General features: G+C 47.6%; 2 protein-coding genes and 1 long non-coding RNA gene across 9 annotated transcripts; 1 reads left to right on the top strand and 2 right to left on the bottom strand.

Moving 5' to 3' along the window:
- The first annotated feature begins 9403 nt into the window (after positions 1 to 9403).
- Positions 9404 to 174183, top strand: TFDP2 (transcription factor Dp-2). Of its 7 annotated transcripts, none has more exons than XM_029063595.2 (13): positions 9404 to 9504; positions 53254 to 53352; positions 66265 to 66331; positions 111974 to 112077; positions 137175 to 137296; positions 143363 to 143410; positions 152166 to 152328; positions 153663 to 153809; positions 158366 to 158434; positions 162100 to 162251; positions 165240 to 165406; positions 169343 to 169448; positions 169634 to 174183. In XM_029063595.2, the coding sequence occupies exons 2-13, from the start codon at positions 53338 to 53340 to the stop codon at positions 169800 to 169802; spliced, it is 1329 nt and encodes a 442-aa protein (XP_028919428.1). In that variant the 5' UTR covers positions 9404 to 9504; positions 53254 to 53337; the 3' UTR covers positions 169803 to 174183. The 7 variants fall into 7 exon arrangements, with proteins under 7 accessions (XP_028919428.1, XP_028919435.1, XP_028919420.1 ...); XM_029063602.2 differs by having other exon boundaries at positions 9405 to 9504; positions 153666 to 153809; XM_029063587.2 differs by having other exon boundaries at positions 9406 to 9504; positions 153666 to 153809; positions 169631 to 174183.
- On the bottom strand, positions 101391 to 103609 carry LOC114811273. The gene is made up of 2 exons (XR_003758938.2): positions 103339 to 103609; positions 101391 to 101451 (listed from the first exon to the last, which is right to left on the bottom strand). It is a non-coding gene; the product is annotated as an uncharacterized LOC114811273 (long non-coding RNA).
- An 11647-nt stretch (positions 174184 to 185830) lies between the features above and the next one.
- On the bottom strand, positions 185831 to 234577 carry ATP1B3 (ATPase Na+/K+ transporting subunit beta 3). Its single transcript, XM_029064244.2, has 7 exons — positions 234393 to 234577; positions 209431 to 209559; positions 197027 to 197134; positions 193085 to 193269; positions 191739 to 191789; positions 187961 to 188047; positions 185831 to 186532 (listed from the first exon to the last, which is right to left on the bottom strand). The coding sequence occupies exons 1-7, from the start codon at positions 234499 to 234501 to the stop codon at positions 186359 to 186361; spliced, it is 843 nt and encodes a 280-aa protein (XP_028920077.1). The 5' UTR covers positions 234502 to 234577; the 3' UTR covers positions 185831 to 186358.
- Between the last annotated feature and the right edge of the window lie 9663 nt (positions 234578 to 244240).

Here is a 244240-nt window from a genome sequence, read left to right as displayed (position 1 = left end):
TAATTCATCTTTCCCTTGGTATATACGTTTCCAGAAATCACGACCCATATATTATCGCCAAAAAATCAGCTCCCTTTTAGTGGTGAGATGAGGCCGATTCACTGTCGAAATAAGTTCAGTCGTTTCGCATCTCCGTAGACAGCACAAGTAGCACCCCTAGACCCAGGTCGGGGTCCTGCACCCTTTCTGGGTCTCACAACTGAAGGGAAACTACCTCGCACGGGGATGGATGCCTGAGAGAATGAACTGCTCATTGGAAATTCAGGTGGCCACGGGGGCGGGGTGGGGGAGGTAATGTACTGTATTTTTACTTTTTAGCTTGATGACGAAGAACTGGAGTAAAGTTGATTTAATACTAATACGGTGGTGTCCGCCTCTTTTTTTTTTTAAAGAACAAATCGATACAGATATCATCTCTGAGAACTGAAATGGTTCAAATAAAAGTAAGTGTAACGAAGCAACCGGTCAAAGATTGTGGTGTGTCTGTAAACGGAGCCTCGGAAGCATTTTGGGGCTCAGTGTATGGGATTTTTGCCATGTGAAGCAAGAAGATAGGTGGATTCAGATCTTATCACCGTGGTGCGGGGTGACTGGGACTAGTTCCCTGATGGGTATGACTCCCCCGCCTCTCACCTACTGGGTCTGTTTCTCTTGGCACATAATAATAATAATTATATAGCATAGCTTCGATACCTGGCCACTGACTTCCCTCGAAGACCTCACTGCTTATGATCCTGACGTGTGATCATATTTGATCATATTTATGATCATATTTGACACTCGCCCCCAAGTGATGCTAACAACGGTGGGGAAAAAGATGAGCAAGGATTGGAAGACAGGAGAAAGAGTGATGAAAAGTCACATTTTTTTATATGGTATTTGTTAAGCATTTATGTGCCAGGTACTGTTCCAAGTGCCAGGGTAGATACAAGCAGCACTGTATCTGCTTGGGAAGCAGCGTGGCTCAGTGGAAAGAGCACGGGCTTGGGAGACAGAGGTCATGGGTTCGAATCCCGGCTCTGCCCCTTGTCAGCTGCGTGACTGTGGGCAAGTCACTTCTCTGGGCCTCAGTTCCCTCATCTTTAAAATGGGGATGAAGACTGTGAGCCTCCTGTGGGACAACCTGATTACCCTGTACCTACCCCAGCGCTTAGAACAGTGCTCTGCACATAGTAAGCGCTTAACAAATACCAACATTGTTATTATACAAGGCAGGTTGGATACAGTCCCTGTCCCCTCATGGGGCTCGCAGTCTTAATCCCCAGTTTACAGATGAGGTAGCTGAGGCCCAGAGAAGTTAAGTCACTTGCCCAAGGTCACACAGCAGACAAGTGGCAGAGTCGGGATTATAACCCAGCTTCTTCAGACTCCCGCGTCCTTCGGGCTCTTAGGTCCTTCTGACTCCCACTAGCCCACATTGCTTCTTGTGAATTACTTTTCTGAATGACTTCTGGATTCTAGAATTTTGCCCTTAACAGCTGCAGTGCTTTTATTTGAATCCCAGGAAGTTTCCCCACCGTTGTTAGCATCGCTTAGGGGCTAGTGTCAAATATCAAATCACACGTCAAGATCATAAGCAGTGAAGTCTTCGAGGGAAGTCAGTGGCCTAGTATCGAAGCTATGCTCCAGGCAACACAACCGAGCCGCGTAGGACATGTGAAAAGACTGGACTGTCGGCAAGCAGGTGTTATTTTGAGAGCTGAAACTGGGTAACAGAAACAAGGAGGACAGATGAAACGTTTTAAAGATACAGTAAAACAAAGCCTCAGACAATTCTGCATCCCAGCCAAACACCCTGCAGTCAATTGCACAGATGGACCAACGTGAGGTCCTGCGATCAAGAAAGGAGTGGTTTTGTGTGAGCAAAACCTACAAGAAGATCATGAGCCAAGGAGGCAGAAGAGACAACAGCAGAGCCAACGAGCTGTCGGCCCTGCAAAGGACTGTCTCTGTTGATACCCAATGCGGACCCGACTGCATCCCCTGCATTGACCCGTTCAGTCATATATAAAACAGGCGGATTTCACTAATCAGTCAGTTGATGGTATTTTGTGAGCTCTGTGCGCTGAGCAACGTACACAGGGTTTGGGAGAGTATAATTTGGTGCTTTGAGAACGAAGGACGATATGCCTCAGTTCCCTCATCTGTAAAATGGGGATGAAGACTGTGAGCCTCACGTGAGACAACCTGATTACCCTGTATCTCCCCCAGTGCTTAGAACAGTGCTCTGCACATAGTAAGCGCTTAACAAATACCAACATTATTGTTATATGAGGCCAAAATTTTGCAGTCAGTAGGTTACAGCACAGTAGGCCACACCAAGACATCCACGCTGTTAGTGTGAACCTTGTAAAAGCAACAACTGGGCACTGAGCTGAGAAGCAGCGTGGCTCAGTGGAAAGAGCGCGGGCTTCGGAGTCAGAGGTCATGGGTTCGAATCCCGGCTCTGCCACTTGTCAGCTGTGTGACTGTGGGCAAGTCACTTCATTTCTCTGGGCCTCAGTTCCCTCATCTGTAAAATGGGGATTAGGACTGTGAGCCCCACGAGGGACAATCTGATTCCCCTGTGTCTACCCCAGCGCTTAGAACGGTGCTCTGCACATAGTAAGCGCTTAACAAATACCAACATTATTATTATTATTATTACCCAATAGTAGGATTGCAAAGTTGTGATGTCTAACCTCGCGTATGGCTTTGAGACCTGAATCTTCTGTAGAAGACACATGCGGGCTTCTGGAGCCGGTTTCCCCGATACCATTTCAAACGGTAAGCAATGCTATACTTCAAAAGCAGCAAGGGCCTGGGCGGCAGAAGGACCTTGGTTCTGATCCCTGGCTCAGTGGAAAGAGCCCGGGCTTGGGAGTCAGAGGTCATGGGTTAGAATCCTGGCTCTGTCACTTGTCAGCTGTGTGACTGTGGGCAAGTCACTTCTACTTCCCTGTGCCTCAGTTACCTTATCAGTAAAATGGGGATTAAGACTGCGAGCCTCACGTGGGACAATCTGATGACCCTGTATCTACCCCATTGCTTAGAACAGTGCTCTGCACATAGAAAGCGCTTAACAAATACCAACATTATTATTATCCCGGCTCTGCCACTTGTCCGCTGTCTGACCTTGGGCAAGTCGCTTCACTTCTGTGCCTCGGTTACCTCATCTGTAAAATGGGGATGAAGGCCGTGAGTTCCATGTGGGAGATGGGAACTCTGTCCAACCTGATTAGTAACTATGTTACTATCTTCCTCAGTGCCAAGTACATTGTGCCGGGTTAGCACTTAACACCATAAAAAAGAACCATCGGGACCTGGGTTCTAATCCCAACTCTGCCACGGGTCTGCCGTGTGATCTTGGGCCACTCACTTAACTTCTCTGTGCCTCAGTTACCTCATCTGTAAAATGGGAATTAAGAGCGTGAGCCCCATTGGGGATGGGGACCGGGTCCAACCTGATTAACTTGTACCTACTCCAGCACTTAGAACAGTGCTTGGCACATAGTAAGCATTTAACGAGTACCATAACCATTATTGTTATTAACCACCGAAAGGGTGGACGAGGTCACAGCAATGAGGTCCTAGAACAATCAACTCTCCAGGATTGAGCCGATGCTCACAGCGACACAGCTCCTTTGGACGGGACCCGCGAGGCAAAAAGAGAAGAGGAGCAGCTTCTGAATGCGATGCTGGAGAGAATCACACACCAGTCAGAAGGACGGAAGAAATGATTTCAAAACGTAGCGCAGGGCGGTTTCAAATGACGTGACGGAACAGTGGAGCAGTCGGATCGTCTCGGCAGGCAGCGGTGGTAAGAGAGGTTATTCTCGTGGAATGGAGGATGTAGGAGTCCGAGGGGTGGGCTCGAAAACAGCAGCAGGTCCTGCAAGTGAGTGACACGTCGTCGCGCTGTAAAGTGGGCTCTTGGCGTACTCAAAGGGTGGGAGGGAGCGGAGACTGGATGGGTGGTAATAATAACGGCCTTTCTTAAGCACTTACTATGTGCCAAGCACTGTTCTAAGCACTGGGGTAGATACAAGGTAATGAGGTTGTCCCACGTGGGGCTCCCAGTCTCGATCCCCATTTTCCAGATGAGGTCACTGAGGCCCGGAGAAGTGAAGTGACTTGCCCAAAGCCACACAGCTGACAATAATAATAATGTTGGTATTTGTTAAGCGCTTACTATGTGCCGAGCACTGTTCTAAGCGCTGGGGTAGACACAGGGGAATCAGGTTATCCCACGTGGGGCTCACAGTCTTAATCCCCATTTTCCAGATGAGGGAACTGAGGCACCGAGAAGTTAAGTGACTTGCCCAAAGTCTCACAGCTCACAAGTGGCGGGGCCGGGATTTGAAGCCATGACCTCTGACTCCCAAGCCCGGGCTCTTTCCACTGAGCCACGCTGCTTCTCTTAGTGGCGCTACATTAGTCTTGACGGCTCTAACCACCTGCGGCGATAGGATCTTCCCTGCAGCAGTGCCAGCAGTCCAGTCCTGTGTATAAACTCTCCACGACGGTGTGAGGCAGTTCTTTTTTTTATTTATGGTATTTGGTAAGTGTACCAGATACGCTGGGGCAGATTCAAGATCATCAGTTTGGACGCGGTTCCTAATGAAATACGGAAGCAGCGTGGTCTAGTGTTTAAGCACAGGCCTAAGAGTCAGAAGGAGCTGGGTTCTAATCCCACATCTGCCACTCACTGGCTGTGTGACCTTGGGCAAGTGACTTAACTTGTCTCTTCTCTCCCTCAGTGGCCTCATCTGTAAAATGGGGGGGTTAAGACTGTGAGCCCCATTTGGGACTGTGTCCAACCTTGTAGTTTGTATCTACCCCGGCGCTTTATACAGTGTCTGGCATGTAGTAAGCCCCGACAGATACCATGAAAAAATGGGGCTCACGGTCTTAATCCCCGTTTTACAGATAATAATCACGTTGGTATTTGTCAAGCGCTTACTACGTGCAGAGCACTGTTCTAAGCGCTGGGGGAGATACAGGCTCATCAGGTTGTCCCACGTGAGGCTCACAGTTAATCCCCATTTTACAGATGAGGTAACTGAGGCCCAGAGAAATGAAGTGACTTGCCCACAGTAATAATAATAATAATGTTGGTATTTGTTAAGCGCTTACTATGTGCTGAACACTGTTCTAAGCGCTGGGGTAGATGCAGGGGAATCAGGATGTCCCACGTGGGGCTCACAGTCTTCATCCCCATTTTACAGATGAGGTAACTGAGGCACAGAGAAGTTAAGTGACTTGCCCACAGTCACACAGCTGCCAAGTGGCAGAGCCGGGATTCAAACCCATGACCTCTGACTCCAAAGCCCGGGCTCTTTCCACTGAGCCACGCTACAGATGCGGGCAACAATAATGAAAATGATAACGATAATAGGACCTGTCAAGCCATTCTTCAGGGTGGGCGGCCATAAGGGTGTCGGAGCGGCCGGGAGATAATAACGATGGTATTTAAGCGCTTCCTATGTGCCAGACACTGTGCTAAGCGCTGGTGGGGGATACGAGAGGATTTTGGAAGTCCTAAAACAAAATGGCAAGTGCCCAATCCGCCCCTCACCTCCCCTCCTGCCTCGTCAGCCTTCATTGAGCTCGGGAATGGTGGGCGCAGGTTGCAGGGGTGGAGGAGATCAAAAAAGCAGCTCCGCTCCCTTGGAAGAGGCTAGTCCGGACCTGGGGCTGGCCCGGTCCTCTCTCTGCACGACAGGACCCCGGGCAATGACCTCAGGCCGCAACAAATCAAAACCCCGGTCAGGGTCTGAGTGCGAGACAGGCAAGACTCCAACCTGCTGCGCCACAGCAGGGACTTGGTCAGAAAATGGAAGTGGCCTAGAGCAGCCAGGAAAGGGGCAAGCCGGGCTTGCAGATAATATTAATGATGTTTATATAGATCTATGATTCCATTTTTTAGACTGTGAGCCCGTTGGGGGGCAGGGATTGTCTCTATCTGTTGCCGAATTGTCCATTCCAAGCGCTTAGTACAGTGCTCTGCACACAGGAAGCACTGAATAAAAACGATTGAATGAATATTTATCTATTTTGACGGTATCGATGCCTGACTGCTTGTTGTATTTTGTTGTCTATCTCCCCCCTTTTAGACTGTGAGCCCGTCGGTGGGCAGGGATTGTCTCTATCTGTTGCCGAATTGTCCATTCCAAGCGCTTAGTATAGTGCTCTGCACACAGGAAGCGCTCAGTAAATACGATTGAATGAATAGTTATTTTGATGGTATTGATGCCCGACTACTTGTTGTGTTTTGTTCTCTATCTCCCCCTTTTAGACTGTGAGCCCGTTGGTGGGCAGGGATTGTGTCTGTTGCCCAATTGTATATCCCAAGCGCTTAGTACAGTGCTCTGCACATTAGAAGCACTCAATAAATAGGATTGAATGAATATCTCTAATTTATCCTTAGTTTCTTTAACTCTTTAACATTATTTCTCCATCTTTACGACATACATTGAATGAATGAATGAGTTTATTGAGCGCTCACTTCCTTCATCCAATCGTATTTATTGAGCACTTGATTCATTCATTCAGTCTTATTTATTGAGCACTTCATTCATTCTTTCAATCGTATTTATTGAGCACTTCCTTCATTCATCCAATCGTATTTATTGAGCACTTCATTCATTCAGTCTTATTTATTGAGCACTTCATTCATTCAATTGTATTTATTGAGTGCTTCATTCATTCTTTCCATCGTGTTTATTGAGTGCTTCGTTCAGTCGTATTTATCGAGCACTTCATGCATTCATTCAATCAATCGTATTGAGCGCTTACTGCGTGCAGAGCACTGTACTAAGCACTTGGAATGGACAAGATGGCAATAAAAAGAGACAATCCCTGCCCACAGGGGGCTGACAGTCTAGAAGTGGGGAGATGGACATCAAAACAAGTAAACAGGCATCAATAGAACGAAACAGAATTCGTGGCTTAGTGGGAAGAGCCCCGGCTTGGGAGTCACCTTGGTCAGGCCACTTCAATTCTCTGGGCCTCAGTTCCCTCATCTGGAAAATGGGGATGAAGTCTGTGAGCCCCAAGTGGGACAACCTGATGACCTTGTATATCCCAGGGCTGAAAAGAGTGCTTGGCACTTAGCGCTTAACAAATACCATTATTATTATTACTTCATTTCTCTGAGCCTCAGTTCCCTCATCTGTAAAATGGGGATGAAGACTGTGAGCCCCAGATGGGACAACCTGATGACCTCGGATCTCCACCCAGCGCTTAGAACAGTGCTCGGCACATAGTAAGCGCTTAACAAATACCATCATCATCGCAGCGTGGCTTAGTGGCAAGAGCCCAGGCTTGGAAGTCAGAGGTCGTGGGTTCTAATCCCGAGTCTGCCACTTTGCTGTGTGACCTTGGGCAGGCCACTTCACTTCTCTGAGCCTCAGTTCCCTCATCTGTAAAATGGGGATGAAGACTGTGAGCCCCATGTGGGACAAACTGATGACCTTGGATCTCCCCCCCCAGTGCTTAGAATAGTGTTTGGCCCATTGTAGGCACTGAACAAATACCTCATCATTATTTCTATTATTACTGCACTTCTCTGGGCCTCAGTTCCCTCATCCGCAAAATGGGGATGAAGACCGTGAGCCCCCCGTGGGACAACCTGATCACCTTGGATTCATTCACTCAGTAGTATTTATTGAACGCTTTACTATGTGCAGAGCACTGTACTAAGCACTTGGAATGTACAATTTGGCAACAGATAGAGACAATCCCTGCCCAACGACGGACTCAAAGTCTAAATGGGGGAGAAGCTTTCCAAGCACTTGGATCCCCCCACGGCGTTTAGAACAGCGCTCGACACATAGTAAGCGCTTGAGAAATAGCATTATTACTATTACTTCACTTCTCTGGGCCTCAGTTCCCTCATCTGCAAAATGGGGATGAAGACTGTGACCCCACCCCGTGGAACAACCTGATGACCTTTGATCTCCCCCAGCACTTAGAACATTCATTCAGTCGTATTTAACAGTGCTTGGCACAGAGCACATAGAACAGTGCTCAGCACATAGTACATAGTAAGCAGTTAACAAATACCATCAACATCATTACTGTTATTTCTTCACTTCTCTGGGCCTCAGTTCCCTCACCTGTAAAACGGGGATGAAGACTGTGAGCCCCACGCGGGACAACCTGCGTGGCTTAGTGGAAAGAGCCCGGGCTTGGGAGGCAGAAGTCATGGGTTCGAATCCTGGCGCTTCCCCTTGTCAGCTGTGTGACTGTGGGCAGGTCACTTCACTTCTCTGTGCCTCAGTCACCTCACCTGTAAAATGGGGATGAAGACTGTGAGCCCCACGCAGGACAACCTGCATGGCTTAGTGGAAAGAGCCCGGGCTTGGGAGTCAGAAGTCGTGGGTTCTAACCCCGCCTCTGCCCCTTATCTGCTGTGTGACCTTGGGTAAGCCACTTCACTTCTCTGGGCCTCACTTCCCTCGTCTGTAAAAGAGAAGCAGCGTGGCTCAGTGGAAAGAGCCCGGGCTTGAGAGTCAGAGGTCGTGGGTTCTAATCCCGGCTCTGCCCCTTGTCAGCTGTGTGACTGTGGGCAAGACTGTAAGCCCGTCAAAGGGCAGGGACCGTCTCTATCTGTTGCCGACTTGTCCATTCCAAGCGCTTAGTCCAGTAGTAAGTGCACATAGTAAGTGCTCCATAAATACGATTGAATGAATGAAGTCACTTCCCTTCTCTGGGCCTCAGTGAGCTCATCTGTCAAATGGGGACGAAGCCCGGGGGCCTCCCGTGGGACCGCCCGACGACCCTGTCTCTCCCCCAGCGCTTAGGACAGCGCTCTGCACATATCGCTCAATAAATACGAGTGAGTGAATGAAGTCACTTCCCTTCTCTGGGCCTCAGTGAGCTCATCTGTGAAATGGGGACGAAGCCCGGGAGCCTCCCTGGGACCGCCCGACGACCCTGTCTCTCCCCCAGCGCTTAGGACAGCGCTCTGCACAGAGTAAGCGCTCCATAAATACGACTGAATGAACGAACCAAGTCACTTCCCTTCTCTGGGCCTCCGTGACCTCATCTGTGAAATGGGGACGAAGCCCGGGGGCCTCCCTGGGACCGCCCGACGACCCTGTCCCTCCCCCAGCGCTTAGGACAGCGCTCTGCACGTAGTGAGCGCTTAGCAAACCCCAGCATTACGCTGATGACGCTGGCGAGCAGAGCTGGGCCGAGGGGTCCGGGGGCGGCTGCCTCGGCCGGTCCCCAGCGCGGTCCGGCGCCCGGGGCCGCGCTGCCCCCCTCGGTCCGCCCCCGCCGCTCATTGGCCGGCGGAGGGGCGGCGGCGGCCAATGGGCGGGGGCGGCCCGGCGGCGGGGGCCAATCGGCGGGCGGCCCGCCCCCGGAGCGGAGCGGTGCGGCCCCCGGAGGGACCCCCGGAGGGACCCCCGGCCCCGGCCGGACGAGGGAGGCCCGGCTGGGCCCCGCTCACCCCGACCTTGACCTTTGCCCTTTGCCCCCGGCCTGCAGCCGCCTCCTCGCCGGACCCCCAGCCAGGTAAACCCCCCCCCCCCGCCCTCCGCCCCTTCCTCTCTGCCCGCCCCTCCAGTTTGCTCCTTCCTTCCAGCCCGTGCCTTCGCCCCTCGCTCGGCGCAGAGCCCTGCGCTAAGCGCTTGGACAACTCGGCCCCAGGCAGAGCAGCCCATCCTTGCCCCAAGAAGGGCTCGCAGTCTAAGCAAGGAGGCAGAACGGCACAGCCAAAGAGAACTAAACCAAACCGAGGCAGCCTCAGCGAGATTGATAAAATCGTATTTATTGAGCCCTTACTAGGGGCAGAGCGCTGTGCCAAGCGCTTGGACTGGCAACTCGGCCCCAGGCAGAGCCCATCCTTGCCCCACGACGGGCTCGCAGTCTAAGCAAGGAGGCAGAGGGCAGAGCCAAAGAGAACTAAACCAAACCGAGGCAGCATCAACGAGATAGATAAAATTGCATTTATTGAGCACTTGGTGCAGAGCACTGTGCTAAGCGCTTGGACAACTCGGCCCCAGGCAGAGCCCATCCTTGCCCCACGAAGAGCTCACAGGCTAAGCGGGGGAGACAGAGGGCAGAGTCAAAGAGAACTAAACAAAACCGAGGGAGCCTCAGCGAGATAGATACAATCGTATTTCTTGAGCGATTACTAGGTGCGGAGCACTGTGCTAAGCGCTTGGACAACTCGGCCCCAGGCAGAGCCCATCCTTGCCCCACGACGGGCTCAGTCTAAGCAAGGAGGTAGACGGCACAGCCAAAGAGAACTAAACAAAACCGAGGCAGCCTCAGCGAGATAGATGAAATTGTATTTATTGAGCACTTACTAGGTGCAGAGCACTGTGCTAAGCGCTTGGACTGGCAACTCGGCCCCAGGCAGAGCCCATCCTTGCCCCAAGAAGGGCTCGCAGTCTAAGTGGGGGAACAGAGGGCAGAGCCAAAGAGAACTAAACAAAAACGAGGCAGCCTCAGCGAGATGGATTCAATCATATTTCTTGAGCGATTACTAGGTGCAGAGCACTGTGCTAAGCGCTTGGACTGGCAATTCGGCCACAGATAGAGACCATCCCTGCCCCGTGAAGGGCTCGCAGTCTAAACTGGGAGACAGACAGCAGAGCAAAAGAGAACTAAACAAAAACAAGGCAGCATCAGCAAGATAGATTCAGTCGTATTTATTGAGCGCTTACTGTGTGCAGAGCACTGGACTAAGCACTTGGAATGGACAATTCGGCCACAGATAGAGACCATCCCTGCCCAATGACGGGCTCACAGTCTAAGCAGGGAGACAGCAGAGCAAAACAGAACAAAACAAAAACAAGACAACATCATCAAGATAGATTGAATCACATTTATTGAGCATTTGCTATGTGCAGAGCACTGGACTAAGCGCTTGGAATGGACAATTCGGCAACAGATAGAGACAATCTCTGCCCAGTGATTAGATGCAGTCTAATCGGGAGAGACAGACAGCAGAACAAAACAAAAACAAGACAACATTATCAAGATAAATAGAATCAAGGGGATGTCCACCTCAGTAACAAAATAAATAGGGTAATAATATATACAAATGAGCACAGTGCTCAGGGGAGGGGAGAAGGGAGGAGGAGAGGGTGGGGGGGAGGGGGAGCAGAGGGAAAGGGGAGGCTCAGTTTGGGAAGGCCTCTTGGAGGAGGAGCACTTACTATGTGCAGAGCGCTGGACTAAGCGCTTGGAAGGCACAATTGGGTCTCAGAGAGAGACCATCCCTGCCCCACACCGGGCTCACTGTCCACAAGTGGGGCTGCGGGAGACAGACTACAAAACAGCAGAGCAAAACAAGTAGTCAGGCATCCACACCATAGTCATCAGCATCCGCAGCCCATTTATGAAGCACCTCACTCCCTGCCGGCCACTCTGCTACTCAGCCATTCACTCATTCCCTCGTATTTATTGATGATTGCATTCGTTAAGCGCTTACTGCGTGCATAGCACTGTTCTAAGCGCTGGGAGGGATACAAGGTGATCAGGTTGTCCCACGTGGGGCTCACAGTCTTAATCCCCATTTTACAGATGGGGTAACTGAGGCACAGGGAAGTGAAGTGCCTTGCCCAAAGTCACACAGCTGACAAGTGGCTGAGCCGGGATTTGGACCCACGACCTCCGACTCCCAAGGCCGGGCTCTTTCCACTGAGCCACGCTGCTTCTCTACTGTTGAGCCCTTACTATGTGCAGAGCGCCGGACTTAAGCGCTCGGAAGGGACAGTTGGGCCACAGATAGAGACCATCCCTGCCCCACGCCGGTCTCACGGTCTACAAGGTGGGGAGGGACAGAAAAGCAAAACAAGTAGGCATCAGTAGCATCAAAATAATTAAATAGAATCGTAGATATAGACACATCATTAATAAAATAGAGCAGTAAATATGTACAAATAAGCACAGTGCTGAGGGGAAGGGGGAAGAGCAGAGGGAGGGAGTAGGGGCAAAAAGGAGGAGACGGGGAGCAGAGGGAAAGGGAGGGCTCAGTCTGGGAAGGCCTCCTGGGGGAGGTGAGCTCTCAGTAGGGCTTTGAGGAGGGGAAGAGAGTTAGTTTGGCGGCTGGGAGGACGGAGGGCATTCCAGGTCAACGGCAGGACGTGGGCCGGGTAGTAAGCGCTGAAGCGGAGGGGGACGCGCGGGACCGACAGGACCGGCCGGGGGTCGGGGGTGCTTGCAGCTGGCTGCTGCTCTGCGTAATAATGATGATGATGGTGATGGCATTTAAGCGCTCACTATGTGCCAAGCACTCATAATGATGGTATCTTTTATGCACTTACTATGTGCCAAGCACTCATGATGATGGTATCTCTTATGCACTTACTATGTGCCAAGCACTCATAATGATGGAATCTCTTATACGCTCACTATGTGCCAAGCACTCATAATGATGGTATCTCTTATGCACTTCCTATGGGCCAAGCACTCATACTGATGGTGGTTCTTATGCACTTAACTATGTGCCAAGCTCTCATAATGATGGTAGTTATTACGCTCTTACCATGTGCCAACCACTAGTAATGATGGCATTTTTTATGCACTTACTATGTGCCAACCACTAGTAATGATTCTATTTATCGTGATAATGTTGTCTTGTTTATGTTTCGTTCTGTTTTGCTCTGCCGTCTGACTCCCCCGATTAGACTGTGAGCCCGTCACTGTGCAGGGATCGGGTCTTATCTGTTGCCGAATTGTACATTCCAAGCGCTTAGTCCAGTGCTCTGCACATAGTAAGCGCTCAATAAGTACTATTGAATGAATGAATGAATGATGATGGTATTTCTTTTGCACTTACTATGTGCCAAACACTAATAATGATGGTATTTCTTAAGCACTTATTACATGCCAGGCACCGTTCTAAGCGCTGGGGTAGTCAGAAGGTCATGCGTTCTGATCCAGGCTCCACCGCTTGTCTGCTCTGTGACCTTGGGCAAGTCACTTTACTTCTCTGTGCCTCGATTACCTCATCTGTAAAATGAAGACTGTGAGCCCCACGTGGGACAGGGACTGTGTCCAACCCTATCTGCTCGAGTCCACCCTAGTGCTTAGTACAGTGCCTGCCACATAGTAAGTGCTTAACAAATATAATTATTTATTATTATTATTATTACAAGATGATCGGGTTGGCCGCACTCCCTGCCCCATACAGGGCTCACAGTCTTCATCTCCATTTTAAAAGTGAGGGAACTGAGGCCCAGAGGAGTAAAGTAATAATAATAATAGTGACGGTATTTGTTAAGTGGTTACTATGTGCACTCTTCTAAGCGCTGGGGAGATACAGGGTCAGCAGGCTGTCCCACTTGGGGCTCACAGTCTTCATCCTCATTTTCCAGATGCAGTAATTGAGGCCTAGGGAAATGAAGTGACTGGTCCAAGGTCACACAGCAGACAAGTGGTGGGGCCGGGATTAGAACCCATGACCTTCTGACGCCCAGGCCCGGGCTGTAGCCACTAGGCCGTGCTCCTGGGCAGCGGTGGCCCCCGTGGCCATCAGTCGGGTGTCCTGTGGGACCTCCACCTCCCTGCAGCCCCGCGAGTGCCGCCCTCGGTTCCCCCGGGCCGGGAACCTGCCCCAGTCCGGCCGGGGTACCCCGGGGACCCAGAATGGAACCGGCCCGGGGCACGGGGCACACGGCACACGGGACTACCCTCCCCACCACACTCACACACATTTCTAGTTCATTCAGTCATCTTTATTGAGCGCTGAGCACTGTCCTAAGCGCTTGGCAGCATGGACTAGTAGATAGAGCACGGGCCTGGAAGTCAGAAGGTCACAGGCGCTGATCCCAGATCCCCCACTTGTCTGCTGGGTGACCTTGGGCAAGTCACTTCGTTGTTCTGGGCCTCAGTTACCTCATCTGGAAAATGGGGATGGAGACTGTGAGCCCAACGTGGGACGGAGGCTGTTCCCAACCCAATTTCCTTGTCTCCACTCCAGCGCTTAGTACAGTGCATGGCACAGAGTAAATGCTTAACAAATATCATCATTATTATTATTATTACTAAGCACTTTCTAGTCTCCACAGGCCTTCAATATGTGGAATCTGTAGGCTCCAGCCCTCCTCGGACCCTTTCCCTCCTCTCTCCTTTTCAAGCGAGTTGACAGTTTTTGTTTTTTCTTGCCCAGTTTTAATCCTCATATCACTTTTCGTTTATCAAAAATCGAAAGGTTGGCCGACACAGACCCTGCGCAAGACAACGTAGTCCCTGTGCAAGACAAGGGGCCCTGCTAAGGGTTTTGTTAAACGCTTATTATGTAACAGGCACCGTTCTAGGCACTGAGGTAGATTCAAGCTAATCAGGTTGGACACAGTCCCTGTCCCACATGGGGTTCACGGTCTTCATCCCCATTTTACAGTTGAGGGAACTGAGGCCCAGGGAAATGACGTGCCTAAGGTCACAGAGCAGACAAGTGGCAAAGTTGGGATTGAAGCCCAGTTCCTTCTGGCTCCCAGGCCTAGGCTCTATCCACTAGGCTTCGCTGCTTCTTGTGAACAACCTATCTGAATGACTTCTGAACTCTAGAATTTACCCTGCCCCTAACAGTAGGGTTTTTCATCGTCGTCGTTATTGTTTTAATCCCAAGAAGTTTTCTTAACCTTCCTTGCAGTGATCCAGACAGCAGAGTGACGATCATAATCTTGATTCCGTTTCAATTCAACATCCAATGTTATTACTTTGTCTACTTTATGATAACCTAATTTTTGTCACTTCTGATTTGACATTCCAATAGCTGGCTAAGAACTTGAAAGTTTTTTTTATCATTGATTTTCTTGCCCCTCTCAGGTATTTTCAAGGTTGCGACTGTATGCTCAAGCAGGAAAGAAAATGATAAGCAGTCTTATTTTTTGTTCCTTTAACTTTCACCCTGGTATTCTCTCTTTTTGAACGTATTTAATATTTCTTAAGAGACTTGGATTCTAATCCCGGCTCTGCCACTTGCTTGATGGATAGCCTCAGGCAAGTCACTTGACTTCTGTGCCTCAAGTTCCTCATCTGTAAAATGGGGATTAAACAGCTCGTCTCCTTCTCCCCTTACACGGTGAGCCTCTTTGGGAGAGGGACCGTGTCTGATCCGATCGTTTCGTATCTACCCTAGTGCTTAGCCTATAGTAAGCACTTAGCAAAAGCCAGAATGGTTATAGTATTGTCTGCCCGTTGTCAGGTTGTGCCTTGTGACAGATGCAAGAACAGCTTTTCTCCGCTCAGTATCACTTGCCCTTTAAGTCCTGTGTGGTTCTTTGTACTCAGACGAAGCCCCACATCTCACCAGACGCCCAGTCTCCCTTCCCGGTTCAGTGACTAGTTTACTTTCTGAGCTCTGGTAAACAGGTTATAAGATGTCCACATCCCGGGTACCTTAATGCCTCCTGGAAGGCGGGCGTCTGACTGGTGACTTCCAGATTGTCTCTGATGATCAGAAATCTCTACAGTTCAAACAGTAAATTCTCTATCTAGACTGGAAGTGAATCAATAAGTGTTTCCTTGCGAAGTCTAATCATGTTTAATAAAATATAATTTTAGCAGATATAATGGTCAAGCCGGGGGTTAAAATAATTCCTTGAGACTCTCCTCAAATGGTGAGATCCCCTTAGTGACAGGTGTGATGATAGAGATAGCATTATGGTGGTGTAAACATCTAGTCAATTGTCCAATGAAATAGGGTTGCATTTGTAATGTCGTGTTCAGGAGAGGTTTCGTTGTAGTACTAACCCTGTTCCCGATGCCGAGTGCCTGTGTGAGACTCTTTCTTCCATCACCACATCACATTGTATCCAAACTGACGCGTATTTTTGGTCGAACATTCCTTAAATCCCCATCTAAAGAAGAGTAATAATAATAATAATGATGATGGTATTTGTTAAGTGCTTACTATGTGCCAAGCACTGTTCTAAGCGCTGGGGTAGATACAAGGTAATCGGGTTGCCCCAAGTGGGGCTCAGAGTCTTCATCCATGTTTTACAGATGAGGTAACTGAGGCACAGAGAAGTTAAGTGGCTTGCCCAAAGTCACACAGCTGACAAATGGGAGAGCCGGGGTAAGAACCCATGACCTCTGACTCCCAAGCCTGTGCCGTTTCCACTAAACCATGCTGTTTCTCCTGTCACCTGTCACCCGGGGACAGGTTCGTTTGGGAATCGGCTCGGCGGGCGAGACAGAGAGAGAGAGAGAGACACCGGGGTTGGAAAGGTTGAGTTTTATACAAAATTTATTCCACGAGGCAAATAGAATTATTTGATTATTTTGGATGCAGCGAACCAAATTATTTGATTATTTTGGATGCGACAAATTGAACTATTTGATTATTTTGGATGCGGCAAGTTGAACTATTTGATTATTTTGGATGTGGCGAATTGAACTATTTGATTATTTTGGACTCGGCGAATTGATCCTCCCTTTCAAACAGGCAAACGTGCTATAGGGCAGAATTTTACTCTATGGATTTTAAGATGTTCATTTAAATCGTATTTTATTGAGTGCCTACTGTATGCAGAACACTGTATTAAGCACTCGGGAGAGTACAATATAACAATAAACAGACACATTCCCTGTCCACAATGAGCTTCAGTCTAGAGATGTGGACATGGCTATTCTTGGGTGTGTATGGGTTGGAAAAGTCAGAGGGAAGATTTCGTGAATTGCTATCCGTACTTTTATTGGGCAGATAGAGTAGTTTTGAGTATTGTCGCTCTCTTCCCTGTTGCAAAGAACAGAAATGGAAGAATTTTTAAATTTGAAGAACACTTTTGATTCCAAACAAATTTGCATAAGATATGATTTTTAATTTGGGGTTTAGGTGGTATTTTCAGTGTATAAAGTCAGAGGCTGAGAATTAAAATATTGTGGAAATAAGCAAGCCCATTTGTTCAGACCTCGAGTTTGAACTGTTGTTCCTTATTCTTCAAAGAAATCAAAAGCACCATGTCGTAGTGGAACAAGCACGGTCCTGGAAGTCAGGGCACTTGGGTTCTAATTCTGAGTCTGCCATTTGTCTGCTCTGTGATGCTGGGCAAGTCACTTAACTTCTCTGTGTCACAGTTTCCTCATCTGTAAAATGGGGACTAAATCCTTCTCCCTCCTTTAATTAGACTGTGAGCCCCATATAGCACAGGGACTGTGTCTGATTATGTCTTATTTATCCCAGGGGTTAGTCCAGGGCTCGGCACATAGAAAGTGTTTAACGCCGTACTGAAAATGACAATTATCATCTATTTAGTGAAGTTAATGGTCAGAAAATTAATGCATTCAATCATGAACCAGCCCAACAAATTTCCATTAATTGGTTCTGATTCCTTATCCATCAATCTCTAGTATTTATTGAGCACCACTTCTGTGCAGCACAGTGTACTAACTGGAAGAGGGAAGTAGAGTTAGCAAACCCTGTGAGACGCTTACAATCTGGCGGGGGACCTAGAGAACAGTAATCAATAAATGGGATTTATTGCATCCTTAACGTGTGCAGAGCCTTATATAAGCGGTTGGGAGAGGACAGTACAGCAGAGTTGGCAGACACATTCCCTGCCCACAGGGAGCTTACAGCCTAGGGGAACTGGAGCCGGTCTGCAAAATGAGGAAGAAGACTTAAAAAAACGAGTGTAATAATTATGGTATTTGTTAAGCGCTTACTATGTGTCAGGCACTGTGCTGATCACCGGGATGGTTACAAGCGAATCGGGTCGTACCCCGTTCCTGTCCCACTTAGGGTTCACAGTCTCAATCCCCATTTTACGGATGAAGTAGCCGAGGCCCAGAGAAGTGCAGCGACTTTCCCAAGGTCACGCAGCAGATAAGGGGCGGAGCCGGGGTTAGAACCCGTGACCTGTAAATATTTCACTCACACACCCTGTGGTAGAATCACTATAAAGGAGATTTGAACTCCCTGAGTTGGGCATGGAGGCTTTTGCAAGAAAGCAACTTACCGGCTGGAGCCATGCTTAACCTAGGTAAGAAACATTGTGTTTGGAAACACTATTCATTCATTCAGTCGTATTTATTGAGTGCTCAGTTTGTGCAGAGCACTGTAGTAAGCACTCAGGAGAGTACAATATAACGATAAACAGGTACATTCCCTGCTGCCCACAGCGAGTTTGCAGTCTAGAGGGAGTAACAGATATGAATATGAATAAATAAGTGACAGATATAATAATAACAATGATGTTATTTATTAAGCGCTTACTATGTGCCAGACACTGTACTAATCGCTGGACATGTTTCCTGGGGGTGGGAGAGGGGATGAACAAAGGGAGCAAGTCAGGGCGACCCAGAAGGAAGAAGAGGAACGTTATGTTGTTGCACCGTCTCCCCCTCTAGACTCTAAGTTCGTTGCGGGCAGGGAATGTGTCTGTTATACTGATGTATTGTACTCTCCCATGCGCTTAATACAGTGCTCCGCACGCTGGAAGCGCTCAAAAAATACGATCGACTGACTAGAAAGAGCTCACACTTCTTGGTGTTTGACGTGTTGGCTGGCAAGACTAATGAGAGCCTAGAATCATGCCAGGAATGTGGGCAGTCTGGAAATCTTGTGAGCCCAAAGCCGTGACTCGAGCAACAAAGGGTAGGGAAATGTGTGTTCACCTTCACGAAGGAGCGGGGGCTGCTGCCAGAGCCCACCTGGCAGGAGTGTCAGTGGAGCGCACACAGTGTGAGGAGCACTGGACTAAACGCTTGGGAGAGGAAGGTAGAATTTGCAATCTAGTGGGGGAGACGAACACTAAAATATATTACAGCTACGAGGAAGAAGGTTTAAGAGGAAATGTGTATGAGATAGTGCTTAAATAATAGGGTAGGTAAGATATGTACCTGTTTATCTTGTGTATATATGTACATATTTTTTATTCTATATATTTTATTAATGATGTGTATATATCTATAATTCTATTTATTTTGATGCTATTGATGCCTGTCTTCCTGTTTTGTTTTGTTTTGTTGTCTGTCTCCCCCTTCTAGACTGTGAGCCCGTCGGTGGGTAGGGATTGACTCTATCTGTTGCCGAATTGTACTTTCCAAGTGCTAGTGCAGCGCTCTGCACACAGTAAGTGCTCGATAAATACGATCGAATGGATGAATAGATGCTGTGGGAGGTTGCGAATACTTAAATGCTCATGTGGCACTGAAGTGGCGGTTGTGGGAATGTAAGGTAGGGAAATAAGAAATTCATCAGGGCAGGCCTCTTAAAGCAGGTGGGATCCCAGAAGGGCTTTGAAAACGGGGCGAGCGATGAGGCGTCGGGTTTGCAGGGGCAAACTGTGAGCAGGGGGTCGGTAGCAGGCGAGGTGAGAGTGAGGCCCAGGAGGTTAACTTGAGAGGAACAGAGAGGGGGAACTGGGATATTATCGGAGAAGAGAGTGGGTAAGTATGGGGGAGATGGATCGCTCAGTCACTGGTATTTGTTGAATACTTACCCTGCGCAGAGCACCGTACTAAGCATTTGGGAGGCTACAGTACAACAGAGTCGGTCGATGCAGTCCCTGTCCACAAGGATCTTACAGTCTAGAGGGAAAGAGCCTGTAAGCCGGTGGTCAGGGGTTGGGGCTCAAAGAGCAATAGTGGCCAGTTGGAGATGTTGGAAGAGCGGGGAAGCGATGTGGCAGAAAATGATTCAGGCAGCTGACTCGTGTGGATTGGAGAGGGAAGAGACTGAGGCCAGGGAGACCAGGCTGATGCAGTAGTCGAGTCAGACGGGACAAGTGCGTGGACCGGGGTGGCAGCTGTTCGTTCAGATGGAGAGGCAGCGGCCGGATCCTGGAGATGTCACGGCCCTGCGGGCCGTGCCCTTAGATGAGTCGCTTGGTCATCGAAGGCCCCGGCCCTGCCCAGCGTGCAGATCTTCCGGAGGTCGGCGTCGAGGCCGGACAAACCCCGGTTTTACCCTGTCTGATAGGGCCCAAGCCAAGGAGACCCCAGAAACCCAGCCTGGGCAGTCACGGCACCTTCGGGCAGGAGGAAGTAGAACAACGGGGTGGAGGAGGTGTCCGGATCGCCCACCCCACATAAAGTAAACGACACTGAAGGGAAGAGAGTTTTGTCTCAAGGTGGATACCGGTCTGTTGGATAAACTGCTGAAATGAACCCTGACGCTTTCTGCCAAAACCTTCAGACTTGTTTAGTTCCACTTCCTGTTTGTGCAGAATTTTCTCTGGTAACTCATAGTCTGGAAAGAAATGGTTTGACTCAAAAGAGCCCTTTTCTGAAAGCAGAGAGCTCTTACTAATTTCAACTGGCTACATCAAACTCAACTCCTTACTAATGTATATTCTGTCTGTGAATCTCTGGTTGAGCTTTATCTGTTTGGTGCTTCACGAGATGAACCATTCCTCACAGTTTTTTCAGTGTGGGGCTTAGCCATTGATTGGGTTGGTTGTCTTTCTTTTCACTGTAACCTATGAGTGACTGCCCCTGCATTTCATAACTCAGATATTTCTGTGTAGATGATGAAGTTTGTGCAACATGACCACAAAAAAGTGACTCTGATGTGTTCTATTTTTGAAATGTGATTTCCACAGAGTAAAAAAAAAATGGTGGAGGGGATATTTAGTATGTGCCGAGCACTGTACTAAGTTGTCAGCTGTGTGACTGTGGGCAAGTCACTTCACTTCTCTGTGCCTCAGTTACCTCATCTTAAAATGGGGGTTAGGACTGTGAGCCACGTGGGACAACCTGATTCCCCTGTGTCTACCCCAGCGCTTAGAACAGTGCTCTGCACATAGTAAGTGCTTAACAAATACCAACATTATTATTATTATTATTACTGAGGTAGATTCCAGATCATCAGGTCCCACATGGGGCTCACAGCCTAAGGAAAAAGGAGAACAGGTATTGAATCCCCATTTTGCAGATGAGGGAACTGAGGGACAGAGAAGTTAAGTGACTTGCCCAGGTTACACAGAGAATACGTGACAGAGCCGAGATTTAGAACCCTGGCCCTCTGACTCCCAGGCTGGTGCTCTTTCCATTAGGCAACACTGAAAACTGAAACACTGAAATCCTATTAAGCTAAGCATTTGCCTTGACAGTTGATTTCAATTTCAAATTCTGAGTTCGGTTTGGGAAGCGTAACACATACTTCGGAGCTTTATTTTCTTTTCTAATGAGGCTCCTACATTTTTCCTACTGTATCTTGACTTGTTTTTGTCACCGTTGCAGATCTGGGTCTCCCCTTTTGGGCTGAATTGTGGAGTAAGAGTGCTAAAGAACTCTTAGAGAAGCAGCGTGGCGCAGTGGAAAGAGCACGGGCTTTGGAGTCAGGGCTCATGAGTTCGAATCCCAGCTCTGCCACTTGTCAGCTGTGTGACTGTGGGCAAGTCACTTAACTTCTCTGTGCCTCAGTTCCCTCATCTGTAAAATGGGGATTAAGTGTGAGCCCCACGTGGGACAACCTGATTCCCCTGTGTTTACCCCAGCGCTTAGAACAGTGCTCGGCACATAGTAAGCGCTTAACAAATACCAACATTATTATTATTATTATTATTATTAAAGAACCAGCACGGCATAGTGGGTAGAGCCCGGGCCTGGGAGTCAGACGGTCACGGGTTCTAATCCCAGCTCCTCTACTTGTCTGCTGGGTGACCTTGGGAGAGTCACTTCACTTCTGGGCCTCAGTGATCTCCTTTGTAAAATGGGGATTGAGACTGTGAGCCCCATGTGGGACTTGGATTGTGTCCAACCCGATTTACTCTTATAATAATTATGGTATTTGTTAAGCGCTTACTCTGTGCTGAGCACTGTTCTAAGCTCTGGGGTAAATACAAGGTAATCAGATTGTCCCATGTGGGGCTCACATTTTTTTTTAAATCCCCATTTTTACAGATGAGGTAATTGAGGCACAGAGAAGTTAAGTGGCTTGCCCAAGGTCATGCAGCAGATGAGTGGCGGAGTCAGGATTAGAACCCACGACCTCTGACTCCCAAGCCTGTGCTTTTTCGACTAAGCCCCGCTGCTTCCCAGTGCTTAGTACAGTGCCTTGGCACATAGTAAACGGCAGCTGTGTGACTGTGGGCTAGTCACTTAACTTCTCTGTGCCTCAGTTACCTCATCTGTAAAATGGGGATTAAGACTGTGAGCCTCACTTGGGACAGCCCGATTCTCCTGTGTCTACTCCAGCGCTTAGAATAGTGCTCTGCATGTAGTAATCGCTTAACAAACACTATAATTATTTATTATTATTATAAAGGGTTGCAATCCTAGTCATTTCCCTCTCATATCCTGGAAAACAGTTTAACCTCCTCTAATGTCATATTGCGGTGGGGCGTAGAGATGAAATATCAGAGTTAAGATGAGTGGTGAAGGTGTAGGATGTCCCTGGCCCCAGAATCAGGAGGCTGGAGTCAAGTACTTCATCAGCCAGGTCCTCTCCCTTCCCCACCTCGGTGGGGAATCCAGTGAATCCAAAAACTCAGTAGAGTTGGCCTTGAGGCGAGGCAGGTCCAGCTCTGCAAGAGTCAGGAACTTGTGAGAGGAGTGACCGATAGAGAAGCAGCGTGGCTCAGTGGAAAGAGCACGGGCTTTGGAGTCAGAGGTCATGGATTCGAATTCCGGCTCGACCACTTGTCAGCCGTGTGACTTTGGGTAAGTCACTTAACTTCTCGGTGCCTCAGTTACCTCATCTGTAAAATGGGGATTAAGACCGTGAGCCCCACGTGGGACAACCAGATTCCCCTGTGTCTACCCCAGCGCTTAGAACAGTGCTCGGCACATAGTAAGCGCTTAACAAATACCAACATTATTATTAGACTCCGTGGCCTGAATTCAGGATGGAATCAGAGAGGAAGCAAAAAAAAAGCATTAAGGAAAACGCATCCACAAGTGTGATGAGGAAAAGTTCAAGTCTAATCTGACCCGGGAACACACTTGGAGAGAGGGAGAGAAGTATTTTGTGTTCAGGGAGGCTTTATATGCTCCAGATGCAGTTGAACATGGTTGATGGCTGAATCTAGAGCTGAACATCTCAGCGGTTTCCTCGGCCAAAAACAAAGTGACACACCCTTCAATCAAATAAAACCCCCTGATGGCATTTACTCGTGGGTATTTTGTGGACATCCTTTCCGTGACTTTTCTCCTCCTTCCAGGTCAGGTGAACAGCCTGGAAGCGTCAAGAAACAAAGCCATACACTTTTTAGGCTTTCTGCTCAGCTTTAGATTGCCCTCTAAGTCACTGTTTACCTTCCCGATGAGCTCAGCACCACACTGAAAGCATCCTGGTTCTAATTATCTATGTTTTCAGTAATTTCAGCAGAACCAAACCTTTTTCCTTGCTGCCTAATTCTGGAACAGTTGTTTTAGCAGTAAATAGAAATTCAAGGAAAACCACCCCGCAAACTCAGTGCATCATGTCGGAGAAGTCATGTTCATCCTCTCTGGACATTAATTACACCACACACCACCTTTAAAATCCCTTTGGTAAACTCTCCTGTGAGATTGATCAGTTAAGTGCCAGAGAAATGCTTTTCTACATGAAAAAAGAGGCAAGTCGGTGAGAGGTCGTGGTCAAGATCTCTGGCAACCCCGGCTCAGAGAAGCCGTCGTGGTGGCGACTAACTTGAACCCGAGCAGATGCTCGGGCCAGTTGGGCCAACTAAGCTGCTTGTGTCCTGGGGAAGGAGAAGCTTGTGTCGTGTGACTAATAGCCCCGGGGATGTCCTGGCCATCTGGGTCCCAGGATTCCAGGGGGAAATGGGTGACTAGGCCACCACTTTCCACCTGCTCCCTGCAGAAGCGGAAGCAGGGCGAGAAGCCCGTTCCGGGATGAGTGTCCGTCTCCGATGGGGCTCTGAGAATGAGCCGCTCCCTCCTTCCCTCCTACCCATCAGGCCTGGAGAAGAGGTAGAGCCTGGGAATGTCAGGAATCAGAGGAGTGAGGGGAGAAAGGGAAAGGGAGGAGAGAAGGGAGTAGAAAAAAGGAAAGGGCTTGAGATTCAGGCAGCCGTAAAAGGAAAAAGGAATAAAAGGATAGGGAGTTGAGTAGCTGGGGGTGAGGGAGAGGGACACAGAAAGAGGAGGGAAAGGATGTAGAGCAATTAAAAGAGATGAGCAAGGCAGAGAAAGGTCAATAATAAGTCAAGGGAAAGGAGACTCCAAAGAGGAAATGAGGTAAGGCACCAGAAGGGGCCAGGAGGACTGACCACTAGTAATAATACTCATTAAGCACTTACTGTGTGCAGAGCACTGAATTAAGCGCTGGGAGAGAATGCACAGGTAAGGAGTAGACACCGTCCCTGACCCTCACAACCTAAAGTCTGAGAGAAGTTGCTCTCCATAGAGGCCGGTAAACAGAGAGAGAAAGAGACAGGCAGATCAGGATAAGAGTCACGGCAAAAGTTGGAGGGTGTCAGATTATCAGAAAGAGGTACTCTTTTTGCTGTCTTTGTTTTTCTCATTTTGCCAGTTTGTCCCCTTCCCTAGCCCGGCCCCTTCCCCCACCAAAACCTCGCTCCTTCTTTGTTCCGTGTTTCTTTAGTTAACTGCTGGTGCCGTCCTGAGTCTGCTCTTGCCGCTTTTCTCTGACCCGTGCCGGGCTCCCCGTTGCCACCACCTATGGCGAAAGGCAGGACTAGGACCGGCCACCGGCTGCCTCTTGGACTCAGGGGGCCATATTTTCGGCATCTGGTTACTAAACTCATAACTCTTCCTGTTCTGAGAGGAACTGCAGTATGAGACATCATCGAGCCATTTATTTTAGAACGCGTTCAAGTATATTTAGCAAAAAGGAAAAGCCTCCCTTTCAATCTGGAATTGCTTTAGTTTGACTTTGATCTCGGCCTCTTTCTATCGAATCCTTTATAGAATCGCCTCTGTGAGCGCTAATTTCAGAGCAAGTTGCATCCCTATGCCTCCAGGCCTGGGCCCTCTAGCTAAGAATACATTATATTGTCTTGCTACCGTTTCACTTCACTCTTCAAATCAGCTGATAAAATGTAACCTTCTCAAAATAGCAGTGAAATCACCCAATAAAGTGGACAAACTGAGCAATCTATAAAGCATATGAATGATGTGTGGATGCATTAAGCTGAAAGAAAGGAGAAATTTCAGTGTAGACTCTTCACTGTCAATTGTACGTAAATGTTTTGAGTAATGCTGTCGGATTGATTACAGTTTCAGGGAAGATGAATTAGTGCTATTTGGGATCAGATTTCCACCCCGAGAAAGGATGGCTACATTCTGGAGCCGTTCCTGGGCCTCCCTGGAAGTCTGGCCTTCTTCTAGGATGATGTTTGGAAGCACAGCTTTCCCATTCCAAATATGCAACCCCACCCCGTGCTCCGTTCGTTTCACCTATTTGACTCATTCTGGGACTAGCAGATACACATACCACTTTCCATTTGAAAATTTCAAACCGCTGAAATGAATTTTGAGAGAAGGGCTGTAGAATAGCAGAAGAGAATGCGCCTGGGGATTCATTCAGTCAGTCGTATTTATTGAGCGCTTACTGTGTGCAGAGCACTGTACTAAGCACCTGGAAAGTACAATTCAGCAAGAAAGACAGTCGGCAAACGGGGGCAGTGGACGACTCAAAATTCCCGATCCGGAGAGGGTCACGGGGTCAGTGGAGCAGGAAAACGGGGTTTGTGCATCGGGTGTCGCGTGGGATGGAGAAGGAACACGGAGACGCTCAGATATCAAGGGTACTTGGTTCCACCGAACGTCCTTGAGTGCCACCGTCGGAAACAGTGCCCAGCGGGATGAACTATTGGGCTGACCTCGGAAGGGTATTGGAGATAGAGTGGTTGAAACTTTTCATTATGGGCCTATCCGAAAGTTTGTTGTTTCCATCATCAGGCTGAGGGTGGCAGTTGGTTTTTTCACAATTCCCTAAGCCGTGGCCAGATCGATGCTGTTGCAGATCCACATCTTGGATCTCTGGGAATGTGTCTGCTAACTCTATGGAATTGTTTTCTCCCAATCGCTTAGTTCAGTGCTCTTGCACCGATTGATTTATACCATTGATTGATTGATCTCTAGGGGCCCATAGAGTGTGTGAATATATATGTGTCTGAGTGTGTGGGTGTATAAATATAATAATAATAGTAATAACTGGAATTTGTTAAGCACTTATTGTGTGCCAGGCACTGTACTAAACGCTTGGGTGGATACAAAGCAAATCGGGTTGGACACAGGCCCTGTCCCATTTGAGGCTCACAGGCTCAATCCCCATTTTACAGATGTGTTAGCTGAGGCCTAGAGAAGTAAAATGATTCGCCTAAAGTCACACAGCAGACAAGTAGTAGAGTCCGCATTAGAACCCATGACCTTCTTGACTTCCATGTCCGTGCTCTATCCACTATGCCTTGCTGCTTCTCTGTGTATGTATATATGTAGTCATTCAGTTGTTTGCTTTTGTTGTTAGCAGTTACGTCTAGTCCTGTTCCCACTGAATATAAACTCAACGTGCCAGCTTGTCTCCCCATACTCCATTAGGTTGTTAACTCTTCCAAACCAGACACCATGTCTTCTACTTTTCTCACATGTTCCATAGCAGCTGGTATAGTGCTTTCCACTCAGCGGTGCACCCTAAGTATCCATGTTGACAAGCGATCCTTGGACTTTGCATTACTTCTGCCGTGCTTCTCACAGCCAGGTTAAGTAGCGGGTTGGAAATCAATCAATCAGTCGGTGGTATTTATTGAGCGCTTACTATCTGCTGAACCTTCTCCCCTTCAAACCCGTTCACCCCCGTTCTCAGGTTTCTGACCAGGGGTCTGCCTTATTCTGGTAGCTAGCAGACATCCCTTGAGCTAGAATGTGTCTGTGCTCCGTTTATAGCAGAGAAAATGGAGGGGCAGAAAAGTAGAGTGGCTCAGATGAGCTTAGACTGGAGCAAGTCGACAGGAAGGCTGGGGATTTCGATCCTGATGCTGGCTTCAGTGGGGAGGCATTGACAGTTGTCTTGGGGCCTGGAAGGAGGAATGGGAGACTGGAATGTCTGTAGCTGACAGGAATGAACTTTCCTCCTGGAGTGCTATTAGCTGTTTTCTTCACCTCCCAAAGCTGTACCAATGCTCAGGGTAGAGGTCTGTGTGGTAGACTCGCCTGCTGCGTGACGTTGGTCAAGTAAGTCCATGTTTCTCCTCTCCTCAAGAACCTCCAGTGGTTGCCCATCCACCTCTGCATCAGACAGAAACTCCTATCAGCTTTAAAGCACTCAATCACCTTGCCTCTCCTATTCATTCATTCATTCTTTCAATCATATTTATTGAGTGCTTACTATGTGCAGAGCACTGTACTAAGCACTTGGAAATACAATTTGGCAACAGATATAGAGACAATCTCTCCCAATAATGGGCTCACAGTCTAGAAGCGGGAAGACAGACATCAAAACAAGAAAACAGACATCAATAGCATCAATATAAATAAATAGAATTACAGATATATGTACACCATTTATAAAATAAATAGAATAATAAATACATATACATATATATATGCACAAGTGCTGTGGGGTGCGGGGGGTAGATCAGAAGGAGGGAGTTGGGGAGATGGGGAGGGGAGGAGGAGCAGAGGAAAGGGGGGCTTAGTTTGGGAAGGCCTCCTAGAGGAGGTGAGCTTTCAGTAGGACTTTGAAGGGGGGAAATGTGCTATTTTGGCAGATGCGAGAAGGGAGGGCGTTCTAGATCAGAGGTAGAACGTGGGCCAAGGGTCGATGATGGGACAGGTGAGAACGAGGCACAGTGAGGGTTAGCGGCAGAGGAGTGGAGTGTGCAGGCTGGGCCACAGAAGGAGAGAAGGGAGGTGAGGTAGGAGGGGGCAAGGGGATGGAGAGCTTTGAAGCCAAGAGTGAGGAGTTTTTGCTTCATGTAAAGTTTGACAGGCAACCACTGGAGATTTTTGAGGAGGGGGGTGGCATGCCCAGAGTGTTTCTGTAGAAAGAGAATCTGGGCAGCAGAGTGAAGTATAGACTGAAGTGGGCAGAGTCAGGAGGCTGGGAGGTCAGAAAGGTTGCTGATGCAGTAATCTAGTTGAGATATGATGAATGAATGACCTCACCTTGCTACTCTCCTACTACAACCCAGTCCTCACACTTAGCTCCTCTAATGCCAACCTACTCACTACCTCGATCTCGTCTATCTCACCGCCAACCTCTCTCACCCACGGCCTGCCTCTGGCCTGGAATGCTCTTCTTCTTCATATACGACAGATAATCACTCTCCTCATTCAAAAGTTTTTTGAAGACACATCTCCTCCAAGAGGCCTTTCCTGAATGACTCCTCTTTTCCTTTTCTTTCACTCCCTTCTGTATCGCCCTGACTTGCTCCCTTTATACATCCCCCATCCCAGCTCCGCAGCACTTATGTGCATATCTGTAATTAATTTATTTATATTAATGTCTGTCTCCCCCCTCTGGGCTGTTAGCTTGTTGTGGGCAGGGAATTTGCCTGTTATAATGTTGTTCTCTCCCAAGCGCTTAGTATAGTGTTCTGCATACAATGCTCAATAAATACAATTGATTGATTCTCAGTGTATTTGTAGTTTGGGCAAAATGGAGCAATTTTAGTGGAATTTTGACCCATAGAAGCCCTGCTCTTTGTAAGAATCTGTACATAGCAAGGGCTCAGTAAAAACCATCGATTGATCGATGATTTAAGGAAAACCACTGACCTTTCCTTCCTCACTGTCACTGGCAGCATTTATTGGGCATCTACTGCGAACCCAGCACTCTAGAAGGAGTTCGGGGAACATGCAGTAGTAGTAAAAGATGCAGTCACAGCCTTTGAGGAGTTTATAATCTGATTGCCAGGAAGGAAAGATTTACTTGGGTTCATGCAATTTTCTGCTTCTGGTACATTAATATCAGGCTTATTGGCCCAGAGAAATGGTTCTGAGTTCAGTTTAAACTAAATAAATAGCAGTACTGAATTCAAATAGTTAATTAATAACCAAATTGTCAAGTGTTCAATCGCAGAGTGATGAGAAGTTTGCACTTGCAGTATGGAGAATGGAAAATTTAGCCTTTTGGGAATATTTGCATATACTGAACCTGCCTTCTTTTCATTGCCTATAAAGTCTTCTTATAGTTGAGTTGTCCCATTTATGAAACTTCTTATGGTCCGAACATTTTTCCTTTTTTTTAATGCTATCCATCAATACTCTAAAGGCACAAATGAAATACCAATTTTCGCGAGATTTGCGAGCCTTTTGATGTGTAAACTTTTGTGTTTTTTTCTTTTGATTTATGTTTTTATCATAATCATTTTATCTTCATCAATGGTATTTGAGTGCTTACCGTGTGCAGAGCTCTGTACTAGGCGCTTGGGGGAGGGAACAGTATAACATAGTTACTATTAGGTCGTTTGCATTGTCTCAAAACACTGCATGTCCTTGGATCTTCTAGAAAGTTGCAACCTGGAGGATCAGGCTCCTGAATATGGCATTTCAGAGATCCAGAGATTTGTCTCGATCATAGGAAGATGATTACTATGTTCTTCCTGGATTCTCTCATAGTTTACCCTCCACACTTCACATTTCTCTAAGCAGCTAGCTTGGGAATGGGTTTATATGCCTTTGCCTCATCAAGAGTCATTTAGGGTAATTTAACCATCTTTGAAGTACCCTAAACTTCCTTATAACTTTCAGGTTTTGTTCTGCCCAATGGCTGTTGAATGAATTGCTAACAGAATGCAACTTTATAAATGTGAGAAGCCCCCCCCGCTTTGAAATAGTTCAGTCAAATGACTTAATGACTGTTTCTTGGGCCTTGTTCACTGCTCTGAAGAGGGAGTAGGTCAGTCCTGGGTGGGGACTAAAACTGAGTAACCTCTTCCTGATTCAGTTTATTTCAAGAAGGGTTTTTTGGGTTTTTGTTTTTTTTTTTTTAAAAAAACCTTGCATTGACACTGTGCATCTGGTAGTTTTGGTTAATAGTGTACTAGGGCCCTCTGCTCTCTACTGTTTTCAGGTTTGTGTCAAATAAAAGTGTTCTCTTCAATCTGAATTCTGGGAGAAAGATTGCAGTCCCCCGGGGCAGCAAACTTGAGAGGCAGCCACCTCACAGAATTTTATTATTTTTTTTTTGGCACGGGCCCCTGTGTCACTCCCTCTAAATCCAATCCAGCAGGGGGAGGCCTAGTAAAAAGAGCATGGGCCCCGGGGTCGGGGACCTGGGTTCTAATCCTGGCTTTGCCACTTGCCTTCTATGTGACCTTGGGCAAGTCATTTAACTTTTCTGCAATCTTCTCTACACCTCAGTAGTCTCATCTGTAAAATGGGGATTTAAGCTCTGGGTGGCGCAGGGACCCGGTTTTCTTGTATCCACCCCAGTGCTCAGTACCGAGCCCTGTACTTGGTAGATGGTAAGCGCTTAACAACTATCAAAATTCTTGTCATTAAGAACAGGGGTCAAGGCTGAGGCCTGCAGGGAAATAGGACTAATCAGCAAGTGCTTAGTAAATCAGCAAGCGCTTAGTACAGTGCTCTGTAAACAGTAAGCGCTCAATAAATATGATTGAATGAAGGAGTAGCAGCTGTGCCTGCGACAGGGCGGGGCGACCCCTTCCCTCAGTTGGAGGTGACGTCCCATGGCAAGGATGAACCAGAAAACTAAATGTCCCTGCAGACGGAAGAGGGGCTTCCCTGGTGAAACCTGCCCAGGATGTCAAGATTCAAGACTGGGATTTGCCTCTCCGGGGCCCAGGATGGAGCAGGGACTGCACATGTTAATGATGATTCCTGAAGCAGCTCAGCCTAGTGGATGGAACACGGGCCTGGTAGTCAGAAAGACCTGGGTTCTAATTCCGGCTCTGCCACTTGTCTGCTGGGTGACCTTGGGCAAGTCACTTCACTTCTCTGGGCCTCAGTTACCTCATCTGTAAAAAGGGGATTAAGACTGATCTCTGTGTGGGACATGGATTGTGTCCCAACTGATTACTTTGTATCTACCCCAGTACTTAAAATAGTGCCTGGCACATAGTAAGCGCTTAACAAGTACCATTTAAAAAAAATAAAAATTGGCGGGCAAATCCATTCCAACACCTTCCAAGCAGAGCAAATCCTTCAGGGAAGGGTTCAATACCTCCTGACTGATGACCCTTCTGTCTAGACTGTAAGCTCATTGTGGGCAGAGAATGTATCTTTTATATTATTATATTGCACTCTCCCAAGCACTTCCTATGGTGCTCTGCACAAAGCATTCAATAAATATTATTGACTGACTCTGCTCCTGATTCTTTTGAACTTTGGGGGCTTTTTATCATCCTCCTGCAGCCTCACAAATTAAGTTGTGTTGCCTATCGGTTTGTTCTTTTTCCCCTTGAAATCTGCATTAATATCGGTCTCCCCCTATAGATGTTGGTAAGCTCCTTGTGGGCAGGGATCGCGTCTACTCACTCTGTTGTATGGTGCTCTCCCAAGTGCTTAGTAACAGTGCTCTGCACACAGTAAGTGCTCGATGCATCCCACTGATCGATTGAACGATTGCATCTTGTTAAATAATGGTGCCAGTAATGTTTTTTTTCTGACTTGTGCTTTATCAGAAGAAGAAGCAGCGTGGCTTATGGAAAGAGCCCAGGCTTGGGAGTCAAAGGTCGTGGGCTCTAATCCAGACTCTGCCACTTGTCAGCTCTGTGGCTTTGGAAAAGTCACTTCATTCATTCATTCAATAGTATTTATTGAGCGCTTACTATGTGCAGAGCACTGTACTGAGTGCTTGGAGTGTACAATTTGGCAACTGATAGAGACAATCCCTGCCCAGTGACGGGGTCACAGTCTAAACGGGGGAGACAGACAGCAAAGCAAAACGGAACAAAACAAAAACAAGACATCATCAAGATAAATAGAATCAAGGAGATATACACCTCATTAAAAAAATAAAAAGGGTAATAAATAATATATATAAATGAGCACAGTGCTGAGGGGAAAGGGGAAGAGCAGAGAGTGGGGGGGAGGGGAGGAGCAGAGGCACTTCTCTGTGCCTCAGTTCCCTCATCTATAAAAAGGAGCTTGAGAATAACATTGTAACTATCCCAGTGCTTAGAACAGTGCTTGACACACAGTAAGCACCTAACAAATGCCGTCGTCATCATTATTATTATCAGTTGAATGTCATTATCGTATTATATTTCTCATATTTAACTACAGTGACTGATCATTGAGTACCTACTTGTGCAGAGGACTATACTAAGTGTTTAGGAGTGAACAAAAGAGGTAAAAGAGATTCTCTGCCCTCAAGAAATTAACAATTTAGTGGAGAGATGGAGAATAAATTATTAATAAGAAGGACAAATAAATGGGAAGAGGGATACATGAATTAGTGTTTAAAAAGATGAATATATAAATTTATGTGTTCTTAAGTGCTTTGGGTGGTTGTGTGTGCTTAATGAGAACTCACCTCCTCCAGGATGCCTTCCCAATCTGAGCCCTCCCTTTCTCTCTGCTCCTCCTCCCCTTCCCATTGCCCCTACTCCCTTCTTCTGCTCTACTCCTTCCCCTTCCCCACAGCACTTTTGTATATTTGTACATATTTATTGCTCTATTAATTTTATTAATGATGTGACTATGTCTATAATTCTATTTATCTATTCTGATGGTAGTGATGCCTGTCTACTTGTTTTGTTTTGTTGTCTGTCTCCTCCTTCTAGACTGGGAGCCTGTTGTTGGGTAGAGATTGTTTCTATCTGTTAACAAATTGTACTTTCCAAGCACTTAGTACAGTGCTCTGCACACAGTAAGTGCTTAATAAATATGATTGAATGAATAAATGAATGAATAATGATAATAATAATGATGGTATTTGTTAAGCGCTTACTATGTGCAAAGCACTGTTCTAAGTGCTGGGGAGGATGCAAGGTGCTCAGGTTGTCCCACGTGGGGGTCACAATCTTAATGCCCATTTTACAGATGAGGTTACTGAGTCACAGAGAAGTTAAGTGACTTGCCCAAAGTCACACCGCTGGCAAGCGGCTGAGCTGGATTTGAACTCATCACCTCTAACTCCCCAGTCTGTGCTCTTTCCGCTGAACCATGCTGATTCTCTAATTACTGAAACAGTAGTTGGAAGAGTATGACTTGAAGAGGAGAAGATATACCAGGGAAAACCTCCTGGAGGAGGTGGAATTTTAGGAAGATTTTGATGAGTCAGAGAGCTTTGATCTTTTAGATTTGAAGCTAAGAGAGAGTTAGTGGGGGATTAGAGTAGGAAGGACCAAGAACAGGCACAGAGAAAAGGTTAGCTTAGAAGAAGCAGCATGGCGTAGTGGATAGAGTACGGGCCTGGGAGTCAGAAGGTCACGTGTTCTAATGCCGGCCTTGCCACTTGTCTGCTGTGTGGCCTTGGGCAAGCCATTTAACTTCTCTGTGCCTCAGTTACCTCACCTGTAAAATGGGGATTAAGACTGTGAGCCCCATTTGGGACAACCTGACTACAATATATCTACCCTAGTGCTTAGACAGTGCTTGGCACATAGTAAATGCTTAACAAATGCCATAATTATTATTATCATTATTATAAGAAATAAAGAGCACAGCCTGGGGTATAGTGGAAAAAGAGAGTGGATAAGTAAGCAGGAGAGAGCCTTGAAGCCAAAGGGCAGGAATTTCTGCTTGATGCAGAGGAAAATGGGTAATGATTAGAGGGTTTTGAATGCAGAAATGTGTGCAGATGGGAGCTATCATTTTAGAAAAATGACCCAGGGAACAGAGTGAAATGTTTTCTCATCTAGTGTTGGTAATTCACACATGGCAGTATCAATCAGTCAGTGGTATTTATTGAGCGCTTACTCTGTGCAGAGCACTGTACCACGTGCTTGGGGGGAGTACAACAGAATTGGTAGGCATGTTCCCTGCCCATATTTGGCAGCATTGCCACTTTCAAGAGTGTATCCATTCTGCCAGTTTTAGAAGAACAGAGCCATTGAGTCCAGAGACAGCGACTTATCGTAATTCGCCACAGAACGATATTTTTACCGTACAAATAATAAATACCTCCAAAGACATCGTCAAACTGGGTTTCAAGATATTTTTAGAATTCTACAGATATTTGAAAAGACAAAACCAGTTTTATCCATTTTTTTTACACCCCCAAAATCTGCAAAAAATAACCCAATCACAGTGGTGTTGCTGTTGGCATGCAGCAGAGGGACAAGAGACACTTGTCAACTGAACTGTGCTTCTTCTCCCCCTCCCCGCCCCCCGCAACCAAGCCCTTGCTGTAAATGTGGGGAGATGGTGAGAAGCTGGAGAAACCTTGTTGCTGACAAGGCCAGGGGAACATTCGGGCTTAAGGTGAGCAGTCAGACTTCGTCCTCTAGATTGTGAGCTCAGTGTGGGCAGGGAATGTGTCTGATGTTCTACTGTACTCTCCCAAGTGCTTGGTACAGTGCTTTGCACACAGTAAGCGCTCAATTAATATGACTGAATGAATTTAGCAGGACTGTCTCCACATTTCCTTGCTCAAAAGTTGGCCAGCAGGAACCCACAGTCTTACCATGAGGTCAACAGGGCTTGAGATAGGGATGGTGTCTGCTCTGGTCTTTTTGATAGTCTCTCTTTGAATGGACCCCCCCCCACCCCCACCTTGATCCGAAAGATCTGTCAATCATCCATATTTATTGAGCGCTAACTGTGTGCAGAGTACTACACTAAGTACTTGGAAGAGTATATTATTACAGAGTTGATAGACCCCATTCCCCACCACAGTGAGCCAACTGTCTTGAGGGAAAGTCAGACATTAATAGAAATACGTAAATTACAGATAGGTACATAAGTGTAAGCTCGTTGTGGGCAGGGAATGTGTCTGTTTACTGTTGTACTCTTCCAAGCGCTTAGTACAGTGCTCTGCACACAGTAACCCCTTATTAAATACCATTGAATGAATGAATGCTGTAGGGCTGAGGGAGAGGTGAATAAAGGGTGAAAGTGGAAGGGTGAAAAGAGAGTTTCAGCCTCCTTCTTTACGTTAGGGGTCACAGCTCTGTTTTTCTCTTGAGAGTAAAATTTTCCATGTCTTGATTTCACCCATTTATAAATAGAATGCTTTTTGGGGTGGTGGCTGCTGTGTTGTACCTAGCCATCTCAACCTGGAAAATTATACCAGTTAAAATAGTTTCCTGTTGAAAACTGCAGGGAAAATTATGTCTGTGTCTATTTAAAGAGAAGGTAAGGGTGGAAAGAGACATTTCTCATTGATCCATATTGAATAAAAAACCACATAATTTTTGAAATGTGTTAGTGTTCTGAAAGGAGAATTAAGACCCATGATAGTGTTAGTCTCTTATTCTCTGACTCCTCACCCTATTCTAATGTATATTTTTGTGCATGATTATAGAATCTGTCTATTCCATCTATAGGTAATTCTTGGAACAATGCTTTGAGCTCCGTGGAGGACCGGGGCTTTGAAAAAATGAGTCCATTTATAAAAGGCTCTCCCACAAATCAGAATGGAGCAGTAGGGGAAAAATCTGAGAACTGTGCTGGTCTGAAAACTGAGACACTGCTAAGTAGCATATGTACAACAGGTGGCCTAATCCATTTAGCCACTGTGCATAAATTAGTAGATGGAAATTCAGTTTGTACTGGGGAATAAAGGAACCTTACTGTCATGTTCCTGGCAGGGTCATGAAAACCCTGTTTTGTTCTAAACTTGGGATATTCTTAATGCTGCTCCATCAGGGACATCTGTAAACTATAGGTCTTGCCCCCTGGCCAAAAATTTGTCTCTGGTTGTTTCCATCATTCTGTTCTTTAATGCACTAAAACGTACAACTGCATTTTTATCAGGACCCCACAGCTTTAGCTGCCATTTTAATAACAGTTTTTTTTTGGTGGGATGGGGAGTGTGAAAGAAGTAGCTCCTCATTGGCTGCATTATTCTAATCTTTTGAATTTTACGAACATATGTACAGCGAATGCTGTATCCCGTGTGCGTGAATATAACCACGTGCACTAAGATTTCTCCCTTTCCATCAGCATTGGGCTGACATAATGTTTCAGCAATATGGAGAGAAAAATGTAAAATGTGGAGATAGAGTCTATGTGGTGACCTTTGGGAAGTGGTGGGGCCTGTCTAGGGCAATCCAGGGGGATTTCACCATCTCCGTGGACTTTGATGACCCTGTGGCAGCTCATTTGTGTGTTTGATAGCAGAAGGAAGATTTGAGAGCACTTTACCAGTGGGCTAGGACTCAGAGAATGCAGACTGGATTCCTGTGGACTGTATCCTTGGGAATAACTCTGGTTGACCTTGTGATAGTTGTTGCTTGGGGTTATTGGTGGTCCTACTCATCACTATCCTCTGATTTGAAATTGCCTGGCCTAGTAAAAAGAGCCTGGGTCTGGGAGTCAGAGAACCCGGGTTCTAATTCTGGCTCTGCCACTTTTCTGCTGTGTGACCTGGGGCAAGTCACTTCACTGGTCTGTGCCTCAGTTCCCTCATCTGCAAAAAGGGGGTTCGTTACTGGTGCTCCCTCCTACTTAGACTGTGTGCCCCATATGGGACCTGATGATCTTGTATCTACCTTAGCACTCAGTAGAGTGCTTGGAACAAAGTAAGTGTAATAAAAACCACTATTCTTCTTATTATTATCATCATCTCCTTAGCATCGTGCCTATACTCCCAGGGCTCCCCTGCAATCCCCCAAGACAGCAGCAAGCAGACCACTGGGTGAAAGCCTCCAGGTGGGGATCGGAAAAGCTCAAATACTGCCTATTTGCTGGTAGATGGGCTTAAGTCAGGACTTCCACTGAAGTTCCTGAGGCAAGCGAGCGGCCCCAAAACACCTGGTCCTGCCTGCACAAACCCTGGCCACCAGGTTTGTCTGAGACAGTTTCGAGCAAAAATAGACTTTTCACCAGGCAAGTTCTTCTTAAAGTTAGCCCTCCTACACAGATCTAGTCACCATCTCTTTTAGAAGAGGCATTTCTGCTTCTTGGGCTTTTCTTTGAAAAGCGACAGCAAAACCAGTTCTACTGTAGTAGTCTACTTTTCTGGCAAAGCAAATGCTTTTGAATGCTAAATTTCGTTTTGCTTTGGAATTCCTCCAGCATGTTCTCTCTGAACACTGGCTTGGGTATGTAGTGCAGAGGGCAACCCCTAGAATCCCCCAGCCCAAGTGGGGCAGAGTTTGCTTGACTTTAAACGTTAACCTCCTAAGAGGTGCCTTTGTGTTGGGCCAGGGCTAACCTGATAACCTGTTGAAAGAAATCTTGTCTTCTGCTCCAAGCAAAGGCAGTTGGACCAAATGAAATCCAGGAAAACGTTGCTCAAATGAAGATGCCCCTGGAGGAGGTGAGGTTGTGTATGAGGAACTTTCATTCATTCATTCAATCATATTTATTGAGCACTTACTGTGTGCAGAGCACTGTACTAAGCACTTGGATTGTCCAATTCGGCAATAGATAGAGAAAATCCCTGCCCAACTACGGACTCACGGTCTAAATGGGGGAGACAGGCAACAAAACAAAACAAGTAGTCAGGCATCAATACCATCAAGATAAATAGAATCATAGATATCTACACCATTAATAAAATAGAGTAATAAATACTATATTCAAATATGCACAAGTGCTGTGGGGAGGGGAAAGGGAAAGAGCAGAGGGAGGGAGTGATCAAGGTGTGGGAGTATTTTTCGAGATGCTGGAATACCTTGACTATTTCGTTTCTTGAACGAAAGGAAAAATGATTTTAAGTGTTGGGATTTAGTCGTTCCTTAAGACTGACCGGCTGTAGCAATAGGGAATCCAAATTTGGGAAGAGTATGCTTCCTCTGTCCGAAGATTATCCCCAGTGAACACCTCCTAGGAAAAGGTGGGTGGGGGTCTGTTTACTGACTAGTATCATGACTTGTTGAATTTTGCCATCTAATTGTCCTATGACAATGATATTCCAGGGTTCCCAACTTGATATGAACAGGGAGTTGGTTTTTATCCTTGTTGTGGCTTTGCTGTCAAAGTGATCATAACTCAGACTGCACGCTCCACTCCTACAGTCCCAGCTTATTCACTGTGCCCCAATCTTTTCTACCTCACTGCATCGTCGACCCCTTTCCCACATCCTCTCCCTAGCCTGCACCACCCTCCCCCTCCTTATATTCCAGACCACCACTCTCCCCAGCTTCCAAACCTTATTAATGTCCCATCTCCTTCAAGAAACCTTCCTCGATTAAGGCTCTTTTCCCAGGTTCCATCTCCCTCCTGCGTCATCCGTGCATCTGTGTCCTTTGGGCGCTAGCTCTTCTCCCCACCCTCAACCCTAAAGCGCTTACCTTCATAACTATAAATTATATACTATGAATTATTTATTTGCACTGACTCCTGCTTCAGACTGTAAACTCACTATAGTCTAGGAGCAGTGTGGCTCAGTGGAAAGAGCACAGGCTTGGGAGTTAGAGGTCATGGGTTCTAAGTTTGGCGCTGCCACTTGTCAGCTGTGTGACTTTGGACAAGTCACTTCACTTCTCTGTGCCTGTTACCTCATCTGTAAAATGGGGATTAAGACTGTGAGCCCCACGTGGGACAACCTGATGACCCTGTATCCTCCCCCAGTGCTTAGAACAGTGGTTGGCACATAGTAAGCACTTAACAAATGCCATCATTATTATTATTATTATTATTATTAAGTCTGCCAAGTCTCGTGGCCAGGGAACTTGGGTCTCCCAACCCTGTTGTATTGTATTCTCCCAAGCACTTAGCACAGTGTTCTGCACTGAGGAAATACAACTATTTGATTATTGTACTGTACTCTCCCAAGATCTTAGTACAGTATTCTGCACTGAGTAAATACAGTTGATTAATAGTTGCATTGTACTCTCCCAAGAGCTAAGTACAATGTTCTGCACTTAGTAAGTACTCAATAAATACCATTGATCGATTGATTGGCTGGGCTATGAAAAGAACCTGCTCTTAGGGTGGATAAGTACAGCGTGGCTCAGTGGAAAGAGCCCGGGCTTCGGAGTCAGAAGTCATGGGTTCGACTCCTGACTCTGCCACTTGTCAGCTGTGTGACTGTGGGCAAGTCACTTAACTTCTCTGTGCCTCCGTTACCTCATCTGTAAAATGGGGATTAACTGTGAGCCTCACGAGGGACGACCTGATTACCCTGTATCTCCACCAGCGCTTAGAACAGTGCTCTGCACATAGTAAGCGCTTAACAAATACGAATATTATTAAGTACCTACCCTAGCACTTAGAACAGTGCTTAACGCGTACTAAGCACTCAGTAAATGCCATTGATTGATTAATTGTTAGCTGAGATATGAAAGGAACCTGCTTCTAGCGTGGATAAGTACCCCAGCGCTTAAAACAGTGCTTGCGCCACAGAGTAAGTGCTTAATAAATACCGTGATCATCATAAGTAGCGCTAGACCTAACAGAATGATTACTGCATTTGAATGGAGGTTTCAGGATTTGGTTCTGTGAAACTTCATTCTTAGCATAAAACCGCCAGTTGGCGCCCAAAATGGGGATGTGCCGTTACTTTGCAAAGGCTTGGATGGTCTCTGACTCCATCTTTGTAACGGTTTTGTTCCACGATTCCTGATTGCAGTTACATGTCATGAGAGCAGTAGAGGAAAGCTGTCAAGGAGCACTGGGGAATAGAAAAGGATCTACATTCTAAGGCCATCTGTGAGACTCTCTTTGTCCGTAACTGACAAGGGTCATGGCAGATGGTGAGGTCACAAAGTTTGGCTTTTAGAGCCCGACAAAATGTGTTCCTGGATCTAGAAGAGGCAACCCAACTGTTTTTACTGGCTGGAGGGTTAGGCGACAGACAGAACAGTGCAGTTGTTAAGTTTGGACAAAGCATTCCGCATCAGTGCACATGACATCATTTATCTTACAGAGATGATCCGTGTATCCGTGTGTGCTCTCAAAAATGGGTACTCTTGAAAGTTTCTGCAAATGTTTCAAGAATCATTTCAAAACAAAAAGCTAGAGAAATGATTTTGTGTTTGTAAAAGTCTCTAGGGTTTTTTTTAAAGGCCTAATCGGACCCAATTAAATGCTGAAGCATTTACATATCAGCGCTTACAGTAGTGCTTGGCACATCGTAAGTGCTTAATAAATACCATCGTTATTATATTCTTCAGATGGGTGTCTGTATTAGGTGGTTTTAGGAGGAAAATATACCTGACTTTTCTTCCTTGAGAAAAGGACTAAGAATCTAGCCCCTTCTTTCATTCGCCCTCCCATCCCCTCAGCACATATGACTGTATCTGTAGATATCTATAATTTATTTATGTCTATTAATGTCCATCTCCCTCTCTAGCCTGTGAGCTTGTTGTGGGCAGGGAATGGGTCTGTTGCTGTATTGCACTCTCCCAAGCGCTTAGTACAGTACTTTGCACCCAGTAAGCACTCAATAAATTGATTGATTGAATGCCTTACAGCATTCAGTCAGTGTGGCTTAGTGAAAAGAGAACGGGCTTGGGAGTCAGAGGTCGTGGTTTCTAATCCCGGCTCTTTCACCTGTCAGCTGTGTGACTTTGGGCAAGTCACTTAACTTCTCGGTGCCTCAGTTACCTCATCTGGAAAATGGGGATTGAGATTGTGAGCCCCACATGGGACAACCTGATGACCCTGTATCTACTCCAGGGCTTAGAACAGTGCTGGGCACATAGTAAGCACTTAACAAATACCAACATTATTCTTATTATTATTGCACAGACCACTCATCCTCTCTGCCCCCAAACCTGGTTTGAGCTGCTGTCTGGTGATAGTTCATCAGGTGGTGTAGAATTAATCCTGGGCCTGAGCCTGCAAGGCACAAACATTTGGAATATCAGCTCCTGGGGAAGGGAGGAATCACAGGACCAAGAAATTGGGGAGAAATTTTTTTTTTTAATTTGAGTCCTATCTCACGATAATAATAAGTATGGTATTCGTTAAGCACTTACTCTGTGTCCAGTGCTGTTCTAAGTGCTGGGGTAGATCCAAGTTAATCAGGTTGAGCACAGTTCCTGATCCACATGGTGCTCACAGTCTAAGTGGGAAGAGGAAACGAGGAATGGAGAATTGAAGTGGTTTGCGCAAGGTCACAGAACAAGCAGTTTGGCCGAGCCTGGATTAGAACAAAGGTCCTCTGACTCCCAGGCCCGTGCTTGTTCAGCTAGGCCCTGATGCTTCTCTAAGTGCACATTGTGTCCACGGCACTTGTATTATGTGCTTGGGAAAGTAGGATAATAATAATAATAATGTTGGTATTTGTTAAGTGCTTACTATGTGCCGAACACTGTTCTAAGCGCTGGGGTAGATACAGGGTAATCAGGCCGTCCCACGTGGGGCTCACAGTCTTAATCCCCATTTTACAGATGAGGTAACTGAGGCACAGAGAAGTTAAGTGACTTGCCCACAGTCAGCTGACAAGTGGCAGAGCCGGGATTCGAACTCATGACCTCTGACTCCCAAGCCCATGCTCTTTCCACTGAGCCACACTGCTTCTAATGCGACAGATGCAACAGAGTTGGTAGACAAGATCCCTGCCCACAAGGAGATTACATTCTACAATGAGACAAGTTGTGCTTAATGTGACTCAAAGTGGGTTTTTTGTTTTTAATGGTATTTGTTAAGCATTTACTATGTACCAGGCACTGTCCTAAGGGCTGGGGTAGATACAAACTGATCAGGTTGGACAGAGTCCATGTCCCACGTGAGGTTCAAAGTCTTAATCCCCAATTTACAGATGAGGTAACTGAGGCACGGAGAAGTGAGGTGGTTTGTCCAAGTTTACCCAGCAGATAAAGGGCGGAGCCAGGATTAGAACTCATGTCCTCTGACTTGAAGGCCTGTGCTCTGTCCACTAGCCCATGCTGCTTTTCTTTAGGTTGTGACACATCACGAGCCCTTTCTGGACCAGGCCTTGCCCCTGGTTGGGGCCTGGTCCCTGCCTTCCAGCAGCTTGGTGTAGGAAGGGTGTCCTTACTGTGGCATTCCTTCTAGGCCTCGGGGGGTGGGAGGAAGAGGGGGAAGGGAACTCTCTAGTTTTGTTCGTGGGAGGATTTCCCACTTCTGCCCACATATAGATGAGAACTTGACCTTCCAATCTATGGTATTTGAGCACTTACTGTGTGCAGAGCACTGTGTTAAGCTATTGAAAGAGTAAAAGAGTGAGAAGAAGTGTGGTCTAGTGGATAGAGCATGGGCCTGGGAGTCAGAAAGACCTGGATTCTAATCCTGGCTTCACCACTTGTCCGTTATCTGGGCAAATCATTTCACTTCTTGTGCTTCTTTGTGCCTCAGATACCTCATCTGTAAAATGGAAATTAAGACTGTGAGCTCCACATAGGACAGGGACTGTGTCCAACCTGATGATCTTGTATCTACCCCATCCAGTGCTTAGTACACGGCCTTGCACATAGTATGCCTCCTCCCAGCCCCACAGCACTTATGAACATATCTGTAATTTTATGTATTTGTGTTGATGTCCGTTTCCCCCACTTTAGACTCTAAGCACGTTCTGGGCAGGGAATGTGACCATTTATTGTTGTATTGTACTCTCCAGAGTGCTTAGTACAGTGCTGTGCACACAGTAAGTGCTCAGTAAATACGATTGAATGAATGAATGAATAATAAACGCTTAATCATTAGCCTTTTTTAAAAAAAGAGTTGGTAGACGCTACCTCCACCCACAAGGATCTTATAGAATGGAGGGGCATCTGCTCTATCGGCAGGGCTGGATTGCCTTTTGGGTCATCATTTAGGACCACATCTTTTGGGATCAGCTCTTTCCTCGAGATCCTTGAATTGGAAGTGCCCGGTGGGCTCAGTGAGTCAGCTTTTGTGGAGGTCAGACCACTTTGCCCCAGGCAGGCTCCCTGCCAGAAGGCTGAGCTGTCCTGGCGTGGCAGCTGGGGAGAAAAACCTCTCTCCCGGGTGGCTGGGTTGGAGAAGAGCAATGGGAAAAGAATTCAGGAGGATTTTCAGTTCAGAGTGGAGAGCTGTAAACTCTGGTTTGTAACACAAAGACACAGCTGGATGGTATCACTAATGCATGGGCCATTGATTTAGGTTGTTTTGTTCCTAAGAAGCCCAGTGACTTTTCCCTTATTTCTGTTTGTGGCCACGTATTTGTTTCGGGAACCATCAATTCATATCCTGTACTTATTATTACACTTTAATTGCTCCCAACAAAAGCACTCTGCCTATATTCTCTGGACAGAAAAAGGGTCTCACTCAGAGCTGGCTAGTCCGTGACTCGCTTTAAGGAAGGTGGTTGAAAAACCTTTTAAAAAGAGAAATATGCCCACTTCTAGAAGGTCCCTTTGGGTAGGCCAGGTTTGGTACCTGGAAAACATGTGTGGCCTAGAAGAATGAGCATGGTACTGGGAATTAGGAGATCTGGGTTCTGGTCCTGGCTCTGCCACTTGGCCTGCTGTGCAACTTTGAGCAAGTCACTTAACTTCTCTGTGATTCACTTTTCTCACCAGTAAAATGGGGCTTTGATTGGGAGTCCCAAGTAGCACGGAGTCTGTGTCCGATCTGATTATCTTGTATCTATTCTAGTACTTTAGTACATTGCTTGGCCCGTAGCGCTTAGTAAATATTGCTACCACTGTTTATTATTTCACTGCTATTGTTTTTTCAATTTAGAGGTGTCCATTTAAAAGGGCACCCTCATTTTTGCCTAACTACAATCAATACAGTCTTTTTTCTTTTTCAACCTTCAGTCAGTGTTCAGTAACAGAAGTACTACTTCACAGTTTTCATGGGAATGTAAATTTGGGGGCTGAAAAACTCAAGTGCTAATGAAATTCAGCTCCCTGGGGCCTGCCTCTATGAGAGATTTTACCACAGACAGTGTATATCCGCAGTATTTCCTCTGTATCCTTTCAGTTGCATTGTGAATTTTAGCTAGTTAAAGGTCATCCATGACTCAGAATCTCCATCGAGAACTTTATCCTTAGGGTTTTATGGACCCAAATGCAGTCATGGGGGATTTCTGGGTTCCTCAGGCTGAGGTTCAGCACCAGCTCCCACCACCTGTTCTGGGGAGACTGGGTTTTGTGCTCAGCCAGACTCATTTATTCCCATCCTCTGACTTTCTGGTAACAGCTTGCAATGGTCCCCGAGGGATTCAGAGCCACCAAATTACCTTCAGGCAGGAACACAATAGGGAGAGAAAGAGAGCCTGCACACTTTATTCCTCTAAGGCCAACCTACACACAGCATCTCTATCTAGTCTCTCTCATAGTCGACTCCTTGCTCAAATCTTCCCTCGTGCCTGGAACTCCTTCCCCCTTGGTATTCGACTGTCCGCCACTCTCCCCATTTTCAAAGTCCTAATAAAATCACATCTCCTCCAAAAATCCTTCCCTGATTAACCTCCCATTTTTTCGCCATATTCTCCCTCCCTTCTGCATCATCTGTGCACTTAGGTCTGTATCAATGAATCATATTTTTTGAGTGTTTATTGTGTGCAGAGCACTGTATTAAGAGCTGGGGAGAGTACAGTGTAACAGAGTTGGTAGACATGAACCCTCTCGATACCCCACAGACGTGCGTATACCTTTTCTTGGATTCTGCTGCTTCCCTTATCTGTAATTTGTTCTGTCCTCTGTTTCTCCCAATTGATTCGAAGTTCCTTGAGGGCCCAATCTGATAACTCTATTGATTCATAACTCTCCCAATTGCTTAGTACAGGGCTCTGCACATAGTAAGCACTTAATAAATAACATTGATTGAGAGAGACTTGAACTACCGTATCTCAAATTATTCTACTAGCATCATCACACCAATTGCCTTCCTCAAGGGATTGTATTGAGGATTAGAATACTGCAAAGAGGTCACAGAGCTAGTGGTAACTGAAATCCAAAAGGTCTATAGACTCTCCTCACTACTCCTACTTTTATATGTGAAATGCTTGAGAAATAAATGGAAAATGTAAGTGATATTTCAAATTAAGATAAGGGTTTCTCAAAATTCCAAATTATGACTTGTTGGAGTTTGATAAATCTGATCTTCCTAGCCTTCAGAGGAAATTAGAAATTAAACTGTGACTTTTCAACCACATTTTTAGTGGATAGAAAGTTGCTTTTAAAAGTGGAGGAAAAGTCTTATTGAAGTAGAAGTAATTGAATAACGTGACTTCATTTAAAGTACATTTAATTTAATGTAATTTAATGTAATTAATGTAATGTAATGTACTTTAATTTAATTTAAAGTTCATTTAAATTCATTTAAAATTGTATTTTATTTAAAATAGAAAATATCCTTCAAAGAACTTTCAATATAGACTGAATATATTTTCCTTGGCAGTTGAAAGTGTTAAACATTCCCATCTCCCTGTCCTCGTTCCTGTTCAAATTCCTTGAATGGGTTGTATGTACCCACATAGAAGCAGCATGGCCTAGTGGATAGAGCATGGGCCCCGGAGCCAGAAGGACCTTTCATTCAATAGTATTTATTGAGCACTTACTATGCGCAGAGCACTGTACTAAGCGCTTGGAATGTACAAATCGGTAACAGATAGAGACAGTCCCTGCCCTTTGATGGGCTTACGGTCTAATCGGGGCAGACGGACAGACAAGAACAATGGCAATAAATAGAATCAAGAATCAAGACCTGGGTTCTAATCTTGGCTCTGTCACTTACCTGCTGCGTGACCTTGAGCACGTTATTGAATTTCTCAGTGTCTTGGTTACCTCATGTGTAAAATGGGGATTAAGACTGTGAGCCCCATGAGGGACTTGAACTATGTCCAACCTGATTATCATGTATCCATCTCAGTCCTTAGTATAGTGCCTGGCACATAGTAAGCCCTTAATAAATAACCATTAAAAAAAACACCCAACTGCCTCCTCTTCCTCTCCAACTTCCATAACTCGGAACTATCTGGTTTCCAACCCCCTCAGTCCACTGAGACTGCACTCTTCAGGGTTACTGATGACCTCCCCTATGCTAAATCTAATGGACTCTACTTTTTCGTAACCCTACTTGAACTCTTTGCTGCCTTTGATACTGCAATCCAATCCCTTCTGCCATCTAATCTGGATTTTTATTGGCATAAGATACCTCCTGGTTCTCCTCCTTTGTATCTCTCAGCGTCTTTCTCTGCCTCTCTCCCCTTAACTGTGGGTGTCCCTCACCCATCTGAGACCCCCTCTCTTCTCGACCCTCATTCCCCTGGGGAGCTCATGGGCTCTCGTGGTTGCAGTTACCCTCTCTAATTGGATTTATTTAGTCATTCAGTTGTATTTATTGAGCGCTTACTGTGTGCAGCACACTGTACTGAGTGCTTGGAAAGTACAATTCAGCAACAGATAGACAATCCCTGCCCACAACAGGCTCACAGTCTAGAAGGGGGGAGACAGACATAGAAACAAGTGATCAGGCATCAGTAGCATCACTGTAAATAAATAGAATTATAGATATATACACATCGTATATAGAGAAGCAGCGTGGCTCAGTGGAAAGAGCACGGGCTTTGGAGTTAGAGATCATGGGTTCGAATCCCGACTCTGCCACTTGTCAGCTGGGTGACTCTGGGCAAGTCACTTAGCTTTTCTGTGCCTCAGTTACCTCTTCTGCAACAGGGGGATGAAGACTGTGAGCCTCACGTGGGACAACCTGATTACCCTGACTCTACCCCAGCACTTAGAACAGTGCTCTGCATATAGTAAGCGTTTAACAAATACAAATACCAACATTATTATCGTTGATAAAAATAAATAGAATTATAATTATAAATATGTATATATATACACAAGTGCTTTGGGGCAGGGAGGGCGGTAGAGCAAAGGGAGTGAGTCGGGGCGATGGGGAGGGGAGGGGGAGCGGAGGAAAAGGGGGGCTTAGTTTGGGAATGACTCACCAGCCTACTTTGCTAGCCCTGACCTCTCCGCACTTCTGTGATCTTGCGTCTCCAGGTGCTTCCAGGGCATCTCCCCGGGAATGTTTCCGTTGCCTTTAAGCTGATGATGTCTACAAGTGAACTCCTTAGCTAACCTCTCAAATATTCTCTCTACCTCACTTTCCCATCAAGGTTGACAGCACTACCCTCATCCCTATCCCTGAAATCTACAATACTGATATTAATCTTGGCTCCTTGCTCCCTTTCAACTCTCCCATTCCGTCTGTTGTTCAATCCCCTTGGTTTTGCTTCCACATCATTTTCTAAGTCTGCCCTTCCTCTCCCTTCAAACAGCACCCCTCCCTCTCCGCCCACCCCATTCCTCAGAGCCCAACTAGACCATTGCATCAGTCTCTAGACTGAGAACTCATCTCTAGACTGTAAGCTCACTGTGGGTTGGGAATGTATCTGTTTATTGTTCTATTATGCTCTCGAAGTGCTTAGTACAATGCTCTGCACACAGTAAATGCTCAGTAAATATGATTGAATGAATTGAATGAATTCACTGCTCTCCCTGCCTCCAGTCTTTCCACTCATCAACCACTCTGTACCTCACTCTGCTGCCTGGATCATTTTCCCAAAGCATCTTTTCTGCAGGCGTCTCCCCGCTTCTCATAAACTTTCAGGGTTACCCGGTCCTCTCCACATCAAGCAGATGCTGCTCACCTTTGGCTCTAAGGCTCTCCCCTTCTTACTTAACCACTGTCTTCTCCTACTACACCCCAGCTCGCCCTCTTTGTTCTCTGACAAACCATAGTTCTCCCCATCGTTAACTCCCTCTTGAGTTCTTATCTCCTCCAGGAGACTTTCTCCAAAGACTTTTTCTTCTCCCAGTTCTTATCCTTCCAACCACCACCTCAAGGCCCCTCAGGCTGCCTTTGCATTGGTCATCACAGCCACCTGTAACACTTCTATACACGTCTCACTTATTGCAGCATGCCCTAGTGGAAAGAACAGGGGTCTGGGAATCAGAGGACCTAGGTTCTAATCCTGGCTCTGCAACTTGCTGGCTGTGTGACCTTGGGCAAGTGACTTAACTTCTCTGTGCTCCAGTTTCCTCATCTGTAAATGGAGTTTTAATGCCTGTTTTCCCTTCTACTTAAGCTCTGAGCCCCATGAGGGACTGGAACTGTGTCCAATCGGATCAATGTGTATCTACCCCAGCAATGAACCCCGTGCTTGACACGCAGTCAGCACTTACAAATACCATTATTACAAATGCCATTATAATATTTTATTATTTAATCACATACTCATTCTCAAGTCAATCTTCCTCCTGTCTATGATTTATTTTGTGTAGATGGTAAGCTCCTCGAGGGCAGAGATCATGTCTTCTAACTCCATTAGACTCTCCCAAGGATTTAGTGAAATACACTAGGTGACCAGTCAAGTGCTTTTGATCGATTATCGTGTCTTTCACACAAATTAAAAAATGCAGTGTGGGGGAACAAATTTCATTTGGAGTTATCAGAGCCCAAATACCAAATAATTTGGCATTTTAAAGACGTTCTCAAAATCATCCAGAACGAACCAAAGAAACTTCCCAGAATTCCGTGTTTACAAAAGAAGTATTTTAAAGATGATTTCCTACCTAGTTTGGGTTGTAGAAGGGTATGGTCCAATCCTTACCATAAATAATGATAATAATAATAATGATATTTGTTAAGTGCTTATTGTGTGCGAAGCACTGGCAGGGGTTACAAGGTGATCAAGTTGTCCCACATGGGGCTCACAGTCTTAATCCCCATTTTACAGATAAGGAAACTGAGACACAGAGATGTTAAGTGACTTGCCCGAAGTCCCACAGCTGACAAGTGACAGAGCTGGGATTAGAACCCGTGACTTCTGACTCCCAAGCCTGTGCTCCTTCCACTGATATATGGGAGGGCAAACATCCCACTCGCCCTCCAAGCTTCCAGGTGCCACCTTTGGAAGCAATGCTAGTCTGGTCTGCCTCGACAATACCATTTCTTAAAGCACTTCAGCCAAAAAACAAATTATAGGTATGTCCTTATTAAATTTCCCCACCCAAATACGATGAGTTTCCCAAGCGAACCGAATGTTTGACTTTCTCCCTTCAACCTTATGAATAATTAATCACATTGACCGAAAGTTAGTTTCGGAACTAATTGCCAAATTACCATATCCAAGCAATAGTCGATTTAACTAAACAAAGAGAATTCCTTCTTGCAAGATGACTTCCTAGTAGGCATGCATCAAGCATGGGGAAAGGAAGTGCACGGGAGTTTTCCTTTACTATCTCTTTCAGATTTAAAATTAAGTGTTTTACATAAGTGCTGAAGTCCTGACATGTATATACCTACAGATGACAGTAAGCTGTAGGAGTTGGATTTTGACTGTGGTCAGCGATGTTTTTAAAAGAGCAATGGATAGTATCCACTTGATAATGTTTCCTGAGTGCCTACCCTGGGCAGAGCAAATTGATAGGAGAGAGAGAATATAATAGAGTTTGTAGGCCTGATCCCTGCCTTCAAGGAGCTTACAATCTAATGGGGGAGACGAATTATGAAAGATGAAATAATGACAGAGAGGAGGAAGGAGATTGAATGTGAATGAATGAGCACTTAATAGAAAAGTGGGTAAGTCACTAAGTACAGAATGTTTTGAAAGCTTGGGGCTCAAAAGGGAGGTATCTTGCAGTTCAGTTTTAGGTCCCTTCTGTGGCATTTTTTTCTTAGGCACAGAACAAAACCAAGTTCAGTTTCTTACTCAGAGGTGAAACTGTGCCACTCCCTATATCCAAAGCAATTTTGGTTTCAATTTTAAGTAGCAGTTTCATCTCAGTCTACCTAGTTGGGTAGACCTTATTCTCTGATATCTAGTTTACATTAGTTTTAGCATGAATCGCCAGATCAGCATTGTGGGATGAATTCACTTAGTTTAATTCTATAGTTTATATCTTTTAACTTTTTTTTTGAAAGCATTCCAAGCTCTGGAGGAATTCTTTGAATCCATCTAAGCTACAGAGTGTTTTTTTTAAAAAAATCCATCATTGTTGTTACTTTTATTGAACCTGACTCTTTCCTTTAACCCACTCTCTACTGTAGTTATGGAAGCAGGACACATCCATGGATTTAAAGTAAATGAAGGAAAGTCCTCACCCTCCTCTCACACCCTGCTTGTCCCCCCTCCTTATTCTCAGTGTAGTGACATTATGTGATTGGTCATGAAATTGAAAAAAGGCATGACCCTAGTGGAAGGTTTACGGGCCAGGGAGTCAGAGGACCTGGGTTATAATCCCTGTTCCACCACTTGTCTGCTGTGTGACCTTGGGCACTTAACTTCTCTGGGCCTCAGATACCTCATCTGATTAGCTTGTATCTACCCCAGTGCTTAGTGCAGTGCCTGGTCCCTAGTAAGTGTTCAGTAGATACCATTAAAAAGCAATAATTGCAAGACACTTTCCAAGCAAAGCTCAAATCAGTCAATTGTATTTAATAATAATAATAATAATAATAATGTTGGTATTTGTTAAGCGCTTACTATGTGCCGAGCACTGTTCTAAGCGCTGGGGTAGACATAGGGGAATCAGGTTGTCCCACGTGGGGCTCACAGTCTTAATCCCCATTTTACAGATGAGGGAACTGAGGCACCGAGAAGTTAAGTGACTTGCCCACAGTCACACAGCCGACAAGTGGCAGAGCTGGGATTCGAACTCATGAGCCCTGACTCCAAAGCCCATGCTCTTTCCACTGAGCCACGCTGAGCACTGTACTAAGCTCTTGGGAGAGTGCAGTGTAACAGAATAACAGACAGTATAACAATGAGCTTATGGTCTAGAAGGTGCCAGGAAGGTGGAAAACTAGCAGAAAACACCTGAAGAGATGAGAAGGTGGGATACAGAAAGGTGTGAATGGAGGAGAGTGAGCTAAGACCTTATGGCTTGCTCCTTTCGGGATCCTATGTCTAAAATAATTCTACCACACTGCCATGGGACTGTGAGCCCCATGGGGGGCAGGGACGGTGTCCAACCTGATAAGCTTATAACCCTGCCACTTAGTACAGTGCCTGGCACAAACCAAGCTCTTAACAAATACCAAAAAAAAAAAAAAAAAGGAACGTTCTCTAAGCACAGAAAAGTTGCCTTTCCACTTGCTCTGTGTCCCGTAACAGAATTCCGAGACATGCAGAGGGGACCATGCACTGATCTGTTTAACAATTAGTTCCCAAATATGAGCAAAAAAACCTGGCCCTATCCAGACCACCTATTTATTGCCATTGTTCTTGTCTGTCCGTCTCCCCCGATTAGACTGTAAGCCCGTCAAACGGCAGGGACTGTCTCTATCTGTTGCCGACTTGTTCATTCCAAGCGCTTAGTACAGTGCTCTGCACATAGTAAGCGCTCAATAAATACTATTGAATGAATGAAAGAACTGGCCCAGGAGAGCACAGCAGGCGATGCGGTGGCACAGTGGGCAATGAGGTGGCAGACTGCCACCTCCTGTGAAGGGGCAATCAATGGTGAGGGCTCTGTCCTCTCTTCTGCGACCCCCCAGCAGTGCTTTGCTGCCCCTTTGGGGATCTTGGCCAGAATGTCAAGAACAGTCATAAATCCAGGGGGGACCCTTCCCTTGGAGGTTAAATAATAATAATAATAATAATAATAATAATAATAATGATGATATTTGTTAAGTGCTTACTATGTGCCAAACCTAAGTGCTGGGGTAGATGCACGGTAATCAGGTTGTCCCATGTGGGGCTCACAGTCTTAATCCCCATTTGACAGATGAGGTAACTGAGGCTCAGAGAAGTTAAGTGGCTTGCCCAAGGTCACACAGCAGACAAGTGGCAGAGCAGGCATTTGAACCCACGTCTTCTGACTCCCAAGCCCTTGCTTCTTCCGCTAAGCCACGCTGCTTCTCTATTGCTAATTGCTCATCTGTTCCCCTGCTTCCAGCTAAGGCCAACTGGAAATCATTCAAGACATTGGTTTCTCAGTATCACACCCCCTGGGAAAGAGATCTCACAGTTTTTTTATCTTGGGAACCTCTTCTTTTATTCACCAAAGCTTCTTGTCTGGGCACATGTGTGTCATAACTGTGCTAAAAGTGTAAGCCCATTTCCTCTGCTTCTGTTTTCCCAGAAAATTAAAACCTCGGCACTGTCCTTTTAGAATACAAGTCTTTCCCATTATCATTGAGAATGTCTAATGTGGACAGAATGTAGTATATTTGGTTAAGTGTTTCAAAATCCAACTTAAACTATGGTAGGTGACAGTCAGTCATGTGGATCATCAATACTGTACTTACTAAACACAGAGCACTGTAATAGATCTTTGGCATACCCATAAAAGATGTAAAACATGATCCTTTTTTTCAGAGAGCTTATAGGCTAAGGGGGAGACAGGAGGCAAATTTGTCATAGTTAAACCAATTAATCAATCAGTTGTATTTATTGAGCACTTCCTATGTGCAGGGCACTGCATTAAGCGCTTAGGAGAGTACAGTTCCCTCATCTGTAAAATGGAGATTGAGACTGTGAGCCTCGTGGGACAGGGTCTGTGTCCAACCCGATTTGCTTGTATCCACCCCAGCGCTTAGTAGTGCCTAGCACATAGTAAGCACTTAACGAATACTGTAATAATTATTAATTACAATACAGCAGAGTTAGACACAGTCCCCGCCAACTCTGTTACACTGTGTAAGCGCAGGAGTATCAGTGTTTACAATGGATACAAATAATTAATAGAATCCGGACAACAAAAATACATGAGGGAAGAGGTGGCTCAGTGGGATGGCAGAGCCTAGTCTGTTGAGGGAGATGGTTTTGTAAGAGGGCTTTGAAGACGCGGCGGGACGTAGTTTGGCAAAGCTGAGGGGCAAGGGCATGCCAGGTGGGAGGAAGCCATGAGCGATGAGGGAGGGACTGGAGAGTTGAAAACAAGGGACATTTGAAGGGCTTCCTTGGGGAGAGGAAAGAGCCTCAGATGAGGTGCAGTGGGAAAAGCAAGTGGAAAGGTAAGAGGGGAGGCAACCAGCTGGTGGTTTGTGTATTCCATTAGAAAGGAACCTCTACAAGCTGCATTTCTTGGCCCCGGTTACTGAATGTGTCCCTCAATCTCAACTGGGCCCAATGAGATGTAGGATTTTACTTCCCAGAATGGGGGCGGGGTTCACATGTGGGTTGTGACGGGCCTGCACGTGGCTGTTTCTGTAGTCTTGTTCTTTTAGTCTTAAATCCTGTGCAGAACTTGCATGCTTGGGCAGACACATAGGGCTACTGGGGCCCCCACGCAGGAAGCTTAAAAGAGGAGCACCTGGAGTGGCCAGTCCCCCGGCGTCCTTGGGCCCAGCCCCCCCGCCCCATCCCTGGGTCCAACCTGTCATCCCCAAGCCTAACCCAACTCTACTTCTGTTTGAGTCCCACCTGGGCACAGCCAATCCCACCCCGCTCTTACCGGTATTGAACTTGGGTGGGAAAAATGCCTTTATGTCGCTTGTCTCTGCAGTACTAAATAGGGGTACTCCTTTTCTCAACAGGATGTTTCTTCACCAAAGTTTCTGAGGATGACCAAAGCTGTCTTTTTATGGTTTTAGAGATTCTGGAGAAGAATAGCATCTGACATGACGGCAAAAAATGTAAGTATTCTATTCTTTCCTTCTGGGGTCATTAAATGATCTTTTGGCTCTTTCCAGCATAGGCGTGGGAAAGTGGAAAACATAGCTGGGCACTTGTCCTAAAATATTAAATTACCACCAACCGCTACAACCTGGGCAGCTGCTTAGTAGTTGCTTGCCAGTATACCTGGATCCAAAGGCCTTTTGGCATCCTTTTAACTAGTAGTGCTGGCACTATTAGCAGACCAGCTCCAACTCCAGCCATGCTCTGTAGATAAAACTACTATTCTAAGGGAAGTGAATGCTGTTTCACTTGTTTTCTTCTAGACAACTCTTTGGTTCCTGTACTGGAAAGGAGCCGTTTGCTATAAAAACTGCTTTGTTCCTCAGAGTGTCTCACTTCATTCATTTCATTCGATCGTATTTATTGAGCGCTTGCTGTGTGCACAGCACTGTACTAAGCGCTTGGAAAGCACAATACGGCAATAAAAAAAGACAGGGCTTCCAGGAGCATAGACTCCCTCCTAGGCTCAGAAAGCACTCTGCTAGCCACTGTTCTTGAGCACTGCATTCATTTTTATCAAGTAGGCTTCTAAAATTCATTCATTCAATAGTATTTATTGAGCGCTTACTATGTGCAGAGCACTGTACTAAGCTCTTGGAATGTACAAATCGGTAACAGAGACAGTCCCTGCCCTTTGGTGGGCTTACAGTCTAATCGGGGGAGACGGACAGACAAGAACAATGGCAATAAATAGAATCAAGGGGAAGAACATCTCATTAAAACAATAGCAAATAAATAGAATCAGGGTGATGTACATCTCATTAACAAAATAAATAGAGTGATGAAGATATATACAGTTGAGCGGACGAGTACAGTGCCGAGGGGAGGGGACGGGAGAGGGGGAGGAGCAGAGGGAAAGGGGGGAGAAGAGGGTTTAGCTGCGGAGAGGTGAAGGGGGGGTAGAGGGAGCAGAGGGAAAAGGGGGGAGTTCAGTTTGGGAAGGCCTCTTGGAGGAGGTGAGCTTTAAGTAGGGTTTTGAAGAGGGGAAGAGAATGAGTTTGGCGGAGGTGAGGAGGGAGGGCGTTCCAGAACCGGGAGAGGATGTGGCCCAGGGGTCGTCGGCGGGATAGGCGAGAACGGGGGACGGTGAGGAGGTGGGCGGCAGAGGAGCGGAGCGTGCGGGGTGGGCAGTAGAAAGAGAGAAGGGAGGAGAGGTGGGAAGGTTTTATTGAGAGTTTGTCAGTCAGTTGTATTTATTGAGCGCTTACTGTGTGCAGGGCACTGTACTAAGCGTTTGGAAGAGTACAGTATAGCAATCTAACAGACATAGTCTCTGCCCACAGGGAGCTTACAGTCTAAAGTCTGCTGTGTACAGAACACTGTACTAAGCATTTGGGAAAGTACATTTCAACTGAGTTGGTAGTTGTGAACCTTGCCCATGAAGAGTTTATAGTCTACAGAGACGTGTGTGTGTGTCTCTAAGCAGCGTGGCATAGTGGATAGAGCATAGACCTGGGGGTCAGAAGGTCTTAGTTCTAATCCCGGCTCTGCCACTTATGTGCTGTGTGGCCTTGGGCAAGTCATTTCCCTTCCTCTGTGCCACAGTTACTTCATCTGTAAAATGGGAATTGAGACTATGAAACCCATGTGAGATAGGCTCTGTGTCCAACCCATCTGGCTTGTATCCATCCCAGTGTTCAGGATAGTGCTTGGCACATAGTAAGTGCTTAATAAAAAACACAGTTATTATTATTATCATTATTGTTAGATGCAGTGAAATTCAAGCCAGTATCCTGATAGCTTGTCAACATGTGAGCTCTCCTGATAATTCTTGTCTGCCCAACAGGCAGACCACCACCGCCAGTGGGTGCCCAAGGAGGTTTAATAAGGGAAGCAAGGGCCAACTCACTTGGATTGTCTTTCTATTACAGGGATAAATCTCAGATTCCCATGGGCCAGACTAGAGTGCATATCTGAATCGCCACGAAATGTAAGGCCCCGGGTGCCAGGACCCCTGGGTGAAGAAGTTAGGCCTGGGTGTCAAAGGTTTGGTTGGAGAAGTTGGGTACAGTCACCATGGGAGCTGTATGTGGGCCTGTGGAACATAGAACCGCTGTCCTGCTTGGCCCTTCCCAGTGTATCTGTCTCTTGTGAGTAGAAGCAGCATGGCTTAGTGGAAAGAGCCCGGCCCTGGGAGTCAGAAGTCGTGGGTTCTAATTCCGGCTCGGCCTTGTCAGCTGTGTGACTTTGGGCAAGTCACTTAACTTCTCTGTGCCTCAGTTACTCCATCTGTAAAAAGGGGATTAAGACCGTGAGCTCCACTTGGGACAACCTGATAAGCTTGCATCTACTAGCACTTAGAATAGTTCTTGGCAAATAGTAAGCGCTTAACAAATGCCATTATTATTGTTATTATTATTAAATGGATAGGTGATATGTATATGTCTATAATTCTATTTATAGCGATGCCTGTTTACTTGTTTTGATGTCTGTCTCCTCCCCGCTAGACTGTAAGCTTGCTGTGGGCAGGGATTACCTCTCTTTATGTGGTATTGTACTTTCCAAGTGCTTAGAACAGTGTTCTGCATACACTAAGCACTTAATAAGTATTGAATGAATGAATAGGTGAGTGAGCACCAGGGGCTGATGTGGAGGTCTAGGGAAGGCTGCTCCACACCACAAGGGAGCTTTGTGGGTCTCAGGGTGTAGCCAGAAATCCAGAAATGGGCATCCCCCTCATCCCCTAGTAACCAGAGATTGGAATGCCCCTCCTTTGGGCTATTCCTGGGGCAAGGCCTTATCGGACCCTCCGCACTGCATCCAGGAGTAACGGTGATGAAGCGCAGCATTCTTTTCTTTCCTCCAAAGGGAGGAAGGGTGTTTCTGTATTTAGCCCCAGTGTCCTATTTTCTTTCTTAGCAAACGTCTGGCGTCCGTATTACAGGAAGTTCGAGAAGACAGGAAAGCAACCCAGAGTTTGTAGCCCAGAATGACAGTAATATAAAATGACCGTCACAAGAAACCATAGATGCCTCCGTGGGGATTTTAATGATAACTTGGAGAAGCAACGAGGCCTAGCGGATAGAGCACGCCCAGGGAGTCAGAAGAAACTGTGTTCTAATCCCAACTCCACCACCTGTCTGTTGTGTGACCTTGGGCAAATCACTTAACTTCTCTGGGCCTCAGTTACCTCATCTGTAAAATGGCGATTAAGAATGTGAACTCAATGTGGGGGCAGGAACTGCGTCCAACCTGATTAACTTGTACCTACCCTAGTGCTTAGTACAGTGACTGGCACATAGTAAGTGCTTAACAAGTATCATAAAAATAATTCCCTCGGGAAACACATCTATGCTAATTCCTCTCAAATGCCTATTAGCAAAATTGTCATTTGAGGAATATTGCTGTAGTGAGAAATAAGAGACCTTGCTCCCAGCCCTCTGTCCTTTCTACTAGAACAGAAGCGTTTACTCGTGAGATCACTTTTCAGGAGGGACTAGGGTATTTGCTACTTGAAAGAATGGCAGGAAATTTCTAATATGATATTACGATGACTCTTTTCCCCATCAACATCAGAGAAAAGCAGGATTACGCGGTAAATCCAATCCTATTCAATACCAGGATAAGGGGCCTCCCATTGAGACTTCAGAATGATAGAGTCAAAACAAACAAAAGGAAACACTTCTTCACTCAACGGGTGGTAAGCATTTGGAATTCGTTCATCGGGCAGTTGTGCAGGCAGAAACTACTAGTAGGTGTAAGAGGGGTTCGAGTAAATTCATGGATGGGAAGTCGTAATTGGTTCCTAGAGAAAAATTCAGAGTTGAAAAGGGAGCAATTAGACATGTCAGGTGGCATATCCCCCAAATTAGGATGCACGTGAAGGGGGGCAGCCATCCCAGAGTTCCTTCAAGCTTCCTGTTGCCACTTTTGGAGACAAACTACTAGGAAACGTGGATCATTGCTCTGATGCGGTAGTATTCCAGGCTCTCAGTCTGGAGGATACAAAGAGGAACCTAGGAGCTAACATCAGAATATGCTTTCTCTCCACTGGGAAACTCTTCCAACTCAACAGGCTGGAAGTATTTGAAACAGTCTTCCCAAAGCTGTTGTAAACTGATGACCGTGAGCTCATTATGGGCAGGGAACGAGTCGGCAAATTCTGTTACCTTAAACTCTCCCAAGTTCTTAGTTCAGTGCTGTGCACGTACTTAATAAATACCATTGGTTGATTGATTGAGTGATTGACTGTGATTTGGAGAGTCGCACGCACAAGAAGCAGCGTGGCCTAGAAGAAGAGCCTGAGACTGCGAATCAGGGCACCTGGTCTCTAATTTTGCCTCCACCTCATGCCTGATGTATGATCTTGAGCAAGCCACTTAATTTTTCCATGCCTCAGTTTCCTCAGCTATAAAATGGTGATTCAGTACCTATTCTCCCTCTTACTTGGACTGTGAGCTCCTTATGGGGCAGGGACTGTGTCCAACCTCATTATCTTTTATCTTCCCTAGTGTTTAGTTCAGTGCTTGGCACATTGTAAGCACTTAAATACACTAATTCTTCTCATTATTATTATTATTACTATTATTATTTTCAGACTTGCATAGGATTATATGTTAATAATAATGATGTTGGTATTTAAGCGCTTACTATGTGCAGAGCACTGTTCTAAGCGCTGGGGGAGATACGGGGTCATCAGATTGTCCCACGTGAGACTCACAGTTAATCCCCATTTTACAGATGAGGTAACTGAGGCACAGAGAAGTTAAGTGACTTGCCCACAGTCACGCAGCTGACAAGTGGCAGAGCCGGAATTCAAACTCATGACCCCTGACTCCCAAGCCCGGGCTTTTTCCACTGAGCCACGCTGCTTCTCTATGTTCTATGTTTCTATGCTTCTCTATGTTCTCATGTTGCTTGCAGAATCAGCACAATACTAGGAACCTACAATAAGCCCGAAACTGAAGTTATGTACCAAACCGTTCTTGAAATCCGTACCCACAACCAAAGATTTTTATCAGCGAAACAGAACTTAATTCAGTTACCCGGGCAGCACACTCTCCACAGATAGACAAAGAACTAGAAATGCCCTCTAGACCGCAAGCTCACGTTGTGGGCAGGGAACTTTCCTTCCCACTCTGTTGTATTGTACTCTCCCAAGCGCTTAGTACAGTGCTCTTCACCCAGCAAACGCTCAGTAAATGCCATCAATTGGTGGATGGATGCAGCATGCCCTTTCGGCATAACAGTGGAATATCAAGTTGAAGACGTACAGAGTTGTGGAGATATCCAACCTCCTCTAGCACTGCGCGGTTTGGGCCGGCCACGGAAGGCACATTCATTCAGTCGTATTTATTAAACGCTTACTGCGTGCTGTATTAAGCACTTGAAAAAGCACATTCAGCTTCTTGAACGATTTCTTCAGAGTCGTGTGTGAATCGTGTGCGAATGATTCTAAGAACACTAAACAGCTTCTGGCTGCAGTAACGAAGTGGTGCCCATACAAATGGGGGACAGAAGAAATACTTTAATAGTCCAATCTCCGACAGTGAAATTTAGCAGTGGGAGACAACCAGAGGATTACTGTCTTTGAGCAGAGGTTTGGCAAAGTTGGGAAGCAAAGTTGGCAAAGATGGCTCCATTATGGTATTTATGAAGTATTTATTATGTGCTAAGTACTGTCCTTTGTTTAATAATGGTATTTGTTAAAGCCTTTAAGATGTGCCAGGCACTGTTCTAAGTAGTGGGGAAGATAGAAGATCCTCCAGGTTGGACGCAGTCCCCATCCCACACAGGGCTCATGGTCTTGATCTCCATTTTGCAGATGAGGTGACTGAAGCCCAGAGAAATTCAGAGACCTGCCCGAGGTCACACGGCACAAAAGTAGTGGAGCCGGGATTAGAACCCAAGTCCTCCGAGTCCCAGGCCCGTGCTCTTTCCACCAGGCCGTGCTGCTTCTCAAAGGCTGAGGTAGATACAGTTAAAACAGTTAAGGCCCAGTTTGCCTCAGAGTTGAATTTAAAGCAGCAGCAAGAGTTGCAAGTGGCACATTCATCAGTGGGGCAATGGACAGTCTTTACATACCTGAAGTGCGAGATGAATTATTGTGGTGACATGTAGATCTTTCCAGCCAGGATTTCATCTTCAATAGCATCAGCTTTGAATACAAATGCCATCTCTGGATAAGTATAAATTGGGAGGTGGACACCCACAACCTTTTTTTTTTTGGCTTTTTTTAAAGCAAGTTTACCTAAAGGGAGACCCTCATTTTTGAGGGTGCTCAGGGGAGGAATCCTAAAGGTTCTTTCTTTAGAGAGAAGCAGCATGGCTTCGTGAATAGAACACAGTTGTGGGAGTCAGAAGGACCTGGCTTCTAATCCTGGCTCCGCCATCTGTGTGCTGTTTGACCTTGGGCAAGTCACTTCACTTCTCTGTGCCTCAGTTACCTCATCTGTAAAATAGGGGTTAAGGGTGTGAGCCCAGTGTGGAACAGGGACTGTATCCAACCTGATTAACTTGTACCTACCCTAGGATTTAGAATAGTGCTTGGCACATAGTAAGTGCTTAACAAGTACTATAATTATTATTATTTCTTTTTTTATAAAAGACAGGGATAGAAGCATTAGCCAAGAATCCACCCCATTCCCATCCCTGGAGTTTATTTTCTCCCTGATAATTCTCTCAGGCTTTCACCTAAAAAGCACATATTTGGTCCCTCTAGACTTTAAGCTCATTGTAGACAGGGAATGTGTCTGCTAATTTTGTTGTATAGTTCTCTCCCAAGCACTTAATATAGTGCTCTGCATGTAGTAAGTGTTCAGTAAATACCATTGATTGATTGAATAAATATGCTTGATTGGTGGCTCTCTACTGTTTAAAATGAAGTGAATTCATTTTGAATAAACTAATTCCTACTCTACAATTCTGATCCACCAGCAGCAGTATTTATTGAGCACCTTCTAGGTGCAGAATGCTATACATAGTACAGTGCCTGGCACACAGCGCTTAGCAAATACCATAATAATTTTTATTATTACTGAGAGCTTGGGGAAATAGAACAGAAGTAAAGCACTTAGACTTGGCCTGAAGGAGCATATACATGATTAGACTGTAAGCCCGTCAAAGGGCAGGGACTGTCTCTTTTGTTCCCAATTTGTACATTCCAAGCGCTTAGTACAGTGCTCTGCACATAGTAAGCGCTCAATAAATACTATTGAATGAATTTTAATTTCTTTTAATTAAGCTCATCGTCACACTACGCACAGATCATTGTATGAGACTCTTGGGGAACGTTCAAAATAAATAAAAGATCAGGTCCTTGCCCTTATCAACCGATCATCAGTCGAGGGTATTTATTGAGCGCTTACTGTGTGCAGAGCACTGTACTGAGTGCTTGAGAGAGTGCAGTTGAGCAGAGTTGTTAGACTTGTTCCATGCCCACGAGGAGCTTAATCAGCTGACAGTCAAATGGAGGGAGACAGCAGAAACCAATCCATTGTGGGCAGGGAGTGTGTCTGCTTATTGTTGTGTTGAACTCCCCCAAGCACTTAGTATAGTGCTGGGTACACAGTAAGCACTCAGTAAAGGCAATTGAATCAAAAATGAATCCACAATTATCGAAGTGAGAGAATAGATGTAAATAGTGGGTACAGGTGACCTCTCCCCTAGGGAACGATGGTTGAGCCTTAGCTGTGCAAATCTGGAGACTGAGAACCTATTGGGAGAAACCGATTCTAGGGCCAGTGGTTTCCCAGCCAGTCATGCCCCACCTTGGGGCTCGTGATGCAGTGAGCAAATACGTAGGCAGGTGTGTGGCATCTTGGGCAAGTCACGCGACGTCCACGTGAAGATTTTTTAGGGGCGGAACCCATTTACGGCCCAAGTGACCCCTGCAGAGCCGCGGCCGTACCGTGGCACTGGGCACCCAAGGTGGTAGGCCACCGGGCACAGACTCTAACAGCTTTTGTTAGCCACCTCTTTTTTAGCATACCTGCCGGGCCTCTCTGCCTTGTGGAATACCTTTAGGTGATTCTTTGGAGAAGCACCGTGGCCTAGTGGATAGAGCACCGGCCTGGAAGTCAGAAGTACCTGGGTTCTAACCCCGGCTTTGCCACTTGTCTGCTGCATGACCTTGGGCAAAGCACTTCACTTCTTTGACCCTCAGTTTCTTCATCTTTAAAATGGGATTTAAGATTGTGAGCCCCATGTGGGACAGGGACTATGTCCCACCTGACAGGCTTGTATCTACCCCAGCGCTTAGAACAGTGCCTGGCACTTAGTAAGCACTTAACAATTACCATGAAAAACAGTCTTTACCCATGAGAACAGAACCTGCCAATCAACCAGTGTTTTTTAGTGAATGCTTATTTGGGTGCAGAACATTGAACAGTAGTGCTCTGCAAACGACGGAGAGTTCTGTGCAACAGAATTGGTAGGCGTGATCCCTGGCCACAAGAAGCTTACAGTTTAGCAGACCTAGGTCTTAGAACCCAATTCTGGTAGCCAGAAAGGTGGTCTTTCTCTTGGACCGGTAGCAGGGATTCTGGAACTTATAAATCCACAAATGTTGAGGAGGCGTGACCACAAAAGATGGGGGGTAAGATAGCATGGTACTTGAGCAGGAATCATATTTTAATTTATCCAGCACTTTTCTTTTGCAGAACTCCCAATGTTTTTGTCATTTATATTCTCTTTGGAACTTCATAATAGTAATAATGGCAATAATTGTGGTATTTTCTACATGCTTACTACATGCCAGGCACTGTACTAAGCCCTGGGATCGATACAAGATAATTGGGTCAGACACAGTCCCTGTCCCACATAGGGCTCTCACAGTCTTAATCCCCATTTTAAAGATGATGTAAATGAGGCCCAGCGAAGTGAGGTGACTTGCTCAAGGTCACCCAGCAGACAAGCGGTGGAGCTGGGATTAGAACCCAGGTCCTCTGACTCCAAAATTTGCCCAGAGCTTTTCTTCGGCAGAACTCCCACTGTTTTTGTCACTTGTATTCTCTTTGAAACTTCACCATATAGAGCAGGAATAGTACTCAAATTTGTCCAGCAGTTTTCTTCGCAACTCCAAGAGGTTTTTTTTCACTTATGTTCTTTTTGGAACTTCATCATATCCCAGTGAGACAGGGCTAGCCTGGGGCAGGGTTTAATTTTCCTCATTTTACAGACGGGAAAACCAGGATGCAGAGAGGTATTGAAGCCCTTTTCCAGGGTCTTCTGTATATCATTGGCAGATCTGTAGTGAGTACAAGGGTCTCCTTTCATTCATTCATTCAATTGTATTTATTGAGCGCTTACTGTGTGGTGTGCTTGGGAGAGTACGAACAACAACAAAGAGACACATTCCCTGCCCACAATGAGCTCACAGTCTAGAGGGGGAGGCAGACATTAATATACAATAATAATAAAAATAATGTTATTTATTAAGCACTTTATACCAGGCACTGTACTAATCCCGGGGGTGGATACAAGCAAACTGAGTTGGACCCAGTCCCCGTCCCATGTGGGGCTCACATTCTCAATCCCCATTTTATAGATGAGGTAGCTGAGGCCCAGAGAAATGAAGGGACATATGTGGTGTGGGGTTGGGAGGGAAGTTGAGCACTTGCCATGGATCCCTTGGATGGACAGACCCCCTCTCAACCGGTGGCTGACTTCAGTCAAATGTCTTTGGCTTAAAAGGAGAAGTTATCCAAAGGGGCAGGTGGGCAGCCAGTTACATGTTTTTGGAGATTCATTTACTGCTTAACGGTGCAGGTGTCTGGCATAAAGAGGAGCAGCTGTTTAAATGTAACAGTAATTCCATGCAACAGTAAATCTATCTACCGTAAATCTTCTGTGGTTTTAATTGAGGTTTTGCAGTTGATCACTGCTTATTTACAGGTATGAGCTGATACTTTGACTTCTGAGGCAGGTGGGTCAGCATGAGTGTTCACTGTGAATATTTGGCTGGGAACTTTTAAAGTCGTAAGCGATGTGGCCCAGTGGAGAGAGCCCCGGGAGTCAGAAGGACCTGGGTTCTAATCCAGACTCTGCCACTTGTCTGTGATGTGACCTTGGGCAAGTTACTTCACTGAGCCTCAATTTCCTCATCTGCAAAATGGAGATTCAATTCCTGTTCTCCCTCGTACTTAGAATGTAATCCCTATGTGGAACCTCATCATCTTGTGCCTGCCCCATCCCAAGCCTGACACTTAGTAAATACTTAACAAATACCTAACCTAAGTTAAATAAAGTGTTTTGAGAAGCAGTGTGTTCTAGTGGAAAGAACACAGATCTAGGAATCAGAGGACCTGGGTTCTAATCCTGGCTCTGCACCTTGTCAGCTGTGTGACCTTGGGAAAGTCACAACTTCTCTATGCCTCAGTTATCTCATCTGTAAAACAGGGATATTGGGAAGGTCTTGTGGGACAGGGACTGTATCCAACGTGATTATCTTGTATCTACCTCAGAGCTTAGTACAGTGCTTAGCACATAGTAAGCGCTATGAGAAGCAGAGAGGCATAGTAGAGCCTGGGCCTGGTAGTCAGGAGGTCATGTGTTCTAATCCAGGATTTACCACTTGCCTGCTGTGTGACTGTGGGCAAGTCACTTCACTTCTCTGGGCCTCAGTTACCTCATCTGTAAAATGGGGATTGAGAATGTGAGCCCCACGTGGGACAGGGACTGTGTCCAACCTGATTTGCTTGTATCCACCCCAGCACTTAGTGCAGTGCATGGCACATAGTAAGCACTTAGCAAACACCATTATTATTAGCATTGCTTAACAAATACCATTATAAAAAAAGCCTCAGCTCGTGCTAGCCTTCCCCTGCCTGTTGTTACTGCGGAGCAGAAGGAATGGGGGCCAAGGTACCCACTGTCCTAGTCAGTTTGGAAGTGCCAAGTGCCTCAACTGTATATATTTTTCGTTACCCTATTTATTTTGTTAATGAATTGTACATCGCCTTGATTCTATTTAGTTGCCATTGTTTTTACGAGATGTTCTTCCCCTCGACTCTATTTATTGCCATCGTTCTTGTCTGTCCGTCTCCCCCGATTAGACTGTAAGCCCGTCAAACGGCAGGGACCGTCTCTATCTGTTGCCGACTTGTTCATCCCAAGCGCTTAGTACAGTGCTCTGCACATAGTAAGCGCTCAATAAATACTATTGAATGAATGAATATAAAGCATTGATCAATCTTTGGTTTTTATTGAGTGCTTTCTGTGTGCAGAGCACTTGGGAGAGTACAGTACAGCAGAGTCGGTATACATGCTCCTTGCCCACAGTGAGTTTACAGTCTAGAGGGAGACACCTGGGTTCAATTCCAGTTCCCCCGTAAGCTCTAGAGGTAACTCTAGGCTGTGCAGCACCAACTTGTGCCTGTGAACAAGGATGATAATAAAATGATGGTATTTGTTAAGCATTGTAAGTGCTTAGTAAAACAGGTGCTGTACTAAGGGACATAGTCCCTATCCCTCACAGGGCCTCACAGTCTCAATCCCCATTTTACAAATGAGGTAACTGAGGCCCAGAGAAGTGAAGTGACTTGCCCAGAGAAGTGAAGTGACTTGCCCAAGGTCACACAGACAAGGGGCAGAGTCAGGATTAGAACCCATGACCTTCTGACGCCCAGGCCCGTGCTCTAGCCACTAAGCCATGCCACTTCTCACAAGATCATTTTCCTATGGAGGAGATCTTTCACCATATTTCATTGTCTCATGAATAGCTAGTAGAGCTGTTGCTATACCCTGACCTAAGAATCTCTCTAGACTGTACGCTTCTTGTGGGCAGGGTCTGTATCTACCAACTCTGTGTACTGTAGTCTCCCAGCCACTGAATTTAGTGCTCTGCACACAGAAAGCACTCAATAAACGTAATTGATAGGTAGAATGTCTTTGAAAATTATCTTCCCTTCCCCTGTCAATAGCGACAGGTCTCGTTCAGGGTCCTGGAACACAAGGACTGGTGCTGTGGCGATGTTCATTCATTCAATAGTATTTGTTGAACGCTTACTATGTGCAGAGCACTGTACTAAAAGCTTGGAATGTACAAATCGGTAACAGATAGAGACAGTCCCTGCCCTTTGACGGGCTTACAGTCTAATCGGGGGAGACGGTAGGATTTGTTAAGTGGCAACCACTGTACTAAGTGCTGGGGTAGATACGAGATAATCAGGTTGGACACAGAGGCTGTTTCTTACTAGGTTCACAGCCTAAGTAAAAGGGAGAAGAGGTATTTAATCCCCATTTACAGATGATGAAACTGAGGCACAGAGAAATTAAAAGTCACACAGCAGGCAGATGGCCTAACTGGGATTAGAATCCAGGTCCCCTGAGTTCTAAATCCTTGCTCTTTCCTTTGGGAAGACAGGACACGAAGACTGTCCGTGGCATTGCACTCTTTGGAGGCTGATGTTAGCTTGAAAATATAGTTGACTTGTTGAGCATTTAATGAGAAAAAAAGTTTCCCAAATTGTTCTGATCTGGAAATGGGTTTCCAGAAAGAAAAGAACCTCATCTCAAAGATACGTTCATTCAATCGTATTTGTAAGGGGTTGGTCTGACTGTGAGTTTGCAGGATTTGGCGGAGAGGATATTTTTATGCTGTTGTTCAGCACTTACTAAGTGCCAGGCACTGTACTAAATCCAGGGGTAGATACAAGATGATTGGGTTGCTCACAGTCCCTGTCCCACTTAGGGCTCACAGTCTTCACCCCCATTTTACAGATGAGGTAACTGAGACTTGCCCTGGTATCCACTGTCTTGTGTAGGGCTTGTGATCCTTTAGCTGCAGAATTTTTCTTCCAGTTTTTACCACCACATCTAACAAATAGTCATAGATCCTATGGAAAATATTAAACAGTTTATCAAGAACTGGACAAATAGTAATTGTTGTTTACATTGTTAATTGAACTTTTCAAAAATATTTTCTTCAGGTTGGAATAACGTCCACCGATGAAGAATTGAAAGGGTTTATAGACCAGAACCTGAGTCCAACAAAAGGTAAGGGAGTCGAGTAATCTGCTGGATCTTGGAAAAAAGCCAGACCCTTTGGAAGGCCACAGTTCCCTAAATTTTATCTTTGCTATCCCGAGTTGCCAAGTCAGATCCAGTGCGGATTATTATCCCTCCAGGAAGTAAAGACTGAGTACCTGCGTGATTGTTTTTTCAGAGGAGGGGCTATTCAAAGCTATTCATTCTATGGGACTGAAACTGTGTCCAGCCTGATTTGGTTGTATCTACCCCAACTCTTAGTACAGTGCCTGGCACGTAATAAGCGTTTAGCAAATACCACAATTATAATTTTTTGTTGTTATCAGCATTCTTTTTTTAATGGTGCTTGTTAAGCAGTTACTATATGTCAGGCACCCCTAAGCTCTGGGGTGGTTACAAATTATTCAAGTCGGAGACAGTCCGTGTCCCACATGGGGGTTACAGTCTTAATCCCCATTTTACAGATGAGGTAACTGAGGCTTAGAGAAGTGAAGTGATTTGCCCAAGTTCACACAGCAGACTAGTGGCATAGCTGGGATTTAGGACCCATATCCTTTTATTTCGTAGGTGGGTGCTCTATCCACTAGGCCATGCTGCTTCTTCTTCATATGGTTCTTGTAAGTTTGGCTCCGGCAGACCTAGGAAGGGAGGAGAGGATCATGAAGGTGGGACTGAAAATGGTATTCTTTTCCAATATTTGCCAGTTGTCCTTTATTGTCCACTTTCTCTGACTTTACAGGGTAGCCGCTTTCATTATTAGCACGTGTGGGTTAGGAGCTGGTGGTCCTATTACTTTAGCTGTAAGGAGACTTCCTCTTTCTTTGTTATGTCACTTTATTTACTCTAGACCTTTGTGATAACTGAGGATTTTCACCACATACATTTCAAATATTTGAAAAACCTAGTTGACTATTGAAGTAAGTACTCTGTTTTATAGTGAGAATTGCATCTCACACGATGTCGTCTCAGCCTTGGCATCTGAGACCACTGAAAGAAAAGCATGTTTGAATTCCCCTTTCTAGGGCTTTGAACCCCCTTATGTGGGGGAGAGACTTCAAGGGATGAGTTATGCAAGGATACCCAAACCCCATCTTCAGCCTCATTGGAATAATTGTCAAGGCATCAGTGTTGGAGGGTGCCCTGACATGTTGTGTTCAGCATAATGGTGAACTCTTTCAAGTGGAAATATTGTTTTGGTGTTAGGGATGGTGTTTACTACGCTCTTATGGCCGATCACCTTGATGAGCCCTGGGCTAGATTCAAGATAATCAATCCCTGTCCCACACGGGAGTCACAGTCTAAGAAAGAGGGAGAACAGCTCTTTTATTTCCATTTTACAGATGAGGAAACTGAGGCACGGGGATTAAATGACTTGCCCAAGGTCACACGGCAGGCAAGTGGCAGGGCCAGTTCCAGAACCTGGGTCACCTGACAACCAATCCCATGCTTTTTCCATTAGGGCACACTGCCCTAAATGGACTTCTTTCACATACCAAACGAATTTCTGAGTACCTACTGACTCCTGCAGGGTCTTTCGATAGTACTGATGAGCATCTGTTCTTTGTAGTACTCTGCAGTAGTAGTTAAAGTGGTTACAAGATGTGGAACTTACCCTTGAAGTGACTGTAGGCATCATGGCCAAGCGGAAAGTGTACGTGCTTGGGAGTCCCGACTATGCCACTTGACCTGACCTTAGACGAGTCACTTGACTTTTCTGGGCCTCAGTTCCCTCATCTGCATAATGAGAATTCACTGCCTGGTCACCCTGCTACTTAGACTGTGAGCCCCATGGGGGACCTGATTATCTTGTATCTACCCCACAACTTATTACGGTATCTAGCACATAGTAAGCACTTAACTATTATTATTATTATTTACTGGGCCCTCTTTCTGCTGACACCACAGACCTAGGGTGTAATAGCTACTACGCAAATTTGGGTGCCCAGAGATGTTCCCAAGATCAGTAGGCTACTGCACAGTATGCAGTGTGTGAGCTCCTTGTGGGCAGAGAATTGTGTCTACCAACCCTGTTGTGTTATACTTTCTCAAATGCTTAGTACACTGCTCTGCACACAGTAAGCGCTCATTAAATCCCATTGATTGATTGGTTGATTGAGGTCGGTTGAGTCTGAGTTGAAAGTTACCTGTCACCCTCGAAGTGAACAGTAACTGTGTGGTAGGTCCAGAACTGTGTGCTGCCAGAATTGAGAATATAGCAAGGGATCTGGAAACTGGTGTCAGATATGTTGCCGAGCCAGTGGGAAACTCTTCCAACGCAGAAAGCAGCGTTTAGCATCACCAAAGGTCTTTAAGAAAGTGTCTTTGAGCTGCATGTAGGTGTCCTATTGTGCCTTAGGGTCACACATACAGGATGATAATAATGATTGGGGGATTTGTTAAGTGCTCACTATAATGTTGGTATTTGTTAAGCGCTTACTAGGTGCAGAGCACTGTTCTAAGCGCTAGGGTAAACACAGGGGAATCAGGTTGTCCCACGTGGGGCTCACAGTCTTAATCCCCATTTTACAGATGAATGTGCTATGTACTGTTCTAAGCACTGGGGTAGAGAGAGAGGTCCCACATGGAGCTCACAGTCTAAGGAGGAGAGGGAGCAGGTATTGAATCCCCATTTGACAAGAGGATGGGCCCAAGGCCCAGAGAAGCGAAGTGACTTGCCGAAGATCACACAGCCTGTACGTGGCAGACGGGCTGGTGCTTAGGAACTGCCTCGGCAAATCAGCACGATGCTGAGGGTGGACAGCAGACATGACGCTGTCGGCCGACAGCAGACGTGAAAATGATCAAAGTCATGACCCTGCTGCATCAAGAAGACGCTTCATAAACCCGCAGGTTTTCTTTGACAGCACACGCGGCTGACTTCTGCTCCCTTAACTCTCCTCTACCAAACGAACCCAAGAAACGCCAGGACTGGCTCCAACCTGTGGTCCGTTCAGCCCAGTCTGTCTCCAGCAGCGGTGCCGGGATGCTTGGAGGACTGTGACTCCCCAGGTTTCTCTCTAGTACTCTCTAGTAGTATGAACAGCTTGTCCACATCAATCCATCAGTCATATTTATTGAGCGCTTACTGTGTGCAGAGTACTGTACTAAGCACTTGGGAAAGTACAATATAACAGACACGTTCCCTGCCCCTCAACCAGTTTACAGTGTAGAGGGGGAGACAGACATTATTATAAATAAATTATGGATATGTACATAAGTGCCGTACAGGAAAGCAGCATGGTGTTGTGGAAAGAGCATGGGCCTGAGAGTCGGAAGGTCATGAGTTCTAATTCTGTTTTGGTTTGTTGTCCGTCCCTCCCTTTTAGACCGAGAGCCCGTTGTTGTGCAGGGATTGTCTCTATCTGTTGCCCAATTGTACATTCCAAGTGCTTAGTACAGTGCTGTGCACACAGTAAGCGCTCAATAAATACAATGGAATGAATGGATGAATGAATGAATAGTGAATAATTCTGGCTCTGACACTTGTCTGCTTTGTGATCTTGAGCAAGTCACTTCACTTTACCTCATCTGTGAAAAGGGGATTGTGACTGGGATGTAAAATGGGGATTGGGACAGAGGGACTATGTCCAACCTGATTTGCTTGTATCCACCCCAGCGCTTAGTACAATGCCTGGCACATAGGACTTAACAAATACCATAATTATTAAGTATTATTGTTGCTGTGAGTATGGGAGGGGGAGTGAACAAAGGGAGCAAATCAGGATGTCGCATCTCTCTCCAAACCTCTCTTGAACCTAGGTTTTGATTTGACTGATTACTTTGACTGTCGTTGTCAAGCCGCTCAAGAGCTTTCCCCGTGTGACACTGTATCACGAGGTCTCGTTATGACAACCCCCCCGGCCCCCAATATTAGTGTTCGTTCAGAGGGCCTCTAAGTTTAGGTTTCAGTTGAAGAGCCGATTTTCCTGTTGGCAGGGATTTCACAACATCTTGCCGATAAGCACGCCTACCAAGTTTCCTCAGCACAAAGGAGGGCTAGGACTGCATCTCTAGTTTCCTTGCTTCCAAGGGAGGGTCTGAGTTTCTTGTGCATTAACACAGGTTTCCGTCTTACCCCCGCCCAGCTCACCCGCTCAACCCGGCAAAACCACCTCTGATATATTTGCTGCAAAGAGGGCCTCTGGGTGGGCCCAGAAACCCCCTCTGTCCTCAGCTCTTCGCTTCTGTTCCATTTGACTCCGAGAGGGTGACTCGTGTTTCAGAATAGTATTACCTGACGGCTGCCCTTCTGCATTTTTCATGGGTACTGCTTGGCAAGACCATGGCAGAGCTAGTTTGATCCCAGCACCGTAGTTCCTCCGTCTGCCAACTGCCAGTCAGTTTTCCTCCAGGAGAACTGGAAAGGAGCCACATGCTTTCACCCAGCCCAGGTGCCTGGCTTTTCCCTTCTAACGCTCCCGGTGGGCTAAACCCGTTTTCGTTGGAAAAGTAGGCCCATCTTCAACCCTGAATTCATGGGGCAGCCATGAATGGCTTCGTGTCTCCTTACTAGACTAGATACTGTTCTTCCTGGACATCTTCCCCCATCCTCCCCTGCAGACAGGTAACACATGTGAGCCCCAGTGTTTTTGTGCTGGTGTTTAGCCGAATCTTCTGAGTGTTAGTCCCGATGAATTGCCTTTAATGCTGGAGAGTTTGGATTTCCAGAGACCTCCATTGCCATCTGTGAAACTTCCAGCCAGAGGCCTCTACAGTATGTTTTCAGGTTCAGCAGAAGAATTGCATAACTTTGCCATGACTTTCATCTCCTCTTTCACTTTTTCTGCGGGTTAATTATAAATGGCTTTAATTTGCAGGTTCTTTGATTTTTATCTAAAGCTCACTTCAGTCATGAGCTTTTTCTTCCAGCATTCCCTTAGTTGCATTTTCCTCCTTAGTAATTTGATAGAAACATTCGATGCTAATTTGTTCAGAGTCCAAACTTGAGCTGTGATTCCTTTACTTGATGATGATGATGGTGATGGTATTTGTTAAACGCTTACTATGTGTTGAGCATTGTTCGAAGTACTAGGTAGATACAAGCTGATCCCTGTCCCACGTGGGGCTCACAGTCTTAAACCCCATTTTGTAGATGAGGTAACCAAGGCCCAGAGAAGTGAAGCGACTTGCCCAAGGTCACACAGCAGACAAGTGGCGGAATCGGAATTAGACTCCGGATCCTTCCGATTCCCAGGCCCGTGCTCTATCCACTAGGCCGTTCTGCTTCCTTTTACTTGAGTTGCTTACTCTGCTTTCATTACTTGAGTTGAAACAGATCCCCTGTCCCAGTTGGATTCACAATCTAGAGAGGAGGGATAACAGGAATTGAATCCCCATTTTACAGGTAAGGAAACAGGCACAGAGAAGTTAAGCAACTTGCCCGAGGTCACACAGTCTTGAAATAGATTGGCCATAGTGCCATCATAATAATAATAATTATGGTACTTGTTAAGCGCTTACTATGTGCTAAGTTCTAACTGTTCTAAGTGCTGAGGTAGATACAGGCTAATCAGGTTGGACACAGTCCCTGTCCCATGTGGGGCTCACGATCTTCATCCCCATTTTACAGATGAGGGAACTAAGTCCACGAGAAGTTAAGTGATTTGCCCAAGGTCGCACAGCAGACAAGTGGCGGAGCCAGGATCAGAACCCATGACTTTCTGACTCCCAGGCTCGGGTTCTATCCACGAGGCCATGCTGCTTCTCACCCAGGCCTGGCCTCACCAACATGGGTGTGGCCCGAAGTCAGGGGGAGTTCAGAGAGCGGGGGCTCTTCCTGGGATCGGGGGGAGCGCCAGAATGACTGGATTTGCCTCACGTCTCGGGAAGCGGGGCTTTGACAGCACCGTCCCAGTCACTTTGAGACGCTGCAGTCGGCTCCTGCCTGTGCCGCCGGTGATGTCCTTCGGTGTCAGATAGCCCTGTGAAAATGGAGCTCTCTATAACCCCACCCCCTTGGGCCTTAATGGCATGGATTCTCAACTTCGAGGGGGCCGTTTGGAATTTGAACAGCTACATTAGTTCAAAATTCAACAAGGGATCTTGTGGGCCAGCTGGAAGATTAAAATTCAATGTTGAATTCCAATTGGTCTCTGATTCTTGTTTGCTTGGCACTAAGGAAAGAAAACCCTTTAGGCCATTTGGAGTATTTCCTGTGGGGGCCCCCAAGCGGGTCGTGGCTAGGTGAGGAAACCACGGCCTAGAGAGGTGAAGCGACTTGCCCAGGGTCACATGGCAGGCAGGTGGCAGAGCCGGGATCAGAACCTAGGTCCTCTGACTCCCACCCACACTCTTTCCACTAGGCATCACTCCTATCCCAACTCTGCCACTTGTCAGCTGTGTGACCGTGGGCAAGTCACTTCACTTCTCTGTCCCTCAGTTACCTCATCTGTAAAATGAGGATTAAGCCTGTGAGCCTCACGTGGGACAACCTGATTACCCTGTATCTACCCCAGCGCTTAGAACAGTGCTGTGCACATAGTAAGCGCTTAATAAATACCAACATTATTCTCAGAAGGAGTCACTAGGTCTGAACCTCCTTTATCCACCCCCAACTATACCCTTCTTCCCATTATTTTGCTCCACCCCAGCCAGGGTTGTAATGCTTGGGTAGCAGGCAAGGAAACGGAACAGGTTGTTCTTAACCAGGCCACCCGGATTGCGGCCTGCCAACCCAGAACAGAGCCGGGAGCGGATGCGGCCGGATCCCCGGCCCTGCGGCCTTATCTGCTAACCGTCTTGGTGCTAGACCAGGCTGGTTTCCAAGAGTGCCGTCCTGCCTGGTAGATAGGACTGTGGACCAGAGCCAGGGGCTTCCTGGGCTCCTTCCCTGAGGCCAACATTGAATGCGCTGGAGACAACCGCACCCGTCCCCTCGGCTCACACTGTTTCACTCGGGGCTGCCTGGCAGCCATTCATTTAATCGTATTCATTCATTCGATAGTATTTCTTGAGCCCTTACTGTGTGCAGAGCACTGTACTAAGTGCTTGGGAGAGTACAGTACATGGCATAGTGGATAGTGCACAGGCCTAGGAGTCAGAAGGCAATGGGTTCCAATCCCAGCTCCGCCACTTGTCTGCTCTGTTACCCTGGGCAAGTCACTTGGGGATTAAGACTGTGAGCCCCACGCGGGACAACCTGATACCTTGTAATAATAATGTTGGTATTTGTTAAGCGCTTACTATGTGCAGAGAACCGTTCTAAGCGCTGGGGGAGATACAGGGTAATCAGGTCGTCCCACGTAAGGCTCACAGTTAATCCCCATTTTACAGATGAGGGAACTGAGGCACAGAGAAGTTAAGTGACTTGCCCACGGTCACACAGCTGACAAGTGGCAGAGCCGGGAGTCGAACCCATGACCTCTGACTCCGAAGCCCAGGCTCTTTCCACTGAGCCACGCTGCTTCCCCTCAGCGCTTAGAACAGTGCTCGGCACATAGTGAACGCTTAACAAATGCCATCATTATTATTACTATTACTTAACTTCTCTGTGCCTCAGTTACCCATCTGTAAAATGTGATTAAGACTGGTGAGCCCTATGTGGGAGAGGGACTGCGTCCAACCCAATTTGCTTGTATCCACTCCAGCACTTAATACAATGCCTGGCACATAGTAAGTCTTTAACAAATACTATTATTATCCCTCTAGACTGTGAGCCTGTTGTGGGCAGGGATTGTCTCTCTTTATTGCTGTATTGTATTTCCCGAGCACTTAGTACAGTGCTCTGCACACAGTAAGTGCTCAATAAATATGATTAAATGAATAATTAGAAGATATATTCCCTGCCCCGGCCAGTCCAGTGGCCTGGCTCGAGAGCCCATGGGAATTGGCCTGACACCCTTAGTCGGGAGGCCCAGTCATGTCTGGTTCAGCCCAGATTCAAAGCTGGGCTAGATTAGACCTGGACAGGCCTCCGGTCTGTAGCCCAAGCTGGTGCAGGTCAGCTGGTTAGAGTTGGAAAACACTGGGACACTTGACTCTGGCATGATAATGAGCAGAAAAATAGCCTCTACGTGAGAAAGGGGAAGAACCGAAATGGGGGGGTTTGGGGGGGTGGTTGGCAAATCATTCAGTCGTATTTATTAAGCCCTTACTGTGTGCAGAGCACTATACTAAGTGCTTGTGCTTGGGAAAGAACAATACAACAATAAACAGTGACAATCCCTGCCCACGACGATTTCACAGTCTAGAGGAGGGGGAGAAAGACATCAACGCAAATAAAGAAAATTACAGATCTTTACCGAAGTGCTGTGGGGCTGGGACGGGGGTGTCGAGGGAGTTAAGGGAGCAAGTCAGGGCGACGCAGAAGGGAAATCCTCATCATCCAGCGATTTTGTGCCTAAGATTCAAGAGTTGGTTATTCCAGAGCTCCTGTTTGAAAACGAAGCCACCGTAGGGGCTGCGCTCAGCTTTCATTCGTTCAGTCATTCATTCAGTGGTATTTATTGAACACTTACTGTGTGCCAAGCGCTGTTCTAAGCACTGGAGAGAGTACAACAAAACAATAAAAATAAACATTCCCTGCCCACAAGGAGCTTAGAGCCTAGAGGGAGAGACAGGCATTAATAGAAATAAACTGAATGCACAGGACGGATTAGTCAATCAATCAGTGGCTTATTATTAAACGCTTACTGTGGGCAAAGCACTGTACTAAGCACTTAGGAGAGTACGCTACAACAGAGTTGGTAAACACATTCCCACCCCTCAAAGAGCTTTACAGTGGGAAGAGGTGAGCGGGCCTGAACTTGAAACCTTGGTGAGCATTTAATTCAGGTTGCACCTGGATTTGGGGGTCAAATTCCCAGGACTGTTCATGAAATTAGGCCCTTTTTCTAATCCAGCAAGACTCTTCGAGAGAGTGTGCTGGAGCTGGGACCGCTCCGACATGCTGGCTACCTTTGGATCCCTCATATTTCCTTGGGAAATTTAGGGAAGTGTCACCTAGGTTCAGCAGAGAGCCCCACGTATTGATGAGGGGAGAGGCCCAGTAGCTTCTAGAACAGAGAAACAGTTTTTTTCAGGCCCCTTCTCGGAGAGAAAGCTCTTTTCCCTGGGCTGTCATTCACTCTTTTGGTGACATCAGTGGGAGCCCCACCCTGAGTTTCACTTGTCATGCAGAAGTTACTTGAGTAATTTCTTTCTAGTTCTGGAGTCCAAGAACATCCCCTCCTAGTAAATAATCAGTTTTGGTAGTTCAAAATAAAAGCAGTGTAAAACATGTCTACCAACTCTATTGAATGCTCTCCCAAGTGCTTAATACAGTGTTGTAGACATGGTAAGAGCTCAATAAATGCCACTAGTAGCCTCTGCAGCAGTTTCTGCAGAGGAATCCTAATGGTGACCAATGGTGGAACATGCGAGCTCATTTTTCACTGAATTCTCTTAAAAAAAAGTCTTATTCAACAGGGAAGTTCTTTTGTCGGCACTCTAGCCCCAAAATAAACCTTAGCACTATCATATAGAAATTGATTGTGGTACTCGGCTCTGACAGTGGAGATCTGTCCTGAGACTATGCCAGGGTTTGGGGAGAGCAGCGTTTTCCCAGAGTAGGACCAAAGTTAGTTCTAAAGGACGCAAACATTTGATGATCTCTGTACAAGGGGCACAGTGTAGTGCTATGTCTGAGTGGGACTTTTGTTTCAGGGAGTTGAAAGGGGGTCAGAGGTCACCATTGATCTCCTTCTTGCCAAATTCAATGGCCTCTACTCCATTCTAATCCTCCTCGACCTCTCGGCTGCCTTCCACTCTGTGGACCACCCCCTACCCCAGCAGTTGAAACATTATCCAACCTTGGCTTCGCTGACACTGTCCTTTCCTAGTTCTCTTCCCATCTCTCTGCCGCTCATTCTCAGTCTCTTTTACGGGCTCCCCCTCTCTGCCTCGCACCCCCTAACTGTGGGAGACCCTCAAAACTCAGTCCTGGATCCCCTTCTATTCTCCATATACCCCAACTCCCTTGGAGAATTCATTCGCTCCCATGGCTTCAGCTAGCCTCTCTGTGCAGATGATTCCTAGCCTCCATTTCTAGCCCTGACCTCTCTCCTCTTCAATCTCTGCTCTGCACACACGAAGCACTCAGTAAACGCCATTGAATGAATTACGCATTTCCTCCAGTCTTCAGGACATCTCTACTTGGATGTTCTGCTGACTCCTTAAACTTAACATATCCAAAACAGAACTCCTCATCTTCCCACCCAAACCCTGTCTTCCCCCGTCTTTCCTAAAGACGGTATCACTAGCCTCCAAGTGTGAGTGTGAGTGTATCACAAGTGTGAGTTATCGTGACTCACCTCTCTCATTCAACCCGTATCAATCAATCAATGGTATTTATTGACCACTTACTATGTGCAGAGCACTGTACTAAAAGCTTGGGAGAGTACAGTATAATGGAGTTAGGTATGTTCCCTGCCCATAACGAGCTTACGGTCTAGAGGGGGAAACAGACATTAATATAACTCAATAAGTAAATCATAATATATAATTTATCGATAGGTTCATATATTCAATCTGTCCTGTCGGTTCAACTTTTACAACACTGCTAAAATCTGCCCTTCCCTCTCCATCCGAACTGCTATCACATTGAGCCAACCATTTATCCTGCCCCATCTTGAGAACTGCCCTCCTTGCTGACCTTCCTTCCTCCTGTCTCTCCACTCTCCCCACACTTCACTCTGCTGCCCAGATCATTTTTCTACAAAAATGTTCAGGCCATCTTTCCCCACTCCTCAGGAACCTCCAGTGGTTGCTCGCCCACATCTGCATCAAACAGAAATTTCTTACCATAGGTGTTAACACACTCAACCCTTTATTACCTTTCTGATCTTTTACTATAACCCAACACGCTCACTTTCCTCCTCTTAACACCATCCAACTCACTGTACCTCGATCCCATCTATCTCGCCACCAGCCCTTTACCCGTGTCCTGCCCCTGACCTGGGACTCTGTTCCCCTTCACGTATGACAGACCACCACTCTTCCCACCTTCAGAGCCTTTTTAAAGTCATATCTCCATGAGGCCTTCCCCAACTAAGCCTTAGTTTCCCTCTCCCCTCTGCATCGCCCTTGAACTTATATTTATACCCTTTATTCACTGGACCATCAGTCCCACAGCACTTATGTACATATCCATAATTTATTCTGTCTGTCTCCCCCTCTAGACTGTAAGCTCCTTAATAATAATAATAATAATAATAATAACTGTGGTATTTGTTAAGCACTGTGCCAGGCACTGTACTAAGCTCTGGGGTAGATTCAAGCAGTTCCACCCTCACTAAATGCTGGGGTTATATTGTACTCTCCCAAGCGTTCAGTACAGTGTTCCACACACAACACTCAATAAATATAATCAATTGATTGTTTGATTGTCGGGGACAGGGCCCATGTCCCTGAGGCTGCACCGTTCAGCACTGTAGATTTGTAGGCTGGGAATTCTTGGGCCCCAACAGAAGAGATGTCTTCATCTGGCTTGTTGTGGACAGGAAATGTGTCTTCTTTGTTGTTGTATTGTACCCTCCCAAACGCTTGGTACAGTGCTCTGTACACAGAAAGCGCTCAATAAATGCAGCTGAATGATTGAATGAATCTGGGCCTTCTGCAGTGTGTGCTTGAGGCAACTTGAGCAGGTTTGCCTAGCAGTTTAGGCACAAAGGAACTTACCCGTTTGAAATCGTGGACCACCTCACCTCCTCTCGAGAAACAAATGCTGCTCTCTTGGTTGCCAGCCTTGCCCCCTTTTTCCCACAATACCCAGGTGCCAGCCTAAAGTGTGCAGGGGACCTTTGGTCCTTAGGCTACTGATGTACTACTTTTTTTGATCAAAATCAAACAATCGATGGTATTTATTGAGCGCTTACTGTGTGCAGAGCACTGTACTAAGCGCTTGCGAGAATACAATACAGCGGAGTTGGTAGGTGACACGTTCCCTGCTCACAAGGAGCTTACGGTTTAGAGGGACTAAGACGGTAATTCTGTTCTGCAGATAGCCAAGATGCAAATGGGCCAGGGAAGTTTCTGACCAGGGATTTCTGTTGCCACTATTCATCATCTACCCCAGTTAGACCCTCCCACTACCCATTCACCTTCATTTCAAGGCTAAATCTCTCACTTTTAGCTTCAGGGTTCATCATCACTGCTCTCTGCCCCAGCCCCACAGCACTTATGTTCATATTCTTATATTCTGTCATTTCCCCTATCCGTAATTTATTTTTAATGTCTGTCTCCTCCTCTAGACTGTAAGGTCCTGGAGGGCAGGGACCGTGTCTACTAACTCTAGTATATTCTCCCAAGCAGTGCTTTTACACACAGATGATGCTCAATAAATACAATTTATTGATTCATTGATTGCCCACATCCTGCCATATTTCCACAGCGTACTCTCTTTCCTTCTTACAAAGACCAACAGAACTCTTGCCTTCCCCATGATTATGAAATGCTAATATTCCATCCTTAATATAGTATAATATAACCCACAGTCCCCTCCACTTCAGTAATGATAGCACACAGCAGCCAATCAATCGATGGTATTTATTGAGTGCTTACTGTGTGTATGCAGAGCACTGTACTAAGCACTTGGGAGAGTACCATACAACAGAATTAGCCGACACATTCCCTGCCTAAAAGGAGCTTATGGTTTCGACGGGGGAGACTGTCAACTGTTTCCATGAAAATAGGGTGTTAGTCAATTAAAATTATTGAGTGCTTCCCGAGTGCGGAACACTTTACTAAGCACTTGGGGGAGTACGATAGAATAAGTAGAGTACGATAGAATAAATACACCTGATGCTGCCATCAAGGAGCTTACAGGCACTATTTACCTGTGATCTTTGGACATTTATTATTTGCCCAACCCCCAGCCCCACAGCACTTAGGATACCTAGAGATACCTAGAGATATCCTTCTACTCTGTTGCTTTCCCTGTCTGTAGTTATTTATTTTATTGTAGTTTCCCCCACGAGATTTAAAACTCCTTGAGATCAGGGAACACGTCAACCTGATTTACTTATATCCACCCCAGCTCTTAGTACAGTGTCTGGCACACAGTAAGAGTGCTTAGAACAGTGCTTGGCACAAAGTAAGCACTTAACAAATACCATAATTACTATTATAATTATTATTACTGGGTGACACTGCAGCTCCTCTCTTCGTTCCTTTCTTTCCGGAGCATTTACCAAAGTGGTTTGAATTTCTCCAGCAGCGCAACCGGAGGCATTCTCCAGAACTCAGATTTGGTTGTTAGAGAAATCCATCCCTTTGTCACAAGCATTCAGTCACCTTCTGAGAGCAGGGAACTAAGAAGCTGGGGCCAGGAGATAGGCTCTGGTATCAGGGAGATTAGGGTTAGAGTCCAGGAGGCTCTTTTTCAACACCCTAAATCAATCGATCAATCAGTGGTATTGAGGGCCTACTATGTGCAGAGCACTGTACTAATCGCTCAGGAGAGTATGACAGTACAACAGACTTAGCTGGCACATTCCCTGCCCTTAAGGACCTAAACATCCTGAATTAGCCAGAGAACCCAGTGTAAGCACTCAATAAATACCACTGCTTGATCGACTGATGGGTGTATCAGGGCCAAAAAAATTATGCACCTCTAATTTTAGCTCATTGTCTTGCCGTAGTATGTCTCAGTGTGGGGAATATCATTTCTGGGTGTCTCCTGGCAAAAGTAATCTACTTCAAAATACTTAGATAGCACACTAGTTAACCAGCTTGGAGTAGAGAGCAACCTATCCACTTATCGATGATTGTGCTCCATATATTAACCATTTGGCGTCGTGTTCCCAGGACCATCCATGGCAAAAACTACTTTTGCTCCTCTCTATCCTTTTCCCCTTCCCGTCATCCCCACTCCCACCCCTCCTGGGAGGTCTCATGTAAATCCCGTTCGATGAAATACCAAGTGTAAACTACGGTTGATCAAGAACTCAAATATAGGTAGTTGTTTTCGTGGAGTATTAATCTCATCTTTTCAAAATCCACTTCCCTGTATTTGGGTTTTCTGGCCAACTACTAACAAATATGGGTTATGAACTGTGATTCTCTGATAACCTTTCAGAGCATTTGCTTAAATCTTGGGCCCAATCTCCAATAAAATTAGATCTTTCAATTGGTTAAAGAAGATAAAACTTCTCTTAAAGATTTTCTTGTTACATTTTCTCCCTAGACACCTAGTTTCCTTTTTGTTCTAGAAAGCATAACCCAGCCCACACACTTAGCTCCTGTAACACCAATCTTCTCACCATACTTCAATTTCGTCTATCTCACCACTGACCCCTTGGCCACATCCTCCCTCTGGCTGGGAACTCCCACCCCTTTCTAGCCAACAGACCAGCACTTTCCACACCATCAAAGCCTCACTGATATCATTTCTCCTCCTCCGCCTTCCTTGACTAAACCTTCACTTTCCTTATTGAGCTTCCTTTTGCACTGCTTATATCCTTGGGTCTGTACCCCAGAGGAACAGTGTGGCTTAGTGGGAAGAGCTTGGGCCTGGGAGTTAGACGATCTGTGTTCTAACCCCCTCTCTGTCTCTTATCTGCTGTGTGACCTCAAGCAGTCACTTCACTTCTCTGGATCTCAGTTACCTCATCTGGAAAATGGGGATTAAGACTGCGAGCCCTATGCAGAACAGGGGTGGTGCCCAACCCAATTTGCTTGTATCTACCCCAGAGCTTAGTACAGTGGGTGACATATAGTAATCATTCATTCATTCATTCAGTAGTATTTATTGAGCACTTACTATGTGCAAAGCACTGTACTAAGCGCTTGGAATGTACAAATCGGCAACAGATAGAGACAGTCCCTGCCCTTTGACGGGCTTACGGTCTAATCGGGGGAGACGGGCAGACAAGAACAATGGCAATAAATAGAGTCAAGGGGAAGAACATCTCACAAAAACAATGGCCAATAAATAGAATCAGGGTGATGTACATCTCATTAAACAAAATAAACAAAATAAATAGGGTGATGAAGCTATATACGTTTGAGCGGACGAGTACAGTGCTGAGGGGGTGGGACGGGAGAGGGGGAGGAGAGGGAAGGGGGGAGAAGAGGGTTTAGCTGCGGAGAGGTGAAGGGGGAGGGTAGAGGGAGCAGAGGGAAAAAAAGGGGGGGAGCTCAGTCTGGGAAGGCCTCTTGGAGGAGGTGAGCTTTAATTGCTTAAGAAGTACCATAATCATTATTAATTATTATTATTATTAGCTTTCATCTACCCAAGCGCTTAATACGGCATCTCTCATAGAGTAAGCGCTCAACAAATACTATAAAAAGTATATATTTACCCTCTGAGGTGTAATTAATGTTGGTATTTGTTAGGCGCTTACTCTGTGCAGAGCACTGTTCTGAGCGCTGGGGTAGATACAGGGTAATCAGGTTGTCCCACGTGAGGCTCACAATCTTAATCCCCATTTTAGAGATGAGGTAACTAAGGCAGAGAGAAGTTAAGTGACTTGCCCACAGTCACACAGCTGACAGGTGGCAGAGCCAGGATTCTAACCCATGACCTCTGACTCCCAAGACTGGGCTCTTTCCATTGAGCCACGCGTATGTGCTGCATCATGAAGTGCAACCTGTATTGGAAGGGAGCAAGTGTAGAACCGGAAGGGAGCTAGGAACTGGGGGCCTGAAAGCTACTGGAAGGCTAGGGCCCAGACATGTCAGTGCCCTAGGAGTAGTGCCCTGTCTAACCGATCACGTCAGTGCTCTACTCCTAGGCCTCCGTCCTGGAAGAAGGAGAAGGAGACAAGTACTTTCCAAGTGTTTAGTACAGAGCTTTGCACACAGTAAGCGCTGACTAAATATGGTTGAATTGAATAAATGAATGAGGAGCTCCCCCAGCTCCCCCCGGATCTGCCCAGTCCATCCCGTGCTCCTGGGAACCCCGGACCGGACCTGCTCTGCCCCACAGAGTCCCACCCTGCAGAGTCAAGCCCAGGGACGGATCCACCAGTGGACCCGTGAGCCTCAGCCCGGCAGCGTGGCACAGTGGAAAGAGCCCGGGCTGGGGAGACAGAGGTCTCGGGTTCTAATCTTCTGTAAAATGGGCATTAACTGTGAGCCTCACGTGGGACAACCTGATTACCCTGTATCTACCCCAGCGCTTAGAACAGTGCTCGGCACATAGTAAGCGCTTAACAAATACCAACATTATTATTATTATTATTATTAATCCCGGCTCCGCCGCTAGTCAGCTGTGTGACCTGGGGCAAGTCGCTTAACTTCTCTGTGCCTCAATTACCTCATCTGTCAAATGGGGATTAAAACTGTGAACCCCACATGGGACAACCAGATCACCTTGTATCCCCCATCGCTTAAAACAGGGCTTTGCACATAGTAAGCGCTTAACAAATACCACAATTTATTTTTTAGGTTGGCAGCCCAAGACCATCACATGTCAGTGGCTGCCCCCACCCACCCCAAGCCACGGCCGGCAATAATATCCTCTGCAGCTGTCCTGGATCTGAACCCTAACCCTAATTATCCCACCCTGTCGCTGACCTCTCTGCCCCTCCGGTCTCTCCCCATTCCAGTCTGTACTTCACTCTGTTGCCCAGATCATTTTTCTAAAAAAAACCAACAAAAAACCTATGCGCGTCTTCCCACTACTCAAAAACCACCAGTGGTCTCCCACCCCTCTCCACGTCAAGCAGAAACCCCTTACCGTCAGCTTCCGGGCACACAATCACCTTGTCCCCTACTACCTTACCTTGCTGATTTCCTATTATAACCCAGCCTGCACACGTCACTCCTTAAGCACCAACCTATTCACCAGAATTCGATGCCATCTGTCTCGCCGCCAACCCTTGCTCACGTCCTCTTTCTGGCCTGGAACTCCCTCACCCTCCGTATATGACAGACCTCCACTCTCATCATTTTCTAAGCCCTACTAAAATCACATTTCCTCTGAGAAACCTTCCCTGACTAACCTCATATTTCCCCACCCTATTTGCCCTCCCTTCTGCGTCACCTATGCACTCGAGTCTGTACCCCCTAAGCTCTTTCACCCTTCAACACTTACGAGCATATCCTTATACTGTGCCGCTTTCCCTTTCTGTCATTTATTGTACTAGACTGGGCGTTTCTTGAGGGCAGAGATCATGTCTCTTAACTTTATTATATCGTCCTCTTCCAAGGGCTTAGAACAAAGCTCTGCACACCAGTAAAGGCTCAGTAAATACCCCGGATTAATTATGTTGAGATATGGGTGTCCTTGTGGTAATGTGTTTGTCACTGGAGCCCGGTCTCATCTAATTCACCACCGACCCCGTTCCTACGTCCTCCCGCTGGCCTGGAGCTCCCTCCCCCTCCATTTATGCCAGATCGCCACTCTCTTCACCTTCAAAGCATTATTAAGGTCATATCTCCTCCAGGAGGCCTTCCCGGATTAAGCCCTCTTTTCCCGGCCTCGCTCTCCCTTCTGTGTCTTCTCTGCATTTGGATCTGTGACCTTTGCTCCTTTGATATTTGCCCTACCCCCAGCCCCACAGCACTTATGTACCTATCTTGAAATTATATATCATACATTACTGATTGATCTTTAAATTATATATCATAAATTACTGATTGATCTATGTTACTGTCTGTCTTTCCCTCTAGACTAAGCTCATTACGGACAGGGAGAGTGTCTGCTAATGCCGTTCTATTGTACTCTCCCAAGCACTTAATAAAGTGCTCTCCACAAAGTAAGCACTTAGTAAATACCATTGATGGTTTGATCAATGTCTATGGGATTTTCCACTTCTGTGTGTCTGCCCTATGTGTTTCTGCATCTGTGAATTTTCATTGTTGTTTTGCTTTTCCCCGCATGAGGCCTCAGTCCCTTATGCCCCTGCTTCTGGGCACTGCCATGGTCAGGGCCAATCCAGAGTTCTTGGGCTTCCCCCTCCCTTCCCCATTGCCCCGACTCACCCCCTTTGCTCTACGACCCCCCCCCCCCGCGACAACACTTGTGTATATATATATGTACATATCTATAATTCTATTTATATTAATGCTTGTTTACTTGTTCTGATGTGGATATATCTGTAATTCTATTTATTTATATTAATGCTATTGATGCCTGTTTACTTGTTTTGATGTCTGTCTCCCCCCTTCTAGACTGAGAGCCCATTGTGGGCAGGGATTTTCTCTCTTCGTTGCTGAATTGTACTTTCCAAGTGCTTAGAACAGTGCTCTTCACACAGTAAACGCTCAATAAATTTCATTCTCAGTCTCCGCGGGTTCCTCCTCTCCCACCCATCCCCTAACTGTAAGGGTTCTTTAAAGGTCAGTTCTTGGTCCCCTTCTGTTCTCCATCTATACGTACTCCCTCGGTGAACTCATTCGCTTCCACGGCTTCAGCTATCACCTCTAAGCAGATGACACCCAAATCTACATCTCCTCCCCTGTTCTCTCTCCCTCCCTCCAGGCTCGCATCTCCTCCTGCCTTCAGTATATCTCTACTCGGATGTCCTCCCGCCACCTAAAACTCAACGTGTCCAAGACTGAACTCCTTATCTTCCCTCCCAAACCCTGTCCTCTCCCTGACTTTCCCATCACTGTGGAGGACACTACCATCCTTCCCATCTCACAAGCCCTCAACCTTGGTGTCATCCTTGACTCTGCTCTCTCATTCACCTCACACATCCAATCCGTCACCAAAACCTGCCGGTCTCACCTTCACAACATCGCCAAGATCCACCCTTTCCTCCCCATCCAAACTGCTAACTTGTTAGTACAGTCTCTCATCCTATTCCGACTGGATTACTGCATCAGCATCCTTTCTGTTCTCCCAACCTCCTGTCTCTCCCCACTTCAGTCTATACTTCACTCCGCTGTCCGGATTATCCTTCTACAGAAATACTCTGGGCACGTCACCACCCCCTCCTTAAAAATCTCCAGTGGTTGCCTATCAACTTTCGCATAAAGCTGAAACTCCTCACTCTTGGCTTCAAAGCTCTCCATCACCTTGCCCCCTCCTACCTCACATCCCTTCTCTCCTTCCACAGTCTAGTCCGCAAACTCCGCTTCTCTGCCGCTAACCTCCTCACTGTGCCTCGTTCTCGCCTGTCCTGCCGTGGACCCTTGGCCCACGTCCTACCTGTGCCCTGGAATGCCCTCCCTCCTCGCAGCCGCCAAACTAGCACACTTCCCCCCTTCAAAGCACTCCTGAAAGCTCACCTCGTCCAGGAGGCCTTCCCAGACTAAGCCCCCCTTATCTTCTACTCCTCTTCCCCTCCCCATCTCCCCGACTCCCTCCCTCTGCTCTACCCCCCTCCCTGTCCCACAGCATTTGTGTATATATGTACATATTTATTAGTTTAATTAATGATGTAATTATAATTAATTAATCATATATCTATAATTCTATTCATATTGATGCTATTGATGCCTGTTTACTTGTCCCTGTTTTGTTTTGTTGTCTGTCTCCCCCCTTCTAGACTGAGCCCGTTGCTGGGAAGAGATTGTCCCTATTTGTTGCCAAATTGTACTTTCCAAGCACTTAGTACAGTGCTCTGCACACAGAAGGCGCTCAATACAGTTATCTGTAGAGAGATAATCCGGGCAGCAGAGTGAAGTATAGATTGAAGTGGGGAGAGACAGGAGGTTGGGAGAACAGAAAGGATGCTGATGCAGTAATCCAGTCAGGTTAGGATGAGTGCTTGTACTAACAAGGGAGCGGTTTGGATGGAGAGAGAAGGGCAGATCTCGGCGATGTTGTGAAGGTGAGACTGGCAGGTTTTGGTGACGGATTGGATATGTGGGGTGAATGAGAGAGCAGAGTCAAGGATGACACCAAAGTTGCTTACACAGTAGCGCTGAATGAATGAATACAATTGAATGAATGAATGGGTTTCCTTGACTGTCTAGTCTAAGCTCCCCATCTGGACTGTCAGCTCCTTCTACGCGGGGATTGTGTCTACCAGTTCTATTATATTGTGCTCTCCCAAACTGTCTTAGTACAGTGCCCTGCACCCAGTGAGCATTCAGTAAATACCATTGATTGTTAATCTGGCTCTTCCCATCGCTAGACTTGCTTCAGGGCCCGGTGGCATCTTGGCCAGCAGTGGCGGTGGCCCTGGAACTATACCCCCAACCCAACACACCGCACACTGTGTTCGCTGGGAGGCCGGAGGCTGGCCATTGTAAGCTGCTGGGGGAACTTGCCCTGCGCTGAGCTGTGGATTATTGATATGAGGACTTTGGGAACTTTTAAAGTAAAAGAGAGTTAAGAAATGATTTCAAAATTCAGAAGACGCCCAGGATGTATGTATTTTAAGACAAGAAACTCAGCCTAGCCCAACACCTTGGTTTCATTATGTAGTTCCTGAAGTGTCAGGTATTGGTGTTTATTTTGTTTAATGAGAAGTACATCACCCTGATTCTATTTAGTTGCCATTGTTTTTATGAGATGCTCTTCCCCTTGACTCTATTTATTGCCATTGTTCTTGCCTGCCCGTCTCCCCCGATTAGACCGTAAGCCCGTCAAACGGCAGGGACTGTCTCTATCTGTTGCCGACTTGTACCTTCCAAGCGCTTGTACAGTGCTCTGCACATAGTAAGCCCTCAATAAATACTATTGAATGAATGAATGGTGCATTTGAGTGAGAAATCTCTGGCAAGTGGTTGACACCCTCCCTTATTCCTCCTGAAATCTCTGAAGCGATTATCCTAAAAAGGAAGCCCCAGATACCCACCTTCCTAAACGCTGGTGCAAAGCTCTCACCTCTTCGCCTCCTCTCTGCACCCCTTCCCCCTCCACCCCGCACCCTGCAGAAAACAAGTCTTTCAGAATTCTTTCATTCATTCATTCATTCATTCATTCAATCGTATTTATTGATCACTTACTGTGCGCAGAGCACTGTAATAAGCGCTTGGAAAGTACAGTTCAGGAACAGATAGGGACAATCCCTACCCAACAGTGGGCTCACGGTCTTGAAGGGGGGAGACAAACAACAGAACAAAAGAAATAAGCATCATTAGAAAAATATGAAACGCTTCCCTAATTTGGTGGCCTCACCCCCAGCGACTGCCGGGGTGAGAATCGCCAAGAGGAGATGAAGCAGTTATCAGGAGACCCGGTCTTGGGCTGGTTAGGGACACAGACGCTTTGGCTTGGATCACCCTGGACCCCACGGAGCAGCAGCAGCCCACATCCCACCCTCAAGTACCCTCAAGGCCAGTCGGGCATTATCCCCAAAACTCACGTCTGCAGCCACTTGGTTGACACGCCATCAGATCGTCTCTCCCTCCTCTTTTCTGCCCCCTTAACTCACCTCCCGACACCCTCTTCCACATCCCCATTTCACTTTACTCTCCCAAGTGCTCAGTACAGTGGTCTGTGCAAAGTAAGCGCTCGATAAATCCGATTGACTGACCGACTACAAACCCCGCCACCCCCACCGTCTTGTCTTCTGGGCCCCGACCTCCTGGAACCCATTGCTTCTCTTCTCTACAGCTTACTATGTGCTCGGTACTATAAGCACTGGGATAGATACCAGCTAATCAGGTTGGACACAGTCCATGCCCCACATGGGGCTCACAGTCTCAATCCCCATTTTACAGGTGAGGTAACTGAGGCCCAGAGGAGTTAAGTGTCTTGCCCAGCAGACGAGTGTCGGAGGCCGGGATTAGAACCCAAGTCCTTCTGACTCCCAGGCCCGAGTTCTCTCCATTAGGCCATGCTGCTTGCTCCCACTTAAACGTCCTCCACTGTTTGCTCCCCAATCCCACCTGGTGCCTCTAGAATGAAAGAGAAAAATCAGTTCTCAGAACCAGCCACAGCAACACGGAAGCAGTGCTGCCCAGTGGAAAGAGCCTGAGCCTGGGAGTCAGAGAACCTGAGTCCTAATCTCTGCTTCTGCACATACCTACTGTGTGACCTCGGGGAAGTCACTTTGTTTCTCTGTGTTTCAGTTGCCCCATCTGCAAAATGGGGGATTCAATACCTGTTCTTCCTCCTTCTTAAACTGTGAGCCCCATGTGGGACCCAGTGATCTTTAACCTACCCCAGCATTCAGTCCAGTGCTTGGCATATAGTAACTGCTTAACAATTACCACAATTTTTATTATTGTTATTAGCAATATATAGACACCCACCCACTCACCTATACCCACAGGCCCATAATGATCCTCACACAGTTGGTATCTAGCACTTTTACTACTTCCAGGACCAAGAAGCAGCATGGTTTAGTGGAAAGAGCACGAGCTTGGGAGTCAGAGGTCGGGGGTTCTAATTCTGCTTCTGCCACTTGTCAGCTGTGTGACTTTGGGCAAGTCACTTAGCTTCTCTGGGCCTCGGTTCCTTCATCTGTAAAATGGGGATGAAGCCTGTGAGTTCCATGTGGGACACCCTGATTGCCTCGTATCTACTCCAGTGCTTAGAACAGTGTTTGGCACGTAGTAAGTGCTTAACAAATGCCATCATCATCATTATTATTATTAAAGAAGAATAGGCACCAAGACTAAGTAAAAACCATCCTCCCCAACCCCACCCTTTCATGACCTGCAAAGGGAGAGGTATCTGCCCCAGGCCTCTTCAAGAGAAGAGCAAGCCCTGGCCAATCAGTCAATCAAGAGTACTTACCCAATACAGAACACTGAAATAAGTACCTGGGAAAGTCCAATAGAATAAGTTGGCACGATCCCTGTCTTCAAGGAATTTTCCAGTTTAGTGGAGATTTCATTCTAGCCACACGGACTTTCCTCTCTCCTCACCGGGCTCAACCCTGGTCTTCGCAACCTGGGCTGGAAGCCAGAGTCCCATCGCTGGGGCCCTCCTCTCCCCTCGCCCCTCCCCGGCCGTCCCAGCCTTGAGGAATGAAGGGCTTCGCTCCGCCGCAGCTGCAGAGGGGGCCCGGAGTAAGAGCGGGAGCTGGGAGGAGTTCAAGGCCCTAGCTGGCTCCCGGACCTCCCACAGAAACCAAGAGCACAGCGCAGTTGAATGCAGGCAGTCAGAGGCTGAAATGGGGGACGGGGAAGGAGCTGGAAAGGAGAACAAGTCCTCAGCCGGCTCAGAGTCCGTGGACTGGGGACTGGAGCCAAGGCCTATCGGTCAGTCAGTCAGTGCTCTTTATTGAGCGCGTATTTCATGCCGAGCGTTGATCTAAGCGCTTGGGAGAGTATAAAAGAGTTGGTAGCCCCGGTCCCCACCCTCACGGAGCTTCCAGTTAAACGGGGGAGACAGACACTAAAATAAATTACAGGTAAGGGAAGCACCCCGATACGAGGATAAATGCTGCAGAGGTTGGGGGAACGCATAGGACCTTAAGCGGTGGGACTTAGTGATGGGAGAGGCAGTAGGGAGGAAAAACAGAGCGGGATGATGAGAGGTTAGCCAGGGAAGGCTTCCTGGAGGAGATGCCCTGTATTATGAATCAAGCGCTGGGGTGAGGCGCACATTCTAAGTAGGAAGGAGACTGGGTAGTGGATCCCCATTTTCCAGTTGAAGGAACTGAGACACAGAGAAGTTAAGTGACTTGCTCAAGGTCACGCTGCAGACAAATGGCAGAGCCAGCATTAAAACCCGGTCCTCTGACTTCCAGACCCGTGCTCCTTCCACTAGGCCACGTTGCTTCTGCATCTGAGATGGTGAGTCCTTTGTGGGACCGGGACCGTTTTTGTTGTCGTCGTTTGGTTTGGTTTGGTTTTATCGTATTTATTAAATGCTTACGATGGGCCAGTCACTCTTCTAAGCACTGTGGTAGATAAAAGCTAATCAGGTTGGACACGGTCCATGTCCAACGTGGAGCTCACGGTCTTAATCCCATTTTACAGATGAGGTGACTGAGGCCCAGAGAAGTTAAGTGACTTGCCCAGGGTCACACAGCAGACAAGCGGCAGAGCTGGAATTAGAACCCAGGGCCTTCTGACACCCAGGCCTGTACTCTATCCACTACTCTGCCTGACTGCATAATTATTATTGTTATTATTTTTATTATTATGTTGTTGTTGTTGTTGTTGTTGTGCGTTTGAGTCAAGGTCAGAAGGGTTTTACTCAGAAACCTAGCAGAAGAGGCCCCCTAGATGCCCTGGGTTCATCATGGCTGGGACTGCTTCTGCCCGCTCTGCCCCTCCCTGCCACTCCTCCTTTATCCTCCTCTCCCGCCTTCTTCTGCCTCTACTCAGAGGGAGGGACAGCAAACCTGCTGCCTGTGTGCTGAGGAAACGACTGGCCGGGAGAGAGGCTCATTGGTGGCTCTGCCCATTTGAGAAGCAGCGTGGCTTAGTGGCAAGAGCCCCGGGCTTGGGAGGCAGAAGTCATGGGTTCGAATCCCGGCTCTGCCACCTGTCAGCTGAGTGACTTTGGGCCAGTCACTTAACTTCTCTGTGCCTCAGTTACCTCATCTGTAAAATGGGGATGAAGACTGTGAGCCCTAGCTGGGACAACACGATTACCTTGTATCTACCCCAGCTCTTGGAATAGTGCTGGGCACACAGTAAGCGCTTAACAAATACCAACATTATTATTATTGCCATAGAGGCCTACGATTCATTCATTCAATCGTATTTATTAAGCGCCTACTGTGTGCAGAGCACTGTAGGCTTGGGAAAGTACAATACTCTGGACTGTAAGCGCATCGTGGGCGGGGATTATCTCTCTTTATTGCTGTATTGTACTTTCCAAGCCTTTAGCACAGTGCTCTGCACACAGTAAGTGCTCAGTAAATACAATGGAATGAAAGAATAAACACCGACATTCCCTGCCCACAGGGAACTCACAGTCTAGAGAGGGAGAGACAGCCACACCTACGGTTTACCTCGCATGGCCCACAGATTCCTGCAATACAGTTTCAGACTGGACTGGGGAAGTAGACTTTTCCGTTGGGGTGTGTCTAGCATCTGTGTGTGTATGAGTGCGATATTTGTTAAGCGCTGTTACTTAGCGCTGGGGTAGGCACGAGCTAATCAGGTTGGACACGGTCCATGTCCCACATGAGGCTCACTGTCTTAATCCCCATTTTACAGATGAGGTAACAGAGAAGTTAAGTGACGTGCTCAAGGTCACAGAGCAGACGAGTGGCGGAGCCGGAATTAGAAGCCAGGTCCTTCTGACTCCCAGGCCCATGCGCTGCCTACCAGGTCACTCCGTTTCTCAGGGCGTTAGTTTCCACCGTGGCCTAATGGCCATGTAGTTTAGCCGTTCGCCAGACTTCCCTCAGAGCTTGTGGATCAGTGCCACGCTGGTAGCAGTCAAGCTTGTCTTCCCTGTTTGCTACACTGGGCAAGCCCTCCATGTTCATCTCCCTCTGCCAACGTTTTCCTCATGCCCTCCTCCCCATAAGGCGGACCGTCTTCACAGCCCTTCTGAAGTCACATCTCCTCCAGGAGGCTTTCCCAGATTAATCCACTCATCCATTGTCGTATTTATGGAGCGCTCACTGTACTAAGCACTTGGGAGAGGACAATATAAGAACAGATTCCTGCCCGCAATGAGCTCACAATCTAGAAGGGGAGACAGACATTATTAATATAAATAAATAGATAACCTACAGATATATACATACGTGCTGTGGGGATGGGAGGGAGGATGAATCAAGGAGCAAGTGAGAGCGGCACAGAAGGGAGTAAGAGGAGAGGAGGGCTTAGTCAGGGAAGGCTTCTTGGAGGAGAAGTGCCTTCAGTAAGGTTTTGAAGTGGGGGAGAGCAATTACCTGTCCCATAATCTATCTCCCTCCATAATGCTACTTCAGCACTTCCTTGTCACCTAAACACTTGCCTTATGTTCATATCTCTATACTCTTTGGCTTCCTCTTATCTGTAATTCATTTTAGTGTCTATCTCCCACTCCTCCCCCTTGCCCAGATGATAAATTCCTGGAGGGCAGGGATCATGTGTACTAATTCTTCTGTATCCTCCCAAGTATTTAGTAAGGTGCTCAGGTCCCAGTAAGCTCACGATAAATCCTACTGATTGGCTGAAGCACTCTTAGAGTTTGGTTGCAGAATTTCCACGGGGCAAAGTCTTTCTCCCAGAGGAAAATTTGTAGCCATCTAGTGATTTTTTGGTGGTATTTATTAAGCGCTATGTGCCGGGCGCTGTACTATATGCGCCGGGGTAGACGCAAGATAATAATAATCTTGGTATTTGTTAAGCGCTCGCTATGTGCAGAGCACTGTTCTAAGCTCTGGGGTAGATACAGGGTAATCAGGTTGAACCCACGTGAGGCTCACAGTTAATCCCCATTTTACAGATGAGGGAACTGAGGCACAGAGAAGTGAAGCGACTTGCCCGCAGTCACACAGCTGCCAAGTGGCAGATAATCAGATTGGACACTGTCCAGGTCCCACACGGGGGCTCAACCACAGTCTTAACCCCCAATTTACAGATGAGATGACTGAGACACAGAAATGACTTGCCCAGAGTCACACAGCAGACGCCCGTGCGGAGCCGGGATTAGAACCCAAGCCCTCTGACTCCCACTAGCCCTGACAAACCAGCAACATAACCTGCAGATGGAAGTATAAGCGAGGGGATTGGAGTAGCCCCTGAGGGACCTACTGGGAAGGCTTCTTCCTTGGGCCGTCCCCTGGAGAAGGAGCCATTCGGAGGGCCGGAAATTTCAGAGATTGTGACTGGGGTGGGGAAATCAAAAAAAAAGAAAAAGAAAACAACCTTCAGCCCAGCTAAGCTGTTCTTTGTCGACATCAGAAATGAACCCGGCAGTCATTCAGGCCAGCACGTTTCTATCTCCCAGGGGGCAGAGCCAGGGAGGGAGGCTGTTCCAAGTTCAAAACGTGCCCAAGGCGGAGCTGGTTGTCGGGGTGGCGGTTTGCTCCTCTGCTCTCAGCACCGCTGGGGCCCTGCTGCCTTGATGTTTCGTTCATTCACTCATTCATTCATCCCGTCCTATTTATTAAGCGCTCACTGTGTGTAGAGCACTCTGACAGGCTCAGAACTGGACCACTAACTCCCTGCCGTGTCTCCCGCCCATTAACCGGGCTTCATGAGTAAGAGGGGCCTCTGCCTACCGTCTAAGGCCCGGACACAGAAATACAGGACCGGTTTGTCTTTGGCAGGGCCAGGCACTTTGGACTTTAAAATTCATTCATTCAGTCGTATTTACTGAGCGCATTACTGTGTGCAGAGCACTGTACTAAGCGCTTGAAAAGTACTATTCGGCAACAGATAGAGGCAATCCCTACCCAACGACGGGCTCGCAGTCTACGCTGCTGAGAAGCAGCATGGCTCAGTGGAAAGAGCCCAGGCTTGGGAGTCCGAGGTCATGGGTTCGAATCCCTGATCTGCCACTTAGCTGTGTGACTGTGGGCAAGTCACTTCACTTCTCTGTGCCTCAGTTACCTCATCTGTAAAATGGGGATTAACTGTGAGCCTCACGTGGGACGACCTGATTACCCTGTATCTCCCCCGGCGCGTAGAACAGTGCTCTGCACATAGTAAGCGCTTAACAGATACCAACATTATTATTATTACAAGGGAGGAGACAGACAACAAAACAAAACAAGGAGAGAGGCATCAAAATATATAAATAGAACTATAGATATATAACACCATTAATAAAATAAATAGAAAAATATGTACATATATATACAAGTGCCGTGGGGCGGGGCAGGGGTTAGAGCAGAGGAGGGAGTCGGGGCGATGGGGAGGGAAGGAGGAGCAGAGGAAAAGGGGGGCTCAGTCTGGGAAGGCCTCCTAGAGGAGGTGAGCTCTCAGGAAGGTTTTGTAGGGGGGAAGAGAGCTCTGTTCAACATCCCCAGAATGTAAACTCTTTATGGGCCGGGCATGTGACCACTAACCCTGTCGGACCAGACTCTCCCAAGCGCTGAGTACAGTGCTCCGCACACAGTAAGTGCCCAATAAATACCATGGATCGATCGGTGCCCGAAGTCCTCCAGAATGTGAGCCCATTGTGGGCAGGGAATGTGTCTTCTGCTATATCGTACTCTCTCAAGTGCTTAATACAGTGTTCGGCACACAGTAATCGCTCAATAAATACAATCGATCGATGCCTGAAGTCCTCCAGAATGTGAGCTCGTTGTGGGCAGGAAATTTTTCTGTTGTATCATATTCTCCCAAGCGCTTAGTACAGTGCCCATCACACAGTAAGCGCTCAATAATTACCGTGGATCAATCGATGCCTGAAGTCTTCCAGAATGAGAGCTCGTTGTGGGCAGGGAATGTGTCTGTTTGTTGTTGTATCATACTCTCCCAAGCACTTAGTACAGTGCTCCGCACACAGTAAGCGCTCAGTAAAAACCATCGCTTGACAGGTGCCTTAAGTCCTCCAGGCTGTGAGCTCACTGTGGGCAGGGAATGTGCCTTTTGCTGTGGTGTACTCTCCCAAGCACTTAGTACAGTGCTCTGCGCACGGTAAGTGCTCAGCAAATATGAAAGAATGAATGAATGGCTAGATGAATAAATGGATGAATGAATGAAGGGGACTGGAGGGTGGGCAGTTATAATGGAATCAGACCAAGCTCCTTGAGGCCAAACCCCCAGGTCGGTTTCGGGGTATATCAGCCAGATAGGGGGGTGGGGTGTGTGTGTGTGTGTGTGTGTGTGTGTGTGTGTGTGTGTGTGTGTGTGTGTGTGTTGTCGGGGGGTGGCAGTTAGGAAGGTTTTGGGGGTGCTGGCTCCCCACCCCCCCACCCCCATGGCCCAATTCACTGCCTTTGCTCTAACCTCCTCCCCGCCCCCACAGCATTTGTGTATATATAATGATGATGATGATGATGATGGTATTTGTGGAAAGAGCCTGGGCTTCGGAGTCAGAGGTCATGCGTTCGACTCCCGGCTCTGCCACTTGTCAGCTGTGTGACTGTGGGCAAGTCACTTCACTTCTCTGGGCCTCAGTTACCTCATCTGTAAAATGGGGATGAAGAGTGTGAGCCCCACGTGGGACAACCTGATTCCCCTGTGTCTACTCCGGCGCTTAGAACAGTGCTCTGCACATAGTAAGCGCTTAACAAATACCAACATTATTATTATTTGCTAAGCGTTTACTATGTGCCAAGCGCTATTCTCAGTGCTGGGGTAGATATGGGGTCATCAGGTTGTCCCACGGGAGGCTTAGTGTCTTAATCCCCATTTTACAATGAGGCACAGAGGAATTAAGTGACTTGCCCAAAGTCACACAGCTGACAAGTGACGGAGCCTGGATTAGAACCCATGATCTCTGACTCCCAAGGCTCTTTCCACTAAGCCACGCTGCTTCTGCTGTATATGTACATATCTATAATTCTATTTATTTATTTTGATGCTTGTTTTAATGTGCATACCCATCTCTAATTCTATTTATTTATACTGATGCTATTGATGCCTGTTTACTTCTTTGTACCTCAGGGCTTGGCACATAGTAAGCGCTTAACAAATACCATCATCATCATCATCATCATCATCATTGTCTTGATGCCTCTCTCCCCCCTTCTAGACTGTGAGCCCATTGGTGTGTAGAGATTGTCTCTCTGTTGACGAATTGTACTTTTCAAGTGCTTAGTACCGGTGCTCTGCACACGGTAAGCGCCCAATAAATACGATTGAATGAATATTTATTTATTTTTGATGGTATTGATGCCTGTCTACTTGTTTTGTTTTGCTGTCTCCTCTTTTTAGACTGTGAGCCTGTAGTTGGGTAGGGATTATCTCTATCTGTTGCCGAACTGTACTTTCCAAACGCTTAGTCCAGTGCTTTGCGCCCAGTAAGCGCTCAACAAATCCAACTGAATGGCTATTTATCTATTTTGATGGTATTGATGCCTGACTCCTTTTTTTGTTTTGTTGTCTGTCTCCCCCTTCTAGAGTGTGAGCCCTTTGGTGGATAGGGATTGTCTCTATCTGTTGCCAAATTGTACCTTCCAAGAGCTTAATACAATGCTCTGCACACAGTAAGCGCTGAATAAATACAATTGAATGAATAGTTATCTATTTTGATGTTATTGATGCCTGTCTACTTGTTTTGTTTGGCCGTCTGTCTCTCCTTTTTAGACTGTGAGCCCATCGGTGGGTAGAGATTGTCTCTATCTGTTGCCGAATTGTACTTTTCAAGCGCTTAGTACTGTGCTCTGCACCCAGTGAGCGCTCAACAAAACCAATTGAATGACACTTGATCTATTTTGTTGGTATTGATGCCTGTCTCCTGTAGGCTTACAGTCTAAAAAGGGGAGACAGCAAAACAAAACAAGTAGACAGGCATCACTACCATCCAAATAGATCAACGTTCATTCATTCGTATTTATTGAGCGCTTACTCTGAGCAGAGCCCTGTCCTTCCTAAGCACTCGGAAGGGACAATACGGCCACAGATAGAGACCATCCCTGCCCAATGACGGGCTCACAGTCTAATCGGGGGAGACAGACGGCAGAGCAAAACAGAACAAGGCAACATTATCACGATAAACAGAATCAAGGGGATGTCCACCTCATTAACAAAATAATCGTATTTATTGAGTGCTTACTGTGTGCAGAGCCCTGTCCTAAACCCTTGGAAGGGACAATTGGGCCACAGATAGAGAACATCCCTGCCCCACAACGGGCTTCGAGTCTAGAAGGGGGAGAATGAGAAGCAGCGTGGCTTAGTGGAAAGAGCCGGGGCTTGGGAGTCGGAGGTCATGAGTTCTAATCCCAGCTCCGCCACTTATCAGCTGTGTGACTTTGGGCAAGTCGCTTAACTTCTCTGAGCCTCAGTTACCTCATCTATAAAATGGGGATGATGACTGTGCCCACATGGGACACTTTATCACCTTGTATCTACCCCAGCGCTTAGAACAGTGCTTGGCACAGAGTAAGTGCTTAACAGATACCACCATTATTATTATTATTACTACTGTACTGTCCAAGCATTTAGGACAGGGCTCTGCACACAGTAAGTGCTCAATAGGTAGGATTGAATGGATGAATAAGAATGAATGGATGGATGGATAAATAGAGAAGCAGTGTGGCTCAGTGGAAAGAGCTCAGGTTTGGGAGTCAGAGGCCATGGGTTTGAATCCATCCCGGCTCTGCCACTTGTCAGCTGTGTGACTGTGGGCAAGTCACTTCACTTCCCTGTGCCTCAGTTACCTCATCCGTAAAATGGGGATTAACTGCGAGCCTCACGTGGGACAACCTGCTTACCCTGTATCTCCCCCAGTGCTTAGAACAGTGCTTGGCACAGAGTCAGCGCTTAACAAATAACACCATTATTACTGTTATACTGTCCAAGTGTTTAGGACAGGGCTCGCTAAGCGCTCAATAGCTAGGATTGAGTGGATGGGTGGATGAATAAGAAAGAATGAATGGATGGGTGAATCGATGGATGAATGAATAAGAATGAAAGAATGGATGGATGGATGAATGAATGAATGGATGAATGAATAAGAATAAATGGATGGATGAGTGAATGAATGGATGAATGAATAAGACTATAAATGGATGGATGAATGAAAGAATGGATGGATGAACGAATAAGAAGGAAAGAATGGATGGATGGGTGGATGGATGGATGAATGAATAAGAATAAATGGATGGATGGATGAAATAAGAATAAATGGATGAATGAATGAATAAGACTGAAAGAGTGAATGGATGAATGAATGAGTAAGAATAAATGGAAGGATGGATGAATGAAATAAGAATAAATGGATGGATGGATAAATGGATGGATGGATGAATGGATAAGAATGAAAGAATGGATGGATGGATGAATGAATGAATAAGAATAAATGGAAGGGTGAATGGATGGATGGATGGATGAATAGGAATAAATGGATGGATGGATGGATGGATGGATGGATGGATGAAATAAGAATAAATGGATGGATGGATGAATGAATAAGAATAAATGGATGAATGAATGGATGGATGAATGAAAACAGAATAAATGGATGGATGGATAGGTGGATGGATGGATGAAATACGAATAAATGGATGGATGGATGAATGAATAAGAATAAATGGATGGATGAATGAATGGATGGATGAATGAAAACAGAATAAATGGATGGATGGATAGATGGATGGATGGATGAAATACGAATAAATGGATGGATGAAGAAGAATGAAAGGATGTCTGGATGAATGAATGAATAAGAATAAATGGATGGGTGAATGGCTGGCGGGATGAATGAATACGAATAAATGGTTGGATGGATGAATGAATGAGAATAAATGAATGAATGGCTGGATGGATGAACGAATGCAATAAGAATAAATGGCTGGATGAAGAAGAATGAAAGGATGGCTGGATGAGTGAATGAATAAGAATAAATGGCGGGGTGGCTGTGTGGGTGCCCGCCCGCCCGCCCGTTTGCCCGCCTGCCCGCCCGTTTGCCCGCCTGCCCGTTTGCCCGCCTGCCCGTTTGCCCGCCTGCCCGAGCGAGCGAGCGAGCGAGCGGCTGTGGGCGGGGCTGTGGGCGGAGCGTCAGGGGCGCTGAGCGGAGCGCCGATGCGGTGGATGTGCGGCGCGGTGGCCGGGTGGGCGCCAGGCTCGATTGCGGGGGTCTGTTCGAGCCGGGCCGGGCCGGGCCGGGCCGTCCTGTCCCGTCCCGTCCTGTCCTGTCCTGTCCCGGGCTGACCGTCCCGTCCGTCCCGTCCCGGTCCCATCCCGGCGGCGCGCTAACAAAGGCCGGAGGCTGGCGGCGGGCCTGCGCCAGGGAGGAGGCGGGCCGCGCCGCTCCCACCCCGGACGCCCCCCCCTCCAGGTGAGACCCCCCCCTTCTCCCCCCCCCCACCGACGCCCTGCCCGCCCCCCGCCCCCGCCCCGCCGCCGAGCCATCGCGCCCGCCGGCGACTGCCGATGCCGAGGCACGGGGAGCTCGTCCTCTCGGGCGCCGCTCACGGCCTCGGAGACGGGGGAAAGAGGTGGAAGGGAAGCCCCCCGCTCCCGGCCGGCGGGGAAGCCGGCCCTGGGAAAGCCGTCCGTCCCGTCCCGTCCCGTCCCGTCCCGTCCCCGGACCCTCGCCTTTTACTTTCATTTCTTTCGGAGGAGTCGAGCCGGTGAGCTCCGACCCCTGCCACCCCCCTCCGTGTCTTGCCGTTTAGACGCCCGGGTGGCGAGAGGGGGAGACGTCGGGGCCTCTTCGGAAGCCCGCTTGACAAAACTTTTTTTTTAAAAAAGATGGAGCTTTGGGGGCCGATCTTTCATTCCCCCTTCTCTCTCTCTTTCCCCCTTCTCTCTCTTCTCTCCCCCCTTCTCTCTCTTCTCCCCCTTCTTTCACTTCGCCCCCCTTCTCTCTCTCTTCTCCCCCCTCTCTTTCTCGCCCTCTCTCTCTCCTCTCTCTTCTCTCTCTTCTCCCCCCCTTCGCTCTCTTCTCTCCCCTTCTTTCTCTTCTTCCCCTTTCTATCTCTTCTTTCCCCTTCTCTCTCTTCTTCCCCCTTCTCTCTCTTCTTCCCCCTTCTCTCTCCTCTTCCCCCTTCTCTCTCCTCTCCCCCCTTCTCTCTCCTCTCCCCCTTCTCTCTCCTCTCCCCCCCTTCTCCCCCCTTTTCTTTCTCCCCCTTTCTCTCTTCTCCTTCTCTTTCTCCCCCCTTCTCTTTCTCCTCCTTCTCTTTCTCCCCCCTTCTCTTTCTCCCCCCTTCTCTTTCTCCCCCTTCTCTTTCTCCCCCCCCTTCTCTCTCTTTCTCGCTCCCCCCCTTTTCTTTTTCGGCCTCAATTTTTTTTTTCTTTTTTAAAGTGCCTGTACTCGGAAAATGTCAGCTGTATTCTAATGAAGGTGGGGTATTGTTGGGGCGGAGAGGGGCGGGAGCATTCCACCGCGGGCTGGGTGATTAGGAGGCCCGGGGGGGAGGGAGAGGTTGGGTGGCACCGTTTGGTGTCGGCCTTTGGGGCAGAGACAGCCGTTGTGCTACCTTGGGGACTGGCAGAAGGGACACCGGGCCCACCGGACCCGGGGTGGTTCCGGACCCCGGCAGACACCGGCTTTACTCCGAACGGTCTTGGGAAGCCAACCCAGAAACCAAGCCCGACCCAAATCAGCCAGCCCCTCCTCCTCCTACTCCTCCTCCTTCTCCCTCCTTGTTTCTCCTCCTCTTCCTCCTCTTCCCTTCTCCTCCTCCTCCTCCTCCTCTTCCTCCTCTTCCCTCCTCTTCCCTCCTCCTCTTCCTCCTTTTTCTTCTCTTCCTCCTCTTCTCCTCCCCCCTTCCTCCTCCTCTTCCTTCCTCTTCTTCCTTCCTCCTCCTCCTTGTTCCTCCTCTTCCTTCTCTTCCTCCTCCTCTTCCTCCTCCTTTTCCTCCTCCTCCTTCCTTCTCCTCCTTTTCTTTCTCCTCCTCCCCTTGTTCCTCCTCCTCTTCCTCCTCCTCTTCTTCCTTCCTCCTCCTCCTTGTTCCTCCTCCTCTTCCTCCTCCTCCTCTTCCTCCTCCTCCTTTTCCTCCTCCTCCTTCCTTCTCCTCCTTTTCTTTCTCCTCCTCCTCCTTGTTCCTCCTCCTCTTCCACCTCTTCCTTCTCTTCCTCCTTCTCCTCCTTTTCCTCCTCCTCCTCCTCCTTCCTCCTCCTCCTTGTTCCTCCTCCTCTTCCTCCTCCTCCTTTTCCTCCTCCTCCTTCCTTCTCCTCCTTTTCTTTCTCCTCCTCCTCCTTGTTCCTCCTCCTCTTCCACCTCTTCCTTCTCTTCCTCCGTCTCCTCCTTTTCCTCCTCCTCCTCCTTCCTCCTCCTCCTTTTCTTTCTCCTCCTCTTCCTCCTCTTCCTCCTCTTCCTTCTCTTCCTCCTCCTCTTCCTCCTCCTTCCTCCTCCTCCTTTTCTTTCTCCTCCTCCTCCTCTTCTTCTTTCTCCTCCTCCTCCTCTTCCTCCTCCTCCTTGTTCCTCCTCCTTTTCCTCCCCTTTCTCCTCCTTTTCCTCCCCTTTCTCCTCCTTTTCCTCCTCCTCGTCCTTTTCCTCCTCCTCGTCCTTTTCCTCCTCCTTGTCCTTTTCCTCTTCCTCGTCCTTTTCCTCTTCCTCATCCTTTTCCTCTTCCTCGTCCTTTTCCTCTTCCTCGTCCTTTTCCTCTTCCTCGTCCTTTTCCTCTTCCTCATCCTTTTCCTCTTCCTCGTCCTTTTCCTCCTCCTCGTCCTTTTCTTCCTCCTCCTCTTCTTCCTCCTCCTCTTCCTCCTCCTCCATCATTGTGGAACTTTAAAACCAGAGATGGAACAGAATTCTGGGAGAAATGATGGGTTGGCTAAGACCATGTGCAATTCTTACTAATTGCTCCCGTTTAATGATAGGTGTATAAGGAACTGGATCAGTGAGGCTAGGGGGAGAAAAAGGAAAAAAAAAAAAGCTTCACCAACAGGCTTTCTTTCAGTTAGGGAGCCCTGGTGAGGAGTTGGTGCAGGAAAAAGCAACAGATGTTTCTTCAGTTACAATTGAGGTTGTTTCATTCAAAGCTCCCAGTAGCTGGTGTGGGGTAGGGAGGTAATAAATCTGACTTAATCAGCATCTAAATTAAATTGAACAGGGCCATTTTTAAATGATCTTGGTGCTTGGGAATTTTCAGTGATACTAAATCTTCACTTTGGGAGTTTATTTCTTTCCTCTTGACTTTTTAAGATTGTTTTTCATTTAGAATTTCCTTTAAGGTTTTTACAGAGAAATATGTTTACGGGGATTTTAATTCACTAATATCAAATTCCCCAAACTAAGAAATATCCTGTGCTTTAATTATGTCATGTACAGTAAATAAAACTTGATCAGTGAGAATTCATGAACTATATACAGACACCCCCCCCCCCATATACACAGTTATATAACGTAGCGTATTCCAAGGTTGCAAAAAGCATAGTAGTCACGCCATAAGACCAAGGCTTCTATGCATTTGAAATGTAAAGCGTCTACATAGTTTACATGTTGATGGCTCAGTTACCTCCGAAGGAAAGCTGAAAGATTTCTCCAAGAGCCCTTTGAGGAAGGAATATAGTAGCGATTCCAGGTTTAGTAGTATTGATGCCTTACAGTTTTCCCCTTAACGCGGAGCCGATTGTGACTGGTGAGGGGATGAGGAAGACCGAAGCGTTCTATATGGTCAGTGGGTTGAAGACCTTGAAACCCTGTCCATTATTTCGTGTGAAATTTTAGGAGTAAGGGTAGTTAAACTAGAAGTGGAGATTAGATGCAGCCCAATTAATCGTGGTGGAAAAAAACAAAAGTTGGTAAATTCCGTGTGCCCGCTCAGTTTTGTAAGGCACAGCACTGGATTGGAGAGACAGCCAGAGTGGTGGCTGAGATCTGCCTTAACATTTAGGCACTTCTTTTGAAAAGTCTCCCCTGGGCAGTTAATGCTGCCTGCAAATCTGGATCCAAGCGCAGAGCTTGTTTGACCGTGTTGACCCAGAAGGCACATTTAGAGGAGCAAGAGTGAGAGAGGCAGAAATGTGGCTGTGGTCACTTCTCATTGATGGGGCTGTCTAGAAGAGGGGCAGATCTTTCAGCCCGGAGGCCCCTTTGATGGATAAATATTTCCCCGTTACTTGCTTGTGTTCAAATTCCCTTTGGAAAATATTTTACGTGTATTTTCCTGCGACCACTTATAAAACTACTCTTTCGTGTCCATATGCAATTCGAAAGAATAGTGAATACTACTAAACGAGTTGAATGGGGGGAATATTGGATACCAGAAGTAAACAGTCGGAGGCCATTATAACTCTTTAAAGTTGCTGGCGCATTGAGGAGGCTGATAAGCAGAAATGCCCCATAATACAATTCACACTTGAAGCTTCATTCATGTGATTGAAATGTTTCGAGCTCGGAGCAGGCTTTCAGCACGCCAAAGAGGAGGTCAGGGAGAAAAAATACCCAAGTTCAAGGACCCCAGGTCTGGGTGCCTTTTGTTCCACTGTGTATTCACCCCAGCTGGGAGCAAGTTTGCTTCAGGGAACTGACAGATTGTCAGATCAGGGTTTAGAGTCTGCCCGTTTTGTGCGGGAGCATCTGTAGGGTGGAGTTGAAGCTTTGCATTTTAAAAGAAAGGAGAATTATGCTAACTGTCTGTTGTTTTGAAAATACTGGCCAATGACCACGAGCACCTTTGGCTTACCCCATATTTGAAACCCAAATTTGGAACCTAATTTCCAAGTTTGTTTCTCACCAGGGGGATTGTTTCTTCGAGACCGAGCAACTAGCTTGAATCAAGGGAGGGTACCTTTTCTGTTGTATCCGTATCCTGAAAAGACGGCGCTTCCCATGCAGATGTGCGTTAGGTGCTGTTTTAGAAGTGCTTGGGGTTTGGGGCGTCTATCACGGGAGCGCAACTTTGGTGGTCCTGAGTGATTGTGACCCAGATCCTCATTAAAATTGCTCTGGAGTATGAAAGATGACCCTGAACAATAGTATTGTTGATGCGGATGCCTACTGACAGCTCTTCATTTTGAGTCAGTTGCTGTGGTCAACACAGCTCCGATCTTGGGTGTTAACAATATAAACGTAACCACGGTAACAGCCACAGATTGGCTTAAATATCAGAAACAATAACAGTCCCCCAAAATACGTTGAGATTGTTTACATTTCAAAATAGCAACAGGTCAGTCGATGACTTTCAGATCGACGAACAACTTTAAGGCTGTAAAATGAGAATTTTATTGAGCCCAAGAGAATTGGGGTCTCCAGGAATGGGTGTGGGTATCGTGTCGGGGCCTTTCCATTTTTATGTCGTTTTTATTCAGTCTCAACAAGTACCCCCGAGTCCGCTTTGGGCGCTGATGGAAACGTTAGAGCTTCAGATGTCTGGTACTATGTGTAATCCATATGCTTCAGCGTAGAGTGATTTCTAACTCCTTAACAGATCCCTTTGTGGGCAGTACTCCCCCAAGTGCTTAGTACAGTGCTTAGTAGGTGATCAGTCACACGATTGATTAATTAGGGAAGCAGTGGGCTCTAATAGCGCACAGGCATGGGAGTGAGAGGACCTAAATTCTAATCCCGACTCCACCGCGTGCCTGATGTGTGACCTTGGGGAAGTCTCTTCACTTCCCTGGGCCTCAGTTACCTCATCTACAAAATGGGGATAAGAAGGTGAGCCCCACGTGGGACAGGGACTGTGTCCAACCCGATGACCTTGCATCTACCCCAGCCCTTAGAACAGGGCTTGACACAGAGTAAGTGCTGAACAAGTACCATAATTATTATTATTATTGATTGAGAAAGAGGATTCCAGATGCTTGCCTTTGAGCCTGAATGACTGCTGTTTCTCCCCGATCCTTTCCCTACTCCCCTCTGACCATTTCCCTCGCCATCGTCCAGGGCGTAAAGTATGAGATGCCACCTCATCGGAAGGGTTCCGAGTTCCGGTCAGGCGGGAGGGTATGAGAGGTTCCGGTGGAGTTCCAGTCCAGTGGGGGAATTTAGGGGATGGAATTCGCACTCTTCGAACCTCCCCAAGAAAGATGGTGAGGTGTCCTGGGCCCCACATTCCCCTAGGGTCAATCCCTACAGTTCCACATTTTGACAAAATAATAGTAGTATCTAAGTGCTTACTATTTGCCAGGCACTATACTAAGCGCTGGGGTGGATACCGAGCAAATAAGGTTGGACACGGTCCCTGTCCCCTGCGGGGCTCACAGTCTCAATCCCCATTTTACAGGTGAGGTAACCGAGGCCCAGAGAAGTGAGGTGGCTTGCCCAAGGCTACAGAGCAGAAAAATGACTGAGCTGGAATTAGAAGCCATGACCTTCTGACTCCCAGGCCCGTGCTCTAACCACTGCCGTGCTGCTTCCCATAGGGGTGGAAGTTGAGCTCATTCCCTTCTCTCAGTTGCTACCCTGCCAGTAACAACTGAGAGATGGCCCCAGAGGATTTGTTTGCAAGAAATGTAAGCTTCTTGTGGGCAGGGAACAGGTCTCTTCTTGATTCTGTATTTCGCAAGTCCCTAGTACAGTGCCCGGCACCCAAGTGGGGCTCAGTAAGTACAGCTACTTCTTTAAGGATCTTCACTGAGCAGTATTTTTGAAATCAATCAGTGGTATTTACTGAGCACTCACTGTGTCCAAAGCATTATACGGAGCACTTGGGAGAGTACAATACAACAGTTAACAGAAACATTCCCTGTCCACGATGAGCTTACAACAACTATTGTGTCTTCGTATTTAACTCTGTTGCTTTTAGTATTCTGTGTAAAGCTTTCCAATCAATCAATCGGTAGTATTTATAGAGCACATGCTGTGTGCAGAGCACTCTACTAAGAGCTTGGGGAGTATATTATAACAATATGACAGAGTTGGTGGACCCATCCCTTGCCCAAAGCGAGCTGACAGTCTACAGTCCCTTTATTTTCCCTTTTTTTTTGAATGTTATTTGTTAAGCACTTACTATGTTCCAGTCACTGTACTAAGCACCGGGGGTAGGTGCAGACTAATCAAGTTGGACCCAGTCTATATCCCACATGAGCCTCACGGTCTTAATCTCCATTTTACAGTTGAAGGAACCGAGGCACACGGAAGTGAAGTGACTAGCCCAAGGTCGCGTAGCAGACAAGTGGCAGAGCCAGGATTGAAACCCAGCTCCTTTTGACTCCCAGGCCTTTGCTCTGGCCACTAAGCCATGCTGCTTCTCACTGTATTTAGAAGTGGATTCACTCTTCCGACGTAAACACCACATCTGCCGCTGCAAAGTCTTGTTGAGATTGGAATTGCCTAATTGCAATTGAGACCAGGTACTTAGATGCAGCATAAAAATGTTCATTCAGCTGTATTTATTGAGCGCTTACTGTGTGCAGAGCACTTTACTAAGCCCTTGGGACATAGAACAATGAACAGACACATCCCCTGCCCACAATGAGCTTAAATTGGTAGTTTGCTGTTAGTGGCTAAGAAAAAGAGCGGGGCTACCCTTTCTGACGGGGACTGTTGGCTTTCCTGAGGAAATCCAATTTTGTTTGAAGAAGTTCTATCCCTCTCTGTTTCCAGAGGGTCCATTGGGAGAAAGATGTCACCCGTGGCTGGCTGGCAGGCGGCCCCATCAGGGACCGCGGGCCCAGCTGGCCAAGGGCGCTTGGTTTTATTCACCAGAGGCCGTGCGGAAGTCAAGTCCACTGGATCTGTTACTGTTTGCCCACTCAACTCCCGGGCTTGTGCCCAGCTGGGCTGATCTGCTTCTGCCAGGAGATGGCTGTGGTCGGAGATAAAAGTTGCTGCTTTCTACTTGGATGCCTTTGCCTGCCTCTGCCCCTGACATAATGTTTCATCTGGCAAACAGACTTGTTGTTACTATCTACTGCTAATTGCTCCCGGGGTGCTGGGTGGGACCCAAATGAGCACTTAATGTATGCAGAGCTCTATACTGAGCGCTTGGGAGAGTGCAGTGCAACAGAGTTAGCAGACCCATTCTCTGCCCACACTGAGTTTACTCGTTATATGAACTTATTCATATTTAACTTGGTTGCATATGCAAAGGGCAGACAGTCTTTGACGGGCTTACAGTCTAATCGGGGGAGACGGACAGACAAGAGCAATAGCAGTAGATAGAAACAATAGCAATAAATAGAAATCGGTTATATTTATTGAGCACTTACTGTGTGCAGAGCACTGAACTAAAGCACTTGGGAAAGTATATTATAATAATATGACAGAGTCGGTGTTCACATCACAGCGAGCTGACAGTCTACAGTCCCTTTATTATAACTAACTTTTTTATGGTATTTAAGCACTTACTATGTCCCAGCCACTATACTAAGCGCTGGGGTAGATGCAGACTAATCAAGTTGGACCCATGGGGCAAATAGGACTATTGTTTTCCAAGAGCCCAAGTGAAAAGAGGGACAAACATGTGGTGTGTCCCTGACTCCCGTGGAGGTTCAGTCTCCCTCTCTCTCTGTCCGTCTTCTTCTCCGTCCTTTTGAAGTGGTCAGAGGTGGGGTGGCTCTCGAGTATAGTTCTGTCAGGAGCGTCGCTCCACCAGGCATTGCTCTACATTCACCCTTTCCTGACTTGTTTCCTCCAGCCCCTCTATTATTGGTGCAAGATCTAAGGGGAGCACTGTCGGTGGGTGACTCTTGGAAGTCTGGTTTCGGAGTTGCAGGACCTGATTGAGTGGTCCCTTAGTGGCTGTCCTGTTGTAGCCCCAAATTAATAATAATAATAGCAAGAATAATAATTGTGAACAAGAATAATAATTGTGATATCTAAGTGCTTACTATTTGACACTATACCACACTCTGCCCCAGCTCTTAGAACAGTGCCTGGCACATAGTAAGCGCTTAACAAATAGAGTAATTATAATTATAATTACAATTATAATTATACCATTACATTTATAATTATAGTTTTATAATGTTACAATTATAATTACTCTTGTTAACTCTGTTGACGATGACGGTATCGTCAACGCAGAGAAGCAGCGTGGCTCAGTGGAAAGAGCACAGGCTTGGGAGTCAGAGCTTATGACCAAAACCGAGCTCGTGACCAAAACTGAGCTCCTCATCTTCCCTCCCAAGCCCGGTCCTCTCCCAGACTTCCCCATCACCGTGGATGGTACGACCATCCTTCCCGTCTCTCGGGCCCGCGACCTCGGTGTCATCTTTGACTCGTCTCTCTCGTTCACCCCACACATCCGATCCGTTCCCGAGACCTGCCGGTCTCACCTTTGTAATATCGCCAAGATCCGCCCTTTCCTCTCCACCCAAACGGCTACCTTACTGCTACGGGCTCTCGTTATATCCCGGCTAGACTACTGTGTCAGCCTGCTCTCTGATCTCCCTTCCTCCTCTCTCGCCCTGCTCCGGTTTATTCTTCACTCTGCTGCCCGGCTCATCTTCCTGCAGAAACGGTCTGGGCATGTCACTCCCCTTCTTAAAAACCTCCAGTGGTTGCCTATCAACCTCCGCTCCAAACAAAAACTCCTCACTCTAGGCTTCGAGGCGCTCCATCACCTTGCCCCTTCCTACCTCTCCTCCCTTCTCTCTTTCTACCGCCCACCCCGCACATTCCGCTCCTCCGCCGCCCACCTCCTCGCCGTCCCCTGGTCTCGCCTATCCCGCCGTCGACACCCGGGCCACGTCCTCCCGCGGTCCTGGAACGCCCTCCCTCCTCGCCTCCGACAATTCTAATTCTCTTCCCCTCTTTAAATCCCTACTTAAAGCTCACCTCCTCCGAGAGGCCTTCCCAGACTGAGCTCCCCCCTTTTCCCTCTGCTCCCTCTACCCCCCCTCACCTCTCCGCAGCTAAACCCTCTTCTCCCCCCTTTCCCTCTCCTCCTCCCCCCTCCCGTCCCACCCCCTCAGCACTGTACTCGTCCGCTCAACTGTATATATCTTCATCACCCTATTTATTTTGTTTAATGAGATGTACATCGCCCTGATTCTATTTATTTGCCATTGTTTTAATGAGATGTTCTTCCCCTTGACTATTTATTGCCATTGTTCTCATCTGCCCGTCTCCCCCGATTAGACTGTAAGCCCGTCAAAGGGCAGGGACCGTCTCTATCTGTTACCGATTTGTACATTCCAAGCGCTTAGTACAGTGCTCTGCACATAGCGCTCAATAAGTACTATTGAATGAATGGGTTCAAATCCCAGCTCTGCCACTTGTCAGCTATGTGACTTCGGGCAAGTCACTTAACTTCTCTGGGCCTCATTTGCCTCATCTGTAAAATGGGGATTAAGACCGTGAGCCCCATGTGGGACAACCTGATCGCCTTGTATCCTCTCCAGCTCTTAGAACATTGCTTTGCACATAGTAAGCGCTTAACAAATGCCATCATTATTATTATTTGTTAACCAATTACTGTGCATCAGACATTGCTGTTAAATGCTGGGGTAGATACAAGCTAATCAGATGGGACACGGTCCATGTCCCACATGGTCCTTATAGCATTAATCCCCATGTTATGGATGAGGGAACTGAGACACAGAGAAGTTGAGTGACTTGACCAAGGTCACGCAGCCGACAAGTGGTGGAGTCTGGATTAGAACCCAGGACCTTCTGACTCCCAGTCCTGTGCTCTATCCACTAGACCACACTCAGTTGTGTTTACTCTCCCAAGCGCTTAATACAGTATTCTACACAGGAAACACTCAGTAAATACCATTGATGATGCTGATTATAGTGCTCTGCACACAGCAAGCACTCAGTAAGTACCAGTGTTTGATCAGTGTTGAAGAGAGACTAGTGCTCTGCACACGGTAAGCACTCAATTTGCTTAGCTGGAGAGGAGCATCTTGTGTGAGCTTGAGTTTAGTGGGAGAGGAATAAGGATAATTAGGAGGGAAATGATTGCCTTAAAGCCATTGGTCAGGAATTTCTGCTCAGTGAAGAGAGGAGATGATGACCCTTGAAGGCTTTTGAAGAATGGGGAGATGTGCACAAAAATGATATTGTGTAAAACGGTCTGGGCAGTTAATCGAAGTATGGCCTAGAAAGGAGAGGGAGGGAGGTGGGTCTGTAAGGACTAGATCAATAACAGGACCCGAGTTTCAAAAAGAGCAAGCCTAAGGACATGTAAACCGATTATCAGGACCAAATTACAACTCTGAGCTGTCAGTCACAACTCAGGAAAGAGGTCTTAGTGACAAGTCATTGGTTTATTATGCTGCAGGAGCCAAAAAGACTGGTTATCACGAGGTAGGGGAAAGAAAACAAACCAAAGATTGAATTTTGCCATTTTATGAAACCCTGGAACCCCTACATCTAGACTACTTTTGGGTGGTTCTGATTGCCGAATCTTCCAGAAGGCCCGAAATACAGCTGGGAAAGGTCCAGTATGATCGGGGGATATGACAGATTCCTAATGTTGAAAAGTTTAGGACACTTCAGGCTGGAAAGAGGAAAGCTGAGAGGGAAAATGATGGATATTTTCCCCCCCAAATCACCCAGAATTGTTGTTCACTAAGATTAAGGGATGTTCATTGTATTTGAAGAGAGTCAGTCCCTACGGTTCAAAGGAAACACTTTTCACACTGTCGTGCAGGAAGAAATTGGCAAAAATTTCAAGAAGGGCACGGACAAGTTTGTGGACAAGAGTCCCATTCATTCCTTCCTTCCTTCCTTCCTTCAATCGTATTTATTGAGCGTTTACTGCGTGCGAAGCACTGTACTAAGCTCTTAGAGTACAATACAACAATAAACAGACACATTCCTTGCCCACAATGATGAGAAAGGGATTTAGAGAGAAAAGATAAGAATATTAGGGGGATGTCCAGGAGGACAATAACATTATTATGGTAATAATGTTGGCATTTGTTAAGCGCTTACTGTGTGCGAGGCACTGTGGATACAAGCACATCAGGTTGGACACAGTCTCTGTCCCCCATGGAGCTCACACAGTCTCAATCCCTATTTTACAGATAAGGTAACTGAGGCTCAGAGAAGTGAAGCCTCTGAGCTTCACTTGCCCAGTGTCACACAGCAGACAAGTGGTGGAACCAGGATTAGAACCCATGACCTTCTGACTTGCAGGCCCGTGCTCGGTCCGTTATGCCATGCTGTTGGATTCCTCCAAGTGTCCAGGCCCCACTGCCAGAGAAAGAGTCCTGGGCCGACAGACTGACCCAGCAATGGGATGCTCAGGGGCTTATAATATTAATGATAATAATAATAGTGGTATTTAAGTAATAACGTTAGTATTTGTTAAGCGCTTACTGTGTGCAGAGCACTGTTCTAAGTGCTGGGGTAGATACAAGGTCATCAGGTTATCCCACATGAGGCTCACAGTCTTCATCCCCATTTTGCAGATGAGGTAACTGAGGCACAGAGAAGTTAAGTGACTTGCCCACAGTCACACAGCTGAGAAGTAGCAGAGCTGGGATTCGAACCCATGATCTCAGACTCCGAAGCCCGGGCTCTTTCCACCAAGCCACGTTTACTGTGGCTTATCCAATTACCCAGACTTTGTCTCAGTGGGCAGGGAACGTGTCTACCAACTCTGTTATGGTCTACTCTCCCAAGTGCTTAGTGCAGGGTTCTGCACACAGTAAGCATGCAATAAATACCATTGATGAATGGATCGATTGATAGCCCTGCCACCGAGTTAGGCACTCTGCTCTGGGAAAGATTAAGGCAGTCCGTATGTGAACGGCCGGGACCTGTTGGTGCCTGGCGTGAATGCCAATTGGCCGGCTGGGTCGTTCCAGAATTCTGCTACCATTTTGTATTCTTTACAAAATGAATGACGTTGTCGTGAGTTTTTATGGGGAAACATAGGGGAAAAGGCACTCCAGTGCTCTGTGTTTTAAAAGCTGAGACTGGTGTGAAGTAAAATATGAACAGGTGGGGTCGGTGAAGAATATCTATCTGTCAGTGGTATTTATTGAGCGCTTACCATGTGCAGAGCACTCTACTAAGCACTTGGGAGAGTACAACAGAATTAGTAGGCATGTCTATATTAATGTCTGTCACCCACTCAAGACTGTGGGCTTGTTGAGGGCAGGGAATGGGTCTGTTTATTGTTATAATGTACTCTCATAAGCACTTAGTAGAATCCTTTGCACACAGTAAGTGCTTTGTATATATTTTTATTACCCTATTTATTTTTTTTGTTAATGAGATGTACATCCCCTTGATTCTATTTATTGCTATTGTTTTTGTCTGTCTCCCCCGATTAGACTGTAAGCCCATCAGTGAGCAGGGATTGTCTCTATCTGTTGCTGAATTGTACATTCCAAGCGCTTAATACAGTGCTCTGCACGTAGCGCTCAATAAATACTATTGAATGAATGAATGAATACAATTGAATGAATGAATCCCTGTCCAAAATAAACTTACAGTCTAGAGGAACCAACCATTATAGCCCCCAGACTACCAAGGTGGATTAGAGGGCCTTCATACTAACTTTATCGATTTCTCTTTAGGTAACGTTTCACTGATTGCATTTCCGGTTTCCAGCGCCAACTCACCAGCCAAGATTTTACCCAAAACCTTGGGACCCATAAATGTGAATGTTGGACCCCAAATGGTAAGCAGATCCTGAAGTTGGAAAGTTTAAAAACTCTTGATAGAAAGTGGCGTCAATATTTTGATTTGGGATTTTGTTTGTTTTGTTTTCATTTTAAAATTCAAAGTCATTTGCCTTTCAGTGAGTTTCCCTCAGTATTTGAATGCAGAAGAAGAATTCAATCTCAGGAAGGTTTTAGTTTGGGGTTTGTTTTTTTTTAAGTAAAAGAAAATCATGTTTGCGGCTGCAGATTTGATTTTCCACCAGCCAGTGTGTGCTTTTTCTCATGCTTTCAGTTGTGGGTTAAGTGGGTGGTAGATTCTATATAATCTAGCACTGTGCTCCTTTGTCCTCCAATACAATTTAACCTCAAAAGGTCTATCCATAGGCATTATGGATGTAGGGCACAGCCAGAGTGATTCTGGGTCTGGCCATACCATGTCAGAACCCACCTTTACCTGACGATGTTTAGAAAAGAGCAGACAGTTCACCTTTCTGTTTAACCACACGTTGAAGATTATGTAAAAGAAAATTTAAGAGAAAAGTTCTTGGCATCTCTCGGTTAACTTCTGTTGGAGTCTTCCATTGAAAATGATAGTTGTGCCCCTATTTCCCCCACTTCAGTCAGTGGTATTTATTCAGTCGGTCCACGGTCTTATCGAGCACTTACTGTGTGCAGAGCACCGTACTAAGTGCCTGGGAGAGTACAGTATAGAAGAATTGGTAGACAGGTTCCCTGTCCACGACACACTTAGTCTAGAGGATTTAGAGGTACAATCTAGCATATTTATTAGCATTTACTTCAGTCAGTGGTATTTATTTAGTCAGTCTACGGTCTCATCGAGCACTTACTGTGTGCAGAGCACTGTACTAAGTGCCTGGGAGAGTACAATATAGAAGAATTGGTGGACAGGTTCCCTGTCCATGACCAACTTAGCCTAGAGGATTTAGAGGTACAATCTAGCGCATTTATTAGCATTTACTGTGTGCAGAGCACTGTAATAAGTGCTTGGGAGAATACAGTACAAGAGACTTTGTAGATAGGACCCCTGCCCTCAAGGAGCTGACAGTCTAACAAGGGAGGCAAACATTTTGCCGTGTGGTAAGTTGTGCAGCGGGGCCAACATGAAGGAAGCCAAATGGCCGACCGACCAGAGACTCTGCAGGTGAGGGACGGCACAGGTTCAGAACATGTTTCCCCACTCCTCAAGAAACCCCAGTGGTTGTCCATCCACCTCTGCATCAAAGAGAAACTCCTCACCGTTGGCTTTAAAGCAGTAAGTCACCTTACCTCACCTCCCTACTCTTCTAGTACAACGCAGCCCAACCCGCTTTATTCCTTTAATGCCAACTTTCTCAGCTGGTCCTCGATCTCATCTGTCTCGCTGCTGACCTCTTGCCCATATCCTATCCCGGCCTGGAATGCCCTCCCCCCTCAAATCATATAATTGCTCTCCACTTCAAAGCCTTATTGAAGGCATGTCTCCTCCAAGAAGCCTTCCCTGACTAAACCATCTTCTCTTCTCCCACTCCCTTCTGCATCACCCTGACTTGCTCCCTTCATTCAGCCTCCCTCCCAGCCCCACAGCTTGTCTTATCTTAAGCTGTTGAGTCGTTTCTGACCCGTAGCGGATCCATAGATACTTCTCTCCCACGACGCCCCACTCTCCATCTGCAGTCATTCCGGTAGTATATAAAGTTTTCTTGGTAAAAATATGGAAGTGGTTTACCACTGCCTTCTCCCGCACGGTCAACTTGAGTCTCCACCTTCGGCTTTCTCCCATGCCGCTGCTGCCCAGCACAGGTGAGTTTGGACTTGTAGTAGATTGCCTTCACTGCCCAAGCTAGGAATGGAAAGGGTAGGCCTCTGCTTGACCCTCCCGTAGCCAAGATTGGTAGAGTACTGGAAACTCTCCAGGAGCCATCCTGAGCAGGGATCCCAACAGCACATATGTATTTATCTGTATATACCTGTAATTTGCGTATTTCTGTATATTAATATATCTCCCCCTCTAGACTGTGAGCTCATTGTGGGCAGGGAACGTGTCTGTTGTTATATTGTGCTCTCCCAAGCTCTTAGTACAGTGCTTTGCACTCAGTAAGTGTTCAATAAATACGATTGAATGACTGCTCAGAACCGCCTTTTGCCTAGTCTCTCTCTCCTTTGCTGCAGCTCATCAGTTGGTCCTCAAAAGAATGAATAGCTCAGGGGTGTCCAGACCAGGCTCTTGGAACCAAAGAGCCACAAACCCAAAACATAATAGGGCCGAGAGCCCCGGTGGCCAGTAGGCATTCCAAGGCCGGGGAGAGGTTACGGTGAGTGTTGGAGAACAGGTGCTCCAGTGGGAAGGGAGGGATGGCAGCGGGCGAGAAACGGCCGCTTGGAATGGGACACCACAGCCCTCCTTGACCCAGGCTCAGGTGGGCGTGGATGCTGCCATCCCGAGGGAGGGCTGGAGCAGTGGTGACACCTGGCAGGCCTCCACCCTAGGGGAAGCAGCCTGGCCTGGTGGCCGGAGCACGGACTCGGGATGCAAAGGTCCTGGGTTGTAATCCTGGCTCATCCCTTGACTGCTGGGTGACCTTGGGCAAGTCGTTCCACCCCTCTGGGCCTCGGTTACCTCATCTGTAAAACGATGAGCCTCACGTGGGACAGGGACGTCCAGCCCGATTGCCTGGTGTCTGCCCCAGCACTTAGAACAGTGTTTGGCACATAGTAAGCACTTAACGAATACCATAATTATTATTATCATGAGGGGCAAAAGAGCATCCATGCACAAGATGCACAGCCAGTGGCAGAGAGTCACATGCGGTTCACCAGCCCTAGTGTGGCCACCCCTGGAATAGCAGAAGGGCACATGTGTTCTAATCCCGGCTCTGCCACTTGTCTCCTGGGTGCCCTTGGGTCGGTCACTTCACTGCCCTGGGCTTCGGTTCCCTCATCTGTAAAATGGTGATGAAGACTGAGAGCCTTATGTGGAACAGGGACTGAGCCCAACCTGATTAGATTGTATCCGCCCCAGCACTTAGTGCAGTGTCTGGTACATAGTAAGCGCTTAGCAAACACCATTATTAGAAAAAAAAGAGGACCTATCTCCGACAGCCATTTTCCCCAGGAGTAGGATCAGTGGAGCACGATTAGAAGCTGGCCTTCAGTACATCCATGTACTTGTACCTCTGGCTACCTCTTGAACAAGGCTCCAGCACTAAGCTCAGTCCTCTAGACTGTAAACTCGTTGTGGATAGGGAATGTGTCTGTTTATAGTGTAGTCTCCCAAGTGCTTAGTACAGTGCTCTGCACGCAAGAAGCACTCAATAAATACGATTGAATTGAATGATAGTCCCGGGTGTCCCTTTGTCATCCATTCGTACCAGGCGATCTCACCGTTGCAGCGGAGCTCTGATCAGCATTCCCTGGTATCCTGCAATGTTTCAGGACTTCGGGATGAGCAGCTGCCATTTTACGTCCGTTATCGGCTCCCAGCAGTGTAGATAGATTGAGTTGAGAAGCAGCATGGCTCAGTGGAAAGATCACGGGCTTCAGAGTCAAAGATCATGGGTTCTAATCCTGGCTCCACCACATGTCAGCTGTGTGACTTTGGACAAGTCATTTCACTTCTCGGTGCCTCAGTTACCTCATCTGTAAAATGGGAATTAAGACTGGGAGCCTCACGTGGGGCATCCTGATTATCCTATATCTACTTCAGCGCTCAGAACAGTGCTCGGCATATGGTAAGCGCTTAACAAATACCAACATTATCAAGGCCAGATGTTCGCTGTGGCATCATTATGGTGTCCTTGCTTCTCAGGTGCATCATCAACTAATAGTATTTTTTGAGCAACTACTGTGTGCAGAGCACTGTAGCAAGCGTGCGGCTTAGGGGATAGAGCATAGGCCTGGGAGTCAGAAGGACTTGGGTTCTAATCCCAGGTCTGTCACATATCTGCAGTGTGACCTTGGGCAAGTCACTTCACTGGGGTGTAAAAATAAGGATTTAGGAGTGTGAGCCTCATGTGGGAAAGGACTGTGTCCAACCTGATTGACTTTATCTACTTCAGTGCTTAGAACAGTGCTTGGCACACAGTAAGCGGTTAACCAGTACCCATAGTTATTATTCAGTAGAAGTAATATAGCTCAACCCATCCCTAAAGGAGTTAAAATTCTAGTATGGGAGATGGACACTAAAAGAAATTACAGATAGGAGGAAGTGGTAGAGAATTTAAGAGATGCACATTAGTGCAACCATAGGTTGTGCATTCTTTAGTACTTACATGGCGCAGAAGTGCTGAAGTAACAGTTTGGTTTTGTTTCAGGTGGTGTTCGTTAAGCTCTTACTATGTGCCAGGCAATGTACTAAGCCCTGGGGTAGATACAAGATAATCAGGTTGAACCTGATAATCAAGTTGGTTCCTGTCCCATATAGGGCTCCCGGTCTTAATCCCCATTTTCCAGATGAGGTAACTGAGGCATGGAGAAGTTAAGTGGCTGGCCCAAGGTCACACAGCAGGCATTTGGCGGAGCCGGGATTGGAACCCAGGCCCTTCTGGCTCCGAGGTTCGTGTTCTATCCACCAGGCCACTCGGCTTCTCGGTTGTGGAGGATTTAAAGTGGGGAGATTAGAAATTGACTGGGGAGACCTCTCAGAGGAGATGGGTTTTCAGAAGGGCTTTGAAAATGGGGAGAGCTGTGGTCAGAGACAAAGGGGAACAGGTTCAAGGCAAGGGCCTTGAACAAGAGTAGGCAGTGAAGGAGATGAAAATGAGGCACAGTGAGTAGATTAGAGGAAGGAGTGTGAGGTGGGGGTATAGTGGGAGTAAAGAATAAAGTGGGAGAGAGAGAGAGCTGATTGAGTCCTTAAAGAACTAGTCAGGAAGAGTTTCTGCTTGATGTGAAGAGGTATTGACAACTATGAGAGGTTCTTGAAGAACGAGGGGCCCTGTGCAGAATGATGTTTTAGAAAAACGATCCTGGCAGCAGAGTGAAATATGGACTGGAGAGGGGAGAGATTGGAGGTAGAAAGATCAGCCAGGATATGACTAGTGCCAGGATTACTCTGGGGGCTGTGGGGATGAAGAGAAAGGGGCAGATCCCGAAAATGAGGGGGGAGGATCAACTCAATTGGGCAAAAGACAAATTTGGGTCTTGAAAGAAGAGGAGGAGTTAAGGACATTGCCAGGATTATAGGCTTTGAATGCTGGGAGAATGAATGAGGAGATGAAGCAGCTTGGCACAGTAGATGGAGAGGGGGCTTGGGAGTCAGAAAGTCATGGTTCAGATCTCGGCGCTGCCACTTGCTGCTATATGACCTTGGGCAAGTCTCTTCAATTTTCTGGGGCCTAACTTGCCCATCAGGGTTGATAATAATTATTATTATTACTATTGTATGTAAGTGGTTACAGTATTCCTGGCGCTATACTAAGCACTGGCCTGGAAACAAGCAAATTGGGTTGGTCACCGTCCCTGCCCCAAGAGAGGCTCACTGTCTCAATCCCCATTTTACAGATTAAGTAACTCTGAGGCACAGAGAAGTGAAGTGATTATGCCCAAGGTCACACAGCAGACAGGAGGCGGAGTCTGGATTAGAACCCATGACCTTCTGACTCCCAGGCCTGTGCTCTATCCATTATGCCGCGCTACTTCTCTACCGACCCCAGCGGTTAGTACAGTACTTGGCTCATAATAAGCTCTTAACAGATATCACAATTATTGGGAATGGGTGCGCAAAAAAGCAAGGTTAGATAGTGTTTCTGAAAAAAGAGAGTCGCCCACAAAAGGTAGAGGATGTTGAAGACAGAGCGGAGACCATTAAACCTGACAAAAGGAAGTCGTCGGTGATTTTGGAGAGAGCGGTCTCTGGAAGAAAAGGGGCAGAAAGTGGATTATAGAGGGTTGAAGAGGGAGATATAGAAAAGGAAGTGGAGGCAGTGGGCATATATAACCCTCTCAAGGAATTTGAAAAGTTCTGGAAGGAGGGAGATGGTGAGTCAGTGGAAAGAGCACGGGCTTTGGAGTCAGAGGTCATGGGTTCGGATCCCGGCTCGGCCACTTGTCAGCTGTGTGACTTTGGGCAAGTCACTTCACTTCTCGGTGCCTCAGTTACCTCATCTGTAAAATGAGGATTAAGACTGTGAGCCCCACGTGGGACAACCTGATTCCCCTGTCTACCCCAGCGCTTAGAACAGTGCTCGGCACATAGTAAGCGCTTAACAAATACCAACATCGTTATTATTATTATTATGATCTGGAGAGGGCAGTGGAGCTCAGAGGGCTTTTTGGGATAGGGGAAGAAGCCATTGGAGAGAGGGTGGTCAAGGGGGAGGAGAAGGGGGTGCTTTTCAGGGTGCTTTTCACTTGAGAAGATGGGAGGATGGCGCCTCACTCGCCCCCTGCCCCTCTCTCTGGGCTGCCCCTGCCAGGTAAACTGCTCCGGGTGTGGCACACGAGACTGGGGAATCCTCTCCTCTGGCAACTACTGGGGACCTTCCCCCTCTAGACTGCAAGCTCATTTGGGGCAGGGAATGTCACTGTTTATTCTTGTATCGTACTCTCCCAACCGCTTAATACAGTGCTCTGCATACAGTAGGCACTCAATAAATACGATTGAATGAATGAATGACCTCATGTGACGAGCACACGTGGGGCCAGGTCGGGGGCTTGACTTGCCCGCCCAGCCGGCAGCCCGTGCAGCTGCCGGTGTGGGTGAGTGGCTCCCGTCCCTGCCTGGTGGGCTGGCCCACCTTGGCCCCACCGCGTCCTGAGGCCTGTGTCCTCCGCCACAGGGGCACGAGAGTATCTCCAGCTCATCCATTCGTCCTGCCTGCTGGGGAGGACCGTGGGAAGAAATCCCATGGGTCCCTGGCCCGAGTGGGGCGCCTCCACCTTGGCCCCTCTCCCGTTCTTAGAGAATAAACCTGACTTAGTGGGAAGAGCCTGGGCCTGGCAGTCAAAGGACCTGGGTTCTAATCCCGGCTCTGCCACGCAGATTCTGTGACACCTTGGGCAAGTCACTTCACTTCTCTAGGCCTCAGTTTCCGCATTTGTAAAATGAAGATTAAATCTTATGCCTTCCTTCCTAGACTATGAGCCCCGTGTGGGGCAGAGGCTGTGTCCAACCTGATAACCGTGTATCTACAAGTGCTTGGCACATAGTAAGCGCTTAACAAATACCATTATTATTACTTTTATTATTATCATTATTATTATTAAGACTGGAGCAGGTCAGCTACCTCCCGCCTCAAGAGCTGTGCCTTATCTTTGGGAATCTGAGCTCTAGAGCTATGTTTAGTATCAAGAAGAGCCAGCCATGGCTTGAGAGACATAGACTGCCAATCCCTCGTCTGGGCACAGCTAGCACAAATGGTGTTCTCCTTCTGAATATATGTGAGTAGCCAACTGGCTAGCTCAGACATGGTGTCCCATTGACAGACCTATGCTCCCATCCCTGAAAACTAATGGATTGTGTCTTTGGAAAACATCTCAGTAGATGGGATTTAACAATTGTACGTTCTGGGAGAGAAAAAGCCCAGTCGACCGTCGTCTGGGGGGTCAGCAGAATGAGAATTCGATTGGCACCATCACAAGCCATTTATGAAAGTACCCAATGTGGGAGCCTTTGCTTAGGCTATTGAAAACCACAATTAGCTAACAAGAATGGATCGAGTTCTTTACTCATTCCATGCGGGCAAGGAATTTGTCTGCCAACTGTTTTATCGTACTCTCCCAAACGGTACAGTGCGGTGCATACTGTAAGCGCTTGGTAAATACCTTTGAGTGATTTTCATATTTCAGAAGAAGGACAGGTCATGGGTTCTACCACCTTTAATTTGTATAGTGGTTTCTCATTTTCCCAGAAGGCTTTCCCATCAGTGATCTCATTTTATCCTCACAACATCCTGGTGAGGTAAGGAAAGTCAGGAATTATTCCCCCTATTTTACAGAGAAAGAATTTAAGGCACAGAGAGGTTAAGGGTCTTGCCTGAGGTCACCTGGCAGGCCGGAGGCATTGCTGGGGTTAGAACCAGGTCTCCCGATACTTAGAACTGTGTTCTTGCAAGTGCTTAAAAAATAGCACAACTCTAGTCTCTCCCCATTAACTTAATAATTAAGTACTTATGTTCCAGAGCACTGTGCTAAATCCGGGGGTAGATACAATATAACGAGGTCAGTCCCTGTCCCCTCAGGGGCTTGTCAGTCAGTCATATTTATTGAATGCTTACTGTGTGCCGAGCACTGTACTAAGAGCTTGGGAGAGTAAAATATAACAATGTAACAGACATTCCCTGCCCCCAGTGAGCTCACAGCCTGTAAACTAAGAACTTGCAGTTATCTTTTAAGAACCAGGTAAACATTTTGGTATTTAAGCTACGGAAGTCACCATCTGTTCTGTTGGGATGGGATAACAGATTGGATAACTCACTTTTTGTAAACTCTGGTAAAAAAAAAAAATAATAATTAGTATTGGCCAGGAAGTTTTAGCAAGGATGAACAGTTGTTATTTTGCACTGTGAACAACCAGTGTTATTGGAAAGGGATCTCCCCCCAACGCCCCCATCTCAGATGTAGCGTTTTTTTGCCCCTAGTTCCCTTTCTCCGTTTCTGTAAAACCCATCCTATGAGACATTCCGGACAACCGAACACCACAGTTTCTCCCAACTTGCCGTGCAGCGGTGGGATCTCCTGAGCTGAGCCGAGGGCCACCAGACCGGCTTAGTATCCGGTCACTTCCGACTCTGAGTGAAGCAGGAGCTAACTTGACTAGTTTGCCAAATGAAAAAAGAATGCCAGCACGGCCTGTGAGTATCCCTCCCTGCTCACATGCTTCAAAGTAATTCCCCTCTCACCCGAGCAGCTGGTCCTCGCTCATTATTTTCTAATTGCTCAATGCCTTTGGTTTAAATCCTGGGCAATTGATAATCAGTGGTGTCTTAATAATAATGGTACTTAAGGTGCCAAGCACTGTTTAAGCACTGGGGTAGATACAGGTTAATCAAGTTGGACACAGTCCCTGTCCCACATGGGGTTCACATTCTTAAACTCCATGTACAGATGAGGCAGCTGGGGTCCAGAGAAGTGAAGTGACTTACCCAAGGTCACACAGCAGGCACGTGGTGGAGCCGGGATTAGAATCCAGATCCTTCTGACTCCCAGGCCCGAACCGGAAGGAAATGCCATGAGGAGACAAGTTGGACGGGGAGGATTTTACGGATCGCTGTCTGCAAACTATCCCAAGGGTCTGAATGGATGGTCTAGTTGGCTCTTTCTCTCGCTGCAAGTCGCACAGCTGATCCTCTGTCCGAGAAACTTCCCACATTTCCTCTTGCCACCTCTTTTCTTGGATATGCATAAGCTCATCCTTCTGCTATTTATCGGTATTTTCAGATGCTTCGCAGGGTTTATTTCATCAGGTCACTTAGTAGTCTGTGGCACCGTGGCTGGCTGGTATCAGCTGGTATCAGGAGACTTGGGCACCTAGATTCAGTCTTGGGCTGGTCCCTACTGGTCACTTCCCAGGAAACCAACCGGCATCCAGCCTGGGACCCGTGTGTTTTTATAGAAGAAATCCTGGGCAATTATGGACCCGTTTGCTGTTCTTTTTGAGCTGGATTTTTGGTTCCATAAAGCGAGCATCCCCTGCTTACTACTTTATGAATCCAGTGCCATGAAAACGGCTGGTCTGAATTTTTTTCCCCCAGAGAAATAATAAGTTATTCATATTACTGTCTGTCTCCCCCTCTAGACTGTAAGCTCGTTTTGAGCAGTCGGTCAGTCATAATTTTTGAGCACTTTCTGTGTACAGAACACTATACCGGGCGCTTGGGAGAGTACAAAACAATATAACAAACACATTCCCTGACCACAATGGGCTTACGGTGTAGAAGGGTAACATGTCTGCTAATTCTGTTGTATTGTACTCTCCTAAGAGCTTAGTAGAATACAGTAAATTTCCAGTGATTGGTAGTCCGTCTGTGTTCTCCGTTGATCCAGTTGTCTGTCTCTCCTTCACGCGGCTGATTTATTCGGTGTGGTCTTAGATTGGAAACCCTTAAGGAGGAGGGTCTGGGGGCTGTTGAGGGGAAGCAGTGAGGCCTAGTGGATAGAACGCGAACCTGGGGGTCAGAAGGAGTGAGGTATAGTGGTTAGAACACGAGGACCTGGGTTCTAATCCTGACTCTGCCTTATGTCTGTTGTGTGACCTTAAAGTCACTTCACTTCTCTGTACCTCAGTTATCTCATCTGTAAAATGGGGGTAAGAGTGAGCCCTGTGTGAGACAGGGACTGTGTCTGACCTGATTAATTTGTGTCTATCCCAGCGCTTACTACAGTGTGGGTCATATAGTAAGCGTTTAACAGGTACAATTATTATTATTGTACTTCTCCCAGAACTTAAGCAAGCCCGGCTCGGACTTGTCCACTTAAGAGGACAGGCCCACAGCCCTCAAGAAGCAGCGTGGCTCGGTGGAAAGAGCCCGGGTTTGGGAGTCAGAGGTCATGGGTTCGAATCCCTGCTCTGCCACTTGTCAGCTGTGTGACTGTGGGCAAGTCACTTAACTTCTCTGGGCCTCAGTTACCTCATCTGAAAATGGGGATGAAGACTGTGAGCCTCATGTGGGACAACCTGATTAATTTGTATCTCCCCCCAGCGCTTAGAAAAGTGCTCTGCACATAGTAAGCACTTAACAAATACCAACGTTATTATTATTGTTATTATTGTACTTCTCCCAGCACTTAAGCAAGCCCGGCCCGGACCTTGCCCACTTAAGAGAAGAGGCCCACAGCCCTCAAGAAGCAGCGTGGCTTAGTGGAAAGAGCCCGGGCTTGGGAGTCAGAGGTCATGGGTTCTTATCCCGGCCCTGCTGCTTGTCAGCTGTATGACCTTGGGCAAGTCATTTCACTTCTGTGCCTCAGTTACCTCATCTGTAAAATGGGAATGAAGTCTGCGAGCCCTAGGTGGGACAACCTTAATTACCTTGTTTCCACCCCACCGCTTCGAACACTGCTTGACACCTAGTAAGCGCTTAACAAACGCCACCATTATTATTATTGTTATTCTGCATTCATTCAATCGTATTTGTTGAGCACTTAATAATAATGTTGGTATTTGTTAAGCGCTTACTATGTGCCAAGCACTGTTCTAAGCGCTGGGGTAGATACAGGGGAATCAGGTCGTCCCACGTGAGGCTCACAGTTCATCCCCATTTTACAGATGAGGGAACTGAGGCCCAGAGAAGTGAAGCGACTTGCCCACGGTCACACAGCTGCCAAGCGGCAGAGCCGGGAGTCGAACCCATGACCTCGGACTCCGGAAGCCCAGGCTCTTTCCACCGAGCCACGCTGCTTGCCCTGAAACTGAAAACGGACACCGCAGCGTGCAGAGCACTGTACTGAGCGCTTGGGAAGTACAATAAAGAGAGAGAGGGTTGAAAAACAAGGAGGGCTCACCCCAAAAGCCTCCCATTTTGCAAACATTGGCCGTCTGGGCTCGATATTTGAATTCCATCATCGGTTTGCGGTTGGATTTTCCTTAAGGGACACAAAGTTTTCTGAATGAGGTCTTGTTCCGTGCCGCTAGAGGGCAGCAGCGCATAAGGCTTTTTTTTTCCCATGGAAAATCTGGGGCCGATGCAAATGCCAAGTGGTTTTTCCCTGCCCAGCTCAAATCCCTGCGTTGCCATGGTCCCCGATGATGGCGTTTTACCGAAGGATGTGCTTTAGGGGAACTGGGAAATGTAACCGAAAATCTACCCCCTTTCTCTTGGCCAAATTCGCAGCTCTTCTAGTGAAGAGGTGGTATGCCTCGGCATGAACGAGCCATGAAGTGGGTGTGAAAATGAAGTTCGCGATCTGCTGTCTCCCGTCAAATTGGCATCTCCCCGGTGGACTGCAGCGTGCCGAAACTTGAATTCCTTTGTGCGACTGGGACGGTGTAAAATCACGTCTCGACGGCTGAACGCTGATGTTGCGGAGTTTAAACAAAATGCTTAACCGTTGAGGGTGCGCAACATCAGAAAGAAAGCCGATTCAACCCGTACGTCCGTTTGGCCGTCGCCAAAGCGACGCACCGTTTGATTAATGAGGTTGAAGCGACGAGGCCTGGTGGAAAGAGCACAGGAGTGGAAGTCAGGAAACCTGGGCTCTAAACCTGGCTCCGGCAATCCGGTCAAATCAGTGGTATTTCTGAGCTCTTGCGGTGTGCACGAAACTATACTGAGCACTTTCCTGCTGTGTGACCTTGGGCAATCAATCAACCGATCAATCAGGCACTTACCTTGTGCACAACACTACGTTAAGCCCTTGGGAGAGTTGGCAGACACATTCCTTGCCCACAGCCAGTTCAGGGCAAGTCACTTAACTTCTCTAATGCCTCAGTTTGCCCATCTTTAAAAACGGGAATTAGATACGTGTTGTACCTGCTTAGACTGTGAGCCCCACGTGGGAGTGGGACTGTGTCCGTATCTATTTTGTATTGACTCCAACTCTTAGTACCGTGTCCGGTAGGTACATAATATAAACAGCAGCATGTTGTAGCGGAGAGAGCACGGGCCTGGGAGTGACAAGGTCACGGCTTCTAATCCCGGCTCCGCCGCTCGTCTGCTCTGTGACCTTGGGCAAGTAACCGCACTTCTCTGGGCCTCGGGTACCTCATCTGTAAAATGGAGTTTGAGACCGTTGAGCCCCACGTGGGACAGGGACTGTGTCCAACCCGAGTTGTTGTTTGCACCCCCTCCTGCAAAGCATCTAAAGTCTTGAGATTTAAGCCCTTGCTATTCACAGCCACCCACAGCACTTATGTCCATACCTGTAGTTTATATTAGTGTCTGTTTCCCTACTAGACTGTAAGTTTGTTTTGGACAGGGAACGTACCTACCAGCTCTTACATTGTGTTAGTACAGTACTTTGCATATGATAAGTGGTAATTAATACCATTATTTGATCGATTCATTCATTTGTTGTATTTATTGAGTGCATACCGAGTGCAGAGCACTGTACTAAGTGCTTGGAAAGTACAATTCAGCAATAAAGAGAGACAATCCCTGCCCACACCGGGCTTAAGTCTAGAAAGGGCGAGGGGGACAGACATCAAAACAAAAAGGCATTAATAGAAATAAATAGAATTATGGATATATACACATAAAAACAAGTAAATAGGTATCAATATACATAATATACGTAATCATTATAAGTATACACATAAGTGCTGTGGGGCAGGAAGAGCAAAGGGAGTGAGTCAAGAAGAGAGCTGAGGAAAAGGGGGAGTTAGTCTGGGAAGGCCTGTTGGAGGAGGTGAGCCTTCAGTAGGGATTTGAAGGGGGGGACGTTTGATTGTTTGGTGGATTTGAGGAGAGAGGGTATTCCAGGCCAGAGGGAGGATGTGGGCCAGGGGTGGACGGTGGGACAGGGGAGATGGAGGCACAGTGAGAAATTCTGCACCAGAGGAGCAGAGTTTGCAGGCTGGGATGTAGAAGGAGAGAAGGGAGGTGAGGTTAAGATGGGGCAAGGTGATGGAGTGATTGATTAGGCTGGTGGCTATAGTTTGTAGGGGTTTATGGGTTTCTTTTTTTGTTTGTTTTTTAATGGTAATTGTTAAGCCCTTACTACGTGCCAGGCACTGTACTAAGCACTGAGGTAGATACAAAATAATAGGGTTGGACACCGTCCCTGTCCCATATAGGGCTCACAGTCGTAATCCCCATTTTGCAGATGAGGTAACTGAGACCCAGAGAAGTTAAGTGACTTGCCCAAGGTCACAAAACAGACAAAATGATGGAGCCAGAATTAGGACTCAGGCCTTCTGACTCCCAAGCCTGCGCTCTTTCCACGGGCCACGGTGCTTCTCTTACTGCCATCCGTCTCCCAACTTCTCTCCAAATAGTGTTTATATGAATGGTATCTAAGCCCTTTCAATGTGCCAGGCGTTGTACTGATCGCTGGGGTAGATCAAGGTAATCATGTGGGACACAGTCCATGTCCCACCTAGGGCTCTCAGTCTTAATCCCCATTTTACAGATAAGGTAACTGAGGCCCAGAGAAGTTATGTGACTTGCCCAACGTCACTCAATAGACCAGCCAGCAGAGCCGGGATTAGAACCCAGGTCTTCTGACTTCCCAGGCCCGTTCATATCCACTAGGCCACGCGGCTTCTCTCTTTTGTACATTGTAATGTCTTGCGTCATACAGAGTTTGCAACACCTGAGAGGACTTTTTAAATTGAAATAAGTTTATAAGAGAAGAATGCCATTTTTCTTCTTCTGTAATTAAAACGGACTAGTCTGCCCTTGAACTTTCAGGGAACTGGGGAGTAATGAGCCATTGGCAGGCGGGATGGCCAGAAAGCCAAGGCACATGCCTGGCTCTGTAGCCGTTGAACCCTCGGGGGTTGGCCGCTGCCAACTTGCTGCTGCTTGTTGCCCCGTGCTAGTTTGAGGAGGTGGATTAAAGTGGCTCTGGGATCTGGGATGGAGAAAGTAGACAACAGTCCCGGAATTCATCATTCTTGAGAGCTGGGTCCATCGTGTGCCGCCTTTGGGAACCAAAGGACCCAGACCTCAGAATTGGAGGCTTTGGGCTGCATAGCAATAATAATGAGATTTTATTAAGCGCTTAATGGTGCGACACCTTACCGAGCGCTGGGGAAGAATACCCGGGGAGGAATTAAATTGGCTTCCTTTTCTTCTGCAACTCCTGCTCTCTGACGCTGGTGAGCCCCACAGCAGCTCAAAACCAAGCAGAAAACCGGGAACGCTGAAGTTTAAGTGAATTTCAGACCGTTAAAATGGGTGGGCAGATATTTCTAGCGGGTATTTGGAGGGGTGGCCACTGTAGTTAGGGCTTTAATAATTATGGTATTTGTTAAGCGCTTCTTATGTGCCAGGTACTGTACTAAGCACCGGGGTAGATACAAGCAAATCGGATTGGACACAGTCCCCGTCCCACGTGGGGCTCACGGTCTCAATCCCCAATTTCCAGATGAGGTAACCGAGGCCCCAGAGAAGCGAAGTGACTTGGTCCAAGGCCCACTAGACAAGTAGCTAAGCTGGTTTACAACCCATGACCCTCTTGACTCCTGGGCTCCTGCTGCTCCCTTCACCTCTCTCTGTCTCTTTCTATTCCCCCTTCGGCTCTGGCTATCAGACTATACCATCCACCGCATCCTCTCATCCCTTCCGTACCTGCCTGGGTGGCCACGTAGTTGGGGGGCGACTACATTCCCCGATCTCACTATGCCGGCACCAGGAAAGTTACCTGTGTTAGTGCTCCCCACCTGGGGTCACTGCAGGGTGAGGTGCTCTCTCTGGCTACCCCTGAGTTGTTCCCTGGTTACCCCTGAGATGCTCCTTGGTTATCCTTGGCTACCCCCAAAGTCTTCCCCGGCCCTCCCTGAGGTGCTCCCTGGCTACCCCTGAGGCCCCACGGCTGGTCAGTGGCGTCGCCACAGGGTTGCTGGGAAGGCAGAGCACCGCCTCCTTCCAAACTCCTTGAGCCAGTTGCAACCCACAGCTCGAAAGCCAGGATGGGATTTTAAATGGGAGTTGGAGAGTTTTTCTGTGGGGACAGTACTCTGAAGACCTTTGTGGGGGAGAAAGAAAGACGGGCAGGGGACAAGAGGCCCGTGAGCCCAGGCAAGTAGTGGGAGAGGAGACACACTCCAGGGCAGCTGCCCACTCTCCCAGGCATGAGCCCAGAGGGTGGCACGTAACGGCCAGAGGCCTCAGCCTCTGCAGAATGAACAGTGCCACGATGCTCTGCAGACTCTTTCCAGAAGGGGAGAAAGAAGAGAAGGACAAAAGGGATCAAGGGGCAGAGGAAGAGAGCTAACTTGGCATCTGGGGGCGTGGAGCCCCTCCAGTGACCCAGGATTCTGCAGAAATAAAGAATAAATCCAGAGACATCGTGGCCTAATGGAAGGAGCACGGGCCTGTGGGTAAGAGGATCTGGATTCTAATCCTACTCTGCCACTGGTCTGCTGTGATCTTGAGCCAATTACTTCACTTCTCTGTGCCTCAGTTACCTCGTCTGTAAAATGGGGACTCAGTACCTGTTCTCCTTCCTAATTAGACTGTGACCACCATGTGGGACGGGGACTTTGTCCAACCTGATTATTGGGTATCAACCCCAGTGCTTAGTATAGTGCTTGACACATAGTAAGTGCTTAACAAATTCCATTAGAAAAATAAAAAAACAGTCCGCCACACACAAAATACATATAGAAGCAGCATGGTATAGTGGATGAAGCATGGGCCTGGGAGTCAGAAGGTCATGGATTCTAATCCCGGCTCTGCCGCTTGTCTGTTGTGTGATCTTGGGCAAGTCACTTGACTTCTCTGGACCTCAGTTCCCTCATCTGTAAAATGGGTATTGAAACTGCGCCCTGCATAGGATGGGGACTGTGTCCAACCTGATTACCTTGTATCTACCCTAGCGTTTAGAACGGTGCTTGGAACATAGTAAGCGCTTAACAAGTATCTTTATTATTATTAAGTAGCCAATCCAGTGGGAGTCGTGAAGGGCATCGGGAGTTGAAGTCGAGATCCAAGGAGAGGTGTTTTTTTCCCACGGTCGGAAAGACCCCGGGGACTGACTCGATCCCTCAGCACCCCAGCAACCTTCAGCTAATCTGTCCATCAAGCATTGGTATTTATTGAACTCCTACTGTGGACAGAGCACTGGACCTGCTCCCCATCCTGGCAGCCCTCCTTATCCATTAGGGCTCAGGGATCTAGGCTCCCACCATTCCCGCTCTTTCTCCCTCCCGACTTCCTCCTCTGTATCGCTCCGCTTAGGGCCGTTGGTTGGAATAGGGTTCTGTCCTCACTAAGAGCACCTCTGCTCCTCTGCGTCCAGTGGAGTGTCCCCAGGCTCACCGCCCGGGGGAAGCTCAGAGTGGTGCCGATGGTGGCCGAGGAGGCGGAGGCTATTCCCGTTGCAGCCCTGCAGCACTCGCTGCCCAGAGGGCTTCTGGTACGCGTAGTCTTCTTAACGCCCTCGGCTCCCCGGCCAGCCTTACAAGGACCGAACCTCTCCCAGAAGTGCCGGGGCTTAGGAGCTGCCCTCCCCCAGGCCTCCCCTCGATCTGGCCGCGGCCCTGACTCTGCACAAGTGGTCCTCTCCTGGGCCTTTTCCCCCCCAACCCCTCCGACTCGGCCTCACGGCTTCCTCCCCCCGCCGCCTCTCTGCCCCTTTCCCTCCACCCTGCCGGGCGGCGTTCACAAGCCAAGCAAGCCGCAGCGCCGGGCTCAGCTCCGCTCCTCCTAGCTCACAATAAGAAAGGTCAAGTTAGAAAAACAGTGTATCTGGGCAACATCTCTGAGGTCTAGCTCTGCTGTTGCAGGCATAATGCGATCATTAAATGCCAAGAACATGACAAGTTATTGATAATGTAAAGGGAAGAATGTCAGTCATGCGAAAGTAATCTTAGGTAACAGTCCTGGGAATGAGCGCACCTTCCCCGTCTGGTTAATTCTGCAGCCTGTCCGGGAGCCAAGACAAACCCGGAGATTGCGGGAATGTTCCTTGCTTCCCTGGGACCGTTCCCTTAGTCGAAATCTGGAATACTGTTTCTTCAGAGAAGAACCGGGCCCCGGGGAAATAGCCCGGTGGTCCAGCACACTCAGTTCGCTTTGCAGGATCAACAAGGTATTGAAAAAACCTCAAATTGGATGTCACAGAGTTTGTTTGGAATGATCAGAAGTTATCCAGTGGTATTATCGAGCACTCACTGTGGGTGCACATCACTGTACTAAGTGCTTGGGAGAGTAAAGTAGAGTCCAGGGAGCTTCTATTGTGGTTTGGGGTAAAAAGGGGAAATGGGAAGAATCGTATTTTGGCCCATGAGGTGTTATCGCGGGGCTGGGTCCATCCGTCTTCCGCCTCTCCCAGGCCCCAGAGCCCCAGCATTTCTCAAGAGGGGACCGATCCATCAGACATTTGTGTTTATTTTATATCTGTGTGCAGGGCACTGTACTAAGCACTTGAGAGAGTATAATAATAATAATAGAGGTATTTGTTAAGCGTTTACTGTGTGCCAAGCACCGTTCTAAGCACAGGCGTAGATACAAGGTAATCGGGTCCCACATGGGGCTGACAGTCTTAATCCCCGCTTTACAGATGAGATAACTGAGGTACAGAGAAGGAAATGACCTGCCTAAGGTCACAAAACAGACGTGTGGCAGAGCCAGGATTTATATTGTACTCTCCTAAGTGCTCAGTACAAGGCTTCGCACACAGAAAGCGCTCGATAAATACAATCGGATGAACGAATGATTGAACCTAAGTCCTCTGACTCCCAGGCCCGGGCTCTTTCACTGGGCCGTGCTGCTCTCCGCACAACAATACAACAGACCCATTCCCTGCCCACCATGAGTTTACGGTCTAGAGGGGATTGTCCAGCAACACCACCGGGCGTGTCCAGGAGCATTGTCATTTCACCTCCATCTTGACCAGAGAAGTTGATGAGGAAACAGGTGAAGCGCTCAGTCATTGGATATGAAGTGAGAGCCTCAGCTGGTCCCGGCTGCCCATCGGCTCACGGCCCAGTGTTCCCGCCTCATTTTCCATCCCCAGAATGGGTTGGAAACCACCTATTTTGGTCAGAATGAGTCTGGATCTCCTGGATGCCGAAGAGCCAGGCTCGTGGAGGCCAGACTGCAGACCCAAGCTACCGTTGTCTCGTGCTGGCCCAGGAGTGCTCACGATTGACAGCTGATTTCCCTTTTTTTAAAATGGTATTTGTTAACGCTTATTAGGTGTTGAACACCATATAAAGCACTGGGATAGGTACAAATGAATTAGGTTGTAAAGAGTCGCTGTCCTGCATGGGGCTCAGAGTCTAAGTAGGAGGGAAAGTGGGAGACATGAGGCACAGAGAGGTTAAGCGACTTGCCGAAGGTCACACAGCAAGTTAGGCAGAGACAGGATTAGAACCGAGGTCCTCTGACTCCCAGGCCCGTGCGCTTTCCATCAGGCCGTGCTGCTGGTTTCCCTTCCTTTCCCTTCCCCTCCCTTCCCTTCTTCACCACCTTGACCCCTACAGTCCCATTGCCAGCAGTAGTGCCAGCCAGTCTAATAATAATAATGATTAATAATGATACTCGTTAAGCACTTACCATATGCCTAGCACTGTTGTAAGCACTGGGGTAGATACAGGTTACTCAGGTTAGACACAGTCCCTGTCCCACGTGGGGCTCACATTCTTAATCCCCATTTTACAGATGAGGGGACCGAGACCCAGAGAAGTGAAGTGACTCACCCAAGGTAACACAGCAGATGTGGTGAAAGTGGGATTAGAACCCATGCCCTTCCGACTCCCAGGCCCGACCTCTGGCCACTTAACCACACAGTCTAGGCTCTGGGTTCTGCCTGGAGGTACCACGTTGGCAGCGGATGGTGGGACAGGAGTGGCAGTGTCCCCTGATATAGCCGTGCTGACCCCAGGGTTCCAGGATGGCTGGGAACATGGAGCTCGTGGGGTTGGGGGTCTGTATGCTACCTCCTCTGCGTCATTCGTTGGGGGCTGCAGGATTAGGCCTGAAGCAGTGCGCACTCTCTCCTCAACCCCCTGCTCAGCAAACCCCACCTGCCCATTGCAGACCCTCCTGAGTGTTCACGAGCAGCAAATAACAGGATGTAGACAAAACTGCCTCTTAGCCTGAGTCACTCTGGACAAAACCTTCCAACAGGCCCCCTCCCCTTCCAACATTGTATTGGTATTGTTTTGAATTTCTCTCCAGCGGTTTTAAACAAGTGGACTAAAATGATCCCTGCTAATGCCTGTTAATGAACACCCGCTTTTGTATGAATCTCTGTGTGTAAATCTATATTTTCTGGTATTTCATACCAAGCAAGTCCATTTCGCTGAGCTATCCCGATGATTCAGGATGTGCATTTTGGGTGTTTACCCCTGCATCAATAGGTGAATTTCACCATCACTGGTGTCTTTGAGTGAAAGATCAATCTATCAGTTAATGGTATTGAGCACTTACGGTGTGCAGAGCACTATACTAAGCACTTTGGGGAGTATACTACAACACCATTAGTAGACATGTTCCCTGCTCACAGTGATCTTATAGTTGAGAAATGTAGCCATCTCTCTTTCTCTCCCCTGGCCCCCAAATAAAATATATGAGAGATAAACCCTCTATTATGGTGGTTTTTGTTAGGCGCTTACTATGTGTCAAGCAGTATTCCAAGCGCTAGGGTAGATCGAGGTAATCGGGGTGAACACAGTCCACGTCCCACGTGGGACTTACGGTCTTAATCCCCATTTCACAGGTGAGGTAACTGAGGCACAGAGAAGTGGAGTGACTTGCCCAAAGTCGCAGAGTGGACAAGTGGTAGAGCTGGGATTAGAACCCGGGTTTTTCCGACTCCCAGACCTGTGCTCCCATTCTGAATGCATGAAGAATTTCCATGTGTAGTTCAAGACTTTGGACTGGAGAGCCAAACCAATGATTTCAGGGGCCCCAGAGTGAATTTTTGGTCTAGGGTGGACCCACCCTTAAAGGGACAGTTTGAATCTGTGCCTTAAAAACCAAACCGTTTCCCTCAAGTTGTGCCAAGGTTCCTGTGGCCTTACCCTCGCCCCAGGTCTCTTCCCCATTAGTGGCAGGGGCTCCTTCTAATCTGGTCTCATCTCGACTTTGATATTTAGGCCCCCAGTAAATCTCCTCTCCACCCACCCCAGAACTTCCTTCTGACCCGGTGCACAATCAGCATTTGTTTGAAGCATGCCACACCTTCACTCCTCCCAGCCACCGCCACCGCAATCACTCGATTTTGTATTGGGAAATACAAGGGAGTCGGCCTGCCAATGGGAAATGGAACGGCTCTCTTCGACCAAGGGACCGATTTTGATCTGCTTTTTTTCAATTTCTCCCTCTAGTCTGCTTTGATGATGGCTGTTATAGTCAGTACAGTAGCCTGAAGGTAAACCGAGACCACAGCCGTCTGCCTCTGCCTCCCGCCACCCTCAGCCCGCATTTAAGGTGAAGTTCAGTTATCGCCCTTCCAATAGCAAATGCCCTCGAGTTATTTTCTCACAGCAGTGATTCCGATCCACTGAGACTCTCAAGTGTGCTGGCTGGTAAACTTGTCTTCTCCCCTCTCCCAGTTCCCACCTGCACAATGAAGTGTTTTTCAAGCCTGGGCAGGATGTTGTGACTTTGTGCTAACTTGTGTGTTCCGTTGCAAAAAACAAGTTGGGAGAAGAATCCGCAGACAAATTCACGTTAAAGATAACTAACCTAAGGAAACCGCCAAACTGGGCAAAAATGTGGAAGGAATGTTCCCGGGGCTTAGTGCCTGACTGGAAAACCAGTGGTCCGGTGCATTTGACAAGGCCATCTGGATCGGGTTAGTTGAAACTTAAGGTCGGGAGCGGTTTCTCTTATTCTTTCGCACCACCACTCTTCCTTGCAATATCGATAGGAGCAGAAATGTGGTTAGAGTGAAAGGGTTCATTTGTCGGAGCTTGTTTACACTCGGAAAAGGCCATTGGCCCCAGGTACTGCCCCCTCCCCCCGAATCCTTCCAATAGACTCTCGTCTTTGGTCCCTGGTTTGAAATGGAATCGGACAGCAGAGTGGCGGTCTTCTGGGCATTGCCTAGTGAGGCATTGCCTAGCTGTAACCCCTCAAGAAGCAGCCTGGCTTAGTGGATGGAGCACAGGCCTAGGAGTCAGAAGGACATGGCTTCTAATCCCAGGTGCCACTTGTCTGCTGTGTGACCTTGGGCAAGTCACTTCACTTCTCTGAGGCTCAGTTACCTCATTTGTAAAATGGGGATTAAGACTGTGAGCCCCACGTGGGACATGGACTGTCCAATCTGATTACCTTAGATCTATCCCAGTGCTTAGAACAGTGCCAGACACATAGTGAGCGCTTAACAAATGCCATAAAAAAAAAATCTTCCTAATGAACCTCAATCTGGTCATTGGCTCTGGTGGATGACAGAAAAAAAAAGATGTTTGGGGCGGCCCCCTTGGGATCGTGGGGCCGTGACCGAAACGTGTTTCCATCTGGGGGATGGCATAGTAGATAGAGCCCGGGCCTGGGAGTCAGAAGGTCATGAGTTCTAATCCCGGCTCTGCCACTTGTCTGCTGTGTGACCTTGACAAGTCACTCTACTTCTCTGTGCCTCAGTTCCCTCATCTGTAAAATGGGGATTGAAACTGTAAGCCCCATGTGGGACAGGGACCATGTCCACCCAATTTGGTTAAATCCACTCCAGTACTTAGTACAGTGCCTGGAACATAGTAAGCGCTTAACAAATACCACAGTTATTATCATTATTATTATCATTAGACCCAACAGCTAATCTTTCTGTCTCCCGAGGCCCATCTCTCATGCTTCTTTTCCATCCCCTTTCATTTCACTCAAAATGAAAAGTTGGCACCTGGGGGATGAGGGACAATCCCAACTGATCTGATATGGCAAATGGCCCAGCTGCCTGATTTGGGCATCCATGAATCCTGCTGGGTCTGGATGACTCCTTGGGTTCACCCCTTTTTGAAATTCTATCCAACCTTGGCTTCACTGTTACTGGCCTCTCTTGATTCTCCTAACTCTCCGACTGCCCCTTCTCAGCCTCTTTTGCAGGCTCCTTCTCTGCCTCCCGCCCTCTGACAGTGGGGGTCCCTCAAGGCTCCATTCTGGGTCCTCTTCTATTCGCTATCTACACGCACAGCCTGGTGAACTCATTCGCTCCCTAAAGTTCAACTATCATCTCTGTGAGGATGATTCCCAAATCTACATCTCCAGCCCTGATCTCTCTCCTTCTCTACAGTCTTGCATTGCTTCCTGCCTTCAGGACATCTCTACCTGAATGTCCCGCCGACACCTCAAACTAAATTTGTCCAAAATAGAGCTCCTTTATCTTCCCACCTAAACCCTGTCCTCCCCGTCTCTTTCCCGTCACTGTAGATAATGCCAGTACCCTCCCTGTCTCACAAGCTCGTAACCTTGGCGTTCTCCTCGACTCAGCTCTCTCATTCAACCCACGTATTGTCTGCCACCAAATACTGTCAGTTCCACCTTCACGTCATCACTAAAATCTGCCCTTTCCTCTCCATCCGAACTGCTACCACGTTAATCCAAGCACTTATCCTATCTCGCTTGATTCCCACATCGGCCTCCTTGCTGACCTTCCTGCCTCTTATTTCTGCCCACTCCATTCCATACTTCATTCTGCTTCCCTGATCATTTTTCTAAAAAAAGTTCAACCCACGTCTTCCCACTCCTCAAGAATCTCCAGTGATTGCCCATCCACTTCCACATCAAACAGAAACTCTGTACCATTGGCTTTAAATCACTCAATCACCTTGCCCCATCCCTCCTTAACTCACTGATTTCCTACTTCAGCCCAGCCCACACACTTGGCTTTTCTAGCTCCAGCTTATTTCCTGGGCCTCGATCTTGTCTCTCTCTTCCAGCCCCTTTCCAGTGTCCTCTCTCTGGCTTGGACCTCCCTCCCCCTCCATATACGCCAGACCACCACTCTCTTCATCTTCAACGCCTTATTAAGGTCACATCTCCAAGAGGCCTTCCCCAGTTAAGCCCTCTTTTCCCTGACTCTCTCTCCCTTCTGCGTCCTCAGCACTTGGATCGGTACCCTTTGGGCACTAGGTAGCCCCACAGTACTTTCGCACATATCCTCAGCTTATTTATATTAATGTCTGTCTCCCCCTCTAGACTGTAAGCTTGTGGTGGGCAGGGAACGTGTCTACCAACTCTGTTGTACTCTCCCAAGTGCTTAGTACAGTCCTCTGCAAATAGTAAGCCCTCGATAAATGCTGTTGATTGATTGACTGATTGGGACTGACCCAAGTCCCTTTTAGTGAGGAAGAGGATGGGGGGTAACGAGAGTCTTCCTCTGGCTTCGACTGGCCTGGTTCTTGGTTCTGGTCCAGAGATTCACCTCAGGTCCTCCTCCAGAAGACTCAGTTAGTGTGTGCTCCTTTCCCTCCCCCTGCCCACCCTCTTAATGCGAGTAGAAAGAACTAAGACTCTGGTTCAGTCCTAATCCCAGTGCACTTGGGATCCTGGGGGAGCTTGCGGTCCTGGGGCCAGGCTGCCTTGGTCCAGTCCAGATGTCCAGGGCCACGTAGTCCCCTGGTGGGGCCGGAGTCAGCTCAGCCTAAGGGATACGAAGGGTCAGTGATTCTTTGGGAGAGAAGATGCCCGGTGGTGGTGAGGGATTCTTTGAGGCAAGTGCGAGGCAAAAGGAGCTGCTCTGCCACTCTCCAGAAAGACAGTATGCCATCCAAGCTTTGAGTGTGGGACAGCCGCGGGAAGGGGGAGTGGTTCATGCCCACCACTGCCATTGTTGCATTATTGCCCGTGGTGGGGTGGGGAGTCAGGCCTCTTGTCTAATCCTCTGGGGCAGACCTACATTAGACCACTAATGGTAGCCAACTGCTCCAGATGGGTGACCACTACTGATGGGCCTCAGGACTGTTCCAAACCAGCCCCTAACGTCTAGGGGTGAAGAGCCCAGACAGCTAGAAGACCCCCACTCTTCCAATACCAGAATCCGTAGGGTTAGTGGAATAATCGGGTGGCCCGGGGCAGTGTTCGTATTTGGTTTGTGCATGCCCAGTCTCTTCTCTCTAATCAGCTTTTCACTACCATTTGTTATTTCGTTCAGAGTTGTTTTTAACCATGCGAAGCTCTCATATTAAAAATATACCATCCAGGCCTCGGCGAATCGTACGTTTTATCCGCAGAAACTCAGTTTCACATCACCTTAGGTCTGGGAAGGTGATTTGTGCAATAATCAGGTTGCGCAATTCTAGAGAAAAGCTTTTCTTCTTCTGATTTTTATGACTTTGTTGGTTGCAGAGTAAATCTTCCAGGATTGCAGAACTTCCAGGTTCGCCTATCACTTGCCGAAACTTGCAGTCTGCCCAGTTTAGGCTCAGAGCGCCCGCTCGCGTGTTTCAAGGTGAAAGCGACAATTGAACCTTAGGTGTTGCCTCAACTATAGCAGTCCTGGCGAAGGGCCTTTTCAATGGGCAGGTTTTCCCCTCCCGGGGGAGGCAGCGTCCAGCCCTGGTGACCATGAAGCTCCATTCGAGTGTGGTATTTGGAATGTTTTAGGAGTGTTATTTTCTTCCTAATTTTTGCAGATCATAAGCACACCACAGAGACTAACCGGTTCAGGGACTGTTCTGATTGGGAGTCCATATACCCCAGCGCCCGCGATGGTCACTCAGACGCACATAACAGAAGCCACCAGCTGGGTTCCAGGGTAAGGTGCTCGTGGATTACCGTTGCGGAATTTCAAGGTCAAGGAGGCCATTTTGGTCTGGCATCCTAGCTCTGACTTTGCCTTATGTGTCCTCGTCTCCTGGTTTGGCAGCGATTTCCCTGAGGCCTGTGCAGCTCCGAGGGGTGTGTTCCCTTTAGAACCACCAGCCTTTCTTATGTCTGAAATGTGAAACAACATGCAGGAGTGACTTCACCCAGGTTCATGTTGCCTCCCCTTTTATACGTGGGCTTGTGAAAGCACACCAAGAGCAAGAAAAAGGCAGGAACACATTTGTGTAATTAACCTAAGGCAGTACCTTCCTCTCAGTAACTTTGTCTCTTACCGGTGAGTCATCTTCTCATTTACCACTTGTCCAAGAGAGCTCGGGCCCAGTGAACGGAAGCTGGCTTTTCTGACTTCTCTTCCCCGTTCTAGGAGGGCCCGCTCCCAGAAAGGGTCAGAGTTTTGAGATATTCAGGCAACTCACTCTCTCTCCCCCCGCCCCCCTTACCTATCCTCTCTCCTCCCCCACCACAACCTAGCCCACACACTTTGCTCTTCTAATTCCTACCTACTCACTGTCCCCTCTCTCTCGCCTCTGTCAGCGTCAGCCCCTTGCTCACATCCTCCTTCCCGCCTGGACCTCTTTCCCCTTCCATATACGACAGATCACCGCTCTCCCCATCTTCTAAGCCTTACTCATTTTTTCAGGTATTTGTTAAGTGCTTACAATGTGCCAGTCACTGTATTAAGCTCTGGGGTAGATACAGATTAATCGGGTTGGACGCAGTCCCTGGCCCACATGGGGCGCACAGTCGTAATCTCCATTTACAGATGAAGTAACCGAGGCCCAGAAAAGTGAAGTGACAGGCCCAGAAGAGTAAAGTGACTTGCCCAAGGTCACACAGCAGACGAGTGGAGGAGCTGGGATTAGAACCCAGATCCTTCTGACTCCCAGGCCTGTGTTCTATCCATTAGACCATAGTGCTTCTTATTATCATTATTATAATTATCATTATTATTATCATTATTATCTTATAATGTACTTGATAAACATTTACTGTGTACCAAGCACTCTGCTAAGCCCTGGGGTAGATACAAGATAATCATTTTGGAGACAGTCCCTGTCCCATACTGGGGCTCACAATCTGAATAGGAGGGAGTCGGTTTTCACAACCCCATTTTTCAGATGAGGAAACTGAGGCACAGAAAAGTTAAGTGACTTGCCCAAGGCCACACAGCAGACGTGTGGCAGAGCCAGGATTAGAACGCAGGTCCTCTCACTCCCAGGCCCGTGCTCTTTACACTTAGCCATACTGCTTCTCTGGAAAAAAAAGGCCTTACTAAAATAGTGACTCCTCCAAGAAGCCTTCCCTGCCTAATTTCTCATTTCCCCAATCCACTTTCCCTCCCTTCTGTGTCACTTGAGTCTGAACCGCCTAAGCACTTTGATACTCAACCCTTCCCACAGCACATATATCCTTATACTCTGCTGTTTCCCCTACTCTGCTGTTTCCCTTAACTTTCATTCATTTCAATATCTCTCCCCCACCAGATTGTAAATTCCTTGAGGCCAGGGAACGTGTCTACCAGCTCTTGTGTTGTCCTCTCCCAAGCCTTTAGTGCAGTGCTCTGCACACAGTAAACACTCAGTAGATAGTGATTGATTCAAATTATAAAGTTAATTTAGCCAGGCATATTTCATGTCTTTAGACCGAAGATGCTTAGAGCAGGAATCGCTCACCCATAACATGAACTAGCCCAAGGTTAAGTTTGGAATTTTTCCTCTCTGATATTCTTATTTTTCATTAGAGGAAAATATTGTCTAATCTGTTTGCATGGGCTCTAAGAAATGTGGTGTTATTCAAGCCCTCGCAAAGATTCCTCATTCTATGATACTTTGTACTGAATTAACCCCCTGTCTCCCCCAGAATTTGGAGCACCATATGTTCCTTGTGAAAGCTTGCAGTGGCCTTGCATAGAGAGCCCTGAAACGCAGTTTGGCTCAGTCAGCTTGATATGCATTGTCCGGGCCCCATTCCCCACTGCCAGTCATCCCCACTGCCTTTTCCTGAGGGGAAGTGGCCCGCTTCCCATGAGCAGAGCGTGGCCTAGTGGAAGATGGCACAGAGTGATCGGGATTGGATTGAAGCGTCAGGCAGACCAAGGGGTAGCTCCGACACCGAAGCCACAGCCTCGGTTTAGGTTGCCGCACGGAAGGAATAGCTGGTCACACCACGGGCTTCCAACCCTCTGCCTGCCTGTTAAGAGATCAAATCCCTTTCTGCAGGTAGCAGTGTCCTCAAGTACAACTGCCACTGAACCCCAGACCCAGATTCGCCCCAAAAGCTAACACAAAGGGCAAGGCAGAATCCATTCTGTCCATCATTAGCTCAGACCTGATGCTTCTCAGTCCCTAAGCCTTGGACTTAGGATGGTTCGCAGGATTTACATTTCTGAAAATACAGTTCCTCATCCAAAATAATAATAATAATAAGAATGTTGGTATTTGTTAACCTCTCACTTAGGTAGCAGGTACTAGGCTAAATAAAAGATAATTTGGTTGGCACAGTCCCTGTCCCACATGGGGTGCACAGTCAGAATTGTGAAAAACGGCTACTTTTGCATTTTCAACTTCCAGTTCATCTAAGTCAGTAAAGAATCCATCCCCCACATCACCATGAAAATAATCTCATAACGCAGAACTCTTCCCTGTGAACCCAACCCCTTTGTTAGTCCAGATTCAACCGGGAGGTTAGTTGTGTGGTGCCATGCCTGATGTCCTGAGTAGTGAGGTTACTTCTCTAAAGTCACTCAGCAAATATGTGGTACAGCAGCTGGTCTTGCCTTTGACTTCCATTTCCATACTCGATCTTCTGCGTGACTTCTTTTTTTAAAATAGTATTTGTTAAGTACTTACTCTGTGCCAGGCACTGTACTAAGCATTGGGGTGGATCCAAGCATATCAGGTTGGATGTGGTCCCTGTCCCACACGGCATTCACAGTTTTAATCCCCGTTTTACTGACGAGGTAACTGAGACCTAAAGAAGTTAAGTGACTTGCCCAAAGAACACCCAGCAGACAGGCGGTGAAGCCAGAATTAGAACCCAGGTTCTTCTGACCCCCAGGCCTAAGCTCTGTCTGCTAGGCCATGCTCCTTCTCTCCCTTTAAAGTGGGGCATGATGATGCTTTTCAGTTTCCATTGAAAATGGCGGACGAGGCTCATTCTGAGTCCTGTGGATGGAAGACCTGCCCAAAGGCATGGATTCTGTGACTAGTGGTTAGTGCAGCGGCATTGACACTCACGTCCCCGCCAATCATGTCCTTCATGATATGTTCAGGATATGTACTTCAACCCAGAGAGGTAAAAGGTTACAATGCAGTGCGCTTTCGGAACCAGTAGAACCTTTGAAGACAAAATCCAGCACTGTGGCTAGGCGTGTCAGCCGAAGTGTAGTCCCTAGGCGGCAAAGTACAAAAGTTTGCAAGAGCCTGGGATTAGAATCAGAAGCCCCAGCTTCAATCCCCACTCTCCCTTTGGCTGCCAGGGTGAGTCAGCTCACCACTCTGGGTTCCGTTCCCCCTGCCCTGCCCTGCCGGGCCTAATTATCGTGGGATGTTATGAGAATTAAGGTTGATATGGGGCTCTGAGCTCTTTGGAGGAAAGTGTAAATACAAAATTTGGTATATTATTTTATTTCCTCTTGCCCATCTGCAGTTTTGTAAATCCCCACATTCCTTTTCAGAAGTTATCCTTATGGGCCTACCAAGCTCACATCTGTTTTCAAGCTCTGAAAGACTGTCAATCAATCAATCAATCAATAGTATTTATTGAGAACTTGTGTGCTGAGCACTGTAATGAACGCTTGGGAGAGTACAGTGTAATAGAGTTGGTAGATACATTCCTTGCTTACAATGAACTTACGGACTAGCAGACTAGGAGTGGACAAGAGAAGACTTCTTTCTCATGCCTGAAGAAATTATTTTTAAGCTTTCAAGGATTTTCAGTATCTTAGGTGAATTTTATTTTTCCATAATATTTGGTAGATGTTTTTTATTTGGTCTTCAGGACTTTAAATTTTATTTGAACTCCCTTACAAGAGAACACACATGAAAATGCAATTATGGATATCATGAGGTAGAGCTTTTTAAGTTTATGGTTTTGCAGAATAGGATCTAGAGTATTTAGTTCTTAAAGATTCAGGATTCGTGAACCAGTATTTAGCTGGAGAGAAGATAATATAAGATAATTCATTCTGGAGGCTATTGAGGAAATGTTGATCTTCTACATGAAAAATTTATATCTTTTGCCAAAACAGTTGCCAACAATTTTTTTGCAGCTACTCAAATATTCAGGTCTTAATTCAGCGTAACAGCTTATAAATGGTCCAGTTAAGCCCCCATAGACCTGATAAGCTTGCATTAAGTCCCTATTTTCTAGACTTCAAAATGGGAAGAGAAGCAGTGTGGCCCAGTGGAAAGAACACAAGTCTGGGAGTCACAAAACCCGGGTTCTAATCTCAGCTCAGCCACTTACCTGCTTTGTGACTTCTGTGTGTCTCGTTTTGGGGGAGACAGAGCTACCTAGATGTACTGGGTTGGTGCTTTTTTTCTAGGAGGAATTAATAACCCCGCTCTCTGGGGAGAATGAGAGCACGACACCGCTGAAGCTATATATTTTCCCAATAGCAGGAGCAACTCCATAGTCTCACCAACTGTCTCTGTTTAAGGCCACCCACCCTGTCTTTCTTCTCCACCACCCCTAATTCTGTTACGGTGGGTAACGTGGTGGGAGGGACCCCTCTGTCACGGGGCTGAAGTCCAAACCTAATAATAATAATAAAAAATAATAATAATGGCATTTATTAAGCCCTTACTCTCTACCAGGCACTGTTCTAAGCACTGAGGTGAACTCAAGGTAATCAGGTTGGACACAGTCCCTGTCCCACCTGGGGCACACAGTCGTAATCCTCATTTGACAGAGGACGGAACTGTGGCATAGAGGAAGTGAAGTAACTTGCCCAAGGTCACACAGCAGACAAATGGCGGAGCTGGGATTCGAACTCAGGTCCTTCTGACTCACGGGCCTCTGCTCTGTCCACTAGGCCACTCTACTTCTTGGGTAGCAGTGCAGTGGAGCAGAGTAGAGCCTCACCCTGGTAACAAGGCTGGTCCTAAAGATCGCCCTCATTTCCTCCACTCCCACAGCTACTTTAGCGTCATCTGGAGGGTTTCTAGCGTGACTTCCAAAATACCACATGCCAGCTTTGGTAGTGGGTGGGGAGGGCAGCTTCCCCGAGGCCCTGCTTTGCATAGAGCCTGGGTGTGATTGCTCAACTCAACAACCTCCTCTTCCTCTCTGGCCTGGTGTGATAGCAGTACCATGGAGTCAAATGAGCCCCTAGTTCTTGCGTGGCCAAAGCAGCCAACTAACTGGAAACTGCTTAGGTTTGGATGGAATAAATCTCCTACCTGAAGATACAGTTCTGGACTTTACAGCAGCTGGAGAGCTGGAAAAGATGAAGTTGGGGATGAGGACTAATCCAAACTCTAGAGTTGGAAGGGATGGAGGTAAGATCAAGTTTGGACTTGATCTGGAAAATTTCTCTATTCCCTGTGCCCATCATTTCCCTGGTACAGAGACAGGTCTCCTTCTAATTGGCTCTAAGCTTCTGACATCTTGTTGAACCCAGGAGAGTTGTGTCTAGATATCACTTCGTTTCCCATAAGTGGCCCTCGTTGAGAAATGTTTGAATTCTTGGGGAATAGTCTGTCCTGACAGTTTGAATCTGGGGTACAATTGTTACGGTTCACGTAAATATGAATACCCTGATTTTAATGAGGCTGGTAAACTGAAAATGCATTCTTCTGTCCCTTGGCTTATATTTTAATTTTGGGTCCAGTTTTCTGTTTAATTTCACCCAGGTAGGAATAGAGACAGATTAAAAGGTGCTCTTCACTAAGCTCTCAGTTATCGCGATATATGAGAGCAACATTTAAAACAAACGAGCCATGAAGTTGCTTTTTTGTTTTAGTTTAAAAATGTTTTCTTTCCTTCTCCCTAGGGACAGAAAACGGCCTCGGGAGTTTATAGACTCGGACTTTTCCGAAAGGTGAGTGGGGCTGAAATTTAGTGACGTGGCGGGATAAGGTTACAAGAGTTCGGGACCCTGGCCTGAGGCGTTATTCCTTTGACTTCGCTAGGCCTGTTTACTCTGGGATGATCCTCCCTGGAGGTTCAGGATTCCCATTCCAGTCAGGGCAACCTTGGGGATGATCATTCCCAAGCAAATGGCCAGTTACCTGGGCTCCCTTCCCATTAACCACCCAGCCCAGGCTGGGCTCAGAATGGCCCGGAAGAGAGAATCTTTCTGACCAGATTCATCACTATCGACATCATCTCTCCCACGGAGCTGTTCATTAGTCTGGATTGGCCTGCCCGGGCCCAGTAGGTAATGAGTAGAAAATGTTTCCACGGGGAGTTCTACAAAGGGAGGGTCAGCCAAACTTTTCAGAAGTGTTTCTGTTGTGATTCACTTTTCCTCCTCCCGCATTTGTTTCAGCTGGCTTCCTCCTTAGATCCCGGCTAACTCTCTTTTTCCCCTTCAAGAGCTCTTGAATTTCACTTTGCTCTTACCTTTTGTGTTAAAAGGAATAACTTCCTTATCGCCCTGAATCCCATAGCCTAATCAACCAAGATTTAGGGAGATGCCATTCAACATATCTCTTGCAGTAACCTAAAACTTGTATCATTCTTCCTGAGGGAACATGCCTGACACTTTTTGTTCATGTATTCAACTGCTAGGCGGAAGGTGGATCAAAATAGAAGGAATCGTGAGAGTATTCATTAGGTGCCTATTGCATGCATAGCACTGTCCCCAGCACTGGGAAAGAAGAACAGAGATAGAGATATGGTCCCCGTTCCCCAAAGTTGCCCACAAATCTAAGCGTGAAGTCAGGAGGGGGTTGCAACAGACCCTGCGGAAAGATGAAATAAAAAAATAAAGAAGCAGGGATGATGATAGAGTAAAACAGCATTATGTTTTAGTGACAATATTCAGTAAGCTTCAGCTATAATGCAAGTGCTGGGGATGCTTAGTGTCCGCTCTGTAGACCGACACACTGGGGGTAGAAGTATGCTCTGGCCATCTCTTACTACTTTCCCCTTCTGAGGAAGAAGCAGAAAACTTACTTGATGATAGCCTACTGGAGTGCTGGTATCTGGACTTTCACAAGACCACTTTTTTTTATTGTTTAATGGTATTTGTTAACTATGTGCCAGGCACCGAACTAAGCACTGGAGTAGATACATAAAAGAATCAGGTTGGACACGGTTTCTGTCCCACACAGGACTCACAGTCTTAATCCCCACTTTATAGATGAGGGAACTGAGGCCCAGAGAAGTGAAGTGTCTTTCCAAAGGTCACACGGCAGACAAGTGGCAGCGCCGGGATTAGAATCCAGGTCATCTGTTTATCAGGTCCACGCTCTTCCCACTAGGTTGGGCTGTTTTCCAGTCCTCTCTGGGTCTGTGGCATTGCATAAAGCATTTCAGGAAGCCAGCAGATAAGATGACTGTTTCTCTGTTCCCCTCCCTCCCCCAATGCTTCTGCAAGTGGGATGGGCAAGACAAGTGTGGAGGGGGTGACCGGGCTGTTGGCATGGGCATGTAGTGCTGTGTTTAATCATGGAGACCAATATCTTGGGAGGTTAGAAGGGAGGCTAGCAGTACACAGCTGCATCTGCAGTGGAGCTGATTCCCTCTGGTAGTCTAGAAACCTAAGAAATGTCCCACAGCACTTATGGACATAGCCCTAATTTATTTCTATTAATGTCTGTCTCCCCCTCTAGGCTGTAAGCTTGTCGAGGGCAGGGAATGTGTCTACCAACTCTGTTGTGTCCTGCTCTCCTATGTGCTTAGTACAGTGCTCTGCACACAGTAAGCACTTAAAAAAATACCACTGATCGACTGATTTGAAGTCCCAGCCTTAGGTTTTAGGAGACCCTCTCCCTGTGCCCCTCTGCTGTTCAGATTGTGGTGACAGGGTTTACTGGTCTGACGTATCTTCTTGGATCCAGGAGGTTCACATCTTTCTGCCATAGGTTTGGTGAGAAACCAAGTAATAGGCTGGGTTTAGGGGGAGACTAGTCAGAAAGTGCTTTTTCCTCAATAGGTTTCAAATTCAATTGGCCCAGTGGATGCTCACTGTGATATGATTTTGGTTTAAGTGGTGCCTTGCTCTGTCCATATGCTGCCCCTCAAGATGACAACAGCCGGGAATCCTAAAAATAGACTGATGATATAAACTGATCTACTCTTTTTCCCGGTTGGAGTTCAGGGGTTGAGAGCTATATCAGTCCCCCACATCAATCCCGGATTGTCCAATCCATTTCTGATAAAAACTTGTAATAAATGACAAAGTGCCTGACAGGAAATTATTTGACCTCGGTCTGCTAACACGAGAAGCTCTTGGGATGTAATTTTTCCTTTATGATATTTGTTAAGCACTTACTATGTACCAGGCACTGTAGTAAATGTTGGGGTAGATGCAAGCTAATCAGGTTGGACACAGTCCCTGTCCCACATGGGGCTCCCAGTCTTAATCCCCATTTTACAGATGAGGGAATTGAGGCCCAGAGAAATGAAATGACTTGTCCAAGGTCACAGAGCACACAAGTGGCAGATCCGGGACTAAAACTTAGGCCCTCTGACTCTTAGGCCCGTGCTCTATCCACTAGGCCACGCTGCTTCTTAAGCTCTAAAACCTGCTGCGGCATGTATCGTGGAATAGGCAATTGAATTTAACAGGTTGCGGAGGTTTTGATCACTGCCGTTCTCTTAGTTGATTTTTCAGAAGGTGCGACGTGAATCGCCAGGGTCTACTTGGGGAAAGATTTATCACTTTAGAATTTATCGATGGTAGAGTTGAAAGTAGACACTTTTGGGCAGGTGGGTCTGCTCACTGACTGTTCATGTCACGTGAAACAGCACTGATTATCTCAACCCACTCTGTGCTAATCATCTACCTTCTCACTGTCAGGACTTGCAGGGCCAGGAAGTCTGTGGTCAGTGGTGCGGAGTGGTTTTGAGGCATTATTGAAGCGAGACAGTCTCATGGTTCAATCCATCATGTAGTCCACTTTTCCTCTCAGGTTTAGAAGCTAAATATTTCCAGCTTTTCTTCTGAGTACCTAACAGCGAAACAAGAGGCCTCCCAGGTGGTCGATTCCAACCGCACTGCTTATAATAAACTCGCTGCTCAGGGTGGCCCTCAGCTTGGCCGTTATCTTTGGATCCCGTTCCTGGACGGGCCTGCCTCCACTTCCTGGGAAAGCCTCAAGCATCCTCATTCAAGCCCAAGCTGGCCACTCCCAGAACAGGAGATATCCTGAGGACTGGTCTTGTTCCCCCATCCCGACTGCCTCCAAACCCCTCCCGTTGTTAGCTGTTTCTTCAGCCAAAAGAGGTTTGGGAGGTACAGGTGACCTCCGAACCCCAAAATATCCAGGGGAACACAAAGGTTTCTTGGTTATTCAATATAATTGTGTGAAATTGATCAAAGACCAAAGGATCTCATGGTTCCTTGAGAAGTCATCATCATCATCAGTGGTATTTATTGAGCGTTTACTCTGCAGAACACTGTACTAAGTGCTTAGCACTATGTAGCAACAGTAAATGAATCACTGCTTAAGAGACATCAATATCCAAACAAAAATGCCCTAGTAAATTAACTTATAACAAAAGACTGGACTCCAATTACTGTGTAATCTTCTTACCCAATTCCTGCTTATGACGTTTTCCTGGATGATACTATCTAATTTTCCATTTTACGCCTTAAGAGTTTCCATGGAAAAAATTTTGGTAACTGGTGCTTTGAAAGAGGCTTGAGAATCCCTTAGAGATTTCCGAAAATAGAATGTCCCTATGAAATATATTATATCACTTCTCAGTCTTCTGACCCTCCTAGACCTCTGAACTTTTTGTGCAATATTCTAGCTTCCCCACCCCAGATTCAAAGGGAAAAATGGTTTGGGATATTTTTAAGCAGGAATTTTCTTTAAGAGATTTATATGGTAGTGACAGAACAGATATAGATCAATTATTTATGTGCACGCAGGGACACACACAACACATATTTGTGTTTTTGTGGGCAGGGAATGTGTCTGCTAATTCTGTTGTACTCTCCCAAGTGCTTAGAACAGCGCTTTGCACATAGTAAGCACTCAGTAAATACCATTGATTTAAGTGTGTGTGTGTGTGTAAGTGTATTCACCTGCAGGGTGTGAAGATGATAGTGTTAATGATGATTTGGTCATTGAGAGCAAGTATGGCTGGTAAGACCTTTGATAATCCCTCATTGTGGACATGTAAAAATTTTCCCTTGCTGTGCTGTGATTAGCACCCTTTTCATTTTTCTTAGTAGTGTGAACTTCTTGAAGCCTCCATCCAAAGGCAATCACCCAGTTTCTAATTGTGATTCACCAGGCTAGATTGGCATCCACTGCTGTCTTCCAGTTTTCTGTGGCTGCAGCTCCCTTTGCTATGTCTTTACAACATTTCTCTCTCCTCCTGGTTTAGCGTTTCCACATGTCAGCAAACAGCAGCTGTTTCAGAGTCCTTCCATGTCGTGCTGAACAGTGGGGATTATTTTGACGATGTTCCAGGCCCCCATTATGTGTGATCCTATCTTTCTATTTGATATTGAGTGTGGCCCACAAGAAGGTGTTTTTGGAACTGTTCTAGAAATTTCCTGAGGAGTCTGTGGAAAGTCCAGGTCTTGAAATTTTTCCATAGATGACCATACCACCTTAGTGCCCCACTCTGTCGTCATTCTCCCAGCGAACATGCCTACCTTCCATGATGGTTTTCTCTTTCTTTGCTATAGCTAATTATTGGACCGTGAGCTACCTAGATCTTGAAATTCAGCAACAGCATTCAACTCGATCACTAATGGCTCCACAAGAAGCAGCATGACCTAGCGGATAGAGGGTTGGGAGTCAGAAGGACCTGGGTTCTAATCCCGGATCTGCCACTTGTCTGCTGCGTGATCTTGGGCAAGTCACTAAACTGTGCCTCAGTTCCCTCATCTGTAAAATGTAGATTAAAATAGCGTGAGCCCCATGTGGGACCTGGACCGTGTCCAACCTGATTAGCTTAGTACAGTGCCTGGTGCTTAGTAAGTGCTTAACGAATACCAATAATGGCGATTCCAGACGCAAGAGAATACGATAAACTTAGCCTTCTTCAAGTAAATTATCAGGCTACAGACCTTTGTTAATTCTGAAAAGCGAATCCTCATCAATATGTCCTTTTGGGTGTTTGTTACTAAGAAGAGTCTTCAGTGAATAAGGAGCGTCTCTCTCAGTGAATCAAGGATGTTCAGTGATGCTCTTTGACTCCCCAGCTGGAAGAATTTCTCAGAGGATGAGGAGCATATTCTGAAGCCAGTTTCCTTTGTGTCCTAGAACATGCTTGGGTAACATAGGTCGAGCAAGGCCCGACCGCCTATACAAGCCATTGGTATTATGAAACGATCAGATCGGGCCCCTCCAATGTCATAGTCGGTCACATGATTGTGGAGTAATCTTGGTTCTTGATAAATTTGTCCAAATAGCTAAAGCTTTTTAGTAGTTTCCAGATCCTATGTCTAGTGATGGTATCAAAAAATTTTTGGACGGCCTACACACCCAGCAAGATCTTGGTGTTTCCTGCCCTTCTTAGTGTCAGATGTGCAAAAAAAATCATACTATCCTCCCCTAGCTCTGAAGCCATGTTGCAGTTTTGGTGTTGCTTGGTGAATGATGTTCTTCAGTAATCAGGTAGCGCTATTCTCTAGTGTTCTTGACTAGATTTTAGACACTGTTGCATGTGCTCTCATAATATCCCGACTGGATTATTGTGTCAGCCTTCTCTCTGATCTCCCTTCCTCCTGTCTCTCCCGACTCTAGCCTATTCTTCATTCCGCTGCCTGGATCATCTTCCTACAGAAACGCTCTGGGCATGTCACTCCCCTCCTTAAAAACCTCCAGTGGTTGCCTATCAACCTCCGCATGAAACAAAGACTCCTCACTCTTGGCTTTAAAGCTCTCCATCACCTTGCCCCCTCCTACCTCACCTCCCCCTCTCTTTCTACTGCCCACCCTGTAAACTCCGCTCCTCTGCCACTAACCTCCTCACTGTGTCTCGTTCCCGTCTGTCCTGCCGTCGACCCCTGGCCCACGTCCTCCCACGTCCTCCTGCTGTCCTGGAATGCCCTCCCTCCTCACGTCTGCCAAACTAACTCTCTTCCCATCTTCAAAGCCTTACTGAGAGCTCACCTCCTCCAAGAGGCCTTCCCAGACTGAGCCCCCCCTTTTCCCTCTGCGCCCCCTCCATCCTCTGCTCCTCCCCCTTCCCCTCCCCTCAACTGAGCCCCCTTTCCCTCTGCTCCTCATCCCCCTTCCCCTCTCCTCAGCACTGTGCTCATTTGTATATATTATTTATTGTCCTATTTATGTTGTTAATGACGTGTACATCCCCTTGATTCCATTTATCGTGTTAATGTTGTCTTGTTTTTGTTTTGTTCTGTTTTGCTCTGCTGTCTGTCTCCCCCAATTAGACTGTGAGCTCATCATTGGGCAGGAATTGTCTCTCTCTGTTTCCGAATTGTACATTCCAAGCGCTTAGTACAGTGCTCTGCACATAGTAAGCGCTCAATAAATACTATTAAATGAATGCATGAATGAATACTCTCCCAAGTGCTTAGTACAGCGCTCTGCACACAGTAAGCGCTCAATAAATACAATCAACTAACTGACTAGGCAGTGCTACTGAGGACCTGGATAATAATAATGTTGGTATTTGTTAAGCGCTTACTATGTGCCGAGCACTGTTCTAAGCGCTGGGGTAGACATAGGGGAGTCAGGTTGTCCCACATGGGGCTCACAGTCTTAATCCCCATTTTACAGATGAGGGAACTGAGGCACAGAGAAGTTAAGTGACTTGCCCACAGTCACACAGCCGACAAGTGGCAGAGCTGGGATTCGAACTCATGAGCCCTGACTCCAAAGCCCATGCTCTTTCCACTGAGCCACGCTGTAAGGCTGTTCATATATGATCAATCAATCAGTGTCATTTATCGAGTGTCTACTGAGAGCTGGCCACTGTACTAAGCCTTCAAGATGCTTACAGTCTAGTGGAGACAGATCAAAATTATTTACAGATATAGAGAAGACTGTAGAAAGAACAAGTATTAAATGGGAAGAGGTCCAAACACATCAGGATGAAACAGCTGAGTAAATAAATGAATATGCCAATAAATATAAAAATATTTTGTAAATAAAATATGCATACATACACCAGTGCTGAGAATGGGATTTAAAGTACACAAGTGCTAAGACTGGGTGTTGGTCTGAAGTGACGGAGGTCTTTTGAATTAATCGGGGAAGGCTTCCTGAAGGAGGTGTGATTTCAGGAGGGCTTTAAAGGTGGAGAAAGTTGAGTTCTGCCAGATCTATCTTCTTTGGTGCTATTGATGCCTGTCTACTTGTTTTGTTTTGTTGTCTGTCTTCCCCTTCTAGACTGTGAGCCCGTTGTGGGGTAGGGATTATCTCTATCTGTTGCCGAATTGTACTTTCCAAGTGCTTCGTACAGTGCTTTGCACACAGCATTCAATAAATACAATTGAATGAATGAATGACTGTATGAATTTGGGGAGGAAGAGAATTCCAGGCTGGGGAGATAGCACGAGCTAGGAGTCAGAGGTGGGAGAGTTGTGAGCAAGGTAAGGTTAGAAATGGAAACTTGGGAGGAAACAAGAGCATGAACTGGGGAGTAGCAAGTGAAGAGAGCCAATATATAAGACAAAGAGAACTGTCAGAGTGAAGCCAGGGGTAAGGATTTTCTGCTTGATTGAGTCTTCTAAGCAAAGTTGAGCAGGCAGAGGTAATACAATGTAATGTCCCTCAGGATTTTAATTTTTGGCTCACCACTTGTCTTAACTAGAAAGGAGTTCAGTCAGGTAAGTAGTGGTTCTTCAGGCGGGGGATCTCTACTGCATATAATAATAATAATGATGGTATTTGTTAAGTGCTTACTATGTGCCAAGCACTGTTCTAAGCACTGGGGTAGTTACAAGGTCATCAGGATGTCCCATGTGGGGCTCACAGTCCTAATCCCCATTTTACAGATGAGGGAGCTGAGGCACAGAGAAGTTGTGACTTGCCCAAAGTCACACAGCTGGTAAGTGGTGGAGCTAGGATTAGAACTCACAACCTCTGACTCCCAAGCCAGTGCTCTTTCCACTAAGCCACGCTGCATATCAGTGGCATCTAGAATTGTCCCATTTTGCAAAACTTTGATTACGGTGTCTTCTTCCTAATGGTATTTGTTAAACGCTTACTATGTGCCAATCATTCATTCAGTAGTATTTGTTGAGCGCTTACTATGTGCAGAGCACTTGGAATGTACAATTCGGCAACGGTTAGAGACAATCCCTGCCCAACGACGGGCTCAGAGTCTAAATGGGGTTCAGGCACTGTACCAAGCCCTGGGGTAGATTACAAGATAATTGGATTGAACCCAGTCCCTCTCCCACTTGGGGTCACAGTCTTAATCTCCATTTTACAGATGAGGTAACTGAGGCACAGAAGAAGTTAATTGACTTGTCCAAGGTCACAGAGCAGACAAGTGGTAGAGCTGGGATTTGAACCCAGGTCCTTTGGCTCCCAGGCTCCTGGGTGCCTAGCCCTTAGTAAACAAATAAATTACAATTTTAAAAAAAGGCAACGATTCGAAGTGTCTAACTGAAGTATTAAAATTTCATATCTATTTGAACGGTAGAAGCTGTAAGGCTCAATTAATCCCTGAAATGCTTGTTTTTTCCACAGTAAAAGAAGCAAAAAAGGTGATAAAAATGGGAAAGGCTTGAGGCACTTTTCAATGAAAGTGTGTGAAAAAGTCCAGCGCAAAGGAACGACTTCGTATAACGAGGTGGCTGACGAGCTGGTAGCAGAATTTACAAATTCGAACAACCACCTGGCAGCAGATTCGGTAAGTAGACGACAAACCGAGCTCTCACGTGGGAGTCGTGGTCCCTGTCCAAGCCATTGTGTGGGTTTGGGTTTGATGGGGGCAGGGGGTTGGCAGGAAGAGAGGAGTGGGCAATGTCTACCTTATTGAGATACATGAGTTTGAGCCTCCTCAGGGTCAGTTCGGCTCAGTGGATAGAGCACGGGCCTGGGAGCCAGAAGGTCATGGCTTCTAATCCCGGCTCCGCCACTTGTCTGCTGTGTCACCTTGGGTGAGTCACTTCACTTCTGGGCCTCCGGTACCTCATCTGTAAAATAGGGGTTGAGACTGTGAGCCCCACTTGGGACAGGGACTGTCTAACCCAATTTGCTTGTATTCACCCCAGCACTTAGTACAGTACCTGGCACATAGTAAGTGCTTGACGAATACCGTAATCATTATGATGATTATTCATTATTAAAATTGACCTCCAATCGCTCCAGCATGCTGAGAACCAAAGGGTTTTTGACGGGCTTCTGAGGCTATTGGATTTTTTACCTGGCCATCTCATCTTCCCACCTCCCGGGAAATAAAAAAGAGGGTTTGGCCACTTCAGCCAAGAAGTTTCTGCAAACTTTGCATTTAGGATAGGCGGCAACTCTAAGGATTAACTAGCACCAATATTTATTTTACCCTAACAAACACATCATAGGGCTGTTCTTACTGTACCTGAGACTAATCCTTGGTAGGATGATAATATAACCAGGGCCATCTCTCTTAAATAATCACTTGGTAGTGACATTTTGAAGCATCAGTGAAGTGGGAAAGTTGGGTGGTTCTCAGAGGGAGTCGATGATAAATGTTGCTAGGATAAAAACCCACATCTAAAGAAATTACCTCGATCTTCTGTTTATCTTGGATCCCAGTGATGAGAAAGGGTCATGAGCCTGACAGAACCAGATGAGCTCTCTGGGCACTGTACACCAACTTGTAGCTTCAGGAGCATGAAGAGGAAAGAGACCTCAGCAAACTGCTAAGCTGAAGGAGGTGCCTTCTGCCAAACAGTGATCCTGTAGAATCTAAGGACAAATACCTTAGAAGTCACCTGTCACTGTAGGCAGGCAGGATACAATGACAGGGCTGATCTTGCAGGTGCAAGGAGAAAAATCACTCACTTTGGAGAAGTTACTTGCCTTTTCTCTTGCATTCAAGTTTGACGTACAGATATATATGTCAGTTGGTCCTAAATTCTGACCCAACACTATACCCCTTCTGTGCCTCTCATTCCTGATCTATCAGCCTAGGGGAAGATTCTGCCACCTTCATTTTAACTCCCTAATTTTCCAACGGTCTTGATCCCCTGAAACTTTTTTCAGCAGGCTTATGACCAGAAGAACATTAGGCGCAGGGTTTACGATGCCCTCAATGTCCTGATGGCCATGAATATCATTTCCAAGGAGAAAAAGGAAATCAAGTGGATTGGCCTTCCTACCAATTCAGCTCAAGAATGTCAGAACCTCGAGGTAAGAGGAAGGGTCTGCTCTCCGGCACGGGTCCATGCATTTTCCAGAGGCACAGCCTTCAGGTAACCAAAATTTAGAAATACAGAGGATTTTAACCTAAACGTTAAACTACCTCCTAGTTTTGTGTAAAAAGGCATTCAATCTGCTTCACCCTTAGCCCCTGTTTGGTGGGGGAGGGGGGGGGACCTGCGGGGAGGCGAGCCGGGTATTGTCTTCACACACTTGTGTGAAGGGTGGGTGCCGATGGAGATTGACAGGAGACTGACAGCATAAACTACCCCAGCCAAATCCCACAAGTCCGCTCCTTTACTTTGGGTCATTTATTTTGTTGCCACTGCGTACCCCAAGCAGCGTAAGATCGACGGGGAGAAAATCAGGGCTTAGCTGCTATGGAAATACCATGTTTACAGTCAGAAACGATTTGCTTATCTCCATAAACTGATTTCCATGCCAACCACCTGTTTTTTGAGACACGAGAACCCTTCGGAAGGGAAGTTTTTCAATCCTTCGGAGTCAGGGCTCAAAATCAATAAGCACCTGTGATGTTTTGAAATGCTCCTCAGATTTCTGGCGGGCAGGTTAAGCAAGTGGAGAAACTATCACTGTAAGCAAAGATGTTTTAGCATTTTGACATTTTCATGTTATTTCAAAGAGGTCACATCCTGAGTTTGGGGGCAAGCACATGAAAAGCACACTTACTTCCAGGTGATGAAATGCCAACATGTGCACCAAGAAGAGCTTTCTTTACCTGTGGTGAAAATGTAAAATATAGCAGCTGTCAAATTTATCAGTGTTGGGGAACAATTTGAGTGGGCTGCACGACAAGAAATCTGAGAGTTTGGCTTCACTGTGTTTTCTCTAAAGGCTTTCCAGAGGGCTTGGCAGTTTTGCTTTACTCTATCCCCCCCTAGATTATAAACTCCTTCAGGACAGGGATCATAAACTCCCAAGCAGTTAATACAGTGTTCTGCACATGGTAAGCACTCACTCAGTACATACCATTGGTTGGTTGGTTGATTGATTGAAGCGGTAACATCTAAGAAATGGAGTCTATCTTATGATTAAAAAACACAATTGCTTGATGAATCTTGGTTCTATTTGTTCCTGAAGTTCTTCACTTTGTCCCCTCTCATGTGATATTTTGGGGAACCAATAACTTAAGTGGTGATGTGCTATTTGGAGAAATATCCCTTTGCTAGATGCTACAGGAAAGCTGGAGCTGGTTGAGCCTCTGACCTTCTCTCACTCAGTCAATCAGTGGTATTTAATGAGCGTTTGCTGTGTGCAGAGCACTGTACTAAGTGCTTGAGAGAGTACAGACTATCAGAGTTGGTCTTCAAAGCCATACTGAGAGCTCACCTCCTCCAGGAGGCCTTCCCAGACTGAGCCGCCTCTGTTCCCCCAACCCTCTGCTCTTCCCCTTCCCCCTCCCCTCAGCACTGTGCTCATTTGTATATATTATTTATTACCCTATTTATTTTGTTAATGAGGTGTATATGTCCCTGATTCTATTTGTCTTGATGATGTTGTCTTGTTTTTTTTTGTTATGTTTTGCTTTGCTGTCTGTTTCCCCAGTTTAGACTGTGAACCCGTCTTTGGGCAGGGATTTTCTCTGTTGCTGAATTTTACATTCCAAGCACTTAGTACAGTGCTGTGCACATAGTAAGCGCTCAATAAATACTATTAAATGAATGAATGACAAGTTCCCTGCCCACAAGGAGCATACAGTCTAGAGGGACAAATTTAGAGTCGTAGCTGAAACCTGCCCTTTCATCATATCTTGGTCTAGAGAGCAGAAAGTTAGGGTTGTGGGGGGTTCACTAATCATGCCTAATTGCTTGATATTTTCACTTAATTGTATTAATTGATTTGCATTTTCATTCTATTATTTTCCCCAAATTACCTTCAAAGTGACAGAAATGTACACAGCATCTTCACTTGGCCTTGGTGATGAGTTAGTATTTTCCTTTCTAATTTAAGAGTTGAAGAATTTGACGAGAAAAGGCCTAAAAACTCTGAGTACCCTTTTGGAAAGTTGGGGTGGAAAAACCCCTCCCCTTTTCTACTCCCCAAAGTAGAAATTAAGAGAAAATCCTCCCCAATGCCATTTTGCCCTGGCAGGGATTTTTCTAAACTGGTTTGGGTATTGTAATGAACTATAAGTACTGTTTACTGAAGCTAATTAGGGGGGAATTAATGTTGACTTCATGTTTTTCTGAGCTCATTTTCCCCAGCCCATTCTGGGTAATTTATGATTGCTCAGCCAGTACAAGGCAGAGAACCAGTAGAGAGGCTTTGGGGAAATGCTCATTTTGCCCTTCTTCCCCAAGGGGACCCTTAGCTTGAGGGCTAGCTAATCTCCTGCACCTCAGAAACACCATGGGTAGCTTAGCGTTATCCTGCCCACTAGGAGGTTGGGATTTAAAGGGAGTGCACTTTGGACTGCATTGACTGCAGCAACAATGTGCATCTCTTAAGGAGGGGAAGGAGGAAGAGCGTTATTCATTAAGCACTAGCATTGTGCAAGGCCCTGTTCTGAGCACCGGGGAAAAAACCCAAGCACTGTGATTCAAGCACGGGAGGCTCTCTGTCAAGAGGAATGCAAGGAGGGAGGGGACAGATGCACTGGGGAAGGATAATGGTAAATTTAGCAAAAGCAACAGTTCAGCAGAAACAGTAGACCTTCATAATTGATTAGTCAAGACCCTCTAGACTGTAAGCTTGTTGTGGGCCGGGAATGTGTCTGTTTATTGTTACATTGTACTCTCCAAGTGCTTAATACAGTGCTCTGCACACAGTAAGCGCTCAATAAATACGATCGACTAAGAGAAAAATGAACCGCCTTTTTTTTTTAAATCTAGTGTTTTCTTACCAAACCTTGGCTCAAACCGAAAGCAAGGATTGAATTGAACAACTGATATTTCACGCCTTCCTCTGGCCTCTCACCTGTCTGTCCCTCCCCTCTTCTTTTTCCTTCTCTCTTTCTCTGTCCCTTTTCTCTCCCTCATCCCCTTTCGTTCTCACACTTTAGGTAAGCAGGGAGACCCGTGAGCGGGAGCCTGCAAGAAACCTTTAGACCATTCTCATTTTTGTTTTCCAAACAAGTGTTCAACCCTTCCTTTATGGTGGGACCAAATAGCAGTGTTTGGCGCTAGAGGATTTGTCCCATGAGCTTGGTCACTAGATGGTAGGAATAAGGAATTGAGTTCAGGAGGCTGGAGAGGTCTTTGTTATTGACTGCTAATCTCACTGTCAGGCAGAGTTGGTCAACCTGTGCTCACTGAGTAGCTTCTAAGTTCCTGGCCCAAGAATAAGGGCTAGGCAAATAGCGGGCTGTAAAATAGCCTTGTGTGGAAAGGGGAATTCTCATAATTATTATTATTATGAATAATGGTGTTTGGTAAACGCTTACTGTGTGCCAAGCACTGTTCTAAGCACTGGCATAGATACAAGGTAGTCAGGTGGTCCCAAGTGGGGCTCAGAGACTTAATCCCCATTTTACAGATGAGGGAACTGAGGCACAGAGAAGTGAAGTGACTTGCCCAAAGTCACACAGCTGATAAGTGGCGGAGCCAGGATTAGAACCCATGGCCTCTGACTCCCAAGCCCGGGCTCTTTCCACTAAGCCAAGTTGCTTCTCTAAATGGGGCTGTAGTCTCCCACAAGTACTTATGTAAGAAGCCTGTCAGGGGAGGTTTTGGTAGACTCTAAGCTCATCGTGGGCAGGGAATGTGTCTATTTATTGTTATATCGAACTCTCCCAAGCACTTAGTACAGTGCCGCATGCACGATAAGCGCTCAATAAATACGATTGAATGAAAGGAGGCCGTGGGTGCAGGAGGAGAAAGCCGATTCGAGGAGGAGAGGCCAGAGGACCCGTTGAGAGAGATCCTTCGAGCATATGGGGGAACTCTGCTCGGCCAGCCTCTCCCCAGAGCTCCTAACAAGCCACGAAAGATCCAATGATGATGATAATAACATTAATAATAAGAATAGTGGTATTTGCTAAGCGCTTACTGTGTGTCAAGTACTGTTCTAAACTGTGGGGAAGATCCAAGTTAATCAGTTCAGACACAGTCCCTGTCCCTCACAGGGCTCACAGTCTAAGTAGAAAGGAGAACAGGTACTGAATCCCCCTTTTAAAGATGAAGTAACTGAGACCCAGGCAAGTTAAGTGACTTGTCCAAGTCACAGAGATTGTGAGTGGCAGAGCCGGAATTAGAATCCAGATCCCCTGACTCTCAGACCCGGTCTCATTCAGTCATTCGTTCATTCAGTCGTATTTATTGAGTCTTACCGTGTGGAGAGCACTGTACTAAACACTTGGGAGAGTAGAGCAAGGTACAGGTGTTTCTGCCAACCCATCATCATCCTTGTTGTGTTAGTGCAGTAGGTGATGTGACTTCTCCGGGTTTAACCATTGCCAGTGGAAGCAGTGTCTGTCCTCCATGAGAAGGTCCCTACCTTCCCGGAGCAAGGGGCCCAGACGGGAAGCTGTCTTGTTGATTTCCAGGCAGGCATTTCTAGCTGACAGTGGGCTGACCTGTGTATTTCAGATCGAGAAGCAGAGGCGAATAGAGCGGATCAAGCAGAAGAGGGCTCAGCTGCAAGAGCTGCTACTCCAGGTAAGCAGGCCTTGGGTCCTCTGGCTTGTGCGTGGACTTTCCCAGTGATGTGTTTGGCGTATTTCTCGTTGTGGGACGGGAACGTGTCCGCTAATTCTGTTGTACTGTGCTCTCCCAAGCGCTTAGTACAGTGCTCTGCACATCATAAGCGCTCAGTAAATGCCGTTGACTAATTGACATTTCTCATCTTGTCATCAAAGCCGGGATAACCCAGAACTTCTTTGTTGGGGCAGCTCTAAGGTGCCTCTCTCCCAGCTCTGGCCCTCTCAGCCGGGATTCCCGCGGCTGCTGTTTTTGAGATGATGATGACGACGACGACGATAATATTTAATAAGAGCTTACTGTGTGCCAAGCACTGAATTCTAGAGCTGGGGTATTTTCAAGATAATCAGGTGGAACATATTGTACTCTCCAAGCGCTTAGCCCAGTGCTGTGCACACAGTAAGCACTCAGTAAAAATGATTGATGGGTTCACATCCTACGTAGTAGGATAAACAGTTATTGAATCCCCGTTTCACAGGTGTGAAAATTGAGGCCCAGAGAAGTTAAGTGAACTGCCCAAGGTCACCCAGGGGGCAAGTGGTAAAGCTGGGATTAGAGCCCTCAGACTCCCAGTGCCCTCCCAGTCACTCACTAGGCCACACCGCCTTCCGTCGATTCCATTTCTCACGCACTCCGCCCCGGTAGCAGTCAGGTAGTACATGTGAACATCTGCACATCCTCCTGTGGCCGTGTCGGAGCAGCGATACAGGACCTTTGGTTTCTGGACAAGTCCGATTTTCAGGCTGTCAGAACAAAGGCTAGCCCGGATGCCGGAGCCTTCTGAGAGAGTTCTGCCCTCGGCGTGGCACGGGAACACCCGAGGAGAGTTTTGCAGAGACACCCAAACTTGAAGCGCTATTCTGTTTGGGGGGAAAAAGGAATTTTGTGTTTCAGAAGGATCCCTGAATTGTAATTGTTTGGGTGGCTGCCTGGAGCTTCAATGCTGTTTTGACATAATGGAGCCCTTGTACCAAATCATGTGAAGTAAAGTCACAGGGCCCTTGGGCTGAATAAGTTTTTTCTGTTTTGAGTTTTTATAGTTGGTGTAAAAATGTCCTTTGAGCAATGCAGTGATGACATTTTCTACCCAATCAGATCAATTTTGCCAAAAACAAAAAAATCCAAAGGAGCTTTTGAAGTTGTAGTTTTCCTTCAGAAAAAAAACAACTTAGCCGTAATTATCAGTTTCAGATATAAAATCCCAACCGTAACTTGAACCTCCCAAATCCCTTGTTTTAGCTGCTTATCTCCTTATGTCATCAAGAATGTTTTACCTTTCGTATCCCGTTTTTGGCAAGTCACGTCTACAGCATTTTTTGCCCTGCCTCCTTCAGTCTGTGGTGTGATGCATCCGAAGCCGGCATCTGCAGAAGGTGTGATCCCCTTCCAGGAGGAGACCTTCCCTCCTTTCTCTGGGGCCACTCACTGCAAGCGCTTGGTTTCATGGCCCAAATCTCTGAGCTCTTGAGAAGCTGCAATAATAATAATTATGGTATTTGTTAAGCACTTACAATTTTGCCAGACACTGTACTGAGCGCTGGGGTGAATATGAGCAAATCCGGTTAATCACAGTCCCTGTCCCACACATGGGGTTCACGGTCTCATTCCCCGTTTTATAGGGGAGGTAACTGAGACTCAGAGAAGTGAAGTGACTTTCCCAAGGTCACACAGCAGACAAGTGGCAGAGCTGGAATTAGCACCCATAACCTTCTGACTCCCAATCCTGTGCTGTATCCGCTCTGCTCCGCTGCTTCCCAAGCAGAAGGGAGTTCTGTAGCCTGAAGAGGTTATGGAGAGGGAAGAAAGAGAAGTGGAGAAGGGAGGTGAGGCCAGGAACAGTCTTGGGGAGAGAAGAGTGGGTTGAGAAGAAGTGGAGAGGCTCTTCCTGAGGAGTGGGAGACATCAGGGCTTCCCTGGGGCTCCAACTGCCAGGAGAAGAGCCGGAAAGAAGAGCCCTATTGCTTGGGCCTCACTGGGGCCACCAGGTCTTGGGTTTGGAATTTCAGGTGTAGCTCAGGGTCTGAGCTGCTGCCCCTGGTTCAGTTTGGGACTTGCTTATCCTCACTCTCAGCTTACCTTCTCCCCCACACTCTTGTGGCAAGACCCACCTCCCCTCCTCATCTTCGCTGCGTGGCTCAGAGGATAGAGCTCGGGCCTGGGAGTCAGAAGGACCTGGGATCTAATCCAGGCTCCTCCACACATCGGCTGTGTGACCTTGGGCAAGTCACTTCACTTCTCTGGGCCTCAGTTACCTCACCTGTAAAATGGGGATTAAGAGTGCGAGCCCCATGTGGGACAGGGACTGTGTTCAACCTGATTAACTTGTAGCTACCCCAGTGCTTAGTGCTTGGCACATAGTAAGCGATTAACAAGTAGCATAATTATTATTACTGTGGCCTCTCAGCCGCTGCCTTCCGTCTTGTCATCCTTCCTCTTTCCCTTGTCCTTTCTTCTTCCTCTCCCCCTCCTCTGGCACCCATGGCCATAGGGAAAGTTGGAAAAGACTGAGGGAGGGCCGGATTCCAATCCTCGTTCTGTCACTTGACTTCTGGGAGGTTCCCTCGAGGTTCCAGATCCCCTTCTATTCTCCCATCTACATCCACTCCCTTGGACCCCATAATTAATTTATGTAGTGTTTAGTATTATTATGGTATTTGTTCAGCGCGTACTCTGTTTCCAGCGCCGTTCTAAGCTCTGGGGTAGATACAGTTTAATCAGGTCAGACACAGTCCCCATCCCAGATGGGGCTCACAGTTTAAATAGGAGGGAGAACAGATACATATTGAATCTTCATTTTTACAGTTGAGGAAACTGAGGCACAGAGAAGTTAAATGACTTGCCCAAGGTCACACAGCAGGCAACTGGCAGAGCCAGGGTTAGAACGCAGGTCTTCTGCTTCCCAGGCCTGTACTCTTCCCAGGAGGCCATGCTGCTTCAATCTTTTGCATTTCCTTGTCTTCCCCCATTAGATTGTAAGCTCCTCCAGGTCAGGAACCCATTTTGGATTTCTTCAAGCGCCTCGGTCAATGCTTGGCACACAACCAGTGCTCAGTAAATACCATCACTGTGGACAACAGTGATGCACTGGATACCTCCCGCTGAGGTTGCAGAAGTCCTACCTCCTTGTAGAGATTTCTGCAATGGAAGTAATCAACCAACCAATCAATCAGTCAGTCGTATTCATTGAGCACTTACAGTTTGCAGGGCACTGTTCTAAGCGCTTGGGAGAATAAAGTGTAACAGACAGATTCCCTGCCCAGAGTGAGCTTTTGGTCTAGAAATAAGAAGCCAGATCCCGCACAGTAATATCCCAAGTATGGCAGGAACATAGCCTACCGTATAAAAGTCTCTAGGCCATACTGCGTACTTCTCTCCAATCTCAAAAGTGTTTACACTGTTTCAGTTATTGGGTCACCTCAGAGGTGTCCAGTGAACAGGGACAGGCTCATCCAGTGGCTACAATCCTCACCTTATTTTACAAGTGCAGGAAGAGAAATGGTTCCTCGGAGTTGTTTAATGAACTTTATTCAATTTTAGAACTGGGTCTGATTTGACCACCCGCCAAAAAAAAAATTCCCTCCACCCTATTCAGTGACCCTGTCCGTGTCCATTCGTTTTCACAGCAAATAGCTTTCAAAAACCTGGTGCAGAGAAACCGGCAAAACGAGCAGCAAAATCAAGGCCCACCAGCTTCCAATTCCACCATACAGCTGCCTTTCATAATAGTCAACACGAGTAAAAGGACCGTAATCGACTGCAGCATCTCCAGCGATAAGTAAGTGCGAAACACGACTCTGCACTCTGTACTCCTCGCGGGATCGGGGACGTGTTCTGCTCTGGACCTCAAACCTCATGGCATCCTCCACGTTTTTTGGAATCCCATCCTCTTCTGACCTCTTACTTCACCCAAGATCTCCCTCTTACCCCTTGAGACTAGAGCTGCCCTTTGGGAATTAAGGTAATAAAAGGCAGAAGGGGTGGAAGATTGACAACTAAATATAGCTGCCCCAGCATTTATTTGCTTCGACCCCTTTGACAGTAAGGCCACACTGCCAAGGTTTCAGATGCCCCCCGCCCCCCGAAATCTTTTAAACAGGTATTTAATAAATCAGGGCTCATTCGTTCTGTTGCTTCCCCGCTGACCTGAGCTTATATCATGGCAAATTTGAGCAAAGTGTACTTTTCTGGAGTCAACTGAATGGGGTCTTTCTTTCCATCTTTCACTAACAGTTTAAACTAGACTCTCCAGACTGATTCAGAAGCCATATGGGTCCCAGGCATGGGGCTCAAGTGCCGAGCCTCCCCTGCTCACTCTCTGACTCTCCCAATAGTGGCTTGCCACCCTCCATTGACTCTGCTCTGTGCTTCTGGGTCCTTACTGGTGAGCCTCAGCATCCCTGAATTAGGGGAATGATACCGCCTCTTGGACACTGGCCAAGAATGGATCAACCTCTGTGTGTTTGTTCAAGTGTGTGTACGTTCCCATGGGCCCTCTGGAGCTGGGACAGAGACCCAGCCTATAATGTGGCGGGCCATATGATGTTGGAAAGTTGGAGAGACTAGTTTAAACTGCTAGTGTAGGTAGGCAAAAAGGGTCCCATACATTTGGAGGGGGAGCATCGGTGGAAAACAGGGCTGGAAACAGATGTTATCCCTCGAACTAGCCTCTGCCCATTTGGTGCCAGGACCTAAGCCTGAAATCCTTCTTGTGACTCCTTCTAATCATGGCGTTGGAAGAGCCAAAAGGACCCCAGAAACAATCTGCTTGGCTTGTAGGCCAGACAGATATAGATTCATTCCAGATGTCACTCTCTAGCTTGTCTAGCTTCAAGCCAGATAGCTGCAAGGCAGCATCTGGAGACTGTGAAGACCTGTAATGCCATTTCAGAGATAGTAAAAGATAAGAGAAAAAGTGATGTCAGCCAAAATTACTTGTTCGGATCCTCTACTGAAGAACGTCTAGAAAGACTCTCGTCGCCTCACCCGGGCCGTGGGCCTCCTTTTTTCCCGAAGCTTCGTGTGGCCCCCAGAGGTAGCCTTTCCTGGGGAGAGGGGCAGCGGCCCTGAGGGAGGAAGGGTCTGTGACCCTCCAGGCAAGTGTTCGAGGGCACTATGGGATGACAAGGTGGGAAGGCTAAAGTCAAGAACAGGTGAAGGATTCGAGTCCGGTGGTTCCCGCTGGGTTGGCAGAATGTGGAGAGCAGAGTTGGGGCTTAGGATCTAAATTCTTTTGAATGGTACTCTCCTGAGTTTAGTACAGTGCCCTACATGTAGCAAGCCCTCAGTAAATACCATTAATTGATTGGAAAGGAAAGGAAGGTGAGCAGCAGAGACAGAGTTGGGTGGGAAGCTCATCGTGCAAGAAATAAAGGGAGCTGATAAATTCTCAGTTGCATAGACTGATTGTGGCAAATGCCTATTGAAATATCTCTGACTAATGCTTCTGAGGAAGAGGAGAAAGAGGAGGGGGAGCAGGAGGAGGATGAAGAAGAGGAGGAGATTGGGCCAGCTGAAGCTTGTTGGTTAGGCTTCTCTTTCCCTGAGTTAGTCGGGAGCTCCGCAGGGATGGTGAAATGTACAGAAAGCTTCCGCTTTTCATTTGGGCTGCTTGACTTACTGGTTTGGCAATAAGAAAAAAGACTGCTTTTTCCCAATCCTGCATCCATCCCAGCTCTTCAAACCCCAACGGTGCCCCAGCCCATCAGGCAGGCACTGGCCCCGGCCCCGAAGCCAACCCTCCCCTGAGAAGTTTACCCACAACATTTTGCACCTGTGAAGTTTGTGGTAACATAAGAGCAGGACCGCCCCCAAGGAAAGGCTCTCTATAGAAAAAACCGGCACACCCACAGACCAAACCCAGAGTGTCGAGTGGAAGGGCGGAGGAGTGTTCCTTTAACAGGGCAGCACGGGGTGGGGCACGTGGCTAAAGAACAGGGGCCCATACCAGCCACTTCCTGGGTAAGAATTGCTGCTCAGGTGGGTGCCACGGTGGGGTTGGGCAGTGGGCTGAGTAGTGTCAGTGTCGTAGTTATTAAGTGCTTACTGTGTGCAGAACACTGTACTAATCACTTGGGAGAGGAGTCCAAGGAGAAAAGGTATAGGATGGGAGGTGCCTCAGTAAAGGCCTTGGAGAGTAGCTGAGCCAGGATCCCGGAGGAAAGAATTGGGCACCAGCTGGCTTGGAAGGCAGGGAGCATGTAAGCAAAGAAATCTTGGGGATGGCCGCTCAGGGTTGGCCTTAGAAACCATGTAGATTTTCATGCAAGTAAATAGGCCAACTCACAGCGGGGACACTGTGGATATTAGATAGGAGAGCTGAGGGGGCCGGGAGCCGGGATGGGAAATTGCCACACCAAATGGTTTTATTTTTGGTGACTGAGCTGCAGATGACCTTTGCAGAGTGTTGGGTTTAAAGCAAGTAGAGGCTGTCGCCTGGGCAAGATTCCTGCCTCGTGTTTGAATCGGCTTAATGAGGGCTAAAGGGTTATGGACTCCTATTGTCCGTCGCGGAAAAAGTTGTTTTAATTGGGAATGCTGAATATTTGAACCCTGCCGAGATGCCATTCTTGGGAACACAACCCGGTGACTCGAGCTGAACCGAGCCATGAGCTTAAACAGGGCAGTGGCGTGCGGGGGTTGGGGTCGTGCTTGGCCCTCACGACGATGTTCTCGGTGTAACCAACCGGGTGCGTGAAGGCCGAGGGGCAGGCGTGCGCACACCCGAAGGAAAGACGCCACGGTGACCGCTTTCATCCCCGTGTAGGTTCGAGTACCTTTTCAATTTTGACAACACGTTCGAGATCCACGACGACATCGAGGTGTTGAAGAGAATGGGCATGTCCTTTGGGCTGGAGGCCGGCCAGTGCTCCGCAGAGAACCTGAGAGTGGCTAAGTCCCTGGTGCCAAAGGCTCTAGAAGGTTACGTCACAGGTATGAGACCCTCCCCTCTCTGGGCCCTCGATTTAACCAGTCGTCCGTCCGTCCGTCCCCCCCCCCCCCCCCGGGCCCAGCAGAGGCCCTGCACATTGTGGCCCATTACCCTGGCCTTGGGCAAGCCGCTTCTCAAAGGCAGTAAGATCCCCTCTGGTGAACCGAGAATTTCACATTTTGGCTGCTCAGAGAATGGGGTTGGCCCATTATTCTCTCAGAGGGTCTAGGAGGAAAGCTGCAGGGCCACAGGCTACCCCCAAGGGTCGCGGAACCACTCTCTCGTCCCTTCCCATGCTAGGATGACATATCATCCCAAAGCTTCCTCTGAGGGAAGATCTTAAGAATAATTAGAACCAGAACTCTTGTTTTTCCAGATTCCTCTTTTTCCTTGTTCAGTAAAAAGTCATCTTGGAAGGGCATACTAGCGATTTCTCCTTCACGACACTTCCCCACACCCTTTGTTCCCCCTCACCTCAACCCGGGCTTTGGGTCATGCTTTTTCATGGCTCTAAGAAGCATTTGATGTTGGTCCTAGGGTTGACCACATCCTGAATTCCCAAGAAGGAGCTGCTTAGGCTCCTCCCCCTCTGCTAATATCCAAACCTCATCCAAACTCAGCCGGGCTTCTGTTGGAGTTTGATTTCTTCCCGGCTGTCTTCAGGCCATTTAGAATCCTAGATGGGATCTCTCGGACCTGTTCCTGGAGCTGGGCTCTGCTCAGACCTCGGTGGCCTCTTTAGCCTCTCTGCGAAATCGACTTGAACTTCTCTCAGCAGCGGGCTCCAGTTGCTCAATCACATGGGCCTAAGGCCGAACAGAAAGTACACTCAGTAAATCACCCAAAATCTGTTTGATTTTGTCACTCCCAGTAAATGGCTCCTGGAGATTAGCCACGCCTTGTCTTGATCTGTTTCTGACCTCTTTTGCTAGCTGGAAGGCATTTGTCCTTTAGTTTCAAGGGAGAAATCCCCGGTGCCTTTCCTTTGCAAAGGGAGCCGATCTCTTCTTTTGCATCTTGTTCCCAGGATCTGTGAGCTTTGAACGAAGGGGTTTCCATTCCGATTTTAAAGCCCAAATTGCACAATGCATTTGCCACAGTAAGTCACGAAATGTTGTCGTTTAGAAGCTAGGAGATATTCTTAATGATAATTCAAAAACCTAAGTTTTCCAAACCAACATGAAAAGCAAGATTTAGGATAAAGACTCCCAAGCAAGTAGTTTTCTCTTAGGGCTTACTTGAGTTTCCTTTGGTCCCCGTAGTGACAGAACTGTAATTGGCCTTTAGCTTAGTGTTCTGGCTCCCGTTTCCGGGTCCTGTGCAGACTTGCTCCTGTTGAAAGCCCTGAGAGACTCCTCCTGTTTTCTCTGAGCCGAAGCGCTCGGCTTAAACTGTGGCCTTTTTTCTACTGAGAAAATGAGGTCGGGAAAAGAGCACGCTTAATCGAAGAGAGTCCATGGTCGAGAAGGGCCGACGGGGTTCAGGTCCTCCGGGAGATGAGCATTTTGAGTCACAGTGGCACAGAAAGGGCAGTTGGCAATTACCTGTGAGAGAACCCTTGCCCCCAAAGTCCGGTGCCCAATTACCGCACTGAGAGAGACTTGTCCTGACAGCTCGGAGCATGCTGGCCTGGCAGGCAGATGTTGGTATGCAGAAGTGAATTACTCCTGTCTCCCCTTGGGTCTCAGAACCCAAGTCCCCTCTCCCTCCTTTGCCTTTAAAACAGAGAGTGTGTCCTAAGGAATTGGAAAAGCCAAATTCACAGCAGAGGGAAAGTGAGGCTTGACTTTGGGCCACATAATGTCGATGAATCCGTACTCTTCCATGTTGAACGGCAGAAAGCCGAGACCCGACCCGAGGCGCCGGCTCACACACTCTGGGCCCAAAGCTCTGATACCTAGGGCAACCTGGGTGTGAGCTGGAGATCTGACTGAGCCGCACAAGTGGTGCAGAACTGTCACTGAGGCAGCGACGTGGCCGGCCCAGGACTCTGGAGGTTTGAGGGAAAGGGAATCCAGTAATCGCTGGATAGGGCAGCTGCTGTTCTCAAACTCTAGCCCCCGGCAAACCACGATAATAATAATAATAGTAATGATGGTATTTGTTAAGCGTTTACTCTGTGCCAAGCACTGTTCTAAGCGTTGGGGTAGGTACAGAGTAATCAGGTTGTCCCACGTGGGGCTCACAGTCTTCATCCCCCTTTTACAGATGAGGTAACTGAGGCACAGAGAAGTGAAGTGACTTGCCCAAAATCACACAGCCGACAAGTGGCAGAGTCGGGATTCGAACCTACGACCTCTGACTCCCAAGCCCGTGCTCTTTCCATTAAGCCACACTGCTTCTCATGGGCCTCTGACCAAGGGGTGGCCCCGGGGGCGGCTCTGAGAATCCCTGAGCTGTGGGATCAGGATCCAGCGCTTGACATGCTCCCAGGGCCTGGGCCCCAACTCCCAGAATGTCGGGCCTTTCAGCTTCCTCTGTCTTGTTTCTCCCCTACCCCCTTGGCCCCCGACTGCTGACGCTGAGGATGGGGAACTTCTGCCCGCACCTCAATTTGAGGCAGATGGATAGTTCCCTCTCTGTTCTGGGGAAATCCACCGGAGCTCGTAAGACCGGCCAAAGGACCTCCTCCTCAGTGGTCTCTCAGGAGGCAGAAGCTTGGCTTTCTCGCAGACGGCTCACGGCTCCGTCGGCACTTGGCTCACATTCTGTTTTTAATGAAGGTAGCTATTGCGATTCACATGCTCCTGTCAGTCCAGATGTAGAGATGAGATAGTTTAGTTCTCTGGCTCCCAGCATTTCCTACCTCAAGCTTAGCACGTCCCTGCCCCCATGTCCCAAGCCGAGGCTCAGACAGAGGTCCTGCTCTGGGGTGGGGATTATTTTAGAGATTCCACCTGGGGTAAGGAGGCCTCTCTGCTCGAGGTTGCAAAGCCACCAGTCGTGGCCTCTGAACTGGGCTCCTCCATTCGCCGCCTCTGATCTGGGGTCCTCGGCCACCCCTCGGGTCAAGGAAGTGGAGATGGAGGTAGTGATCGATTATTCGCTCGCTTACTCTGTAGACGGCCCAGTTGGATCATTCAGGTAAAAAAAATCCTCTACTCTGGGACTAAATTATCCACCTGAGCTGTTTGCTGTAGAGCACCTGCTATGTGCTGTATTAAGCACTTGGGAGAGTACAGCAGCGGTAAACCGGCCCTCAAGGAGGTTACACCCTATTGTCTGGGTATCGCTCTGCGTGCCAACCCTCACCCCCCCGCCGACTTCCTTTGGGCTGTGCAGACCCTGTCCCCCCAGCCATTTCAGGGGAAAAGGCAGGCAGGTAGACAGCTCCTGAAGCTGGGTAGGGAGGCTGCGACCTGGGAGCCAGCCCAGCGTCCCCATAGCAAGACCTTCAGTGATACCCACACCGGAGCACTTGTGATCATCACTCCTTGTTCGGTATTTTGCCCCGCCCAGCCGGGGCTTTGGCATCCCCTCTGGGCTGGCCCCTTTCCAGGAAGCATGGCTAGCTTCGTCGGTGGTGTTTGCTTCCCACCGGAGTGAGTCAGCATTTTCCACTCTTGCTCTGGACAACGGGAACGGCCCGGAGTTCCCGAGAAGCACTTCCTCGGGCGGACAAGTGGTTCGTCTAGCATACGCCCTCCTCAGCCGGAGAAACCGTCCCCATCCTGACGGCTGGTGGGTTCACCCCACCCTCCCCTTCTTGGAGTGTATTTTGGCCCACCCTCCCCTTCTTGGAGTGTATTTTGGCCCCCTCAGGACTTTGGAGGGCAGGTGTGGGTGAGCCCGGGTCTCCCTCAGTACCATACGCTAAGAAAATGGCTCCCAGCGAATCCTCCCTCCTCTCTCGAGCGGGGCAGGGGCCCGCCGCCGCCCCTGACCAGACGCCCCGCCGTGGGTGACCCGGTGCCCTCCCTGTCTATATTTCCCTTTAGATATGTCTACGGGTCCCTCCTGGCTGACTCAGGGGCTGCTTCCAGACTCCACCCAAGCCATCCCAAATTCAGCGGGCACCAGTGGTGTTGCTCTGTCTCACACAAGGTAAGCCGCCAGCGTTCTCTGGGGCCGGTTCTCCGGGAGGGCATCCGGGTCTGCGGGGCGGGGTCTCCGAGCACGGTGCCGGTGTAGCGCAGCTGAAGCTGGGGCCCGGGCCCCGGGGGAGCCAGTTCCCGCCGTACGTCTCCCCCCGGGGTGCTAATGAGGACGTGTTTTCCCTTGTCCAGTAGCGCGCACCAAGGGTTGTGTTTGGAGACTGACGTCATCTTAGCAACGGGACCTTACCTGGCCCCCAGCAGCGCCGCCTCCCATCATTCAGAGTCCCGCGGGGAGACCCCTTGCTCTTTCAACGACGAGGACGACGACGAGGAAGATGAGGACTCCTCGGCCCCGGAGTAAAGACAGTAGAAAACCCGAAGGTTTGCAGATGCTGCTCGTGTGTGTTTTAGTGTGAGCTCTTGTCCTTGATGTGACTGCTTCGAACCTTGCCTTTGTTTGCACTGTGTGGTCGGCGGCGGTGAGGGCGGCCCAGCCGAACCGCACCCGTGCAATGGCGAAGCTGAACCAGGCGCAGCAGCAGCAGCAGCACGGGTGGGTGCCCAGCGTAAACAAAGCAGCCGCCGCACCTCCCGGGGAATGGATGAAGCCCTCGAAGGCCTTGCAGAGAAGATAGGGTCCATTTCTCTCCGGAACCAGGGGACTCCGGTGGCCCCGCCATCGGATCCTGCTCCCAGCTGAGGCAGCGCCAAGGAACCTTGACTAAAGTGTTTCTCCCATTCATGGCTTTTGTCTGTGCTGCCTTCTCAACGCACAAACGGATAGTTCAGGTTTTGTGCGGGCGGGCCCCGGGAGCGGGGAGGAGTGGGTGGCGGGCGGGGGGCGTTGTCCATGGGGAATGTACTAGAGAGCTAGGGATATTGTTACAGGCCAAAGGCAGAGAGGGTCCTGAAACTCAGGTGCTGACCCCACTCCCCCATCCCAGACCCCGTTCTCTCCCCTTCCTCCATCCCGCAGAGCACTCCTGCCAGAGCTAGTTGTTTTTGTCTCCGGATGACTTGATCCCCTCACCTTTTCCGTTGGAATTAGTCTGAAGCCCGAGGCCGGTCCTGGTCACCGAGATTGACCGTAGGTGCATGCCGATGAATGAGACTTTCGAGGGCTACCTGGGGAAGCCCGGGGCATAGTGGCCTTTCTGGGCTCAAACTAGATCTGGCTCACCAGAAAAGCCACCCGGTCCGTCGTCGCCTATGGGGAAAACCCACAGCCAAAAGCTACCGATCCAGCTCTAGACCACTTTTCCAAATGGCCTACCTTTTAGTCTACATTTATCTCATTGGCTTCCTGCTTCTGAGAAGAAATATTCTCTTCAGATGTGGCGTCTGGCACTTTTGTCCCTAGTAAGGTTTGATGCACTTCACTGACCCACTAGAAGCAGACTGCGGCTCTTGCACCACTCCCAAACTACCCCATGTCCCTCACCCCTGCCCCTGTTTCAGTTTCACTGGCATTTGGAAAAAAGGCAGATACCTCAAAGTGATTTGCTTCTCAGAAGGCACTTTGTTTCCTAGCCAGGGTGCCGTTAGGATCCCGTGCCGGAAGAGGACAAGGAGGGTTTCTCATTTCTGAGTTAAAGCTAGCTTCCCCGGCTCAAATCCCAAGGAAATGTAGAGGGACCCGTTTTCTCCATTTTCCTTCCCTCCTCCCCCGCCCCAGCTCCCTCCCCTTCAGAAGCGGCATTAGCCTTCAATGCCTTCGCTTCTACGCTGCCCTGAGGGCACCCAACTGCCCATTGTTTTGCCCCATCATCCAGGACCAACCCGTGCTTATTAAGCAAGGTTGGACAGCATTCAAGTGTTTCTGAGCTGGACTCAGCAAGGTATTAATCAGACATCCAAAGCACGTAAGATGGGAATTTCCTTCCCCAGAAACCCTTATGGCCCTCCTCCTTGCGGGGGTATGGATCTCTCATTTCTGCAAGGTCCAGGAGACCAAACATCAACCAGGAGTGAGAGGAACTCCAGAATTTGCTAATGGTGGCATGGAAATATTGACCATGAAAACGGGCATAGGAGCCTAGGCCCCTTCAGGGACCAAATTCAATCGGCAGATCCCCAGTCGATGAGGTGGGGCAGTTGAAGCGGGGCGCCAAAGAAGCCCGGAAAAATCCGCATCTTGTCTGGGTTGCCTTCAGAGCCACGGCCGAGCTCGGTCCGCTAGCCTAGAGATGGCTTTGGACTAATGGCCTGGGGTTGGACATCTGTTCAAGGAGAGTGTGGGGATTCCCGGCTCTCCGGCCCAAATATGATCCGCGCCGTGGGGCCTTACAGTGTGACCGCTGTGGTGGGAGCATGAAAACCCTAATAGGGCTGTTAATGGTCAGGAACCAGTTTCGGATCCCAGCTGAGGCCGCTGAGGAAACCCCAGCCCACCTGAGCCGGAGCCCCCCAGCCCAGCTTGTGGTGGTGTAGGGGGAAGGGAATAGTGGGACCTGAGTGCTGGGCCCCGGCCCCACCGCATTCTGGGAATTGTGAATTGCTTTGCCAAGGCTCACTGTACAAGGAAGTGGTGCTGGGGGTGCTCCAGAGTTCAGTCCGCATGGCTCCTGTTGCCGTCGAGACCCTCTGTGTGGCTCCTTGCTCCCCATGCTCTCCCTGCCCCAGCCTCAGTGCCCAGGGAGCACTCGGCTGGGGAGCGGGGACTGGGTCTAAGAGCAGCACTTAGGTATCGCTTGTGCCCCTATTCCGGACGGGGTGGTTCCAGGAAGAGCTTAGGTGATTGGTCAAGCGGGGCATGGCCGGGGGCGCAGCCTGCCACCCACTGGGCTCGGTCCACCTCGGTCTCACGAGAAAACAAACCTTCCCCTCTGCTTCCAAGACCAGGCACAAGCCGGATTGGATAGGGAAGCGTGTGTTTGACGGGGACGTTTCTGGTAATCTTTAAATGCTTGAAATTGCTTGGAACGAAACATTCCCATGGGGCTCGGGAGGAAGGAAGCATGCCCATTGGCACAGTGTGGGGCCTGGTTTCCCCACTTAGCCAAATGGATGGGAGTGGGGACCCCTTTGATTCTTCCTCGGAGTGGGAACGCCGGGAGGGAGCTGTGAAGGGAGCTAGGCTACCCGCAGCAACCCCGGCTCGGCCACTCCTACTTGCGAATCGGGTTTAGTATTCCCTCGGTGTGCACTCCTACTTATGTTAAAGCTACTTAGAGCTATATAGACGGCAGGGCCAAACCACTCATCCAAGAACCTCAACGTGAGGTATCGGTCTAGACTGGTGGCTAGTTGGGGATGCTGCTGTTCTGCTGGTCAGCCCGGCATCAGGACCCTCACTGGGGACCAGCCAACCCCTCCTCTCCCTTCCCCCAGACAGGGAGCAGAAGGTGAGGGGTGGGGCGGGGTTGGACTGAGCAAGACTTGTGTGTCTGAAACAAACTGGGTTCCTGGGCCCTGCTCCCCCAGGACCCTGAGAACAAGCCCCGGGGCCCACTTAGTGTGGAACTTGTGTTGTTCCAGAACGCAGAGGCTCAGCTGTGAGAGCGATCCAAGGGTTTCCTCTGCCTTCCACCTGAATATCCCTTGGGAAGCCAGGGTGATGCCTGTGGTCCCCGGGTTCCTGTCCCCCTGCAGCCGCCTCTGACCTCCAGCCACCCCCTCTCCTTTGAATCTCTCTGACCAGAGACACGTAGCCAGCGCGAGCGGTGCTGATATAACATGTCCGGCAAGTCACTGGGCAGTGGGGACCGTAGGGGGCTGGAGCGGGGGGACTGGGGGTGTGTTCAGGGAAGGAGTGGTAGCCCTTCTCCCAGGAAAACTCAGCGGACTCCCCAGTCCTGCAGGGAATCCTGTCTACAGCCACTCCTTCCCCGGGGTACCTGGGTCAAAACCTAACAGAGCCAAAACTAGTGTCTCCCTAGGCTAGCGCCCTACCCGTTCCCTGGCCCCCGGCCCCCAGCCCCCGTGGAGATGCCGAAGGCGCCACCGGGCCCTCTCGGTGCCGGGAGGCCTGTGGTGGAGGCCTGCCTGGGCCTAGGCTACTGAACAGTCTGAACTGGGCTAGGGCCCGCTTTGCGGCCTTGTTACCACCAGCGGGCGGTCCCGCAGCTAGTCCTGCGTGCCTAGACCCCTCGGGCCAGGACCAGGCTGCTGGAAGCAGACCAGGTATCGGCCGTGCGGCCCAAGGAGTGGCTGTCCCGACCGGTGCGTACGGGCCCTACCCGAGAGGAGGGGCCCTGACCCGGGGATGGTAAAGGTCAGCACAGGCAGCCGCGGTTCCCTGTGTTCAGGCAGCCGTCCGAGGGGAGTCCACGGAGCCTGCCCACGCCCAGGGCCCCTTAGGGACCAAGGGTGACCGGCGTAGAACCCCACTACCGTTAAAGGCTACGGCACGGCCTTCAGCCTCCTGTCCGGCCCGGCTCACAGCCGAGCGGAGGCTTCACCATGTTGCCTTGCTGCCCTGTCCCTGTAGGCCCCAAGACCCCAGCTCTTCCATCTCTACAGGCCTGGGCACGGGGCCTTGCGAGCCGGGGGCGGGACGGCGGGGCGCCGGGGTCCACGATGCTCAGCCTGTGGGGACGGGAGCGCGTTCCCCCCACCCTTCCAGCTCTGTACATAAACCCCTATTTTTGTATGGAAGTTTGATAGAAGAGGCTATTTCTGTACTCACTCCATCCCGGCCTGGAAATACTGCCGGTGCCTCTCTCCGGGGGCACCTGAGGTTGGGGGCTCTGCCCCGGGGCGGAGCGAGGGGTGCTCTAGGAGAAATAAACCATTTTAACCCATCTTCGTGCCAAGTCTTCTTCTTGGGGTGGTTTGGGTTCGGTCAGGGGTGGGGTTGATGTCCTGCCAGTTGGGGCGTAACTGGTGGGGACCTGATGGTTGGGGGGCTTGGCACGCCTGCTGCCTCCCCAGGAGGTCAGAACCAGCTCGGCACCCCGGATCAATCAGTCAGTCAGTGGTATTGATTGATTGCTTCCTGTGTGCGTGTGTAGAGCACTGTACTAAGTGTTTGGGAGAGTACAGTACAACCACAACGAGCTCACAGTCTAGAGGAGCTCGAGTGTCCTGTTTACTCTTGGTCGGGGCCCAGCAGGCAGGGAGACAGAGTGGCTAATTGCCCCTTTTGCAACCATGGCCGGTGCCCTGCCCAGGTTTCTGGGCTGGGCTGGGGCAGGACCGGGGCTGCGGGCCAGTGGCAGCAGCCCAGGGCCTCCACCCTGCTGCCCACTAGACCAGTGGCGACCTAAACCAACTGCCAGGTTGTTGGAGCTCAGTAGTCAATTCTCCACGGCCCCGTGGCACACGGGGATTTTTTTTTTATATGGCATTTGCAATGTCCTTATTATGTGCCAGGCACTGTACTAAGCTCTGGAGTAGATACAAGGTAATCAGGCTGGACACAGTCCTTGTCCAACATGGGACTCATAATCTTAATTCCCATTTTACAGATGAGGTAACCGAGGCCCAGAGAAGTGAAGCGACAGCAGACAAGTGACGGAGTCGGGATTAGAACCCAGGTACTTCTGACTACCAGGCCTGTGCTCTGTCCATTAGGCCACGCTCCTTCTCTTGAACAAAGTCATCCACGGTGGGTGTTGATGCCTGTCCCCGTTATCTCCTTTGGGAGGGCCGCTCTACCGCCCTGCCAGGGCTGCATGCCACCCCCACCCACCTCCCTCATCCACCCCCACCCTGGGCACGGCATAGCCCGGCTTGGCTCCTACCTGTTTATTTATCTAGTGACTTAACTTCTCAGCCTGGGCCTGGGCCGACACGCACAGAGCACAATAAGACGTGTTGTACTGCTATGAAAAGACAAGAAAATCCCGGGTTTAAGAACAGCCCCTACCATATGATGCTTTAGGACAGAAATGTAATTTTACACAGCTAAATTATTTGATTGGCATTCAACCTTGCTGTTAGTTTTTATGACTGAATGGTGGCTATAGTCACATTTTTAAGACTTTAGTCAAAATCTGGAAAAGGCCAAAGAGGGTGTTTGCTTCACCTACCCAAACCTCAATCAACTCTGGTGTTTATTAAGTACCTACTGTGAGTAGAGCACTGTTCCAAGCATTGGGAGAATAGAATAGAATTAGAATGCATGGTCCCTGTTTTAAAAAGAATTTACCCTCTAAACACGGTAGATGAAAAATAGTTTACAATTTTTGTAGAGATGAAAAGAAGTAAAGAAGATGAAAAAAGTGGTATACAGGTGAGTGCGTAATACCATATTTATTAACTACTTGCCAAGCACTGTGCTAAACACTGGGATTAGGTATGAGATAAATAGACTGGTCACAATCCACGCCCCACATGGGGCTCACCATCTAAAAGATGGGGTGGTACGAAGATTTGATCTGCATTTTGAGGTATTGAAAGCACAGAAAAGCTAAATAATTGGCCCAAGTTTACACAACAGGCCAGATTAGAACCCAAGGCTGAGGCCTATCCACTAGATCAATTGTAGGGTCTGTAAATCCATATGTTCAGGATTCAGTGGTATTTATTGAGTGCTTAGTGTGTCCAGAGCATTGTATGAAACACTGGGGAGAATAACAATACAGTAGAGTCGGTATCCCCGCCTACAAGGAGTTTCCAGTCTAGAAGAATGCTATGGGAAAGCAGAGGGCGTAAATATGTACTGGGGGAATGTGACCTGGTGAGAAGAAAAATCAATCTGGCAAAGTCTTCTGGATAAAATGTGATTTCAGAAGGGGTTTCAGATAAGGAGAGTAATGATCTGTCAGACTTGAAGGGAATTTTAGGAAGGCGAAAGAGTTGTTAGCAAGAAATTGGAGGTGGGAGGGACAAGCATGAGGAATGGGTGTGGTGGGAGAAGAGGATAAACAAAGAGGGAGAGAAAGCTGATGGAGGGCCTAAATGATGGTATTTGTTAAGCACTTACTATGTGCCATGCACTGTTATAAGCACTGGGATAGAAGGTAATCAGGTTGTCCCACGTGGGGCTCATAGTTTTAATCCCCATTTTACAGGTGAGGTAACTGAGGCACAGAGAAGTTAAGTGACTTGCTCAAGGTCACACAGTTGACAAGCGGTGAAGCTGGGATTAGAACCCACAACATCTGACTCCCAAACCTGTGCTCTTCCCACTAAACCACGCTGCTTTTCTTGCCTTGAAGCCAGTGGTCAGGATTTCTACTTGATGTGGCGAGGAATGGGTAACTAATGAAGGTTACTGAGGAGAAGGGAGACGTATGCAGAAAGATGATCTGGGCAGCAAAGTGAAGTATGGATTGGGCGGGGCGGAGAGACGGGCGGCAGGGAGGTCAGCCGGGAGGCTGTTACATCGGGCTTGAAAATGACAAGTGCCTGAACCTGGGTGGTGGCTATACGGAAGGGGCAGATCAGGGAAAATCTGTGGAGGAAAAACCAACAGGGTTTAGCAGCAGATTGAATGTGGGTCAGAGCGTGGTGTTGAGAGGGAACACTCAAGGATAATGCCAAGGTTTTGACTTGTGAGTTACGGTGGATGGTGATGTTCTCGATGGTGAGGGGAAAGTTAAGTGGGGGAAAGCGTTTTGCAGAAATGACGAGTTCAGTTTTAGATTTTTTTTTTCTTTTATGGTATTTGTAAAGCACTTACTGAGTACCAGACACTGGAGTAAGCGCTGGAGTAGATAGAAGCTAATCAGGTCGGACACAGTTTATGTCCCACTTGGGGCTCACAGCCTTAATCCTGATTTTACAAATGAGGTAACTGAGGTGCAGGGTCTATATCTATATCTTCATCTATATCTTCATCACCCTATTTATTTTGTTTAATGAGATGTACATCACCCTGATTCTATTTATTTGCCATTGTTTTAATGAGATGTTCTTCCCCTTGACTCTGTTTACTGCCGTTGTTCTTGTCTGCCCGTCTCCCCCGATTAGACTGTAAACCCGTCGAAGGGCAGGGACTGTCTGTTGCCGATTTGTACATTCCAAGCGCTTAGTACAGTGCTCTGCACATAGTAAGCGCTTAATAAATACTATTGAATGAATGAATAGGGTCACACAGCTGACATGTGGTGGAGTCAGGATTAGACCCCATATCCTTCCGACTCACCGTGCTCGCTATCCACTAAGCCATGCTGCTTCTCTAGCACCGACGCACTGAGCGTTAGGCATCTTGACATCTCCCCGAAATCACCCTCACAAACCTTGGGTTCTTCTGTCTTCTTCTCTGCCACTTTTTCGAGCTATCTGGGCTCTGCCAGCAAGGAGGCAGCCAAGGAGGGTGGAGGAAGGAGGCAAGCAGGAAGCCACAGGGTGTGGTTTGGAGAGCCCCGTTGAAGGGAGTGGCCGAGGACAATACGCAGCAGTGAAAATGGTGGCAGGGTGGAGGGCTGGGGTGGGGGGCTGGGGAAGTCTGTTGGGGAGGGGCCGAAGATACCCAACTGTACCAGACCTTTCATTAACCTCCAATTTTAGAGGCGCAGCATGACTTAGTGGAGAGTGTGTGGGTCTAGGAGACAGGAGACCTGGGTTCTAATTCCGACTCCTGCTGTGGGACCTTGGGCGAGTCATTCCACTTCTCCGTGCCTCAGTTACCTCATCTGTAAAATGGGGATGATGACTGTGAGCCCCACGTGGGACAACCTGATAACGTTGTATCTACCCCAGCGCTTAGAACAGTGCTTGGCACATAGTTAAGTGCTTAACAGGCCCCATCGTTATTGTTATTCGAATCCTGGCCCCCCCCCCCACTTGCCTGCTGCGTGACCTTAGAAGTCACTTCACTTCTTTGGGGTCCCAGTGCCCCCTTAGCAGCACTGTGCATCCAACCCCATGCCCAGTGCTTACCACAGTGCTGGGCCGGACTGGGTGGGGTGAGGGCGAGCAGGCTCCCTTGGTCACCCCAACACCAGGAGCCTTGCAGTGGACAGGGCTTGGGAGTGTGATGCTATACTTTATTCAAAATCAAAAATTAAACCACCATAATAAGCTTTTGCGACTCACTCCCCAAAGCAGCAGAGAATTTGGTGTAGGTGGAGGCTTAAAACTAAAAGTAAAACAAGATGCCATTCCCGAAGTTGATATCATTAATAATAATAGTGGTATTTGATTCATTCGATCATATTTATTGAGCACCTACTGTGTGCAGAGTACTGTACTAAGCGCTTGGAAAGTACAATTCGGCAACAGAGACAATCCCTACCCGACGACGGGCTCACGGTCTAAAAGATGCCAAGAGCCGTAGTGGATACAAGCAAATCTCACTGGACACGGTCCCGGTCCCACGTGGGGCTCACAGTCTCAATCCCCATTTTACAGATGATGTAACTGAGGCACGGAGAAGTGAAGTGACTTGCCCAAGGCCGCACAGCAGACAAGTGGCAGCAGGATTAGAACCCATGACCTTTCACTCATTCATTCAATAGCATTTATTGAGCGCTTACTATGTGCAGAGCAGTGTACTAAGCGCTTGGAATGAACAAGTCGGCAACAGATAGAGACGGTCCCTGCCGTTTGTCGGGCTTACGGTCTAATCGACCTTCTGAGACCTTCTGACTCCCAGGCCTGTGCTCTATCCACTGCTAAGCTGTCTAACCGGCTGCCCCCTCCCAAACTCATAACTCTCCTGGGTGGCTTGAGAAATGGGAGGAGGTGGACATAAGGGCAGTTGATAAGCTTGGAGGCCGCAAAACATCCTTAGTTGCCGGCAGCAGCGAGTCCCATCCTGGTGTGTGTGCGGGCTCACGGTCCCCCCCGTGGCCCTGCAACGCTGGGCACCACGCGAGGCGGACTGAAGCAGTGCTGCCTAGTGGATAGAATACGGGCCTGGGAGTCAGAAGGACCTGGGTTCTAATCCTATTCCGCCACAGCCTTGGACAAGTCATTTCACTTCTCTGGGCCTCAGTTACCTCATCTGTAAAATGGGGATTGACTGTGAGCCCCATTTGGGAAAGGTCCTGTGTCCAACCCAATTTGCTTGTATCCGTCCCTGAGCTTAGTACAGTAAAGTATTATTAATTATTATTATAATTATCGTATATGTTAAGCGCTTTCTATGTGCAAAGCACTGCAAGATAATCAGGTTGTCCCATGTGGGGCTCAGTCTTAACCCCCATTTTACAGATGAGATAACTGAGGCCCAGAGAAGTGGAGTGACTTGCCCACAGTCACACAGCTATGTGGTGGAACCGGGATTAGAACCCATGACCTCTGACTCCCAAGCCCGGGCTCTTTCTACTAAGCCACGCTGCTTCTCAAGAAGATCTTCCAGGGTGAAGGTGGGAGACCCCATGGGAGGAGACATTGAAGAATCTTTTTCCTTAAAGAGCTCAGCCAAGCGGATCTGTGGATGGGGTGGGGAATGCAGACAGAGGGATAATGATGATAATTGTGGTTATTTCTTAAGCACTTACTGTGCGCAAGGCATTCTCCAGCACTTAGAACAGCACGGGCTTTGGAGTCAGAGGTCATGAGTTCAAATCCTGCCTCCGCCACTTGTCAGCTGTGTGACTGTGGGCAAGTCACTTAACTTCTCTGTGCCTCAGTGACATCTGTAAAATGGGGATTAAGACTGTGAGCCCCACGTGGGACAACCTGATTCCCTTGTGTCTACCCCAGCGCTTAGAACAGTGCTCTGCACATAGTAAGTGCTTAACAAACACCAACATTATTATTATTATTATTATTAACAGTGCTTTGCACATAGTAAGCGCTTAACAAATGCCGTCGTCAGCATTACTAAGCGCTGGGGTGGATCCCAGCAAATCGGATCGGACCCAGTTCCTCTCCCACGTGGGGCTCACAGTCTCAATCCCCATTTTACAGATGAAGGAACTGAGGCACGGAGAAGCAAAGCGACTTGCCCAACAGACAAGTGGCGGAGCCGGGATTAGAACCCATGACCTTCTGATTCCCAGGCCCCGGCCTGTCTCCGTCACGCCATGGGGGGAATGAATTATTACTGAGTGGCTGAGGCGGGAGACAGGGAAAGACTTGGGCCCAGAGGACTTCTATCTCCGGACCAGGGGTTTTCAGCTGACCCTTAGCCCCTGCCCTCTCTGGGAGCACACACGCGTGCACACACACACCATCATAAAAAAATATAATCGATTTATTTATATTAATGTCTGTCTCCCCCTCTAGACCGCAAGCTCGCTGTGGGCGGGGAATGTGTCTACTGTTGTACTCTACTCTCCCAAGCGCTTAGTACAGTGTTCTGTATACAGTAAGTACCCAATAAATATTGAATGAATGAGCCATGGCCCTTTCTAGAAGCCCCAAGGTGAGTGTGACCCTATTTAGCCTGTCTTACTGCTAATATGGGGACAGCAATGAACTGCCCCCACCCCAGGCCACCACCAGCACAAGCACCAACCCGACCCCTAAATCTCTTTGATTTTCTGTGGGTTTATTTGGGCAGGGGAGGTGGAGGAAGACGCGGCCGCGCCGGCGGAAGGAGGCTGCTGAGGACAGTCCTACCTGGGGAGAGAGAGAAAACGGGGGAGGCAGTAATGGGCTCGGCCTCTCAGCCCACCTCACCTCCCCATTACTGGTAATAATAACGTTGGTATTTGTTAAGCGCTTACTATGTGCCGAGCACTGTTCTAAGCGCTGGGGTAGACACAGGGGAATCAGGTTGTCCCACGTGGGGCTCACAGTCTTAATCCCTATTTTACAGATGAGGTAACTGAGGCACAGAGAAGTACAAACGCTGCCTGCTGTGAGACTGGGAAAAGAGGCTCCACTTTGCGGGAATTTTGCAGGACGTGAGAGAAGGAGTGTGGTCTAGTAGAAAGAGCACGGGCTCTTCTCTGGGCTTCGGTTTCCTCAGTAAAATAGGGATTCAAAAACTGTTCTCTCCGCCACCCCCCGCCTCCCCACCCAAGATCCTGAGCCTCATGTGGGACAGGGCCTAGGTCCAACCTGATGATTCTGTATCTACCCCGGCGCTTAGAACCAGTGCTTGGCACATAGTAAGCCCTTAACAAATACAATCATCATTAGGGCCTGAAAATAGTTCCTCCTCCTCCTTGATCCGTCAGTCAAATCCGTGGCATTGAGCGCATACTCTGTGCCGAACGTTGTATTAAGCACTTGGGAGAATTCAGTTGAATTAATAAGACATGATTCTTGCCCTTGAAAAGTTTACATTCTAGCCGGGCAAACAGGCATTAAAATAAACTACAGGTACGGGAAGCAAACCAGCTTAAAATAATAATTTGGTATTTGTTCAGCGCTTACTATGTGCCACACACCGTTCTAAGCGCTGGGTAGATGCAAGGGGATCGGGTTGTCCCACGTGGGGCTCACAGTCTTCATCCCCATTTTCCAGATGAGGGGACTGAGGCAGAGAGAAGGGAAGTGACTTGCCCAAAGTCGCACAGCCGACAAGTGGCAGAGCTGAGATTAGAACCCGTGACCTCTGACTCCCAAGCCCAGGCTCTTTCCACTGAGCCGTGCTGCTTCCCCAAGATATGGACATAAGGGCTACCACAGAAGGGAGGGGGTGTTATTCAATTGTATTTAAGCGCTTACTGTGTGCAGAGCACTGTACCAAGCGCTTGGGAAAATACTCTACAACAATAAACCGTGACATTCCCTACCCACAACGAGCTGTCTACCTAAGTGCTGAGGCAATGCAGAAGTGGCAATACAGCAGCGTGACCTGTTGGAAAGAGCTGAAGCCTGGGAGTCAAGAGGACGTGGGTCTTAAATGCAGCTCTGTCATTTAGTGTGACCTTGGGCATGCCACTTACCTTCTCTTGTGCCTCAGATTCCTCCTTTACATAATGGTAATTTTACACTTGTTCTCTCTCTTCATATTGTGAGCCCTGTGTGACTTCCTGTGCTTAGTATAGGGCTCAACGCATCTTAATAAACACTAATATAAGAGGAAATAGGCTCTCAATCCATTGTAAATGCTACCAGATCAGTTTCACCTTCACAACTTTAGAATCTGTTCTTCCCTCTCCAGCCAAACTGCTGCTCTACTGATTCAAGAACTTACCAACCCGCCTCGACTACTGCATCCTCCTCCTCCCTGAGCTCCCTTTTTCTTTGTGACATTAAGATCTTACTATTTGCCTGGCACTGCACTACTGGGGTAGATACAACATAATGAGTGGACACAGGCCTTGCCCCACCCGATTATCTTGCATCTAACCCAGCATTTAGAGAACAGTGCTTGGCACATAGTAACGGCTTAACAAGCACTATAATTGCGTTGGAGTAATCAGGTGGAGTTTACAGGAGGAGGAGGAAGAGTTGATGGAAGCTACTGAGGAACAGCCCGAGAGGTCGAAAGAGAACCAGGTTCCTGTGGCAGATGTTGCTGAGGTCAAGGAGGATTAGGGCAGAGTAGAGGCCATTAGATTTGGCGAGGAGGTCATTGGTGCCCTTGGGGAGAGCAGCTGCAGAATAACAACAATAACAATGTTGGTATTTGTTAAGTACTTACTATGTGCAGAGCACTGTTCTAAGGGCTGGGGTAGATACAGGGTAATCAGGTTGCCCCACGTGAGGCTCACAGTTAATCCCCATTTTACAGATAAGGTACCTGAGGCACAGAGAAGTTAAGCGCCTTGCCCACAGTCACACAGCTGACAAGTGGCACAGCCAGGATTCAAACCATGACCTCTGACTCCCAAGCCCGGGCTCTTTCCACTGGAGAAGGGAGGGTTGAAGCTGGTTTCTAGAGGACCAAGGAGAGAGGTGGAGAGGAGGTGGAAGCAACGTGGTCTCGGGGATAAAGCCCGGGCCTGGGAGTCAGAAGGACCTGGGTTCTAATCCCAGCTCCGCCACTGATCTGTGGGACCTTGGGCAAATCACTTCATTTCCCTGGGCCTCAGTTCCTTCAGCTGTACAATGGGGATGAATAATAATGTTGGTATTTGTTAAGCGCTTACTAGGTGCCGAGCACTGTTCTAAGCGCTGGGGGAGATACAGGGTAATCAGGTTGTCCCACGTGGGGCTCACACACTTTTAATCCCCATTTTAAAGATGAGGGAACTGAGGCACAGATAAATTAAGTGACATGCCCACAGTCACACAGCTGACAAGTGGCAGAGCCGGGAGTCGAACTCATGAACTCTGACTCCGAAGCCCGGGCTCTTTCCCCTGAGGCACGCTGCTTCTCCCATGTGGGACAGGGACCGTGCAACCTGATTAGCTTGTACCTACCTCAGCGCTTAATACAGTGCCTGGCACATAGGGGCTTAAACACCATAATTAAAAGTAGAGGCAACAGGCGTTAACAACCCGTTCAAGGAGCTTAGTGACGGTTAGTGAGAGAGCTAATTTTTTCCTAGTAGACGTGAGCATCTTTGAAAGCAGCAGGGAAAAACAGCTATAGGGGAAAGAGCAGCTGAGGATGGTGGTCAGAGCAAGGAAAAGAGTAGGCACAAGAATATTTTATAGGATGCAGAGGGATGGCATTTAGAGGCCCAGGTAAGAATGGTAAAATTTCGGCAGCAGGCAGGAAATGCCTTCTTAAAATGGCTGGGAAGGAGAGTTGAAGGGGTGGAGGAGGGAGTTAACCAAGTGAGATCTGGGGGGGAGGGTTCATGCTTAAAGATCTCAATTCTGTCAAGAATTTAGTCGGCAAGGGCATCAGGCTGAGAAGGGGGTGGGGGAGTTAAATCTGGAATGGTTGCTCTGGGCAGTGGGCACGGAAGGCATTAAGGGAGGCGGCGGGGGGGGGGGAGGGGAGGTTGCTGAGCAGACGAGAGGGCAGTTACAGCGGGAGCCGAAGAATGTGAGATGGACGAGGTTGGCCTAGAGCCTGGATCGCTGCCAACGACGCTCTTCCCCTCGAGTCCGGGAAGTTACGGGAGAGGGGGGGCTCGGGGTTCAGGGTGTGCATCAAGGAGTTGGCTGAGTAGGACCGCGGGTCACAGGGCTCTGTTGGGGGAGAGGATGTTTTTGTAGAGAAGGTAGGTAAAGGAAGTTGTGGTCAGAGTGGGACTTCAAAGACAGGTGTTAGAAATTGTACAGTGACTCGTGACGAGGCGCTATGCGTCAGCCGATTTCTGGGCGATTTCTTGAACCCCACAGCCCCCGGAAGCCCCAGTCTGAGCCCTCGTGTTGCCACCCCAGGGTCTCCTTCCGGCACACCCCCTCCCTTGCCCATGTTAGAAAGACATTAAACTGGGCCTCCTGATCTGCGCCTCCAAGCCAGGCTGTGAACATCAATGCGCCCATTCACTTCTAGCGGGTCTGGAGGGGCTGAGGGTGGGAGCAGGACGGACAGCTAGAAAATGTATAATGACCCACCACTTACCCCAGAAGGATGATAGGATTATAATAACAAGTGCTCTTTGGCTCACGTTAGGAGCTGTAGGCAGGGAACATGTCTGTCGACTCTGTTGCACGGTACTCTCGCAAGTGCTTAGTACAGTGCTCTGCATACAATAAGCGCTCGGCATGGTCTAGTGGAGAGCAAAGGCCTGGGAATCTGAAGGACCTAGGTTCTAACCCCAGCTCTGCCTCTCGTCTGCTCTATGACTTTGGACAAGTCACTTCACTTCTCTGTGCCTCAGTTGCCTCATCTGTAAAATGGGGATTAAGCCTGTGAGCCCCACATGGGACAGGGACTGTGTCCCACTGGATTTGCTCGTATCCATCCCAGTACTTAGTACAATGACTGGCCCACAGTAAGCACTTAACAGATACCATTATTATTATTAATAATACCATCAATTAACCCCACTGCTCTCTGGAAGACAAGACCTACAAACTGAGTTTGAAGAGGGAAGAAGCCTAAGACTTTTCTCCATGGGCCATGTTTTAATTTTTTTCTTTTTTTAAAGATAGAGCAGCTGTCTATGGAAGCTGCTGGATCCAGTCATTTCCCGGGTGCCTCTGCGATGGCAGCAGGAAGCGGAGCGGAAGCCCCCAGAACGAGACAGGAACTACCTCCCTCCTCCCCAGCCCACACCCGACGCGGTCCCCACGGTAACCCTTCCCCAGAGGGAAAACTCATTGTTTCGGTCGGAGAAAATCCCACCGCATCAGGTTACAGAGCATCGACATCCCCACCGTTTATCCACAGTTGCGCGACAGGAATCGTGTTGCGGGGACTGTCTAATTATGCCGCTCTGAATTTAGCTATACCATCAGAACAACGATTCTTTCACTTTGGGATTTCCACTTTATTGGCAAAGGGCAGGAGAATCCCAAAACAGAACCTCTTTCTCAAAACTTCCGTCTAGTTAAAACAAGACTAAAGTAAAAACATTTTTGAAAATACACTCATTCTGATGCTGCATTCAAGTTTAAATTAACATTGGCTAATTGTCTTCTAGCTTTATAATGCTGGACACAATTTACAACAGAGTCAATTCCCCCGCTAAAGTTCCCGCCCTTCCACTACTATTTTCCCCACATGCATAAGACTCCCACACCGTGACAAGCACACACACAAATCTCGATGAATGTAGCACTTGAAGTTTCCAAAAATCCATGCTAAAACACTTTTAAAATCCATGTTTATTTTGTTTTCCTTCCTTGCATACAGAACGTAGTGTCTCCACCCAATTCTCGCAGAGGTTATAAAAATCACCGTCGGTTGGTCCTGTACCATTGACTTTCGGTCACTTGATCCCTAAATCTGTGTTGGCGTTGAGATAAGACAGTTAAACCAGTGTTAAATCAATAAAATATTTACAGAGCACAGCACATTAAGCTTTAGACACTCACTTGGAGAAAATACCCCATTAGATAGAACAGGACAAAGACCACCATTATTACATGTCTGGAATCAGCTATTTACAGGTCCCTAATATGACACGTCTATGTCTGTCCACCGGTCCAATGGGCTGAGCAGAGGCAACGGCAGTGACTTGGCGGGGCTGGAACCCACGTCATCCTGGTCCTTTTCCGGCAGGAGCCGCCCCAGCCGTCTCCAAGATGGTCTCGAATTCTAGAATGGCAGGTCCAGCGGATACAAGATGAAGACAGACAACACAACATTGACTTGGTGGAGATTGGCTACTCAGACTATTCGCTCATTGTTATTTTGAAGACCACACGCCCCAAGAACTTGTCCCGATCATCCTGGTTTTTCAGGTTGGGGGATCCCATTATCTTGCACTCCACCGACACTTCCTCCTTGGTACCATTGAGGGGGCTGAACGCGACCTTGACGGCTACCAACGGCTGCAGGTAGCCCACCTGGTTGAGAGAGAGAGACACGCTTAAATAAAGATAAGGGGCAAAGGGGGAGACGAGGGAAGAAGGGCAGAAAGCAAAAGGGTGGCTTGGCCCGGCTTGCCCGCATCCAGGCCCTTTGAAATTGAGCATTCCAGCTCCAGTCTTGCCCGCACTTTCTCCCTCCAACTCCCAGTTCTCACACCCACTAGCAATGCAACCCAACACAAAACCAAATGTGAAGGCCCCAGTTTGCCGACACTATTACTGGGAGTGAGGGCGGGAATGGAGGAAAGGGGGGGTGGGAGGAGAGGAGTGAATGGAAACCTGCCCTTTACATGGAGACGGGGAAAGCGATAGAGGAAATCTGCTTCTGTAACAAGCTGATAGTGACACAAGTGAAAGGAAAAGAGAGGGAGGAGCGGTTTGGAGAGTGGGAACTTCTGGAAGGATTTGGGCAGTTTTGGTTTGTTTTTTTAAAGTCAGCCAGTCAATCGTATTTGCTGAGTGCTTACTCAGCACTGTACTAAATACTTGGGAGAGTACAATACAACCATATAACATACTCCCTGCCCACGATCTTACAGTCAGGGACCCCAAGTAGAAAACAGAAGCTGCCTGCTGAGTGGGTTGCTATGCCCTTGGAGGCTGGCAGAGCAGAGCGCTCCCCTCTGAGGGAATACAGGAACCATGAGTGAGCTAGAGAGGCATCTCTTTCCACGATTTCCCCCCGAAAAAGGCACAGCAAGGGTTATATGCACTTCTGGAGACCCGTGGACAAAGTGACTCAGTTCCCCCAAAAGGTGGGGACCCTAGCTGAGGAGCTGCTCAAAAGGCAGCACCCAAATTGCGCCATGTGGTGCATTTAGCTCCTGCAACAGTGCCAACGAATAGTATTTACTGAGTGCTTACTGTACTAAGCACTTGGGGGGGGGGGGGCGACAACAGAATTGGTAGACATGTTTCCTGCCTATGACAAGATTACAGTCTAGAGGGGCGGTGAGGCATTAATATAAAGAAATGAATTACAGTTAAGTACACGAGTGCTGTGGGGCTGAGGGAGAGTGAATAAAGGGTGCCAATCCAAGAGCAAGGGTGACACAGAAGGGTCCCCCAGGGAAGGCTGCTGCAGGCTCTCCGCTTGCCAGAAACTGCGCTGACCCTGCTCCCAGATAGGCTTTGTGCCCAGAAGAGGGTGAAAAGATCTCAGGGCAGAGGGCAGGGAGACCCAATATCAAACACACCTGTAGGTGAGCTCAGCGACCAGCAGCAGGCCCGGTCATTCTAACCTCCACAGGAAAGTGGAAACCGAGGCAGGACCGCCAACCCAACCCAAATTCAACCCCTCCACCTAACAACGATCACCATTTATCCACCCACCTGGACGTTAATCTACGTAGATCTCAGTGTTCCATTCACAACCCATAAAAGCAGCTATTCAGTTGTACTTACATGTAATTTTTTCCCATAGTAGGGATAGTATGATAAGTCAATATCTCCATTTTCAGGAAAAGAGGTGATTTGCACTTTGCTTGATTCCTGAAATGGAAAACAAGAGATTTTTTTTTAATTTCTAAAGAAAAGATGAGTAATATATGTCTCAAAACCAACAATCACACTCGATCAAAGTGGGGTGGGGCAGGGAAGGCACTTACAGCAGCCTCTCCCATCTTGGGGGGAGAGGGGGGAGCAAATTAGGCCCTCTCCCTTCTCTCTGGCTGCCCTCATGGGACTCCCCACTCCACCCACATCTGAGTACCAAACCCATCAACTACAGGCTGACAGAAGCCTTGAGATCCTGCCCCCGCCCCACCACTACCAACCCCGCAAGCTCTAGCATGAGTCTTGCTCTTTTTTGTTTTCCAGTGGTACTTTTTAAGCGCTTACTATGTGCCAGGCACTGTACTAAGCACTAGGGTAGATACAGGCTAATCGGATCGGACCCAATCCATGTCCTGTATGGGGCTCACAGTCTTAATCCCCATTTCACAGGTGAGATAACTAAGGCCTAGAGATGTGAAACGACTTGTCCAAGGTCACAGAGCAGATAAGTGGCGGAGCCGGGATTAGAACCCAGGTTTTCTGACTCCCAGCCCCGTGCTTTATTCACTTTATTCACTAGGCCACGCTGCTAACTGCAGCTATCAGCACCCCGGCGGGGAGGAACAGGAGAATATGGGGAGGGCCTGGCAACCCACTCTGAAAATTTCTGTTCTGGGATGTGACGGATCCCCTATCGGGACAGGGAAGGCCGCAGGATAACCCCTCCCGTTGCTAGAATATAACGGGTGCCCTGTGAAGGGGGTCTTCCTGGATGGGGCTGGGCAAGACAAGGGAGGTCATGGTTGGGGAAGCCCTGACACACCTACCCTCCCGTCGCCACCTGAACCCAGATCCCACCCAAATCAGTCACATGTGAAGGGGTGCCAATCTAACGGCAGCCAATTCAGAAACGGGAATCTAAAAAATGATTGAACTGGCAGTTGCTTTCTTCCTTCCTTTCCGCTCTTTTCACCCCGCTTTAGACCCCCACAGCTGCAAAATCTGGGTAGGGAAGTAGGTGTCAGGGCAATAGGTCCACTCCCCTGTGGAGGGCTGCAGCCCGATTCAGAATCCAATCGCTGACCCACACCCAGCCTGGCGCCGGTCAGAGCCCAACCCCACGGAACCGGCACCAATACAACCACACCGGGTATCCAGGGTCGAACCGAACTCATCTCCTCTCTACTTCAGGCACCCGGATTGAAAACACTCTTGAAAGCTGCCCCCTGCTCCTTCCCAGCCAGAGAAAGGCCAGTCCCCTAAGGCAGGCTCAATTTCATGTGAGAAAAGATGTTTTCTTTCCCTCACAGGGTTAGTCCTCACGGGATGCCCCCCCAGGACTTGAGAGGCATGGCCAAAGGATCTTTAGCAGGAGGAGGTGACCCCAAGGTGGGCTACAATTAGACTCTTTGGGAAAATGGAAGGGTTCTCAGTGGCAGGTGGGAAAGACCACGAAACAGGAAAGAGAGGAGGCTTCCACTTGCACAGAAGAAAGGCAAGTTTCAATGAGTGGCTTCTCTTTCTTCCTGTCTTTGAGGGGAGGTTTGCCTGAAAGGCCCCTCTGAGAGCTCTGTTACAGGCCATAAAATAACAAGCAGAATGCCACTTTACGATCCCGTCCGAGTCGGAAGGGTTCTCAGTGGCAGGTGGGAAAGACCACGAAACAGGAAAGAGAGGAGGTTTCCACTTGCACAGAAGAAAGGCAAGTTTCAATGAGTGGCTTCTCTTTCTTCCTGTCTTTGAGGGGAGGTTTGCCTGAAAGGCCCCTCTGAGAGCTCTGTTACGGGCCATAAAATAACAAGCAGAATGCCACTTTACGATCCCGTCCGAGTTTACAAATCTTTCCCTTGCTTTTTTTAGATTACGTAACTCTACCAAGTTCAATCTTTGTGTCCGCACCCTACAGAGAAGTTCATTTAGTTCCCTGTGGGCTGCTTTTGAAAGGGCTCGCCTATTTAGGAATAAATTCAGAAGGTGTCAAATCACAGCAAACCTCACATATATTTTCAGAGCTCTTACTATAACGAGAGCAAACGAGAAAGGATCAACAGTCGTTCAGAAGATACAAATTATAGACCAAACAGAAGAACATCACATTAAAAATGTTAGTAGTCAAAGCACAAAATTTAATTTAAAAAAAACAACCAACAACCAAAAACAAAACAAAAAACAACGCATCTCCAGAAAGACCAAGGTCTCTAGAAAATTGAAGAGATGTTCAGTCTACATATCCAACCTATATTGAGGGGGAGATGGCAACCGTGGCTCTTTGCCAAAACTGTTGCGACGCTCCCAGACGGCAGCACTGGACAGTGAACCGGCTGTGTCGATTGCCTTCATGTACGTAGTCTCCCTCCCTCGTGCCCATTACATGCTTGCCAGGCCGAGGTGGGGCGGAGGTGACACCACAGTGGCTGGTGGGGGACTTCAACTCCGAGCGAAGCTGAAAGGAGATTTTTTTCCCTTGCTTCTGCTCTTCCCAGCCACCGGCACCTCTCACTCTTTACGACCCATGGGCGTGGAGTAAAAGCTCTTAAAACGCCTGGACTCGTCAACACAACAATGTACGAAGTCACACATCACCACAAAAAAAAAAAAATTCCGAGTCACAGCCAACGGGGGTCGAAAATGCTTTGTGGAAGCATGTCTGGGAAGTGGACACTTGGACAACAATGCGGCCACAATGGTCTGTCAAGGCAACAGCAGATATTACATGCTAACTATACGTTTAAAAGAATTTATTTACCAAGGAAAGCTCAGCTCAGATGCAGCATCTGGTTTTCAGTGAGGTCCTGGCTTTTTATCCAAGTTTCCTGCTGGGCTGACTGAGGCATAAGGAGGTAAAGTGAATTGCCCACGGTCATATGAATACATGGCTCAACCTAGATTAGAAGCCAGGATCCTCCTGGCTTTTATCATTCTCTGCTCTAAGTACTCAATAACTGTCCCCTTAAGCACTGAATAACTTTGCTGTAAATCAAGAAATATCTGCCTAAATGAGACAGCGACTTGCGATTTTTGTTTAAAGGAACTATGCAAGCATTAAAAATGGATACCAAGCTTGAACTTAAAACTAGGAGAAACACCATCTCACATTCAACACACCTGTGAGCTATGCAGCAACTACAAATGGAATGTTAGTATTTGGGGTTATTCTGTGTATTATAAATTGTGTATCAGTCACAATTTTACATGCAGGATTTAACATGGCAACTACTCGGTTCCTCCTCTTACTCTTACCCATCCCAAATGGATTAATTTAAAGTTGAATTTGCAGCATGGAAAGAAAATAACACAGAGATGAGATGGAAGCTAGAAAACGGACCCTCAACTATGAAGTTGAGTGCCCAAACAAAATTTGTAAATGAACCAGGTTAAAGAGAGTGTCTATCGAATCACAGCAACAAAACATGAAGAAAGAATGAAAATCTCCAAACCACTTTAAGGAGGTAAAGAAACCGTCATCATACCAATATCAAAAACATTCAAACGACTAAATCAGAGGGGTGGGAAATTAGCCATTCAATGGTTAAGCAGACAATTGGGAAAACCGTGGACAGTTTGGAATAACAGGGTGTAGCTGAGACAAAAAAGCATGCATAAGCTCTCAATTAGATTGAACAAATATTTCAAAGGAATTAATAGGCTTGAGGAAGAGCCACATGTTTATCTTGAATGGGATACTAACCTTAGCAAGACAGTTTATCTGTGGTTTCCCTTGAGGCTTTAATCCAATTATCTGGGGTTAAAGAAAATTACCATTAATTCTCATCTGATACCGAAAAACGGTTCAACCAGCTTTCCTATGCACTTGAGAAATCAATTGTTAAATTCCCCACCAATCTCTCCCTACCGGGTCATTCCGCCTGCCCTACCCTCCGGTTTCGAGTTGGCTCCGGCCCCTCCAGCGTCCCATGGGCTGACCGTCCCCTCCCACCTCAGGGGTAGAGTTCTGGCTGGGGGATGGGGAGAAGGATTCTCCCCACCACTTCTTTCAGCCCAGACAGGACAGAAGCCCTGCTCTGCCCAGAAGCATCGATAGCAACAGCTTCTATACCGCCACCTTCAAGAACTTCCAGCCCAGTAAGACTACCTGAGAGCTTTCAGATCGTTAGCCCAAAAGTGAATGCTCAACATATGCTCAATTATTTCCACCCTGTATTTCCCTTCTGGGATTGAGAAGAAAAACACTGAAAGTCTGCTAGGGCCAGATTCTGGGCCACGGGCCTCGTGCACTACAGAAATGAGAACTGTAGGGCTTCGGTTCATTCCTTTGGCCTCTACATCTTTCCTTGGGTAACAATGTTGGGCTTTTACACATGCTAAAAAAAATGACCAGTTCGTCGGTGGGGCAGGGCACAGAGCTAAAATTACTGCTCTGCTCTCACTCTGTAGCCGGCCTGCTTAACATAAACTGTTCAAATTCTGGATACGACCTCCCCTCAGATTTGGAGAGGAGAATATTTTTCAAGTCTCATTAGCCTCTTCGACGGTCACCTAACACTCCCATTGAAAGAACTCAATCTCAGGGCCGAGGGCCTTCTCACACAGGTCTGAACTGGCTGAGGATGCAAAAACCAGCCTGCGATTAAGTTGGGAGAACCATTTTGCCCAAGTCCCCAGGTGGGTATGGAGGACTGGGGGACTCCACAAGCACAATGATGGGAGAGGCTTCTTCATGGGCCATAGAGGAACTTTTGGGGGCCCTTGAAACTTGATGCCCTGGCCAGCCCTCACCTGTACTTTTCTCTCTCTCTCTCTCTCACATACACACACACATCTTTAAGCTTAATATGCCTAACCCTTTACTGACACACAGCAGAGAGGATACTAAAATATTCAAATCTATAGTTTAAATCACTGTATTTCTGATGCTATTTATCTCTGAAAGAATGGTCTTGATTTTTATCGGCCTTCATGACACAAACACAAATCCCAAAGACAGGATTTAGCTTTAAAAAATTCACATCGGCAAAAAAAAAATAACTAAAAAAACCTCATTGATCTCTCAAACGAAGCTAAATATATACTTACTCTATTCATTTTCACAAGTACACAAGGGGCTCCTGTAGAATAGCCAAAAGATCCATCACTAATTCCAGAGCAAGGTCCCAGCAGCGTCTGGTTAAACCGACAGGCCTTCTTAGGACCGGAATTCTGTTCAAAAAGCACTCCGACGGGACAGTCTATGTTTTGCTTCTGCTTTGAATCATTATATGCTACAAAAAAAAACGGAGGGGGATATTTCCGAATATATACATATGCAGGCTAAAAAGCATCATCAAAAAATAAACATTACAAAAGGCAGTGTGTCCGCATGGTGCTAGATAACACGCAGGCAGACAAACACCATCAATCAGACAGTTCAGGGCTAGAGTTACATTTCCACTCATGTAGAGCTCCAAGTCCTTTCCGCATTCTGTTTCCACAAAAGGAACTGCAATAACAACAGCCCAGCATGCCTGGGGGGACGACTTTTGGGCTGGATGCACAGGGTCTCAGGCCACACCCCCAAAGTGCACAGCTGGGGCCCATTAGCCTCTGGGATCACAGACCCCAACAACCTGCTGGGACCAGTATCCTGAAGGGGCCATTTGTCCATGGACGGGCAGGAAGGAGATACCTTCTCTTCCAGGGAGCTCCTTCCTTCAGGTGTGTCTATGTGAAGCAGCTTGGCTTAGTGGAAAAGAGCACGGGCATTGGGATTCAGAGGACATCGGTTCTAATCCCGGCTCCACCACTTGTCTGCTGTGTGACCTTGGGCGAGCCACTTAACTTCTCCGTGCCTCAGTTACCTCATCTGGAAAATGGGGATTAAAACTGTGAGCCCCATGTGGGGCAACCTGATTACCCTGTATCTACCCCTTTGCTTAGAACAGTGTTTGGCACATTATTGGAGAAGCAGCACGGCTCAGTGGAAAGAGCCTGGGCTTGGGAGTCAGAGGTCGTGGGTTCTAATCCCGGATCTGCCACTTAGCTGTGTGACTTTGGGCAAGTCACTTAACTTCTCTGTGCCTCAGTTACTCCATCTGTAAAATGGGGATGAAGGCTGTGAGCCCCACGAGGGACAACCTAATGACCTTGTATCTACCCAGTGCTTAGAACAGTTCTTGGCACATAGTAAGCGCTTAACAAATACCAACATGGTAAGCCCTTAACAAATATCATCGTTATTATTACTATTAGAACAGTACTTGGCACATAGTAAGCACTTAACAAATACCATAATAATAATGTGGGGGTGGGGGGAGGCCTGGGTTAGCAATGTGCAACTTGGAAGATAAAATCCTAATAATGATGGCATTTGCTAAGCGCTTATTATGTGCCAGGCACTGTACTAAATACTGTGGGCATGAAGCAGCATGACCTAGTCGTAGAAAGAGCATAGGCCTGGGAATCAGAGGGCCTGGATTCTAATCCCGGCTCTGTCAAATGCTTGCTGTGTGACCGTGGGCAAGTCACTTCACTTTTCTGGGCCTCAGTTCTTCTATTTTCCCTCCTGCTTTGACATTGAGCTCCATGCGGGACAGGGACTGTGTCCAATCTAATTCACTTCAAGCCAGCCCAGTGCTTTAGAACAGCATTTGATACTTAGCAAGTGCTAAATACCATCAAATAAAACAGCAGCTTTTTCTGCAGCTGTGAGCTCCATTAAAGTGTCCACAAGCACACCCAGATATGGGAAAACATTAAACTCACCCCACGCTTTCAAGCTAATGTTGGGCTGTTTCTACCATTAAGGTTGTCAGGCTGGGAAGTGGAGGACTGAGGGGAAATTGGAGGTGGGCCCAGCAGTTTCCCATGGGCTGCTTCCAAATTTCTAGTTACCCCTTGGGGAATTTTCCCGGCAGGGTGCGAACTCTGCAGCAAAAATTCCCGCAAATGAACTTGAAATTTATCGACAGATCCCGGAGGGCCACATTCGTCGCTGCCTGGTTGCTGCCAGCCAAGAGACAGTTCATCATGGAGGTAAGCAGCTAGATCTTGATTTTTCCTTTCACTCTCACTTTACTGCTAGAACCAAGTATGACTACAGAAAGGGTGAAGGGCAGGGTGGAAATTTAGAGAAGCAGCATGGCCTAGTGGAGAGAGCACAGGCCTGGGAGTCAGAGGACTAGGACTCTAATCCCGGGTCCGCTAACTGCCTATGTGACCTTGGGAAAGTCACTTCCCTTCTCTGGGCCTCAGTTTCCTCACCTGCAAAATGGGGATTTAATACCTGTTCTTCCACCTATTTAGACTGAGCCCCATTGACCTGATTATCTTGTATCTGTAGTCAGCCTGCTTAACACTTAACACTTAGCCTGCTTAGTACACTGCTTGGCACATAGAAAGTGTTTTAACAAATAATAATAACAACAATAATAATAATAATGATGATGTTGGCATTTGTTAAGCACTTACTATGTGCAGAGCACTGTTCTAAACCCTGGGGGAGATACAGGGTAATCAGGTTGTCCCACGTGAGGCTCACAGTTAAACCCCATTTTACAGATGAGGTAACTGAGGCACAGAGAAGTTAAGTGACTATTATTATTATTGTTGTTGTTCTGCTAGTTCATTACTGGCTAAAGGACTGGAAAACAACAGTCACCTGCCAGGAAACACAGTCTACACAGAGAGAACCAATCACTGGTTTGGAGATTAAAAAAAGAGACAGGCCACCCACTATATCTTTTTCAGAAGATTTTTTTTGTTCTCTACTTAGAACATCAATGGATAGAAAGCACATCTCAACCACAAGAAAAAAACCTAAATGCACAAACTTTCCCCTTTTGTTTAGCTGTGCAGCTCGGCCACATGGGCATTGGCCATTAGAACCCCTGCAACCCAACTGCCAGGGTCTTCTCGTCGAGACGCAGTGTGCTTCGCTCTTATCATACACAGGTACACCCAGAAGGGAATTTCTTCACTTATGGCAATGAGAGAACACGTTTAAGACAAGTTTTTCTGCTTTTACTGAACTTTCCACACTATGTTTTACTGTAAATGACTTTGGCAAGGTAGCATTTAGAGAGGATGTGTGGTCTAGCTGTAGCGAGATCCACTATCTACCACCCGGCACTTGGAAACACTAGATTATTGCTTGAGATGATGATGAGTTAAGAGCCAGAAGCTACTGGCAATACTTGAAGAAGGTGGGTCCGGTCAAAGTGAAAAAGTGAGCTAGGGGTCTCTACACCAGTCTTTTGATCAGTAGAGAGGATAACTTTTTAAAATGGTATTTGTTAAGCGCTTACTGTGTGCCAGACACTGTACTAAGTGCTGGGGGAGATATTCGCTCATCAGGATAGACACAGTCCATGACCCACACGGGGCTCACAGCCTTTAGCCCCATTTTACAGATGAGGTAACAAACTCAGAGAAGTGAAATGACTTGCTCAAGATCACAAAGCAGACAAGTGGTGGAGCTGGAATTAGAATCCAGGTCCTTCTATCTCCCAGGCTCATGCTCTATTCAGAAGGCCACACTGCTTCTCTAGTATGCAATGCTTCACCCAGGTGGAAACTTCAGGCTGCTCTTTGTTTAAAAAAAAAAACCAACCAGAAAAAACCACCCAAAAACAAAAAACCCCTGATCTTGCAAGGCACCATAAAGGCACAGTAAATTACATCTTACTACCAAGCAAGTGATTGTGAAACAAAAGTTTTCCACCGTTTTAGATAATAGCATTCTTACCCATGGGATAAGTGTCCTTTGAAAGGCAGGACCAAGACAATCTCTGCTGCTCTTCCTTTCAAAATTCAAAGGTCCCAGCAGAGTTAGAGTTTACACACAGGGACTATCCCTTTGGAAAGTCAACCTTGTTTGACTTAATCCCAGTCTTATGCTGGATCCAACTGACACAAAGTAACACCCAACTAGCCATGGTCAGATGGTTATACACCCCGCTGAACATGTCTCGCTTTAATAAAATTCACGACCAAACCCTTCAACAAGGATTGAAAGCACTTAATAAAATGCAAGCCACTTACATTGTAGAAAAGTTTTTAGAGCCAAGACATAGCTATTATATGTCTGAGGGTCAGATTTATTGAATGTAAACTCCAATGCACTGTGTGGTTTTGGTGAAATCATTAGTCCTAAAAGTGGAAAGAAAAAATGAGAAAAATAAATTATTAGACAAATCACCTCTCCTCTTCCTAACTCCCTTTAAAGCAGAACACAGAAAAGCGAAAAGCAAATTGCATCTTCAAAATGAATGAGGAATGTCACCTTTATTACCTAATTTCAAATGAATACATTTTAAATTAAGTCAACTCTAAATTGCTGAAATCAAATGTTGGGATTCTGAGACTCAGAACATTAATAAAGCTCCATGCAAAAAGCAACATTACTGATTGAATAATCTACAGCAGAGTGCACCTCCTGCCACCCTCCTCCCCACCAGCTTTGGAAAATTTCACCTGGCACTTTCCACATCCATCGTCTCACCTAAGGGTGCTAACTCATCTGCAGCACACCATAGCAGACAACCAACATACTCTGAATTTGATATACTTATACAGTACAAATCTTCAACATTTTTAGCAGGTGAATAATTATCAAGTAAAGCATTCCTGCCAAAATTGGAATGGAGATCAAACAGAAAATTCCAAGGCAAAGTATATTTCATTTCATATTTAGAGTCACTCTGTGACAGGGCAATTTCTATGCTTAATCTGGGAAGTATGAATGTCAACTGACCTGGAGATCAATTCACTTAATCAAAACAATAAAAAAAATCCTAGGTCAGATACTTACCAGTTTTTCAAGTCTTTTAAACTCAAATTAATTCAGCTCACTATGGGCAGCGAACATGTCCACTAACTCTTATATTGTACTCTACCAGGTGTTTAGTACAGTGCTCTGATTGATTCGGTTTAATCCCTTTCACTAATTTAAAAGGTTGTTTCTGCCTTCCGATATTTTCACGTACATGTCTCCCCGCCTTGAGCCTCAGAAAAACACGGGTTCAGGATCGGTTATTTCATCTGTGCCGAAGGATGCGAAAACGACCTCTCAGCCCTCGAAAACCCCAGGTGCCACAGGCCAGTGGCACTGGGCTGCCATTCAGTAGGTGCTCATGCCACCCGGCTTTGGACAGCAAGCACAGACAAAACTTGGGCCATGTCTTCCCGTGTTAACTTGGGTCCTACCATCGACAAGGATTGTCAATCATCTGCAAGTAGGAGCAACTGTCAGCCAAGCAGCTTTTCTCTAGATGGTGCATGATATTGCCAACTCTTTGATCTTGGTTGTTGCCACAGAGTATTGAACTACCCAGTTCAATACATGGCAAGAGCAAGGAAGTTACTGACTGAGCTGTGATTCCCAGCGTGGGAGGGAATCCAAATGCTGGCCGAGAGTCCAAGGGCCTTTAGCCTGTGCTCAGTACTGGATCGTATTAAATGCAGCTGACCAAAGCCATGTGCGAAAGCTGTCCCATTTATATCAGAGACACGTGGCACGATCCAATAATCCCGTGACCATCTTAGTTACCGAGAAAATTCATGTTCAGTTATTGTGGAAATGAAATTTGTTTTTATAAGCTTTGATTTGAACCATATGCTTATGACAAACGTAAGCTTAAATACTCCCCCTTTAAAGAAAGGCATTTATTATTCACAACTGTCAAAAAAAAACCTTCCCAAATGTCACAACTTGAGGAGGTAGCTCACTAGTTCCCACTGACTTTTAACTTGGGGCTATACTTTTAACAATCAGTCAATAGTATTAAGTACTTACTTTGTGCAGAGCACTGTACTAAATGCTTGGCAGAGTACAATATAACAGAGTTGGTTCCCTGTCCCACAGAAGGGCTCAATCTAAGCTGGTAGACATGTTTCCTCCCCACAGTGAGCATACAAGGTTTTACCATACTTAAACAGTGGTGGTGAATTCAATGTTTTAAAAGTTCATAACTAGAAAAGTGATAGGGATCCTATGTTTAGATTTTCACTAAAATTTTTACTTGCCCAAATTTATTTCTGTTAGAACCAAACCAATTTGGGACTTGTTTTGTTTGCATGGCTGAGTTACTAAACAAGATTCTTAGCTAACCTGAATCAGATGCTTGTAAATTGGTAGAAAAGTCTGTTAATGTCACAAAAGTGCCTCAATCACATTCACGATGAGCTTCATATCAAAATTTTAAAATCATTTAGATTTGATTGGTATCCTGCCCACAAATCCTCCAAGCTAAGTCAATTATCACAAAATCACCAATGAATTTTTGCATTATTGAACATAAAAATAAAACTGCTAACCAACACTGTCCACTGCATATGCTTCAAGAATTTTGTTTGGCTTTTAGTTTTAAGGTATTCAGCCAGGAAGAAGACATAAACTGCAAGTAGAAAGTGACAAAAACAAAACAGCATTCATATAAAGCATAAAACGAATAATCATGGTTAAAAAAAGGCATTAATGCACTTTACCTGCTCTCCAGAGAAGACTAATGTATACACATTATTTATTGAATGCTTATGGTTTGCACAGCACCGTAATAAATGCTCGGGAGAGTACAATACTACTAGAAGAGGTAGATTTGTTCCCTGCCCACAATGAGCTAACAGCTTAGAGGGGGAGACAGATATTAAAATAAATTTATAGATATGGATTAAGTGCTGTGGGGCTGAGGGTGGGGTGAATATCAAGTGCTTAAATGGTTCATATCCAAGTGTATAGGAGATGCAGAAGGGAGAGGGAGTAGGGGAAATGAGGGCTTAGATGGGGAAGGCTTCTTGAAAGAGACGATTTTAATAAGGCTTTGAAGGTAGGGGAGAGTGGTGGTCTGTCGTATATAATGGGGGAGGGAGTTCCAGGCCAAAGGGAGGACATGAGAAAGTGGCTGGTAGCGAGCTAATAATGACAATAATAATTGTGGAATTTATTAAGCCCTTACTTTGGGTCAAGCACTGTTCTAAGCGCTGGGATAGAGACAAGATAGGTTGGATACAATCTCTGTCCCACACAAGCCTCACACTCTTAATCCCCATTTTACAAATGAGGTAACTGAGGCCCAGAGAAGTGAAGTGACTTGCCCAAGGTCACCCAGCGGTCATGTTGAGGAGCCGGGATTAGAACCCATCACCTTCTGACTCCCTGGCCTGTGCTCTACTCAGCGTGGCTCAGTGGAAAGAGCATGGGCTTTGGAGTCAGAGGTCACGGGTTCGAATCCCCGCTCAGCCACTTGTCAGCTGTGTGACTTTGGGCAAGTCACTTAACTTCTCTGTGCCTCAGTTACCTCATTTGCAAAATGGGGATTAAGACTGTGAGCCCCACGTGGGACAACCTGATTCCCCTGTGTCTACCCCAGTGCTTAGAACAGTGCTCGGCACATAGTAAGCACTTAACAAATACCAACATTATTACTCAGAAGCTGAAGCAGTATGGTCTAGTGGATACAGCACAGGCCTGGGAGTCAGAAGGACCTGGGTTCTAAACCCCAGCTCGGCCATGTCTGCTGTGTGACCTTGGGCAAGTTACTTAAGTTCTCTGTGCCTAAGTTACCTCATCTGTAAAATGGGGATGAGATTTGTGAAGCCCATTGGGAACAGAGACTGTGCCCAACCTGACTAGCTTATATCTACCCTAGTGCTTAGTTCAGTGCCTGGCACATAGTAAGTGCTTAAATATTGAGAGAGAGAGAGAGAGAGAGAGAGAGAGAGAGAGAGAGAGAGAGATAGAAAGAAACAAGAACAAGGCACAAAGTAGGTTGGCATTGTAGGAGTGAAATATGCAGACTGGATTGTAGTAGGAAATCAGCAAGGTAAGATAGGAAGGGACGGGTTGATTGAGTGCTTTAAAGCAGACGATAAGGAGTTTGATGAAGAGGTGGGTGAGCCACCACTGGAGGTTCTTGAGGAGTGGGGAGACATGGAATGAATGTTTTTGTAGAAAAATGATCCAGGCAGCAGAATGAAGTATGGACTGAAGTGAAGAGAGATGAGAGTCAGGGAAGTCCATGAGGAAACTGATTCAGTAGTCACGGCGGGATAGAATAAGTGCTTGGATCAGCACTAGAGGGGTTGGAAAGGGAGAGTCTAAGGGATTTGACGACAGATTGAATATGTGGGTTGAATGAGAGAGACAGTGGTGTTGTGTAAAATGATGGGAAATAATAATTCATAATAGCAATTGTGGCACTTGTTAAGCACTCAAAAGTTCCATACACCGTTCTAAGCGCTGGGGTACATACAAGATAGTCAAGTTGGACAAAGTCCCTGTCCCACATTGGGCTCACAGTCTTAATCCTATTTTACAGATGAGGGAACCGAGGCACAGATTTTAAGTAACTTGCCCAAAGTCACATAGCAGACGAGTGGCAGAGCCAGGATTAGAACCCAGGTTCTTCTGATTCCCAGGCCTGTGCTCTTTCCACTAAACCAGGCTGTCCACTAGGCAGAGGGAGAAGAGGGTTTGGGTACGATGGTGAGGAATTCTGTTTTGGACATGTTAAATCTGAGTCCTTGGTGGGGCAACCAAGTAGAGATGTCCTAAAAGCAGGAGGAAATGCGAGACTGCCAAAAAAAAGAGAGGGTTCAGGACTGGCAATGCAGATTTAGGAATCATCCATGTAGAGATGGTAGTTGAAGCTGTGGGAGTGAATGCGTTCTCCAAGGGAGTGGGTGCAGATGGAGAAGAGAAGGGGACCCAGACTTGAGCCTTAAGAACTCCCACAATTAGAGGGTGGGAAGGAGAGGAGAAGCCTGTGAAAGAACCTGAAAAGAAGCAGTTACAGAGATAGAAGGAAAACCTGAGAGGAAAGTGTCAGTGATGTCAAGGTTGATTAACATTTCCAGGAGACGGGGGTGGTCCACAGTGTCAAAGGCAGCTGAGAGGTCTGGGAGGATTAGGATGGTCTAGAGGCCATTGAATTTGGTGGGAAGGAGGTCACTGGTGACCTCAGAGAGGTCAGTTTCCATGGAGGGAATGGGGCAGAAGTCAGTCAGATTGGATGTGGTCAAGGAGAGAATTGGAGGAGCAGAAGTGGAGGCAGCAGGTGGAGAAAATTTGCTCAAGGAGTTTGGAGAGGAAAGGTAGAAGGGAGATGGGGCAATAACTGGAGGTAGCCATGGGGTCTTGGGAGGGTTCTTTAAGGATAGGGGATGCATGAACATGTTCAAACAGTGGGGAAGAAGCCATTGGAAAATGAATGATTGAAGACTGTGGTCAGGGAAGGGAGAACGCAAATATTTTGAGAAGGTGCGGAGGGATGGATTTTGATAGGAGGCAGGAGAGCTCCTTGAGATACAGCTGGCAAAGATGGGAGAGTCCAAGAGAGGGCAGGAGAAGGAAGGGTCTGGAAAGGTGATAGGGAGATTTTAGGGAGATCGCGCCTGTTTTCATCTGATCAATAACGTATGTGGCCAGGTCATTACGGGCTAAAGTAGGCCCCAGAGTAAAAGAAATTCATAGCCGAAACATGAAGCACCCAAACCATTCTTCTTCTCTGGTTTTATTGCCCAAACCATTATAACACTACCACTCCATACCTCTTACAACACTATGCACTTGGAGAAGAAGCATGGTATAGTGAAAAGAGCACGGGCCTGGGACTCATAAGGTAATGGGTTCTAATTCTGGCTCCGACACATCTCCTGTGTTACCTTGGGCAAGTCACTTCACTTCTCTGTACCTCACTTACTTCATCTGTATAATGGGGGTGAAGATTGAGTCCCACGTGGGACAGGGGCTGTGTTCAATCCGATTTACTTATATCCACCCCAAGCCTTAGTACAGTGCCTGGTAATAATAATAATAATAATGATGATGGGGTAGATAAAGGGTAATCAGGCTGTCCCACATTGGGCTGACAATTTTAATCCCCATTTTACAGATGAGGTAACTGAGGCACAGAAGTGACCTGCCCAAGGTCACACAGCAGACAGGTGGCGGAGGCGGGATTAGAACCCACGTCCTCTGACTCCCAAGCCTGCGCTCTTTCCACTAAACCATGCTACTTCTTTTAACAAATACCACTATTATTATTTTTACTTATGCCTGCACAACTGCACGCCTTCATCCTCTAATCTGAGGGTCTTAATGACAACATCCATGGCTCTAAGCTCCCTGACCAGAGGAATTGTGCCTACTTACAGCACGGTACTCTCTCCCAAGCACTCTGCACATAGTCACTGGTCAATAAATATGGCTGGTTATCAACAGTTAGGAGAGCAAGTGGAAGGTAGCTCAAACACCCAAACAAATGAACATTACTCACCAGTTCAATGTGCTTTAAAATTTCTACTAAAATGATATACACTGAAAACCTCATCTACCTGTTCAGCCACAAAAGAAAACACCGTCCCATATCTCAAACCAGTTCAAGTTTAGTAACCAGCACACTGGGACCTGGCTGACGTAGGTCAAAAAGAGATAACTGATGCTCTTCTTGTTTTCCCAACTGCCTGGGACTTCCATCTCCTCCTAAAGCTCGCTGTGGGCAGGGAACATGTCTACCAACTCTAATATACTGTTCTCTCCCAAGCACTTAGTACAGTGCTCCGCACACAGTAAGTGCTCAATAAATACCACTGATGGACTGATCTACGGTTCACACTTCCCTCCATCTTAAAAAACCTTTTCCAGGAGGGCTTCCCTGATTAATCTCTGATCTTCCCACCTTGTATCAACTGTCAATTTATCACCGCCAGTGAAGCCCTAAAGTACATCTGTATATCACTCATATTTTATTTATTCCCCCTAACTGTAATTTAGTGTGTCTCCCCGCTACTAGATTGTCAAATCCTAGGGAAAGAATCCTATTTCCTAACTCTTGTGTACTCTCTGAAGCACTTAGTACAGTGCTCTGCAGGCTTCAAAACACTTAGTACAGTGCTCTGCCTATTTCAAAGCAATTAGTACAGTGCTCTGCACACAGCAGGCACTCAACAAATGCTACTGACAATGACTATGATGATGACACTAATTTTCTAAGTGTCAGAGGGCTCCCAGGATCAAGCCATAAAAAGGTTTTAGAGAACAAATTAGGAGATTATCCCAAGGAGGCTGAAGCTCACTAAGTGATTTGCTAAAGAGATGAGTAGAGAGTTTGTGCAAATGCCCTAGGGGAGAGAAATATTTGTGGGTAGGGGGAGAGGAGAGATATAAACATTAGAAATTCCTCTCCATTCTTGCCCTCTTTTATTGGGCACCTGCCTTTGACAGTCTGAGAAGACAGTCCCAAGGAGGCAACAAACTGGGAAGACTAAAGAGCAACATCCCACAGCTCATGACTGCCAACTGCTGCACTTCTAGCCCCAATGTTGCATTGAAGGAGGAAGACGGGATGTCCAAAATTCCTGTGGGGAGGGCGGGCAGAGGACAGGAACCCACTCCCCCAACCCCTGTAGAAGTGATTCATGGCACAATGGTCCGCAAAACCCACAAATTCGGTTGCTACTGCCAGGACAGGGAGAGGCAGCAGTAAGCTCCTTGTGGGCAGGGAACGTATCTACAAACTCTAGCTACTACTCTATTCCCCCAAGCGCTTAGCACAGTGCCCTGCACACACTAAATAGCATTGATTGGCACCAGAGTTCTAGGTCAAATAGAAACAGGGCAAAGAAAGGACAGATGCCCTGATGTCTGTCCATCTCTAACCCTGTCCAGTTCTCTGTCACACAGGCAAAATGTGGCTCCTTTACTATTTTTTACTAAGTAATGAAATGGCCAGAGGTAGGGAAAGCAAGGCAAACTACATCTATACTACACAGAACTGAGGCTCCCATCTAAATATTGTGGTATTTACTGAGCACTTACTGTGTGTCAAGCACTGAACTAAACTCTCAGGAGAGTCCAACAAGAATAGTAATTACTGCCTGATTCATCCAGACCTGGTCCATGAAGGAAAGGAGAAACAAAGGCAATAAACAATCAATACCTGCATTACCAAGAGTTGGCCAGGCACCATAATGGGATCAAAATAGCTAACAGAACTAAATGACAGCCATTTTCTAAGCCAAATGATTCTTCTTCCAAGAATTTTCAGACCTGTTCATTTGGGTAATTGAGTTTCCAATGTAATTTAATTTATTTTAGGAACACCTGGGTTCACTGTGCCACCAATATTCTTGAAAAAAACCATGCTCTTCTGAGATTGACTGTGGATGTCACAATAATGGCAGCAGAGTTTTTCATCATTACAACTTCAAACATGCGGAATGGCTAATAATATTTCTTTTTCTCCTCTCTAATGATACCTCAGGGGCTCTCCTCTCTACCTTTGAGTCCTTTCTTAATATTTTTTAAAATATGATATTTATTAAGCACTTACTATGTGCCAGAGACTCATCTAAGCACTGGGGTAGGTAAAAATTCAGATCTTAGAGCTGAGCTGCGGCACAGACTCAGCTTGACTTGCTCAACGTCACATGGCAGACAAGTAGAGGAGCTGGAATTAGAATCCAGATCTTCTGACTGCCAGGCCTATGCTCTTTCTGCTAGGCCATGCTGCTTCCCATTCTTTGGAATGTTCAGAAAAGACAGAGTAGGAACCAAGTTGAATAAGCGTTCTTAGCCACCCTAAATCCCAGAGATCCCCTGGACATGATACATCCTCCCTGAGCTCAGACCAAAGCCTGCAAATGTGGGCTCGGTGAGAGAAAGTCTCTGGGACTGAGTAAGAAAAGGAGAAAAGGAAGAAAGGGCTTGACTGGTTGGCTCAAAATGCCAACCAGTCCTGAACTGAGAGAAGCCAGGAGGTGGTATGTTGGTGTGTGAAGGCAAAAGGAAAGAGAAAAAGAAAAAAATGTGTGCATCTCTCTCCTCTCTGTCCCCCTTCTAGCCAGCTCAAGGGCATGATTTCAGCTCTGTCACACCGCTAATCAACCGTATTTACTGAACACTTGTGTGCAAAGGACTTCATATGCGCTTGGGAGAGTACAATATAACAGAGTTAACAGATACATTCCCTGCTAACCATAACATTAAAAGGGGGCCCTCCAGTTTCTTTATCAATCAATGGTATTTACTGAGCACTTACTATGTGCAGAGCACTGTAGTAAGTGCTTGGGAGAGTACACTACAACAGAGTTAGCAGACATGTTCCTTGCCCACAACGAGCTTTAAGTCTAGAGGGAAAGCTGGGTCCCATTACAGACGTTTTATTAGCCAGGGGCTGAATAACAATCAAATAGTAGCACTTGAGTACAGAAGCATGACAGATGTTTCCTGCTCTCATGCAGTTTACAATCTAATAAGGGAGCCGAAAATTAAGAATAGGATTGTCTGGACTGTAGACTGTCCATGATTTCCTTATCTCCTACTCCCTGCAGGGGAATCTCAATGCTTACTAATACTTTTCCAGAAAGGGAGCAGCGGCTTTGTAGTAGATTTTGCTATTTTCCAGCCATGATGGGGAAAGGATTCAGGGAGGGGGAATGCTTCAATTAGTGAGTAAAAATGCAGCTTTTGGATGTCTTAACTACCATTCTTGGCAATCAGAAGTAGGCATACGTGTCATATCCCAATCACTACCTCCCTCCCTAGCATTCTGCAAAGACAAGCCTCCCAAGTGCTACTCCAGGAGGACGGATTGCCAAGTGAAGCCCAGCAGGTTTCAAGCCCTTGATTAGGCCTGAAGCAGGATTTTGGCTTGCTCCATCCGTATACATACAGGCAGCTTAACATCCTGTGGGGCAAAGCTTTTCCTTTTTTCCTTTTTTTTAGTGCCAGTATTTTATGCAAGTTCGTAGAGGTTCAGGGAATCCTGCTTTTAGGTTGGGAAGTTCTGGGTGGGGTTGGGATAGTAGAAGCCACCAGCAAGTGTTCTATCTTTCACTGGTGCACATCTTTACACTACCTCAGAACTGTAAAATATAGTGGTCTGCAGGATGGTATGTCAAATATGGCTCCCTGAGACTCCCCGTTCTCCTGCTGACAGGGGGAGGACTTCACTTGCGGGGAGCCCTCCCTTCTGCACGATATATGGTCTGTGTGGCAAAAAGTTCTGGGCATGTCACTCCCCTATTCAAAAATCTCAAGTGGTTGCTTATCAACCTTTGCATGAAGCAAAAACTCCTCACTCTTGGCTTCAAAACTCTCCATCACCTTGCCCCCCTCCTACCTCACCTCCTTCTCTCCTTCTACAGCCCATCCCGCACACTCAGCTCCTCCGCCGCCGCTAACCTCCTCACTGCGCCTCGTTCTTGCCTGTCCCGCCCACGTCCTACCTTATACTTGGAACGCCCTCCCTCCTCACATCCGCCAAACTAACTCTTCCCCTGTTCAAAGCCCTCCTCCAGGAGGCCTTCCGAGACTGAGCCCTCCCTTTCCCTCTGCTCCTCCTCCCCATTGCTCTTCCCCCTTCCCCTGCCCACAGCACTTGTGTAGTTGTGCATATTTATTACTCTATTTTATTAATTACTCTAATGTATAATTTATTACTCTTTTATTTTATTAATGATGTGTATATATCTATGATCTTATTTATTTAATTTGATGGTATTGATGCCTGTCTACTTGTTTTGCTGTCTCCCCCTTCTAGACTATGAGTCCGTTGTTGGGTAGGGATTGCCTCTATCTACTGCCGAATTGTACATTCCAAGCGCTTAGTACAGTTCTGTGCACAGTAAGCACTCAATAAATACGACTGACTGAATGAATGAATTTCTGGTTACCCCAACAGCAGCACTAAGGCAGGTAAGCAACCAGGACAATAGTAGCACGGCTCAGTGAAAAGAGCATGGGCCCGGGGTTGGAGGACCTGGGTTTTAATCTTGAGCTCTGCCACTTATCTGTTTTGTGACCTTGGGCAAGTCATTTTACATCTCTGTGTCTCAGTTACTTCCTCTATAAAATGGGGTTAAGACTGTAAGCCCTATGTGGGTCAGGGACTGTATCTGACCCAATTACTTTGTACTCACCCCAACTTAGTACAGTGCCTGGCTCATAGTAAGCACGTAATACCATAAAAAAAATAGCAAATCTTAGTGGGTACCCCCAAAGGGTTATTCTTCCTGGAGAGGAGTTTGAAGTGGGAGTCGATGAGTTTGAAATAATTGCATATGCTTCCAGTCTTGGGTTCTCTTGGTATCTTCACCCATCATGCCTTTCCATTTCAGCAGATGACCTGGCTATTGATCACTGCAGTTTTAAAATCCTCCTAGTTGATATTTTCCTATTAACTAGATCACAAATGTATGGTAAAATGCTATCCCAAGGCGATTACTTGGTGAGAGAAGGGCAGGTTAAATATAATTTTTTTAAATGGTATTTAAGTGCTTACTATGTGCCAAGTACTGGGGTCATGTCCCACATGGGGCTCTCAGTCTTAATCGTAGTGGATAGAGCACGGACCTAGGAGTCAGAAGGTCATGAGTTCTAATCCCAGTTCTGCCACTTGTCTGCTGTGTGACCTTGGGAAACTCACTTCACTTCTCTGGGCCTCAATTACCTCATCTGTAAAATGGGCACTGAGACCATGAGCCCCTTGAGGGACAGGGACTATGCCCAACCCCATTTGACTGTATCCACCCCAGCGCTTAGTACAGAACCTGGCACACTGTAAGCACTTAAATACCACTATAATGATAATAGTAATAATCCCCATTTTACAACTGAGGCAAAGAAGTTAAGTGACAAGCCAGGGTCAAAGAGGTCACATAGCAGACAAGTGGGAGCTGGGATAAGAACCCAAGTCCTTCTGAGTCCCTGGCCTGTCCCCTATCAACCAGGCCCACAGCACTTATGTACATATTTGTAATTTATTTAGGTTCTAATCCCACCTCCCCCACTTGTCTGCTCTGTGGCCTTGGGCAAGCCACTTCACTTCTCTGTGCCTCAATTACCTCATCTGTAAAATGGGGATGAAAACTGTCAGCCCCACGTGGGACAACCTGATCACCTTGTATCTACCCTAGAGCTTAGAACACTGCTTGGCACATAGTAAGCGCTTAACAAATACCGCTATTATTAGTATTATTACTTATTCACATTAATCTCTGTCTCACCCTCTAGACTGTAAGCTCTTTGTGGGCATGGAATGTGTCTCCTTATTGTTATACTGTACTCTCCCAAGCACTTGGCGTAGTGCTTTACACAAAGTAGGCGCTGAATAATTACGACAGTGAATGAATACGCCATTCATTCTGCTTAGTTATTTTACATTCATCAATTTCTAACATGAAAAGTCTTTCAAGCATGGAGGACTTCTTATAGAAAAAAGGAAATATGGCCTATTTACACAATTCACAACTTATGTCAGTTAACACATAAACACATCAGATAACACATCAGTAAAAAGAAATTCTCAATGCTCACTTCTGTTTCATATGCAGTGGAATCCTACGGAAGAGTCGGCACATTCAAAAAACCACCACCCGCCGGGCAGTTCCCAGATCCAGAACCTGAGCCAGCTCCTAATCTGTACATTAAATTGCAATCCCATTACCTGGGCTGGAAATCTGATCCCGATACTTGGGAGTATCATCGTTCAGCGTCTGAAGCATGACCCACATTGTGAAGGTGAAGAGTGCAGCTAGGAATCCATAGAAGACTAGGTAAAACAGCAAGATTAAACCTGCAAAAAAAACCCAGATCGAATTAGTACAAAGGAGTACAAAAGTCTTCCTATCAATCACTTGCCAACAAACAAGCTCTCTAACTACACACATACACACACAAGAACACACACCCACCCACACACATACACACAAGCACACCTCCACGACTTATGAATCCAAGCCTAGCCATGCAGGTAGCCAATAATGCAGATACCTGGAAACCCCCCGAAATTTGTTCGGGTGGATGCCCAAACGAGTGCCCCACCTCAACCCTGCGCCTCAGTGGCACTTCCAGGCCTGGGCCAAAGCCATCCAAACTCGATAGCCGCTGCTTCCGCCGCTCTCACCTGGAGGGGGACTCGAGACCCCACTGAGGATGGCAAAGGAGAGAGAGAGCTCAACCTACAGGGACCTAGGCCAGACCAAGCTCTTCGAGGACTGCCCCCACTTCATATGAAGCAGGAGCAAGCCGGCCCCCCAAAACAGGGCTAGTGCCCTTTCCACATCCTGCTTGCCGGGTGAGCGGAATGCTAAGACCCATTAGCGTGTCCTGTCCCCCCTCAGATGAATCTGTATTAGTCAAGTAATTAACACTGAGCTCAATTCTCTAGGCAGCCAAAGCTAAATCGCAAGCAAGTTCTTCTTTCTATAAGAAAGGGCACCATGGAAGGTGATAACCACTCCATCTAATTGGGAAAAGGGGGTGTGATTCATTTCCAAACTCCTCGGAATAACCCCAGCTTTAATTCCCCCGTCTAGACCCAATCCCAGTTCCCACTTCTTCCTCTCCCCTCCGTCAGATCGGATAGAAATAATGAGACTTTTGTCTTGTCAGAGGCACTGTCTGACTCACTCTATTTTCAGGAACAGCGCAATGGCTAAAGCAATGTCTTCCTTGATTCAAAGTAGCAGTTTACCAGAAGACAAAATGAGGTGGGGGGGAGGGAGAAGTGGCACAAGGAAGAGTGGTCAGCACAAAGGCACGCATGTTCAATCAACAGCAGGCAGCATCACTTCCCTACCTCAGACCAGGGCCCTGCTGCAGAAAGAGAAAAGGAGGAATAGGTCCCTCAAAGAAGGAAATCACAGCGCTAATGTTGAAAGCATGAAGAAAAAGTTCAAAAGCCAACTCGACAGAATAAAATGGAATAAAGGTGGTTTCAAAGTCTGGAAGAGAATACATATAGTCATAGATAGATGGAGAAAGGCAATACATTAAACTCAGAGTACAATAAAGGTGTTGAGTAAGCCTGCTAGTCATAACCCAAATTCAATCAATGGTATTTAATGAGCGCTTATTATGTGCAGAACGCTGTACTAAGTTCTTGGGAGAGTACAATATTACAGAGTTGGCAGACACGTTCCCTGCCCACAATAAACTTAAGAGTCTACAGCATTTTGCCCATGATATCCAAAAGCCTGGGCCCAACCAGTATTTCTTCAAATGTAAAGATTTGATATAAAGGGATCATAGTAAGGTGAAGTGCTAATTTATCTCAAGATCAAAGTTATGCAGAACTTGAAATTCCTAAGTATATTTGTTTATCTAAAACAGTTTTTCTCCCTAGCTCAGGCAACAGGCAACTATGCTTAAAGCATGTAGACTAAAGCACAAATCATAGCAAAAATAACTGGAAAGTTAAAGCTTGTGATTTTTCCCCGTGTCATTCATGTAAATACTTTCTTTCACTGGAAGATTTTGGACCTTTCCCAAATATTGTCATCCTAGGCTGAATTAAAATTTGCTAAGAGTGATCTACAACTTCATTTGGACAAGATATAAAGAAGCAGCTCTATTCCTCTCCCCCGGGAAAGAGAATAGCTGGGAGAAAAAAAACCCACAATTGCCTGGTATATGAACAAATTCATGCAACTGGACATATCACTACCACCAAAGGTGTGTCAGCCTCTTTCTTTAAAAAATGGTTTTTGTCAAGCACTTACTAAGTGCTAAATGCTCTTCTGACTGCTGGGGTAGACAAAAGTTTCATCGGTTGGATACAGTCCTTGTCCCACATGTGGCTCAGTCTAAATTGGAGGGAGGATTTAATTCCCATTTTACAGATGAGGTAACTGAGGCCCAAGAGAAGTGAAGTGATTTGCCCCAGGTCATACAGCAGACACGTGGTGAAGCCGGGATTAGCTTTTCAGTAGCTTCCTGTTCCAGTGAGCTGACTAGCCCCTTCAAAGCGGTGTGTCGATGTGCACGATCTACAAGCGGCAACACAGTGCGGCCTTTGAAACAGTCCTAAGGCTACAGAACTCCTCCTAAAACAAGGATGGGGAGTGGATTTCAAAGGCCACAGAGAGCCACAGGACCACGCCCAGGCCACTGAGAGGAGGTTCATTCATTCAATCATATTTATTGAGAGCTTACTGGACGCAGAGCACTGTACTAAGAGCCTGGAGAGTACAGTTCGGTAACAGATGGAGACAATCCCACCCAACAATGGGCTCACAGTCTAGAAGGGGGAGATAGACAACAAAACAAAACAAGTAGATAGAAACTGTTAATCGGGCCTATCTCGACGAAGCCCTCTTTTTCCTGGCTCCTCTCCCTTCTACGTGGTCTGTGTGCTTGGATCTGTGACCTTAGGACATTTGATATTCACCCCGCCCCAGGACACTTAGACACATTTTTTTACAAATTATATATTATACATGACTTATTTATTCATATTAATGCCTGGCTCCCCCACTAGACCGGACGCTCGTTACGGACAGGGAATGCTAATGCTAATTCTGTGTGGTATACTCTCCCAAGCGCTTTGTACAGTGCTCTGCACATAGTAAGAGCTCAGTAAATACCACTGATGGATGGATGGATTGGTTAGAAATCACTGAGCCGCCTGATTCCCGCCTGTCAGCAATCAGGCCATAGGGGATGGGACTCAAACCAGCCAGTCAGGAACAACGGGGCACTGCTTTGGTATTGTGGGGTGGGCCTCACCAAGCTGGGACTTTCAGATCATTGAGGTGGGGTTTTATGAGCCCAGAGAGCTAGTGCCACCTAGAATTCTTTCCCAAACCACCACAACCAATCACGACATGCAGAGTTTGCCGCCTCTAGATGTGGGATCCCAGGGTAAAATGGCAGCCTAGGACTGCTCAGCCACCTATTTCTGGCAGCGGATAGCAGTATTCCCCCATTATCAAGTCTTTGTGAAATTCCACTTCCTTCCGATCCAGCTCCCGCTTCTCCATATCTAATAATGATGGTATTTGGTAAGCGCTATGTGCCAGGCCACTAAGCGCTGGGGTAGATACAATGTAATCAGGTTGTCCCATGGGGGGCTCGCAGTCATTAATCCCCATTTTACAGATGAGGTAACTGGGGCCCAGTGAAGTGGCTTGCCCACAGTCACACAGCAGACATGGGGGAGCCAGGATTAGAACCCATGACCTTCTGACTCTCAGATCCGGGCTCTTTCCACTCAGCAGCACTCCATCCAACAACCACCTAAAGCATTTACTCAACTGTACTCTCTCTAGCACTTCGTACAGGACGATAAATACTACTGATGGATTACTGCACGCGATGGGTGCTCAATAAACACTACCAATTGGATAAAAGTCATTACTTTAAAAAGGTAAAAAGGTAACAAAAAAAAAAGTAGGTGCTAGGTTGAAAAGAGCTGACTTTACACCAATATTACAGGAGTTTGTACGGGTTGGCAAAGCCATGGTTATGAGGTTTAGGGGGCTGTCACAACAAAATGGTAGGGTAGAGAAGCAGAGAGGCCTAGTGGATAGAGCACCGGCCTAGGAATCAGTAGGCCCTGGGTTCTAATCCCAGTTCTTGTCTGTTTGAACTTGGGCAAGTCACTTTTGAACTTGGGCAAGTCACTCCACTTCTCTGTGCTTCAGCTGCCTTCCCAGACCAAGCCCCACTTTTCCTCTTACTCCCTTCTGTTTCACTCTGACTTGCTCCCTTTGCTCTTCCCCCATCTCCCTGCCCCAAAGCACTTATGTATATAACTGTAATTTTTTTTACTTATATTGATGTCTGTTTACTTCTACTGATTTCATTCAATCATTCAATAGTATTTATTGAGCGCTTACTATGTGCAGAGCACTGTACTAAGTGCTTGGAATGTACAAGTCAGCAACAGATAGACAGTCCCTGCCCTTTGACGGGCTTACAGTCTAATCGGGGGAGACAGGCAGACAAGAACAATCGCAATAAATAGAGTCTGCCCCCTTCCCCCAAGACTGTGAGTTCCAGGTGGGCAGAGACCCTCTCTCTCTTTATTGCTGTATTGTACTTTTCCAAGCGCTCAGTACAATGCTCTGCACACAGTAAGCGTTCAATAAATACGACAGAATGAATGAATAAAATGGGGATTACGACTAAGAACCCCACATGGGACAGGGACTGTGTCCATCCTAATTAGCTTGTATCTGCCCCAGCACTTAGAACAATGCTTGGCATATAGTAAGCACGTAACAAGTACCTCAATCATCATCAGAAACACCTCTTCAAAATAACCTAAGTTGACAAATACTGTTTATTCTGTCCAAGAGTGGTCATTTTGACTGAAAACATTTTCAAGTGTGCAATCAAAGGGCCTAGAAAACAATGCACTTAAAGTCAATCGTATTTATCGAGAGCTTACTGTGTGTGCCCAGTAGCGTACTAAGCGCTTGGGAGAGCATCATATAATGATATAACAGACACATTCCTTGCCCACAACGAGTTTTACCTCACTCACCGCTCCCCTCCCAAGTGTGTGCTGTTGAAACCCGAGACTTCCAAGATTTCAAGACAGTCCAAGCGCCAATTTAATAGAATGTTGACTATCTAACCCGGAGACCATGGCTAGTTTGAATACAGAGCAAATTTAGGCAACAGTCTGACAAAGCAGCTATGAATGAGTTAGACTGTTCTCTCAGGTGGGGGTACGCCAACTATACAATTACCCACCTAAGTCTGGGTTCTGACAACTGGCAGGTCAGGTGACTGACCTTCATTCATTCAATCATATTTATTGAGCGCTTACTGTGTGCAAAGCACTGTACTGAGCTCTTGGGAGAGTACGCTACAACAATAAACAGAGACATTCTCTGCCCACAATGAGCTCACAGTCTAAAGGTCCACAGAGAGCCATTTAGAATTGAATGTGCTGAAGATCTGAAGTGTTGAAGTGAACTGAACTGCTTTGAAGATTTACCATACAAGATTTCCCTTGCTTTATTTACTCTGAGTTTTCTTTTTGAGAAAAGGCTGTGAAAGGTTAATCTGGGTAAGGAAGTAATGGTATTTATTGAGAACCCACTGGGCTTGGAAGTACAAGGGGCATTCCCTGCTGTCCACAAATAGTTCACACTAACAGAGTAACACAGATATTTGCACAGATCCCAAGTGTGAGACATATGAAAGGTTCCAGATCACTTCTTACCAAAAGACAGCAGATGTTTCTATGTAAGCGTGGGCTTACTTTACTCGTACACTTTTCTAGATTGGCATCAGGTGTGCAGGACAAAGGGAGCACAGAATAAAATAACTGCAAAATGTGGACATCAGAACAACTATCGGGAGCTCTATGGGTTATCAGAAAGCACTGAAACCAAGCGGAATGGAAAAGAAACATTCCCGTCTCCTAACTGAAAACTGATCTCTACAAACAACAGTTAAGGAAGAACACAGTGTAATAGAATTGTGTTCCTTATTTAACATCAGAAACAAAGCTCTGAGTAATCAAGGCACCACCAAGAGGGCATCGTGTTTAAAGTAGCCCCAGGAGCAACTGAGAGTCACAACTCAAAGCCATTAGCTGGCAACTGACTGGAACTGTTTCCGTTCCCTCTAGTTTTTATATGCACCGAGCACACAAGCAATAACAAAAATCTTACCTCACCCCGCTGCCTCGCTTTGAGGTTTCCCGCTCTTAGTCCAACTTGGATTGAGGGGGGAGCAGGGGAGGAAGCAAAGGCCTGGAATACCAATGAAAAGGATGATACAGTCTCCCGGAACTGGCTCAAGCCTGGAAGGACAATGAGTATCCCGGGCAACATTTCTTCCCTCTAAGCAGTCACACTTTTTCTGCCTCAGCCTCCTCATCGATCTCCCTGCCTCCGGCCTCCCCCCGTCCTGCCCACATCATTTTTCCAAAACATCATTTTCCCCACATATCCCCACTCCTCAAAAACCTCCAGTGGCTGCCCATTCCTGTCCCCATCAAGCAGGCACTACTGATAGTTTGATTCCAAGGCACTTACTCAACTCTCTTCCTCTCATCCGTTCTCTTTTCCCACTACACTCCAGTTTACGATCTTCACTCCTCTCAAGCTAACCTACTCACTGTGCTTCACATTTTCCTCCCTGCCTGGACCTTCCTCCCTGCTTCACATCTGATAAATCACTGCTCTCCCCTATCCTCAAAGCCCTTTTGAAAACATGTCTCCTCCAGGGATCCTTTCCTGACCGATTTTTCATTTTCCCACTTTATATTCCGTAAAGGTCACTACAGCACTTCAGTGTTACAGAGCACCTTAAGTCCTCAAAATCCTCCCTCTATAAATGTAATAATAATAATAATGTTAAGTGCTTACTTTGAGCCAGGCACTGTACTAAGCGCTGGGGTGGATACAAGCAAATTGGATTTGGACACAATCCCTGTCCCATGTAGGGCTCATCGTCTCAATCCTCATTTTACATATGAGGTAACTGAGGCACAGAGAAGGGACTTGCCCATAGTCTCAAAGCAGACAAGTGGTGGAGCCGGGATTAGAACCCATGACCTTCAGACTCCGAGGCCCATGCTCTTATCCATTACGCCACACTGCTTCTCTGTATATTTTTATACTTTATTACTTCATCCTTCCTGTAACATCTTTCAGTATCTTCCTTATTAATTGCTACCCTCTTGAAGACAGAACTTGTATACTAATCCTGTGGCACTTAGTCAAGCACTTAATACAGTGCACTGCACTGTAAGTGCTCAACAAATACTGATTGACTGATACAGTTTCTGCTCTCTAGAGCTCGAGCAATATTTAAATACTTACTGGACGCAAAGCACTGTACTAAGTGCTTGGGAAAGTACCATCAAGTAGACAATTCCCATCTGCAACGAGCTTACAATGTAACAGGGGAGTCAGATATTAGAGGGAATATTACTAAAAATAATCATGGTGTTTGTTTAGCACTTACTATGTACCATGCACTGCACTAAACCCTGGGGCAGATACGAGATCATCGGGTCCCACATGGGGTTCACAGTCTAAGCAGGAGGGAGAACAGGCATTGAATGCCCAATTTGCAGGAGGGAACTGAGGCACAGAAGCTAAGTAACTTGCTCCAGGTCACACAGCAGACAAGTGGTGGAGCCAGGATTAGAACCCAGGTCTTTTGATTCTCAGGCCCGAGCTCCTTCCACTAAACCACAATGCTTCTCTGAATTGTGTGTGTGTGAATAGTACATATATACTATTGATTGACTGATTATTTTAATGTCTGTCTTCCCCTCTAGATTGTAGGCTCCTTATGGGCGGGGAATATGCTTACCAACTCTGTTGTACTGTACACTTCCAAAAGCTCATTCCAGTTTCCTGCACATGGTTAAGTGCTCAATAAATGAGAAGACAGAAGAAACGGAAGCAAATATTAAATCTTGTTTTACTCATGTCTCCTCTGGGAAATTTTAAATGTGTGAGGAGCAGGGAAGTAGAGCTGCTCAGCACCAATGATGCATTCAGTGGGGTGATACTTTCATTGTCATTCATCGTATATCATATGACATCTCCAAGAGACCTTCCCCAATTAAGCACCCTTTTCCTCTTCTCTCTCTCCCTTCTGTCTCGCCTGTGCACTAATGTTTTTAATGGTACTTGATAGCACTTACTAAGAGCCGGGCACTGTACTAAGCATTCATTCATTCATTCATTCAATAGCATTTATTGAGCGCTTACTATGTGCAGAGCACTGTACTAAGCACTTGGAATGTACAAGTCGGCAACAGATAGAGACTAAGCACTAGGGTGGATACAAGATAATAGGTTTGGACACAATCCCTGTCCCACACAGGGCTCACGGTCTTAATATCCATTTTACAGATGAGGTAGCAGGCACAGAAGTTAAGTGACTTGCCCGAGGGTCTCGCAGCAGACTACTGGGATTAGAACCCAGGTCCTCCGACTCCCAGGCCAGTGCTCCTTCCACTAGGCCACCTCGCTTCTCAGCGTGGATACTTGAATCTGTATCCCTTAAGCACTGGATATGCACCCCACCCTCAGCCCCACAGCATTTTTGTCCATATTCAGAAACAACTCGTCATGGGCAGGGAACGTAATGTACTGTACGCTCCCAAGTGCTTACTACAGTGCTCTGTACATAGTAGGCATTCAAAAAAAAAAAATACCCTTGACTGACTCATTATTTTAATGTCTGTCTTCCCCTCTAGACTGTAGGCTCCTTATGGGCAGGGAATATGCTTACCAACTCTGTTGTACTGTACACTTCCAAGAGCTCATTCCAGTTTCCTGCACACGGTAAGTACTCGATAAATACCACTGACTGACTGATGTGTGAAAGTCCACATGCCTGGTGGGACTTCCTCTTCACAACAGTATCATCCTCCCCTTCCTGCCGCCATTATCCTACCATCCTAAGCCTTTTAGGTAGGCCAGGCCCAGCTGACCCCAACCCAAAGAAGAGCCTTGAGCCAATTATGACACCAATGAACCAGGCTCAGGCAGGCCCCACAGATTTGGCCCCTCAAGGACCCCAGAGACGGGGGGCTGCAGGAAGGAGATGGAAGGGGTTTGCTCTGAAAACCCTTCTCCCACAGATGACATTCCATTCTGATTCTGCCACAGTCTTCGCTTGTCGATTGGTAACAGCCAAAAACTTCTTCCTAGTTCTGTAAACACGCTGTAGTCCGTGATTGCTTTGGGTGAGATATGTCTATTTACTCTGGAGTAATTTTTTTTTAATGGTGTTTGTTAAACACTTATGTGCCAGGCACTGCAGTAAATGTTGGAGTAAATCCAAGATAATCAGTTTGCACACGGTCTTTGTCCCATATGGGGCTCACGGCTTAAAATCCCATTTTACAGATGAGGCAAGACCCAGAAATGACTTGTCCCAGTTCACACAGCAGACAGCAGAAAATGGCAGAGCCAGGATTAGAACCCAGTTCCTCTGACTCCCAAGCCCGTGCTCTATGCCATAGGCCAAGCTACTTCTCCAAGTAGTGCTTGATTTGGGGAGGGGGTGGATGAATTTTCTAGGAGGGTGACCTTTTCGGCAGGCCTTTTTAGCTTTTGATGACCAGGACCAATGGCCCATCTCTGCTCCCTACTATCTGCACCAGAGTTTGAAAAGGGAGACCGGGTAAAACTGAAATGGGTCTATTTGGTGACTAGTTTAGCAGGAAAACTTGGTACCACTTACAACAGAAACCAACAGTCATTTAGGGTCTAGAAAGTGTTGGTAGATTTCAATTATCTAAGCTATTCCATAACTCTACCTACAATCAATCAGTGGTATTTACTGAATGCTTACTGTGTACAGAACACTGTCCTAAGTGCTTGGGAGAGTTCGATATACAAAAGCAGTAGTTCATTCATTCATTCATTCATTCAATATTGAGCGCTTACTATGTGCAGAGCACTGTACTAAGCGCTTGGAATGTACAATTCGGCAACAGATAGACCCAATCCCTGCCCAATGACGGGCTCACAGTCTAATCGGGGGAGACGGAGGGCAGAGCAAAACAGAACGAAACAAAAACAAGACAACATAATTGTGATAAATAGAATCAAGTGGTTCACCCAGAGGCCATTCTAATCTTGAAATTGGCTGCAGTATTATACCAGCCACTGGTGCATTTTGTGTACAAATGTACAAGTCCACATTTGCTTGATGATCAATTCATTTCAGTATTAAATGCTATATTCCACAGTGGAAAATAGCTAAAGTGACCTGTTACAGCTGCCATTTTAATACAGTTCATAGCCAACATTTTTCAGGTCTCCAACACTGCAAAAATTCTGGGATGATAACATCTTGGGGGCGGGGCAGGGGGAGATGTCAAAAAACCCAGGAAAGCAGGTCCATCTGTAAGACTAAACTGGAAAGGTACAGCCATGGGTGCACTTGCCAGCCTCTGCTCCCAGTCCTGGCACACCACTTTAAAAATCTGCCCAGAAGCCAGGAACCAGGAGTCAGGAGTCAGAGATAGAGTGGCCTAGTGGAAAAAGCACAGGCCTGGGAGTCAAAAGGACCTGGGTTTAAAACCCGGCTCCGCCACTTGTCTGCTGTGTGAAATTGGGTAAGTCACTTAACATCTCTGTGCCTCATTACCTCATCTGCAAAATGGGGATTAAGACTGTGAGCCCCATGTGGGACAGGGATGAGCTTGTACCTAGCCCAGCGCTTAGAAGTGTGCCTGGCACGTAGTAAGTTATTTCTTCACTTCTCTGTGCCTCAGTTCTCTCATCTGTAAAATGGTGATTAAGAATGTGGTATGTAGACTGCATCCTACCTGATTAGCTCGTATCTACCTCAGCGCTCAGTACAAGGCCTGGCATGTAGTAAGCGCTTAACAAATGCCACTTATTAAAAAAAAAAAGTCTGCAAAGAGATGAGAGAAATGCCAGTGTGACACAGGAGTCAAGATTTCCTAAAGAGCAAACTCCCAGAACAGAATGGTCCCCAAATACCAAAATCTCCCAGGGAAACCAGCCCTTGACTCAGCTTCCCTTTGGATTACCCTGGGTCAGACAATACATAAAAGGACTTCTACAATGATCTACTCTCCGTCTCAAGTGGTTTGATCCAATATTTTAACCACCAGCCAGTCGACCTGCCGATTTTAAAAAAGCTAAAATCAGGCCGATCTTAAGCCGAACCCATTTTATGCTGTCATTTATTTCAAGGTGGAAATACCAATGGCTATTTATTCCATTCCTACTTCGTACAACGGGCTAAAATGAGTGTTTGAAGGAATTCCAAGAGCAATATAAGATATGGTCTAGCTCTGGGGAGTTTTCGTCCAACTGGGGGAGGTGGGAGTAGAAAAACAAATCTAAAAGCAAATTTTGCACAGAGCAAGCATCTTTAGTAGATACCATAGCCATTTACAAACATGTTCTAAAATGCTCAAGAGAATGCAGCAGAGGGTGTTTCTAGGGTAGCGGGATGGAGGGGAGGACTGTGCTCAGGCAAAGTGAGGATTCTAAGCAGTGGAACATGACGGGAGCATGGGCAGAGGAAGTAACTAACTGGGGGGAAAAACTTGAGTTCAGGCAAGCTAAGTGGCAGGCTCCATCCTGAAATCCTGGGCTTTTGCCCTGGACAAAGGCTAACGCCACAGTATAAGCACACCTCTCCCGTCACTGTTTTTTTTTTTTTTAAAAAAAAAGGCATTTCACTCATTCATTCAGCTGTATTTATTGAGTGCTTACTGTGTGCAAAGCACTGTACTAAGCACTTGGGAGAGTACAACAAAAGACCCATTCCCTGCCCTGAATGAGCTCACAATCTAAAGCATTTGTTAAGTGCTTACTATGTGCCAGGCACTGTACTGCTGGGGTAGATCCAAGCTAATCAGTTTGGACACAGTATTAATGCCCATTTTACAGATGAGGTAACTAGAGGCCCAGAAGTGAAGTGACTTGCCCAAGGTCAGATAGAAGACAAGTGTTGGAGCCAATGTTAGAACCCAGGTTCTTCTGATTCCCAGGCCGGTGCTCTATCCACGAGGCCGTGTTGCTTCCCTCCCTTCCTTAAACCTGACAATTTGAGCTAGCAATAAACGTGCACTTTAGAAACTCCCTCAACATTCCTGCTACTGTTTTTCATTTAAGATTCAAGCACAAATAATAATAACAATAATGATACTAAGAGAATTGGTTAGGCATTTAGTAGATGCCAAACACTACGCTTAGTGCTGGGGTAGATACAAAATAATCAGACGTCAGGCCCTGTCTTGTAGTCTGGGGCTCACAGTCTAAGGGGGAGAGAGGATAGATACAGAACATCCATTTTATGGATGAGGAAACTGAAACAGTGATGTTAAGTGACTTGCCCAAGGTCACACAGCAGAGTAGTGGTAGAGCTGGGATTAAAACACAGATCCCCTGAGTCCTGCGCTCTTTCCTAGCAGAAGCAGCATGCTGCTGCTTTTTTCAGACTGTTATTTCAGACAGTCCCTGGGTCTCCCATCTCTCCTTTAAAATACACGCTATACATTAGATGTCAAGGAACATTTATTATTTTCTTGTGTTGCTGTAACAACAATAATGATATTTATTACATCTTCACCACATACTAAATCACCTCTCTAGGCACTGGGGTGGATTCAAGATGATCAGACAGCAAACTATTCAAGGAAGGCTTGAGATTGTAAAAGCTGGCGGCACCCACGAGAGGTTCCTTTAAACCCACTCATCATTCTACAAACTTCTGCAACTTTGTTCACGTACAGCTACTTAGAAGCATTCAGTCTCCCTGATTCTAGGGACTGAAGCTAAAATCTTTAATATAAACTAGTGAATGGCTCAAAAACATAAACCAGACTGTGATTCTCTGACATTAACTTCTTTATACATTATAAACTATGGATATCAAGGTCAGTCTCCCCTTCTAGAAGGTAAGCTCACTGCGGGCAGGGAACTTGTCTACTAACTCTGTTGTAGTGTTCTCTCACAGCACTTAGTACAATGCTCTGCCCCCTATAAGCACTCAGTAAACATGATGAACACAGGATTCTACACAGCACGATAAACATTGACAGTATCTGATAACCAAGTTGTTTCTTCTCATTATTATTACTATGATTATATTTGTTAAGCACTTACTATGAGCCAGGCATTGTACCAAGCACTGGGGGGGGATACAAGCTATCCGGTTCGGGCACAGTCCCTGTCCCATGGGGGGCTCACAGTCTCAATCTCCATTTTACAGATGAGGAAACTGAGGCCCAGAAAAGTGAAGTCACTTGCCCAGACAAGTGGTGGAGCCAGGTTTAGAACGCAGGATGACTCCCAGGCCCAAGCTTTATCCACTAGGTCATGCTCATTCTTTCTTAAACTGCTGCTTTCTGAAACTTATCCCTTTGAAATGCAATTAATGCTAGGGAGAACAGTGGAGTGCTAACACTCGGCTCCTATTATTGAAGATCTGAGCTTTAAGTTCCAAAGACAAGCAGACCTTCAAAAGAACTCTTCCAGGTAACCCACAAACTCTTCTTTGCAAGAGTTTCCAGCTGCCACATTCTCCAGCCTACTTCCTCTGACCTCCTAAATATTCCTCCAAGCACTCTGCAGAAAGTCAATGCTTCATAAATGCCACTGATTGAAAAGCACCTCCTTCTCCCTGCCAAGTCTCTTCCCCACCATCTCATTCTTGTTCTCGTCTGTTCCGTCCTCCCCCTATTGACTGTAAGCCCGTCAAACGGCAGGACTGTCTCTATCTGTTTGCCGACTTGTTCATCCCAAGCGCTTACTTAGTACAGTGCTCTGCACATAGTAAGTGCTCATAAATACTATTGAATGAATTCCTTCCAGCTCCCTCAGTGGCCCCCACCTGCATCCTCCTTCACATTCTTATACTTTGGGGTTTAGGACAGGGGACCGTCATGATTATTATTATAGCTTGGTAAAGATCTTGAAATTAAACACATTTAAAACACAGTCCATCCATTCCCATGGAGGCAGTTGGCAATGGTGGCTTTGCCAGGAGAGTTTAAATTTTCTCCATGGCTTCTTGGACCAGACCTTCTTGCCCTCTGACTTCCAGAGAACCAGCACCGATGTTAACCCACCAGCAGCCAGGCAACCAATCAAGTAATCATTATTTGAGTGCTGTGTGCAGAGCACTGTACTAAGTGCTGGGTAAAACACTTGATGTAACAGAACTGGTAAGCAAGCTAAACACTTTTTAAGAGCCTTTGTTTATTCATTCATACTTTGTGCCACGCACTGAACTAAACACTGGGGTAGATACAAGTTAATCAGGCTGGACACAGCCCCTGACCCACATGGGGCTCACAGTCTTAATCCCCTTTTTACAGATGAGGGAACTGAGGCCCAGAGGACTGAAGTGATTTGCCCAAGGTTACAAAGCAGGTATGTGGCAGAGCCAAGACTAGAACCCAGGGCCTACTGACTCCCAGCCCGTGCTCTACCCACTAGACCACACTGCTAGGCAGCTTTGACCCTGAGCTATCAGAGAAGTCTTTAGTTCAGGGGCAGGGCAGCCTGGTGAGTGGGAGAGAATGTGGGTAATGGCCTGGGGGGCATCCAAATGGCAATTCAAGTAGGCGCTTAAACTATGCTCCCAGCCCCAACTCCACAAACATGGGACAGGACTGAGGCCGTACCCCTGTCAAGCCAGAACAGAGCGTGTCTACCCCACTGCGGGCCGGGTCTCCAAACTTCTTCCTTACACAAATAATAATAACAACAATTGTGGTATTTGTTAAGTGCTTACTATGTGCCAGGCACGGTATCTAAGCGCTGGGCGGGATACAAGCAAATCAGGTTGGGACACAGTCCCTGGTTCACATGGGGTTCACAGTCTTAATCCCTATTTTACAGATGAGGGAACTGAGGCCCAGAGAAGTGACGTGACTTGCCCAGGGTCACACAGCAGACCGTGTGGCAAAGGGGGGATTAAAACCCATGGCTTTCTGACTCCCATGTCCGTGCTTTACCCACTACACCATGCTGCTTCTCCCAAATATCGAGACTGAGTAGCTCAGGGACCCAAGGGCAGAGCATAGCTGCAGGACACGAGCCTGGGGCCAGGTTCACTGGGGCTCCAGCTGAGATCGGATCACAATCTGGGGCCAAACACTAAACATGGAGGCCAAGACCAGAGCCCCCCCATTGCTTGTGCCCACCGCTGAGATTCCAGCCACTGGACCACTGGACCTTTATAAGTGGGCTGCAGCGTGTTAACGGGCCGGGGACCGAGTCTGCTAACTCCCGCGGTATGGAGCAGCGGACTAGAGCACGGGCCTGGGAGTCAGAACATCCATGATTTCTAATCCCTGGCTCCGCACTTGCCTGTTGTGGACCTTTGGTCACGCTCCCTTTACTTCTCTGTGCCTTAGTTATCTCATTCATTCATTCAATTGTATTTATTGGAGCGGCTTACTGGGTGCAAAGCACTGTACTAACTGCTTGGGAGAGTACAATAAAACAACAGACACATCCCTGTCAGCAGCGAGCTCATCTGTAAAGGGGGATTGAGACTGTGAGCCCTGCGTGGGACAGCAACTGTATCCAACCGGGCGCATAGTACAGTCCCTGGCACATAGACAGTGCTTAAAATACCATAACTGTTCTCCCCCTAGGGCTTAAGCTAGAGTGCTCTGCACACAGTAAGTGCTAAATAAATACTATTGGCTGATTGATTTACCCCAATTGCTTCTGGGTGCTGGCCTCTGAGCTAGGAGATTGACATCTCCCAATGTAAACAATGGATGAACCTCAGTCATGTGAAGGGGACTTGAGGGCCCAAACCCTGAATGGGGGAATTGCTTCCAGGGCCCTCCCCGGCTTTGCAGGGGGTGAGTAGGTGGGGAGGGCATTTTGAAGGACACTCATGAATTTGATGGACAAAGCTCATTTATTCTCTAAGATACAGATATTGCAATTAAGCTTGGAAGGCAAACAGCTATTTTTGACCACTGTACAAAGACAAGAACATATTTTAGCTCGCAACTAGGAGCACATTTAATGGCTACTCTTTGGGTTACACTTCTGATACTCTGTCTCCGTTCCACATTTGTCATTTTTATGGAGAAAACTTTTAGTCGGACGCGAGTGTGGCAACCTCTCAGCTTGCTTGCTTTTCCAAGAGCATTAATTATGGAAACCAGTGGGAAAATAAGTGTGGACTAAATAAAATGGTGTTTGTTTTGGGGGCTTTTATGGTATGTGTTAAGCGCTTACTTTGTGCCAGGCATGGTTCTAAGCCTTGGGGTAGATTACAAGCTAATCAGGTTGGACACGGTCCATGTCCCCACATGGGACTCAGTCTTTATCCCCATTTTACAGATGTGGGTAACTGAGGGCCAGAGAAGTGAAGTGACTTGCCCAAGGTCACACTGCAGACAAATGGCAGCTGGGATAGAAGCCATGTCCTTCCCACTCCCAGGCCCATGCTCTATCCACTAGGCCACACAGTTTCTTATGATGAGAACTTAATAGAACTCAAAGAATATCTGAAAAAAAAAAGCTTTGATTCCACATAATACATCTGGAGTGATTCTGGGCTTAATAGTCATGGAAATGAAATTACTCTGTACATCATTTTGTTTGCCAGCCTGGCTGCCTTTTCTTCAAGCTCCACTCTGGAGCCAGAGCTCATATTAATAAACCTTTTGAATTTTTGAATTCTTCAAAGGATTTCATTTATCTCTGTTATGGTTCCTATCTATCTGCTGAAATAACAACTGTAGTACTTGTTAAGCGCTTACTATGATGTGCCAAGCACCGTTCTAAGTGCTAAAGTAGGTACGAGATGATCAGATCGGACCCAGACGCTGTCCTACACAGGGTTCCCTGTCTAGGTCAGTTACAGGCTGGCTATTCCACTCTGGTTTTCTATTTCTCTGCCAATCAGGGTATCACTGAATAGGGTGCTTCCCAGACAGAATTAAATGGGTGCTTCCAGATCTTTATTAATGATGAAAATCTTGGTTGCACTTCAGATTGCTGCTAAGCAGGCTGGTATGTGACCGCAGCCTTCAGAAACGAAATTGACCTTGAGAGACTGGAAATGTAGTATCAAGTCCCAGGCAAGACCGAAGCTTGAGAGCAGTGCCAATGTCTCCATTTTATACGGCCGTCACACTGGGACCTGCTAGAAACACCAAATCCGGCTTCCTGAGGAAAGTGACAAGCATCACCTGAGCTCCACGTATCTAAAGGCCAAATCGCCCACTTTGGGGCTCTGGAATTCAGCCGGTCTACTAGGATCGAAACAATTTTTGCAGAATATAAATGCCAGAGGGTGAGCAGAAGAAATTATTTAATAAATTGGCTGAACTACAATATCTCAAGATGTGGGCTAACTGTGGCCCTGCTGGGAAGCAACAGCAGACGGACCGTGGCTTGTGATCAAGAATACCTCTGTGAACACCGACTTGGGAGTCAGGAAGAGAAGCAGTGTGGCCTAATGGATAGAGCATGGGCCTGGGAGTGAAAAGGACCTGGGTTCTAATTCCAGCTCCGCCACTTGCCTGCTGTGTGACCTTGGGAAAGTCACCTATTTCTCTGGGCCTCAGTTACCTCATCTGAAAAATGGAATTAAGACTGTGAGCTCCATGTGGGACAAGGACTGTGACCAACCTGAGTAGCTTGTATCTACCCCAGTGCTTAGTACAGTACCTGGCACACAGTAAGCACTTAAACACTATTTAAAAAAAAAAAAGAGATGCAGAGTGCAAAACAGTTTCAAACTAACTCTCCTGCCGTTGGGAATGCTGTGCTGACAAGACCTGACGATACATCAGCCAGCCAGATAGCAGTCTCTGTATGTAGCAACCTCTGTGAACCGTGAATAAGAACACACCTGCAGGCATATTTAATGCACTAAGACCTGCAGGTGTTTGTATGTCAATGAAAACTGAAACTTCCCCTTCAAATCTGACAGACCACCAGTCTCTCCTGATTTCAAAGCCCTACTAAAAATCACACCTCCTCCAAGAAGCCTACCCAGACTAATCTTTCATCTCCCCACCCTATCCTCCCTCCCTTATCACCTGATCACTTAATTCCATACTCCCTAATCGATTGATGGAATTTACTGAGCACTTACTTTATGACATGGGCTCTATTAAGTGCTGGGGAAAGAACAATAGGACAAAAGTTGGTAAGATGCCCACGATGTAAGCTTCTTGATAGTCTTCCCATCCCCACCCACAGCACTGATGTCCACATCCTTATACTCTGTTTTCTTCCCCTCTCTGTAATGTATTTAATGTTGGCCTGCCCCACTACCAATGGATCTTATTTATTGAGCACTTACAGTGTGCTGAGCAGCGTATTAAGTGCTTGGGAGAGTACAGTATTACAGAGTTGGTAGACACGGTCCCCCCCACCTACAGTGAACTCAGTCCAGAGGGGGAGACAGCTATTAATACAAATAAATAACGCATAGATACGTAAGTGCTGTGGGGCTGAGGGTGGGGTGAAGAGAGGATACAAATCCAAAGTGCAAGGGCAACAGAAGGGAAAAGATAAACTTCTTGTGGGCAGGAATCGTTTATAATAATGATGGTATTTGGTAAGCACTTACTTTTTGCCAAGCACTGTTCTAAGCGCTGGGGCAGATACAAGGTAATCAGGTTGTCCCACATAGGGCTCAGTCTTAATCCCCATTTTACAGGTAACAGACACAGAAGTTAAGTGATTTGCCCAAAGACACACAGCTGACAAGTGGCAGAGGCGGCATTAGAACCCATGACCTCTGACTCCCAAGCCCGGGCTCTTTCCACTACACCACACTGCTTCTCGTGGCTATTTACCAACTCTATTGTATGGTACTCCTCCAAGCTCTAAGTTCAATGCTCTGCACATCATAAGCGCTCAACAAATACCATCAATTGTTTAAATGACTCATGTTACTTTCCACATGTAACAGAAAAATAGACTTATCTTGGGGGATTTGCAACTCACCCTTAGATTGGGTGAAGCGGGGGGGAGGGGGGTAAGTACCCACCCCATCTGTTCAAGGGAGCAATTAGTTTGACACATTTTAAAGACCATTAACAATCTTTCCCTTAGGTGGCACATATTTATACTCTAGTTCCCCAGCAGGACTTTATGATCTTATTTGGTTCTGGGATAAAGGTGGGTAAAGAATTACAGCAGAGTTTTGCTTAGAGATTCACTGGAAGGGGTGTATGTTAACTCCGTCTAGCATTTTATAATCTGACATTACTCCCATAAATTCTCCCAGGGGAATTCCATTTTCAAGTAGATGCCACAGACGCAAAGATAGGTGGCAAAAGAGAGGGCCTTTTGCTGAAACTGATGCCTCAAGTGAACGTTTTCAACTTACCATTCCCCCACTTCTCATTATTATCAGGCCTTGAAGGGCCCCTTCCCTGCCAGGCGATCCTTCAGTTTGCGCCTCCACTGTCAATGCCGCCACACCACTCTTGAATTTCCATTTGCAGCCCACGGAGGGTAAAAACAAATCCTAATGTTTTCCCAACAGTGCCCTGTGTTCTTAAAGCTCTCTCTAATGTGACATTTCACTTTGCAAAGAACAACATCTCAGACCTTTCTGAAGCCACGGGGGTGTTAGAGAATGAAAAAGACTTCCTGCCTTCCTCCCTGTATCCAAGTACCCATAAGGGTATGCCACGGCCGCCCAAAGGGATCGTTTATTAAGGGAGGGACATGTGTCTGAGATCGCATTTTACCTTCATGGACCTGTGACAGAAAACAAAACCAGCTCTCCGATAACTCAGGGGGGGTCACTTCCTGGACGAGCTCCACATGAAGGAAAATGCGGGCTGTCAGAAGAACGTTCCCTAATTTCACAACAGGCCCCTCTCCGATACACAAAATAAAGACACACATCATGGAAGAGGTGACTGGACCTGCCTAAAATGCCAGCTGACAATGACCTTCTATAGAGATAGCTTACTTGAGGCACTGACTTCATGAAGCGTTTCTTATCGGGAGCTCTATAAACACAGCTCTATAAATTAAGTTTCTGTTTTGAATTTTTTTTTAAGTAAATAAAGCATGCCTAAACTCACTGGGAAGTAAATATTTTTCACTAGCGAGTTACATTGGTTGAACTTGTACCAAGAAATGCTCTTACTATTTATTTCGCCTGCTTTTTTCATTCAATAATCATCAGTTATTTGGGGTTTTCTTAACTGGCAAATTTTCATTCCCAAAGCAAAACTGAAGAACACAAACGGGTGAAACATCTTTTCATTAGTGGTTTTTATAGAGCACTTACTGTGTGCACAGCACTGTATTAAGCACTTGGGAGAGTACAACAGAGTAAGTAGACGATTCCTGCCAACAAAAGCTTAGAGTCTACAGTTTAATACAGGGACAGCACTAGCAAAACAAGCCAAATAAATGGGCAGCAGTGAAAAAATTTTAACCATTACCTTTATAAACTCTCTGCCTTATAATGTTTTTTTTAATCTTAATTCTTACCAATCTGAAGATTGGATTTATCCAATTTGCCTGTGAAGGACCACCCGTATGTGATCTCCAATTCACCAAAGCTTTGGTCAGCAACATATACAACAGAGTATAAAACGCGTGACATGAATCCAAAAGGGCGGTTTCAGAAGTCAGTGTTAGAAAAACCCTCCACCGCCACCACCTGAATCACAGGTCTCTTCCCACAAGCAATTTAAGGGGCAGCTCGAGCTACTCAGTTAACTGACAGTGGCACAACGTGTGTAATCCTAAATCAGAATTTGGCAAAAACAGTATTCGCCAAAGTATCAAGTACTTCTCGCGATTGAGGAAGACAGATAGTCACTTTCAATTTCTGCCTAAAATTTGTCTCTAAAGGTAAAAGGTTGGTAACCCATTGAAGGAAATGAGAAATTTGTTTGTTTGGGGTTTTTTGGGTTTTTTTTTTTTTTTGGTAGGATGCTTTATTTTATCTCCAGGGCAATTTAAATGGGACAGTTAAAGGAAAACTGCTCCATTACTACCACGCTATTTGTTAAGCACTCACTGTGTGCCAAGAACTGTACTAAGCACTGGAATAGATACAAGTTAATCAGGTCAGACACAGTCCCTATCCCACATGGGGCTCAAGGTCTGAATAGGAGGGAGAACAGACACCAAATCCCCATCTAACAGATGCGGGAAATCGAGGCCCAGAAGTGAACTGGCACTGGCTCGCCCAAGGTCACCGCCAGCAGGCAACTGACAGAGCGGGGATTAGAACACATGGATCCTCTGCCAAAGGAAGATCCTGCCTTCGGGCAGTGCCTAAAATTCACTTCCCTAGGTTTCACTCAAATTTAATGCTATAACTTTCCATTCAAGGGGAAGTAATTTTTGTGCCCCGATCCTTTAAAATCCAGGCCATTCCCCACCTTGAAAACATGGAGTATCAAGCAGCGTGGCTTAGTGGAAAGAGCCTGGGCGTGGGAGTCGGAGGTTGAGAAGCAGCGTGGCTCAGTGGAAAGAGCACGGGTTTAGGATCAGAGGTCATGGGTTCTAATCCCGGCTCCGCCACCTGTCAGCTCTGTGACTTTGGGCGAGTCACTTGACTTCTTGGTGCCACCCGTTATCTCATCTGTAAAATGGGGATTAAAACTGTGAGCCCGTGGGACAAACTGATCACCTTGTATCCCTCCAGCGCTTAGAACAGTGCTTTGCACATAAGCACTTAACAAATATTATTATTGAAAAGCAGTGTGGCTCAGTGGAAAGAGCCCGGGCTTGGGAGTCCGAGGTCATGGGTTCGAATTCTGGCTCTGCCCCTTGTCAGCTGTGTGACTTTGGGCAAGTCACTTGACTTCTTGGTGCCTCAGTTATATCGTCTGTAAAATGGGGATTAAGGCTGTGAGCCTCAAGTGGGACAACCTGATTACCCTGTATCTTCCCCTGCGCTTAGAACAGTGCTCAGCACATAGTAAGCACTTCACAAATACCAACGTTATTATTTTATTATTGTGGGTTCTACTCCTGGCTCCGCCACTTGTCAGCTGAGTGACCTCGGGCAAGTCACTTCACTTCTCTGTGCCTCAGTTACCTCCCCCGTAAAATGGGGATGAAGACTGTGAGACCCACATGGGACAACCTGATTATCCTGTATCTACCCCTGTGCTTAGAACAGTGCTTGGCACATAGCAGGCACTTAATGACTACAAACATTATTATTATAAGGAACTTTTAATGGTATGTGTTAGGTGCATACTATGTGACTGACTACTATGTTCATCAGGTTGAACCCAGGCCCTGCCCCCACCTGGGGCCCGAGATTTTTACTGGGGCCCAGACGAATGACTTGCCCAAGGCCACCTGGCAAGCAGTGGAGCTTTAGAACCCAGATCCTCCACTTCCCCTGCCCCTTCCACTGGGCCCTAATTAACAATAACAATATTGGTATTTGTTAAGCGCTTACTACGTGCAGAGCACTGTTCTAAGCTCTGGGGGAGATACAGGGTCATCAGGTTGCCCCACGTGAGGCTCACAGTTAATCCTCATTTTCCAGATGAGGTAACTGAGGCCCAGAGAAGTGACTTGCCCACAGTCACACGGCTGACAAGTGCCGGGATTAGAACCCACGACCTCCGACTCCCAAGCCCGGCCTCTTTCGACTGAGCCACGCTGCTTCTCATTACACCCAGGGGTGCTTGCAAAGTATCTCTCGGCTACTAACATGCCACCCAGGACATGCTAAGCAATATTCAAGATGGCTAGATTGCTCAAAAATAATAATGTTAGTATTTCTTAAGCGCTTACTATGTGCAGAGCACTGTTCTAAGCGCTGGGGGAGATACAGGGTCATCAGGTTGTCCCACGTGAGGCTCCCAGTCTTAGTCCCCATTTTACAGATGAGGTCACTGAGTCCCAGAGAAGTAGCGTGGCTCGGGGGAAAGAGCCCGGACTTTGGAGTCAGAAGTCATGGGTTCGAATCCCGCCTCTGCCACTTGTCAGCTGTGTGACCGTGGCCAAGTCACTGCACTTCTCTGGGCCTCAGTGACCTCATCTGTAAAATGGGGATTAACTGTGAGCCTCACGTGGGACCACCTGATGACCCCGGATCTCCCCCAGCGCTTAGAACAGTGCTCGGCACATGGTAAGCGCTTAACGAACACCAACATTAAGTGACTTGCCCACCGTCCCCCGGCTGCCAAGGGGCAGAGCCGGGATTCGAACCCACGCCCTCTGACTCCCCAGCCCGGGCTCTTTCCACTGCGCCACGCTGCTTCTCCCCCTGGCTCCACTGCCTGTCGGGAAAAGGGCAGAGAAAAATCTGAGGGGATCCAAACTTCCACAGAGACTTGGCCCTGAGGGGACAGGCCTCGGGCGCTGAGGAGAAAAGTGGCGGATCTGGATCCAAATGAGACCGTCGCCTAAGTCTTCCCCCCAAGTGGGTGATGCCCATCTTTCCATCGCCCGTCCCTGGGGCCGGGGGGGGGGGGGAAGGGGGAGGGCAGGGCATCGTGTGGCCTTGGCATCATTTCCCTTCGCCCACGGGGCCATTCAAACGGCGTCCGCGGCTTGAGGGCGGCCCCAGCGCGCACGCGCGCCCCCCCCCCCCCACCGCCGGCTCGCGCGCTGGCTCGCGCCCTGGCGCGTTCCCCCCCCGCCCCCCCCCCCGCTATCGCCGCCTGGCTCGCGCGCTGGCGCGCGCCCCGGACATGCCGGCTTCTCGGCGCCGCGCCCGCGCGCCCTCGCGCGCCCCCCCGCGGGCGGTCGGGGTGCCTGCCCGACCGGAGCAAAGTCACAAGACAGCGGCGGGAGTGGAAATTTCCTCTCTCCCACCCAGTGGGGCAGGGGCTGATTTCCCCGAATTAGGGGAGGGCCGCGGCCGCCACTGCCCGAGCCCGGTCCCCCGGCCTCCTGCCGACCAACCTTCGGCCTCCGGCCTCCACACCTCCCGGCCAAGGCCTCCCGTCCCCTTGCCTCCTCCTACAACCAAACCTTCGGCCTCACGCTGATCCCCTCCGGCCTCCAAACCTCCTGTCCGCAGCCCCCTGCCTCCTCCTGGTCCCAACTGCTCCTCCCATCCCCCTGTCCTTGGCCTTCTGTTGCCAGCCCCCAGCCTCCTCCTGGCCCCGGCCCTCTCGTCCCACTAATAATAATAATGTCGGCATTTGTTAAGCGCTTACTATGTGCAGAGCCCTGTTGGAAGGGCTGGGGGAGATACAGGGTCACCAGCTTGCTCACTGCCTCCTCCTGACCTCGACCCCCAGTTCCCCCATCGCCCTGTCCTCCTGTCCCCTGCCTCCTCTTGTCCCCGACCTCTAGTTCATCCTCCTGTCCCCGACCTCCAGGTCTCCCACCCCTCTGTCCTCGGCCTCCTGCCTTCTGCCCCCAACCTCCTCCCGTCCCCGACCCCCAGGTCCCCCATCCTCCTGTAAGCAGCCCCCTCCTGTCCCCGACCTCCATTTCCCCCATCGCCCCGTCCTCGGCCTCCTGCCTGCTGCTGTCCCCGACCTCCAGGTCCCCCATCCTCCTGTCCCCAACCTCCTGTCCCTGTCCTCCAGCTCCCCCCTCCTCCCGTCCCCGACCTCCAGGTCCCCCATCGCCCCGTCCTCTTCCTCCTCTTGTCCCCAACCCCCAGGTCCCCCATCGTCCTGTCCCCAGCCTCCTCCCGTCCCCGACCTCCAGGTCCCCCATCGTCCTGTCCCCATCCTCCTCCTCCCGTCCCCGACCTCCAGGTCCCCCATCGCCCTGTCCTGGGCCTCCTGCCTCCTCTTGCCCCCAACCCCCCAGGTCCCCCATCGTCCTGTCCCCATCCTCCTCCTCCCGTCCCCGACCTCCAGGTCTCCCATCCTGTCCTGGGCCTCCTGCCTCCCGTCCCCGACCCCCAGTTCCCCCATCGCCCTGTCCTCGGCCTCCTCGTCCCCAGCCTCCTCCCGTCCCCGACCCCCAGGTCCCCCATCCCATGGCCCTGTCCTCGGCCTCCTGCCTCCCATCCCCGTGTCCCCGTGTAGGGGGCAAGGGGGTGACCGGGGTGGGTCCGGGCGAGAGGGGGAAGGGAGGGCGGGGAAACACGTGGGCCCCGCGGGCCGGGCCGGGCCGGGAGCGGCGGGCCCGGCGATGCTCCCGGCCGGCCGAGGGGGAGGAGGACCGTCCGGAGGCGAGGCCCGGGCGCGAATGGAGGCGGGCCGGGGCCGGTCCTTCCCGCGCGCGTCGTCGTCCCCCCGTCCCCGGCTCCTACCCCAGCTCTTGGCCGTGCGGCCCAGGAACTCGCCGCTGCTGGGGTTGTAGATGAAGCGCTTCCACTCGGCCAGGCTCTGCTGGAAGGGTTTCTTCTCGCCCTTGGTCATGGTGCGGGGGGCGCTGGCGGAGCGGGCAGGGTCGGGCAGGGCAGGGTCGGGCAGGGCAGGGTCGGGCGGCAGGTCCTCCCGGCGGCGCGCACCCAGCCGACTGCGCCGCGCCGCCCGCCCGACCCGCCGGCCGGGCCCGGGCCCGCTGACGTCACCGCCCGCCGCGCCCAATCGGCGCCGCCCTCCCCGCACCGCCGCCTACCGGCCGGGCACGGCACGGCACCCCTCCCCCCCCCCGCCGCCCCCCGACCCCCGACAAGCCGAACCACCACCGTCCTAATATTTCTTTAGCTCTTATTAGTTGCCCGGCGGAGCGGCGTCCCCCCCCCCCCCCACGTGGCGCTCCCGCTCTTCGGCCCCCTTCGACGGAGACCTGGGGGAGGGACGGGCTCGAGGTCACCCACGGGATAGGTGGTGGCGGAGGTGGGATTGGAAGCCGGGACCTCGGGACTCCCCGGCCCGGGCTCGGTCCGCTACGCCGTGCTGCTTCTCGACGCCCTGCGCCCACCCGAACCCGCTCCCGGTCCCGGTCCCGGTCCCGGTCCCCCTCCTCCGCCTCCTCGTCTGCTTCCTTCTCTTCCTCTTCTCCCTCCTTTTCCTCTTCCTCCTCTCCCTCTGCCCCCTCCTCCTTCTCTTCCTCCTCCTTTTCCTCCGCCTCCCTCTCCCCTCTTCCTTCTCCTCTTCCACCTCCTCCTCCTCTTCTGCTCCCTCCTCCTTCTCTTCCTCCTCCTCTTCCTCCGCCTCCCTCTCCCCTCTTCCTCCTCCTCTTCCTCCGCCTCCCTCTCCCCTCTTCCTTCTCCTCTTCCACCTCCTCCTCCTCTTCTGCTCCCTCCTCCTTCTCTTCCTCCTCCTCTTCCTCCGCCTCCCTCTCCCCTCTTCCTTCTCCTCTTCCACCTCCTCCTCCTCTTCTGCTCCCTCCTCCTTCTCTTCCTCCTCCTTTTCCTCCGCCTCCCTCTCCCCTCTTCCTTCTCCTCTTCCACCTCCTCCTCCTCTTCTGCTCCCTCCTCCTTCTCTTCCTCCTCCTCTTCCTCCACCTCCCTCTCCCCTTCCTTCTCCTCTTCCACCTCCTCCTCCTCTTCTGCTCCCTCCTCCTTCTCTTCCTCCTCCTCTTCCTCCACCTCCCTCTCCCCTTCCTTCTCCTCTTCCACCTCCTCCTCCTCTTCTGCTCCCTCCTCCTTCTCTTCCTCCTCCTCTTCCTCCACCTCCCTCTCCTCTTCCTTCTCCTCTTCCACCTCCTCCTCCTCTTCTGCTCCCTCCTTCTCTTCCTCCTCTTCTTCCTCCACCTCCCTCTCCCTTCCTTCTCCTCTTCCACCTCCTCCTCTTCTGCTCCCTCCTCCTTCTCTTCCTCCTCTTCTTCCATCATGTTGGTATTTGTTAAGCGCTTACTATGTGCCAAGCACTGTTCTAAGCGCTGGGGTAGATATAAGGTGATCAGGTTGTCCCATGGGGGACTCCCTGTCTTCATCCCCATTTTACAGATGAGGTCACTGAGGCCCAGAGAAGTCAAGTGACTTGCCCAAAGTCACACAGCCGATCAGGGGGAGGAGTTGGGATTTGAACCCATGACCTCTGAATCCCCAGCCCGGGCTCTTTCCCCTGACCCACACTGCTTCCACCTCCCTCTCCTCTTCCTTCTCCTCTTCCACCTCTTCCTCCTCCTCTTCCACTTCCTCCTTTTCCTCCTCTTCTTCCTCCTCCTCCTCCTCTTCTTCCTCTTCCTCCACCTCCTCCACCAGTACCCCCTGCATCCCAGGGCAGCAGGGGCACCAATAATGTTGGTATTTGTTAAGCGCTTACTATGTGCAGAGCACTAAGCGCTGGAGAAGATACAGGGTCATCAGGTTGTCCCATGTGAGGCTCACAGTTAATCCCCATTTTCCAGATGAAGTCACTGAGGCCCAGAGGAGTTAAGTGACTTGCCCACAGTCACACAGCAGACAAGTGGCAGAGCCAAGATTTAATAATAATAATAATGTTGGTATTTGTTAAGCACTTACTATGTGCAGAGCACTGTTCTAAGCACTGGGGTAGATACGGGGTAATCAGGTAGTCCCACATGAGGCTCACAGTTAATCCCCATTTTACAGATGAGGTCACTGAGGCACAGAGAAGTTAAGTGACTTGCCCACAGTCACACTGCTGACAAGTGGTAGAACTGGGATTCGAACCCATGACCTCTGACTCCCAAGCCCGGGCTCTTTCCACTGAGCCACGCTGCTTCGCCCGGCTTCCAACCCTGGCTGGAGACCGATTAAGCCTTTAGTGTCCAGGATTTTGATTTGAAGTGCCCAGCCTCCCCCTGCCCCTGAGTTCTCCTGCTCATAAGCAGCGCCCATGCTTGCAGGGACTCTGGAACAAGTTCCCCGGGCCTAGACTGGAAGCTCACTTTGGGCAGGGAATGTGTCTGTCTATTGTTGTACTCTTCCAAGCGCTTAGTACGGTGCTCCGCACACAGTGAGAGCTCAATAAATACAATTGAATGAATGAATGGGGCCAGGGATCCCCTCTGAAAAGAATTCTACGTTCTAGGGGACCTGAATGGACCGCCACAGAATGGTGCGCATGACATCACTTCATCATACAGCCCGCCCCATATAAAGCATGTGCCCTCATATTTCTTAAGAAGCAGTGTGGCTTAGTGGCAAGGGCACAGGCTCGGGAGTCAGAGGTCGTGGGTTCTAATCCCGGCTCAGCCAGTTGTCTGCTGTGTGACCTTGGGCAAACCACTTCACTTCTCTGTGCCTCAGTTACCTCATCTGGAAAATGGGGATGAAGACCTTGAGCCCCATGTGAGACAACCAGTTTACCTTGTAATAATAGTAATAATGTTGGTATCTGCGAAGCGCTTACTAGGTGCAGAGCGCTGTTTTAAGTGCTGGGGTAGATACAGGGTAATCAGGTTGTCCCGCGTGAGGCTCACAGTCTTAATCCCCATTTTACAGATGAGGTAACTGAGGCCCAGAGAAGTGACTTGCCCACAGTCCCACAGCTGACAAGGGGCAGATGCGGGATTCGAACTCATGACCTCTGACTCCCAACCCCGTGCTCGTTCCACCGAGACACGCTGCTTCTATCTTGTATCTACCCCAGCGCTTAGAACGGTGCCTGGCACATCGTAAGAGCTTACCAAATACCAACATTATTATTATTATGGTCTATTTCACAGACTCAGATCTTGTGGACAGGGAATGTGTCTACTGATTCTGTTATATTCTTCTCAAGTGCCTAGCACAGTGTTCTTTACATGGTAAGGGCTCAAGTCATACCATCGATCGATTAACCGAGCCATGCCCAGTCCCCTACCCTTTGTCCCCAGCACCGGTTCCCCAGTTCTTCGGCCGCACAGCCTGTGCTCGGGCCCACCCGGAATCCCCGGGTGAAGTTGAGGCTCATTTCAGATGGAGAGAGCAGCCCACAGAAGGAAGGCTTAACAGCAGCAATAACTCAGGAGCGGCGGCGCCTAGAGACGGTGCGGCCTAGTGGATAGAGCACAGTCCTGGGAGTTAGAAGGACCAGGGTTCTAGTCCCGGCTCCACCACTTGCCTGCTGGGTGACCTTGGGCAGGTCACGTCACTCCTCTGAGCTTCGGTTACCTCTTCTGTAAAATGGGGATTAAGACTGGAAGCCCCATGTGGGCAGGGACTTTGTCCAACCTGATTAGCTTAGATCTACCCCAGTGCTTAGAGCAGTGTTTGACACATAGTAAGAGCTTAAGAAAAGCCATCACTATTATCATGATTAGTAGGCTCTCCATCACCTTGCCCCCTCCTACCTCTCCTCCCTTCTGTCTTTCTACCACCCGCCCCGCACGCTCCGCTCCTCCGCCGCCCACCTCCTCACCGTCCCCGGTTCTCGCCTATCCCGCCGTCGACCCCTGGGCCGCGTCCTCCCGCGGTCCTGGAACGCCCTCCCTCCTCACTTCCGTCAATCTAATTCTCTTCCCCTCTTCAAATCCCTACTTAAAGCTCGCCTCCTCCAAGAGGCTTTCCCAGACTGAGCTCCCCCTTTTTTCCCTCTGCTCCCTCTACCCCCCCTTCACCTCTTCGCAGCTAAACCCTCTTCTCCCCCCTTTCCCTTTCCTCTTCCCCCTCTCCCGTCCCACCCCCTCAGCACTGTACTCGTCCGCTCGTCTGTATATATCTTCATCACCCTATTTTTTTTGTTTATTTTATTTAATGAGATGTACGTCACCCTGATTCAATTGATTTGCCACTGTTTTTATGAGATGTTCTTCCCCTTGACTCTATTTATTGCCATTGTTCTTGTCTGCCCGTCTCCCCCGATTAGACTGTAAGCCCGTCAAAGGGCAGGGACTGTCTCTATCTGTTGCTGATTTGTACATTCCAAGCGCTTAGTACAGTGGTCTGCACATAGTAAGCGCTCAATAAATACTATTGAATGAATGAATAGTATTATTATTAGCCCCAGCTTTTTCACTTGCCTGCTGTGTGACCTTGGGCAAGTCACTTCACTTCTCTGGGCCTCAGTTACCTCTTCTGTAAAATGGGGATTAAGACTGTGAGCCCCATATGGGACATAGACTGCGTCCAACCTGATTACCTTGTGTCTACCCCAGTGCTTAAAACAGTGCCTGGAACAAAGTACGCGCTTAACAAATACCATTTTAAAAAAAACCGTCAGGATTCTGATGCTCATCTTGACTCTCTAGTTTTCTCCTAGAGAAGCAGCATGGCCTAGTGGAAAGACTGCAGGCTTGAGAGTCAGAGGTTCTGCCATGTACCTGCTGCGTGACCTTGGATAAGTCACTTAACTTCTCTGGCCCTTGGTTCCTCGACTGTAAAATGGGAATTCGATGTCTGTTCTCCCTCCTACTTTAGCTGTGAGAGTAGGACCTGATCATCTTGCAGCATGGCTCAGTGGAAAGAGCCCGGGCTTGGGAGTCAGAGGTCACGGGTTCGAATCCCGACTCTGCCCCTTGTCAGCTGTGTGACTGTGGGCAAGTCACTTCACTTCTCTGTGCCTCAGTTCCCTCATCTATAAAATGGGGATGAAGACTGTGAGCCTCACGTGGGACAACCTCATTCCCCTGTATCTACCCCAGCGCTTAGAACAGTGCTCTGCACGCAGTAAGCGCTTAACAAATACCAACATTATTATCTTCTATCTACCCCAGTGCTTAACAGTGCTTGACACATAGTAGGTGCTTAACAAATACCACAATTATTATTGTTCTTGGCCAAGGACTAAGACTCTGTTCATTGAATTTTCAACGAAGCGATATTAGGGCCGAAGGACAATAGAGGTAGTAATGTGCTCTGGACCCAGAAGAAGAAGGAAAACCATCCGAGTTTTTGGAGGTCACTCTTTCTGGGGACAGGCTGGAGGACAAGCCGGTCTCAACTGTGGTTTAGACTGTAGACTCGAGACTGGAAGCTCCTCGGGGGCAGGGAACACGTCTACCAACTCTGTCGTATCGTACTCTCCCAAGTGCTTGGAACAGTGCTCTGCACACCATAAGCGCTCAATCAATACCATCGATGATGATGCTCCACACACAGTAAATGCTCAATAAATACCGTTGATTGATTGATTGATTGATTCTGACTCTCTCAACCTCCCTCGAGCTCTCCGTGGCTTGGTAAGCTTCACGTGTCAGGTACGTGACCTCAGGCAAGTCATTTCACTTCTCTGTGCCTCAGTTACCTCACCTGTAAAATGGGGATTAAGACTGTGAGCCCCACGTAGGACGGGGACTGTGTCCAACCTGATTAACTTGTACCCCAGTGCTTATTAATAATAATAATGGTATTTGTTAAGCGCTTGCTATGTGCCAAGCACTGTTCTAAGTGCTGGGATAGACACAGGGTAACGAGGTTAATGAGGTTGTCCCACGTGGGGCTGACAGTCATTTTTCCGATGAGGTAACTGAGGCACAGAGAAGTTAAGTGGCTTGCCCAAGGTCACACAGCAAAGTGGCAGAGCCGGGATTAGAACCCACATCCTCTGACTCCCAAGCCTGTGCTCTTTCCTCTAGGCCACGCTGCGCTTGGCACATAGCAAGTGTATCACAAGTACCATAATTATTATTATTAAGCTCGTTGTGGGCAGGGGAAGTGTCTACCAACACCGTGTATTGTACTCTCCCCAGCGCTTAGTACAGCGCTCTGCACACTGTAAGTGATCAATGAATTCCACTGCTTGACTGATTAGTCTCCCCCCACTCCTCCTGTCACTCTTCCCCGGAGCGCCTGACGGCTGGCTGTCTCCCTGCACCTCAGGCCCGGTGAGAGGATGGAGGCCGATGGGCCAGAACTTCCTGATGCTCGTGTAGGAATTTCTGAGACGCGCCCGCCATCCTGGCTGCGTTAATATAGGCAGAAGATTAGGCTCAAATAAATACAGCTTTAGCCTTAATTAAGACTAATTAATTAGACTTAATTAGACTTAATTAGATTTATAGATTAGGGTAGACTGGTTAATCTTGAGTAAATGAATAGTTGATTAATTATTAATTAGAGAAGCAGAGTGGATCAGTGGAAAGAGCACAGGCTTGAGAGTCAGAGGACGTGGGTTCTTGACCTCGGGCAAGCTGCTTAACTTCTCTGTGCCTCATCTGGAAAATGGAGATGAAGACCGTGAGCTGCACATGGGATAACCTGATTACCTTGTACCTACCCCAGTGCTTAGAACAGTGTTTGGCATATAGTAAGGGCTTAACAAATACTATAACTATTATCATTATTATTATTGTCTTGTAATAATAATGTTGGTATTTGTTAAGCGCTTACTATGTGCCAAGCACTGTTCTAAGCGCTGGGTAGATACAAGGTCATTAGGTTGTCCCTCGTGGGGCTCACAGTCTTCATCCCAATTTTACAGATGGAGTAACTGAGGCACAGAGAAGTTCAGTGACTTGCCCAAAGTCACACAGCTGATAAGTGGCAGAGCCGGAATTAGAACCCACGACCTCTGACTCCCAAGCCCAGGCTCTTTCCACTGAGCCACGCTGCTTGTACTTTTAACCCACTTCAGGAAGATTCCCCAATGAACCCAAAATCCAGCTTTCCACAGGAGAGAAAGATTGCTTAATCGCTCCGGATTTCATTAGCCATCAAGTGAGTCCTGCAGCAAAATGAGTGTTGTAGATGAAGAATTTGCCACTTGAATACTACTACTAATAATAATGACAATGATAAGCAGCATGGCCTCGTGGATAGATCCCAGGCCTGGAAGTCAGAAGGACCTGGGTTCTAACCCCCGGCTCTGCCGCTTGCTAGCTGAGTGACCTTGGGCAAGTCACTTTACTTTTCTGTGCCTCAGGTCACTCATCTGTAAAATGGGGATTGAGACTGTGAGCTCCTTGTGGGACGGGGACTGTGTCCAACCTGATTTGCTTCTATCTCCCCCAGCGCTTAGTACTGTGCCTGGCCCTCAGTAAACACTTAACAAATGATACAGTTTTTATCAGAATTCAGTTTAGCGGCGTCTGGTAAGCACTTACTACGTGCCAACCACTAAACTAAGCACTGGGGTAGATACCAGATAGGTTACGGATGATCAGATCGTTAGCCTGGCAGGAAAAAGTCTCCCTTCTTCAAGGGCTTAAGAAAACTCTGGTGTACGACAAGATCGTGATTTACCTCATGAAGAGTATCAGGTATCGGGCTGGCTTCCCACCGCAAGGTGTAGCGGAGGACTTCAGTCAGGAGAGAGGGCGGAGGAGAGCCAGGGCGGAGGAGAGCCCTCCTTTTGAAAGATTAATGGAAAATAAATTCTGGATGTGGGATGTTTTCTCTTCCCATCTCTGGGATGTGACAGGGGGAGAGAAGTTGTGTGTTGAGCCCCATAACATCTGAAGCGATCCGGAAGTAACTGCCGGGCAGGATGTCAAACGGATCTTCACCTTCGAGTTTCAGCTGCAATGGCGAGGACGTGGATGGAGAAGGCAATTCCAACATCCCTCCAGCATCTTCATCCTGGCTCCAGCTAAGCCAGTAGGTGGAGAAGCTGAAAGTCAATCCTCCGATCTTCTGGACGAGGGAAGAGGGGAGTCCGGCCGGGGGTCCGCACGTGAGGACTGGAACAGTGAAAACTTTCATTCGTTCACTCAATCGAAATTATTGAGTGCTTGCTGTGAGCAGAGCACTGTACCGGGAGCTTGGAAAGTACGATTCAGCAATAAAGAGAGACGATCCCTGCCCACACCGGGCTTAGGTCGAGAAGGGGGAAGACAGACATCACGACAAGTGAAACAGGCATCATTACAAATCAACAGAATTATAGGTATCAGTGACGTTACCCCATTGGGGTCTCTGGGCTGAGATCCAGCGGTTGTGTCTGTGGGGAGGGGAGGGCTCACCCCTGCAGCCTGGAGCCCCACAGAGGCGGGGAGATCTAGTGTGAAAGAGACACGAAATGATGAACGTCAGCAGTGGCGAAGGACACACAGACAGTCCAACTGTCCTATGGGGCCGGAGGACAAAGGAGGGTCAGGTCAGGGGGCGTCAATCGTGGCCGAGCGAATCCTGGGGGCACCAGTGGAAGCCCAACAGGGCAGCACTCTGATCTCATCAACACCCTAAGGGCAGGCCAGCGAGGAGCAGGGGGAGGCCGCTGCCCTTTGCTCTGAGGAGAGGGAAGATATGGAATGCACTTGCAAGAATAACAGGAATCCAGAAGCTGCAGGGTGAGCAGACTAACGCTGTGCTGGCTGGAATGGTAAACACAATTAAAGGAACAATTGTCCAGGAAATGCTCCAAACATGTTTGGAGCCAGGGAGGGAAATCTACAAGGGAAAGGAGGAGCAGGGAGGTCATAAAAACGCTCCCTCATCTTAGAATTCTCGTCTTGAGGCAGAAGTTCAGACACTCCGCTGGGGTGAGGATGAGGCAACAGCAGGTAAAACATAAAAATCAACATGGATTTTATGGTTTAAACACATCTGTAGAGTTGGGGGCAGAAAGACACTGAAGATGATGCTCTATTTTATCCACGTGAGCAGGGGACATAGGATAGGCCAGTGAGCCTGTCACACTCATTCCGTCAGTCAATCAGTGGTATTTATTCAGTGATTACTGTGTGCAGAGCACTGTATTAAGCACTTGGGAGCATACACTACAACAGAGCCCGTAGACGCGATCCCTGCCCACAAGTAGCTTACAGTCAACGGAAGGAGACAGACTTTAAAATAAGTTTGGGATAGGAGAAATAGTAGAGTATGAGGCTCTTGTTCACAGGGAGATCATCTGCTATACTTAAAGCACCTGTCATTATTTGGGGGTCTTTCTCTTGGTCTCTTGGTCTTTTTTTATTATTATGGTATTTGTTAAGCACATGCTATGTGCCAGGCACTGTACTAAGCACTGGGATAGATACAAATTTGTCAGGTTGAACCCAGTGAACCCGCTTGGGGCTCACAGTCTTAATCTCCATTTTGCAGAAGAGGTAACTGAGGCCCAGAGAAGTGAAGTGACTTGCCCAAGCTCATACAACAGACAAGTGGCAGAGCCTGGGATTAGAACCCTGGTCCTTCTGACGACCTGGTGCGTGCTCTATCTATTAGGCCATGCTGCTTCTCTTGTCAAAACCTGTGTTCAAGGAGACTAAGTTTCCTGTTCGCTACGTGCAGGGCTGATCTGTCTCTGCTGCTGTTATCTCTTAGCCCTCCCTGCTGTACGACAGTGTTTGTAAGGATAAATCCACCGATTAATAAATGGGATTTATTGAAAGCCTCCTGAGTGCAGATCAGTCAGTCAATCATACTTATTGACTGTAAGC

This window comes from Ornithorhynchus anatinus, chromosome 1 (assembly GCF_004115215.2).
Source record: "Ornithorhynchus anatinus isolate Pmale09 chromosome 1, mOrnAna1.pri.v4, whole genome shotgun sequence".
NCBI classification, from domain to species: domain Eukaryota; kingdom Metazoa; phylum Chordata; class Mammalia; order Monotremata; family Ornithorhynchidae; genus Ornithorhynchus; species Ornithorhynchus anatinus.
The sequence above is the reverse complement of the archived record's forward strand: the minus strand, read 5'-3'. Positions and strand labels throughout refer to the sequence as shown.

What these genes read in the sequence shown, in the direction of transcription:
- ATP1B3 (XM_029064244.2), bottom strand. Translation starts at nt 234,501, where the DNA reads ATGACCAAGGGCGAGAAGAAACCCTTCCAGCAGAGCCTGGCCGAGTGG. An exon ending in AGATAAACTGTCTTGCTAAG is followed by an intron (nt 188,048 to 191,738) that starts GTTAGTATCCCA and finishes TTTCCATTTCAG; the next exon opens with GAATCAAGCAAAGTGCAAAT. An exon ending in ACTATGGGAAAAAATTACAT is followed by an intron (nt 186,533 to 187,960) that starts GTAAGTACAACT and finishes TCTCTCAACCAG; the next exon opens with GTGGGCTACCTGCAGCCGTT.
- TFDP2 (XM_029063582.2), top strand. An exon ending in GAACCTGAGTCCAACAAAAG is followed by an intron (nt 66,332 to 111,973) that starts GTAAGGGAGTCG and finishes ATTTCTCTTTAG; the next exon opens with GTAACGTTTCACTGATTGCA. An exon ending in TGAATGTTGGACCCCAAATG is followed by an intron (nt 112,078 to 137,174) that starts GTAAGCAGATCC and finishes TAATTTTTGCAG; the next exon opens with ATCATAAGCACACCACAGAG.